The 288,358-nt window shown below is 40.0% G+C and overlaps 2 protein-coding genes across 2 annotated transcripts in view; one reads left to right on the forward strand and one right to left on the reverse strand.

The window, feature by feature from the left end:
- The first annotated feature begins 7,893 nt into the window (after positions 1–7,893).
- On the forward strand, positions 7,894–209,741 carry gfra4a (GDNF family receptor alpha 4a). The gene is made up of 8 exons (XM_055230955.1): positions 7,894–8,262; positions 163,812–164,099; positions 167,670–167,750; positions 178,015–178,354; positions 185,355–185,464; positions 189,762–189,896; positions 204,725–204,894; positions 208,668–209,741. The coding sequence occupies exons 1-8, from the start codon at positions 8,220–8,222 to the stop codon at positions 208,824–208,826; spliced, it is 1,326 nt and encodes a 441-aa protein (XP_055086930.1). The 5' UTR covers positions 7,894–8,219; the 3' UTR covers positions 208,827–209,741.
- Positions 209,742–224,552: 14,811 nt separating this feature from the next.
- The window catches only part of atrn (attractin), a 162,274-nt gene continuing 98,468 nt past the window's right edge, over positions 224,553–288,358 (reverse strand). Inside the window, exons 27-29 of the mRNA XM_033987846.2 lie at positions 255,012–255,119; positions 233,728–233,842; positions 224,553–229,698 (exon numbers count right to left, since the gene is read on the reverse strand). Coding sequence (XP_033843737.1) covers positions 229,574–229,698; positions 233,728–233,842; positions 255,012–255,119 — 348 coding nt within the window. The 3' untranslated portion in view covers positions 224,553–229,573. The remainder of the gene's footprint in view (positions 229,699–233,727; positions 233,843–255,011; positions 255,120–288,358) is intronic.

Below are 288,358 nucleotides of genomic sequence, written 5' to 3' on the forward strand. Positions count from 1 at the left end.
ACTGTACATTTTATTTTACCTCTTTTATTTATTTCTCAGTACAAAGAGATGCTTGAGGATCTTTGCCTACCTCGAGTTGGCAATATGCATGAGTGGCAGGATTATTTTTACATACGCTAATGTTAGAAATCCTCGATAGATTGCCAGATATAATTAAACACGATTGATATGTCCTTCAGGTTTTGTAACTGTTGTCAGGACGGATGCGTGAATCCACAGTATTTCAGAGTCCATACAGGAGATATTGTTATAACAACCCAATACATCCTTGTTTGAACAAAAAGTGCTGAAAGTGTATAGGGTTGGTTAGATTTACTGGCGCAGAGGTGTTATTTGGACAGAGGCTAAAACCATCGATCCCAAACAGCTGGACCACTGCCTGCTCCAACTGACAACCAGGTTCAATATAACATACAGTTTGTGTAGTAATAATAGATTTTACAATTATGAAATCTATGGTACATTATATTCTACCATGGAAACAAGACTTTAAGCGTTTGTTCAGCTCATATAACGTATATGCATGGAATCTGTTGAACTTTGAACTATGACTAAAGTAAACCACTACTGCTGTCAATGCCAAGGAAATCCATTGAGACAAGTGCCAAGTTTGTCCATAAGTTCTTTAAAAGTGTTTTCTCTAATAATCACTACAGTACATTATTCATTCACTCCATACTTGGTGGTGGTTAGCTACTATTTCAGCCACAGCTGCCCTGGGGTAGATCGACGGAGAGGCTGCCAATCTGCGAAATCAACCCCTCCAATCACCAACAACACAATGACATCAGATTCTTGTGCAAGGTGGGTGAAGTGTCTTGCCTAAGGACACAACATCTTTTTCCACTCGAGCCACTGCTGCCTCGCTGTGGCAACTTATATTCTCAGCGGTATTCCATCCAGATATTTCGAGTACTTGCTTAACTTTCACAAGCAGGTGAGGTTGTAATCACTAGTTAGTTTATCTGTAGTGTGTACTGGTGTGTGTATATTTTATGTATATGTCAATAGGTTTACGACATGTGGAATCTCAACATTCTAACATACTCACAGTTTAATAATGGGCAGATGAGACTTCTATTGTGAACCGTTTATTGTTTAACTGTTGAAATACATGTTTTGACCTGGTTCAAGGCAAGACGAGTTTATTTGTACAGCACAGTTTGCACACAAAGTAATTCAGATAAGAAAGGCGTTACAATCATAATACAACAAATCAGCACATAAATAATCACAAATAATCAACGTAAAATTACCATTAAAACAGAAGAGTGCAGAATAAAAATCTTTCGTATGCATATCTCACCAAAAGCCTGGCCAATCCAAATGAAATTAAAACTCACACAAAGTTCAATGCCTTCTTTGTCAGCACAAATCTTTGTTGTTGGAATGTTTCGTCCAGATATCGAGAAAAAATAAAATAAAATGCAAGAAATCCTCACAATCCAATCTACTTTTTATGCTAGTCCCAAACTGACACACTAACAGGTTAAGAATTTGGAAAAAAAAAAGTGCAACCTTAACCAACGTAACTATTCATTTTTAAATTCCTACATGCTAGAAAACAGATGATTCAAAATGACGTGAACTTGTAGACAATATTCTTCCATTTTTGTGTCCCAAATCATTATTTGAAAAGTATTACCAGAGTTTCTCCATGACAAATGCCTCAGTTTGACAGAATCCAACAACAGGCATGAAAAATTATTACTGGTGCAGAGGACTGAAAATATGAATCCTGTTTAAACCTTTGGTGCAGTTACAGTATAAGCTATGTATTTACAGACAACTTGCACCTGTGTTTATAGAAAATCATTTGCAGCTGGTGAGCATTGTCATTAGTTTCCATCTCATAGAGCACACGCTCTGGCCTAAACCGATTATGGCGGACATCAAATAAGACATGCTGAGTTTCATTTGACTCAGATCTGGTATCTTCCTTCACAGACCCCCTTTTCACAAACGTATCCACTTTTCTAACAAAGACCTCTAACATGCAGTTGTCTTTATTCCATCCTGTTGTTAAAGTAATGAGCTGCTGGAGATTGGCAACTAATAGACACAAGTGGTGTCACTGCAAATGTCAATGCCAGAGCAGTCTGCTGTGCATGTTGTGTAAGAACAGTGAGGAATGTCCTAAGGTGTAAAACCAAGGAGGACTATACAACACTATATTGACCTGTCCCTGAATTCCTTCTGCTTTGCCCAGTAAGATGAATTCCTGCAATATCTGCTAGTTCATATGCACAAGAATCCATCCTAAACCTCTTTCTTGTTGTGTTTGGGCGCACACCGCTGCATGATCCGTTTAATCAAAGGGAAACACCGTGATTTTGGTGGAAGTCAAAACCTTTGGATGAGGAAGATGTCGATGCTTTCTCCACTATTGTCACACCCAATCAGCTTGAAGTATTCATCTGAATGTTCTGCCTTTTCCCAATCACTTTGAGAACTCAAATCAAGAGTGATACACACATCAATCTGACTTTTCCAGGTTAGAATAAAATCCTGCCTTGGCCCAAAATGAATAAAGGTAATCAGAGGTCTCTTTGTGAAAGCGCCATTGCTTTAAAATGACTTTTGTCCTGTTTTGCTTAAGGACTTTCCAAACGGCCTGTTCACTGCTGCCTGGGACTTATAGATTGTAGACAGACCATCATGGCCGCAGCTCTTGTATGGCCCATTCTTTGTGCAGTGTGGCCTTGGAACATGTACTCAGGTTTTATTCAGGTAGACGCAGTCAATAGCCATGTGACAAAGCGTCTACCTCTGTGTGCTGTGTAGGAGGCTGCAGGCTGACATCTCCTCTGTGCAAATGCTACAGAACAGACATAAAGAACTAAGCCATTTGAATGTATTATCACTTCTGCTAGTGTGAGTTCAGAAATGAGCACAAGCCTGCACCGTGTCCTCCATTAGATCATGAAAACGCCTGCTCTTATTATTAAAGGTGCTGTGGATGCAACAGTGCGTGGGATGTTTGACCTTTATGATCTGGAAATATGTATGTAGAATATTTGAAAATACGCCCTCAGTGGCTTGTTTACTTTTTCAGCAAGAACTTAGGCAAGAAGTTGACATAAGAAGCTGACACCTTAATCGTAATGGAGGGAAATATGTAAACATTTATTGAAGTTGGTTAAAACGCTTGCATCTGTTTCCATGTTATATTTTCTTGCTATTACTTTTACTCTGCTACGGCATGAACAGTTGAAATATTTGCTTATACTCAGTTGTTTGTCTCAGCCCAGCGCCGATGGTTTTATTTACTGTTGTACCAAATCACCAATACGCTGTTCTGTGTTGACATTTCGGGTTTTACATAACTGTTGCAAAGGCTACTTTTGGCCCTGGCTTGTTTGGTGTGATCTGGAAGTGTTCAGTGAGCAGCAGCAGGAACAGTGCACACACTAAATCAATATGCCAGCTCTGTGTGATTCAGGACTGTCTGGGGAAGATGTGAATTCACCGTGAACTTCCCATACACTACTGGGAAAAGCAGCTTCAGACCTGCCTGATTCCCTTGAGCAAGACACTTAACCAGCAGCTGCCGTGGAGTTGCACAGTGTGTTGGAGCGATGCCAGGTCTGAATCCAGAAGTGCCTCTCCTCTGCAGCCTGGAGAGATGCTGCTGCTAAGCCTGGCCCCTTCATAAAGCAGTACTTGGCAGGAATACGGTGTAGATATACTTTTGTTTTAAAGGCTTCTCCTGCCAGGAACTGAGGGCTGCCAGGGAGAAGTGAAGACGCTGCATACATTCAGCATTATGTTCCTGCTAAAACAATTACTTTTTATATGAAACAGAACTTTTTTATTCACAGTTTGGCTTCTTTAACATGTTGAGTATCAGTGTCTACTCTGTTCAGTACTGCCACTGTGTCCCTGAGCAAGAGACTTCATCCGTCTTTCCTGTGTACGTACGTGTAAGTGGTGGGTTACTAATACAGGTGTTTTAGAGGAGCAGGTGCACTTCCACATGGCCGTCGCTGAGTCCTTCCAGATTTTCTCCATCACAATGCGCTACGCCAGGGCCACTGCCAGGTACAGCTGCAGCCCCGCTCTCCGCAGGACCTGTACGTCTCCAGGACTGAAGGGCGAGCAGGCCGGATTACAGGTGACCCCTCTCACCCTGGACACGAACTATTTAAGCCCCTCTACGGCACAGACCAGAATGCGTTAAAAGGTTCAATTTTCCGGTGGAATGTCTCATCTTATGGAGACGTAAACGCTTTGCCAAGATCGTCCCAGTACGGCATTAAAGTGGTATCTTGTACGTGTTCAAGAGCCTGTGTTTGTCATGATAACACAGTTTGAAATATTGCGATATATTGCTGTAAAGTGAATATAGGCGATACACGATAATATTGAAACAAAGCAGAAATATCTCTCAAAAAGTATTCAAATTCTACACGATTGTTAAAAAAATGTGAGTTGTAATAAATAAATAACAGAATGCAACGCAGTTATTTTGTGTATATAATGTGTCATAGAAGTTCCATCATTCAACTCTCAAAAGCTTTTGTAGTACAGAAAAAAAAACAAAAAACAGGTCCCATGATAAATACTGACCGCCAAAAAGTATTGTTCCATCTGTTATGTATTGAATCATTATGACAGGCCTAATTACAGGTGTTTTTATTGCTACAAAAATACACTGTAAAGTACACATACAAGTATAAAAACAATCGTAATATTAAAAAAAACTTTTTTGCACCACGGACCGGAATAATGTAGGTCTTATTTTCACGGATCGTCCATCTACACGTGGCAGATAAATACAGCAAAAAGTTAAGTGCATAAGAAATACAACTCACCTTATCGCTGCATCAGTGGGAGCCCTGTGCTTGTTTCTTCTTTCCTTCTTGATCACGTATGTTTCTTTCAAAAAACTCTAAAGGCTTATCTTTTAATCCAGGGTGCTTAGTCTCCATGTGCCAAAGCAGTTTCATTGCCTTGTTTGCTTTTTCCAGCATATTACGCAGAGCGGACTCTGCACGTGAGACTCACCTGTAGCGACAAACCCAGATTTTAAGTACAACTCTTGGTATTGTCTATTAAATTTAGCTTTATTTTTCTTGGAGGTCGTAGACTCTTCTTCTAGCTCTTCAGTTGGCCTTTTCCCCCTTGCAAAAAAACTCATTTTGGCTCATTTTCACTCGCTTGTGACTCTACTTTTGTGCGACTTATCTGATGCGTTATATGTGATACATCATTGCGGAGACAAGAGAAGATCTAGCACAAATATAATAAACTCGATGTTATATCAAATGGATTTCTGTGGTTATTTCCTCTCAGGATTTTCATTATATATCTACGGATGAGCTTATTAGCGCGTCATGAGGGATGGGTGAAAGTTACATCAGAAAATATGCGGTCACTGATAAATTATTTACTGTTTTTGTGCAGCCTGGTAGCAAATGCATAACGGACCGATACTTGTATAAAACATTGTATAAAACAGTGTTATCAAAGTTTCTAATCTTTTAAAGACAATACACATACTACACAATTATAAGTAGGCTTCTTAAAAAAGGTTTTGTGAAATATTTTTTAAAGATCTTAATAAGAGAAGCGCAAACTCAGCTAAAGTCTATTTCTTTTTCCACAACAGGCCCTTCAAACCGGAGCGAAACCAGCTGCCCACTCACCAGGAAAAAAATAATAAAAACAAATGCATCGTCGTGAAGTTTGTCTGAAAGTCCTGGACTGTGTGGTTTATTCAGCACAAACGAATCCATCCCACGTTTTCTGACTTTTTTTACATAGAGCACAAACAACACAGCAGATGAAAGTTCCCAGAGATGCGCTAGGAATCCCAAAATAAGCTCGAGGAGGCAAAACAAGTCCCCACAGTAGCACCGCTCAAAAATTAATTTCTCCTCCTGAAATGTGAGTTTAACAGCTTGGAAATAATTCAGACTTTGGCAACAAAAAGTCGGCCCCCAACAGCTGCCACTATGAAGAATTTAAATATGCTCCATCATTTATAGAGGTTTGATTCGACACTTTGAATACAGACTGAACAACTTGTATAGAGAACAATCTAGGTTGCAAGGACTCATGTTTTGTACACGGCTTGTTTGGCCCTGAAACCTGAGTCACTATAGTTATTATGGAAAACAGTGCGGTCCAGGTAGGCGCTTTTATCAGATGCTGCTGCTGCTGCTAAAAGAATTACTGGACTTAACTGCATGTTTGTCTCCTTCAAATGTAAATATGTGAGGTAAAGTTGGTGAATAAACTCAATGAGCTTCTACCATCTATAACTACGTAAGAATGTTATCCTTTTGAATCTAGTGGTTTTTTCATTTGATATAAAATTTGAAGTGTATCTGCCTCCATCTGATCAACATTCACACCTCTTCTCCCTCGCACCTGTTTTCTCTGGTACTATCCCGTCTTTAACCTGCATTGTTCCATTCCTCATTTCACACTCATGTAATCTGTCACCGTCACATCATGTTGCTGGTGATTTTATATATATTTTAATAATATTTTTGAATTTAATGTCCCCTCAGCAAATGGTTGAAATGAGTTTCCTCTGCGGAGTGGCTGGACACTCCCTTAGATATAGGGTGAGGAGCTCGGAGTAGAGACGCTGCTCCTCCACAGCTCAGGTGGCATTTGTTCGGGAAGCCTCCTGGACGCCTCCTTAGGAAAGTGTTCCGGGCATGTCTCACTGGGAGGAGGCCTCGGGGAAGACCTAGGACATGCTGGAGGGACCTTGCCTCTCAGCTGGCTTGGGAACGTCTTGGGGTTGCATCGGAGGAGCTGGAGGACGTGTCTAGGGTGAGGGAAGTCTGGGAGTCCCTGCTTAGACTGCTGCATACGTGACCCAGCCCCGGATGAATGGAAGAAAATGTATGGATGAGTTGCTTCTGTGTGAACTTGTTTATGGGTCACATTTTTGGTCACATTTTTAAATAGCGCTTCTCCACCTTCAAAGATCCCAAAAGCACTTTACATTAAGGAACCACTCACCCACACACACACGTTCACACACGTTCACACACGTTCACACACACACTCATACACTCAGATCAGTGGACAAACACTCTACTAATTACTGTCGCCCCTGTTTATCATAATCTGTTGTTTTTGTTGTGTGGAACCTCGCTGCCTCTTGGACAGGACTCCTTTGATAAAACGTTATTAGTCTAATTAGGATTGTCCTGATTAAGTAAAGTCTAAAACAAAATAAAAATGATTAAAATATATGCTCAGCTTGACAGAGAAAGCAACAATCTGTGTACTAAATGTTTTAATAAGACCATTAAAAGGAAGAAGAGTTTCAAATCTCAGTTGCTGTAAAATACTTCTTTCCTCTATGATACTTCTGTGAACTGTTCCTCCTGAATCATGACTCAACACCTGGAGTCCACGTTGATAAGTGGAAGTGTTGGGAGGTGAACTGTCTGAAGCAGCCCGTGCTCCCACTGCGATGCGCTTTTCATTTCCACATTTGGAGACTGACTCTGACTCAACCTGCTGGATCTTTTTTTTCTCTCTCTCTCTGAGCTCTGCCCCTTCGCGCGTTTTGGTTCCTAAAATCTCCTCTCACATCAATCACACTCGCAAACAACTTTTCTTCTTTAGTTTCTGTCATATTTTAGCAGGGAATAACCTACTTTGAAAGCGCAGTGGATACGGCGCACCCACCCGTTCCAGCGGCACTGTGCTCATTTTACGCACCTTTTATTGTTTCCATTTTACAGCGGTATGAAATAGGCTATCGATTTGACTTGTCCTATTTCAACTTTGGGAGCGAGATTGGATTTCTGTAACGAGCCTTGGCTGGGGCGGCTTGGCTGGGGCTGGCTCGCGTGTGCGCAGGGGTCGGAGTGCGCTCGCTCGTGTGATTCATCCGCAGTTTGCAGACGGCTCGCGCAGGTGGAGGCGAAGAGGAGAGGAAGCGGCGCGCACGGAGAACCGGAGTGTGGATGCTCAATACGCGCAACACCGACTCCGCGTAAGGACCCAGCTGCTTTGGTTCCCAGGCTCGATCTAAAGGGTCCGTTTTGACCTCATTTACCAAGAAACTTTTTTACAAAAATGATGCTGTGCTACGTTGTGGGTTGGAGTGACCAGTCAGCACCAGAGAAATAGCTGCGAATCTTTGCGTTACAAGCGAGAGGAGCTTTTTTTTTATTCTCTCCCATCAGCTCTATCACGGTCACATCTCTCCGGATTCATCTGTTTAATCTACATTGATCATAACCATGGACTTCTTCGGACTATACTTTCTGCAGCTGGCACTGATTGGTGAGTTTACGCACACTTTTTTCCCATTGCGCTTTGGTCGTGGACGGTGCGTTTGGCTGCGTTTGTGCACTTTTATCAGTCCTGGTGAAGTTGGCAGTGGATTAGACAGATGCATGTTTAAAGCAGGCTCTTGGATGCTTTGTAACGCTGGGGAAGTGGTGTAGTTTGGGGTCTCGGTCCCGTTGAGAGCTGCGTGCGCTCTGCCCGGTTGTTCCATCAGGCGAAAGCACCGTGCGTACCTTAATATATCCCCCCCAAAATCATAATCATGCACGTTCTGGCTTACTAATACGCGTCTGTGTGCTCGTGTCAGTCAGTTTATGATCTACGTGGCTGCATTTCGTGGTTGGGTCCGTGCGTCTTGGTGCTCACCTGCTTCATTCAGGTGTTGTTGGATACATTCAGACGTGTGCGCACGGGACAAGGTGCAGAGGACGTGCGTGTACGTGGCTGTGCGTGTGTCAGATGCGGTAAGCAGAGCAAGAGGAGAGCAGAGCAGAGCAGTGCAGGTGTGCAGCCCTGACTCCGAACGCGCTGGATGCACAGAAGTAAAAAAAAAAAAGGGGGGGTAGAGTGGGAACAGTCCGTGCGCACTTAAGGGACAGTGTCAGAGATGTTGCGTGGTTGTTGTCCTCTTTTTATTCATGTGTGTGAACAAGCTGCAGATGCTCACAACAAACACTCTGCACTCATCTGGCACGGATTTGATTGAATTATGAAATTACAGGCAGTATGGAACACAAATGTATAACTATGACATATAAAAACGCTTTGCTAAAACGTGTATTCCTGCTCTTTTTGCACGTGCTTCTTGCAAAACTGACAAAAAGCTGTGTTAAAACGCACTCTTTTCCTCCTTTGTATGTTTATTTATTCATTTGAGCCTCAGTAGAATATTATATCTGCTCCTCTCATGTTTGAAATGCACAGAGCTGGTTGATATTTCCTGGTTGAAACTGAACAACACCGGTTCAAATGCCCTGATTCCAAACGTGTCATGTTATTTCAATGTCACCCCTCGTATTAGATGCTCATTTCGGTGAGCTATGCAGTCTCTTTCGTCTCTTTCCTTCCCTTTTGCCATTACTGTGCCACTATCTATTTGACAGCTTTTTCATACACCGTCCTTGCATGAAACGCCTGGTGTAATATTTGTCAAAAATAGCAGAATGTCTGTGCCAAGCTCTTTTCAGCAAGTCATTTCAAATTAATTTTTATTCCTCATTCCATGTTTTCTTCTGGTATCAATTTTGCACATTTTCAAAAAACCTACAAACCTTGACAAGCACATCTTTTTTTTTTTTTTTTTTTGTTTTTTTTTTTTTTTTGCTTTTTCACTCTCGGGTAATTTACTACTTCCATTTTGGTTTAAACCTCATTTTAACACACAGATGGATGGATGTAAGAGATGTCGTGTTGCATGGCTGAGAATTAAAGTGCAGGAAGCAGGGGCAGTGTGGGGAAAGGCTTATGTTTGTGCGTTAGATTTATAACGGGCTCTACAATGACACGCCACATTTGAGACCACCATTCCCCTGCTCTCCCTGCTCTCCCTGCTCTCCTGCTGTTCGTGGGATTTCCGGCAGTAAAAATGTGATAGTATACAATATGGGTGCGTTTTTTGGGGGGAGTTTCTGACTTTTTTGAGCTGCGTTTGATCTGAACTCGAATATTATCAAGAGAGGAACAGATGAGTTATTGATTGTTTTAAAAAAAAATAAAAAAAGAAAGAAGTATGGGCCAGACTGAATACAAACAGACCAGCTTTTGAAGATGTTTTGGACTCAGTGATTTTGATGACTTCCAAATGATAGCAATTTTCTTGTGATATGAATTTGAATGCATTCGGGGACGCACAAAGAGTGGAGAGTGGTTATGTGTTTGGATTTCTCAGTATAATAAGTCTGTTCTTACTCATACAAAGGCTCATTGTAAACAGACTGTGAATGGTAAAGTTAAAATACTATGACTTGGTTACTGTCCAGAGTTTCTTAGACCAAAAGCAGTTAGGTTTCAAATTGGGAAGGTAAAATGGAAGAACATTTTCGTCGTGTTATTTCCTGACAGTGGCCCCTGTGCTGCTGGGAGATAAGGGGCCGATGTCGTGGATATTGCACATCGAGCCCACGCTGTCAGTGCTCGGTTATAACTGCAGTTTTAGGAAAAGTTAATGTGGGAAATGTACTTTTGTTGTCAACATCTTATCTGGCAACATGAAAAGGGCAGTGAAAACCAAATTGTCTCCACTGACAGCGAAGTAAGGTACAACTTTTTACATGTAATTAATTCAGTGTTTTTTTTTTGTTTTTTTTTTGCTCAGTTTGTGTTATCTGCATGTTTTATCTTTATCCATGTTTAAAGGTGCACTATGTAACTTTTCAAGGAGAATACCCACCATCTGCTTTGTCTCCATGGATATACACTGCCTGGCCAAAAAAAAAGTCACCACCAAAAAAAAAAGGTCACACATTCTAATATGTCGTTGGACCGTCTTTAGCTTTGATTCACTGTGGCGCTGTTTCGATTTCGCTTCTGCAACGTCACAAGATTTATTTCCATCCAGTGTTGCATTGATTTTTCACTAAGATGTTGAGTCTGACGCTGCACAAAGCTTCTCCAGCACATCCCAAAGATTCTCAATGGGGTTAAGGTCTGGACTCTATGGTGGACGATCCATGTGTGAAAATGGCGTCTCATGCTCCTGATCCACTCTGTCACAATTTGAGCCCGATGAATCCTGGCATTGTCATCTTGGAATATGCCCGTGTCATCAGGGAAGAAACAATCCATTGATGGAATAACCTGGTCATTCAGTATATTCAGGTGTCAGCTGACCTCATTCTGCTGAACCTAGACCTGACCAACTGCAGCAACCCTGGTGCTTTTTTGCTTAGTTAAATCCAGGTGGAGACTTTTTTTTTTGGCCAGGCAGTGTATTATTGCTTGGCATGGAAAGTTACACCATATGGCATTAGTATCTTTTTCCATAGAGACGAAAAGGCCAAATCGCAGACACAAAAACGTTCACTGTAAGAATGTGTGTTTTTCCAAAGTTTTTTGCAATATGGATACACTTAAAGCTATTCCACTGAACATTCCAGACAAACCAATAACATCTCCATGGAGATAGTCCACCTTTATTATGTTCCAGGCTTCCTCATTCCAAGGCTGACAGTTTTGTAGCTTGTCAGTACCGACAGATGCACAACTGTCACAGCAATCAGGTCCAGCACGCGCCAACTGGGAAATTATAAGATTCTTTCAAATTGCCACATTGCCAAACTAAAACAGATCTCGCTCAAACAGCCTTGGTTTTGATTCAATGCAGTCACTGGTGGCCATATTGTTCTGAAAAGCATCGGTACGTGTGAGTTTTTAAGTCTGCGTGTCGGGAGCTGTCACTTGGAACCAGAGCCTTGTCATTTGAGTGAAGGCACAATGTGAAGCACGCGAGTCAGAGGGGCGATCGGATATTCTCACCTTGTCAAGATGATGTGTCAAATCCACAGCGGCAGAACAGCCCATCAACACCATCAGCGGCCCCGTACGCCGAGTGTGTGGGGGGCTTACGGGGGGGGGGGTGGAGCTTATGGAGGAGAGGTAGGGGGGGATCAAAGGAGCAACGAAAGCTTGAAGGTTAGACATGCAAGGAAAAGAGGAAAAGGCGTCATCGATTTGAATCTACAGTGGGGAGAGACAGAGGAGGAGGAGGATGTTCTGATCTAAGTGACAGTAATGGGTGCTAAGCTGCTGTCACAAACGTTCACAGATTGCTTCATATATGAGAGTATGGAACGTGATGTAACATTGCTCTGAGTTTGTGTTAGATGTTTGAAAACCTTTGCCAAATCCATATGAAAGTCTGCGCTCTTCTGCAACTTTTCTGAGAGTCCACCCCCTGCTTGGCTTTATGGAGGTGTTAAAACTGTGGCTCGGATGGTTCGATTCCTGTTCTCGGCGTAAACATCATTGGTTGAGCGGTCAGATCCATGGACCCACAGGTTGGCGATGCGATTCCAGCTCCCACAGATGCTTTTGTTGTGTCCTTGGGCGAGACATTTAACCCATCTTGCCCCCAGTGTCAGCATAAGGCAACACACGTTTATTTGTACAGCACACAAAGTAATTCAAAGTGCTTTACGGAATAAGAAAGACGTTAAAATCACACAAATCAAAACGTAAATAATCACAAATTGGCGTGTCGCAGCTTGGCTCTGCTGGTCTAAAACATCTCACCTTTATTACCCACATTTGTGAGTTGATGTCATTCAAGATGGCGGCGCCCTGTACTGCTGCTCTCGCAAACAAATACTAGAAACTTGTTTTATCTACCCAACAAAACAAAGGGAAACGTGAGCGATGCCTCCGAAGAAAGCGCCAACAAATGTTCAAATGGAAGAGGACATGGAGGAAATCCCTAAGTCCTTCAGCGTGTTGACGGAGGAGATGGAAAAAGTGACTGAAAAGCTGAATAAACTCACGCAACTCGAGAGCGAAGTTAAACAGTTACAGGACATGATCATAGAAAAAGATAAAACAATCAGTGGCTCTCCGTGTCATCATTACTGGCCTCTGTGTTAATTCTCGCTCGTACGCTAAAGCTACTACAAATAATCATCATCAAATTAACGTTAAAACAGAAGAGTGCAGAATAAAAACCTTTCAGTCGTATCAATCGTACGCTGGTGTATGTGGGTCAGTGGTTCGTTGATGTACCTATTTATCTTGCTCTCGCTATTGAACTATTGTTACTGTAAAGAAGGTCTCCTCTCCACAGATACGACCTGTAATTTGTCCTTGAGGCATCATCTGCTTGTCTCCATGGAAATAGATCGGTTTAATGCTCCAGGTAAAGCAATAACCTCTCCATGGGGACAAGGCAGACCCTTTAAATACAAGAGGAAATGTTGTACTTATTGGTTTAGTCTGGTTGAGGAAATGACTATGTACTTAGTGCCGTATTGAACTTTGAATGTGTCTTTGAGTGATTCAGTTTCAAGTTTTAATTAGTAAGATGTGTTCAGTCGCTCAACAGACAAGTCGACATAAGTGAAGTGTCAAAAGTTATACAGGCTCATTATTGGTTATTGACTTTGACATATAGAAAATGATGTTCGACAATAAAAACAGCGTATGTGTGAATCATTGTTGCTTTATGCTTTTCATGTCGCTGCTTATTTTTGATCAAGGAAATCCGTGTAATAACTTACCTCACTTAAACACGTTATATGCACATCACGTTTCAAACTCTTTCCAGAGCTCCCTTGCATGTAACGCCTATGGAACTTGGCAGTCGGCGTGCAGGTACCCTCATGTGAGTCTGTGAAATGTTGTTTTTCCTCATTTGTCATTTGCCAAGTACAGCTCTCCGGCACTTGAGTCTTTACCAAAACATCAACACTTAAAAACACTTGTGCTAATGGGACCCGCTTTGGTTCAGTCCAATTAGGGCCACTTGAATGTGTGACTAATTTTATTTACATCTAGATAAGGCTCCAGCTTCTCTATTGTGTGGAGGTGGCCTTGAGCGCCCCCTGTGTCCATTCCACTGACTTACACCTGACAGCAGACACATACAAAAGGCTCTGCTTGTTCACATTTGAATGAGGCTAAATACAGAACACTTTGGAGTAATCAAGTTTAAAATGTAGCTCTAGACTCAGTCAACGTAGCAGTTTTGATTTTTGTTACTGCAGTGTCAAAGTACTTCACAGTGATAAAAGATGTAGTGTTTAAATTCCAAAAATAATGATTAGGTCAAGTGAATTCTGTTCTTTCTTTCAGCTTGTCGTTAAAGGTTAAGGTAAATTCCATTGAGCTACAAAAGCCATGTATCTCACAGTGATACTAAGCTATAATTTGTTCTTTTAATAAATTGAATGAAGTTTATATTTCACAACTGCTTGACTACTTGAAACCACATGCCATGTTACCAAATCAAATTTCATATGGAAAAGTCCTACATGATTTTAAATTACAGCAACTACATTATTTGAATAGTATTTGACTTGAATTGATTGACATAATGTAATGATTTTGCCCTGGAAAGACTTGGCCATGGTCAGTATGTCCCTTGCGTCATATTTGAGAGTTGGTCCTTCTTTCTTCTCAGGTTCTTACAAAGTACTTGATTTGTTAAGTACTGTTGTCATAGTAACCGACCCTCCAATGCATTTACTTTTGTTTTTATGTTTGACCAAAGAGTAAACTGTTTGTAATAACTTTTTATTTACTTCTGATATCGTTCAATGACCCAATATGACACGCCCTGATTATTAAAGAGTAAATGCGTCTGATGAAGCTGGTTGTATGAACGACATGACTTTAAAGCAGACATATTGTTCTGCGTCTGCTCTATAGCTATAATCTACGACGCCCGTGGATGTTATATTTTGCACATTTTAAATCATAATATTCATCTAAAATTACTTAAAGAAAGAAACAAGTCTGCTGACGTTAAAAACTGTGGCGCCCAGTGGGAGCTGAGCTGTGAAGTTGTCGGCACCTCTGATGCGTAGCTGCAAATCACGCTACCAAGCTGCATATTTTTTATACCAAAACGACTGCGATGCTGCAGAGTCCTACACTTATCACACATTAAGAAAATGAAAGTGAAGAACAAAGTTAGTATAGAGCAGAGGGCGTATACCAGGGACAGTGATTAAAGCTCAAACATGCACGAATCACACCAAAAACAACTTTGAGTGAGTAAATGTTGAGGGGAAACAACTATAACATAGTTAAAAACTCAGAAAAGTCGATTTTGTATAATAGGTCTGCTTTAAAGTTTTTGCATGCCTTGTTAGTACCAGGCCAAGCTCTTTATCAACCAAACACACCCATAGCTCCTGATCTGGATTAGCATATCTACTGCTCAGTCTTGCGATGCCTCAGTAATCATGTAGCCTTACCGCGGAGAACATTTTGCAATCATTAGTGTAATTAGTTGACCAGGTTCATCTACAATTTATCTTCAAGTAACAGAGAGCGGATCCGCACAGCCCACCGCACTAATAGTACTTCTCTTTAGCATCTTTCATATAGCTGGAGATGATGCAATTGGACAGTAGAAATTATATACTTCTATAGGTATTACCTGCTAACACATAACATATTTAGATCACCATCATGTCACCTTTTATTGTTTTGAAAATGCTACATTTGGCACAACGTATTAACATGTTTTATATGTTTTTTTTGTTTTTTTGACACTAGCATCCCGCTAATGCAACTTCTACACATCAGGTTTGTGAAGTTGCTGTGAACAGTTTTGTATCATGTTTTTGTACATTTAAGGAGAATTGTTGTGTTGGAGCGTGAATGATGTCGACTTGTGGGCGAAGCGTTGCACAGAATCTTACATCACACTGTGAGAAGGGTTCGATTAGGGCCCGAGAGAGGTCGCAAAATGACTCAAAACATGCATGAATGACATCTAAAAACCTCTTCAGGCATGTTTTTGATGAGGGAACAATATTATAACATGGTAGAAAGCCAAAAAAAAAAATGGATTTGGTATAATACGCTCTCTTTGAATGACACATATTTTGCCAAAGTGACTTTTTTGAGCTTTTCATGTTAACATTGTTCCCTCTTCAAACAGGTACCTTGGGTTGCATTTTGCTTCATTCATTTTCATTCATCGAACTACTCCTGGATGAAAGCGGATTGTACTGTCTAATTTCCCAGTATTGTTACATCAGAGGTAGAGATCCTGCACAGTTCAAACATCATCACATTGTGCTCATTACTATTGCATGCTAACATCAACATACTGAGGCATGTACGTTATTTGCTTAGGTTTATTTTTGTCCCGCATGGTAATTCTCTCTGCTGCCACTAGGAGCAGTCTAATGCACAGGCAAATGTACTGAAATATACTGTTTAAAGGTCAATAATAATCCAAGTAATGTGCGATATGTGTCCGTTAAACCCTGCGCTATCTGATGAAAATAAGCACATTTTGTCAGTGTGAGGCAGGTCGGGGGAATGTCTTTTGCAGTTGTAGCAGTCACTGAAGGTAAGATGTGCTGTTTTTAAATGTGCAAAACTGCAGGAGCCAACAGAAATGCAAACTAGTAAAGCGATCTAATATGGCTCCATGTGGGGAGTCCCATACAGAGGCACATAAAGGAGATAAGCTTAGGAGAACAGGTAGAAAGTGCAGACTGCAGCTTTGAGTGTGACAAATCAGATGAAGAATTTTATGTACAGGGCATTCAAACTGCGACGGTTTTTAAATCTGTCGATCTTCTCTCACATCGCTAGTATTCACATGCATGATTCTGAGACGTATACACAGTTTTACAGCAGCTTTAAGCCAGATGTAGCATATTAAACCTGCTGTAACTGATTTTTTTACTGTTTTAAAAGCGTTTGAAACTATTTGCGATGGTCGAAAGTAATTCCTCACTTTCCTTACGCAATCAAAGCATCCAAATTATTCCCCGTGGTGAGTTTATTAGCGCTTTTCGCAACTCTCAGACACCAGAGCAGAGTTTTGATGACACCGTAATGCCGATACGTAAACAGCTAGCATGCTAATTGCACGCTTTCTCATTCTCTGACATGAAAACACGTTACAATTCGATGCAAATACTACACAACTGACTTATTTTCACCCCAAAAGCTGCATATACAATAGCTATACTGGGGCACGACACCTTTATTCGATCTTATGCCTTGGTGGAGGTCTGTGCTCGGGGCTTTTGGGTAGCTTTCTCATTAGCGAAAATCTTGTCCACCTCACTAAGCGTCTCTCACAAAAAAGATTGAAATGCAAAATATTCAAAACACTTGCCAATTTGCCCAACTTGCAAAATGTGAAGTTAAAAGTCATCCTCATACATTTCAAACCAGAACTGTGAGCCTTTGTTTCATGTTTTGGAGACTTTAGAGCAAAGTTATTCACAAGTAATTATCCAGATTTAATAATACAGCCAGATAAAGCGGAGGGCTCGTTATAATTCAGCACCAACTAATCATTTACTCATTAACTTTCCCGCCTCATCCCACAGGCTAGCATTTAACCGCTAACAATGAAACGCTCAAAGTTCATATTTCACACTTTCAGAACAAAACAGATTTTTTTGTGCGAATACGTTGCATTTTGATGAATATTTCCAATCCATCTCGCTCGATTCTGATGATATTATTGAAGCGAATTACTGCTGAATTATTGATCTGGTGTGGGAATATTTAAAACAACATCTGTGTAATCCCGCAGTCGTCCAGGTATGATCCATAGGAAAAGGAAAATTCAAATCTGTTTTCAAATCTGATTCAGCGCAGTTCGTTTTTAGAGCAGCTCATTAGACCGAGCCTACGAACAGAAAGTGTAAACAAACAGGCGTGTTAGCTTCAGTGTAGTTAGCTCCTTTCTTCAGATCGATATAAGGCAGTGTCCAGCAGTAATCTGACCAGAACTGAAGACGAGCAGCGAAACTTTTATCTAGTTGACAGATCTAACAGATAATTTAAAACCATGAAAGCTATTCTTAGTGTAGCGTCAATCAAAAGTTTAAATAAAGGTAAGAAAGAAATGCACTGTACAGTAGTAAATATATCTTCTAAACAGGATTTGGGCTTAAAATACCTCACCTGCTTTTTAATCGTTTAATACTGGAACATTTAATACCACATCACGTGACTGCATAAGGCAAAGGACGAGCTGTACCAAAACTGAGACATAGAAGAGGCTTTAAGCTGTTTTACGTCACAAAAATGGATTACACTCAAAGGAAAAGCAAAACTGGAAGCATTGGTGACACAATTACAATTTAATACAGTTGTCCCTCACTGTAACGCGGTTCATCTTTCGCCGCCTCGCTGTTTCATAAATGTTGGATCGCAGTGTGACTCTTAAGTGCTGTGTGTTTGCAATTTGTTTTCTCCCCGACAAAACCCACAACGTCGATGAAACGTTCTGCACCGACAAAGGCGCCTACGAAGGTTTGACCTTTGAGAGAGTTTAAACGAGAGAGAAATGTGAGAAAATGTTAATGCCTGTGTGAGAAAAGTGTATAAAGTGTGGAAATTGTAATTGTAAAAAATAAAGCTGATACTTCGCGGACTTCACCTATTGCGGGTTATTTTTAGAACGTAACCCCCACGATAAACGAGAGACCAGTGTAATCTGATAACAACCTTCTATAGACACAAATGCATCTGTTTTTAATGTTTAATTTGGGCTTCTATACTTATTTTTCATTTGTATTGTATTTTAAACGGGGCGCCCATGAAAACGAGAACCAAAGTGCTCTCATTGGTTTCCCCTGTATAAATAAAGATTAAAAAAAAAAAAAAAATTCATGCTAAAGTAGCGGCAATCACCTGTTTGTCATGGCGATGTTATTGCTTTGCTTATGCCTGCAATGTTCCACAACCTTTTTTCCAAAGTATCCAAGAAATCCATGAGTAAAAATTACTGAGTAAGTAACTGATTAAATGCAAGTTAAATACATCTCCATGAAGACAAGAAGGCGGCGGACCACTTACCGGTAAAGATACATAGTGCATCTTTAAAGAACTTGCATCATAGCGTTTAAAAATACACACGGCTCTCCAGTGATCCTCTTGGGGCTTGTTGTGGAGTAGTGTTAAACCTTTTGCCGGACACAGACTGTTCTGCAGCTCAGGGACTTCTTCTGCTCTGCACAAGCTTGGCCCAATTAAAACCCTCCCAAACAGCACTCCCTGGTGGTGCTAGTCTCACCCTGCTCCCGTACCCCGTCCCCGTCTCCACCTCACCACTTTGCCCGGGAACGCATTTCATAATCTGCTGTTTTGCATGTTTGCTAACCTTGAACACTGACAGCTAATATTACGGCTTTCTGCGCGTACGTGGCCCATTTTCTGCTTTTATTCTGATAAATTTGACCCTCCCACTTTCTTTTCTGTTTTTTTTTTTTCTTCGTCCTCTCCACTGACGCATGTATAATTCATATTCACCGCGCAGTGGCCCCAAAGCTAGTACAGTCATCGCATTCTTGATTTCTTTAAAAACCAACACTGGTATTGACGGAGTGGAGCCGCGGCAAACATATCGAGAACATTTCAGGGGCAAACATTTGGGTAGAAGAAATATGGTCTGAATAAGGAATATGTGACAGCTAGCAAGGGGATTTTTGCTAAGCACAAGCTGTCACAGGGTATAGCAAGAGATCAGGAATTCAATCAGTAGGACCATCCCCTGTACTCTATGCAGTATACAGGAATTACCAGAAGCTATTAGAAAGTTTTTTCTTTTACTTTTGTTGTTATTTATACATGGGAACCTAATGAGAGCACTTGGACTCTTTTTTTCTTGGGTGCCCTGTTTAAAACATAATACAAACAGAAAAACAAGTCAAAAACAGGAGCAGGTATGAGTATAAAAAGTTAGTTACGAGATTATTAAATTGCGTTTGTGGCACCAAAGCATGCAGTTTTGCTTTTCCTTGGGGTGTATTCCATTTTTGTGAAGCAAAACAGCTAAAAGCCTCTTTCTCGTCTCAGTGTTGGTGCAGCTAGTCCTTAGTCTTATGCAGTCATGTGATTAAATGTTCCGGTATCAATGATTAACAAGCAGGTGAGGTGTTCTGGCAGTTTTTGAAGTATAGTTGTCCCTCGTTATATCACGGTTCATCTTTCGCGGTTTCGCTGATTTTTTTAGTACAATTTTGCGTGATTTTCTTAGTGTATGAACGTGCATTGTGTTCTGCGTCCTGATTGGCTGAGGGACTGTAGACCATTGTCCATCAGTCTCCTCTGTGCCGTGTCTCCTGTACAGTACAGAATGTGTTCAGACAAGTTTACATAAACGTTGGATCACAGTGTGACTCTGAAGTGCTGTATGTTTGCAAGTTTTCTCCCCAACAAAACCCACAATGTCGATGAAACGTTCTGCACCGACAAAGGCCCCTACGGAGGTTTGAACTTTGAGAGTGTTTAAACAAGAGAGAAATGTGACAAAATGTTAATGCCTGTGTGAGAAAAGTGTATAAAGTGTGTGGTGAGGGGTTTTACAGCCAAAAACATAGAGAATAATTGTAAAAAATAAAGCTGACTACTTAATAAAAATGTTTAGTCAATTGATTTATCGATGGACTCATAAGTCAACTAATTATTAGATTGCAAATTTGAAACATTTTGTGGATGGTCCAGTGGTGAAAAGAGCGTTGAAGATGTGTACTGCAGTAAAAGTACAGTTACATGTCCAAACATTTACTTACATGTACAAGTAGGCATACATAGACAGAGGCAACATCATTTCAGCAGAATTTTTAGATCAGTCTTTTATGCAAATCTTACTTATTAAAAGCCGAAATGAACTGAGAGCATAAATGATCAGCTCTCGGGCCCCCTAGTGGACGTGGGGCGCTTGTGCACGTACATAATCTACTTATAGATTCATTTCTGTATTTCAGCATTCTCCTCCTGCACCACTTTACATAGCCTGGAGCGCCCCACAAGAGCAATTTAGCCTTTGCCAAATTCACTCAAATTTTTTACATTTGCCTATTTTTCACTTTTACATACCTTAACCTTTAAAGACATTTTTTATTCTTACCGGCAAAAAATGCAGAGATATGTTCAGTCAGATCTAAATGGTGTCCCTGACCTCTGTATTAACCACTAAGATGCTGTCTGTAATCCAAAATGAGGACTTACACATTCTATACGCACACAAACATCAAAGAAGGAGGTTTTTCTCAGTTAAAAATGATCCTGCTTAAAGGTATACTATGGAACTTTTCTGCTGGTTGTTCATCTACCTGCTGGTCTCCGTGTCACGGCTTTGTCTTGAATATATATGAACCTTGAAACATGCATTGATCTTAGTGACATGCATTGATCTTAGTGAGTGATCTTCTGTCTCCATGGAAATCGATTCAATAAGACCTCCGCACAGACAAGCAACTCCTCCAGCAGAAAAGTTACACAGTGCCGTTTTAAACAGGACTTTGACCCTCCACCGTGCAGTCCTCCGACGTGGTTTAGATTGAGATAGTTGTTTATGCTGTCTCGCACTGAAGCGTCTGCCTTAAATCCCATGGCAGCGCTCTATATCTGCACAAGACATCTCCTCCTCTGACACTCGCTCCATCTTCTGTGATTGATTTATTGATTCATTCGTCAACTGCCACTCAGCCCAGATAATATTCAGACAGCGACGTGAGTTATTTTGAGGAGAAAGTGCATTTTAAAATATCACTAAACAACCATAGACATACATGTAAAAGTCTATGTTCTTTCTGCAGAACCTGAGCTATTCAAATCCAGTTGGACGTCATCTTTAAATGTTAGGTTTTTCTTTCTGTTTTTATCTTTCCAAGCAAGAAAATGTTTATCAAAGTTAATATTAGTACAAGCTGAGCTACTGGAGCGACACTAGCTCAGTTTGGCGACAGTGGGAGGGTTTGTCCGCAGATCCGATGGTTGCCGGTTCGAATCCCGCTCTCGACATAAACATATTTGGTAGAGTGGTTAGATCCACTCACTCACTGGTTGCCGTGTGCGATTCCAGCTCCCACAGATGTCGTTGTGTCCTTGGGCAAGACACTCAACCTACCTTGCCCCCAGTGTGTGTGTGTGTGTGTGTGTGAATGGTTGAGCGGTTCCTTGATGTAAACCGCTTTGAAGGTGGAAAAGCGTTGTTGTTTATCTTTTATGATGTAAGTGTATGGTGTAACTGAATCTCCGCTCCGCGCTGGAATAATTTAGTAAAGTTTTTCTTCTTTCCACTGCCTTAAATATTGGCATTTTTGAGTTTACTTCTCAAGGACACTTCAGTCAAGCACAAGTTGGAATAACACCACCATCTTATCAATGACAAACCCACATTAGATATGAGTACAGGCAGGAGCAGTCAAGAAACACCTTCATGCAATCAGGTTAAAGAAGCACTGCGTAACTTTACTGGTGGAAGTGGAGATGTTGTTGCTTTGCCTGGAATGCTCCACGTTATGGCATTAAACTTATGGTCAATGGTCATATTTTTATATAGCGTTTTTACACCTTCAAGGCACTCAAAGCTACATTCACACACCAGTGTACACAGACTCTAGGGGCGAGGTGGATTAAGTGCCTTGCCCAAGGACACAACAGCAGTATTCATCTGTACGAGCTGGAATCGCACCGTCAACCTGTGGGACAGTGGATCTGACCACTCTACCAATGATAGTTTTTTGTTGTTTTTTTGTTGTTTTTTTTATGTTGAAAGCGGGATTCGAACCACCAACCTTCGAATTGGTGGACATACACTCCACACCAGACCAAGTTACATGTCAAAAGGTCAGATCTGTGGAGAGGCGCTTTCTTTCACAGTAAAAATATTTTTCAATGTTTTGTTTTTATCTTATTTTTTTTATTTTTTTCAGTCACAGTAATAACCTCTTCTTGGGATACCACATTGTCTCCATCCACTAGAAAAAAAAAGCATAATGATTCTTTAACAAAATAAAAAGTAATTCTTATTACTGGAGTGTAAAAGAATTTATTTGTTAATTTAGCATGGTTAAAGAAGTAATACAGGACGCTTGTTCAGTATTACAAGCCCAAAATGTAGCCTTTCTAGAAAAAAAAAAAAAGTTAATTTCACCTCCAAAAATGTATTATTTCTTCTTATTTATTAGGTTTGGTGACATTTTAGGGTCACATGTGTATACAAGCTATTAGTCAGTAACAAATGCTTCACCGATGACTGCCTAACATGTGTAGTCATTGCTTTGGCTTCTTGCTTGATGTTGTGTTGTTATCTTTGCGAGGCTGAGTGATAGTGTATGGAAACTGGGCAGATGGAACCAATTACAGGCCATCGCTGGTGAAAAAAAAACCTCAAGATAAAGCGTCTTGCCCGCTGTAGAGCTCAGAGCTGCTAATGTTGGGAGTTTTTGGGTTGAAACCTCACTGATGGCGCACCCTATTATGTTAAAAAAGCCTTCCATTAGCACTAGCTTTTGTAGAGCCCCCGATTATGCCACGAAGACAATTATCCTAGCTAGCCTCGCCGCACTGAAAGGATACGACATTTAGTGCCAATGTTTTCCTACGCCAGACGTTTAGCATTGTCATGAAAAGAGCTGGCAAAATGGCCCGCATGATGTGACGGTTTGAAAAAAAAGTTAAAAGGGCACTAATAATCGGGGTAAAAGATATCAAAAAGAGTGACAATGCGACAAATATGCTAGCGGAAAATGTGTTTGTATGTTTATCCAAGAGACAATGGGAGATCTTATTCTGTGCAGTATAATGACATCTGTTGCTTCAGTATTTTGGTGAGTGGTTTGGACTGATAATCTTTTCACAGTGATGCAACAACTCCAAGGACGGTAAGTGTGTTTGAAGAGCAACTTCACGGTACTTTTGTCAAAATTCAAACTCGACTCCACTAAAGAATAAGGTTTGATACAGATTTTAATAACATGAAGATTTAGAAAATATAATGCACTTGCGAATGCCAAATGATACCCGCTTTAGTCATACTGTCATGATAGCCATCTGCCTCAGTGGAGATGGTATTGCTTTGCCTGGAATGCTCCACATTATGGCATTAAATATGATTCAGAGACACATACATCAGTGTACACAAAGGAGGTGTCTTGCCCAAGGACACAGCAGCATTATTCATCTGTGGGACCTGGTATTGCACCCGCCAACTTGTGGGTCAGTGGCCAGTCTACCAAGGATGTTTTGGGGTTTTTTCGAACCACCAACCTATGGATCAGTGGACAAAAACTATAAATTCAGCTGCTGTCGCCCCCATCTGTCTCAAGCCGGCTATTGCACTAAACAAAGTTACATGTCAAAAAGTCAGAACTGTGGAGAGACTCACAGTAATAATGTTTTTTAATGTTTTGTTTCTTATAATGTACTTGCTTTAGTATATTGTCATGTGATCTCATAGTCCTTAAACAGATTCTTAAATAGATTTTATTCAGTATCAGTACAAGTTCAAATGAGTATCAATACTAGTTGTAGTTCAGATTAGCATCGGCGTATCGATTTTTGACAACCCTCTATACCAGTTTTGATTGTGTGCCTTCCTTCCTGCAACTAACATTTACTTTGAGAGGTTAGGGGGAACAGTTAGACTAGATATGGTCACTAATTGTGTATTTGCAAGTGACTGAACACATTTTTGGCATCAGTTCTTTGCCAATGATTTTTTTGAATTAAAAAATCAAGTTTCCTTCACGTTTATATTGAAATATAGTTGAACTTCCATTTTATTACTTACTTATATTACACAAAACAGACTCATGTGAGTTTTAAGCCATGTTATAATGTTGTTACCTCCTCAAAAACATACCTAGAGTTGTATTTTGTTTCATTCACATGGTCTCCAAAGCTCAAAATGCTCTGTTCCACCTTGTGATGTCATAGAGCGGTAGTTTTTTTTCCAAGTTAACAGCTCCTTTTACCTTTAGTTCAGTAGAGATGGGCAATTCCAGGGCAGAAATTATCCAAATGATTCTAGTGAAGATGTGTGGAGTTTAAGGACACAGTGGAGCACTTCCTGTATCACCACATGACATCACAAGGTGGAACAGAGTGTTTTCTGTTTGAGAGAAGAACTCAGCCTTTGTCCTTTTTCCTCTGTATTTGTATTTTACTGATGTTGGAAGTTTAATTTCATAAAACTTGATCAAATTGCGCTACTTGAGCTTAGAACCTACGTCGACACGAAGCTTAAAATTGAACCCAGCTCTTTTGACGGCAGCTGCTGTGGCATTTTATATCATTACACCTTTTTAATAGGACTCCCAAACTCTCCACAAACGTAATAGAAGATAATTGTAAAGACAAATTGGGGCCAGAGTCATCCATCTCTGCCAGCAGCATGTAGGTCAGGTCATATTAAGCATCCCTGCGTTTGCCTTCTCACCGCTTCCCAAGAACTCCCATCAAATGAGACCAGGGCACCGGGAGCGCCCCAAATCCCAAACTGTACCGCGAGCCAAACCATACTGACGACTGACAGCCATATTTGTGCTGCTGCTGCTGCTGCTGCTGCTGCTGCTGTGGATGGTGTGGATGCTGGCCCGAGGATCTGGGGAGCTAATTGGTTCCTAATCAGAGATGCTGTTTCTGCCTTGGACTTTGGGGCTGGCGGAACGCAGTTTTGGCCATGTTCTCCACAAGCAGGGCCAGTGGGAGATGGGGGAGGCGGAGGGGGGAGTTTGGGGGAGTGAAGAATGGGCCAAATAGCAGCAGGCGTCCCCTTAGTCTGTTTCATATACACACACACATACATAAACACACAAACGCACACAGGGACCAGACTGCACTGATGAAAGTCGACGAGAATGCCAGTCTGCTGTGATGTGAGCTGCTGCAGACACTCAGAGGTTTATGACATGTTTCATGATGACACCACTCAGACGGAGACATGGTCTACAGGGACGTGAGAATGGAAGAGAAAGATTTCAACTTATATTACAGATTTTTCCATGAATCATATGTGACTTCCACGCTGTTGGAGGACATTGCACAGTGGTTGCCTCCTGCGTCACACACTTGTCCCTAAATAATAACGTATTTCAGTCCTATAGTGCTTTTTTGTTGCTAAACGACACTTTACAATAATCACAGCTGCCCTGAAATAGACTGACAAACATGAGGCTGCCAAACTGTGCCATTGGACCCTGGACCAGGAACGTTCAAGGGGCCAATAGTGGTGAAATGTCTTGGTTACGGACACAACAACACTATGTCCAACTGTGGCACCTGCATTCACCACACTCTCCCAACCACAAACCTAACTCACGCTTAACTTATTTAAGATCAGACGTGATGGGGCGTCCTTAAGGTGGCACGGCCGATTCTCCATAGTCTTCAACACGTTTTGCTTAAATTGTACTTTTATACACAAAAGAGCAGTTTTATTCTTACTTGAAACCAGCTAACTGTGCTTTTTTCACCCCGTACGTACGTTACAAGATTTGAAGTGAAATCCTTGCATCAGCATTATTTAATTTTAAACATTATTCCTGTAAAATCAGCAGTAACTCTCGCTCATGCTGCTGAAACATTTTGTAAACTATATGAATACATCCGCATCCTCAGGTCTGGAGATAGATCCGTGTGACTATCATTGTCACTAGTTTAGCTTACTCGCTGTAAGCCTTGAATATGAGCGGGCATCCCCTCCTCTATCTGCGCTCAGTGGATCATCTCGCCTCAGCTTATCCTGCCTTAAGGTCTTTTGTCCCATCCATCTAAATACATCATCCTTACTGTGATTTATTTCAAAGGGGATTGCGGGCTGTTGTGATTGACACGTAGCTCACAGTCTAATATGGAATTAGCTGCTTTGCCCCTTTCCCAGTTTGTACATGTACACATTTAACCGCAGGGAACACAGATCTGGGTCGTTCCATCTCCCTCGTGGACACAGGGATGCAGAAGTAGGTTTTGCACCTCCTTTTTGGTTTACAGGCCAAGAAAAGGACCTTGCACTTGCTATATTCCACACTTCCGGCGTTACACGTGAATTATGTGTTTTCTATGGGAGCCAGTTTGTATCTTACAGGCTGAAACGCGCGGTCAGGGGTTTTCAGCGCTTTGGGGTGATTGTGGTTCAGCTTGTCAAATATCTGGCAATTTGACGGTTTGGTTCCAATTTTGGCCAATACATCCTGTTGTTATGTCCTTGGGCAACACACTTCACCTACATTGCCTGTGTGAGTGTGTTTGTGTTGTGTTGGCTCAGATTGGCACAGATTTTCCAGTGTAGTTGTATAGTTATGGTTTATAGGGTCCACTGATAATCTATGAGATGTGTTTTCAACTTTAACTTCGAGACAGTTCCTTTATTTATCTTGTCTTAATGTAAAGATGTAGTATGTAACATTTCTGGTATGGTCTGCTAGCACTAAAGCTATATAATTTATGACAGTACGGTTGTTTTTTATTGCTCAAAAAATATTTTGCATCTTCACTGTGAGTGGGATCGCATCTCAAACGTAGACTGTATATATAAGTGGACATGGCTAACCGTCGCGTTCCAAGTAGGAAGTGAACATGGGTGTGCTTCCGGCTCCATCGACTCGCTCATCAGTTCACTTTTTATTCGAAAGACATCACCTGACTCTCTGTAACTGCGGCAGTGAGTGGGAAGGGACCTTATCTTCAACAGCCTTGGCTCTTTGGTTGCTGTGAAACTTGTGGTTAGAAATCTAAGCCTGGAACGCGACTTCAAATTCGCCACTTTAACCGCTAGCCTTGATGAGCCATGGTGACGTCACACTCACTTAGTCCACTTTTTTATACAAACTATAATCTCAACAGACGTAACTTGGCCTGGTGACGCCTTCTGCTCAGCTTCATTTAGATCACATGTGTCAAACTCAAGGCCCGGGGGCCAAATGCGGCCCTCTATGTCATGTTATATGGCCCGCGACAAGGTAAATTTAACTGTATGTCATGTTAGAATGTCAATTTATCAGAGGTTATGCAGTTACACAGACATATTTTTAATATCTTTGCAAATTTGACACGAACCATTTTGCCGACGTGGCCCTCGGTTAAATTGAGTTTGACGCTCCTGATTTAGATAGATCATTTTAACGCCATACAGGGCCGTTTCAAGCTTTCAGGGGGGTCGAAGCTGAATTTGTCCCTGGGGCCGACAGCGGATGCCTCCTATTGATGATTCACATTTGACACATTCTGACTCTGCTCTCATCACCTTCACCAGTTGTTTTGTATTTATCTGACCAACATCAGACTGAAAACATCCCAAATGTCACAACTACTGTAGTCACAAGAACAGTACACAAAATGTCAAGGTTTTTAAAATTCTAGACATTTTTCCTTCATTTCTGGTGGATTTTAATGTGTGACAGTGGGCTTAAATTTACATTATGTCGGGTCCTTGCTCTGGTGTAAACACATAGCTGCCCTCACCTCTGCCCGACTCAAAATCAAATGTAGCAGCAGTAGATATTTAGATACTATAGATATAAAACAAATGTAATTGTTTTAGAGGGATATTTAGGCTGCTGTAAACACAAACCCTGTGTCCAATAAAACTTGACACATTACATTATTTTCAATATAAATGTATGAGCTCTTGGGGGCCCTCTGGTGGCCTTGGGACCCTAAACAGCTTCCTAGTTTGCTTATAGACTGGACCAGCCCTGAGCCATACTGTGGAACATTTCAGACAAAGCCATAATATCTCCATGGAAACAAGCAGTTGACGGACACTTCCCTAGAAAGTGAATGCACCTTCAAGGAGTTTTCCCAGAAGTGTAGCAGACACAACTTTATCAGCAGCACCTCTTCAAAGACAGTAAGATTTGATAGAACAGGTATCATTAAGGACACGGCGGCTAAGCTAACAGCACGATGCATGTAAATAGAATCCAGTGAAAGGAACAAAGTGCTCTAATTAAATCCCCCTCGACGTGGGTTCAATTTCCTCGTCTCTCTGTACATTCTGTCAGTGACGAAGAGGGCTGCCGCGCCTTTGTCTTCGTCTCAGCAAATTCCAATTAGGTGCACTGCTGTATGCTGACGCGCCAGTCAATCTCAACTGGCCTGTTTTAAACCTGATGACAGAAGCACTATATGAAAGACCAGCGGGTTGGCCCCATTTCACGCCTCCTATTTGGAACAATGGAAGGTTTAGCCGAGATATCGATTTGACTTTATGTGCTGCTCATTGAGAAGAAAGCGGCGCGTTGGTACATATCACTCCTATAGTACAGCAATATTGAAAACAATCACACATCTCTTTGTACGGGGGCCGCTCTATCAAACCAATTAACGCTAAGTTTAAACAAATGTCCATCTCTTAAAGGATGTGGAGGGTTGTGGTGTTGAATGTGAATCTTAGAAGGTGCACTATGTTGTTTTCTGGTGGAGGGTCGCCTGCTTGTCTCCGTGGAGATGCCTGGAATTCCCAAATATTGCTTTATTAAGCTTCTATTAAACTCCAAAGAGACAAGCATTTCACACCGCAAGGCCAAATTACAGGTTACATCTGTACAAAGGCGACCCGACTCACACCAAGAATGCATGTTTTTCAAGGTATTTTATTAGCAATGAAACAAGAATAAGTGTGCATAGTTTGGTTAATGCCATACAGTGGAACTTTCAAGGCAAAATAATAAAGTCTTCATTTTGATGTATTTGTTGTAATGTCTGGGGGATCAAAGATACTGACCCGGAGTTTATTTACAAGGACGGAAATGTAAATGTTGATTCACGGAGCAGATAGTTGAGAGTGTCTTCGAGCTGGTCGTAGGTAGCGGGGTCAGAGGCTGGGGTGTTCGTATCGGTCGTAGAGAGCTGGGTCGGAGGCAGAGGTGCAGGGTGGTTCCATGGAGCGGGATCTGGCGAAGCAGCTGAGTACTGAAATCATCAGATCACGAAACTAGACTGAGCCAAGCAGAACTGTACCATGGCTGCAGGTGTGTAGTGGGTGGTGCCAGAGTCTCTGCCCAAGTCCCATCACAGACACAGAAGGAAGGAGGGAACGACAGCACAAAAACACAAGAACAGACTGGGATCTTGACAGTGATACCCAATGAGAGCACGTTGACTCTCTTTTTCATAGGTGCCCTGTTCAAAATTACAGAAAAATACAAAAACAAACAAAACAAGTAAGTATAGAAGTCAATATAAAACATTAAAAACAGGTGCAGGTGTGAGTATAAAAGTTTGTTGCCAGATTAAGCTGCATTTGTGGCACCAAAGTATCCAATTTTGCTTGTCCTTGAAATATATTCCATTTTTGTGAAGTAAAACATCCCTTTTCCCATCTCAGTTCTGGTGCAGTTAGTCCTTAGACTTATGCAATAATGTGATCTGGTATTAAAAGTTCCCATATCAGTGTCCAACAAGCAAATGAGATATTCCGGCAGTCTATCAAGTAGTGCCTAAATACATTACTGTACTCTTCTAACAGATAGCGATGGCTAACCTACTTTTTCATTTGAGGCTAGCAGATAACACTTCACATCATGGGATAGATTGGTCCAACCAGGAAGTAAAAATATAAACCTAACCTAAATGGTCAAACAATGGAAATGTATAAGATTTTTTGTTAAGTTTTTGTTGTCAAGTGTAGTCAAAAACGTGCAGCTAAAGTGGTCCCTCGTTTATCGCTGGGGTTACGTTCTAAAAATAACCCACAAATGATGAAATCCGCGAAGTATCACCTTTATTTTTTACAGTTATTATATATATTTTAAGGCTGTAAAACCCCTCACCACACACTTTATACACTTTTCTCAGACAGTCAATTTTTCACATTCCTCTCTTGTTTAAACCCTCTCAAAATTCATTCATATTAAAACTTATTCAGGCTTATATCCCCCTTCCTCGATGATCGCTTTAAATTTGTTGTTCATGTATGCTTCTGCTCTAGAGGTGTCTGCAGAGAAACACTTTTGAGTCTAAAACGTTTCTGAAATTTGTCAAAACTGCATGAAAAGTAGCCGTCAATGCTTCTAGCTGTCATGAACATCATCGCTGTCAAAGGTTTCAGCACTTCAGAGTCACACTTCTAGCTAGCTGGCGTAAATTCAGCTTGGATGACCTAACTCCACTCCCGTCTATGCACTGCTTCTCCAGAGTTTACCTGCTCCTCAGCCTTCATCACCACCTCCTTTCACACCTCCTCTTCATCCAACCAGTGCCCATTTAACCCCACACCTCCTAAACGTCATCTAACTAGCACGCCCTTCATCGCAAAACGTCCAGTCCAAGCGCCAACGATGACTCATTCAATAAACCTTACTAATACCTGTCTGTCTGCGTCTTCCCAGGTTAAAATGCACTTTAAACATAATCCTTGACTCAACCAGGTGAAACCCAAAGTCCCACCGCTTAGACTTAACACCAGATCCAGCGAAGCGATTAGGAAACCCGCAGATGTATCCAGCGTCGACCACAACCTCTGTTTACCTCCGCAACTTGTCTTTTATTTGCACACTCTCTGATGTGGAATAGATCTAAACCAGCCCGCGCTCCCACTGTGCTGCCCTACAATCAAACAGGAGCGCGGGGTGAGAGACGGGACCCCGCGGTGAGGGTACAGGAGTCGGCCACGTTGGAAGCGTCTCATTTCGATTAGACCCGCCTTCTCCTCCGCTGTAATTAGCTGCTCGCCTTTCGCCCTCTGATCTGAGGTCACATGCGAACAGGAAGCTCGCTTTTAATAGATTTCAATTATTTGATAGTCCGGGTGCGTTTCTCATAGCGCTAAGGAAGGCACGTATATGTTGAGGTCCTAACTTTTATGCTACCGTCACAATATTTCATGCTTCTGTTTGGGTTCATTTGCATAAAGCTAACGCAACATTGACACACTCCAATAAACAACAACAACGAACCAAATCTAATAGCCTCCTGGTTAGATTAGGCCTGACAAAGCAATGCATTTTTATTTCCTAGTAAATGTACAAACATTTGCCAAATCAGTAGTTTTCCAGAGTTTGTTGTTTCAAATAAAGCCCCCCTTAGCTTCATTATACAGTGTTAACAGGAGAAGCAGCAGTAGAATTAGCAGGAGGAGTGGTGGCCGTGGTGGTAAAACAGTTGCGGTTATAAATTTCCAGATTTCACTTGTAACTGAGTCATCATTAGTTTAGAAGACAATTTGTCGAATATCGTTTATTGATATGATTGCAGACTGCACATGTCTATGGAGATGTTATCGCTTTGCCTGGAGTATTCCACAGCATCGTATTAAATCAGCGTTTCACTTTTATGCAGCTAAACCTGGCGCAGTCTTTCTGAAAATGTAAGACAGGGATCGACTTTGAAATGTTTAAATTCTGACTGATTCTGTTTAGCTGCACATATTAATTAAAGATTTTTATTCTCCACTCTTCTCTTTTAATGTTTAGTTTTAGCTTAGTTTTATAGTTTAATTTTATGATGCTTTTTTATGCTTTGGTTTGATGTATTGTGATTATAGTGTCTTTCTTATTCTATAAAACACTTTGAATTACTTGTACGAATTATGCTATACAAAAAAGTTGCCTTATGTAATTGTGAAGGAAGTGATTGCAGATCAGGTAGAGAGTTGAAAGAAGTTTATCTCATGAGATGAATGAAGGTACAAACAGAGGAGCCTCCAGTACTTATACTCTGAGAAAGGTACTATCTATAGAAGGTCGGTCCTATAAGCATTTAAACTAATTTTACATACTGCGCGTTCAAGGTCATAAACGGGTATTCCTGCTAACTGTTGCCAGAAGGTAGAATACGTCACTGAAAAGATGCTTACAGAGGTCTCACAAAAGTAACAGGTGCCAGTGAAGACATCTTAAAATAAGCATTTGTACCATTCTTACCGAGAAACAAGTTTACTTCAATGTTTGAGACACAGAGTATTCAACACAACGTTTAAGAATAAAGTAATGAAACAAGAAAATCACGCTTTCTCCTTACATTCATGTCATTAGGGACGTTACATTGCTAAAAAACCTTGCGCAAAGTTGGAAAAGCGGACAGTTTGCCTCCCCACAGATCTGACCTGTAACTGGTGGCATCTTCTGCTTGTCGCCGTGGAGATACATTTAATGCAGTATTGTAGAGCATAGTATTTATTGGCAAACAAACATAATAACATCTTCACAGCAGTACATTTAATGGTATATTGTACTAGAACATTTATTGGCAAACTGTTTACATCTCCATGGCGACCAAAAACAGGTGGCAGGTGGTTACCCTCAACCAGAGAAGTAACACAGTGCACCTTTAACTAAACAGTATTTTTCAGACAAAATCTCCTATTCATTATTGAGCTTTCAAAGGAGGGCAAATTGGTTCTTCTTATCAAAACCCATCACTTAGCCTGCCTCTTTCCCTTTAATAGCCATGCTGCTGTGGGGATGGATTATGGTTCGATAACCCGAGAGGTCAAAGCCACCAATAAGAGCAGATCCTATCACGGCGAGGTAATGGACGCAACCATTCTCAAAGACAAAATAAAGCTCTGGTAAGAACGCAGACGATGAGGCAGAGCGGCCATCTTTCCTCTGCTCTGACCCTGTCCTGTGCGCGGCAAACTGAACAAACCAGGGCTCAGATGGGCTCCAGATGACATCCAATCTAGATAAGCTGCGCAGTGGATTGTGCTATTGAGTCAAGCCTCGAGTGTACCAAGGTTTTCAAGAGGTCAAACCCCTATCAATATCATTTAAAGGCGTGATGCAGCCTTCGAGCGATACAGCCAGCTTTTAAACAACAACGACAAACGCTAAAGGTGCACTGTGTAACTTTTCGGGTTGTTTCCATGGAGAGGTTATTATTGCTTTGCGTGCATTATCCATTTTGCACTTATTGAATTATACAGTATGTGCTATTACTGCTAATTAATTAACTAACTAATTGCTAATACATTAAAAAATGCATTCTTACTGTAAGTGGGGTTGCCTCTCCACAGATCTGATGTGTAACTTGACCTAGTGGCGTCACCTGCTTGTCCCCATGGAGATAGATAAGGCAATTGTTGTGCTGTTCCACTTTTTTGTCTGGAAAGGAAAAACTTCTGTCAAGAAATGATCAGTGGTGGAAGAAGTACTTGATTTTGTTACTTAAGTAAAAGTACAGATACAGCTGCAAAAAAATACTCAAGTCAAAGTATCACACGGAAAAAGTACTGAAGTACCTGTTTGAAAATGTACTTAAAGAGTAATTTGCACAGATTTTTAGGTCTAAAAAAGCTCCAAAAGTAGTGATTCTGATGGAAAAAAATGTATTTGTATATTTTTTTGTTTGCTCAAAGTAGTAACATGTTAAAGAATAAACCCCTCGGCCTTGTTAACAGGTCTCAAACAATAATAAAAAATACTTTAACTTTTCAGTCCTGTTCAAAAATGTAGTGGAGTAGAAAGTACAGATACCTGCCCTCAACTGTAATGAAGTAAACGTAAAAAGTAAATAAAGTACAGATACCTAAAATGTACACTTAAGTACAATCCTGCACTACTGGACATGATTCTGTACATTCTGCATTAGTTCAGTTCTGAAAATTATCTTTAAATTACATGGATTTTGTGCAGCTGCTTCAAAATATCAAATACTGTAAGTTGTATTTTACGAACTCCTACTATAATACTAATACTTATTGCAGTTACAACTTGAAATACCAGCACTTTGTCGTCGCCTTCTTAGTCAAGGGTCAATGGTCTCTCCGTTACGCTACAATGTTTGTTTTTTTTTGTACGTGGATTTGTATTTTGTATTTGTGAATGAAAACGTGATCTATTTGGTCTCAAAAAGGCTGCTGGCACCACTCCGTAATGATTTCGTCTCACAACCCTCGCCTAAAATGAACAGAAGTTGTTGACAGTCCTGCTTCAAACTCGTGTATATTGACAGCAAAGGCAGAAACCACCAAAAAACACAAACTGGGCTACATCCAGACAGCGCCATGCCTCGTTCTGTGATCGACGAGCGGGACGGCGGAGGAGGAGGAGGAGGAGGAGGAGGAGGCTTTATGGGAGCCGTCTCGTGCCTCGTCTGGACCGCGTGAGGGAATGAATGCGTTCCTCGGCGTACACGGGCACCAGGAACTCCCCCCTAGCTCCGTTCGTATTATTTCTTATTCTCTCCGCAGCAATAATGGTGGTTACATTTCATCCAACATCAATTTGCCATGTTGGCTGTTATACGGTGAATTATGCAATCGCTGGATCGAGGACAGAGGCAGGAGAGGCTCGTAAGTCACCCACTGCCAGCTTCAAGTGCTTTACCCAGACAGGAACATATGGAGCGCTCCGGAGAGATTAGTGATTTGGAAAACACTTTGAGATAAATACTTGTAAACAAAGTGAAAGTGAAAATAAGAGGTACAAACTTATCGGTTATTAAATACTCATATTTTCTCATATCATTTGTCTTTTTGTAATAATAGCTGCATACGGAATAGTTTTGTTTCTGGTTTTGCATAGTTTTACTCAGTTCTGCGCTCGATGGAGACATATGCTTACGTCTTGCTTTCTCTCTTTCTTCTCTATTTGGCAGGAACCGTGCGCAAATTCATTAATCTTACAAAAGAAAAGATGATTTGTACCAGATTTAGCTGCTGCTGCGTTCCATCTGCAGTCCCTGGGCAGGTGAACGCACATTAAAATACACATTTCATTACAATTACATTATAAACGAGACAAGTTCATCATTAACGTTAGCAGGAAAACACAGACAAATCTCACCGTTTCTAATTTAGTACATTTCCTACACAGACTGTATATATAAATGGACATAGCTAACCTGCTAGCCGCCATCAGCTCTGGCTCCAGTTCACTTTACATTGGAAAACTGTCGCTCCTCTCTCTGTAACTATTGCTGCCAGACTAGTCATTTTGTTTTCTTAAAATGTTCGTATTAACCTGCTCTACATGATCCTGATATTTTAATTTTGGTACTGTGTCCATAACGTAACATATGAACATTATAAACAGACAAATCAGGAGCCGACTTTCCCCGAAGTCACTCCCACTAGCGTTAGCAACAGGTTTGATTGACAGCGTCTGTTCCCTGCTAAATCAGACGTGCTGGCGGGAAGGGGCGTGTAAGAATGTTCGCTTCTGGTGTAAGTGTCAAAACATAAACATAAAGTCAGAAGGTTTCATCAGTTCCACACAGGTCAAGTGAACAATGAAGCCCCGGACTTCCAGGAAAGGACAGGAAGAGAGTCCTGAGATGTGCCAGTTGACAGTTTTTATAGGGTCCCCCAATGTGTGTGGGTGTGTGTGAATGTGTGTATGAGGAATCCGCACAGCTACAGTCTGCACAACATCTTCATGAGTTCCCACGCATTCCATAGTTCTGCGTCCCCTGGTGGGCACGTGTTATTTACCTTAGCGTTAGTAAATCAAGAGACAAGTTTGATGTAGTGCTGCACTGCTTCAAAATATCTTACAGGCGTTACCTTCAACACCCTCACTCTGGATTGGCTCTTTGGTTGCTAAGACACTCGTGGTCGGAATTCCTAATATGAAACTTGGCACCAAATTGGCTCCTATAACCGCTAGCCTTGATGAGCTTCATTTCTCGCTGTTTCATGGATTTTTTGTGTGTAATTTTTCATGCTTTTTTGTGTATGACCATGCATTGTGTTCTGCATCCTGATTGGCTAAGGGGCTGTAGACCATTGTTCCTCAGTCTCCTCTGTGCCGTGTCTCCTGTACAGTACAGAACATGTTCAGACAAATTTACATAAACGTTGGATCGCAGTGTGACTCTGAAGTGCTGTATGTTTGCAAGTTCCCCCCCCCACAAAACCCGCAGTGTCGATGAAACGTTATGCAACGACAAAGGCGCATACAAAGGTTTGAACTTTGAGAGTGTTTAAACAAGAGAGAAATGTGAGAAAATGTTAATGCCTGTGTGAGAAAAGTGTATAAAGTGTGTGGTGAGGGGTTTTACAGCCGCAAAACGTATAGAATTGTACAAAATAAAGCTGACTACTTCACAGATTTCACCTATTGCGGGTTATTTTTAGAACGTAACTCCCGCGACAAGTGAGGGACCACTGTACTACTACTACTAGTACTACTTATACTGCTATTGTTCCTCCAGTGATATACATGTGGACAGTTATTTGATTAACTTTTCTGTCAAAAACTCCAAGCTGCAGTGTGTTATTTCATCATTTTGATAGACGTTTGCAGCTTGGCATTGTAAGGTTTGAATGACACATACTATAACTTTTGTGACACTGAGAGGATCTGTATTATATTATTATATATCATTTATTTTTTATGATTGTAGATGTAGTGTTAGTCCAAAAATCCTCCAGCTAAGGTGATCCTGAAGCCACGCTCACAAAGTCACAGACTAAATCCCAATTTTGCAGTACAGATACTTTGTAGTAACATCACATCTATGGAGGAATGTTCAGCAGTTACCATGGAGACACAATGCACACATGTAAACACTGTCAAAACACTGTGCTGTAAGATAGAAAAGTCAAGAAAATATACAAAATAGATTTAAACTGCACATTTTCAGGAGTCTGCTGAATGCCAGTGTTCATGGTCCTGTGTAGGTGTTTGATTTTCAACAAAAAGGTTTTGGCTAATGCTCGCTTGTGACGAATTGTATGTGCAAATTATCTCACCCGTTGTAGTTCCAATGAAGTCAGCTCATTCTGGATAGATGTGTTAAAATAAAGTGTTGTATTTAAGTCTAATAGAACTTCTGACGGAGCAGCGCCAACAATTAACTCTATGGGAAAATTCATTTACAAGAATAATGTCTAGACGTTTTGGAGTAGCTTCTTTGTGCTTCGACGGCAGACAAATATATCCTAAAATGTGATTAAAATAGCCTGAGTAAAGCTCCGTAGCGCTCGTCCGTCTTAAATACACTCCCAGAGGCCTGAAGCTACAGTCACCACAGAGAAAAAGAGGGAAATAAACGTGGACATAATGCCATTGTATGAGAGCACTTATTCCATGTTCACTCTTGACTGCTTCCATCTCTGGGGCTCAAATCCTTTCTCCCATAATCCTCCGGACCTCAGTCACACCGGCCCGATCCGAGGCTCGCCCATTAGGACTCATCCAGGTGATCCTGCATGTTCAGACACGCTCCGCTGCACTGCTGCCATTTACTGCCAAAACCTCCTCTCTCCTTTCTGCTCTCCTCCTCCATCACTTTATCTGTCCTCCCTCGCAACTACTCTGCTCTCTCGCTTTCTCATCCCCTCGTTTCCCTCCTCTCCACGTTTCTTTCCTTTTTTCTCCTCTATCCCTTCTCTCGTTCCTTCTACTCTGTCCATTCCCATCTCTCATTCATCTTCCCTTCTCCTTCTTCTCCTCTTGCCTCTCTTCTCCCTCTTTCCCCTCTCCTGTTCTCTTCTCCTCCTTTCCATTCTTACTATTCTCCCCTCTTCTACCTGCTATCTTTCCTATTCTCTTACTCTCTTAATCCCTCTTTTCTCTCCTCTCATCCCTTTCTTCTCTCTCCTCTATCCTCTCTTCCACACTCTGTTCTCTCCCTTTTACCTCCTTAACATTTTCCACTTCCTTCTCCTTTCACACACCCACCTTCCCTTTTACTTCCTTCTCTCTCTTTCTTCTGCTTCCCTCCTATCTACCTTTTATTTGCTATTTTCTCATCTATCCAATATTTCCTCTTATGTCTTCTCTCTTCTCTCCTCCCATCCCCTTCTTTGGAGGTTATCTTTCTCCTCTCTCTTCTCTTCTCTACTCCCCCCTCCTTTTTCCCCTTCTCTTCTTTACTCTCCCCTCCTCTCTCCCTTTTCCCCTCCTCTCTCCCCTTCTCTCCTCCTTTCCCCTTATCTGCTCTCTCCCCTTTTCTCTCCCTCGCCTCTCTCCCTCTCTTCCTTTCCCCTTCTCTTCTCCGCTCTCCCCTCTTCTCTCCCTCTCTCCTCCTTTCCCCTTTTTTTCTCTCTCTCCCCTCCTCTCCCTTTTTCTTCCTCTCTCCTCCTCCTCTCTATCTATCTATCTATCTATCTATCCTCTTTCTCCTCCTTTCCCCTTATCTTTTCCCTTCCCCCTCCTCTCTTCTGCTTTCCCCTTCTCTACTTTCCCCTTCTCTCCCCTCTCTCTCCTCCTTTCCCCTTCTCTTTTCCCTTTCCCCTCCTCTCTTCTGCTTTCCCCTTCTCTCTTCGTCTCCCCCCCTCTCCCCTCTCTCTCCCTCTCTCCTCCTTTCCCCTTTTTTTCTCTCTCTCCCCTCCTCCCCCTTTTTCCTCCTCTCTCCACCTCCTCTCTATCTATCCTCTTTCTCCTCCTTTCCCCTTCTCTTTTCCCTTTCCCCTCCTCTCTTCTTCTTTCCCCTTCTCTCCCCTCTCTCTCATCCTTTCTGCTTCTCTTCGTCTTTACCCTCTCTCTCCTCGTCCTCTCCTCCTCGTGTGGAGCTGTGATCTCTGCGCCCTGTCTCCTCCTTTCACCTTCCCTTCTCTCTCTTCCCCCCTCTTCCCTCTCTCTCTCCTCCTTTCTGCTTCTCTTCGTCTTTACCCTCTCTCTCCTCGTCCTCTCCTCCTCGTGTGGAGTTGTGATCTCTGCGCCCTGTCTCTGGTCTGGAGCCTTGTTACCGTGGGCTGTGATCCGTGCTCATAAGGCGGTGCAGAGGTGGAGGGAGCGTGAGGCGGGCGGGGGCTTTACACAGCTGTCCGCACAGAGGCATCGGCCCGACATCTCCTTCTAACCAGAGACACAATGCTTCCTGACACTAGCGCTAGTGCTACAGTGGCTAACAGTCTGTCCAAATGAGTTCCACTTCCCCTGCTAACAACTAACGTCCCCTCTGACAAAAGTGCTTAGCTGCTCGTGTTGTCTCCATAGACTGTATATATAAATGGACATAGCTAACCCGCTAGCTGTCGCACTACAAATAGGGAGCGAGCATGGGCTTACGCTTCCGGTTTCTTCAACTCTGGCTTTTTCCTTAACTGCAGCTGTCAAACTCGTCATTTTGATCTTAAAAAGTTAATATTAACCTGCTCTACATGATCCTGGTGTTTTTATTTCACTATTGTGTCCAGAACTCAAGATATGAACATAAATAACAGACAAATCAGACTCCCACTAGCGTTAGCAACAGGTTTGATTGACAGTGTTGCTAAGCGCCCGCTCCCTGCTAAACCAGCGGTGCAGGAAGGGACGTTATCTTCAACTGCCTCACTTCAGACTGGCTTTTTGGTTGCTATGATAGTCACGGTCGGATTTGGACGAGAGATGAAACATCTTCACTCTAAAACTTTTGTCCGGTTGACAGAACAGTATTTTCTTTTGCTGTGGATCAGACCTGGACGACTGAGGGATAAAACATGTTGTGGAACATCTAAACGAAGACAAGCAGGTGGCAGTTACAGATGAAATTTGTTTTGTTTTCTGTTGTTTTTTTTCTGTTTATTTAGGGATCAAACCCTTTAAGACACTGCCAATTCATCTGTGAAGGTCGCATCTCTCTCTCAGTATAAAAATAAACTAAGGTGAAATTATATAGTAAAACCCAAAGTTAAATCTGTCAGCTGGACTTTTTGATGCTCATTCAAGCTGCTTCTTCAGTTCTGGTCAGATTACTGGTGGATACTGCCTTATATGTATCTGAAGTGAGGAGTTAACTCCACTGAAACTGTGTTTATAGTTTCAGCCTTAATGGCCTCCATTCAACCTTTAATGGCCCTACTGGCTCGCTCTATTGTTCTCTTTGTTTCCTTTGTTTGCTTTGTGTCTGAGGATGGAATTGTCTCAGGTCCCAATTTTCCTGGTAAGATGAAATAATTTTTTCACAATAGTTTCATAAGTGGTGTCATTATTAAATCCCAACTGTTTGTATTTTTGGTGTAAAAGGGTTTGAGTGACCCTTTGACAGCTTCTACAACAGGATTAGATGTAGAAAACGTAATGAATCTTTGCGTCATGATCCCTCACACTTCCACAGTGGAGCGTTTGTACCTTATATCTACAAGACACTGTTGACCTCTTCTTACATACACTGATTAGCCAAAAAAAAAAAGTCGCCACCAAAAAAAGGTCAATTTCGCTTCTGCAATGTCACAAGTTTTATTTCCATCCAGTGTTGCATTAATTTTTCACCTCTTGCATTGATGATGGTCGAGTCTGACACTGCACAAAGCTTCTCCAGCACATCCCAAAGATTCTCAATGGGGTTAAGGTCTGGACTCTGTGGTGGACGATCCATGTGTGAAAATGACGTCTCATGCTCCTGAACCACTTTCACAATCTGAGCCTGATGAATCCTGGCATTGTCATCTTGGAATATGCCCGTGCCGTCAGGGAAGAAACAATACACTGATGGAATAACCTGGTCATTCAGTATACTCAGGTGTCAGCTGACCTCATCCTTTGAGCTGAACCTAGACCTGACTCGTACCTATAGACTCGTACCTATTTGCTTAGTTAAACCCAGGTGGCGACTTTTATTTTTTGACCAGGCAATGTATTTTCTCTAATGCTATTGTGACTTTGCCTGAAATTTTCCACAGCATAGCATTAAACTTCTGTATCTTCATGGAGGCGAGCAGCCGACACCACCGGGCCATGCAACAAGTCAGATCTGCGAAGAGGCAAGCCCTCTGACAGCACATATTTAACGGCATACTGTGGAACATACAGGCAAAGTGATCACATCTCCATGGTAGTGAAAAAAAAACAAAAAAAAACTACAAGGGAACTGCTCAACGTGTCATATCTGGCAACGAATATTCAGCCTCAGACAGATGGTTAGTCGGCGCCACTCAATGCCGTATACATATAGTTGACATGTCACTATTGCTCATTTGAATGTACACGCAACACTGAACATATTCTGCGGAAAACATGATGGATGAGAGCTCGTTGCTTCAATCTGAGTGAGCTGTTATGTGTTTTGCCCATTTTAAGGTTCGTTACGTCTGCTGCCCTTACATACTGTACACATGTGCGCCGGGCTGTTCCTTTCATTATTAATGCCGCTGGCTTGTGAAGATCTCCCAGAGGGTTACATACATCTTCATCTCCTCCAGCAGAGACACTTTGGAAGGTTTTGTAGAGTAAATATGACCAAGATCGCTGATTCCACGTGGAGCCGTCAGACAAGTTCAAACACAAGTACAGAAAAATGAGGATCATGTTGAGATAATGGTTTAATCAAGTATTTTAAAAGGACTATTTGAAGATGTAGCTTTTCTGCGATATTTATGTTAAAACACAACAGTGATGGAAGAAGTAGTCACTTTTGTTACTTAAGTAAAAGTACAGATACCAGGGCAAAAAACAACAAAAAAAAAAACTGTTAAAGTACATGTTAAACATGTACTTAAAGCGTGAAGTAAGTAAGTATTTTGCGCATGTTGTTGTGGTTTTATGAAGCTTCAAATGTAGTGACTTTGATAAAAAATTTGTACTGAATTTTGTGCAGTAGAAACGATTGAACTGATAGTTTTTTCTTGCTGGTTTTTTTTATTTTTTATATTTGATCGAAATAAACCCTTCAGCCTTTTCAGCAGGTCTCACACTATTAAAAAAATACTTTTACTTTTCAGTTCTGCTCAAAAATGAAGTAGAGTAGAAAGTAGAGATACCTGCTCTCAAATGTAATGAAGTAAAAGTCAAAAGTAGCCACTAAAATGTATCTAAAATTTGTAGTTAAGTGCAGTACTTTACTAATTTTAGTTGGTTACATTCCAGCACTGCATTTGAATAAGGTCTGGATCCATGAGAATGACTCCAGATGAGGATTTGACATTATTTATACTGTATAGATTGTGTAGTTCAGTTCACTATTTTTCCTGACCATTTTTATTTCCTTGATTTAATATTTTGTTGCTGTCACTGTAGCATGCGCAATCTTTTGTCTCGTGAGATCTTATGGCGTGAGATCTTGTCCCATCCTTACATTTGAACATACAATTTAACTTTTTTTTTATGAATGAAATAAAAATGAACCATTAAACCAACCAATTAAAGCACATTTTTTCAATTTGTGGGTTGCAACTTCCTGTGATATGGTGCCATTTTGAGGACGGTTACCCATTCAAAGCCTGTAATAATTTGTTTTCAGTTGTTAATTGCCATGGAAACGGCCCTAAACGGTCTGAAACTCATGGATTTAAGACTCTTACTGTACACTGCATCCTAAAAGCGCAAACCCAACAATCATCGCTCATAAATTATGGATTCATATATCATTTTTTGCGTATTTATTTTAAGCCTGTATCGTCACATCACAATTGACTTTCTTATTATTCCACGTGCCTGGACACGGGAGTGGGTGGATCTGCTTCATCCTGTAAGGGTCAGCTACTGTTACCATGGCAACGTCTATGTGCTGTCAATCAACTTCGATCACAATGTCAATCTTGGGAGTGCTGTGCCATCTAAATTTGGATCTACTTTCCATTTACTTTCTCCGTTCCAGGGTGGCCATAACCAAGTATCTACCTCATGGCGTCTATTCTGATTTGAAACATGGAAGTAATTTATGTGGTTGGAGCTTGAAACGAGAGCTTCTTCATTCTTGTGGGACAATATTTAGTTCAGAGCCACAGACGCCCTATAGATTTACGCTGTAATAAGTCAATTGTGGGAAGCAACAAAGCTAATATTAGCCTTTTCTTATGAATCACTGAAACTTATCTAGTCTGATTCATAGAGCACGGAGACTATCTGCAAAGACGGGGGGAGGAGGTGGAGGTGTAGTGAAGGTCTCGGGAGGAAGAGCACCAGGAGTCAGTGATGAAACATTGATCAAGAAGCAGTAGTCCTCTGCATGGTTCAAGGTGAGGAAGAGGAGGGACACGCTCTTCACCTCCTCACCTCCTGATTCAAATCTCCCCACTGGTCTCCTTTACTCTCGTCTCTTCTTCCCTCTTTTCTTCCCTCTCTCCTTGCTTGGCTGCTCTGGAAAGGAGGAGGAAGAGGAGGATCTCAGTATAGCAGGGCAGCAGGAAGTCTTAGATTAGCCAAAGTCTGCTGTGTTCCCTGGTGGGCTTTTCGTGTAACGGTTTAATGCTTCCCCCGCTGCACTTTCTCAAACATTTAGTTCTCCCTGGAATAATCTGATGAGCTGTTATTCCTTCTTTCTTCACACACTTTTATTTTTGGTTCAAAGCCAGAATTGAAAATAATACCACAACCACCTCTACAGCCGTACAGACACGTTCAGATTTGGCGAGGTGGGTGAAGGGTCTTGCCCAAGGACACAACGAGCTGTGATTGAACTACCAACCAGTTTATGTTCAAATACTCTTAACTACTGAGCCAAAGCCAGCTGAAAAAACAAATATTAGTACCACTTCTATTCATGGGTTCAGGAGTTTTCACTATTCAAAAGACACAATATAAAAATGTTTTCGATGGCAACGGTACTGACTTTTTTATCACTCTAAATACCTACGGATTACTTCAACTGACTACAATAACTATTACTATAATCATTACTGTGTGAGAAGTAAAATTTGGTATACTTAGGTCTATAGACTGTATAAAGAAGTGGACTAAGTGAGTGTGATGTTGCCAATAGCGTTCAGCTTCGGTCAAATGAAGTTCATCGGCGCCAACGGTTATACTGCGAATTTGGAGCCAAGTTCCATATTAGGAATTCTGACCACGAGTATCATAGCAACCAAAGAGCCAATCCGGAGCAAGATTGTTGAAGGAAATGCCCCTTTCCACCCACGGTTTAGCAGGGAGCGGGCACTTAGCAACGCTGTCAATCAACCTGTTGCTAACGCCAGCGGGAGCAACCTCGAAGAAAGATGGCACCGGATTTGTCTCTTATTAATGTTGATGTTTTGAGTTACGGACACAATAAAAACACCCGGATCATGTAGAACGGGGTAATACGAACATTTTTAAGACCAAAATGATGAGTCTAACAGCAGCAGTTACGTAAAGACGGACGACAGTTTTCCAATGTGAAGGGAATTAAAGCCAGAGTCGATGGAACCGGAAGCGCGCCTATGCTCATTTCCTATTTAGCGTAGCGGCTAGCAGTTTAGCTATATCCATTTATATATAAAGCCTTCGCTTAGATCATAATGCACTTCATAAGTCTTTATTCCTTCAATCTCCTCTGTTCTTTGCTGTTTTCTTTTCGGTTGAAACGACACAGCTCCGTGGTGGTATTTTAAACATTTGTAGATCTCTATTACGAGTGCCATCCTCATCATAAGCGGCCACCGCCGTCATGACGCCGCTGGGCATTTCATCCTTACCTCCTTTTATATTTACAGCCCCCGTGTTTGATCCTCCACATCTCTCCATCTGGTTTCACGTGAGGTTTCATCCCAGGCACGTCAAAGCCTCTGACACTTTAAAAGGCTCTATCCCCTCAGCTCCTCTCCTCAGCAGCATCGTTAGCAAGAAGCGCTAATTGATTTTGCAGAATGAGTCAAGTGAGGAACCTTCCGCCCCATGTAGCCCTAATGAAGATAGATAATTGTGTGGTGCTGTATACGCTGGTCAAACGTATAATGACAGCTACGGGATCATGTACATCATAGAATTAGCGATATAGCGTTGTACGGGGTGGGCTCAGATGGCTAGGCTAACATGGCGCTGAGGTGTTACGATGATTATTATATTGATTTATTATTCAAAATATGAAACTGTAACAATACTTTTGGGGGTCAATATTTATCGTGTGTACTTTTTCTTTGCACTACTCCGAAATGTTTTTTTGGGTTTTTTTGGGATATATAAGATTTAAACCGTAAAAGGTTCAATTCATAACGTCTACGCCTCTTTACAGATTAAACTAAGTACTGAAGTGTTTCATTCTGCTGTTTATTTATTGCAGTTCATGATTTTTTTTAGCAATATTATAGATTTAGGATATGTCAGTGTAATCCCTCAGTCAGCTGGACAAAACGTAGGAGTGAAGACGTTTCGCAGCTATTGTCTCCAGTTGCCCAGACCCAAAGCAAACAGGAACAAAGAGAACAATAGGGGGCATTAAGGTTTGAATAGGGTCGTTAAGGCAAACTGAAACTGGAGACAATAGCTGTTTGCAGTTTCAGTGTAGTTAGTGCCTTCCTTCAGATAGATATAAGGCAGTGTCCACGAGTAATCTGACCGAGATTTCAATTTCATGATTTGCTATAGATTTAGAAAGGTTTTTGTGGTGTAAATCTGCTCTTGGGTTGTTATGTCAGTGGTGTAAATTAGTTTCAGTATTATCGTTTATCATCTATATTTACTTTGGCAATATATCAAACTTCAGATCCCAGCTACGACATACTGTTGCTTTGTCCTTGTGCAAGACACTTCAGAAAGTGTATAGTGTAAGAACGGGTAGCAAACATTGGTAAATATTAGGGACGCAATGATATTCTAAATAATATGAGGTTCAATGCAGGTTTCATGATTCGTGTTCGCTCGATATGCACGTGTCCGTCTAAACGCGCTATTTTGGTCGTAAACGTAATCGGCTCCAAAGAGGCTGACAACTCAAGTATTCTAACGGACAGTGGGTGGGGTTTAGCTTTCAGTCACTTTTTATTTTGCATGGATAGACCCAGGAATGACAAAAATATGGACTTTTAAATGCTCTTAAACCACTTTTGACTTTGCATGTCATTAATCAAATGCGTTCGTAATTCAGACGCGCAATCTTTTTTTGCAGACTCTATCCATTTTCTCAGTTTAACTCAGAAAATGGTCCGTTGAGACATGTCTATGCATTATAAAATAGTTTCTGTCTTGAGTTTGAGAGTTGTTGGGTTTTTTTTTGTTTTCTGCACCTCAAGACATCGAATCAATACTGTGACCCATGTATCGAAATCGTGGGAACACAGTATCATTGCGTCCCTACTAAATATAGACTACTGCTTTGGTCTTGCCGCTGTATTAAACTGTATTATTTTTCTCCTGACAGTCCTGCTCCCTCTCTATCCCTCATTACAGAGAAGAGGCCGAGCGTTGGCTTTAAAACAGGGATACGTGTTCATTAAAGGTAATTGGCGTCCCATTTGCATTCTGTTCCATTCTTCTCCACCTTCAAATCACTGGCCCCATTTATGCCAATTAAAGCATCCATCATTGAAAAGGCAAATATGCTGAACTGTAGCCCTGTACTCACGTCACATCTGGTTTACAAGCACAGAGGCCACAGACTACACACGCTAATGAAACTAGAGCCTGTACAAAGATGGAAATAGGCTACGTTTTTTTTCCCCTCCCTCAAAGGGTCTTGACTTTTGCATTGCTGTACTGTATCTGAGCCTGTGCAGTGATGGGGTTTTAAAATGGCATATTCTGATTTCTGCAGCACATGTAATAGTTTAGCACTGGTGGTACTTTAAAAGGACCAGTTAAAAGGTTAAAAAGTTAAAGCAAAATGGTTCTGAATGTCAACTACCGTATTTTGTAGACTATAAGTCATACTTTTTTTCATAGTTTGTCACACCCTTGAACAAACTATGAAGTCACACCCCTGGACTTATACTCAGATGAAGCTACTATTGTAGACACGGCTGCCATGGGGCAGACAAACAGAAGCGAGGCTGCCAATCTGCGCCATTGGCCCCTCTCACCACCACCAATCATTTGCAAACACACATTTTTTTTACTTGGTCCGAGCGGGACTCGATCCTCCTTGGGGAACCAGCGCTCTAACCACTGAGCCACTCCTGTACCATTAAAAATTTTATTTAATTTAAAAGACATCTGAGAAAGACTGAAAAAGATGGATTTAGTGATTTGGAGTAAAATTGAGAGTAAACTTGTTAGCCTTTTTTATGCTTTAATTATCTGATTAACTGTTAATATCTTACGTAACCAAACTCAGACACGTGTTCAGTTCTGTCTGTGCTTCATGTAGCTGAACAAATATAAATGTGTTACGTTAGCGTGTTGTACTGATATTCAGCCTTTTGTTCTCTATTTTATTCTTCTTATTATAACTTGTCTTTAAAGATGAAATGTCTGTTCTTGCTCTCGGATTTTGTAAAATAAATTTCCCCAAAAAAGCGACTTATAGTCCAGTGCGACTTATATGTTTTTTGTTTGTTTTTTTCTTCATTATTATGCATTTTTTGGTTGGTTACATGGTTTGGTTCTACATTTTATGACTTCTAGATATTTGCCTGGAATGTTCGAGAGTTTGGCATTAAACTTGTCAGTCTCCATGGTCGCAAGCAGTTGATGCCATCTGGCTAAGTTACAGGTCAGATCTCTGGAGAGGCAATCACACTCATAGTAAGGATGCATGTGTAACTCAGTAACCGCAAGATAGACATGTTTACTACTATGCTGTGGATTATTCCAGGCAGAGCAATAGCATCGCCATGGAGACAAGCAGACCCTTCAAAAGAAAAGTTACATGGTGTAGCTTTAACAGTCAGAGCCACTGAAAGGCCAGTTAGTAACGTGTTAACTCAAATAGTACTACTCCTGTTGCTATGGTAAAATATAAAAACATCTCTCTGGTCTGAAATTCCCATAAAAGGCCTCCACCTGCCGATGCTTTCAGACCACCTCCCCTTTCCTCTTATACCTGCACATCTATCATGTCTGACTGCCATTATCCAGTGAGGTTTGAAGTGAGGCCACGATGTGCACATTCGCAATCAATTGTACAATGTTTCCTTTCATAGCCTCATGCCGTTTTCTCTCTTCTTCAGTAAAACGCACAAAGCTCCTCAGCTGCCATTCTGGTGATTAGAATGTTTTTCTATTGACGGGGTGTAACTGTGAGGCACAAAATGTCACGCTGGACCAGAAAAAGCTGCTGCACACCTCCGCTCACACACCTGACAAGAGGACGGAACAGAAAAATACAGTTTTATCATGGCATTTCTTTAATACTTCAAAGAAATAGGTCATGGGAACATATAGTACTCTGCTAAAGGTTCTGCTGGTAAACGGATCACTATCTGAATATATATATGTGTATGTGAATGAATGATAAACATAGAGTGTATAAAGAAGTGGCCTAAGTGAGTTGAGTTATTGCGGCAAGTTATAGTGGCGAATTTGGAGCGAATATTATAGCAACCAAAGAGCCAATCACGAGCGATGCTGTTGAAGGTAACGCCCCTTCCACACTGCTGTCTGTCTGTTATGAATATTTATACAGTGGTCCCTCTGGTCTATCAGGGTTACGTTCTAAAAATAATCCGTGAAGTATCAGCTTTATTTTGTACAATTCTATATGTTTTGCAGCGGTAAAACCCGTCACCACACACTTTATACACTTTTCTCACACAGGCATTAACATTTTGTCACATTTCTCTCTTGTTTAAACACTCTCAAAGTTCAAACCTTCGTAGGCGCCTTTGTCGGTGCAGAACGTTTCATCGACATTGTGAGTTTTGTCGGGGAGAAAACGAACTGCAAACATACAGCACTTCAGAGTCACACCTCGATCCAACATTTATGTAAATTTGTCTGAACACATTCTGTACTGTACAGGAGACACGGCACAGAGGAGACTGATGGACAATGGTCTACAGTCCAACAGCCAATCAGGACGCAGAACACAATGGTCTACAGTCCAACAGCCAATCAGGACGCACGACACAATGGTCTACAGTCCAACAGCCAATCAGGATGCAGAACACAATGCACACTCAAAATTGCACCAAAGATTCAAACAGCGAGACCGCAAAAGGTGAACCATGATATAGCGAGGGACAACCATATCATGATTTTACACATATAATAGCGAAATAAAAATACCAGAATCAGGAGTGGGTTAATACAAATATTTTATGACCAAAATGAGTTACGGAAAGAGGGGCGATAGTTTTTCAATGTAAAGTGAATTGGAAGAGGAGATTAGCTAGTTAGCAGGTTAGTTAGCAACAGGTTTGATTGACAGTGTTGCTATGGGGTTACCTTCAACAGCCTCGCTCCGGATTGGCTGTTTGGTTGCTAACTGGCTCCAAATTCGCTAACTGCTGGTGAACTTCATTTGACCGGAACCGAACGCTGTGGGTGACGTCACTTTATACACTCCATGATCTCCATAGAAAAATAGCAAGTGACGTGACCGGGCTGAGCTACACGTCAGATCTGTGGAGCAGCGACCACACTCGTAGCACAGACGAGTTGCAAAGTGCACCTTTAAAAACACAAGTTGAATCTGAAATGGGATGATGTATCGTTTTGGCAGCACACACACTTTGGTAGAAGGATTAAACACATTGTAAAAAGAGGCAGACGTTATTGTGCGTCGTGAATGAATCAGTTTTATTAGAGAAAACATTGCGCGTCGCTGATTTGCTGCTTGTCTCTTATTCATATTAAATGCTCATAAATGTAGTTTTTCAATTACAGTCTGAGTGTCAGGGTGATTTAGCCTGTAATGATCATTAGACTGCTTTGAACGCACACGCCGTCATTTAGCCCCAAACATGTCTGTACTCACAACACATGATTAGTACTATCATAAACCATTTGGGAGAATTTGCTCAAAGTATAATTTACTTCGCAAAACAAGGATTAATCACCACTGACAAAATATAAAACACTTGTGTCCAATAGAAAGATAAAGAAGAAGATTTGTTTCCTGTTATGAAACACACACATGTAACAGGAGTAGTAGAAGAAGAAGCTGTAGTAGTAGTAATAGTAGCAGTAGTGAAGTAGTAGGGGGTAGTAGCAGCAGCAGTGGTAGTAGTGGTAGCAGTGGAAGAAGCTGTAGTAGTAGTAGTGAAGTAGTAGCAGCAGTAATAGTAGTGGTTGTAGTAGTAGTAGTGGTACTGGTAGTTATAGTAGTAGCAGTGGAATAAGCTGTAGTAGTAGTGATAGTAGTAATAGTGAAGTAGTAAGGAGTAGTGGAGAACAGGTGTAGTAGTAGGGAGGAGTAGCAGCAGTAATAGTCATGTTAGTAGTAGTAGTGGTAGTAGAAGTTTGGGTAGAAGTAGTGGTAGTAGTTGTAGTAATAGTAGTAGTTATGGCAGAGGTAGTAGTCGTAGTAGTGGTAGTAGTAGTAGCAGTGGTAGTAGTAGTTATGGTAGAGGTGATAGTAGTGGTAGTAGTAGTAGTAGTAGTGGTGGTGGTAGTAGTAGTGGTAGTACTGGTACCAGCAGCTGCAGTAGGGAGTAGTAGAGAGTAGTAATAGTTATATGTATCAATGGCATTACACTTGTATCTAAAATACATGTGTTTTTATTGCTAAAAGAAAATATTTTATAGATACAGTGGACTCGTCTCTGCCCAGATCTGACCTGTATCTCATCCTGGTGGTGTCTCTTTCTTTTCTCCACACTACCATACAATACCTCCCATACTGCACATACTGTGGAATATCCCAGCAACATCATCTCCACGGAAACGAGCAGGTGTCGGACTGTTCACCACGAGTTACACAACGCAGCAGGTCTTTCAACAGCTTTTATGTTGGTGAAGTAAGAATCCAGACTCTTAACACTAATCCCATTCAAAGTCCAGTTACACAACAGCAGATTTGAAAGAGCTGAAGACCATATGTTGTCCTGGCATTTCTTTGTGTTTTCTGATGCTTAGTCAACTCGCCAACTCACGACTTATGCGGACAAAAACCTGCAAATGTCATGTTCACAATCTGATCGTCTCGTGGGATAAGGCCGCTCTGAGTCACGCAGAGGACACTGACTTTTCCTGAGGGTTTATAGCGCACAATGTATTTCACGATCTGGATTAGCCCTCCCCATCTATACACACAGTACACCAGTATATAGGCTGCGCACGGCGGGGGGCCATTCTGTACGCACCATAAGCCCTTTATTTCCCCTTTCATCTGATGTGTGTTGTTAAAGTCAATTTTGAGTCTGGTGCTTTTTCTGTAGCATTGTTGTATCTCGCCCGTTTATCTTAATTGTAAATGCAACTGAACTGCATAAATATGGTAATTTTACTTAGTCTTAGTAGTAAAATCATAAATAAATTAGCAATCGTAGTGCTAAATAGGCTTCAAAGATCTGGAAGATGAACCAAAGATGGCGCTGTGTTGTTTTCAATGGCCTGTGCTCATTGGTGCGAAATGGCAATAGGCGAAATCGGCGAAGTATCAGCTTTATTTTTTACAATTGTTATATATGTTTTTTGCTGTAAAACCCCTCTCCACACACTTTATACACTTTTCTCACACAGGCGTTAACATTTTCTCACATTTCTCTCTCGTTTAAACTCTCGCAAAGCTCAAACCTTCGTAGGCGCCTTTGTCGGTGCAGGACGTTTCCATCGACATCGAGAAAACTTGCAAACATACAGCACTTCAGAGTCACACTGCGATCCAACATTTATGTAAAGTAACGGACACCGAGGCTCAAGATATGAACTCAGGAAACAGTGAAAATACTAAAAACGACTTTATTACTCACCTCTTGTAACGTTGTAAAGTTAAACCTGCAGCGTATTATTCATAAAAATATGTCCCAGTCCACAAAACGGCACTATTAATCCAGTTTGAATCATTCTTTAAAAGTAAAAAGGTGAGATTAGCTATTCACGTGTGTCCGTTTACATCCACGCAGCGAGGATCGGGGTCAAGCTGCTGCAGATTTGCGATAGACTCTACTTCCTGTGTCATTTATCGCCAGCCTTTTGTGTATTAAAAGCATTTATCTGAACTACTGCACCACCTTCCACAAATAACACCATCACAGCACTTCAGAGTCACACTGCGATCCAACATTTATGTAAAATTGTCTGAACACATTCTGTCCTGTACAGGAGACACGGCACGGAGGAGACTGATGGACAATGGTCTACAGTCCAACAGCCAATCAGGACGCAGAACACAATGCACGTTCATACACTGTAGAAAAAAAAAAACATGCAGAATTGCACTAAAGGGGTTGGCTAAATCTTACAAAGCTGACTTTTAGATGCTTTGCGAAAATACAGAAGAATTGCTACAAATCCTGACCTTTGTGAAACCTGTCTATGCCCTGTCAGCCGAACATGGGCAGTTTGAATTCTCCAAAAATACTTTGTGCTCTATGGGAGAATACTTTTTTGGGCGCAAGATCCTGAGAGCTGCAGTACGGAGCGGCCACTAGTCTATCTTACACAGGGACGGAGGGGGAGTGTCATTTTGAGGACTTTTGACCATTCAAATATTATTTTATAACAAGGATATGTAGTTTTTTTATGCTTTATCGCTATGTTAACATCCTCACGATATTTAGTATTAGCATTAACATTTGTCGTAGTAGAAGCAGTCATAGATTAAATAGTAGTACCTGTAGTTCTTATTGTGCTTTTGGTAAATTGCTGCTGTATTATAAATGATTGTCTGTGCAGTGGTATGTACAGATGTCCAGTGTGAAGTTGTTGTTTTTTTTTAATAGACAAGACAAAATGATGATTGAACATCTTGTCACCAGTGTCACCAGTCGAGTGCACTGGCTGTGTACTGTAGCGCTCGCTCACCGTGTAGTGCACGAGAAAACCAAGGTCCAAACAACAGGGTCCACACAAGGCCGTCTGTCGCCCGAGTGCTGCTGTCCTTCATCAGGTGTAACCTCGAGAAGAGCGAGGCCTTTGAGCACCACACACACTGTACACACTGGACATGGGACAGACTAGGACAGAGATCAGATATGGAGTATTCAGTGTATGTAGTATTCAGATTGTACTGCGTCTTATTCAAAAAAGTATTGGTTTTGTACAAACTCTAAATACGGAACATTAGAATCACAAATACTTCATTTTTGGCTTCTGTTGGTAATGACAGTGTCCCCCGTGTGTGTCTTTCTTTTCTTTTTTTTTCTTTTTTTTTTCTTAACATATATATTTGCAGATGCATGTATTTGTATATGTATAGGGGTGTATGTATAAGTATGTGCATGTATATGTGTGTGTGCATATGTGTACATTGTGCATATATGTATTTTATTTTATTATCATTATATATATATTTTTCTTCCTCTTTTGTTTCTATTTGTATTATTGTATTATTTTTTTATTGAGAAAACCATGAAAATAAACAGTTAATAAAAAAAAAAAAATTCATTCTTCATAAAAAGTGCACTATGTAACTTTTCTAGCGGAGGGCCTGCTAGCCAATTATCATCATGGAGTTTTTATTATTTAAAATCTTATTGCATTAAACTGATCTATCTCCATGGAGACAAGCAGATGACGTTATTAAGCCAAGTTACAGGTCAAATCTGTAAAGACACAAGCCTGCTCACAGTAAGACTCCATGTTGTTAGCACAATCCAACAAGCTCTACTCTGGAACATTTAAAGCAAAACGGTAACAGAATTGTGTATTGTGGTAGAAGCAACAGATAAAAGCAGTGATGCCTTGTGCGGTTTGTCTGACATCTACCTCCACACGGTAAAGTCAGACCGAGCGAGAAGCTGTGACTTAACCTCCTGAATATGAGCATTTGTTAAACGGCGCGTGGGTCTTCACTTCAGAGAGAGTCGGACTACACCTCGAGTAAAATACACACCCAACAGTGGAGCGACCCGGGAGCGCTGACAGTAATTTACCACTGTCCCATCAATCCTGTCTTACCTTCACACACCTCTGCACCGCTCACACCTAGTCATCCTTCTGCCTCCTCCGTGACCTCCACAAATCCTATATCCATTCTACGTTCTTATTACGGCGAAACACAACAGTCAAAACTCTCTCTGTTTCATTGAATCATCTTGCATCTATATATATAAGTGTTATTTTCTCACATAGGGACATAAAGATCACTTTTTATAACACCCACGCACACAAACTTTCCAGTCTTATGGGATCTAATGTCATGTCTGATGTACTTATTTCTAAGATTAGGATTTTCAAATAAAAATCTTCTGTAAAATCAAGTTTCTACAGGGTAATTTGCCCGATTTCGGACCTGATTTGCTTCTCCTCGACTTCAGGGAGGCATAATCCAAGTTAGGATCCTCGTATTTGATCGTTAAGCCGCAGTACTAATTATGTGTGTGGTGTTCGAGCTACAAAACGTCACCACGGCTACAGCCAATAAAACAGAGCGTCACGGTTGAGCGACGGAGTGACGGACACCAAGGCGCAAGATACGAATTCAGGAAACAGCGAAAATACTAAAAACGACTTTATTACTCACCTCTTGTAACGTTGTAAAGTTAAACCTGCAGCGTATTATTCATAAAAATGTGTCCCAGTCCACAAAACGGCACTATTAATCCAGTTTGAATCATTCTTTAAAAGTAAAAAGGTGAGATTAGCTATTCACGTGTGTCTGTTTATATCCACGCAGCGAGGATCAGGGTCTAACTGCTGCAGATTAGCGATAGACTCTACTTCCTGTGTCATTTATCACCAGTCTTTTGCGCATTAAAAGCATTTACCTGAACTACTGCACCACATTCCACAAATAACACGGTTTTGACTTGCAAGATTTGTTTTATTCTAGACGGAAAACGGCTGACACGAGGTGCGCTTTCAACTTTCAGCTTGCGGTGCATGGTCTCTTCGCTGCCATCTAAAATCTTGACCAATTCTCTTTGTGTCTGTCTCAAATACGTGCAATACATGATGAAAAACTTGTTCTTGTTTTTGCATAATGACCTACAGAAGAAGTTTCAAATTGATATCTCCAGATGTAAGACTCTTTCCCGTTCACCTGCAGCGCCTCACCTTAAATCCCTCACTAGATTAACTGTATTTTCCGAACTCAACCCGACAGAGCTCTCGCCATCAAAGTAGCACGGACTTATTTGCCCATATTAAATTAGGGTTTTGGTCAGGGGAGGTCGGGCGCTATTTTGTGGATGTCATCATTACTTGGACTGGCCACAGAGAAGGAGAGGAGATGAGAGGAAAGCCTGCTGATTTATGGATCATTTAGCAGGCACGTCTCCTGTTCCACCAGAGTTAACACTGCATTATTAAATATATTTAAATGACCGTTATCATTCAGAGTTTGCTGCACTGCTGAGATTTCCATGTGCTTTTTATGGAAACTCGTCCTGTTTTGGTGGAGGAGAATATTCAGAAAAAATGTAGTGCATTTATTTTAGCGATTTCTAAACTTTTTCTGACTGTTTGCCCTTTGCCATAAATTACTCATGAAAATTAGAATTTAACCTACAACCTCCTAACTGGATAACTATCTGCTTTGCCACAACTTCCACATTTTACAGACAAAATTATGCATAGAAGATTTAATTTAATTTATTTTGACCAATTAAATGACATAACAAGATGTAAATCAATTAAAGGGGCTGTACCCAGTTTTTGCATGTAATAAAATACAAATTGCCAAGATATATTGTAAAACCTGCAGTTATATGGTCAAAATAAGAGCGCTGGGTGCTGTGTGGATCTAATTATAAAGTGTTTTTATACTGCGCAAACCAGGAAGTAGAGCTGGTGTAATGTTAGGATGTTAGTTGTTGTATCACTGTGACAGCAAAACTCTGTTGTAGCCTCTGGAACATTGCAAAACTCACTTATAAACTCGTTATGGTGAATATTAGGATGCTCAAAGCGCATATGGTAGATGAGAAGTACCTTTAGATCACTGTAAGCTGTTTGAAATGAACTAGTTGTGTTTTCCACATGTCAGACCAGTCCTAGAACATAAGGAAGTAAAAGGAGTAAAGTACTGTAGTTGACTATACATACTTTTACAATTTTTTTTTTTTTTACTTTTTATTTTTACTTTACTACATTTGAGAGCAGTATCTGTACTTTCTACTCTACTACATTTTTGAATGAAAACTAAAAGTATTTTTCATTATTGTTTAAGACCTGTTGAAAAGGCAGAGGGTTTTATTAAAACAGCTACAAAAAAATATTTATTCAGTTGTTTCTATTGAACAAAATTTAGCAGAGATCTTTATAAAAAATATCTTTTTTTTTATTTTTTTAAATCAAAATCTGTGTTAAATACTTACTGAATTGGTTACCATATTTTTTGGACTATAAATCTCACTTTTTTTCATAGTTTGGCGGGGGGTGCGACTTACACTCAGATGCGATTTATATGTGAAATAAATGTTTTTTTCTTTATTATTATGCATGTTTTGGCCGGTGCAACTTATACTCCAGAGCGACTTATACTTTGGAAAATACAGTACTTACTTTTACTCTTTAAATACATTTTTCTTGTTTTGTTTTTTGTTTTTTTGCAACCAGTATCTGTACTTTTACTGTACTTCTTGCAGCACTGTGTAAGACAGGAAAAATACTGTACAGCACCTTTAAAATGTAAGCCATTGAAAGAAAAAGATAGAATAAGTAAAGGCCGAACTTCCATTTACATTTTACATTTGTAAGCCCTTTACTATTTACTATAGAAAGCACAGGATGTTTAACAGAACGCACTGGACGGGTCAAGGCGTATATAAATGTTACATGAGACAGCAGAATACAGATGGAGCTGCGTTACAGACAGAGCCGAGACGAGAGCGGTTTGAGAGGAGAGTGCAATTCCAACTTCCACAGATGTACGCTGTTGTTGTATCCTTGGGCAAGACGCTTAACCCACCTCGCCCCTAGTCTCTGCGTACGCTGGTGTATAAATGTGTGAATGTGTGAGCGGTTCCTTGATATAAAGCGCTGTGAGTGCCTCGAAGCTAGAAAAACGCATTTACCATTTGTTGGCATTTGAGTTAGTTGAAACACTAAATAAATGAAATGAACTGCCTCAAAAATGAAAGTAATGTGAAAGATTGAAAAGACTTGCTGTTTCAGAGTTCTTTAATTGTCGTTTTACTCACAAGTTGAACAAGCGGACGGCATAGATCAGATGGAGGGTTCGCCGTGAACTGCTATAATCGCACGCCACTACTTTGTGCAACATATTTCGGGATGTAGGAGCAGTGAGAACATGCAAAACTCTAAACAACCCAATCTAGTCTAGGTATTAAACCCAGAATCTTTTAGCTCTGAAGCATATCTCGCTCTATAAACACTATACTTTGCACTACAGAGATAGACCGATATATGGGTTGGCTGATTTTTAGGGCCGATATTTGCCCTTTTTAGCGGATCAAATATCGGCTTTAAATCTCTAACAGAGGCTGATGTTTTGTTTAGGCCAACCAGATGCCTAAAGAATATGCATTTGAACACTTTAAACAGTAAAACAGGTTTGTGGATGAGTTTGTCTTCATTTCAAACCATATCATTTGGAGAAAATATTCAAAATCGGCCCTACATATCGGCAGAGCTTATCGGCAATGGGATTCTACGGATTCTAAACAATTGGTATCGGCGTCGACCATGGAAAAACCCATATCGGTCTAAGAAAATGTAATAACATCCCCATGGAGACAAGTAGATTGGACATATACCTTTCCCCCTTGGGTCCATAGTGCGTAAAACGACCGATCCTCATTTCCAGACTTAAAGACTCGCCTCCATTTTGTCCGAGCGCTCATAGTGTAACCCGCCGGGCACGGTCTTATCTTGTACTTGTGCTGTACTTGTTCAGTTTGTCTCTCTGTAGTTTTATCACAGTGGTCAGAATCCTCACAGGTCAGCAGCCTCTCTGACCTCCCCTGTCATCATCCTGTAGCCTGCAGCTCCACAGCTCCATCGATCCGTACTCTCTCTGCACCAAGCACTTCGGCCGCATTTGTGTCCACATCACACCTGGACAAAAGCCTGGGTTTGGAGCGGGGCCGAGTTTGGTTTGGAAATGTGAACCGCGGCTGTAAATAGAAACACGTCACTGATGAATTTAGGCCGGAAATACTAAGATGACATTATGTTTTCATAGTTTTCTTATTACCGTACACAACTAGGGTGCGTTACTCAGTCAAAATGGAGTTAATTACAGTTACAGTTGCAAAGTAAAAGTAGTAAAGTACTGTACTCATGTAAAAAATGTAGGTATCTGTACTTTATTTTACGAATTTTAAATCAGATGCGTTTTACTTTTACTTCACTGCATTTAAGAGCAGGTATTTGTACTTTCTACTCCGCTACATTTTGGAACAGGACTGAAAAGTAAAAGTACTTTTTAGTATTGTTTGAGAGCTGCAGAAAAGGCTGAAGGTTTATTTTTCCCACATTCATAATTTAAGCCAACAAAAATATACAGATAAAGAAAAAAAAACAATTGATTCAGCGCAAATCTTCATCAAAATCACTACATTTGAAGCCTCAAAAAGCTCAAAAATACACATGAAATACTTACTTTTTACTCCTTAAGTGCATTTTTAAACAGGTACTTTAATACTTTCGCTCAAGTACATTTCTTCATGTGATACTTTTCCTTTACTTCTTCCACCACTGGTTTATTCGCTGCTCCATTCAGACAGATATAAGGCAGTGACTTACCAGAACTCTGTCAGAACTGAAGAAGCTATTTGGATGAGTGGCCAAATGTATTCACAACTTTTGTCCAGTTGATAGAATTCAATTTTCTTCTGCGATGGAACCGACCTGGACGACTGAGGGATTACACAGAAACGATGGAAGCGGCACACTAAAAAGAAATATGCTATTGACAAATGTGCTACTTCATATTCTTTTTCACCACCTAAATGTTTCTATTTTAAATGAAAGCCCCACATGTTTTCAGTTTTACCCTCTCCCATCACTGATTGAAATTACTTCATGGGATAGTTTCTACATGGTTCTCCTGTAACAATGTGCCCATAGACCAGGCATGTCCAAACTGTGGCCCGGGGGCTAAATGCGGCCCTCAGACAATTTTTTTTCGGCCCTCAAGCTTCCGGGTGAATATATATCCCATATCAAATATTTAATGCGTCATATTGGGGATGTACGCATGAGTAAAAGTCTAGATGTTCAGTCTAACTCGTAATAATAACACAGAGTTGAAGTATTCACTGTATTTGCGACCTCAATCGGCCCTCAGCTTTATCTGTGTTTTTATATGTGGCCCTTAATGAGAAAAGTTTGGACACCCCCGCCATAGACTAAAGACGTAGACTAAGTGAGTGTGACGTCACCAACATCGTTCCGCTCCAGTCGCATGAAGCTCATCGAGGTCAAATTTGGAGCTCCATTTCTGGAATTCCGCTCCATTTCTGTTCCATTTTTGGATTTTGGAATATCACAGCAACCAAACAGCCAATCTGGAGCAAGACTGTTGAAAGTGTGGTAGAAATTTTAGTCAAGATACACTGCAAGAAGTGTTAAAAGCCACACTAGTCTTTGTCGAATCCTTTAGTCTCGCAGGAAGGCTAACTTACGTAACTCTGTGTTTTCCATTTACATGTCTACTGTTGTTTGATCAGCCTTACCTGTACTCAGATGCTAATGTAAAGTGTGTTACGTCTCTGAGTTGAGGCCAAATGTGCAGCCAGAGTGACCTAAATGCAACTTGCAGACGGTATTTAAGTTTTCTTCCCCCATCACTCTGAGCCCACTGCAGCAGAAACTCTGTCTGTCAGAAGTGGGACCGTTTATTTACCGGTGCAAAGGTAATAAACCAAAATAGACAGTCTTCTTGTATTTTTTGGTATTGTTTTACAGATAATTTCCACATCCGCACCAATGGGTTAGCAGTGAGTGGACGCTTAGCAACGCTGTCAATCAAAGTTGTTGTTAATGCTAGCGGGAGCAACCTCTGGAAAAGAAAGCGCCTGATTTGTTTGTTATTAATGTTCATATGTGGAAGACTAGAGCAGGTGAATATGAACATTTTCAGCCCAAAATGAGGAGCGACAGTTTTTCAATGTAAAGTGAAATGGAGCCAAGTGTCTGACAGTGCCTGATTGGTCAAAAAGTAGTGCACTTGATAGCTGCTTCTACAAAGGTGGTGTGTACAGTGCATAGTTACTGTAATATCTTTAAATTTCATTACTTTTCTCAACAGATACACAGTGTATTGCATTGAGTTGTATGTAAGTCAAGAGCTCATGATGTAATGTTGATTCGATGCCGCTCGGTAGCTTTAAATTTCCACTCAACAATTACAGACAGAATTAAACTGTGAAATAGCGCTGATGTTTTTGTTTAAACCCCAATAAACTAATAATAAAAATAAATCTGCGCAACCACGTCTGCCTTTTTGCACAGCTCTCGTGAATAATCTCACTCTTCATTATAACATCATTTACATATCCGAATGTCAATGGCGTATTTGCATATTTCTCATGAACACTGCACAATTAATGACTTTGCTACAAGGCTTTAAATGGAAAAATCCTGCAGGGATATTTATTAGGTTGTTTTCTAGTCGGTTTTTAATCATGACGGTGATTTAAATAACAAAAGTCGGCTTAAATGTTTTTGTGAGCAGTCGGTCGAGCGGATTGGATAATGGCTGGAGTGACTCACCTTTAAGTGGACTGGAAGGAGAGCTGCGTACGACTTAAGTGGACCACGCTGAAATAACAAATGATAAATCTGTTTTGGAATAAAGCGCCTCTCTGACCAACATGTAGTTTATATGTATACAAGTGAAGTGTCTTGCTAAAGGGCACCACAACAAACTCAACAATGAGATTGTTGAGATTGTTTTCATGGACTTGTTATTGCCTCAAATGTCTCACAGTACAGCATTAAACTTATCTATCTCATTGAAAACACCAGGTCAAGTTACAGGTCAGATCTATACAGAGGCAAGCCCGCTCACAGAAACAATATATGTTGTTTTTCCCAGCTATTTTTAATATATAAAAAGCAACTTGTCTCTCAGCTGGTCTGGGAACACCTCGGAGTCCCATCGGAGGGGCTGGAGGACGCGTCTGGGGTGAGGGAAGTCTGAGACTGCTTAGACTGTTACCCCGGCGACCTAGCTCCGGTGGAAGAAAATGGATGGATGGAAAAAACAACGATAAGAATGCCATACGGTTCAATAAAGATCGACTCTACTGTTCAACATTCAAGGCAAAGCCATCGCATCTCCGTGGAGACAACCGAGTGCACGACCTCCAGAAAAGTCCCATAGTGCAGCTTTAAGGCCCATAGTTAAATGAGTCTTTAATGATTATACGCTTGTGACCTCTCCAGTGGATGGCTCTTGGAAACTGGATTACCAGCACCACCCAAACAATCTGAAAAGAAATGAATTTGTCGACACAATTTTTTGGCCACCCCGACTGACTGCCTCACTCAGAACTCACATTAGCTGTTTGAGCGTGCCGTTTGATAAATGTTCCCCTTAAGTCTATTATCCGTGGAATTCTCGGGTGGCACGAAAAGCTGCTTTGAAGTCTTCCTCCCGCTCCTTGCACTTCCTGCTTATTCTTTGCTCTCAAAACATACTCAAAACTCAGCTCCCCTCCAACACTATCACAGGGAATTCAATTGTAAAGCGCCACATCTGCATTTTGGAAATAATTCGTTTCCATGTTTTCCTCAACTACATGAGGAGAACTCTGAACGGGCTGGAGTTGTTTGCTGACAGTGTTTTGTAGCTGTGTTTTGCCTGGAATGTTCCACAGTATGGCATTAAACTTATCTATTTCCATGGAGTTATAGATCAGAAATGCAGAGACAACTCCACTGAACTGTAACTTGGTCTAATGGCATCACCTTTTGTCTCCGTGGTGATACAGTTGTTGCCATACTGTGGGACATTCTTGAACGGCAATAACATCTCCATGGAAACAAGCTGGTGAACCCTCCAATGGAAAGTCACATAGTGCAACTTTAGTGATTTTTGACCAATAAAAACATCTGCAGTTGAATAAATGCTAGATTGTTATGTTTAACGGCGTACTGTGAAACATTCCAGTCAAATCAATAACATCTTCATGGTGATGACCCTTCACCTCACACGTTATATAGTGCAGTGGGTTAGCAGCACTAGTTTTTCCAGATTCAAACTGAACCTTAAACCAAATTCAACATTTAAACACGATAGGCTGCGCATAATGTGGCGTATGTCCTCCATGTTGTCCTTGTTATCCTATTATAGAAATCCTATTACACTGTATGGATTATGCACTGAACGGACTTTTACCACACAGGCTCTGGCCATTTTAGTGGTGGATTCATTCAACATGAGGCTTATCTTGCTTATGCATAAATGTTGTTGTTATTTAAAGTCTCTGTACCTGATTTTCACTGTCTTAAAAACGTAAAAAAAACTGCATTTATCCATTTTAAACAGTTTGCGGTGCCTTAAAGTCATTCCTCACTGACCTTATGCATTCAGAACATCCTAATTATTTACTGCGTTTTTGACAGCTGAGACCAGAGTGGAGTTTTGCTGTCACTCACAATAAAGCTAACAACTAATATTCTAGCCATGCTCGTTGTGATTATTGGGCAATAACGAGCTTTCTAATTAGATGCAGACAGCACACAGCGGGCTTATTCAAGTCAAGAGCTGCTTATACAATACAACTGTACTGGGGAAATGCACTTTTTGCTCAAATACATGAAAAAAAAATAGTGTACCGGCCCTTTAAGAGCATCCATGGTTTTACAGTAACAATGTATGGACCACTCTTATGTAAAGTCTTTTGTTTTAAACTGATTTAGGACGCTGGATCTTACCTATAACAAACAGGGAAAATATCAGAAGTCATGTTATGTTTCTTTTTAGCCTTTCTGTTTTTGGTCCTGACAGGTCCTGCTTAACTTGTAGTTATTTGAGGTGATGTTTGTTGCCTTCCCTGACACTACCTTCTACATTGATTCAGACTGTGTTTGTGGGAACATTAACTGACTTTGACAATGAGAACACAGCTTTGTTCTGGGAAAGGTTAATAGAAATCAATTTAACAAACAAAAAGGAAAAAAGCAAAGAATACTAATCACTGAATGCACTTGATTTGCTCATTTTGGATTCATTTTTCACTGTTATTTTCAAAAATTTAATAAATGAACAAAAACAAATTTGCAATAGCACCTTTGTGGAGTTTTCCTTAACAAGGAGTGCACAATCCTATGTTGGAATTTGCTGTGTAACTGTCAGATTGTTTGTTTATGTTTTATATTTCTGTAAATACTGGATCTATCCGCATGTAACAAAAATGGCACAGTTCAATTCAATTCATTCTAATGTTATTTATCCAGCACATTTAAAACAACTTCATCTGAACAAAGTGATTCACATAAAAGTCAACAAAAAACGAATATACAGATGATATACAGATAAAAGACTGAATAAGTCAGAAAATGAAATAATAATGTCACTAACAAGCATAAGATTCAGTGCAATTCATTATCAGTCCAGGATAACGTCTTTTTAAAATGTAGATGTTTATTGTTTGTGTTGTCACTGTCCCTGTCTGTTTTTAAAAATGGACCATGAGTCCAAAATAAAGATGAATTGAATATGCTACATAGGAAAAGAACTACAAAATACCAAGATGATTTGACGGGCAGAGGGCGCTGTTCCGCAGTCTGGCGCTGCCACAGAAAAAGCTCTGTCACCTCTAGACTTGAGCCTGACTTTGAGCACAGGGGTCAGGCCTCTGGGTGGAGTCTAGGGCTGCAGTAACTCCCTCAAATAAAGAGGACCCATAGATACAAATGCATGAATTGCTTTTTCAAAATCCGCCTGTGGAACGTAGAGTCCAGAATCACCCCAAAACTCCTCACTGTCTTCTCTGTCGGTAAATAAACTTCTTTTTTCACAATAGGGAAAGTTTTGCCACTGTTAATCCTCACAGCTATAAAATAAAGACGGCAAACTTGTGCATCCAATATGTAATGATACAATTCAACATTTGTGGATGATAAGTTTGGATATTTATTTCAAAAGCAGTGCATTTTCCATAGAGTTATACAAGCACGTGCCCTTCATCTGGAATTATAGCATCACCAAATTGTAGAACCTGAACTCAACCAATAAGATGACTTTGACACACTGTGGGAGAGATATTGAAGAATATGACCAGATAGATGCTAAAAGAGGTGAGATTCATGCATATACGGAGATGACATGGAGTTAACTGTTAAGAAAAGGCACTATGGATCAGTCTTTCACCACAGAGACAGAAACAGTGATCTTATGGAAGGCTCTGCGCTCACAACAGCACAGATAAACATTTAAACTTTAATGCCACCCCTCTCAGGCGTAGGATGTGGGACGGTGCGCCTCTCGGAAAAACACATTTGTCATTTGTGAATAATTAAAGTTGTCCTCTTGTTAGCAGAAGCTTTTGTTTTCTTGCATCTGGCTCCGACTGAGGCCGTGTGTGTGAAGCTGCATTAGACAATCTCTGGCTCTGGGAGAAGTCAGTCATGCGCGCTGATGTCTTTATGCAGAGTTAGGCCTGTGCTGCGCGAGGAAGAGGAGGAAGAAGAGGATCTAAAAGCAGCAGATGGGAAAGCACGTGCGGACGGTGTTTTTGAGGGTGCAGCCATGTTGGTCTGGTGTTATAGTGGACGGCTGGTTCTCTGTCTGAGGATGAGTGGACATGTTAGAGTGTAAAAATAACACTAAAGCCTATTGGGTTTAAGAGGAGCAAGAGAATTGGGCCTAAGAGAGCAAGAAACACACGGTACTGTAAATCTACTTTGCAGTTATTCACTTATTCAATTTGATGTAATATGTATGTAGCACACTTAAAACCACTTCAGCTGCCAAAAATATACAGATAATACAATACAATACATAGAAACATACAATAAAAACATGTCCTGTCTTGCTAGTATTAAATGCCAGGGAGGAGAGGTGCGTTTTCAGTCTAGTCTTAAACTGCGCTAAAGATTGAGTGGATCTGACAGGCAGAGGGCGCTGTTCCATAGTCTGGGCGCTGCCACAGACTATGGAAAATAAAGAGGACCCATAGAGTGCACACACATTTAAATATGTGCACTCTATGGGTCCTCATTGTCAATAACATTTTGAAATCAGGAGTTCCGGTTCCGCTAACGAGAAGATGACAGCTTCCCACGGGCTCCATGTTTTTGCAGAATAACTCCCAAAATTACGCTTTCTGCAAATACCTGTGATACTGTTTCAACATGGAAATGGGAGTTTTGACAAGAAGTAAGAAAACTGCAAATTTGAATGATGAGGACACCGAGAATTACCATGGCGAAAAAGAGCCGTTCTTCGGGGCTAGCGCTAGCTCAGGAGGGCGTGGATGTGCTTACACCTGAGCTTAGTCTGCGGAATATCCTGAAAGCGCTCCATGATTTCAGAAAAGATAATAACGACCAATATTCGGACATTAAAAACAGATTGAGAAGAGTCAGTGAAAGTATGGATGAAGCCTTAATTAGCTTCAATAACACGTGAACAAAGACTTAATGTATAATGAACAGATAGTGTATTCAAATTGTTGGCTTGGTAGCTATTTAATTAATGGGATTCAGATTGAGGAAACCTTGCTTTGCATAAAATATAACACAGTATAGCATTAAATGTGTATATCTCCATGGAGACCAGCACATTACCAAGTTACAGGTCTGTGTTTTCTTTCTTTTTTCTTTCAGTAAAAACACCTGTAACTGAATAAATGTGACATAGATATAGACGTAGACGAGCACATGGCGGACGCTTCATCTGAAAAGGGAGTTTTCCACATGATCCATTGAAACAAACCAAATGTAGCGATGCACAAAGTGATTTGACGGTCATAGCGTTCACCTCCAGGTCAAACACTTGTCACAAAGTGCGAGTCAGAGCAATTTGATCCAATCAGACAAACAAGGACTAACAGAGTGTGCCAAAGCAAGAGTACTACCACTTATCAACATCTATAACCATCAGCACGTATTTACTTTGGGAAATAGCTCTTGAAATGGGTACAATTACAAACACTGACGATATTACAGCCGGGGTAATGATGAAAGGAGGAAGTAGCTGTTTACGTCTATCTAATTTTCTATCCCTCACAAACTCTTTGACAGATCATTAGTATTCACAGGCATTATTTTTTGGCTTTTTTGGCTTCTGTCTGCGAACATGGCTTCCTCACAAGTTTGCAAACGTTAAAATATCCAGTAAATAGACCATGATTTGTAAAGTTTTGCAATATACTTTACATTCAACAAAGACCAACACATATCCCATGACTTATAACTTACTTCCCTTCCACGTACATAAAAAACAATAAAAATGGTTTACACAAATACCTAAACCTCCCAGGCTTCTTTTACCAAACTATTACAATATTAAAACTAGGAGGGACGCTAATATGAACATAAAAGTTGGTTATATGTGCATACAAGTGTGAAATACAGAGCCCTCCCTCCCACACGGCTCCCCGCAGTGTCACCAGACGTATTACTCTCCCGCTGATGTCACTGCATAAACCAACACTAAAAATACCACCCGTCCCCACCTGGTATTACTTTTACTGCTACAAACTGTTGCGAGTACTTCAAATTAAGGGGGAGTCACCAAGGTACAATACTCCCTCCGCTGTGCTGCTCGTCGTGTACGTTTCCTGCTCAGATCATGCAGTTCATAATAGTGGTATACACATCAAAAATATAAAAAATCAACTTTGGATTTGAATTTTTTTTATTAAAACTGTACTATGTGACTTTTTGTTGATATTGCTTCGCTTAGAATGTTCCAAAGTGGCATTAAATGTATTTATCTAGTATTTATCCAGTGGTTTTATTGAAAAATACTATGAATATCATGCATTTTACTCTAAGCAGGGTCGCATTTCCGCAGAACTGACTTGTAACTTGGCATAGTAGCGTAATCTACTTGGTTTAATGCATCATTCCAAGCAAAACAATGGCATTTCCATGGAGAAATGAAGGTAGCATACACTCCTCTAGAATAGTTCCATAATGCCGCTTTAAGTCATCTATCCACACGTTCCTCTTAATTTAAAGTATTCACTTAAAACCGGTCGTACAATGGGCCGTGTACTTCTACCAAAGTATTGATTTATTTTTACAGTTGCTCTTGTCAGTCGCTGGTTCACTTCAGAAACTTTATGTCTTTGATTCTTCACATTTGGGAGGTAAGTTCACCTTTTCAAACCTGTTTCTGAAGAATCTTTATTCATCCGTTTTACTCGCTCTTTCATATTTTATTTTTCTGAATTTATGTTTGTCAGTTCAACAATGTCAGGCATAATAATAATCAAATGCCAGAATTTGAATAGACGTAAACATAATATTTATTCCAAACTTTTAAATGTAAATATCTGAGAGAAACAACGTATTTATAAAGCAGCCACCCACAAGAGATTATCCTCATGTGAACTTCTACTGTGCACAAGGAACTAGGACTAACCAGACCTCAAGATCTAAACCAGGACTAAACCAGGACTGAAACAGGACTAAACCAGGACTGAACCAGGACTGAAACAGGACTAAACCAGGTCTAAAATAAGACTAAACCAGGACTAAACCAGGACTAAACCAGGACTGAACCAGGACTGAACCAGGTCTAAAATAAGACTAAAATAAGACTAAACCAGGACTAAACCAGGACTGAACCTGGTCTAAAATAAGCCTGAACAAAGACTAAACCAGGACTGAACCTGGTCTAAAATAAGCCTGAACAAAGACTAAACCAGGACTGAACCAGGACTAAACCAGGACTAAACCAGGACTAAACCAGGACTGAACCAGGACTGAACCAGGTCTAAAATAAGACTGAACAAAGACTAAACCAGGACTGAACCAGGACTAAACCAGGACTAAACCAGGACTGAACCTGGTCTAAAATAAGCCTGAACAAAGACTAAACCAGGACTGAACCTGGTCTAAAATAAGCCTGAACAAAGACTAAACCAGGACTGAACCAGGACTAAACCAGGACTAAACCAGGACTAAACCAGGACTGAACCAGGACTGAACCAGGTCTAAAATAAGACTGAACAAAGACTAAACCAGGACTGAACCAGGACTAAACCAGGACTAAACCAGGTCTAAACCAGGATTAAACTAAGACTAAACCAGGACTGAACAAGAACTAAACTAGGGCTAAACTAAGACTAAACCAGGACTGAACCAGGACTAAACCAGGACTAAACTAGGGCTAAACTAAGACTAAACCAGGACTGGACCAGGACTAAATCAGAACTAAACCTAAATTTAATAAGAGCTCATTTCATTTTGACTTCCTGCTTTGTTTTTATTGTTTTACCACGTGTGCCGCCTCTTTAAGTGTCTAGAACAAAAAAAAAAAAATCATATTTCCAGAATTGTTTAAGTAAATGAAACTAAATACATTTGAACTTAAAAAAAATAACCTATAGTCTAGTCTAATGGTTTTACTGAGTCAAAACTGTAAATACAGAACGTTATGGGTGACACTCCCTTAATCCGCTTCTGTACAAAGTCTACAGGTTCAAAAGACGCATTTTCAAGAGAACTTACATTTTTTAATATTTATTTTTACCCCTCATCTGCATTAAATCCCACTGGACCTATAGACTGAGGTGATGTCATCTAAAACCTAAGAATAGCATCTACAGTATGACATTTTCCACAGTACGTCAGCCAAATGAACAGCTCACCTCTTTGCTCCCTTGGGTGCTTGGGATTTTGACACAGAGCACCCTATATGAAAGCAACTTGGCTCCCGACACAGTGATGACAGCCATATTGGACATTGCAGGGACAGATGAAGAACAGCGCAGGTGAACTTGAAGAAACCCGGGTAAGTCACTGGGAGGGCATGTCAGAGACGTTAGAACCCATGATGTGATTCGATGTGGCATTCTCCGGCCTCAATATGCTATAATTCTCCATCAAATACACGACAGGCCATCAAAAGGGGATCCTCGGGGGACCTCTGAGCTCCGGCGCGGTGAAAGTAGATGTAATAAATACGTGCGCTCAGAGGAGGCCTTTGAACAAACCTACACAGATCACAAAGTAAAGTGTACAAAATGGAAACACGCCGCACATCTTTGGGAATATTTGGAACAGATGGATGAACAGCGTTGGCATTTGATCGTTCGTGTTCCTGGTGCAGAGGCAAATCAAAAAGAACAGGAATCAAAAAAGGTCTCCTGGTGAGATCATGTTGTGTCCAAACGTGTCTCAGTTGGACTAACCCATATTCTGTTGTTGTTTCTAAAGTTTTTGTGTGCAAAGTAGACCGGAGGACTAGTTTTACATATTGAGACGTTTTATTGAGACTGAAGTTGGGATGACATGTTTTGGGGTGTGGTGTGGTCTTTGTATCTCAGATTTGGATGGTGTAGGGTTGTCACGACGATACGATTTGATGCTAGATTTTGAAGAAATTGTCTTGATATGCCGTACTAATTTCTTGTGGCGGATGAAGTACTCAATTGTGTTACTTAAGTGAAAATAACTCAAGTAAATTAAAAGTGTCAAAATCTACTTAAGTGGAAGTATTTTAAGTACCCATTTAAACTGTACTTTTAATAGTAAGGAGTAAAAGTATTTAAGTACTCATTTATACTGTATTTTAACAGAAAAAAGTATAAGTATTTCACACAAGTGTTAATGACTTTTTGTGAAGTGTAAAATGTAGTGATATCGATTTAAAAATGATACAGGTTTTGGTCGACAAGAGCAATACGAATCAGTTTCTTAATTTTTTTTATGAATTTTGTGTATTTATTTTATTTGCTCAAAGCCGAAGCTCGAACTCCAAAACTTTACCACGAACATGGCAAAAATAACCCCTCAAATCATATGAAAAGCACTTTTTACTTTGCATCCCAGTTCACTAATGTAGTAGAGTAGAAAGTACAAATACCTTTACTTGTAGTGAAGTAAAAGTAAAAAGTATCCACTGCAAAACTGACTTAAGTAAAGTGCAGATACTTACAAGTTCTAATGAAGTACAGTACTTTACCACTAGTACTTCGTTACCTTCCACAACCGCCAGTTTCAGTGCTTTAATGATGACAAAATACTTTCAGGAAAGGTTGAAGTCTGCATTTTTCAGTCCTTTTTCTAATGACCATCTTGTTTCAGTGTTAGTTTTTGTTTTGTTCAATATCTTTGTGTTCATTTTCACGATAACGCTAATGCCTGACTTCTTGATTTTGTCCTGGTTTGGCCCAGATTAGCCCTTGGAGCCCTGGTTTGGATGTATCCTGGTTTAATCCTAATCTAGTCCTGGATTCATTACAGACTCATTTGCCAATTTAATCCTGATATTTTCATGGAAGTGTGAATCCAGCCTGTGAGCACATGGACCCACGATGTCCGCAGTCTGAATCCAAATCCAAATAGAGAAAAGAAAAAACGTAATATGATTTTATTATTTGGCTTAAGGGAAACAAACACATGCCTCAAAAACATACAACTCCTACAAAATTTCGAGAAGTAATATGTTTGCTAATGTTTAATGCAGTGGGGCATTTCAGACAAAGCAAAGCCAGTCTTCAGAGCGCCCGAACAAACCCAAACAGACATGCAGATGAAGCCTCAAATATTCATCCCTCAATGAGACAGGACCAATATTTGTGAATGGCGCTCATCGTGTATTCAGACAGACATTTCGACAGCTCACACACCCCGGGCTAGAGGCAAGAAAACACAACAAACAAAAGGTAAAAGAGCTTTATGGAGGCCGACGCGGGGATGGCGCAAGGACTCGCCGACCAACCCGACGCCGCGAATCCGACTGACAAACTGTGACAGCGCTCCGTGGTAAACAAAAGAAAATAAAAACGACATTTAAAGTTTAAAGTTGAGCAGGGGAAGGCGGCACAGACGGGAGGGTCGCTTCATGTCTCCTCCCGCGATAGAGATACTAGATTGAATGTTCAGCACGTCTGGGTCTGTGTCTAGCTTCAGATTCACAGCGGCGTGGGGAGATGGTCGGGGCAAGTCTGGGCCAAAAAGTACAATAATAATAAAGTCTTGCCGTCAACTGCGGACTGGAGGATGTATAGAAGTCTTGCATGCTAGTTTAAGAACGTTAAAAGAATGGATATAATCTGATACTTGCTCAAAATATGACACATTTTCACATCAGAAGCATAGACTGTATAAAGAAGTGGACGAAGTGAGTGTGTTGTCGCCCGTAGCGTTCATCTCCAGTCAAATGAAGCACATCGAGGCTAGTAGTTACAGCGGCAAATTTGGAGTCCAGTTCCAAATTTGTAATTTCTCCCGTGAGTACCATAGCAACCAAAGAGCCAATCCGGAGCGAGGTTGTTGAAGGTAACGCTTCTTTCCGACCAGCAGGGACAGGCTTAGCAACGCTGTCAATCAAACCTGTTGCTAACGGTAGCGGGCACGACCTCGAGGAAAGAAGCCGCCTGATTTGTTTGTTATTAATGTTCCTATCTTGAAATCACGGACAAAATAGCAACGTAAAAACACCGGGATCGTGTAGAGCGGGTTAATACGAACATTTTAAGACCAAAATGACGAGGATCACTACAGCAAATACAGAGAGAGGGGTGACAGTTTTTCAATGTAAAGTCGATGGAGATGGAAGCGCGCCCATGATCACTTCCTATTTGGAATGCGGCGGCTAGCGTGTTAGCTACTGTATGTCCATTTATATATACAGTCTATGAGCAGAAGGAATATTTAATACAACTGTTCTGTAATTACTGTGCTGTTTTATATCAGTGCATTTGTGCCCTGTTGTAAAAGTGCTGTTAGTGTCTGTTTTGAGTAATTGTTTCCCAAACTTAAAACGGAGGATTTGCAGGCACATTGGTTTTGCTAGGTTTAGTTGGTAAAAATATATTTTTTAAGTTCTCTTTTTCAGATTACAAGGTGAAATCTTCTTTGTTGTATCTGCTAACACTAATACAGTTACACCCATTTCTACCAACACAACTCTGATCAAATGTTTACTGAAGCTTTATTCTTCTGGTTGTGGTAACGTATCACAGCACTAAAACTCTAGTTCAAAATTAAGGCTCAATGCTTGATACTGAATTCAATACCAATGGAAAAGCTTTGAAGACAATACAATGATGTTTTCAACACAAAATTATAGCACTTTGTATATTATTACCATATGGACTTGTTCTGATGTAAATTATCTTTCTAAAACTATGCAAACAAAGTGCAGTTTTGTCCTATTTAAAGGTCGCATATTAGGTTATTTTCTGATCTATAATGTTGTTCCCTCGTCACAAACACACCTGGAGTTGTGTTTTGTTTCATTCACACATGTTTGACACACAAATCCAACAGAAAACACCCTGTTCCACCTTGTGATGTCATGTGGTAGTCCAGGAAGTGCTCCACTGTGTTTTTAAACTCAACACACCTTCACTAGACTCAATCTCTACTGAACAAAAGGTAAAAGCAGCTGTGGACTTGAAAACTACCACTTCATGACATCAGAAGGTGGAACAGAGCATTTTGGGCTTTGGAGATGTTACAGAGTAATAATAAAGAGTTACTCAAACATGTGTGAATGAAACAAAACACAACTCTACGTATGTTTTTGATGAGGAAACAACAGTATAACATGATTTAAAGCTCAAAAGAGTCAATTTTGTGTAATATAGAACCTTTAAGTGATTTTTCCCAGTACCAATAAGAGTATTAAAGGAATATCTAGCTCCAATACCAGCATTAGTATCAGTTAATATCACTTTTGACACCCCACGTTTGTTCTTTGTGTTTTTAATATTCAGTTTTCCTGACAGCACTATGGGATATGCTTGACATGTCAATTTCCATGGCGACTCTAATCCCTGAAAAGGCTAACTCAAGGCCAACAGCAGGTACGGACCCAACTTCCTGTGTCCCCAACTGTGATGTGAACCAGTCCAGTCTCCCTAATGAAGAGCAGAGCACACTCGGAGGTTCACTGGCCGCGGGCAAAAAACCGCAGCATCCGCACACCTGCCTCAGTGTCATCCGATCACAATAGATTTAACTTTGGTCCAGGTACTGTGTGACAGAATATGTGGAGTAGCAATAGAGTCAGACAGACAGGACAGGTGTCAAATGCACTTTTACTTCCTGGTCTTGGTTTATGTCTGTTGGGGGTGTGTGTGAGTGTGTGTGAGTGTGTGTGTGTGTGTCTTGGTCTGCAGACATATCCCATGACATATTGCATCAGGGGTCGATTCAGAGCAAAGTCAAACTTGGTGCAAACTATCTTTTTTGTAACTATTCTTTTGTGTGTCCTAAAATGTGGTTCATGGTTCAGTTCTCTTCTACTGTGTGTAAACAAGATGGCTACAAGTTTGGGAAATGTGTGTGAAATGAGAGACGCTGAGCAGATCACGGTGCAGTAAGTAGAGGAATTGGCGATTACAGCGACAAATTTCAAGATAGAGCTGTAGTTTGCTAAAGAAATTCTTGGTTGATTAAAGACATGTCCTGCCAATCTAAAAAGGGGGCGTGACAAAAGCTTTCAAATCTATTAGGTATCACTTTTTTAATTTAATTATATTTATTTATTTATTTATTTAATGCAAGACGTACAAAAACATACCAAGACATAGCATGCTTTGTAGACGTAACACCTTTTTAAATTGTATGTGACAAGTCTGTGTTGTGTGTGTGTGTGTGTGGGGGGGGGGGGGGGGGGGGGGGGGGGGGGGGGGGGTGTATCTGTGTGTGTGTAAGATTTCTGTGATTTAGTTTAGTTTGCTAGTACAAGTAATTTATATGTGAGAAGGGAAGGTATAGAGAATATAGATGGAGAGAAAAGAAAAATAATTTAAAAAAACCTAATACAAACATAAAATAAATAATAAAAAAATAAACTTATAAAAATACATTAATAATAATAATAATAATAATAATAATAATAATAATAATAATAATAATAATAACTGAATTAGGTGTTCATTCAGTGTTCGATGAAGGCCAGTTGTTGCTCAGCTGTTGCCCGACCCTGAGGAGGCAGCGAGGCCGAGCAGGTGCACCACCCGCCCCGTCTGTTAGGTATCTCTATGTATCTGACCCAAACTGCACTCACAAGACGACATCTTCGTATGAGTCTGTGCGTAAACAACTATTTCCATTTTCCATATTCCATTTTATTTCTATAGCACATTTAATAACAACTTCAGCTGACCAAAGTGCTTCATATAAAAGTCAACAAAAAACAAATACACAGATAATACCAAACATAGGAAAGAACAATAAAACACCAAGATATTCTGTCTAGCTGGTGTTAAATGCCAGGGAGGAGATGGGTTTTCGGTGTAGTCTACACTGCGTTAAAGCCTGAGAGGAGGCAGAGGGAGGCTGTTTCATAGTCTGGAAAAGGCTATTATACAGAAAAAATGACTAGGAAACAATGTATTTACATAAAGACAGAGTTCACGAGTTTAATCTGGCTTTTTACATCAAATCAACTAAGACATCATCAACCGATTAATCGAGCAAACAACTAAAAGACTAAGGGAGGAGTGTCCTGAGGCAGTATATTCATAGGTTTCAGAGTGGGCCTCCTGTTAGATGCAACTTTTTGAGCTCCTTTCATTTTAATTCATTCAAAAGTTATAATATTTAGTTTTAAATTGTTAATCGCTATGGCAACAGTACTAAATATTGATAACCTGTCAGAATCCAGAGTTTTCCAGATGTGCTGCACATTAATCTGGACTCTCTCTTACTGAAAGTTATAACAGTGGTTTTCAGACTCGACTAGACTAGAATGTGATGGTGTGATACTCCCAGAAGGGGGCGCAAGAGACAGTTTTCCCTATTACTTGCATTGTACTTTGCCGTGAAATATCCAAAAGGTAAATTGACAAATGTTGAACCTGATCATTTGTATTAGTGAGTAGACCCAGGAACTCACTTTATTACAGCACAAATCTGCATTTGAGCAATATTAATTTGCACTGCCCCCATCTGTATGAAATATCTTTGGCCTATATGATTTTGTAATGTCATCCAAACCGAGCAATATGTCGACAAAACAACAATTTAATTCAATTCAATTTATTTTTGTAAAGCCCAAGCTCTTACATCTGAACATAATAGTTGATTTAACCAACAGAAAATAAAAAAATCAACAATGAAACAGACATTGACAAGCAAATTAATTAGACCCGTCTTCTCAGCGAGGAAAAACAGTTTTGATAGAGTTTCTCAGCTGTAAAAGGTTTGCTACAGTGACTTACTTAGAATAGTATCTTATCTACTTCCTTTCAAAGCCTACGTTAACATTTTAATTACACAAAAGTATTATCTTCTTCCCCAGTGTGGTTACATGCAAGAATAGGGTGCAGAGACATAAAGTTATCTCTGGTTTTGTTCTTTGTTTTTCTCTGTGCTTGGATAAGAGCTTCTTTCATATCACACTCTTCATTTGGCAAGGGGCTTAGGGGATCAAGATGCAACATTTCACAGCCATGCTTTTTTATTGACACTTAACACCTGCTCTCTTTGATAACGTCCACCGCCAAACACCACAATCTAATGCTCACGAAGCGGTCCAGTGGAGTCTCGAATCAAATCTTTCTCTTCTCAGGTGTAAATGCTTCAATGGCTCTTTCAAACGCTTTGCAAAGTAACAAGGTGGCATTTTTCCACTCTGCCGTTTCCTGTGCTTCGGTCTGTCACGGAAACTTTTCGTACGCGGTTTAAACAAAGGTGGAAAAATACATAACCGAAGTCTTATCTCAAAGCACACAATGGATTTTCACAGTGTACGTCTGTTAGCTGTACGTAGTGGCATTGTGGGAAGTAATCTACATATAAAAGGTATTTAAAGGTATATTTTTCTATTGGAGGGTCTGCTGGATGCGTATCTCCATGGAAACGTTCTTTCTTTACCACTAATTTTCCACAGTACGGTAACTTTGATTTTATTCATTCGATTACAGGTGTTTTTATGGCAAAACGTATCTTGAAAAACACACATTTTTACTATGGGTGTGTCGCCTCTCCACAGATCTGACGCCTAACTTAGCCCGGTTTAGCCTGGTTTTCATGCAGAAGTCTAATTCCCAAACTGTGGAACATTGCAGACAAAGCAAAAACATCTTCACAGAGGCAAGCAGGCAGAAAAGTTGCATAGTGTACTTTTAAAATACTGAATATTTACTGCCACTTTTAATGTTTCTCTTAATAATACTGGGACTGTAAGGTCAATAGTACTTTTATTAATAGAAAAACTGAGATGCACCAATCCAGATCCAGAAGATACTTATTTTAATAGATTCAATGGCTCACTAGCGCTCTTCTTAATAGACGTTCACATATCCTGACACTTTCTGGGCCAACAGCAATCAGTGAATAGTTGTATTACATCCATTTATAGCTATATATTTTTTGGGGATCTGTCCAATGAGGTTCATGTGCTCTTTCGATAATTAATTTTAATAGATTCTTTTTCAGACTAAGGTTTAGTTTGTTTTCATACCTTCTTCAGAGTGGTCACGTGATGTTTTGCTGATTTAAACAGATTTTGGTGCTGTATTCTATCACTGAAGGAAGGACGACAGCGCCATCTGCAGTCCAACTTCTTCAGGACAGTATCCCAGGTGTGTGACAGAACCACATTATGGACTGAGACGAACCAAATATCACAGAGACAGAGGACAACAAACATCGTCGTTGGATTAAGGAGGCAATCGAAAGACGGAAACATGCACATGGGACTTTAAACCGGGACGAGGGGGCCTTTTTTACTCTGACACACCTGGGAAACTGTCTTGAAGAAGTCAGACTGCAGATGGTGCTGTCGACCTGCTTCCACCGGTAGGAAGAAAGCGCCAAAACATTTTTAAATCAGCTGACCGGACACATCACAGCAACATCACGTGACCACTCTGAAGAACACCGCTAGTCGAAACTGTCAGGTATGAAAACAAACTAAACCTTCGTCTGAAAAAAGACTATCATAAGACCAGATGAACCTCATTGGACAGATCCCAAAAAAATTGCCAGACTGGATATCGGTCCCAGGAAATCATCTACAGCTATAAATGGATGTAATAAAACTATTCACTGATTGCTGTTGGCCCAGAAAGTATCATAATGTTTGAACGTCTATTAAACAAAGCTGTTCCGTAGCGCCATAATGCATTGGCTCGCTTAATTGTACGTAAAAAAGTAAACTTGAACTTTCTTAAACTGCCAACTCGACTGCTGCTGTCTGCTGGGATCTTTCTCATGTAACGATTTCTTGCTGCGACCTGATCTAAACAAAGATGTTTAGTGATCCATTTCCCGGTATAGAGATACGCTAACTCTGCAGCTAACATCTCTGTAGCTCATCTGTATCCGAGAGCCGTTTTCTCCTTCTTGCTTTTTACCCCTCTCGGTCCTTCGGGGCACGCTGATGCTGCAGTGGTCAGCCAAATCAGCCCAATTAGAGCCTCTCACTGTGAGCTCAGGTATTCTTACGGGGAGGCAAATCTGGCTTAAACCCTCTCCATTCTTTTCTCTACGCACATATTCCATAGAGGACCATCACATCCAAGACTGCTGCTTTGTTTTGCGCCTGTGCCGGTTGGTGCCCGCGGGCTAAACTCCACTGGTTAGTGATCTGCGACTGGGCCCGGCTCTAACGTGCACCCATTATCCATCATTGTGTCACAGCTTTTAATTCAGCACCACGCACACAGCTGTAAGAGGATTTGACCTGAAGAAGATGTTGTTTGTATTGTGATGTAAAGGTCAGTGTACTTACTAATGGTGCATTGAGGGACTGCTGCAGCTATAGCGATGCTGTCTAAAGGGGTCAAAGGTCAGAGCCGGTCCTGGCGCTGGTCCTGTTCTGAGGAGTCAGGAGGGAGAGGCAAAGCAGTGCGCCAAACTGCAGCAACTGAGACACGTGTACTGGAAGTGTACGTCAAAGCTATGAGGAAGTTAACAACTGTATAACACCGACTTTTTTTGTTTTTCTGGATTTTATATTTGATAGAAAAGGAGCCGTGTTGAATTTGAAGTGACGAGGGAAGAGAGTCGGGAATCGGACTCCCAAACACTGAAGTTAACAAAGAGCTTAGCAATTAACTGTGAAAAATGCTCTTTTAACTAAATATTTATCATTGAGCAGTGGTGGAATGTAGCAAAGTAAAAGTAGTAAAGTACTGTATTCAAGTAAGTATCTGTACTTCACTTTAGTACATTTTAAAGTGGGTACTTTTTACGTTTAATTCAGTACATTTGAGAGCAGATATCTGTACTTTCTACTCCACTATATTTTTGAACAGGACTGAAAAGTAAAAGTATTTTTGTTTGAGACCTGCTGAAAAGACTGAGTTTTTATTTTTAGCATGTTCTTGAGTAAACAAAAATATACAAGTAAAAAAAGCCAGAAAAGAACAAAATCCAGCACAAATCTGTATCAAAATCACTACATTTGAAGCCTTATAACACCTACAAATATGTGCAAAATACTTTTACTTTTTAACTGTTTAAGCACATACAGTATACTACTATGTGCATCATACTTTAATACTTTTACCTGAGTATATTTGAGCTCCTGTATCTGTACGTTTATTTAAGTAACCAAACTGAGTCTTCCACCACTGTCACTGAAGCACCTTAACTGAATCTCTCATGAATTAATCTCTCATTATATTTTGCCACACAAATACTGTTGAGGTGCACTGCCACGGTGAAGAAATGAGAAATATAACTTTGCTAATAATGTTTGTCTCATACTATCTGCATTCTAATCTCAGATGAGAGGCCCACGTCCCTAAACTAATCACTGCATAAATCTCAGTGTCTCTTTGGATTTGGAGTATAACACGTAGTCTGCATGCATAGTGACGGACGCCTGCTTTGTTGGATTGGATATATTGTGCAGTTGATTAGTACTGGCATCGACTGTGCCAACTAAACATCAAAGTACTCTCTAAAAATATACCTGCCCACAAACGGCGCACGCACTGTCAGTTTGTACTATCTATTTTTAATAACAGTATTGCATTTTGTTATAATGCCAAACGTATTTTTGTGAAACGTAAAGTGATCTTACTTCATAAAAACATCAAAACAAATGTAAAACAGCAGGTAGCGCAAGGTGTAAATGTGCATCCTCAAATATTTACAATCTTACTAGCTTACAAAATGTTTACTACAGCGTGCTTACGGCCTCATAGATTTTTGTTCATAAATATTTCAAAGTTTTCAACACTTTTGACCTTCACAGTGCTGTTTGATCCTGTCCGTGCACGTTTGTTTCTGAAAGTAGCTACTAGCGATGGAACAATAAACAATAAACGTGCTGGAAAAAAATTACTTATCCACAGGGGAGTCGACAGAGGGGGATAAATTTGTCTGTTGTCCCGGGATTTATTGGCCCAGAATTGGACTCTCTTCCTATTAATTTGCATTAGAGGGGGGCCCATGTGAGACTTCTTGCCCCGGGCCCCCCAAATTTCAGGTGACGGCCCTGCTCATCCAGCATATTCTCCGCTAAATCGCAGTTTTTCTCACTGATAACAAAATACAACACTATAACATTTCTTTAAACATGGATCCATAACATTTTAATTGTCATCAACTTTAATAATTATCATGATATAATCGTTAATCGCAGTTATTTTGGCCATGATAACACGCTAAATTTCAATATCTTCCCGTGCCTTGTAGCTACCCTTCCGTACGCACCACACACACGAACCTGATCCGTCCTACACGCATTAGCCCAACAGCGCCCCCTACACGATCCAGCATCACCTCCGTAATGACAATATAACAAGTGCATCCGTCACTCATTTCGAGCCCCGTATCAATATTAAATGAGTACAATGCGGTCCTCCTATACACGCGGTCGTCAGTATGCTCTCTTCGTGTGAACCGTCTTGTCATGAATATTTTATGAGGTAAGTAAAAAGTCCAAGGATTTGTGTGTTCATGTGTGTACTATGGTCCCGATGAGGCTATCTGAGGGAGTATACTGATACAACAGCATAGCTTAGTTTCATGAGCTAACAAGGCCAGAGCTGCAGGCTGCGCACTATTGGCAAACCTGAGGGATAGTGGCACATCAGCAGAATATTAAGAGCGATCCCACTGTCCCGGAATAGGACGGTGACGCGCATCACTCTGAGGGGCTTACAGTGCGAGGACCGGGCTACGGGGAGGCGTAAGGGGCTGTCAATCCGCTGCTTGTAAGCCATATGGAAATGTCAGAGCGAATCATAAAGGGAGGGTTTTCCTTTTGTACATCATGAACGAAGCCAAGAACGGAGCTCCGCAGTGACCACCCACCCCCCGCTTCTTCCACTTCCAGATTGAAATTTCTCATTCCTTTTTCCCATAGACTTTCCAATAAAGAAAAAAAATCTATATTAAAAGTTTGAAAGCTTGCTCAGGGCTAATCGGCTATGTGTTAACTAATGACCATAAGACCTATCATTTTATTTCAAATCTGTTTCTGAAACGTTCTAAACTGCTAAATTATTAAAGCCTTTTGCTGAATCGTGCGTTTTAAATGTGCTTTTGGGCTTAAAGCGACCTCATTATGGATATTAGTTACCACGGAGCTGGTTAGCCTCTGCGATGCCTTTGAACTCTTAATATTTGAATTTTTCCGAAAATGTACTTTAAGGACCGGAGCAGGCGGGTCACTGAGCTCAAAGCTAACACTTTTATTGTATTTATTTCATCACTTTTATTAAAATCGTACAGCAAAAAATAAACTACCTATTACATTACAGAAGACAAAGTTAAAATCTGTCATCTGGACAAAACGTTGTAGGAGTGAAGACGTTTTGCTGCTCATCCAAGCCGCTTCTTCAGTTCTAGAGAAGCGGCTTGAGCTTTTGTCCAGTTGACAGATTTAAACTTCGTCTTGTTCTATGGATCAGACCTGGACGACTGAGAGATTACACAGACTTCCTAAAGACTTCCTGTTGTTCCGGGATTTAGAAGCCCAGAATTGGACTCTCTTCCCATGATTTTTACAAGAGGGGGGCCCATGTGAGACTTCTTGCCCCGGGCCCTCAAATTTCAGTTGACGGCCCTGCTCATCCACAATATTTTCCGCTAGATTGTGTTTTTTTTACTGATAACAAAGTACAATACTATAACATTTCTTTAAAAAATAAAATTATAATTATTCATATCCATAACATTTTTAATTGTCTTGTCTTGTAACTTTAATAATTACCGTGATATAATTATTTATTTTGTCCGTGATAATCATGACACATAGAGTAAGAGACTGACAGACTGCACAGACTTCCTATTACATTTCAAATCCATTAAATTAAAGACTACCAGATTATTTTTATATGTAGAATATGTCAGTTTGTGGTGTTGTTTCATTTATTATGTCTCAAAATTATCATTAGCGTTAGCACTGAGACACAAACATGTCTCTTTCTAAGCACAGAACTGTCCCCCGGTGAAGTATTCATTTGATTTGTGTTTTTTAGCACATTGTCAGTGACATCCACCCGCAGCTCCCTGTCCACGGCCGAATCTTTACATATTTATTCATTTTGACTCCGAAAAAACGTGTTAGAGATCAAATTGGACGGGACATAGTGACGCTAACAGTGAGGTCGCTGTGCTAATTGTCTAACTGATGGACCCTTGTCGATCGATAGACTGACACGACAACAGAACATTTGTCAACATTTTGAAATTGAGCTGGAGGAACGGGCGCGTATTTTATATTTTGTTGCTTGATTTATGGTTAATATCTGTGTTTACTGAGCGTATTCACATGAAACAAAACTGGCACAAAGTTCAGTGTTTTCTGGGTCAGCTTCATCAAATTGTAAAACGTGAACCTCATGAACCTAGAGCTGGAGGGCAGGTCCGACAAAAAAAAAATGTAAGAACCGCACAGACCTGTATGTTGTCCTGGTTTATGGTTTAAACATAGCTTCAAAAAGTGGTGGAAGTAGCACGCAAACATGTTTCTGTGTCAGTGCGAGCCCAATACCAGTAATAAGGTGCATTTTTTAACCCAAAGTGTGAAATAATGAGCTTCAATGTGTAGATTTTCAGCCTGAACGTTTTTCAAAAGGGGTAAATATTAGTTCTAGTCCTGAGCCGTCCCTCTGAAACTGTGCGTCATGTTATACAGTTATACTACTTCTTGTGTCAATATCAATACGCCAAGTCTGGGCGAGACATTTTTTTTCAGAACAATATTCGGGACAATATTTGGTGATTAGATTAAGAACGCTCCAGTGACAGCGACGGAACAAGGGGTTCATTTATCAACAGTTTAGGCCAAGACCAACATAAGACCGAAGTATTTCAAAACCCTTTATCCCATTATTGATAATATGGTGTGAGTTATAGATAATTCAGTTCTAGACACTCATATTTGGGTTACAGTTTGGTGTACAAAGTTCTGTGTCTACAAGACTTATAATTGTGGAAAGAACTGAACAAGGGGTTTATTCATCAACAGTTTAGGCCAAGACTAACACAAGACCAAAGTATTTCAAAACTCTTTATCCCATTATTAATAATAAGGTGTGATTTATAGATAATTTAATTATAGACACTAATATTTGCTTTATAATTTGGTGTACAATGTTCTGAGTCTACAAGACTTGCAATTGTGGAATGAACTGAACAAGGGGTTTATTCATCAACAGTTTAGGCCAAGACCAACACAAGACCAAAGTATTTCAAAACTCTTTATCCCATTATTGATAAAATGGTGCGATCTATAGATAATTTGACATTTTTTTAGACACGGTAGAGTTGGTTTAAGATGTTCTGAGTCTACAAAACTTACAACTGTGGAAAGAACTGAACAAGGGGCTTATTCATCAACAGTTTAGGGCAAGACCAACGCACCACCAAAGCACTTTCAAAACCTATTACCCCATTATTGATAATGTGGTGTGATTTATAGATAATTTAATTCTAGAAACTCATATTTGCTTTATAATTTGGTGTACAATGTACAATTTACAATACTTACAATTCCAGAAAGAACTGAACAAGGGGTTTATTTATCAATAGTTTAGGCCAACGCCAACGCAGTACCAAAGCACTTTCAAAATCCTTTATCCCATTATTGAAATGGTACGATCTATAGATTTTTTTAGACACTCTAGATTTGTTTTACGATGTTCTGTGGTTACAATATTGTGGAAAGAACTGAACAAGGGGTTTATTTATCAAGGGGCTCATTTATCAAGGGGTTTATTTATCATTTATCAATAGTTTAGGCCAAGAACAACACCAAAGACCAAAACATTTTCAAAACCCTTTATCCCATTTGTGATAACATAGTGCGATCTATAGATAATTTGACTTTTTTTTTTGACATTTTTAGATTTGGTTTACGATGTTCTGTGTCTTATACTTACAACTGTGGAAAGAATGGGATCTTTGGGTGGTCTGGTGTAAATATGGTCTCTATATTTTTGTATTTCTTCTGATTTACTCCAACATTGCTGGCGGATTGCGTAAACATCTCAGTGAGATTTTGACTGACATTGTAGCAGACAAAACAAACTACGGCCTTCCCAAGTTTCTGCCTCGGAGATAAACATGTAGATCACAACATATGCTTCTCAATTAGATGCAACAATCAGGACATTTTGTGCCAACACACATCTGGTGTCTGTCACAGGAGCTCAAAATAACATTACAGCGTAGAGATGGGAGCTAAAAATAAAAAACAATGCACGCTTTGGTTTGGTATGTTTGTTTTTTGTGGTTTTAATTCCTGTTAGTTGGTGCATGTGCGAAGCTGGTGCGAGTCGATGTAGAAAAAACATGGTAAAAGAAAGTCATAAATATATATATTATTAAAAAATGTTTTAGTTGTGGTTTTAAAGTGTGTCTGTTGAGAAGAGAACCTTAGAAACAACTCAAAAGGGTTGTTTTAGGCTATACTGCATTATTTATATTCACAGCCAAAACAAATGCGTGCATGGAGGTCATTCTGTACCTGCTTACTCATACATATTGTAAAGGCTACAGGAGTTTTTCTTTTTAAGTACATCATTAGTGCAACCATTTAAATGAGTTTTTAGGAGCAATTCAGTCATTTTAATGTCTAGACATTTGCCGGTTTACATAGATTTACATACTCTTCCAGTTCACTCGCTTTTCAGGACTTGTGACCAAAGTAATAGTGTTTTGTTTATGTTTGTTTGTATAACTGTATTAAATGTATTACTCATCTGGTTTAAAAAATCACACACAATTGAATGTAGTTTTTTTTTCCTCTTTATCCATGGCTTCCAGCATCTTGAGGACTTTCTAAATGCAGCATATTTTGTTTTAAATTGTTAAATTAGAGGCGACAGTAGCTCAGTTGGGAGTCTGTTTGTCCGCTGATCCGTAGGTTGGCGGTTCGAATCTCGCTCTCGACATAAACTGTGAATGCTGTCGTTGTGTCCTTCGGCAAGACACTTCATCCACGTCGGCCCCAGTGTCTCTGATCACTGGTGTCTGAATGGGTTAGTGATTTTTTTAATGTAAAGCTCTTGAAAAATGGTGGAAGGTGGAAAAGTGCTGTATAAAAATGTGACCATTAACCATGACCGTTTAATTGCTATGGCAACTGTCCCAACTTTTCATTTTAAGAAGAAGCTGCCATCATATTCTAACATTACAGGATATACAATGAGTAAAACCTCGAACAGTCATATTGTCCAGTTGCGTTAATTATTTAATGACTTTCTCTTGGAATTCAATGAGGCATTATGGCATTTTTAACAAATCCAAGACAATTAGCACACTCCAGAGACAGAGGTGTGATTCATGTGTTTGTTTTTGATCCTGGCACAGCACTGCTCAGACGGGTGGGGATTAGCGTCTCCCCAGCTTATTTAAGGGTGTGATTACATTTTGAAGGGCGAAAATCGCATTAGGACTAGTGAGTCAGGGAGAAGTCTGGTCCCTGTCTGACTGCAGCGCTGGATCTCTCTGTGTACATATATTCAAGTCTGGGTGTGTACCTTGGGGAGGGCATCAGGGGTTATTTGACCTGCTCAGGTTTTATCTCACATCCAGTAGAAGGTAGTAGAAAATAGTAGTAGTAACTGAAGTATAGTACTGATCCTGATATCTATGTATTTTACTTTACTTCACGATTTTAAATAAGACAAACTTGGTTAAAATTCTCATGCCTTGATTATACTATTTGAGACTCCCCTGATGACTTAGCTCCACCCATTTCCTAGTTTTGTTTAGCTTAGGTGGTGTTACTGTGGCTCCTGTGAAAAGTCTAGCCTCCGTCTGCTGGAGTTTGCGTGCACCCTTCTCTCATCCATCCCAGTTACCTGCTCCTCTGATCGTCCACCTTCGGTAATCGGCTCATCTCAAAGACAAACCACACTCTTTTATCTAAATCAGACCGCTCCCTCCATCAATACTGTCCCAGGACTTCCTCCGTCCCGTAGTGACTGAGCTAAAATTAGACCCTCCAAATCTCCGCGGCACAGTCTTGTCTTTTCACCATAGGTCAGCTTCCCTTTTAAAAGACAACTCCAGTTCAAACCACATGACATTTTAAAGGTGCATTTTGGAGCTTGTCTGGTGCAGGATGGAACGATAGGGCCCTAATTTGCATCTAATTAAATCCAGCGCAGAAATGTGCACGCGGGTTTCGTTGGATTTCGATAAAAACTGTTGGAGATTATGATTATAATGAGTGATTTTGTCAATCCCGGGTTTGATCAAATAGGACTTCCTGTTGGGTTTAGGGCGGGGAGGCATTATCAGTTTTTACATGTCGTGATATTACCTATTTTTTGCTGATAAGTTTCTGTGATATTTTTCTGGTTTTTCTCCTTTTGATGCAGCATAAACCAATTTTTTTTAGGTTGTGCTACTGATCCATCTTTATTTATTGATTGATTGATTTGTTTCGAGCACATGTATCGGGTACACATAGAGTAAATTTCACAAATTCATCCTCATATAAGCTCAAAAAGGAGTTGGAAGAAGAAAACTTAACCCCTGTCTTCATTTAAGACATAAATTCAATGTTTTCTTTAAGCTTCCTATTCCGTTGAAAAAGAAAAAAAACATAATAAGTAAATAAATAAAAATCTTTCAGTATTTTTTTCTCAGGGTCTTCATTCAACATTAGAGCTCAGTAATCTCACATTTTTGATACTAGTTACTCATCTTTTTTGCAGTTTTCCTCAAAGTTTTCCAAAGACAATAGGTCTCTCAGCCTCCTCGCACATTCATACTCAAGCCTTACTAAGTTAAAAGTCATACTGTGGCATATTCTCCACAAAAACAAGCAGATACCTGACCTCCCACGTAAAAAGTTATATAGTGAACCTATCCATTGAGTAAAAGTTTTGTCTTGACTTAAAAAAGTGGTACAAAACAAAGGATTGTTTTCCTGCATTGGCCTTTTTTTAAATGAACAAGAAGTTACAAATGTCAGCTTTTTTAAGGTTACAAGTTTGGCCGTGTTTGTCCTTAACATCGCACTGTACTGTATCGATCGGCTTATCTCTGGAGCTCTGACTCTGAATGTCACCACCACTTGTATTGAACCATGTTACGCCGCGGCACAGGGACCTGAGCGCTCGTCACATTCATATGAAAAACAACAAGAAGAAAGTGGAAAGTCACTGTCTGTTTTAGGAAATGGCTTCATGATTTTTAACCATATCGATCACGCAGAGTCAACCTTTTGAAATGCCCCTGTTATTTACAAAGATGTTTATGCAAGATATTTTTTTGTTTTACTCTAATATATTGTAGTCTTGATGAATAGCAATCTTTTTCTGATCTTTTGGTTTGGGTTCCATTGACACACAGACAACAGCAGAAACAGGAACTTTGTGTGAACCTCCTGAACAAAGAAACTGTTTCACTCTAAATATTATCAGTATCTCAACCATTTTCAAATAAAACACTGTTAACATTTTTATTTTAGTCCCAGATTGTAATGGGGAAAAAATCATTTGTTAATTTATGTCTAAAAATTTTCTCTAGAGGAAGATCAGACTTCACCGATTGTTTTGTACAGTTTAAATTTTTAATAAAACAGCTTTGTGCAAAACCCTGGAGCAGGTTGAAATCTGAATGAGGCTGGAATTCCTATGGGCCCAGAAGTAGCAGTGGTAAGTAACTCCACAGTCCCATAGGGACAGGAGTTCAGACAGTGTGAACAGATAATTGGACCTTTTTTCAGTTCAGTTCAAGGTACATTAGTAGATCTCGGCTGTATCTATAGGGAAATCTTGGTTGGGGCTTGGTTGGGACAAGGCTGGACAATTTCACCTATTCTGCATGTTGTGGGTTTCCTATTCTTATCACAGAACGAGGACATTTTCGCCTATGACTTCACAATCATAACATTTTAAAGCAATATTTTAACTGAATGTATTGAATTGTTTGTTTGTTTTTTCACCCTCCATGTTGTGTTTTCCATTCAGAAAGCACACACCAAGTTGTGCTTATACGAGGGTCATTCAATAAATAAGGTGAATTTTTCGGTATAAGGACTTTTAATACAGTTAGAAAAACAAGTAAAACAAACAAAAAAAAGTAAGCTTCTAACTGTATTAAAAGTCCTTCTACCGAAAAATTCACCTTATTTATTGAATGACCCTCGTATATAGATTACACAGAGGTCTAAGCGCGACGATATTGTGAGTAGACACTTGAAGTACTACAGACAGGAGCGCGCATCCGTAAACAGTTCCTATCGAGTGTGAATGTGTCATGGCTTCAACAGAGTTCACACTGTTAATGTGAAGATCTGTGGGAGCCGAGGTGACACTCAACTGTCTTTATTATATTATCTTTCTTAGCACATGCGAAAGTAGTGCCGAGCAGAAATAAACAAATGTTATACACACAGCAATGGAGTTAGAGAATGGTACGTCTACGTTTCTGCTGCTGCTTCGGTAGAGTCTGGTAGGACAGACATGAGAGAGAGTTCATTTATTTGCTAGAGATACAATGTGTGGTTGAAACTTCATTTTTGTCATGGAAAAGAAAAATCATATGGCTTAAACTGTGAGAATCTGAGCGTTTTTTAATACCATTCCTGCTTTTTCACTTGTACTGACAGATGAGACGTTACTTGCCCTCCAGCACATGTTTTTAATCGATGGACAGTTTAGAATATTTAAAAACTGGGAGATGAACCAACCCTTTTCACATATTAAATTAGTCTCACTTTTCTTCTACTAATAGCAAAGGTGTTGTGCAGTATCATTGTAACGCTGGACCATTAAAGCCCCATCGCCCCCATCAGTGCACAGGATAACACAGTAGGTAGTGGACAGTCTGTATTATTCTGTTACTGCTCAACTGCACACATGCACCAAGCAGGAGTCTGCTCTGAATATCAAAATCCTTGGTCTACAGCAAGTACATCTCCTTGAAGCTTGAATGGACTTTTGGCTGAACAAGGCAGGTTAGCATTATTCTCAGGAGCCAATAAAACAGCAGGAGAAGGTGGAAGCGCACAAATATACTTAACCTGGTAGTGTTTTCCTGCTGTGTCTGTATCAGTCAGCCCATATAAACCACAGGAGCTGGAGCTGCAGCCTGGTCTGTGTGCCCAGGGCTCTGTGCTGGGCCTTTTATCATGGAGGAGGAAGCAGAGCACAGATTTGATGCAGATTTTTTCCAGGTTTGGGTAATAGAACAGAAGGGAGACATGGTTTTATTAAAAAAATTGTATCAGTATATATATTAATCTCAACCTCACCCTCCATGGGTGGTCTTATCCTTTTTCCACACTCGGGTCCTCTACCAGAGGCCTGGGAGCTTGAGGGTCCTTCTATCTTTGCTGTTCCTAGTACTGCACTTTTCTGGACTGAGATGTTGGATATTTTTCCTGGGATCTGCTGTAGCCACTCCTCCAGTTTGGGGATCACTGCCCCGAGTGCTCCGATGACCACGGGCACCACTGATGCCTTCACCTTCCAGATCTTCCAGCTCTTTTTTGAGCTCCTGGCATTTTTCTAGTGTCTCATGTTCCTTTTTCCTGATGTTCCCATCATGTGGTACTGCAGTATCCACCACCACTTTGTCCAGTTGGTTCACCACCATTCTGTCATTCTGTCTGTCATTCTTGACTTGGTCATTCTCTATGACCTTTAGAGGTGTTTCCACCCTGACCTTGGGGTCTTCAGTCCATGCTCTGCACAGATGTCGATGTTTGAGTGATCCATGTGGAGGAGGTTAGTGATCCTGGGCCCATTCCTGAGTTATTATCCATAGTCAGTGTTTTTAATGATTTGACTGAGGGGTTCAGACCTATGGAGACCAACAGTGGGGACATATATGCCATATGTTGAAATATCTTGTACTGTACATATGTAGCATGTTTGGAAAGTATTTGAGAGAAACAAGTCATTCAATGGTTAGAATGCTCAGGACATTCTTGTGATAATAACTTGTTCTTTCCTTAACCGTCACCAGCCAGTTAACTTAATTTGCACCCTTGCTTGAATTATATTAGGATGTTCACTTTGGGACTTATCTACAGTCCGTAAATGGTATTTTTAAGTTACCACTGCAACACTAGTCTTATAAACTTATATATATAAATACAGTCTATAGCCTGTAACATGAAACCGTGTATTGCTGGTAAAACACTTTGCACTTTGCAGAATTGGACGTGTGTGGAGACGTGTGTGGAGACGTGTGTGGAGACGTGTGCTTGCCTGGCGCCTACAGCCTCGTACGGCTCTATTGATCAGTGGGATGTTTTGGCACAGGGCTAAACTTGTGTCAGGACCTCTGCTCAGCCTTTATTGCACATGTCCAAACGCTATGTCAATGTGTATGGGGTTCATCAAAGGTCTCCCCCACTGGAGCCATCCGTCAAGAAGTGCCAAGTTTGATCTATCGCTCCAGTGTCTTAGGAGATAGAAAGACGAGACTGGTGTTTTGCTTTTCTCTGCATCCTCTTCTCATAAATATGTTCTCTCTCAGTACATCCTCTTTGGCCTACCTTGGCATCACTGCTGTATTTACTAGTACTCCTCTGCGATCAAACACCTAGTCACTCACTGATAGTATCATGAACTAAGATAACCTTGAAATCCTCACTTCTGCTTCTTCTTTTCATTGCTGCAACTCTTTCATAATACAACTGTCTCAGAAGAAGGATAGGTTACAAATAGTGTATAGTATATTGTAAAGTTGTAATCTTTGAAGTACACAATAGAAGTCATTGCGTGCAAGTGTATCATCCACCAGCAGTGAAAATGATAGCAGTTCTACAGTCTCGGGCAAGCTATGGTATTCTCAAGTCGTAAATAAATGGCATATCAAACTAGCAGTAGCAACTACCAACAGGGGGCGCAATGCAGGGCCAGTATATGCTGAGATAGTAGAAGAAGAATTGCGTAAGACTGAACAGTTACCGTAAAGCTGCACAACAACTTCGCAACTTTTTTGGTGTTGGGTTCGCCACCTGCTTATCTTCATGTAGATGCTGTTGCTTTGCCTGGAACGTTCCACAGTATGGCATTAAACCTATTTATCTCCATGGAGACACGCAGGTGACACCACCAGATCAAGGTACAGGTCAGATTTACGTTAAGAATGCATGTTTTTGAGCAGTAACAGCACCTGTAATGAAATAAATGCTAGATACAGTAGATCAGTTTAATGCACATTCCAGACAAGGCAAAGTTCCGCAAAGGACCTTTAAATATACTGCACTAATAGAAATACATGCTCATATAATTCTTCTATTGTAAGTTGCGCAGGTAAATATAATGGAGGAGCTATAATTCAATCCCGTCCTATCCCAGTGTAGTTAAAGTGCTTGTGCTGTGGTCGTCTCCTGTCCATCACGGCTGACAGTCTCCTCTGTGTGTGACTGATCGCTTCGCTCCGGCGTCTCGTCTTATGTTTGGGCATATCACTCACGCCTGCTGATTTATCGACCGAACCCAGGCCTGTGCTCTCACATCAGGGTCGGACCGTTACCCGTAAGGCCGTTCTGCTCCTGGATCCTGACCCTGACCTTGGAGCGGCTCTGAGTCTGGGGGTCCTGGTCCTGGAGGCTGAGGAGGGTCTCTGTACATGTCACTGAGGCTGTATTGATGTGAGGGACACTTGTAGTATTTGTTGTGTATTATGTACACATGAGATAAGTCCTTTCATTCAGGCAGACCTAGCATCTAACGTATACTGTATTGAATGAAAGACGATCATTTTTCCATTTTACAAGTGAATTAATAAATCTCCAGCCAATGTTCATGGTTAACCGGGTCATTTAAAACATATAGTAAATAAACATAAGTAGCACATACAGAAGCCATGTACAGAACCTGCTGTCTCTTCACCAAACCTCATCTCTGCAGCCTTATAGAATCGCCGCTAAATGTCGAATTTGACTTGCAAAAAAGCCCCTTGTCTAAATACCTACAATCTGACAGTAACACAGACTGTAAACGGCTCCAGCCCTGAAACATTTGTGCTCGTAATCAAACCCCATTTTGCAGTTCTAATGTTCCACCACTAGGGTTGACTCTGGCTGACCACGTTGCCGTTGTGTGAGCCCTGTCTCTGAGCTGTTTGCACTGCTCGATAGACAGAGCCTATACAACACTTTGAGGCGATGGCTTGCAAGGAAGTTATTGATTTGTTGCAACTACCAGGAGCTAATTGAAACAGACCTGGCGCTGGCTGCTGTAGCGCTAATTCAAGTGGTCATGTTTAGACTTGAAGAGAAGCAGGTGGTATTGAGAGAAGGTGTGATAAACAAGTCAGCCATGAGTAAGACGAAAGTTGCAGAAAACATAAGGAAAAAGAGCTTTGTTTTTGAATCAAATACAGGTTAGTATGCTGGTATGAAGAGGTCATATTTAACACACAGGTTTCAGAGTGACATTAGCACCGTTGCTATAGTTATTAACAATTCAAAGCTAAATGTTATATCTCTTGTATCGTGAAAACTACCAAAATTAGAACCAATAAACAGGAAACTGAAACACATGAATGCGATAAATTTACTGTAAATTTCAAACTACTGAGCGCACCTGAATATAAGTAGCACCAGGAAAATTTGAAGAAAATACATTTTGTACATGTATATGCCGCACTTGAATATAAGCCCCATGTTACAAATATGTTGTAACATGAGATATTTACACAGAAAGACGGTACATGGACCTTTTTTGAGTTTTAATTTAAGACACACTTTTTTTCAAACTGTGCCTGAAAATCGGCAGTAAGGCACCAACACGGGATGAACATACCTGCACAATTAGAAAATAAAACAGCAACAACATGGGCCATCTGCTTTTATTTCCTCTGAAAGCTTTTGACGTCTTTTTCCACTAACTAAGTTCTTCCTGCTGCCGCTTCCAACATCACACCATGAGTTCATTAATGTAAGCCAAGCTTTCGTGCAGTGGCTCTATTTCCTTCTTTGATGCCATATCCTTTGCCTTTAACTTAAAATCCCCATCATATGCATTTCTTTGTGTGTTTCCCATGATGAGGGTATGTGCATGATGGGAAAATAACAGTTCAAAATCAAAACTAATCTATTCTTCAGCACATAATCTTTCCCCAAGCCTGTCTCAATTTTGCATTCACTGTTAGAGAGTGCCCCCGGTGGCCGTTAGCCAGTAAAACTCATTGTATAGGCCGCAGGGTTCAAAGCGTGGGGAAAAAGTAGCGGCTAATAGTCCAAAATTTACGGTAACAATTGAAATCGCTCACCCAATTACACAGACAAATATGTAGTGCATTGTTTGAATATTTGAAACCTATTTATTTTTTCCCATTCTTGTAGTGACACAAACGTTTATAAGAGCCATGTATTCGTGAGCCGGACCCTCCTTCAAACCGGACACAGACGAATATTTGAGAATGCTAATGACTCGGCCAGTTTGAGAAAGATAGGAAGATAATGTGAGGCGGCCGTCTTGCCATTTATCACAGTTTTCACGAGCTGTCCTCCTCCCAAATCTCCCTGTGATGAGTGTGTGCTGACCTGCCAATGCTTTACTCTTGATGTTTACGATGATACATGCAACCGGGCCTTCCTATTCCACACCATTACTCTGACCTCGCTAATGTCACTGCCAATGTATGACTCAGGACTACTCAAGAACTTTGGTATTTGAAAAAAACACCTTTATACGAAAACTTTAATGAGTGAAATGGCTTTAAAAGAAAATGTAGACACTAAAATGTGAGACTGTTCAGCTATTAACTATAATGGTTTTCACTGTTCACTTACTCTGAGCCTTTTAAGTGATTCATGATTCTTTCATCGCCTGAAAAGTGAGGTATCCGAGCTCCTGACCATTTCGTTTAACTATCCACGAGTTTCAGACAACAGTTCCTTTCTTATTTGAAGAACTTCGTGAGGACTTTTCCCCATTCAAAAGATATACTATTTAGATTTGAATTGATAATTGCTATGATCACAGTGGACGATTGACAGTTTAGCAGCAGTTTAACGGTTTTGAACACGATATTGATGGACTTGCTTCTATTAGTATGTCATTTTATATCAATATTCACCAAGTCCAATGGAAAACAACAATCCATGTGTGTGGTATTTATCATTAAATACCAGGGAAAAAAAACAGTTATATGTCTTGTCTGTGTAATCCCTCAGTCGTCCGGGTGTATTTATCTGAAGGGAGGAGCTAACTACACTGAAAACTATTTAAGCATCAGGTGTGTTAGTTGCAGTGTAGCTAGTTCCTCCCTTCGGATAGATAGGGATGGATGGATAGATAGCAATAGAGTGTGCCAGTAGGGCCATTAAAGGTTGAATGTAGGGCATTAAGGTGGAAACATTATAGGCACTGTCCATGAGCAATCTGACTAGAACTGAAGAAGCAGATTTGATGAGCATCGAAAGGTCTTTACTCCTACAATGTTTTGTCCAACTGACAGATTTGAAATTTTCTTCTTCTTTAACCCTATAGTGTCGGATGCTATCACCTCCGATAGACTAGCTGTTGCGGACTTTTCATTACTGTAACTCCACAACCAATTGTGTTCTCATGTAAATTCAAACAGCATCTCAAAGCAGAGGCATGGGGCTCTTTAAATGTGTTACTGTCATTACGGTAATGTGCTTACGATGTCCCTCGAAGACGACCAATCAGAGGTGCCACCGGGATTATCCCAGCCAGTTATTCGATGCATCAAGGAAAAAATAAGGATGGATATGTAAAATAAAGGTAGTTGTGTGAAAAAACACAAAAGTACGTGGTGATGCTTGCTTTAGCATGATTTTTATGGCTAAAAAAAGAATAAAAGTCTAGGCGAGCTATAAGGGTCTATAATGTGCTCAGTCTTTAGAGCACAGTTGGTTGCAGAGATACGCTAATGGAAAGTCCCCAACCGCGAGGCAAAGTGTTTGAGACACTGGCCACATTGGGTTCTAAAATTTGACAGAGGGGCCGGGCCAAGATATATATTTGTAAATGCAGTATTACATTGGAGATTTGGCCTGTAACATTTGGCAAAGCATGAATATGCAAGGCTCATCGTACAAATTGTTTTCCAAATGCATTCTTTTAAAAACTCACCTTGAGAGAAAGACTTGCTAGCTTTTGCCAATTTGAATGCCAGCAAAAAAACTTACTTTGGTACTTTGATCGGACTTCGGTAAAAAAATATTTTGTTGTCCATTTTCTATTAAACACACAGTGCTCACTATCTACTTTTCTTTTCTTTGATAAGCTCATTTTTGCACAAGGACTGATAAGAGAATAAGAGAGTAATGCAAGGTTGATGTAGCTGAAGTGCGCCATAATGTGGTCATGTTCGGCGGGCCGGATTAATAAGCCCAAAGGGCCGTATGTGGCCCCTGGGCTGTAGTTTGCCCACCCGTGGGTTAATAGCTACCTAGCGTATGCCTGAAATATTAGCTGAACATATTAAGAGAACATTTTTAATTTGGTCACCTGTACCATTTTTTTATTTTTTTGTCATATATAATGGAATGAAATATAACCCACTACTGATGTAACCTCGTACCATATTACACTCTGCCCTCCAGGTGTTACATTTCCTGTGTGACAAACTGAAATGATCCAACACCTGTTTGCTCTGACCCCCCTCCTCCTCCACCCATCACTGTAAGCGCTGCAGGGGGAAAAGTGTCATGGCTGCCCCCCTCTCGTGTGTGTGTATGTGTGTGCGATGTCCTATCTCCAGCTTCTGTCAGCAGCCCGTCCTCCCGGGCCTCACGCTCCTGTCACCTCCATCCTGTGCTCCGGGCTGACGGGACATACCAGAGACGAACCATGTGAGCCGCCTCTATAGAGTTGTACCAGAGCAGGATGTGTTTGTGGTGTGGGGGCAAACAGCGGGGTTTAAATGACCTCATTTTCAGACATGCATGAACAGCAGAAGTGAAGGTCATCTCATCACTGCTACTGGAGGTGAGCCAGATAACACTTTTACACTGTCTGCTTTATCAACGGAGTAGTCCAGTGAGGTTCATCTGGTCTTCTGTCTGTCTGGTCTTATTTTAATGGATTGTTTTTCCAGATTAAGGTTTAGTTTGTTTTGATACCTGACACTTTCGACTGCTCACTAGCGGTGTTCCTCTGAGTGGTCACGTGATGTTACTGTGAAGTGTCCAATCGATTGATTTAAACAGGTCCCATCTCTTTCTTCAACTTTCTTCCTCACTCTCTCTTTCTATCTCTCTTTCTCTCACATACACTCCTTGTTCCCCCTCTTTTCTCCCTCTACCCCGTCTATCTATCCCGCTCCCTCTCTTTCTATCTCTCATTCTCTTTCCCCAATTTTCTCCTTCCTTCTCTTTCTATCTCTCTTTCTACCTTTCTTTCTATCTCGCTCTCTTTCTCCCTCTTTCTTTCTATCTCTCTCTTTCCCTAATTTTCTCCCTCCTTTTCTTTCTTTCTTTCTATTCCCCACTCTCTTTTCACAGGTGTGTGAGAGTAAAAAGGCCCCTCATCCTGGTTTATAGTCCTGTGGGCACGTTTTCATACTTCGATTGCCTCCTTAATCCCGGTACCCTCTATCCTTCTCACCATCCTTTCTCTCCCTCTCTGTATCGCACTTTCTCTATTCCTTACTCCCCCTCTTTATCCCTTGCCTTCTTTCTCCCTCTCTCCACTTTCATTCCCCACTTTCCTTTCTCTCCTCACCCTATTATGCCCCAAGTCTGTCTTTCTCATTCTTCATCTCTTTCCTCAACTTTCTCTCTCTCTTTCTCCAACTTCTTCTCTCTTCCTCATGCCTTCTTTTCTATCTTCCACCTCTTTCACTTTTTCTTTCTATCTCTCCCCATCCTACTATGCCTCCAATGTCTATCTTTCTCCCTCCCCATCTCTTTCTTCAACTTTCTTCCTCACTCTCGCGCTCTCTCTCACATACACTCCTTCTCTGCACCTTCTATCCCTCTCACCATTCTTTTCCATCTGTCTCCCTCTCTCTATCCCATTCTTTTTAATCCTTGTTCCCTCTTTTCTCCTTCTACCCCCTCTATCTATCCCACTCCCTCTTGTTCTATCTCCCCAATTTTCTCCCTCCTTCTCTTTCTATCTCTCTCTCTCTTTGTCTCCCTATTTCTTTCTATCTCTTACTCTCTTTCCCCAATTTTCTCCTTCCTTCTCTTTCTATCTCTCTCTCTTTCTCCCTATGTCTTTCTATCTCCCACTCCCTTTCCCCAGTTTTCTCCCTCCTTCTCTATCTCTTTCTTTCTCTCTCTTTCTGTCTCTCACTCTCTTACCCCAATTTTCTCCTTCCTTCTCTTTCTATCTCTCTCTCTTTCTCTCTCTTTCTTTCTACCTCTCTCTCTTTCTTTCTATCTACCACTCTCTTTCCCCAATGTTCTCCCTCCTTTTCTTTCTTTATCTTTCTTTCTATCTCCCACTCTCTTTTCCCAGGTGTGTGAGAGTAAAAAGGGCCCCTCGTCCCGGTTTATCGTCTCGTGGACACGTTTTCATACTTCCATCGCCTCCTTAATCCCGGTACGTTGTTTGTCGTCCTCTGTCCTTATGATGTTTGCTCCGTCCTAGTCCGTTTAGCTTTCATACTTTACTCTCACACACCTGGGATACTGTCCTGAAGAAGTCAGACTGTAGATGGCGCTGTCGTCCTGCTGACTGGACAAATCACAGCAACATCACGTGACCAGCCGGAGGAAGACAGTCGGGTATAAAAACAAACTAAACCTTGGTCTGGAAGGTCTTAGTCTTAGATAGAAGAGCGATTGACTTATGTAACCAGAGCGATGGCAGTTGGACCACAGCTTTGAACGCTGGTGTTGTGCTTTTAAGCAAGACACTTCACTTACCTGGCCTGTGTATGAATATGCTGAGTGAGTGCTGGGGAGGTTTAGTATTCATGTCTGTATCACACACATTTTCAACAATAGATCTGGGTTTATCTACTTTAAATGCTATGACCGTATTAACGCAACGCTATGGAACCACGTACAAGATTCCATGAAGTTAAAACCGTACTTTGGAACGTTCATGAAGATTTATGCCGTACTGTGGAAGATCATAGGAGGATCAAAGGAACTGTATTTATATGAAGAAAAGCAGAACAAGAGTCAGGTTTGTGGAGATGCAAGTCGTCTCATGCATGAGATTTTGAATGCAATAAAAAAACAACCAAAAAACGAAAAAGTGATCCGTTTGCGTTAGTCTATTTTAGCTAAAACGTTACGTACCGTGGCCCGAAATAAATACGCTCCAGTTCCAGTTGAAATGAACCATATTAACCGTCGCTTGCAGGTAAACTTTAAATGCTATGACCATATTAACGCAACACTACGCAACTTTTTGGAGGTGGCACGTCACGTACAAGACTCCATGAAGTTAAAACCATACTTCGGAACGTGCTCCATGAAGATTTATGCCATACTGTGGAAGATCATACCCAAAGGAACTGTATGTATATGGAAAAAAGCAGAACAAGAGTCAGGTTTGTGGAGATGCAAGTCGTCTCATGCGTGAGTTTGAAACGAAAAAGTTATCCGTTTGCGTTAGTCTATTTTAGCTAAAACTTTACGTACCATGGCTTGAAATGAACCATATTAACAGTCACTCGCAGGTAATTGTGAGTTGCCTGGAGACGTAACGGCGGTATATACTTGTGAGGTTCAAACCCATTACCTTGTAGTTGGCGGACATTCGTCTGCAAGTGTCAAAGGAGCATTTAGTTTGACGTGCATTACAGTCATTAAATCACACTCGGAATTGTTGGTGGGTGAAAAGTGCCCGTCTGCTCATTACTTAAATGATTAAATTACACGCTGTCAGAGTGAGTTGTGTATTTACAGAAAGTTTGGAAAAAGTGGAAAATGCCCTGAACTTGTGCTCATAATTATAAGTTGTTAACAGAGCAAACAACTTCAGGGGCTCGTGGTGAATGTACAAATGAACGAGAGAGAGACGCATCCAGTTGAATTATTCATTGTGGAGTTAGTTCTAATTTACAACAGATGTGAATCAAGGCTCAAGGAAGTTTTCTTAAAAGTTTCAGATCTTTAGAAAACAACTTGAAGGACGTCTTGATTCGTGGTTACTAATATTTCATTATTTACTTGAGCGTGAAATAAACAAAATTATGCAGATATATTTTTAGCTGAAAACTTGGATGGCTAGTTACGTAGTCGATGTATGTGTATTTTTATATTTTACGTGTTCATTTTGTGCTTTTATTTTGAAAGATTCTACCGCAAACATTGTTCAAATGCTGTAGCAGATTTTATTGTCTTAAAAACAAGACTAGTTCATTTTAAACACTTCCTTAACACATTTCTTGCACGATAATTATTCACACTAATGAGTTTATGAACATGTTTGACAATTTTCACCTATAGAACTCTTATAGTATTGTAATTAGACACAGACTGTAATCAGCAATCTCATTTTTATCCCAAGAGCTGCTTTTAAAATACCTGTACGAGGACAAAAAAAACAAAACAAAAAAAGTAAAAAATGGGCTCCGTACTTATGTCTTGCCATGATAACAAACTTTACTTGTTTATATTCTTCCCTAAAGAGTTGTCATATCCGTCGTGTACTTTTCCGATGGTCTAACTTTATAAAATCCAGGACAGTGAACCCTCTAAGGAGCGCGCACACACACACACACACACACAACGGTACACACACACAGAACAGTGTTAGAAGAATTTATCATGGGTCTATTTTTGGACAGGGACTCTGTTAGCCAAACCTGTGGTGATAGGTACGACCTGCCAACTGTGAACTGGAGACAAAGTGAAGTCTGCGATGGAGGTGTGGAGTTTGTGAAAGGGGAGAGAATAAGTGATGATGCAACGGCGAAGAGGAGCGTTTGAACGTTTTTGGACCGGTTTATTACATTTTTATCATATAGTCCTTTATATTGTCTTTTTCTGTTATTGACCGATGTCGGTTTCGCATTTCAAAGCGCTTTACGTACACCCATTCGCACGCACGTTCATACATTAGTTTACGCAGACACAGGAGGCGAAGGGAGTTAGGTGTCTTGCCCAAGGATACAACATCAGTGTTCATCTGTGGGAGCTGGAATCGCACCGTCAATTTGTGAGTCATTCGATCTGACCACTCAACCAATGATGCGTTTGTTTTTGTTTTTTTGTCAAGAGCGGGATTCGAACCGTGATTCTTTCGGATTTACAAACAAGCATTTACTGTATTTTCTGGAGTATAAGAAGCACTGGAGTATAAGTCGCACCAACCTAAAAATGCATAATAATGAAGAAAAAAACAAATATTTCCACATATAATTCTTATCTGAGTATAAGTTGCATTGGAGTATAAGTTGCAGCAGACAAAAAATGCATAATACCGAAGAAAAAAACATATTTCACATATAAATTGCATCTGAGTATAAGTCACACCCCTGGCCAAACTGTGAAAAAAGTGTGATTTATAGTCCAGAAAATACTGTACTTTTCCCCCCTATGTAATAAACCTAAACCAAGCACTTCTAAATCCAAAATATACAAAAAATGTTAAACCTGCATTTTGTTAGGGCAACACATTTTTCCCCAGAAAAAGCAGAAGGCCATTTGTCAGTTTTTGGGTCAATGCAGAAAAATAGACTTAGACAAACTTTAATAATCCACAAGGGACATTTCCTGAAATAACCAGCGTTGGCAAACTTTCAAAACCCATTTGTTGAACTCAAATGGTGAATTTGCCTAAACTTTGCCCGGAGCGGAGTACCCCACCTGCTTGTCTCCATGGAGAACTTAGTGACACACAACCAGGAAAAGCAATTACATCTCCATAGGCCGACTCTCCATCAGAAAAGTGACATAATATCCCTTTAATTCACAGTATAAACAGACAAATAACATACAAAGCTTACACAGTGCACTTTGAAACAATATATTTACAAGTGGAGGTCAAGTTGCCAAAGTTTTAGGGTGAAAAAATCATATCTCTTCATTTGTTACACACATTTTTGAGAAAATTCTTGAGAAAAAAATACACTTTATATCCTTAAGCTTTTCACGTGTCATATTAAAACGAAGCGTTGCAGTCCGAAATCACTGCCCTATCCATTTGTTCATATGTTTAAATGAATGAGAGCAAGTAAGACGTGCTGATTGGTCAGTGCTTCCTTTAGTGGGCGGGGCTTATGGAGGAAACCAAACACACATACAGTATCTCCATTTCATATCCTGAGCGTGTTCTTTGTATTCTTTTCAACCACACTTCCCTCTATAATTATCCCATTGACCCGTCTTTTCGCTGCTTAAACCTTATTGATATGTAGAAGGACGTCTCTGCCTCTCTCCTCTTCCTCCCTCCTCTTCCTCCCTGTCGACATCTCCGACTGTTAACGTTAAAATCTAAATCAATGCGTGGCTTAATCATTCAAACGCCGCTCTAATTTGTTTGTTGCAATTGATTGTCGACGACGAGGCCGCTGCCTTCTTCTCCCCTCCCCTTCCTTCTCTCCTCCCTCGCTCCTGTCTTTCTCCTTTTCTCTATTACTCTCTCTCTCCCTTTCCCCAACTATCTCTCTCTCTCATTCTCACTCCTTCGTTGCTCCCTCTATCCCTCTCACCATCTTTTCTCTCCCTCTCGCTGTTGCACTTTCTCTATTCCTTACTCCGCCTCTTTATCCCTCTCTTTCTTTCTCCCTCTCTCCACTTTCTTTCTGCAATAAGTGTTTTTTTTTTAAATAATAAAAAACCCAGACTAATTCCTTATGAGAACTTCTGGCCAAGGCTATTTCATTGCCTTTGCTCATCCAAAACCTAACACCATAGTGCAGCATGGCATTGTACTTTCAATTTGGCGGTAAAACCTTAATAGTGAAAATGATACAACTGTAAGAATATTCGTTTCTGGTATAAGCGTCAAAGAGGATCAAGAGACTGAAACATAAAGTCAGAAGGTTTAATGAGTTCCACACAGGTAAAGTGAACAATGAAGCAACGGACTCTCAGGAAAGGATAGAAGAGAGTCCTGAGATGTGCAAGTTGATCGTTTTTATAGTGACTCTTCATGTGTGTGTGTGTGTGTGTGTGTGTGTGTGTGTGTGTGTGAGGCAGGTCTTCTTCTGGTCTGGACGGTGTTATACATTAAGAAACTGTTGGCAAAGTCGAATAACGTGAGTGTTTTATAAAATGCCTTACACAACTCTATAGATTAGTCCATGTAATTCCTCATTCTGATCATAGACTGTATATATAAATGGACATACAGTATCTAACCCGGTAGCCAGCTGCATCGACTCTGGCTCCAATTCACTTTACATTGAAACATTGTCGCCCCTCCCTCTGTAATTATTGCAGTGAGCCTCGTCATTTGTGGTCTCAATTTGTTCGTATTAACCCGCTCTACATGATCCTGGTGATTTTTATTCTGCTATCCTGTCAGCAAATCAAGATATGAACATTAATAACAGACAAATCAGTCGCCTTCTTTCCCCGAGGTCGCTCCCGTTAACGTCATCAAGTGCTCGCTCCCTGCTAAATCAGCGGAGAGGACGGGAAGCGGAGTTACAACAGCCTCGCTCCGGATTGGCTCTTTGGTTGCTATGATACGGTCAGAATTCCAAATACAGAAATTGGCTTCAAATTCACCGCTGTAACCACTAGCCTCTTTAATCTCCATGTGATTGAAACCGAACGCTACGGGTGACGTCACACTCCCTTAGTCCACTCCTTGATACAGTTTATGATTCTGATCCATAGGTGAAAACATTTAAAAGTCAACTGGACAAGCCAAAATGCTGATTACTTTAGGTACCAACATGGCAATCACAACAATACCTAGATATCCATTGTGAAAGTGACATGAAAGTTATATTACTTTGGAGAATACCATTATATTGAAAGCATTTTACTTCCCCTAAGCCTGTACTATATTAACAGCAGCAATATAAGGCCTGTAGCAACCCACACATCTCAACAGACAACAGACGCGCTAAATATACAAGGATGTCTTCATTGTATTGATGGTAAAGTTTTTCATGTGGAGTGGTTCCCATGAGGAAACCCTGTGTCAGCTTTTGGCAGACCTCGGGCAGTAATTATAGTTCACATAAAGCCACGCAATGAAACAAGACTTTTTTTTATATAACAGACAGTCAAAGAAGCTGCCCAAAGCTCCACTTTTCTTCTGCCACACTCATGTCTTCACTCAAACTGAGAGTCATCACTTTTTAGTCCCTTTGAAATAAAATACAAAGGTCTGAGAAAATACAGGTGTTAATGATTGATGCTGCATCAGTCTCTTCGGGGATTTTTTTTTATTATTAGAAACAAAGCCGCGGTAGCTTAAAGGCACGCTGTGTAACTTTTCCGTTGGAGGGCGTGCCACCTGCTTGACCCGCATGAATATTTTACTGCTGTTCAATCTATCTTGCATTTATTCAATCACATGTATTTTTATTGCTCAAAAATGCATTCTTCCTGTGAGTGGGTGCACCTCTCCACAGCTCTGACCTGCAATTTGAAGATAAGTTTAATGGTATACTGTGGAACATTCTAGGTAAAGCAATAGCAACTCTTTGGAGACAGACCCACTACAAGAAAGTTGCATAGTGTACTCAATCAATCAGTTCTAGTCAAAGTAATATTGATTCAGGTCCTATATTACACAAAATTGAGTCTTTAATCCATGTTCTAATGCTGTTACCTCATCAAAAACATGCCTGGAGTTGTGTTTTGTTTCATTCACACGTGTCTGAGCAATCCTGGATTAACTCTCTGCATCCTCAAAGCTCAAAATGTTCTGTTCCACCTTGTGATGTCATGAAGTGGTAGTTTTGACAGCTCCTTTTACATTTTGTCCAGTAGAGATTGGCAATTCCAGGACTGAAATTATCCAAATGATTCACGTGAAGGTGCGTGGAGTTCCCAGCGGTGCCTCCAAAAAACAAAAAAAACACACAGTGGAGCACTTCCTGTATTACCACATGATGACATCACAAGGTGGAACAGGGTGTTTTCAGTTTGAGAGAAGAACTCAGCCTAAATATGCAGGATTTGTGTGTTAAACATGTGTGAAAGAAGCAAAACACAATTCCTGTGTCTGTGTAATCCCTCAGTCGTCCAAGTCTGATCCACAGAAAAAGCAAAAGTGAAATCTGTCAACTGGACAAATCGTTGTAGGAGTGAAGATGTTTCACTGCTCGTCCAAGCCGCTTCTTCAGTTCTGGTCAGATTTCTGGTCAGAGCTAGCTACCAAAGCAAACAAAGGAAACAAAGAGAACAATGGAGTGAGCCAGTAGGGCCATTAAAGGTTTAATAGGGCCATTAAAGGCTGAAACTGGAGACAAAAGCTGTTTACAGTTTCAGTGTAGTTAGCCCCTCCCTTCAGGTAGATATAAGGCAGTGTCCAGCAGTAATCTGACCAGAACTGAAGAACTTGGATGAGCAGCGAAAACGTCTTCACTCCTACAACGTTTTGTCCAGTTGACAGATTTGACTTTTGCTTTTCCAGGTTCGTTTAGTGTAATAACAGTGTAATATGGGCCCTTTAAATAGTCGATAAATACCTTTTTGTGCCCACTATAATGTATACATGTGTGACTTCCCTTTACAGCAGTTGTGTTATACTTGTACGTCACATGAGAAACAGTCAAAGTGAGCACCTCTGCAGCTCGTTTGTTTCCTCCTGACACAGCTCCCTGCAGAAAAGTGAGCGCACCATGTCAAATCTCAAACGAATTGTCCTCAAACGTGATGAGCTTGTGAGATAGATCTGTGCGTGCGGGGCGGAGGCAGAGAGAGAAACGGCCCGTCCCCTCCCCACCATGAGTCTGTGTGACACTTTAGTTATGAACGCTTGTTATTCTCCATAGTTTTATGCACCAAATCTGTTCCTCCACTGTAAAAGACTGAACCAGGATTGAATTAAGTTTTAAATGAACTTTATTGATCCACAAGGGAAATTACTTGGACACAGTAGCTCAGCAATAAAATGTAAAACAACTCGTAATATCAAACAGTAAGTAGAACAGTTGTAATAAAACAGTTTAAACAATTTCAATTCCAAGGCAGATTAAAAAACAAGATCAAACTGGTTCTATAGTAGGCACTGCAGCTACGGTTATAACAATAGGTACTGATACTGACACTTTGATCAAGACTATCGAACTTTCTAGTTTGGTTTGGTCCAAAGTCCAGGTGTGAACGCTCCCGCAGATCATGGTCCAGACCAAAGAGCTGTCTGTTGGTCCAGGAAAAAGTGTCCGTCTCGGTCCTGGTCAGGTGCAGTGTGAACGCAAAGATTCGGACTTTGGGACCTAATCCAGGAAGTAACTAGGCCTGTCATAATAACAAATTTCGAAGTGCAATATATTAGTGAAGAAAATACTGATGATGAATGCCAAGATGCCACTGACACAATCGCCCTAAAGCAGGATTTCCCCCGAAAAAACGGTTCTATATTTGCAGTAGTATTAATGAACATGAGCTACAATATATCAATGAAACACTTGAAGAGTTTTAGAAGTTATTTATTCAACCCTTTACTGCTCAAATCTTTTTTAAAGTACAAAAAAGTAAGTAAGAAAAAGTTTCCCACTAGTACAAAGGAAAAGTCCCTACGATAAATATTGACCGCCCCAAAAATAATTGTTCCAGATGAGCGAGCGTGAGGAAGACTGAGCTCAAAATGTGAGGAGGAAAGGAAGAGCCGAGCCTACAGTGGTTTAAGACTGCAGTAAAGTGTCATATTGTGCTGTTTTGACACAGTGGAAAGCTGCACAGACCACTTTTCATCAAGTGTCAAATTAGCAAAGTTATGCTTCCAGACAAAATAACTGCAAACCACTTTGTCAAAATACAGCCTGCTGCTTGTTCGAGTTAAAGATAAGCCTTATTCGGCCTAAAAATCATCAAATGCACCCGCAATCAGCAAAGTTAAAAGTAGTATGGAAGCTACATACTCATTTGAAGCACTATTACTCAAAAAAAAAAAATTCAAACTGGATCTTTCATGAATAGATTTAGAAAAGTCTTGGTACTCCATGATAATGTGACAAAAATACAGTTATTTTGTTGTTGAAAGTCGTTTTTTTTTTTTTTTTCAAACATTGTTTCTTACTACAGAAATCGAGTTTGAAGTTTTAGGATCGTGACAACTGCAACTTTAGTCATGTTCAAACTTCCTGGTTCAGTCCTTACGTTTTAGTCCTGCTATAGACTAGATTTGGCCCTGGTCTAGTCTTGGTTTAGTTCTGATCTAATCCTAGTTGCTTTAGTCCCACCTTAGTCCCCATAAATTCCATATAATCCCACAATAGCACCAGTGGGACCTTATCCAAATGACTATACTTTTCAACATTTCAGACAGAAGTTTCGTTTGTTTGGTAGAATTCATGTCCAAAGGCAGAACTATATTTCAATCCAGTTCTCTTGGCCTGAACTCCAAATAGTCCAATAATATACTATGCCAAAGGAAATAGTATATGCTTTTTCCACCAAAAGATTCAATTTCACTTCTCCATTCTTCACAGGAACAGTCTGTGAAACTAGCTGCTCCAAGCTGCAAAAAGCTCACCTTAGCAGTACTCAAACTCACAGGTAACACTATGCAAGCTCCTTTGGTCACATTATTCTTTTTAGTAAATTTTAAGCCTGGCATGCTTCCTGCTTTTACACCGCTACTTAGTTTAATGTTTGAAATGATAAAATATGAATCAAATATTGACCCCATTTGAGTGTAAACTAACGTCTCTGTGGTATTTATCCATTCGTGTTTGAACCAAGACTGTGTTGTTTACTGTGGTACTGGTGAAAGATGTTTGCTACATGAAGAGTTTACTAGATTTTTTATTTTATATATTTGTTTATTGGTGAAAATTACTTAATTTTGCTGCTAGTCAAGTTATTTTGATATTTATTTATTTTATTTATTTAACCAGGAAGGTCCCATTGAGATTAAAAACCTCTTTTTCAAGGGAGTCCTGGCCAAGCGGCAGCAGCAAATAAAAAATACAGTTACATAATTAAAAAAGACAAGATAAAATGAAAAGACAAACAGATTATGAAAAACAAGTGCATGTTATGGAGTCAGCCAAGAGACCTCTCAGTTTAGATTTAAAAGCATCCAAGGAAATCAACTCTGTCAAGTTCCAGTCTTTCTGCAACATGTTCCAAGCATAGATATAAGTTTTGTGGTGGAAAATTCATTCAGTTTTGGTTTGATCTCGGTTTGGTCCTTGCTGAGTCCTGGTTTAGACTTGGTTCATTCTTGGCTCAGTCATGGTTCAGTATTGGTTGGGACCTGGTTCACTCCTGCTTCAGTTCTGGTTACGTCCTGGTTTAGTCCTGGTTAAGTCTTGGTTCAGTCCTGGTTCAGTGCTGGTTTAGTCCTAGTTCCCTCCTGGTACACTCAGGCTTCAGTTCTGGTTACGTCCTGTTTCAGTCCTGCTTCAGTCCTGTTTTAGTCCTGCTTTAGTCCTGGTTCAGTGCTGATTTAGTCCCCCTTCAGTCCTGGTTCAGTCCTGCTTCAGTCCTGGTTTAGTCCTGGTTCAGTCCTCATTCAGTCTTGCTTCAGCCCTGGTTTAGACCTGGTTAAGTCGTGGTTCAGTCTTGCTTCAGTCCTGGTTCGGTCCTGGTTTAGACCTGGTTAACTCCTGGTTTAGTCCTGGTTTAGACCTGGTTAAGTCATGGTTAAGTCATGGTTCAGTCTTGCTTCAGTCCTGGTTCAGTCCTGGTTCAGTCCTGGTTCAGTCCTGGTTCAGTGCTGGTTTAGTCCCCCTTCAGTCCTGGTTCAGTCCTGCTTCAGTCCTGGTTTCAGTCCTGGTTTAGACCTGGTTAACTCCTGGTTTAGTCATGATTTAGACCTGGTTAAGTCCTGGTTCAGTCTTGCTTCAGTCCTGGTTTAGTCCTGGTTTCAGTCCTGGTTTAGACCTGGTTAAGTCGTGGTTCAGTCCTGGTTCAGTCCTGGTTCAGTCCTGGTTCATTCCTGTTTTGATCCTGGTTTTGTCCTGTTTTTTTCCTGGTACAGTCCTGACTCAGCATGGGTTCAGTCCTGGTTGAGTTCTGCCTTAGTCCTTGTCTAGCCCTTGTTTTGTCTGTGAATTATGTAGTTTGTCCTTGAATGCCCTGTGTGAATGGCCAAACCCATGTCCTGGATTTCCACAGCCCTGAGCAGCAGACGGGCATTCACCATTATAGGTCAGGCCCAATGTAAAACAGCCATAATGTGCAGTTAATGAGGTGGAGCCTGCAGCCACCATTGGGCCCCAGTCCTGCTTTATCACCGAGCAGCTGGCCTTTGTGATGGGGACAGCTAATATGTTGTGCTAACAGAAAGGTATCATGTTGGATAATTGGAGGAAACTGCAGAAACGCACAAATAAAACTTTTCACAGCTGTCGAACACCCCCACAGCTATAGAGACTCAAACTGCAGTAGTTCCCAATCGCTGTTCTGTTGCAAAGTTCAAGTCGTAATTCAGAGCCAGTTTTGTTTCTATATGAACACTTTTTCAATGGAAATGCTTAGATTGCTTGTCCCGACTTAGACTATAGTTTTTCTTAAATTTTGAGGGTTCAATATGTAACTTTTCCAGTGGAAGGGTTGGCCGCCTCTTTGTCTTAGTCGATATGTTATGTTTCACAGTAGTCAACTAATCTACCTCCATGGAGAAAAGCAAGTATGACCACTAGACCAAAACAAAAGAGAACAATAGGAGGGCCATTAAAGGTTGAACACCAGCAATCTGACCACATTTTCACTCTGACAACGATTTGCCCAGTTGACAAATTTGAACTTCGTCTTTTGCTACCACTAGATCAAGTTACAGGTATGAATGAATGATGTTCAAATTTTTGGACAATAAACACACCTGTAATTGAATAAATGGGAGACCAGTTTAAAGCCATATTGTACAACATTCCAGGGAAAGCAATAACATCTCCGTTGGGACAAGCAGGCGGCAGATCTACCTCAAGAAAAAATCCCGCTGTCTGATTCGGTCTTGTTTTAGTCCTGGTTTGGTTGCCCTAGTTTATAACTTGGATTTCCTGAGAAGTACATTATACCTCTACAGTAGACGTAAGAAAAGACGAAGTTTAAATCTGTCAGCTGGACAAAAATCGTTTCCAGTTCCAGATTTAAACTTCGTCTTTTGCTATGGAGCAGACCTGGACGACTGAGGGACTACACAGACATCTACGTTAGACGATTATTCAGTCATTCAGTCACTCTCCACACTTGGTGATGGTTAGCTAACCTTCACCAACCTTCCTCAGCCTTCAGGTTTGTGAGCTAGTAAATGGTAAATGGCCAGATTTACACACATTTACACACATTCATACACCAATCAAAGCAGACATTGGGGGCAAAGGGGGGGGGACTAGAATTGCATAATCAACCTGTGGGCCAGTGTATCTATTCGTTCTACCAATGGTGTTTATGTCGAGAGTGGGATTTGAACCGCCAACCTTTCGATCAGTGAAAAAAACTCTACCAACTGAGCTACTATCACCCGTGACATTCTAACTATTGACCCACTATCCACAATTTTAAGATTTTGGTTAGTCTCGGTTTAATTTTTTCTGTTTCTGTTGTAAATTATAGTCCTGGTTTGTTTCTTAGATTTCCCAACCATTTAAAGAAAGACATGTAGACAAAACCGAGCACAGAGACATGTTTGATTGAAGCTGTGGACTTTTGGCAAGGAGGATTGAGCAGTCGTTGTCTTCGAGCCAAATCAATCGCCTCTAAACGTCAATGGGAAATGTGAGCAGCTGACCACCCCGGGAGTGGCTCCAATCACTCACCGTAGGCGGGTGCGCAGCGGCAGGACCTTGATGGACAGGTGCACCCGGGATCAATACGTGTGTGACAGGTGCAAAGAGGCGTACACAGCTTCATGTCCAGTCGGTTTAGATGACTTCCTTGTTTAATTTGTAGCACTCACTTTAGCATGTGACATTTAAAAAGCACTGGTCTAATTGAATTCAAAAGTTCAACCGCAGTGTTAAATTAAGTTTGAGTAAAGAAACTGAAATTATGTGGTATTTTCTTTATATGATAAGAAATAGTACCTTTGAAATTGTCTATGAAAGGTTAAGTCATTCTGTAGATGTTGAAAGCCAATGTATTTTCTGTGCCGCATACTAACGAGATATGTGCCAGTTGTTACTACATGGATATACATTTATTATTTGTATAAGTGTAATATACGTAAAATGTCTAATTATGTTTTGTTTCTTTATCAATTTTGTGTGTTTGTTTATTCAGTCTACATCTCCAGTCCCTTCTCCATCGATATTCCGCCATGTTTTCAAAGTCTGTTGGGCAGTACAGTGGTCCCTCGTTTATTACGGGAGTTACGTTCTAAAAATAACCTGTAATAGGCAAAATCCGCAAAGTAGTCTCCTTTATTTTTTACAATTGTTATATATGTTTTAAAGCTTTTCTCACACAGGCTGGACAATGGTCTACAGTCCAACAGCCAATCAGGACGCAGAACACAATGCACGATCATGCACTGCAAAAAAGCATGCAAAATTGGACTAAAAACATCTACGCAACAGCAAGACTATGAAAGGTGAACCATGATATAGTGAGGGACAACTGCAACTTTGCTGGTTGCTACCTTGTTTTTAGCTTCATTCAAATTTCAAACTTAAATTTTAAATGCCCTAACAGATGAAGTTCTTATGCCCTCTGTTGACTTTTTCTCGGTCAAGTTGGCTAAGCCTGGGGTGTTTTTTCAGAGATTATTTAAAGCCACAGTATGTAACTTTTATCCAAAAAATAGACTTAAACAAAAGCTTGATTTTTCACTTTAGATGTTTTTATTGCACTAAAAACCACTGAAAAACATGCGTCGTTACTGTGAGTGTGCTTGCATCTCCACAAACCTGACTCTTACTTGGCTTGGAGAAGGGCCTCCTCCTGTGTGTTTCCATGGAAATAGCAGTCCCTTAGTTATAATATTCCACAGTATGACATGAAACATACTTATCTCCATGGAGAATGTTCCGAAGTACGGTTTTAACGTTTCATTTCTATGGATTCATGCAGTTGACTTTCCACTTCCAGAAAGTTACATTCTGCACATAAGAGAGATTACTGTGTGTGAGACTTAATACTTTAATTCAGGACCTAATCTACAATGCTATTTATTATATGATTTGACATTATTATTGTGAGTTTATTCTCTTGTCAACAGAAACAATGTTGTGAAGTAAAACTTAATTAGCTTCCAGTATTGTCTGAAATGCCAGGACGAAGAGTACTTTTGGCGGCAGGATTTGTCTCTTAAAACTCTTTTAATTCCTTTGTGGACACTAATCGTCTTTTTTACTTCTGCGCATGCTAAATATCCAACTTGTTCTCTAATTGTCATTTGGCAGCGAGCTTGCCTGGATCAGCCGTAATCTCTGCAGACCAAAAGAAATCAAATGGTGAATCGCTCGGTATCGGCTCGCTTTAATGGTTGCATGCCTTTCCATTTAAATGCCAAATGCAGAAAATAGAAAGGGGACTCGGGTGGTAATTTGAACTGATAGTGAGAAGTGTTCAAACATGGCTAATGCAGGCTAAGCTCAATTTAACCTAGTATCACAGAGTCCCTGACCAGTTAGAGACGGAGGTGTAGGCGGGTTGTGCAGGGTGGCTAGGCTAGAATTGGAGGCCATAGATCTGTTTGTTTGGGGATTAGACTAGGATTAGAGCGGTAATTCCCTTCCCTTCTTGTGCATAATTGAAAAATGTGTGCACGGCTCAAAGTAAGAGCGGAGAGGAGAAAGTTGGGGCAAGTGGAAGAGAGTGGAACTTTTAACAATGGGTTTGAACCAAAGTCTGGATGGTGTTTTGTGCCGCAGTCTGAAGCCTGTCACTCCATCTGTGAGACTGAGGGATGAGCGCTGAACCAACCAAATGTGCTCTAATGGGTTTTGGACAAGAAAACGCTCTTTGTCAATGGATTCTTGCATCCGTGGTATCCTTTACATTTGCAAATAGAACACATTATTTTTGTTTCTGAGCCGAAATGTTCCATCCACAGAAATAACACAGTGTTCGAAAATCTCAGATCTTACCGAGCAGTTCACGAAACACAAATGTTCAAATCATTTAATATTGATGGCGTAAAACTTTTGTGAGTTGTGGACATACGCACGGTGGGAGGAACAAGGAAAGCACTTTAAAATACATATAACTCGAGTATTGTGTCTGGAAAATATTCAAGTTCCTATTTTTTTTATTATTATTATTTTTAAAGTTAGTTAAGTAATTTCAACTGAGTACTATCCATGTCTGTCAGTACCATAGACTGTATATGTAAATGGACATAGCTAACCCGCTAGCTGCCGCTTTCCACATTTCCTGGCCCCGACTTTTGCTCTAATCCCTTCTTCCAATCCAGTGTTCGTATTAACCTGCTCTACGTCATTCTGGTATTTTTACTTCGCTATTGTGTCCGTAAATCAAGATATGAACATTAATAACAGACAAATCAGGCGTCATCTTTCCCCTAAGGTCGCTCCAGCTAACGTTAGCAACAGGTTTGACTGACAGCATTGCTAAGCAACCGATCCCTGCCAAACCAGCGTTACAAAAAGGGGCTTTACCTTCAACAGTCTCGCTCCAGATTGGCTCTTTGGTTGCTCTGATACTTGGGGTCGGAATTCCAAATATGGAAACCTACTCCAAATACGCCTCTAACGCTGCTAGCCTTGATGAGCATCATTTGACTGGAGCTGAGCGCTAAGGTGACGTCACACTCCCTTAGTCCACTTCATTCTACAGTCTATGGTTAGTACTTATTCCTAAAGTTCACGCAACACCACTAGGCGCCATTTTGAGCACTTTTCACCATTCAAAAGATACATTAATTAGCTTTTGAATTGTTAACTGCTACGGCAACAATGCTAACCCATGTATACGACTTCTCCTGTTCCACCCAATAACATGACACCACTTTGTAACTCCAGAGTTTAAACTTTACAAAGCACCAACTCCTTTCTGAGCTGTACCTGAAATCCTGCCATAATGTGTTCTCTATCCCGGCATTCTTTCTGTGTGCGCGTGACACTGACGGATGACAACACCGGACCCAAGATGGAGCGTCTGCACAGCCCTCTCTATAAATCACACCGATAGTGCTGTGACGCCGCCTGACACCTGCGCAAAGGGGATTTTTTATTTGTCAAAAGCTGCATGTAAAGATCCACGCTATATGGCATTGAATGTAATATGTCGCCATAAATCCAGAGGCGCTGTCCAAAGTGTTGTGAGAACGGATGGCTTCATTGACGATTTTTCTCCGCCGCGTCGTGCCGTGTCAAATGCGTCCAGGGATTATTTCTGTCTTTTATGGGCGCTCGGGAGAATGGATGCGTAGTTGCTTTGATGAGGCCAATCCTGCTTGTCACTTCTGCTGCAGACTGATCCAGATCTGTGGCAGGATTCAAATCTCTGACACAAGTAAAGTGTCTCTCATCTAAAAGCCACTCAGTCTGAAAGTCATCAGTCTTATAAAGGGTTTGGGTTTACATTTTAACCTCCTGAGACCTGGCGTCCTCATATGTGGACAACACGTTTTTGGTTTGTCTAGGCCACAGTGCAAATTATTAGATGAAGAATAACAGCATACAATAACAGCAACAATGTAAATATATTATATATATTCATTTTTAACTGTTTAGAATTTTTTGAATATTTTATTTAATTTTTTTTTGTTTTTCTTCCTGCTCCTGTCAGCAGCACTTCACATGAGACACATTGTTCCAAGAGGCACAATTGTTGTTTCTCATTTTGTTTTTAGATTCAGAACAAATGTTGCTGTTTTCAGGGTCTTGATAAATAGTTTTTGCAAATCATTATTTAAATGTTTTATCAAAATGAGTAAAATGTCCACATATGAGGACATTTGATTTGCATAATTGTTTCTCAGAAACTACATAATGTAAAAAGATTATTCTTTGTATTTAGGCTCATCAGGTCCAATCAGCCCAAATAACAAAGAGAAATTAATAAAGCCTGTCATGCAAGAGCTCAGGTCTCAGGAGGTTAAATAAAGGGGAGTTTAAAGAAATATATTTGTACTTTATCGGTGGTTTTCTGATTCTAAAATGTGATGATTTCATCCTTCCAGATGGGAGACAAGAGACAGATTTCCCTATTAATTACATTATACTTTGGTATGACGTATCCAAGTGGTAAATGCACAAATGTTGAACCTGATCATTTCAAAATAAGAACAAAAACTCCATTTAACAATATTTATTTTAGTTGCCCCCCATCTGTTAGGTTCAGGGGCTTTTTTTATTTCCTTGTGTTTCTTAATTTCCTATGTTTTTTTCCCCAGTTTTAATTTATAAGAAGTTATTCCTATTTTTTCCTGTATATTTTTGTTAGTTCAAGTTAGTTAGTAGTTAGTTAAGAGTTCTTACCTATTTTTTTTTAAGTATCTCTTCCCTAGGTTGCTCCCGGTCATTTTGGTTTTGCGCCCCAAAGTCTTTAAATAGCTACGCGCACTCTGGGTCTGGTGCTGCCCCCTGCTGGCGTCTCCATGCTGGGTTCGTAGCTTTAGTATCTTAGCTTCTTTTGGTTGGCCTGGCGACTCCGGACGTCCTGTTTTTGTTCTTTATTACGTGAAGGGAAAGTTTGGGTTGTTTTTGTGCGCTGGCAGCTCCTAAGGCCTTGTATAGGGTTGGCGTCCCCAGTGCACCTTTGTTATTTTACGTGGGACAGCGTACCATGGTCTTTTTCCTTTGTTACTTTGAAGGGTTTTTTTGGCACAAGGTTTGGTAAGGCTTTTTTTCTCCAACAACTTTAAAGACTTAAGAAAAAACAGAAGTTCCTATGCCCTTCTTCATGCCCTTCTTTGATTTCCTTCATGTTTTGATCCATCCTTGCGTCGTAACACCATCTGTATAAAATATCATTGTCCTATAGAACGTTGTGATGTCATCTGAAACCAAGCAACTGGTGGGTCATCCTTGACACTAAACTTTGCATGAAATATCCAAAATATCAACGCAAAAATGTGAAACCTGATCATTTCTATTAACAACTACACCTCAATAAGTCACTGTCATCTGAAGTCATCTGAAACCGGGCAATATGAACGTTGTACTAATTGAATAAGGATTTAAAAGGTGCACCATGCAACTTTTCTGGTGGACGGTATGCCACCTGCTTTTCTCTGTGGAAACGTCAGTGATTTTCCTTGAAAGCCCCACAGTATGGCAATAAATTAATAAATACCTATCCTCATGACGAAGATCTTATTGGATTGGACAGTTCTTGCGTGAAATGGGGAGAGAGTGAGTAGAGACATTCAGAAAACAGTTGAAAAAACTTGTCGTTGTGATGAGGTCAGTGTGGTAATATCCAGATGTGCAACGCCTCAACTTCAATACCACTGGCATCGACAAAAATGCGGGCTTTTTGTTTGATCCATAAAATAACTAAAACTTGAAAAACTGTGCGTGATTACAGAAGATATTTACCTGAGCAAACACCGTTAATAAAGCGCGTCAGATAACCTTTTGCATTACCAGATAGACGACTTAAATAAATCCCTGCAAAGTATCTTGTTTTGAATGTACAGTTTCTAAATTGCTCCAAACTTTGTCTAGTTATGAAACATTTACCATTGATTTAAGCTTAACCAGAATGAAAAAGAGATTCTGAGGCCACACACAGTATCGATTGAACCCAGTCCCAAATGTGAGGGAGGAGAGGAGGACATTTGGTCTCCTACAGTTAATTATCTGCTGGACTGCTAATATTGCCCGGCCTTTCACTCAAACCTAATTACTTCCATGCATTTGTCCAGTGAACCGCGGGCGTTCCATTGAAATGCAGATCTGGAGAAAGTAGCACGCGCGAGAGGCAGGAGCAGTCTGAAAGGTGTGTGTGATCAGATAGGAGCTGCCGACGACCTTTTTGGAGATACACCTTAATTAAAATTCATCCTCTCAGGCCACCGTACTCCTCTGTCTCATTTGGGGCCTGTGTTACTGTGAATGTGTAAAGTCTGCATTCAGCCTGCAGACACTTAGCCAGGATTCATTTAAAGCCAGGGTTATGCAATCAGGATTTATTTGGGATAGAAGTACGTGTGAAGTGTTTAAGTTGAACTGTGGAATCGCCACCTGCTGGTCTTGTCCTGGAATATATCTTATCTTCATGTCATACTGTGGGACATTACACACAAAGCAATAGCATCATGCGAAGTGGGCGGCAGAATCGCACTGCCAACCGACCGCTCAACCAGTGATGTTTATATCGAGAGCTTGATTTGAAACGCCAACCTTCAGATCAACAGACAAACACTCTACTAATTGATCCACTGTCGCCCGTTGAGCTCCTGTCACCCATAGTGTCGCTACATCCTGATAGTTCTTGTTGTCTGTTCCATATTAACCCTATAGCGTTGGAAGCTATCGCCGCCGATAGACTCTCGGTTACGGATTTTCCATTACCGTAACTCCGCAACCAATTGTGTTATCATGTAAATTCAAACGGCGTCTCAAAGCAGAGGCATGGGGCTCTTTAAATATGTTACTGTCATTACGGTAATGTGCTTAACGTTGTCCCTCGAAGACGACCAATCAGAGCGCAGGTCCCGCTGGGATTCTTCCAGTCAGTTAAAGGAAAAATAAGGATGGATATGTAAAATAGAGGTAGTTGTGTGCAAAAAGGCAAAGGTACATGCTGATACTTTCTTTAGCATGATTTTTAGGACTAAAAAAAAGAAGAAAAACTGGTCTATAATGTGCTCAGTCCTTAAAGGGTTATGTAAGAGAGATAAACTGAACCACAAACCATTCGATTAGCATGCGCCACTTTGTAGTTCTTACTAAAATACATGGAGACGTGTTTCTTTCTGATCTGGAGGTCCTGGTCCTTGGTGCTTGGGGCCATAGGCAGGTCGTGCTGCAGCGATGAACATGTACAGATTGTGGATACTTTATGGTTTAGGAATTACAGTATATTCCTGCTGGTCCTTTATATAAGTGCAATGAACCACTCACTGAACCAGATCAGCTCCAGGCAAACAGCATAGCAGCACGTACTCTGACCGCTGCACCGGCTTTGGACAGCGATCCTTATACGAAAGTCTGGTTTGTGAAAGAACACACGCTGACACATCCTGTTGAGCAATCTGTCAGCTTTGCTTTTGCCACTTAGTCATTTGGTGCTTGAGTTAGTTAAGGTCAGCATTCCAGATATGTTATACCAAAAAGTGAAACCAATCAACACTATTCAAATTACTACGCACTTTTGTAGAGTGTAGAGTGATTGAAAACTTATTCTGAGGTGGCCCTTTCTCTTACAATTTATTAACTTGAAACCAGAATAATGACCACAGACTGCTGGAGGATCTGACACCTGCTTGTCTCTATGGAAACATTATTGGTTTGCCTGGAATATTCAACGGTATGGCATTAAACTTCTCTATCGCTATGGAAACAAGCAATCACCAGGCCAAGATACAAGTCAGGTTCGCAGAGAGGTGTGTTTTTCCAAGGTATATGGTACATCTGTAATTAAATGAATGCAAAATAGATCTGTTCAAGCAGGAGGTGTGCGTCCACTAGAAAAGTTACACATTGCACCTGTAACAAAATACCCTCAAAACTGCGAAATGTTGTGTAAACTTGTGTAAAGTGTTTCCTCTCCACCGTTTGGACCACTATAGTAAACATTGCCTTGTCAAAAAGCACATAGGGCTTGTATATGTGTGTTTTCGGGCCCGTCCTGCCATGTCGCTGCTGGTTGCCTCTGCCTCGCTCCAATCAAGTGGATGACAACAGACACACGGGGAGACGGTGGCGGTCCGCGGCGTGATTGGAAAAGACAAGGTCAAGTGCAGCGCTCATTTTTGAAGGAGTTTTCCAGCCAGCCTAACTATGACGTCTATAGGAGCTGACATCTGTTGATACAGCACCGAGCCTTTGTGACCAGATGGGCCGAGCAGGAGGAGGTGGAAACTCTGCCGGACTAATTCAAGACAATGACATTAGAAAATTCAATTACAGTACATCTAATAATCAACCATATGAAGAAGTACAGTATGGATAGGGGATTTATTAAGGCACTACTATCCATGGGTTTTATTTATAGGCCTTTTGCCGTGACAATTGATGATTTAAAACATGATATTATACCTTCTGAATAGGTACACAACATGTTGCAACCCACTTATGTGTAAATTGAATTTTATGGTATTTTATTTTAGACCGTTTTATTTAAAGTTGCTCTGTGTAACTTTCTGGAGGCCTGTATGTCACCTGCTTGTATCCATGGAGATGCTATGTTATTGCGTTCCCTGGAATGACAGTAAGAACGCATGGTTTTCTAGGTATGTTTGAGCAATAGAAACACATTTAACGGCATAAACAGTTACATTTAATGCCATATTGTGTAACATTCTGATCTCCATGCAGATAATAGTACTTTTCATGGAAAACATAACCCATATTTGTGTTGTTTTCTCAGTCAGGTATATCATTTGTCTGACTTTTGCTGTTATTGCAGTGAATGCCATGGGAGATATGAGGGCAGGTCTGTGGAGGTATTGTGAAGTACTGCGCAGTAGTGGCAGATACTGTAGTAGTGCTGCAGTACTGTATACAGCCCACTGTGTAGAAGCACTTACAGGAGGTGACCTTGAATCACAAACATGAAGAGAAAAAAGTGAAATGCCATTTGCTGATAATGCTGTAGTCAGATGTGGCACTCGAGACAAGTGTGCTGTTGTCGTGTACAGCAGTGACTTCCTGACTCATCGAATTCAGTTAATTAAGAATCTGAATCGTTTTGTGTTATGATTTTATTACAAGCGTGCATCGGAACTGGTTTTGAATGACGTCAGATGATGTAAAAACCTGTCATTCGGTGCCGTACTCTGGCTTAGGGGTTTGGTCACGGCACTTATGCTCCACTCCACTCAAATCCCAGCTCTGACAGTTTGTTGGATGTCTCTCCTCACTCGTCAACCTTTTCACACTGTTTTCTGCCCTGTCCTGTAAGCAAAACCCAATCTAAAAGGTGATAGGATAAAATATTATGGCTAGTCCTGCAAACCGCTACTTTATGATGTCCGTGTAATCTGTCTTCTTGGGTTTCAGAAGACAACATTCAATTGACCAATAATGTTTAATACAGGGTCTAGTCAATTATAAAAATTATCAGGTTCAACCACAGACTGTATTTATAAAATATATAATATAAATTTATGGATGTAGCTAACCTGCATTTCAAATAGGAAGTGAACATGGGCGCACTCCCGGCTCCATCAACTTTCTGCTCCAATTCACTTCACATTAGAAAACTGTTGCCCATTTTTTCATAACTTCAACTGTCAGACTTGTCATTTTGGTCTTAAAATGTTCATATTAACCCGCTCTACATGATCCTGCTATTTTTATTTCGCTATTGTGTCCGTAAATCAAGATGTGAACATTAATATCAGACAAATCAGCTGCCTTCTTTCCCCGAGGTCACTCCCGGTCGCCTTAGCAACAGGTTTGATTGACAGCGTTGCTAAGCGTGACACTGGTGAATAACTGGACTCACATGCAACACAAGAAAACCGCCAAACTCCTTGTCCCGGTGACTACATAAAGTTTAGAGCCTGCATGTCTTCTAAACGAACAAACGACCAATTGAACAGGCAAAATGAACAAACAATCCAGCAACTCAAAATGAACACAGGGAGAACATAAAGGCTACACCCCTGATTAACAACGAACTTCAGGTGCGGGGAAAACAGGGAGGCAGCAAACAAAGGACTGGAACACGAAACTGGACTGGGGATAAGCAAAACAGGCAGAACTGTGACAGCTATGGGTGACGTCACACTCACTTTATCGACTTTTTTCTACAGTGTACGGGTTCAACATTTGTGAATTTTCCTTTTAGATATTTGTTAGGAGAATGACATTTTATCGACGGGGAAAACTAGCCCCTGCATTTGAGAGTATCACAAATGCAGGAGCTAGAATCTAGAAAACACTAATTCATATGCACGCAAATAGAGCAGCAAAAGAAGATCACAACTTAAAAGAAGACTTCACAGTGTATTTAGTCTCAATCAGAGTTCACATAAGGAGCTATAAAACGTGCTGTTAGCGCTCGTACACTTCGTATGCAGAGCAGGCCACAGTGACGCCGCCGACATGAATATGCATACGTCTGTTCTGTGGGGAGCCCCTGTTTACTTGGGAAGGCCTCCCGAGGAACTACGAAGTTTGGAGAACTTTTCTGCTGGCAGTACCAAAAACAAAGTGCTGCATCCTTCAAAATTCAAAAGTGGACGCGCTGAAAACTTCTTACAAATATCCGAAAAGAAGTTGAGAGGATGTGACAGGCCAGAGATCAGAGAGCCCTCATCATGTTAAGAGGATTCAGGAAACATAAAAGACGATGTAAAGACGCAGCGGTTTTATCAACTGAAACGGTGTCGTGAGTGATCTGTTTTATGAGCAAGGTGTTAATTATGATTAACGGCAAGACAAAATCCCTCCGGCTGTAATGCCATTCTCACATTTATGCTTTTTGATTTCTATTCAGCTCAATAAATGTATGCAAAATTGACTCTTATGAGCATTAAGTCATGTTATAATGCTGTTACCTCCTCAAAAACATACCTGAAGTTGTGTTCTGATCCATTTACACATGTTTGTAACCCTTTATTATAAGTCTGTCTACATCTCCGAAGGTCAAGGTTCCACCTTGTGATGTCATGAAGTGTGTAGCGACCCTAAGCCTTTGTCACTTAAAGAGGAGTCTGGGTCCAGTACCTTGGTCTGACGCGCCACTGTTTGTAAGAATTAGACTGACTCGTGTAGTGCATTTTCTGGTAGTTTAAACGAACAGTAGGTTAAGCAGGTTACACATACAGATGGTGAATTGTAGGCCTACACAAAAATAGTATGGTAACATGCATAAGCGGTAAACGAAAAATACGGGTACCCGGCGTCTCCAGCAATCAGGAAACCCAGTGCCTTAGAATGTACCGGGATGTCACCTTTGCCCACGTGAACCCTGCCCCCCAGGCATCACCATAGCAACCAAAAACACCCATATGGCTCCTACAAAGTGGTAGTTATCAAGGTAACAGCTACATTTTACCTTTAGCTCATTAGAGATTTCCAGGGTTGAAATGATCTAAATCGCATGTGTCAAACTCAAGACCTGTGGGCAAAATGTGGCCCGCCAGGTCATGTTATGTGGCCCGTGACAAAGTAAATTAAAATGTATTAAAATGTCTAAAAAAAAAAATCGGTTCATCAGGAAGTACACAGTTACACAGCCATTTTTTCATATCTATCCAAATCCATATGCAATATTGGTAACTTGAATAAGTAATAAATATAGAAGCGGTTATATAACAAAATTTAAAAGTAGTTGCATTTGTTTTACATTATATTTGGTTACATTTATCTTACAGTTACATCTGGGCGTTTGAGAGCAGCCATTTTGTTGATATGGCCCTCTGTGAAAATGAGTTTATGATTCTAGTGAAGGTTTATGGAGTTTAAAAACACAATTGTGTACTTCCTATTTTACCATATGACATCACAAGGTGTTACAGAGTGTTTTCTGTTTGAGAGAAGAACTTGTTTGTGAGTTAAACATGTGTGAATGAAACAAAACACAACTCCAGGCATGAGGAAACAATATTATAACAGATCAGAAAATAGTCTAATATCACCTTGACGGCAAAACAGGAAGGAGTAGAACATTCAGAAACCAATGGAAGGCCAGAGAGCTAACCACTCTGCCAACATGCACGCTCCATAGATAACCAAATGATAAACATATTGCTTTTTTGGTTGACGCCGCAGCGGTTTCTTATCATAAAACTTCGAAATTTAGTTCTAAAGGAATTTTCACGCAATATACGATTTCTTGGAATGTAGAAAAACATAAATACGCCTTCTGATCAAACTTCCTCTCAGCTATATTGAAAAGTATAAATATAAAGATGATCTGCGCAAGCTACTTTCCATGTGCAGTCCTTGGGCAGGTTTAGGCAGAAGACATAAACCAGCTTATTTACACACATATACACACCAGAGGAGAATACAAATATGTAACTTACCAATTCAACACTTTATGATCTTATTATCCCCTGATGATGGTGTACATAACTTTTCTACAGTGTATTATTTGTTTGAACAGCAGCCATAGCGATACAGGAGAGTCTGAGTGCTCTCTCTGGGCTCTCTCTGCATAAATAAACATAAATACATATGTAGAAGTCTTGCTGACACTTTCTGACACGTAAACAATACCTTCCAAATCCTCCGCTGCATATTTGTCACTAGGAAATTTTGATTTTTTTGTTTGAAATTACTGTTGTTGCTTTGTTTTCTGTTTTATGTGGACTCTCTGAGCACAGTGTCTTTATTGTGGCTCTATAAATAGATGGAAACTGAAATGAAACATGACGAAGGATCAGTGCAGTCTGTTTTAGCTCAGTTCTTGGATGGGCCAGTATTCAACCGACTGTATTATACTGGTGAAAATAAACAAGCGCTCCCTTATAATGGCTCTGCTCTCTGGAGATTATGAATGGAGTGAAGATTTAAAGGAGCTTTTCTCCACTGGGGAATTTAAATGTCTGTGTTTTATTTACAACCTCGGAGAATTAGAAGTAATTATACCACCAATAATACACAGAATTAGCCCAGCATGGAACTCCATCACTTTATTTCGAATACACTATTGTCCCATTTAAACCCGGCACTGAGATTACTGAAAAATCCATCCATCCATTTTCTTCTGTTTATCCGGGGCTGGGTCGCAGGGCTCCCAGACTTCTCGCATCCCAGACATTTCCTCCGGCTCCTCCGATGGGTTCCCAAGGCGTTCTCAGGCCAGCCGAGAGACGTAATTCCTCCAGCGTGTCTTGGCTCTCCCCCGGGGTCTCCTCCCAGTAGGACATGCCCTGGAACTACTGATAAATCTACTGGAAAAATAAGGTTGATGTGCTTATATATATATAGTCCCCAGTAGTTTCTTAAACCAAGAGCACTGATGGTATGCATTCCCCTTCAGGTTGTAGTTGGACAGCTCTTCAGTTTGTGGGTTTGCCTAATTTAGAGTTCATTTTATCCACTTTTTGGTTTTTTTGGATGATTTCTTGTTTAGTTCTACAGTGGAAATGATGCTGGTTTAGCCCTAGATTACACCTGGAATAGTCCTGTTCCATACTTGATTTAAGTCTGGAGGAAAATCTTTTCTTTGGTGATACTTTGGAAGCCACTATCCTTGCACATTTTGTAATTTACTTGAATAAACTTGCAGTGCACTGTATAGGGAGCCTGTTTGTATCTTGGGGCAACAACTATGAAGCTCACAGTGTTGCTTTACAATTCTGAATATGTTGTTTTCAGCCTATGTAACAGTGTTTCTCAAACCGTCTCTTATGCTCCAGGTTACATTCTAAAAATAACCCGCAATAGGCCAAATGTGCAAAGTAGTCAGCTTTATTTGTACAATTATATATGTTTTGCAGCTGTAAAACCCCTCACCACACACTTTATACACTTTTCTCACACAGGCATTAACATTTTGTCACATTTCTCTCTTGTTTAAACTCTCTCAAAGTTCAAACCTTCGTAGGCGCCTTTGTCGGTGCAGAACGTTTCATCGACATTGTGGGTTTTGTCGGGGAGAAAACAAATTGCAAACATACAGCACTTCAGAGTCACACTGCGATCCAACATTTATGTAAATTTGTCTGAACACTTTCTGTACTGTACAGGAGACACGGCACGGAGGAGACTGATGGACAATGGTCTACGGTCCCTCAGCCAATCAGGACACAGAACACAATGCATGTTCATACACTGTAAAAAAAAAAAAAAAGTATGAAAATTTGCATACAAAAATTCCACGAGTTTCACGAGAAATTGGACAAGTTAATTCCTTAGTCTTTCGGATTTGACTTCCAAGTTATGGTTTAGTCCTACTTGAGACTAACTTCAAGCCCCATTTAGACCTGGTATAGTCCTGTTATAGAGCTGATTTAGTGCCAGTGGTACTTAAAACGCCAAATTTTATAAGAGGTGTGAACAGATTGAGAACCACATAGCCAATAAAACGCATATGGTTAATTCACATTTTTGGTGAATGTGCTGGTGAACAGACAAAATGTACTGGACCACACTGCCCTGATTACACAATGTTACGTTCTTACATCACACTCTGGGCCCAGGTGAGATCAGGGCCTTAAGCTAATGCTAGCCCCATAAAAAAACAGACAGGAAGGCCGTGTAGCTTCATTATTTATTCTACGGCGTTTCATCCAAGTTTAGCAACAACAAAAACAAACTCTTTAGCCCTGAGTCTTTGGGCGACCCTGGACGTGGCCTGGATTTCAAACAGCCGCTCTCTCTGTGCAGCTTAGGTGTTGTCAACTCAACTTCTACCTGGTCATTGAAAGTAACGGTGGCCCTCCAAACTCCGGCAGTGTTCGCTATTAATAAAGTGCTTTTAACGGTTCGTTTGTGACATGGGGCGACGCAAAGAGCGAGGTCTCATGAATAAGGAGATCAGGGGGAGCATGCCAGGACACTTCAGCAGACAGGAAGCAGGAGACAGGAGACAGGAGACTAACAGCACTGGGAGTCGGCTGACAGAAGAGGTGTGGAGCCAATAAGATGTGTCACCGAGAAAGACAGAAACTGAGCACACCGAGATTCATTCAGAGCTAACTTGTCGAAAGTATTGTTCAAGTGCTAAACAAGGACTGAACCAGAATTACGTTTGTCTAACCCAGAAGTAAATCAGGTTTGGTAGCGGGGCATTGACTGAATCAGGACTAAATTAGGTCAACTCCAGGGAAGCAAGGTGAAGTAATGATTTCAAGGCTAGACATTTGTACAGGAAGATGAATTCTCGCAATATGTGTTCACAAACTTACGACAATCCATCTTGTCCGGCTCCTGCTGTTGTGATTGGGTTGGAGATTGGCCAGAATTGTGGTTTTGGTGGAAGCCAAAGGTCAAATACTGAAAGAAATCAAACATGGCCATGCTGGCAGATGTGTTCAGCCAATTTGAACAGGAATACAAACTGTTTTGTTTTGAGGGTTTTACTTTTGGACGTTAAATATGTCTGTGCTTTTCTCTCAACTGGACGTCAAAAAAGTTTCATTCAGCTTCTGTGACGCATCAGCCAATCAGCTTCCATGGAATGATCTGCCTTCCAATCATTTTACGGGGTCATCCCTTATTGATGAATTTGTAGAACGGCATTCACATATTACCTCTACTCAACCCTAAATCCAAATCTTAAGGACTAGACTATAGACTCTGGACTTACGTAAGACTTATTCACGCACGTTATACTTGTTCTAGTCCAGGTTTAGTTCAATTCCCGGTTCAGTCCCAATTTTTATGTGATTTATGTTCTAGTTTGAACAGAACTTTATACCTAAATAAAGACAAAACCAGTCTTAATCAGTACTGAACCAGATCTAAATCAGTATCCTACCAAACCAGGTCACTGAGGCTGCATCACGTCTCTATGGAAACCCCAGCTGTCTGTGTAAAAGTACACAGGGAGTGGCTGTAACTTTGTCATCACCGCTGGTCTTCCGCTCTTCTGCACCAGCGCTGGGTTGTATAGTGTATTCATCACAGTGAAAGATGAAATGCATTAAACGTAAGAGTTTCCTTGGGTCTACGTCTCACACTAAATGTAAATGTTACTCACACAGAAGTACAAAGTTGGAGTACATGCGTTCCCTCTGGCAGGCGACGCTATTAATAACACAGGACTAGGAGATGAATATTGTATGGGTCGTATATTTGTGCTTTTTAATTATACGAACCCATTTCTACACAGCACATTAAATACAGTGTGATTTGTAATATATGTCATGAATGTATTTACAAAAACGACACTACTGGGAGTTACTTTTTTTACAAGTTACTGGAAATAATAACCTATTTTTATAGCAACAACACAATTGACATTTTGGCAGATGTGGTAATACAGTAAGCCAAAATTTCACCCACTTATTTTCACCCAATTTAAGATTTGTAAAAATTTCCTGTAACTCCAGGTTCCTTTTTCCAGCAGGTCTAGGCCAGCCTGTGGTAGACAACTTTTAAAACTTTATGCCACTCAAACATTTTCATAACTCACTGCAATTTTGAAAACACTTTTATTACAGCCTCGGAGCAGGGCGGATTTTTGTTTATTTTAGTATCCAAAGAGTCAGCGTTCACAAAAAGTGGTTGATTTTGTTGCATAAAACCTATGCACAGCTGTTCAAAATAGGTAAATGTAATAATTGCCCCAAACTGTCTTATAAATAAATCAATTGACCTTCATACAGGTGCAACAATGTTCACAGTTGTATTTTAAGTTGGACACGGATCATAGTGCAAAATGAAGTCAGCAAAAGTTCATTTTGCGTTTGACCTGCATGAAACTTTTTTTAGTACAGAACTTTCTAGCAGAATAAGTAACACAGTGATGCTCCAAATATGACGCAAGTATGATGTTCAAATTTCAGGAAGTTTCACCAAAAAGTAAAGTTTAAACCACCAAACCAAAAAATACCAAACCAAGTCTAAACCAGTTTGAATATATCCCTGGATTAAACCACGCACAAGTATTTTCAAGGAAGGATCAAACTAAGAAAATCAGGGCAATAACAGGACAAAATCAGAGCTGAGCCATGTCTTAAAGCTGCATTGTGTAACTTTTCTGGTAGAGTCTCTTTCCTGCTTGTCTCCATGGAGATGTTTTCATTTTGCTTAGAATGTTCTATGGCATGGCATTAAAATAATCTCGCTAGCAGGTCAATTAAAGGGTTCTGTAGAGTGACAACCTGCACTTTCAAATGTGTGCAGGCATTTTTTAGCAAGAAATATATATTTATTAATAAAAAAAAAGTAGATCAATTTAATGCCACACTAGGGAATATTTCAGGCAAAGCAATAACATTTCATGCAATCAAGTATCATCCAACATAAAACGTAAGTACTGTGCCTAAAACTACTATTCGACGTCCAGTTTCAACCCAAAACCAAAGTGAGACCAAACTAGAAGTACGCTATTTTTTACTCAAACAAAAAATATATATACAAATAAAAAACTGTCAGTATATTCTGCCATTTCTTTTTCTGTCCTTCCACTTCTCCTTCACCAAAAATAACTTGCCGACACAACTTGGAGCCTATGTCACCGTCGCGTCTGAACCCCTCGTATATCTAACCCCTGGAGATGTTTGTGCTGACGTTGCCGCGGTGCTTTTCCCATTCGCTGCGGCCTGACTGTACGCTCACAGAGGAACAGTAAAGAGGCTGTAGTTTGGGTGTTGCTGCCTCAGCCCAGTGTCACTCTGTGTGTCTGTGTGATTAATGAGCTGTGAGCTGGCACTAGTCACTCCACAGGGACCAGCCGAATCAATACTGCGTCCACAACACAGGATACAGGTCCCGATCCAGCGATGCATCAGTGCTATACCCGCTCTATAGGTCTGCGGTCTATAGGAGCGCAGGGGCGTGATGTAAGACGTCCGATGGGATTCTGAGCGGGACCAGGAGGAAGGCAGTCATCTGTGGAAATATTGTTCTCGAAATGAACACCGTTTGAAGAAAATTCGGGCACTCGAAAAGCGCTTTACGCCAAGGGACCGCTCACCTATTCAGACACACATTTATACAGCAGTGCACACTGGGAGAGAGGGGTGGGGTTAAGTGTCTTGCCCAAGGATACAGCGACAGCATTTATCTGTGGGAGCTGGAATCGCAATGTCAACCTGTGCGTTTGACTGCTCTACCAATGATTTTTTTTTTGCATGTCGAGAGCGGGATTCGAACCGGCAACCTTTGGATCAATAGACAAACGCTCCACCAACTGAGTTAACGTACTGTTGCCCACCTTGTGTTGTCCTGGGGTCATTTATGACCCCAAAAGCAACTCTGTCACAGCAGAACTAATTTTTTCATCAAATAGGTTAAAAATTAGGCTACTTGTTCATTTTGATGATTTCTATCCAAAAAAAACAAAAACAAATGGTGATTGTATAATAAGAATTGTTTGAAAAAAAGTTGCGTTGAAGTTCAAATTGACCCCAATTTTTTTCTCTTATAACTCAGCTCAACTTAATTTCCACCACTGTACTTGACAAACACAGTACAGTGATGGAAATTAAGAGTTGCAGGAGATTTTGAGGTTCAAACATGCACATTTTTTTTACTAAAATACGGCCTACTAGCCAAAATTAACAAAAATAAAAAAATTCATTTGGTATCAGTACATTAGTCTGACGTCAGGCTGAAAATAAACCCCAGATTTAAAAAAAAAAAAAAAAAGTATGTTATTTTATGGCTGAGTTATAACAGAAACAAATCGGGGTCAAATTGAGCCCAGAGGAACTTACGTAACTCTACTGGGAGGAACACACAAGGGTTAAAAATGACTTAAACTTGTCTAAACTAAAAATGACAATTGAGTTATGCACGTTTTACATAACTACGCTGCACTATGCAACAGGCTTGTCTCCATGGAGATATTATTGCTTTGTCTGGAATGTTCCACACCAAAGCATTAAACTGTTTTTTTGAAATACAGGCAGGTTTACAGTACCTCTCCCCACCTTTGATTGGTCATCTGATCACCTCCACGGATACAGATTAATTCCCAAAGCGATAACATCTACACGGAAACAAGCAGATGGCCGACTCTTAACCTGAAAAGTTACACAGTACACCTTTAACTTTGAAGGTATCATCTGTCACAAGTTTTATTCCACTCACATTGCATACCCAATAACCAGATGTCGTCATATATTACTACATTTGCCTTGAAAACATTGCAATCTTCCAAGTTTGCATCAGTTGCAGACATATTGCATAGTTCATTTGATTTCTGGGAGACAAACTTCCTCTTAACCTGATTTATTTTTTCTCCATATCTTTGTACACTGTCATCTGCATTTATACTTTGCGGTATCCGATGAAGACAAAACGGCTCTGTCCCGCGGGGGTCGTAATAGCTTTGGCAGTATGGGAGCAGCCTGCCTATAGCGGGGTGCAGATTTGGGAGTACAGGTCGATAGCACCCGATCGATACTGCTTTATGTCAAGCGGAGAATGAGGAGGTGACGATGGCGGCATTTATGAGGCTGCATTGAAAAGGGATTTTAAATGGCGGCTATGATTGTTGATATTGAACACAGCACAATCTAAGTGGGGCTATTTTCCTCAAGCACTTTCCCAGAGTAAAAATGATCCGACATGACTTCCTGCTTGAGGTGAAAAGTACTTTGGCTGCAGGCTATGGTCAATGTAATCTCCCCGCGCCATATTTAGGTTAAAATACAGGTCGTATAGAAAGTGGAGACCTTTATACCTTCACTATAGGATTTAGGAATGTGCAATTAACAGAATGTCAGTCAAAATTACAATTTATACTCCAATCAATCGCAGAATTGTTCTAATTATTCAATTCTATTATGAATGAAATGGGACTAGTTCTGCCCCTGAAAACCTGGAGAAAAGCCAAGTCCGAACTACAATGGCTTTTCAAAACAGCACTAATGAAAAGTGAATTCTTTCTTTCTTACATTTGACAAAACCTTAATAATTGTTCTCAAATAATTATGATTAATTATATATCTGTGACTTTTTCATAATCAAGCAGTTAGTGGTGGAAAGTAGAGCGTTTTTATTAGGATGTTTTCATTATTTTCTTACTTAAATTAAAGTTTCTGTGCAATCTTGAAATGAATAAGTCTCACTTTTATTCAAGGGAAACTACGTAAAGATCGACTATGTAACTTTTCAGGTGGAAGGTTCGTTACCTCGAGGCAAAGCAATGGAGCTGAACAGTGGTCACCAGAATACAATTTTCCATTCACTTTTCCATAAACTTTTCCAAAAATTTAAATGGAGGCTAACAAGCTACGTGGAAACTAATATAACGTGATTGTTTTAAGCCCAAAAGGCACATTTAAAACTGCAAAATGCTTCAATAACTTAGCGGTTTATAACGTTTCAGAAACAAATTTTCAATAAAAATGATCAGTTTTGTGGACATTTACCTGATCAGCCTGAGTCTGCGGAAAAATTTACTTCCGTGGTCACTTTTGGGCTCCGTAACATCAAGCACGTGGCAGATTCCTTATCAGAAAAGCTACACAGTTCACCTTTAAATGAGTCAATGCAAAAACTATTTAGAAGAATGAGTAGCTCTAATGATGCTTGTAATGTACCGGAGCTGCACCAGTCAATAGTGGTTGAAGTGATAGTACGTCTTTGTAGTACCAGCAGTGACAGCAGTAGTGGTGTTTTGTAGTACTTTATATTCCTGGGCTTGTCTCATTTAGAGTCTGAAAACAGGAGAAAGTGAAGCGTGGCACAGTTATTTGTAGTGATCACAAAACTGTCAGGAAATGTATCGGCTCCAAATGTATTCGTACAACTCTTGATTACTTTTCAACTTTCATTTGAACATTCTGATGCGAGATTTCATGCACATCTTACAACTCCGGCGTACTGCCAGATAAAAGAAGTCAAAATATAAAATTGCATATCGGAACTTTTTTTTTAACGACAAAGAGTAAAAAGAGATAATAGGCCATGTTCAAATTTGTGGGTGGTGGATTCATAACAACTCTATGGGACGTTTACTTGTTTTATATCCAAATTTATGATGTAAGCTGCATAAAGAAGTGGAATAAGTGAGTATGATGTCACCCGTAGCGTTTGGCACCAGTTAATGAAGCTAGCGGGTTAGCTATGTCCATTTACATACAGTATATGGTTGTACTTTGTCATTATTTGGGATTGGGATTAGGGATTGGCTCCACACATATTAATCTGATGGTTTAGAGTCCATTCATCTGACAACAATCTCGTCTTTGGGGTTGAATAACGTCTTAATTGTTTCGCTTTTGTTTGTTTATCCTGATAGAGAAGACGTTGAACTTAGTGCCAGTTTTTGTTTCATGTGAATACGCCCAGGAATTACAGAGATTAAACATAAATTAGGTGGACAAATCTGCAATATGACTCCATAACTCCAAAACTCCAACTTACTTCAGTGTGCTACTTGGACCTCATCGACCGAAGTTTGGGGGCCCGGAACAAGAAGCCTTACATGGGCCCCCCTGTAATATAAATTAATAGTAAGGTCCAGTTTTGGGACCCTAAAACTCTGGGACAACCGACCCCTTTGTCCTCCCCTGGATTGCCATAATGTCGTCAGCATATTATCACAATAACACAAAAAGATTTTAAAAAAGATCATTCTCATATCGCCCATCCCTTGTTTAATGCCACCATTTTGTCTAAATACAATGTTTATCATCTGTCTTTTGCAAAATGGCACCGTCTCAATTTTTGTTTTTGATATTATTTGCAGCACAAACTACTTTTTAAAGTAGTTCATTTTTCTCATATGAACCCAAATGTCTGATTCAACACGAGTTCAGAAAACATTTTGGTCTTTCCTTCACCCAGACGTTTCATTCATGCTGTGACAAAGAGAACATTTTTTTCTTTCATTGAAATGGATCCATGGTGAAAGATGATGCACAAAAGACTACGCTATAATGACGTGGCACACTATGGAACACACGTAAAGGCCTTCACAATCATTTCAGCACAAAGCGTAAGTACAATGCGCTCCACTTTTACCTACATCAGACACAAAATGGCTCTCTTCTTGTAGATTACATGGTCAGTTTTAGATAAACAACGGTCCCTATAGACAAAAAGAGCACGCAGCAGTGGTGTTGAACAGTATGTTTGCCTCTGGGGACGTGACCTAAACCCAAACGCCTCCATGGTCAATATTTCAGTGGGATCTGCAAAGCTAGGCTAATGCTAACACACTACATCATTCCTGCAGAGCTGTGCCAGTTGGGAAATAGGATATGGAAATACAGTAATGCTACTTCAGAGTGCTACAATACGGAAGCCCTGAGTGGCAAGTGAAAAAAATAAAATAAAATGAAATAAATAAAGACAATGCAATTGGGGAAGATGGGTTTTGAACTAAGGCCTTCCATGTTAAAAGCCAATGTTTTGCCAAGTGAGCTAAACCTTGATTTGATTCTGATATCACTGCTTGTCTTTGAATTTCAACAAAAAATTTGATCCGATTTTTATTTATTCATTTATTTATTTTGTAGACGTGCACTCCAAAAAAAAAAAAAAAAAGCACAGTTGGTAAAGAAAGAAAAAAGTTGTGCTGTTGAGGCAGAAAAAAGAGAATAAATCTGACCCACCAATAGCCGAAAGAAAAATAAATAAAATAAGTTTGTTTTAGTTTTTTTGTTTTTTTTGTTTTTTTTTTCTTTTACCTACAAGCTTAAACCACAGGAAAAAATAATTTAATTAAATAACAATGGAGCTCAGATGATGACTGTTTTTTTGTTTTTTTTTTCTGATCCGCCCAGGAGTTCCGTATCACAATTAGGAAGAAAACTAAACTTTCCACTAGTAATAATTTCACTCATATTGTACAGATAGAAATTAGCACCGTAGTCATATTTTTTTGGCCAAGAAACTTAAAGATGACTGTCAGCTATTAATGATTTAACGCCCCATCACTTTTTAGTCAGAATTAAGAATAAAGTCATTTTTTATAATCATATAGTTGATGTGTCACCTCCAGAAAGTTACACAGTGTTACGTTAAATATTTCTATACTTTTTTTTAGATACTATTACCACCACTGCACTGCTTTAGCGCTCTCCTTACTCTACGCTTCTCCTTCAGATCAGTCTGTGGCATAGCTTCATAGTGAACACATTAGCTTCAGCTCGTTCCAGGCCGGCCCACCTCCCGCCCGCCCTCTCCTCTAAAAGCAACACATAAATAGGCATGAGGTTCACTTAAGGGCTCGTTTCAGTCAGGGCTTCAGGGACACTTTTATCACCTAACTTTTCATTATATCTCTACTTTATTGTGCAAACACTCCATACACTCTTCTGGTTTATTTTTGAAAGTTTGCTTATAATATAACTGTTCTTATCTCAGTACAAACAATAGAGAATATTTGTCATAGGGTACAGTGCAATATAGAGATTTACTTTCCATAAAACAGCAGCGTGGAGCAGTCGGGGCCGCAGCACAACAACATCGTATCTATAATGTGAGTATTGAGATAATAAATGAGATCGAAATTGGGTATTTTCTCAGCTCATTTGTATGGTGTAAATGCACTTTGCTGACGATAAACAAACACTTCTTTAGGAGGGCTCTGTCAAAGATTGCAAAACAGAGACGTAAAGCGTGAGCAGAATATTTGAACATATAGTTAATGTATATGTCGGACACATAGATGGTATGAAGAAGTGGACTAAGGGAGTGTTACGTCGTCCATAGCGTTCAGCTCCAGATAAATGAAGCTAATCGAGGGTAGCGGTTATAGCGGCGAATTTGGAGACGAGTTCTACATTTGGAATATCAGAGCAACCAAAGAACCAATCTGGAGCGAGGCTGTTGAAAATAACGCCCCGTCCCGCCCCTGCTTAGCAACGCTGTCAATCAAACCTGTTGCTAATGCTAGTGGGAGAGACCTCAGGGAAAGAAGGCGCCTGATTTGTCTGTTATTAATGTTCATATCTTGATTTACGGACACAATAGTAAAATAAAAAAATACCAGGATCATGTAGAGCGGGTTAATACGAACATTTTAAAACCAAAACGATGAATCTGACAGCAGCAGTTACAGAGAGAGGGGCGATGTTTTTCTAATGTAAAGTGAATTGGAGCCAGAGTCGATGGAGCCAGGTCCATTTATATATTTACAGTTTATGGTTGGACTAAGTTACGAATACAAAGAGGTTTGGCAATGTATTCATAAGAATTAAAAGGTAATTATGGTATTACTCAAGTGTTTGGACATCTAAATTATCTGCTTAAATTGCTTTGCCTGGAATTACTGTATGTTCCACCGTATAGCATTACATAAACTTGTACTTAATCTTGCATTTACTCGATTGCAGCTGTTTTACTGCAAAAAAAGAACTTGCCTTTTTACTGTAATTGGGGTCATATCTCCTCAGACCTGGCATGTAACTTGGCCTAGTGGTGTCACCTGTTTGTCACAATGGAGATCAATTCGTTTAATGTGGCAAATCCTCCACCAGAAATGTTTCACAGTGTACCTTTACAAGTATGTATTCATTTACGTTAGCCTCGGTCATTTGTTTCACTTAAAAAAGATGAACATTTGAATTGACTCTCTGCCACCGACTGTACTTCAATGTAATATTTTAACAGAATATACTGACAGGCTATAGCAGACATGTTTCAAATAATTGCTCATTAGGAGGCAGTGAACCATCCCATTTCATTATAACAGAGCCAATAAAGTGCAGCGTACATGACCCTATAGACACAGACACCTCTCCAATCGTGTTTGTGTCGGTCGTAATGATGCGCCGCTGCTTATTCTGTCTTTGGAGATGGATAAACTGCTTCTTTTATAAATATCTCACTGCGTATAAAGAGTGCGACCTCAGGTTCAATTTCTCACCACGCCTTGACAGTGGCGAGACTCATTATCGCCGTGGAAACCGTGATATTTCAAAGTGACAATAAGTATGGAGGTATGGTTCATGACATGGTTTTTTACGAGCACAAGTTACTGAAAAAAATTATGCAAACTTTCTGTAGTATTTTTTTTTTTTTTGCAAATTTTTTTTAGATTTTTGTATTGGCCGACGTCCTCTGATCTGAAGGTTAATGGTGCGATTCCAGCTCCTACAGATGAATACAGTTGTCCCTCACTACATCGAGATTCATCTTTCGCGGCGTCACTATTTCGCAGGTTTTTTTCCTTTTTCTCCTCGACAAAACCCAGAATGTCGATGAAACGTTCTGCACCGACGAAGGTTTGAACTTTGAGAGTGTTTAAACGAGAGAGAAATGTGAGAAAATGTTCATTCCTGTGTGAGAAAAGTGTATAAAGTGTGTGGTGAGGGGTTTTACAGCTGCAAAACATATATATTAGTTGTAAAAAAAATAAAGCTGACTACTTTATTTTCGCCTATTGTGGGTTATGAAGGTGAAAAAGAGCTATACAAAAATGCAACCATGTATTTATTTTGTGTAGACTTGATATCAAATCCCGAGTATTAGATATTATGACAGAATTAGATATGATTTGAATACTTTTGGACCTGTTTCATTACCATTTTGCTAAATCTGGTGCAGCCATCTTTTTAATGTATCTGCACACTGTCCTTCAAATAAATAAATAAATTCCATTCCTTGTATTTTTACCTCTGCTGTGTTTTTTAAAAGTTACAGTGGTAGGGCTTTGTGTTGTTTGGGCGAACATCTGCTGTAATATTTTTTTTAAGTTTTAGTTGTAAAATGGATGTGTGAGCACAGATTTTTCTGGTGACTTCCTCATTGCCAACTCCTAACAGGTGTTTGCAGCTAAACTATGTTCTTTTGTCATCTGTGCAAAACAAAGGCTGGGTACTGCAAAAAACTACAACCTTTACAAACATGTATGAAATGAGTTATTACGATTATGATTATGATTTTAATTAAGACAATGGCAATTTATATAACCCCCTAGACTTACTTATTGGACAAAACTTCACTTGGGCAAAAGAATCTAAACATGAGTTGGGTTAAAGGCCCTGTACCTCATTTGAGCAAAAAGAGTCTCTCCTCAGTACAGACATATTGTATAAGCAACTTTCAAGCTCAAAATAAGTCTGCTGCGTGCTGTCTGCATCCACTTAGAAAGCATTTTATTGTCCGATAATCAGGATGTGTTTGTTAGCATGCTAGTTGTTGACAGCTGTAACTCCGCTCTGGTCTCTGAGAGTTGTGAAAAGCTCTTATAAACTCATTGTGGTGAATTATTAGGATGCTCAGAGGCAGGGCCGGTTCTAGCTTTCAGGAGGCCCCAAGTTGAATTTGTCTTTGGGGCCCCCGACAGTGACGCCCCCTGCCTCAGCTATTGGTGATTCACATTTGACAACATTATGACTCTGCTCTCATCAACTTGACTAATTGTATTTGTGTTTATTTGACCAACATCAGACTGAAAACATCCAAAATGTCACAACTACTGTAGTCACAAGAACAGAACACAAACATATAAGTGTCAAGAATCCTAGACAAGTTCCTGGTGCATTTTAATGTGTTCCCGTTGGCAACAATGGGCTTAAATTTACATTATGTCGGGTCCTTGCTCTGGTGTAAACACATAGCTGCCCTCACCTCTGCCTGACTCAAAAACAAATGTGGCAGCAGCAGATATTTTTCTACTATAGATACAAAACAAATGTAAATGTTTCCAATAAAACTTGATGTATTATTTTCTATATAAATGTATGGGCTCTTGGGGGCCCTCTGCTGGCCTCAGGACCCTAAGTAGCTGCTCAGTCTGCTTATAGATTGGGCCGGCCCTGCTCACAGGTAAATGAGGAATAACTTTGGACCACAACAAACTGTTTAAAATGAACTACTTCTGTTTTCACATTTTTGAGATGGTAAAAATCAGGTTTAATTGACTGTTCAAGCTAATATAATAAGTGGTTATTATAAAACTTCCGAGCACTAGGGACATACTGCTAAACCATATTATTAATCAAGTCTTCTCAGCGCACTAAAACAAAACACATAATTATGGTGAAATTAGCGGTGACCCTTAGTCCAGCGTTGTCCTAGAGATAGGACAGTTCATATTTCCCACGGCTCTGAAACGTCCCACACAATTATAGAGGTGATGTGAGGTCAGGGTCGCACAGGCAGGCCTCACCTCTTCACTGCCAACCGCTAAATGAGCAGCACTAACCACCTACGCACCACCAGCACTACACCGCGGGGCCTTAGGGACTGTTTGTGTTAGTATATACAGCATCATGTTGATAGAAACAGCATTAGTGGAACTTAAATAATGAAAATTCATCAGGTCAAGGAAGGATGTTGTTAGGAAATAGTGAAAACACTCCCTTTACCTTAACCAGAGATATTCCATCTGTATTGAGATTTTTACTGTTTGTAGTTTCATATTCTGACAGTCAAGCAGGTCATGTGATAATGAGACGTGTTGATTTGAACTTTCTGTTATCGAAAAAGAAAAAAAAGCTTCAAATGACCTCGAGTGTGTAATTATTGGTGTATTGTGACTGAGCTTGTTCCAATCAGTCTCCTCTGGCTTTCTGTATTTTTAACAGAAAATACTCTCTCCCCCTCTCGCTCTCTCTCTTCCTCCCTTCCTCCTTTCTATCTTGGTCTCCCCCTCTCTTTCTCTCTCTCTTCCCCTCTCTCTCTCTCCTTCTCTCTCCCTTCCCCCCCTCTCTCTCACCCTCTCCGTCTCTCCCTTCCTTCTCTCTCCCTCTGTCTCCCTCTCTCTTTCTCCCCTCTCTCTTCCCTCTCCGTCTCTCTCTTCCCTCTCTCTCACCCCCTCTCTCTTTCTCTCCCTCTCTCTGTCTCCCTCTGGCTCTTCCTTCCCTCTCTCTGTCATCCTCTCTCTCACTCTCTCTCTCTATCTCTTTCTCTCTCTCCCTCCCTTGCTCTCTCTCTATCTCTTTCTCTCTCCTCCCTTTATCTTCCCCACCCTCTCTCTCACCCCCTCTCTCTTTCTCTCCCTCTCTCTGTCTCCCTCTGGCTCTTCCTTCCCTCTCTCTGTCACCCTCTCTCTCACACCCTCTCACTCTCTCTCTATCTCTCTCTCCTCTCCCTCCCTTGCGCTCTCTCTTTCTCCGCCCTCTCTCTCCTCTACCTCGTTCTCTCTCTCTCTCAGTTATTACCAAATCACTGTTGAATTTCAAGATTTTAGTTTCGGCTCAACTGGCATCTAAACATTCACCAAATGACTATTGGTTTGTGATTAACATTGAAGGAAGGTTTGTGGATTCATGATAAAAAACAAAAACGGTTTATCTCACAAAGTATCGAACAATGGACTCATTTTAAATCACTTTTGTTTGATTTTGACCTTTTTCATTAAGTCATTTGTTCCCACCTCTATGTGCCTTTGTGTGTGTGTTGCAGTATTTCCACATAGACCCTCCTCTCTCTCCTCTCTCCTCTCTCTCCTCTCCTCTTCTCTCTCTTCTCTCTCTCTGCTCAGACTCTATTGTACCAGAGACACTTCAGATGGTTCCTGACAGCTCCAGACCTCTGTGTCCTTGTCCTTTGTCAGTGCGTTTCTCTGTCCTCTCCTGCTTTCTCTGTTTCTATTTCTCTATTTCTCTCTGCTCTATTCCTCCTCTCTCTTCTCACCCCTCTCTCCTGTGTCTCTCTTCTCTCTTTGCGGGATAGGGTGCGCTCTCAGATGGAGATGAAGTTTTATGAGGGTTGTTGTTGTTGTGTGTTTGCGAAGCTCACTTGGAATAGTCCACAGTATGGCATCTGCTTGTCTCCATGGCGATACATTTAATCCTATGGAAAATACCAGACAGAGCAATATCACCTTTATGAAGCGGGTCTCATCTGTTTATATCACTTTAATAGGTGTTCTGCAGATACATTACCATCTTTAATCGCAAAAGATGACCATTTGTGTTGCCATGTAAACAACTGATTCGATAAATTATAATCTGGTCTCGCTGTTTTCCTCCACAGCGCCCTCTCTTTAGCGTCGCCTATCTCTCTTTCCTCGTGTTGTCTTCCAGTCCCAGAACAGACAGAACAGCCGTAAATGGTCCAATTTCAAAGAGGTACAAAGCCCTGATTTAGTTTCTGTTTTCTCTGCGGGCCTCTGTAGCATGAGAAGACATCCAGAGCCCCGGCCAAAAAAAATCCAAGAGCAGATCAAGCACAAATGTGATTCTCCCTCATGGGTCAAAACACAAACGTATTACTTTAGATGGTGCGGCGGATCCAGGCTGATACTGGGCCACGCTGACGGGGGCGACGGGGAGGAGTGTGATGGAGCAGATACACAGCAGATAGACACACAGAGGAGCGGTGGAAATCAATGCACATCTGGCCTATTTCTTTCTGATCTGAGACAAGCGATCGTGTTTCCTGTGGCGATGATATGATAAAACCAGGCTGTAAATATGACTGAGACTGACATCTTGTATCACGTGCTGCCGTTTTTAAATTAACCGGGCTAGATTCAGCTACTGCCATGTTCCATCGGTCTGAGGCATGTGCACGTAACAGTAAAAGTACACACAAAATAACCTATTAACTCATTGTTGGCTTTGTCACATTAACATTTTAGCATTTCGAATACATTAGATCAGGGGTGTCAAACTTATTTTTACAGAGGGCCACATCAACAAAATGGGCCAGACATAACTTTAAGAGAGTATAAATGTAACTAAATGTAACCAAATGTAATGTAAAATAAATGCAACTACTTTTTAATCTTGTTAATTAACCGTTTCTATATTAATTTCACATTTGGACATTTATTTCTATTATTTATCACTTATTCAAGTTACAAATGTTGCATATGGATTTGCATAGATATGAAAAAATGGCTGTGTAACTGTGTATTTCCTGATAAACTGATATTTTAAGACAGTCATACCTTTTAATTTAGCTTGTCGTGGGCCACATAAAATGACATGGCGTGCCACATTTGGCCCATGGGCCTTGCGTTTGACACATGTGCATTCAAATCCTAAAAAGACCCTAAAGCAGGCGTGTCCAAACTGGTCCAGGGGCCAAAATCTCTCTCTCTGTCTCCCTCTCTCTTTCTCTCTCTCTCTGTCTCCCTCTCTCTTTCTCTCTCTCTCTGTCTCCCTCTCTGTCTCGCTCTCTTTTTCTCTCTCTCTCTGGCTCCCTCTCTCTCTCTGTCTCTCTCTGTCTCTGGCTCCCTCTCTCTTTTTCCCTCTCTCTGTCTTCCTCTCTCTCTGTCTCTCTGTCTCTTTTTCTCTCTCTCTTTCTCTCTCTCTGTCTCCCTCTCTCTTTCTCTCCCTCTGGCTCCCTCTCTCTCTGTCTCCCTCTCACTGTCTCTCTCTGGCTCCCTCTCTCTTTTTCCCTCTCTCTGTCTTCCTCTCTCTCTGTCTCTCTGTCTCCGTCTCCTTTTTCTCTCTCTGTCTCCCTCTCTCTTTCTCTTTCTCTCTCTCTGTCTCCCTCTCTCTGTCTCCTTCTCTCTCTCTCTCTCTCCCTCTCTCTTTCTCTTTCATTGTTCTCTTCGTCACATTAAAATTTTACCATTTCAATACATTAGATGGTTTCAAATCCTAAAAAGACCCTAAAGCAGACATATCCAATCTGTGGCCCGGGGACCAAATGCGGCCCTCAGACAAATTTTTCTCGGCCCTCAAGCTTCCAGGTGAATTGGCCCATATTACCTTAAACAGTACTTTTTACTGTACATTTCTGAAAATCTACTTTAACAACCTCATATCCAATATTTAATGTGTCCTGTTGAGGATGTAAGTATGAATAAAGGTCTCGCGGTTCACAGTAACACAGATTTGAAGTATTCACTGTATCGGCGACCTCAATCGGCCCTCAGCTTTGTCTGTGTTTTTATATGTGGCTCTTAATGAGGCTATGGCTCTAATGTGGCTATAACTATAAACGAGCCACAAATGACTTTATTAAACCAGTGGTACGCATGAAATTGGTTTATCTAGACATAATAAAAAGTAAAAAGTGAATGTGTTGACACTGTATTTACATGTACTCAAGTAGGAATATGTTGACAGTTGGCTATAAAGTACTTCTTCTACTACTACTACCACTACTACTACTATTCTACCGCAAAAATGTTTACTTCTACTTGTAATAATTTGCTCTACAACCATTATTACTTCTGTTATAAATGCTTCCATGGCTAAAAATGACATGATAATTACTACTACTACTACTAAAAAGTACTATTGCTACTCTTATTATCTACTACGCTTTCTCCCATCCACCTAAACCCAGACAATTTATTAATCTTTAAAGATCTATCGTGCTCGTGGATGATTATGTTATAATTTGCACATTTTAAATCACAATATTCATCTAGAACTTAATAAAAATAACAAAAACAACTACACTAACTTCCGCGTTAGAAAACTGAGGCGTCCAATGGGAGCCAACATCGCCGTAAACGTGTAGCTGTTGGCGCCTCAAATGGACAGCTGTACATTACGTTAACGGGCCACGGATTTTAAATTTTGTTTCATTATTACCAAAATAAAAAACAGTTACAGCCGAATCCTATCGCCTATAAACGATTAAGAAAATAAAACTGGAGAATGAAGAAAGTACAGAGCAATGGGCGTACGCTGATGTCGGCGAAAACGGGGATCGATTGGCAACGTGGCGCCTTGAAAATACATGCACGAATAACGAAACACAACTCCGAGAAGGTAAATGAGAAATTAAACAGATATAACATGGGTAAAAGCTCTAGGTCGGCTTCAACGATACAAGTAGGTTTTGAAAAAAAAAAAAAGCGTCCGTCAAGTTCCTCACACGTCTCTGCGCGATGAACACAAACGTACACAGCTGCGGTAATGATCTCCAAATCCTCTCATTCAACACATGTCCACTCCAGTTTTTCTGCTGGTAAAACTTTGTCTTTCCTGCAGTAATTGTGGCCCGACCTCTGACCCTTAGTTCAAACACACATGAGGAGAGCGCTCTGTACTGCTTCTAATTGGACGGTCTGCGATGCGTTCACCGCCCGTGCGAGCAATCAGCGCTCCCCCCCACGTTCCCCACCTCACCTGACCCGGGCAGGAGCGGGGCGGGAGCAGGAGCGGACCCTGAATGCAACACCAGAGTAGTTTAAAACACGAGATACCCAGAGGAAAGCTATACGTCCACATACGAGCTAACTACAGTCATTATCCTCATTATAACTCACACTCTACGGGCCTAAGTTCATCCGCCGCAGAAGCTAATGTGAATTTTAATTTGTTTTTGCTGGAAATTTTCAAGTTTAATTATGACGGACCAGTCGACCTGACAATTATTTTAAAAAATGTTGTATTGTTCCTTTTGATTAAGCTGCAGTTGTCGAGTTTCACCTAACCTTCAACAATACCTTAATATTCCCTGAGCTTTTATCTGCTGAAAAAAACTCACACTTTTGTCATTTTGGTCTGTTTTTTTCTTCAAACCAGGTCAAAAGTTTTGTCAAGGATCTTGTTCAACTTTCATTTTCTTGATTATCTTAATTTCCAGCTCTTTCGTGTGGTCAGTAATCATATTTCAGGCTTTTTAACTGGCGTTTTTTTTTTTTTTGTTTCATTGTGTTTTATTGTTCAAATAAGTAGTACTACAGTAGTATACGTACTCTATGTCGATTCTTTACCTTAAAATCTTTCTTAAACCTAAAGAAACTGGGTGCCATTTTTTTGTGGAAGCGATAGGTCCATGATTTCATCCTCCGTGAAGATACATACATTTATAAAATACTATGGAACGATACCAAAATCCAGTTGCCGATCTTGACAGCAAATACGTTCTTCGTGGACTACAAAGCCACGTGTTTTTAAAGCCTCCCAGAAAAAACGGTGTAGTGTTGACGTGTTGGTCACATGAACATCGAACGTTTTACACAAATCAACCAACTTTATATCAGATTTTAGAGGCAAAACTTACTAAACTCTCCATTGAAATGAGATTCCTGCTTAACCGCAAAGGAACCACAGTTTAGGAGGATTTATGGTAAAAACGGGACTAAACTGGCGCTTTACCAACACGGCAGCACGAGGTCAGTTGGTGGAGAGTTTGTTCAATGATCTAAAGGTTGCGAGTTCAAATCCCGCTCTCAATATAAACATCATTGGGAGAGAAGTGAGATCCATTGACCTGCAGGTTGGCGATGCGATTCCAGACATTCTGAAATTCCCACATATGAATGCCATTGTTGTGTCCTTGGGCAAGACACTTAACCCACCTCACCTGCAGTACACTTACCAAAAGTGGGCGGGTCAGAATAAGCTCAAAAGCCAAATGAACAACATCTCCATGGAGACAAGCAGGAGCAGTTCAACAAAAATATCAAAAAGTGCTCCTAACTCTCCCAGTTGTTCTATTAGTCTCAATAAAACACTTGACTTCTATCTCTTCATTTGGAACCGAGACGTTTGCTTCTAAAACCGTACAAAACTCCTCATGATTGGAGTTAGCCTATAGAAAGCTGCACTTTAACTGCGTGGCTTAAATTGGAGTTAAATGAATCCAGAAGCCAGTGGTTGTGCTCGCTGTGGCAGATGCACTGACTCTGTAGTGTGGGCAGTGCTTAGTCTGACCTTGTGCTGTTTAGTGTAGTAAGATCTTTACCAGCGCTGACCTCACAACATATAAATAGAGACTATAGTGACCACAGAGAGAGAGAGAGAGAAGAGAGGGGGGGGTATAAAGAGAGAGAGAAGAGAAGAGGGGGGGGGGTATAAAGAGAGAGAAGAGAGGGAGAGGGGTGTAAAGAGAGAAGAGAGGGTGAGAGGAGGGGGTATAAGGAGAGAGAAGAGAGGGGGGTGTATACAGAGAGAGAAGAGGGGGAGAGAGGGGGGTATAAAGAGAGAGAAGAGGAGGAGGGGGGTTAAAGAGAGAGAAGAGAGGGGGTGTATACGGAGAGAGAAGAGGGGGAGAGAGGGGAGTATAAAGAGAGAGAAGAGGAGGAGGGGGGTTAAAGAGAGAGAAGAGAGGGGGGTACATAAAGAGAGAGGAGAGAGGGGGGTATAAAGAGAGAGGGGGGTATATAAAGAGAGGGAGAGGAGAGAGAGAGAGGGAGAGGAGTAGTAGGAGTGTATACAGAGAGGGAGAGAGGGGGTATACAGAGAGAGAAGAGGGGGAGAGAGGGGTGTATAAAGAGAGAGAAGAGGAGGAGGGGGGGTTAAAGAGAGAGAAGAGAGGGGGGTACATAAAGAGAGGGAGAGGAGAGAGAGGGGGAGAGGAGTAGTAGGAGTGTATACAGAGAGGGAGAGAGGGGGTATATAAAGAGAGGGAGAGAATGGGGTGTATAAAGAGAGGGAGAGGAAAGAGACAGAGATGGAGCTATAAAGAGAGAGAAGAGAGGGAGAGAAGGTTTATATAAAGAGAGAAAAGAGTGGGGGGTGCATAAAGAAAGGGTGAGAGATAGAGAGAGGAGGAGTATAAAGAGAGAAGAGAGGGAGAGAGGGGGGTATATAAAGAGAGGGAGAGCACAGAGAGACAGACAGAGGGAGGGTATAAAGAGAGAGAAGATATGGAGGGGCGGTATATAAAGAGAGAGGAAAGAGAGCGACGGGGGGGTGCTAGAGATATAAAGAGAGAAGAGAGGGAGGGTAGAGATATATAAATAGAGGGAGAGAAATAGACAAACAGTGAGAGGGGTGGAAAAGATATATATATAGAGAGAGAGACAGAGAGAGAGAGGAGGGTAGAGATATATAAAGAAAGGGAGAAAAAGAGACAGAAAGTGAGAGGGGTGGTAGAGATGTAAAGAGAGAGATAGAGAAAAGAGACAGGGGTAGAGATATAAAAAGAGGGAGAGACAAAGAGTGAGGATGGTGGTACAGATATAAAGAAAGTGGAAAGAGGGAGACAGAGAGAGCGATAGAGGGAGAGAGAGAGGCCTACAAAGAGAGGAAGCGAAGGAGACAGGGTTGGTGCAGACATAACGAGGGATAAAGAGAGGGAAAGAAAGAAACAGAAAGTGAGAGAGGGTGGTAGAGGTATATATATAGAGAGAGAGAGGAGAAAGAGACAGAGGAGAGAGAGATTTGTGTAATTTACTGTGTGGTTTTTTTGTGTGTTTTCATTCTACTCCTCCTTTGTCTCCGGTGCCGTACGAGCCTCGTGGGACGACCTCACTACAGCAGGATTAATGTCGGCGTCAGAACACAGCCATTTGTACATATGTAACCAACAATTACTGCTAATGTACAAGAAGTATATGAAGAGGGAACAGTGTGCGGAGAAACACGCTGAACCAAGCAGCACACAGTAAAGATGAAGTAAAACGCTGCACATGTTATAGATTTTTATAAATAACCTCGAAGAATAACACTGCAAGAAAAAATCCCCCATGTTTTTTTTTCCTCTCCTCCTTCATTCCTCTTTTTAATTGACTTGTTTTGATTTCTGCAGCAATTTAGTCATTTTGTGAGCGTTCACTTTCACCACATCAAAACTGCGACTAAACCGGGACTTAAAGCTGCTCTGTGTGACTTTTCTGGAGGTTTCGCCACCTGCTTGTTTCCATGACGACACGACTTTGCTATATATTATAATAAACTATCTTGCATTTATTTAAATACAGGTGCTTTGTATTGCTCAAAAATACCTTAGAACGACGTATATTCTTACTGTAACCGGGGTCGCCTCTCCACAGATCTGGCTTGTAGCTCGGCCTGATGGCATTGCCTGCTTATTTTCACGGAGATGGATGTTTAATGTCATATTTTAGAACATTCCAGGCAATGCAATAATATCTTTATGGAGACTAAGTGATGCCAGATCCTCCTTCAGAAAAAAAGTACATGGAGTATCTTTAAACCAGAACTAAACCTTAACTAGACCAGGACTAAACACAGACGAGAACAAGATAAAACCAAGTCCAGTCGAGTAAAAAAAAAAGGCTCAAAATGTGAACGCAGGGTTTTATATTAACTTTAAAAAGGATTTGTAGTTTTTGTTCAGACGTCAGCCGTGTTATTTTGGTAAAAGAAACACCAGCCTGACGTTTTCTCGTGTATAATCTTTTCTGGGGCTGTCGTTGTCAGTTTTCTGGTGAGTATTTGTGAAGAGCGCAGACACTTGTGGCGTGTTTAGACTCAGTTCACCTGCACATATTTAGACAAGGCTCCCCACTGCTGTCTGACTCTCCAGCCGCGCAGACGGCAGCTAAAGAACAATACGAGCAAATAAAAATATCTTTAAAGAAGCTTAGAGCGGAGTTTGGCCCGCGGTGGTTTGAGCAGCTGTTCAGGGGGAAGGAAAGGTGAGAGTGAATAATGCATCAGCAGGGGGCGCTGTGGAGGGAGAGAGTACACGTGTTTTTTTTACGCTGTCAAGAAAAAAATACTTAAAATAAATCAGCAGAAAAGAGGTAGGAGGAGGTAGGATTAGGGAAACTGCAACAAATGTATGCGAACTTTAATAAAATGTATTACTTTAGCTTTTTTCTATTTAAAGTTTCACCGTGTAACTTTTTTCTGCTGGAAGACCCACCACTTGCTTGACACCATGGAGGTACTACGGCTTCGCCCTAGAATGTTTCAGAGCATGACTTATCTATCTCCATGGAGACAAGAAGGTGGCACCGGGACAAGTTATAGGTCAGATCTGTGGAGAGGCGAGCACAATCATATAAGAGTACATGATATAAATAAATAATAAAATAAAATAATACAATAAAATAAACAAAATAAAAAAAATAAAATAAATTTTTAAAAAAGTTGTTTGTGTAATCCATCAGTCGTCCGGGTCTTGTCCTAAGCAAAAGACGAAGTTTAAATCCGTCAACTGGACAAAACGTTCTTCAAAGTTTGATTTAAACTTCGTCTTTTGCTAAATTGGATAAGCACAAGATACATCAGTTTAATGCCGTACTGTGGACCGTGCAGGTAAAAAAATGTCATCTCCATGGAGACAAGCAGGTGGCAGACTTGAAATTGTACTCGAAATTATAGTCATGTTGATACATTTAAATCTTATCTTCAATATTTACCTTGGATCAACACAAAGTAAATGGGAAAAGATGACCCAGTATTTATATAAAGTCTACAACTGATGAATTGTAATAACCCGTTTTCATTACACTGCCAGGACTGTAGTAGTTGCTGTACTATAAAAGTATCATTTTCCTGAGTGGCCTGTCCTGGGATCACATTTGGAGAACAGACAATGAAGTGCTCGTGGTCGGAGTAAAACGTCTGAAATAAGGACTCCCAGATGGATACTTAAAACCTTCCATCAAACTCCTGCTCGTGTCACCTCTCCGCTCTGGCTTGTCCCTCCAGTATTTCTGTCATTTAAATGGGCCCTGATCTTTTGAGTCCGACAATCCCGCCGTTACAAGCTATCAGCGCCGAAGTCCAATCCACCTCACAACAGCGCTGAGGATTTGAAAGGTCGAACCGCACAACGCCAACAGCAGCGCGACAAATGGAGCTTGTTCCCACAGATTGTGCCCTAACTGAGAAAATGCCCCACAATTACATCTGAAGCTCTGCGCCCGTCTTCTATCAAGTCCTCAGAGTTAGAGGCACAACACCAAAATACAGCCCTGACCCAAACACTGACTTTTCCTAACTGCCTTTAAACGTGGCATGACATTCGGAGTGTGTTTTTCTACTGTAGAGCTGACAGCAGTGATCAAGTTGTTTTTGTTCACTTAATAAAAAAAGACTGGAACATATTAGATACAATTGTCAGAAATAGTGTTTCATAGTCAACAGAGGACGACAGAGAATTAGATCCTAGGAGAAAATGTAATGTAACCATTCTTCAAGCTTCAGAGGATTTTCAGATGGCATGAAATTCAGGTCTGTATCAAACCTACAAACACTTTAAGATAGAAACCGGTTCACCCAAAGGACAAAAAAACCCGAGCCACAAACAAACTAATGTGGTCTACTCCATTCAGGGTAGTGAAGAGTGCAGTGAGCGTTACACTGGAGAAACTAAACAGCCAATACATAAAAGTTAGGGTTAGGGTTTGTCGAAAGAGCAGCTCGGGACCCCAATCTGCAGTATATCTCCATCTCAAATCCACTAAACACTCCTTTGAAGATGGTGAAGTACAGGTCTTAACCAAAGAAAATAAATGGTTTGAGCGCAGAGTTAAAGAGGCAGTTTTTGTTTGGAAAGACAATCCATCTTTGAACATGAATGGGGGGGGCTTAGACATCATTTATCTCCATCCTCAGACCTAAATATAAACAAGGAAATGTCAGGATTTGGGGTTTTTGTGTGTTCTGTGCTGTTTTCCCACATCCCTTTTTTGTTTGAGCCTGGAGCTGGGCGGAGACTCTGGCACACACCTGTTTCTCATCAAACAATCAAGCCTTCACTTAAAGGACTGAAGACCTGACACTCTGGACCAGATCATCTTGTCACCTTCCAGCATTTTCTTGTCATCTCTCTGTATTTCCACGGGTCGTCCTTCATGTCATGTTCCAGTTTATTCGTCCGTGTATCCGCCATGATCCTGCTCCTTAGAGCCACTCTGCACCTCTGTCTCCGACCCAGCTCTCCACGTCCGGTACGAGCACCCCAGCCTCTGACCCTGCGACCCGTGCCCTGCTCCAAAACTACTGCCTACGACACAGCTCCCAACTGTCTGCTCTGTCTACCTTCATTCACATTCCTGTATCTGCAAATAAACTCTTTAATAAACGTTTAATGTATATATTGTTTACTTTTCTGTGAGCAATAACTACAGACTTTAAAACTCTATTGACCTCAAAGTCAACACAAAGATCCCGTCAGGGTTCACCTCATCTTATTCAAAGCACCCTTCATATATGACACTGAATTAAACATACACAGGTTAAATATTTAGTCTCTTATATAATCACTTTTAGTCCCCTTATCCTCCAGCATGTTCTCTGTGAGGCTAATGCGTGGTCACAGATCCCATTAGGGGCCGATCTGATCCGAGTCCACCCCTCCAGCTGCACTGTCCTGTCCCACAGCCAGCCGCCCGCCCCGAACAGGAGGCCCACTCGCTGCCAGTGATCTGAGAGGAAACTACAGGCTGTCTGCGTGATGCTCCATTATTATTTACTGACAGTGATGCAGTAACAGCCGCTAAACATGTGTTATCCATAGACACTTGATAGACAACTGCAACCACTTTTGTTGAAAAAAAAACAAGTTTGAGTTGTTGGGGAATGTAATTTTAACTGTTCAATATTGACCATAAAGATTGTGAAGGATCCGCAATGGAGATCTTAGTGATTTGCTTGGAATGATGCACATTATTCTGTTTAAGTGTATCCATCTCTGTAGATATAAGCAGGTTCTACAAGTTACAGGTCAGATCTGCGGAGAGATGACCCGACTCGTAGTAAGAACGCGTGATTTCTCAGCATGTTTGAGCAATAGAGACACATGCAATGAAGTAAACAGACAAATAAGTCTCAATATAGTGAAAGCAAATGTGTTACCATGGAAACACGCAAGCAGAAAAGTTACATGCTGCACCTTTAAGTTAAGTTAAATTAATTTTTGATATATTTTTACAACACTTTATGGTGCAGTTGTATTATTTTTAGCGCAGACAAAAAAATAAAAAATAAATAGATAAGCATTTTTTCAAACTACAGCGAATACAATCGATCCATCTTAACGTACCAGTCTGAGAGCCCAATTGTAGTTTTGCATTTGCTGCCTTGATATTATTGATTAAAACCTGGTATTTCAGACTGACATAAGCCACTGGATCCATAATTCGCCGTAGATTTTCCAGATGCCTGCAGCTTTAAAGGAAACAGGTCTCTAATGTATCAGTTGCACATTATGAGGTGTGTTCTCTCGGGGCAGCCCTTTTGGCGCCTCTGGTTGGCACTGCGTCCTCTGTGGCTGGTCCCTTTGGACAGCGGAGCAATGAGTCATCTTTATGCTGTTGTGTTATAGTACAGACTGGTGCATAGTCGCAAAAAAGCTGTATTTTCAAGGTTCATTTATCAAGTATTAAACTATTACTTACATTTTTTTGCTAAATGTAAAACACAATATGGATCTAAAATGGCTTCGTAATGGTAGCTCAGTTGGAAGAGTGTTTGTCCACTGATCTGAAAGTTGGCAGTGCAGTTCCACAGATGAATGCTGTTGTTGTGTCCCTGGGTAAGACACTTAACCCACCTCGACCCCAGTCTCTGCGTACCCCGCTGTATGAATGTCCGTGTGAATGAGTGAGTGGTTCCTTGATGGAAAAAGCTTTGAGTGGAAAGGAGAAAAGCACTATTTAAAAATGCGATCATTTACCATAATCGAAACAGGTCCAGTGACTTCCTGTTCAAAATTGCAGAGCTGAGTGACTCCTCATTGTGGCTTTTCACTATAACAAGCAGCAGATTTTCATTCATGAGTTTATATTGTTGGAAAATGCTTATGTTTTAACCGAAAGCCTCATTATTTTATAAAACAAAAGTACATAAGTGGCCCGGGATGGGTTTTTTTTGGAGTAATCAAGCCTCAAATGCAGGACATTATAGGACTACTCAAGCACGGGTGAAACACATACAACTGAAATACAACTTGGAGTACGCTAATAATGTGGGAAGAATGAGATAACATGGTCTAACATCATTATTAACACACCCTAGAATAGGATTTTAAGATGATCAATACTCAAACCACTTCTGTAGGCTTAAAGCTCAAGTCTTTTGTCCCTCAATAGTGGGACTAGTCTTTCCACCATAGCACACATTCTCATGTAAGCCTCTGGTCCAAAGCTGCTCTTGTTTGTCCTCTAAGTGTTTACCAGCTCTGTGTTTACATGGGTCTGTTTGGTCTGGGACAAGTGCTGTGTTCATGTCCAGAAGGAAACCACAACAAACACCTTCTTGACTTTGATGTATTTTGGACCAAATTGCTTCCTGTAGTTTCTTTGGCTGTTTCTCATGAGCCGCACACACTGGATCTGTTTATTTCATGAGCTTTCAGTCATACTCGCGTCACCAACTTGCACTAACAAACTTTTAGAGGTGAACGTTCAAGAGTTTGGTCTATTTGATCGTCATTCCTCTCGCTTTTGAAGGTGTTTTTAGTCTAGTTTGGCCCGACACAAACCATTTCTAAAGTTGGTATTGAAGAAGTTGTTGACTGAAATTTTAGTTTCATTTTTGAAGTAGTTGGAGAGTGTTTGGTAAAGGTTGGTACAGATATTACCAGTAGGTTATGGGTTTGATGCAGTATTTCTACATATGGGCAGTAGCGGAAGAAGTACACGATTTTGTTACTTAACTAAAAGTACAGTGCCAAAAAACACTCAAGTAAAAGTAAACGTATCACATAAAGAATCTACTGTTTAAAAATGTACTTAAAGAGTAAAAAGTAAGGGTATTTCTCGCAGATTTTGATCTTATAACGCTTCAAATGTAGTGATTTTGATACAGACACACAGAATTTTGTTCAAGAGAAACAAATGAACTGATCTTTTTATTCTAGCTGTTTTTTATTAGTTTATTCGTTGTTTTATTTTTGTTTTATGAATGTAGCGGATTAGAAAGTACAGATACCTGCTCTCAAATGTAGTGAAATCAAAGTAAAATGTCTCTAAAATCGACTTAAGTAAAGAAACAATACCTAAAAAGTTGACTTAAATACAGTACTTCACTACTTTTACTTCATTACGTTCCACCACTGCATATGAGCAACTGCTAATTCCTTCCATTGTCCCATGTGTTCTTGCATTATGTTATTATATTTTACAGAATCCCCCAAAAATAAATTCTTTTCGGACCGAAGGCAGATAAATACAGTTCTTTTAAACCTCCAGCTCCTGCAAAACTGACTTCTCCCTCGCAGTCCCAAATAGGCAAAGAGAAATGGTCGAATTGCATTTTGCGCCTATTGAGAATGGGGGCCTGTCTATTGACTTTCTGTGCGATGGATTAGTCACTTAGGAATCCAACAGGGAAATTAGTATTCGCCAACACGTCTGCCTCTCTCCAGCTTCGCTCGCTTCTCTTCTAAATTTCATCATGTTTTGCTGAATCGATGATACAAGACCAAAAGCAGCCCATTACAGCACAATTTGAAGCTCCAATTATTGTCCAAAGAGATTCCGATTGCGTCTAAATTCCGCCTAAAGTCTTTCCAAGCATTCTCTGTTCTTTCTCCGCATGTTTTTATTCATGTGTTTCCTCGCCACGTCCACATAAACAAGTTATCTTTTCAAACTGCGCGCATACACTCATTGAAAGAGTATTGGTTTTGTGTAGCGAGATGTAAGGCGGTTTTATTATTAGCTGTGAAGAGGGTTCCCGGTGGACACGGCGACTTGTCTGGTTTAAAAGTGTTTGGGGAACGCAGTTAGCGAGACTAGAGACTCCATTGTGGCGTAACAAAACGTGGTCCCTCGGTGGCGTTGTCAAAGATTTACCGAACAAGTGCTGCTTATCTCGTACTGTAATGGGATTGCAGCTCATGATAAATCAGTCTTGTGGCTTAAAAGACAGGAAAAATACAGTAAGAGTGAACAAAAGGAGCGGGGATTGGACTAGGGATGTGATGTTCGCGATTGAGTTGGGTCTTTTGAAGGATTTTTAGCGTGAACGGCTGGAACTGGATTTTTTCTGTCTAATTTTTATGCAATTTTATACTGATAACTCTAAACCAACACAAGAATCAGCTCAGAGCGGAGCCGGCGATACAAGTTTCTACCCAAAAAAACAGATTTTGGCACATAGACGGTATAAAGAAGTCACCCACAGCGTTCGGCTCCAGTCAAATGAAGCTCATCAAGGCTAGCAGTTATAGGGGCCAATTTGGAGCTTCATATCTGGAATTTCGCCCGCATGTATCGTAGCAACCACCGAGCCGATCGAGCAGGTTGGCTATGTCCGTTTATATATACAGGCTATGATTTGGCATTGTAATAACAGTTAGTTTTTAAATTATTATTATTAGACTGCAACGTCTCCCTCTCTCAGTTTGAACCATTTTAAACAGATCACTTCTCTCTGTGGGCAGTTTGTAGATAAAATGAGTTCTCACACTCCTGGTCATGTAAATAAATAGTAAAAGAGCCAGTCTTTTGAACGGCTCTTTGAAAGGAACAGATCTAAAAGAATCAGATCCCATAAAAGAGCCGAAGGTCCCATCTCTACACTGGACTACCTCAGATCCTACATGAGTCAAAACATTAAAGTTTACTGAAGGCTATAGAAATGTCCTCATGGGTTTTTGCTTCATGTCATGTGCAATGGTTTTCAATTCAATTCAGTTTTATTCACAAGTCCTGCAGTTAGTATCATTTTATCTGTAATTAAGGGGTAATTAAAGCAAAAGCTAGCTGCTGCTTCTGGGAGTTCACACTTCACTGAGGTTGGATAAATCCGCTGACCATTAGGAGGAGGAGGAGGAGGAAGAGAAGTCAGAACAAATACACAAGAAAAAAAATTATATTGCGTTTTTGTTAGAGCCTAGTTTACATTTCATCACGGTTCATGTAAATAGTCACATTTTTATATAGCACTTTCCCACCTTCTAAACACTCAAAGAGCTTTACATTAAGGAACCACTCACCCATTCACACACCCGTTCACACACACGTTCACACACACATTCATACACCAGTGTACACAGACACTGGGGGTGAGGTGGGTTAAGTGTGGTAGACAGTATTCATCTGTGGGAGCTAGAATCGCACTGCCAACCTGTGGCCACTGGATCTGACCGCTCTATCAATGATGCTTATGTCGAGCGCAGGATTCAAACCCCCAACCTTCAGATCAGTGGTCAAACACTTTACCGACTGAGCCTGATTAAATCCAAGTGTCACTCACTCGGAGGAGGCTGAGCAATAGGAGGAGGAGGAGGAGGAGGAAGAGGAGGAGGAGGAAGAGGAGGAGGAGGAGGAGGAAGAGGAGGAGGAGGAAGAGGAGGAGGAGGAAGAGGAGGAGGAGGAGGATGAGCTGTGACAGTTTGGGGGGAGGGCCAAAGGTTCATACCATGAAGAGTCTAGATCACAATTTATATTTCACCACCTTTCAGCAGAGGTGGAATGTAATGGAGTAAAAGTAGTAAAGTGCTGTACTTAAGTATACATTTTAGGTATCTTTACTTTACTTAAGTAGATTTAGGATACTTTTTCTTTGACTTCACTACATTTGAGAGCAGTATCTGTACTTTCTACTCCGCTACATTTTGAACAGGACTGAAAAGTAAAAGCATCTTTTGTGATAGTTTTATGTCTTAAGAGGTTTTATTTTTAACATCTTCATAATTTGAGAAAACACAAATATACAAATAAAAACAACTGGGAAAAACAATAAATTCAGTTATTTCTGCTGGACAAAATTAAGCACAAATCTTTATCAAAGTCAGTACATTTGAAGCAGATCTCAAAATAAGCTCAAAATACTTTTAATTTTTATTCTTTAAGTACATTTTAAATGGGTGCTTTAATACTTTTACTTAAGTCATTCAGGTACACTTCATATTTGTACAGCGCCTGTAGGAGGTAGTGTGTTTGCTTCTTCTGAGGTTTCACGCTGCATTGTAATTGGTCGCACCCGCCTCTCAGTTACATCATGACATAGGCCGACCATCTGTCGGCCCGAGCACCGTCAGCGCATCTATGTATTTTGTCAATCAAAGCCAAAACTCTCTAAAACGTGTCATTTCAGATCTCTTAGAAGAAAAACCCACAAAAGTGCATTCAGAACATAAAAATAAATATCTGCATCTATCAAACTGACACAGAACAGAAGGACTGAAATGCCACAGTCCTATTTCTGTAAACACTGATGAACTTTAATGAATATAAATCACAAACAAAACAGCTTTTGTTGGGTCTTTGCAGCACATCGACTCGTATAAGGAAAAGCTCCCACTGTGTTGACACATACTTCATTTTTCCATCAATATTATTGGTCCAGTGCTCATTTCCGCCATCATTCATTTGATGTAGCGCTCCCTGGGCTGTGAAGTTAACTTATGGGGAATTAAAGCTCCCTCAGACGTGATGTAGAGCCAGGGCCACACTTTCTCTGCTATAGCGCTGTTTAATGGCTTTTCAGACACTCCTCCCTTCTCCCCCTTTCTTTTTCTCTCTCTCCTCCCTCACTCTCTCTCTCATTTTGTTCCTCTCATCTCTCTCATTCTCCTTCTCTCCTCTCTCTCATTCTGTTTCTCTCGTCTCTCTCTCATTCTCTTTCTCTCCTCTTGTCTCTCTCACTCCCTCTCTCTCCTCTCTTTCCCTCCCCTTCTCTCCTCTCTTCTCTCATTCCCCTTCTCCTCTCTCTCATTCCTCTTCTCTCCTCTCGCTCCCATTCCCCCTCTTCTCTCTTTCTCTCTCATTCCCCTTCTCTCCTCTCGCTCCCATTCCCCCTCTTCTCTCTCTCTGTCTCTTTCTCTCTCATTCCCCTTCTCTCCTCAGTCCCTCTCATCCCCCCTCTCTCCTCTCTCTCCCTCTCTCATTCACCTTCTATCCTCTCTCTTTTGCCTTCTCTCCTCTCTCTCTCTCATTACCCTTCTCTCCTCTCTCATTCTCCCCTCTTTCCTCTCTCCCTCTCATTCCCCCTCTCTCCTCTCATCTCTCTCATTCCCCTTCTCTCCTCTTTCGCTGTCTCATTCCCCTTCTCTCTTAACTCTCTCTCTTACCCCCTTCATTCTGTCTCTTTTGTCTTTTCCGTCTCTCTCCTTCTCTCTCTCTCTGCCTCCTCTTGCTTCGTTTCATTTCATCTCCCTTCTTTCTTCATATATCCTCTTTTTTTTCTCTCCTGTTTCTCCCTCTCTCTGCTTCATTGTTCCGCTCTCTCCCCCTTCTTTTCCTCTATCTGTCTTCCTCCCCTTCTTTCATACCTCTCTCTCCACATCTCTGCTCTCCCTCTGTCTGCTCTCTCTCTTCTTCTTCTCTCCATCCTTCTCCTCCCTGTTGCCCCTTCTCTTCTTCCCTCCGTCTCCTCCTTCATGGTGCCGTTGGCTAAGTAGTTGTGGCAGTGACGAATGCCCGGTGGCGAAGGAGCTCAGGGTGGGACGGGAGGACGTGAGGAGCAGGCTGAGAGGAGCACACGACCCCCCTCCCCCCCGTCCCGTCCCGTCCCACACACACACACACATGCACACACATGCACACACACACGCACACACTCACCTTTACTGAACTTTAGGAAGTGAAGTCAAGTCATTTTGAGTTTGGCATGAGATTTGTCTAAACCTTTTGCCACAAAGTACATGGTTATAAAATTACTATTCACCTCTTTCACACCAGACTGTGGGCAGAATATTTAAGCCTCACCTCAAAAGACATTTTTATTTTCAGAAATTCTAGCAACTACTAATGTTGAAGACTGTGAGCAAACTCCAGACCTCTGCATAAGTTAGCTGCTTGTCTCCATGGAAATATGATCGTCTGCTGACAAAAACGAAGAGACGAGAGCGACCTGAACCGGCTCCGCTTTTCATACCAGTGCAGTTTAAAATGTTATTGTGTTTAAATGTGTGCGCTCTATGGGTCCTCTTTATTTGACAGAGTTACTACACCTCTATACTCCACCCACAGCCCTGTCACTCTCTCACCTCTGGTCTTGAGTCTGACTTTGGGCTGTCAGCCTTTTCTTCAGACTATGGAAAAGCGCCCTCTACCTGTAAGAGTCTTTAACGCAGCTTAAGACTGAAAACCCACCTCTTCTCCTTGGCATTTAACACTAGCTAGACAGGATATCTTGGTGTTTTATTGCTCTTTTGTCATGTTATCTGTATATTTGCTGTTGTTTTCTTGTTTAGCGAAAGACGCCTTATATCTATCTGAAGGTAGGGGCTAGCTACACTGAAACTGTAAACAGCTATCGTCTTCAGTTTCAGCCTTAACAACCCTATTCAGTCGTTCAGGTCTGATCCATCGCAAAAGATGAAGTTTAAATCTGTCAACTGGACAAATTGTTGTAGGAGTGAAGACGTTTCGCTGCTCATCCAAGCCTCTTTTTCAGTTCCAACAGTCTTTTGCTATGGCCCTATTCAACCTTTAATGGCCCTCCTATTGTTCTCACTATGTAACTACTCAAATCTAAACAAGATATCTCAAGGAACAAATACTACCTTAAGAAAATTTTGCTGTCCAAGTTCTACCAGATCTAATACCAGAAGTAATGGCCACATATTGTTCTCTTTGTTTCTGTTTGCTTTGGGTCTGAGGTTAGAGTTATAGATTGGTGAGAGATTATGTCTCAGGGCCCATTCCTGTCTTTCCTAACAAAAATAGCTTCTTAGCTTTGTTGACTTTTATGTGAAGCACTTTGGGCAGCTGAAGTTATATCAAATAAACTTGAATTGAATAAAACTGTTAGTGCAATACCTGGAATGTTTGAAAGTATCGTCCATTTACCTTACAGGTGCTTTTATTGCAAACAAAATCAGTTAACTACATGCATGTGCTGCGAGTTTCTCCATGGAGTTTAATGTCAAACTGTGGTACATTCCAAACAAACCCTCCCCTCCCTTAAATTCTCCATTGGTTTAACTGCAAACTCTATGAGCTGTGACGACACCATCCCAAGTTCTATATATAGTCTTGATAAAGCTGCTTTAAATATGACGATGTTTTGACCACTTCATGAAATCCTCCACATAAAAAGCCCTTCCACTTCAAACACATTTTTACATTTCATTAGCCCATTCTTTTATCTGGTGCAGGTAGTGAGGACAGATAAGAGAAGACGCTGTTGGATTCCAAACATGAAATTGCAGCAGCTCGGAGATTATTTACCTCAGTGGGATGAACATTTGGGTGTATGGGATGGAACCAATCTGAATGACAAGCCCGCCGATTCTCCCTAATTGGTTTTGACTGGCTTTCTTTGAACTGCCTGCGCGCGCCCTAGCTGTGTTTGGTGGCATTCACTTATCTCCCGCTATCTTAATTTCAAGAGACAAATATCAAAAACCTCCTCTGTATGCAATGGATTCGTCTCAATGTAATATGATTTGGAATGGTGAGGTTTTGATGCAAAGTCGATCCATCAATTGCCTTGAAGTCGGAAGAGCTTGATTTTCAGGTTTGCGCACGCCACCCACACTGCCTCCACCTGATCTCACCGCTTACATAAGAAGACTGTTCTCGGAGATGTTTTTAGCTGAGGAAATTGCCGTGGGTGAGATGGTGTCATGGATGTTGTACCCCATCTACATTTTAAAAGGTTTTTCGTGGAAGATTTGCTTTTGTTTGCAAAATCGACGCGTCAAGAAACTCAAGAGTGCGGCTTATTTGCATTGGAAATGAATGACATTATCTCAACCCTGCAATGTCTCTGCTCTCTTGTTCTGTCTACCTAAAACAAATCTTATTTTTAGTGTCAGTATTTAAATAGCTAGTTGGGGATACATGTTCATTTTTTGGCATACTGAGTAGAGCTTGTCAAGACCATAGCCAACAGGAGCTCCACTTGTTAGCAGAGGATTAACTGTGAATAGTTGTCAAAATGTGCACAAACATTACACGATCATTGTCTCAAATCTGGCGCGATTTTGGAAAAGTGATGTTTAAATGATCATGGGTGACGTGTGTGTTGTTGCCGTGACTTGGAAATAAAGCTGAAAGCAACACTTTTTGGGAGGAAGGTTGTGAGCTGTCTGGAGAAATAACTTTCCAGGGTATTTTTATTGTGAATAAAAACATCTCAGCAGCCTCTGGCACTCGGGCTAATGATCGTAACCTACAATCTCCAATCTTTTTTTTTTAAACGGGGGTGTTACATTTCTATGGGGGTATTAATCGTTAGCACATAACATATACATCACTCCCTCTTCAGAGCGCTATCACAACGCTATCAGCATCTCACTAATGAATCTACTGCACATCGCGTCACGTTTGTCAAGTTGTAGTGTATTGTTTTGTATTTTGCAGGAGCACGGCTGATTTAGGAATATGGGCGGAGTCTCGTGTTGCTAACCATCAGGAGGGTTTGAACAGTGCTGCTATTACTCAAACATGCATGGATCACATATAAAACCTCTTCAGGCATGTTTTCAATGAAGGAACTGTGTTATAACATGGTAGAAAGTTTAAAAAAAAGTTGATTTTGTATAATAATCACCTTTTTGGAGGGCCTGAAGTAAACCTACACAGAGAGAACATGCAAAGTCTACACATAAAGGCCCTGTTTGGACCAAGTGTCAAATCTATGACCTTCTGGTTGTGAGGTGAAAGTTGTCCTTTACAGTACATTTTACAAATTTACCGTATTTTCTGGACTATGTGTCGCTCTGGGGTATAAGTCGCACCAGCCAAAAAAATGCATAATAACGAAGAAAAAACATATATAAGTCGCACTGGACTATAAGTCGCATTTTTGGGGGAAATTCATTTTACAAAATCCGAAACCAAGAACAGACATTTTATCTTTAAAGGCAAATTATAATAATAACAATAAAATAGAAAACAACAGGCTGAATACCAGTACAGCATGCTAACATAACACATTTATATTTATTCAGCCACATGAAGCACAGACAGAACTGAACACGTGTCTGGTTTGACTCAGACTCAGCAGAATATGTTTTTTTATAGGGAGCATTTTTGTTTAGTCTTTCTCAGATGTCTTTTAAATCACCGTAATGTTGAAATTTTAAGTAGCAGATGCAATAATAATACAGACAATAACGAAGATATGAAATTATATACTTTAATACTTCCACATATAAGTCGCACCCCTGGCCAACGTATGCAAAAAGTGCGAATTATACTCCAGAAAATACTGCAAATGTTTTCTTCTTCTATATTTATACCTATAGTCACTACAGCCAGGGTTTATCCCAGTAACTATGGGATTAGGTCCAGTTGGTCGCAGTATAGACTGGTTCTCACTGGTTCCTTCAGATGCCTGATTTAGGGTGTACTTTAGTCACATATTTGCGCCCTCCTTTGAGTTAGACCTACTAAGACAGTGATATAGTCAGTTTTTAGACCTCATTTTGCCCTTATTTAGACCTGGTATAGTCTTATTATGGACCTGGTTTAATCCGGTACTATTCGAAAGGCCAAATCTTTTCTTAGTTCTTACTTGGTGTGAACAGTTTTTGAACCTCATAGAGAACCATTCATTTGTTTCATTTCCTGAAGAAGTGTCCCTCTTGCCTCTTACCAGTTCTAAGCCGTTATTAAATCAAACTCATACAATAATATTTGATACAATTTAATCTCAAAGCTGCTCTGCAAAGAACGTCTCACAGCGTTTTACAGAAATTGAATTTGGCATAAGTTTGTAGGAATCTGCCAAGCTACAGATAACCAATTACAACTCTACTTACGCACTAATCCCAGGATGTGTCTGTCCCACCGTCCAATTTAGCAGCATTAAAGTTAGATTTTGGATTCTATTAAGGTTTTATTAAGACAATTTGATTAAGTCAGACTTCCTGGCTGTCTGCGTCTGTTAGTTCAAATTTTAATATTTTCGTCCCATATGAGAGCAATACAACGACATGACAGTATGCGTATTCATTTACCTGGAAACACTGTTATAATATCCTCCAAACACGACAACGCAATCAGATTTCGTTGTCAGTGATGCAAGTGAAACGAAGGAGCTCATTGGTCATCCATCTTTGGCAACAAAATCACTTTTTCTCTTCCTCAGCATTTCATTAACACTGCACAAATCCACAATGTTTTCAATTCCTTGTGAGATTTTTTTCCGTTTGTTTTTTTTTCCTAACAGGTTATATTTGCTTTGAAACGGTTGAAAAACGTGTGCTCCTGATTGGCTTATCCACATTTCAGGTTGTAATGTTATGCACCACTAACTTCTTCTTGTCACTTTTCATTTGAAATTGGAAGAACGTCTTGAAATGGACAAACCCAGGTCTGTTTTAGATCTGGCAATAGTCGGACAACAACATTTTCTAGTATTTGTTCCTTCGGATGCCTTATTTCGAGTGTGTTTTAGCCACAGATCTGCACCTCCTTTGAGTAGTTGCATGGTGAGAACAATAGGAGGGCCATTAAAGGTTGAATAGGGCCATTAAACGCTGAAACTGGAGACAACAGCTGTTTACATTTTCAGTGTAGTTAGCCCCTCCCTTCAGATAAATATAAGGCAGTGTCCACCAGCAATCTGACCAGAACTGAAGAAGCGGCTTGGATCAGCAGCGAAACATCTTCACTCCTACAACGAATTGTCCATTTCACAGATTTAAACTTCATCTTTTGCGATGGTTAGAAATACTATGACTGATTTTGCCCTCATTTAGACCTGGTATAGTCCCGTTATGCTATGTACGAACTTCTTCTTGTCACTTTTCACTTGAAACTGGGAAGAACTTCTTGAAACAGACTAACCCAGGTCTATTTCAGATCTGATAGTACTCGAACTCGACCAATATATCGCGCATTATTACCTTAGATGGTACTTGGGGTGAAAAGTTTGAGAACCAGTGTTGACATATCACATAAGACCAACTGGTGAGAGGTATGCCCTGGTGAGTATCTAAAATTCAAGAAGTACATCCCTGTTGCATGACACACTACTTCTACACGGTCAGCAGCGTTCCCAAAAATAGATTTTTTCAATGGAGGGGAAAATTGTCACCCATGCATCATTCATAAGTGCATTTTGTTTGATGTTCGCTCAGTCACTGTTGCTACTGCCCTTCAGGGGGAAGAGAAGTAGCCTTTGATTAGCGTAGAATACAAAGTAGTGACAACAGTGAACGCCACATCCCCAATAACACATCGTATAGTTTGGACGTCGTACTGTACTGTATGTTTGAGCTGTAGCTGGTGTATCGTGATGTACTGTGCATGGCATCTGGTTGGATTCATGAATAAAACAGTGCCCCCTGTGGGTTTTTCCAAGTAATCCCAAAAACATCGCAGTATTTTAACACACAACCCAAACTCAACCGTGTCTAATATGTCCTGACAAGCACCGTGCAAATGTATTCCACACATTAAGACCAATGCGTTTCTAATAATTGGATGGACTGTATTTGAAGCTGAATTAGTTTTGACATGATTTTCACTGCTTTCATTTTACTGTCATAAAATATTGTTAAATTACGTAGAGATGTTGAATGAGGCTTGAAAATAGACAAGGCGAGTTTATTTGTGCGGCGCAATTCGTACATAAAGTAATTCAAAGTGCTTCACGGAATAAGAAAGATGTTAAAATCGCAACACAAACAAGTCATAAATAATCATTGTAAAATTTGCATCAAAAAGAGACAAGTGCGGAATAAAAAAAACAAAACTTTGAGTCGTATGCGCAGCTAAACAGAACCGGTTTGAGCCTGGATTTAAACATTGTCAAAGTAAATTCCTGTCATTGGAGCTTGGCTAATATAATGTGATGTAATATGTAACAATACTCACCCCTTGCAGTTGGGGATAGCACTTCCATTGACCATTTTAACTTAACTCTTTCCGATGTTTTGAGTCTATAATTGAGCTAATATCGCAGTAAAGTCTACAATCGTGACGTCAAACAACTGCCTCGTCAGTGTCATCAACAAATGCAACGAATGATAAATGGCCAAAGTGAGAGCTGACTTTGTGTGACGCTCAAGTCCCATTGAAAAGCACTTCAAATGTCAATACTGTGTCATGTTGACCAGTCTTCAGCAAGAGTATTTAATTATAGCTCCCAACAGCTTAACTCTCGACTCTCCAAACACTCATCTCAAGAAGGCGGCGACGGTAGAGAAGGGTCACGTGACTTCGGTTGCTCTGCTTTGTTGATAATGCTGATGTTTACTGACTTAAAAACAGAACTACTTCATTTTAAATTATTTGTAGGAGTCCAAAGCAATTCCGACTTTACGAACCCATTCTTAGCATATAAATTATTCACTGCAATTACTTAATAATAACTTTAAGGGATTAGTAATTTAACTTAATAATAACTAAAGGAAAAAAAATCACAGGAGGCTCAAAAATATTGGGGATTTCTGCAGAATCAATGAGTGAAGCACTAAATTTTGTTAATCTGAGGTGAGATAAGTGTGATTTTATGTGTAAATCACAGGTGACCAATGAGCTCCTTCACTGAAAAAGACAGATTTGTTTTAGTGGGCTTGAGATGCAGCGGAGGGTATTGTTCTATTTTTACCATATATAATACATACATGTTATTACTGTACATGTTTGCTATTAGGGAGAATGTAGCTGGATCAGTTTTGTGAAAGAAACTTTAAACCCTGCAAACCACTTAAGCTCCTTGTAGCGTTTAAAAATAAATGTGACTATATCTTCACAAATGGGTAAACGGTTCCATTTAATTTTGGCTTCAGGCTGTGCACCAAAAATCTGTGTTGAGTAAACTCTCCTCCTCCACCGTCCCAAAGTAAACTGTCACCCCGGGCAACAGGAACACACTCACTTTTATTCTCAATTATAAGCCTTACTAAACTTAACCTGCCCTGTCGCTAGTTTTTAGTGCACTGGTCAATTAAGTGCGTGTAAATGGATAAAGAGTGATTGGAATCTAACGAGCTTTGAAGAGTCCAATGGGAAAAACATGTACTGTGTTATGCATTTGTGTTATACGTGTGTGCAGTACAGTCGTGTATAAGGCAGTAGTGGAACATAACAAAGTAAATTATTGCTTGAGACTTGCTGAAAAGCCTGAGGGGTTTGTTATTAACACAATCACAATTAGAGCAAAGAAAAAAAACCAAAAAACAAATGAAAACAGCTAAGAAAATAATTGTTTCTACTAAAAATCACATTTGAACTTTTAATACATCTCAAAATCTGCACGAAATATACTTTTTAATATTTAAGTACATTTTTAAACAGGTACTTTAATACTTTTACTAGATTTTTTTAATGTGATACTTTTACTCTATTTATTTATTATTATTATTATTTATTTATTTTTTTCTATTTTTTTTTTGCCCTCGTATCTGTACGTTTACTTAAGTTACAAAATTGAGTACTTCTTCCACCACTGTCATAAGGTCAGATAATATTGTGTCTTAAGTCTGGACCAGATTTTACAATATCGTTGCGCTATTTTGTTTTGGATTGGACTTGGTTTTAAAAATGGTTTTGTTAAAAAAAAAAAAAAAAAAGAAAAGAAGTGATGCCAAAAGAATGATCAGGCAAAAAAAGATCCACAGTTTGGCTGAGACAGGGAGTGCTGCTACGTGTTCTTTCCAAGACACATGTTCTGTTCACACTTCCAGCTAGAACACAGCATTCTCAAACCATGTGAAAGGATTTAGACACATATCTGCTTTTACACTACACTTTATGAGGGTAAAAACTGCTCAATGGACTAATCTTGGGTTTCAGTTTCTTGTTAGCTGCACTTTGAGGCCTTTTTTTCCCATTCAACAGATTCCAGAAACATCCATTTTGCCTTTTGTCTTTTATAAATTCACTTTTTGGGTTAAGACAGTAGGAGATGTATTTGCCTTGCTGACATGCTTCGACTGTTAGCTGCAAGACACCTTCAGAACTGACGCTGGTGCACGGTCTTTAAAAAGAACCCAAGGCAACAGTCCTAATTTGTCATTATTCTGAAACCTGTGGATAAAACCTATTTGTATGCTGAAAATGTGGAAATAGACTATGATGGACAGTGCTGATGGACAGGTGAAGGATGTGTAAGCGTGTTTATGTTACGTTATACATCTCATTTTTTTATTATTTTATTTAAAGATTCATAAGTGTAACCGTCTCTGTGTGTCTCTTCTTCCCAGGCGGCGTTGGCGTGGCTCTGGGCTCCTCTGGGTGGGACTGCCTGCGGGCGGGTGACACCTGCTCCAGTGATGACAGCTGCAGCCCACGTCTGCGGACCCTCAGACAGTGTGTGGCGGGGGACGGCAGCGTCAAACTGGGCCCCGGGGCCAGGAGCCAGTGCGAGAACGCCATGACGGCTCTCCTGGCCACGCCCCTCCACGGCTGTCAGTGCAAAAGAGGCATGAAGAAGGAGAAGAACTGCCTCAGCATCTACTGGAGCCTGCACCAGTCTGGGCTCGTGCTGCACGGTGAGACACACAGTTACATCATTGCATGGCTGTTGTTTGTGTTTAAAGGAGTATTATGGAACTTTAATGTGAGATGTTTTCATTTACAGTTGTTTTTTATTCAGAAAATACATTGAAAAACATGCATTCTTCTGAGAGGGGCAGCTTCTCCAGATGTGACCTATAACGTTTCACCTGTCTATAGGGAGGTGAGATACGTTTAATGCCATACTGAGGGATATTCAAGGTAAAGCAATAACATATCCATGGAGATTCTCTACTAGAAAGTTACATGGTGCACCTTTAGTTGGGATGGGGCAGGTAAAATGTTCATTGTTATCTGCAGGTGGTGGTGTTTTTTACAGTTGTAGATTCTACTTATATTCTATTATCTGACTCATGAAATACAACAGAGATAGTGGCTTGTTCTACACTAGAATCTGAAACTGAAGGTGAGGATAGTCTGGTGTCTTGCTCATAGATACAACATCAAAGTATGATAGGACTTCTAATCGTCCAGTAACTCCACCAAGTATATTTCACCCTGAGCTCATAATGACATGAGTGGCTATTGATTGCACCGAGCCATATTTGCGGTTTTCTTCGTACTTTTACTTGTAGCAGCTGGTAAGTACTTGTGTGCATTGGCCTCCGCAGCAGTGTTCCTCTGCTGCACAAACAGCCTGTGCCTGCAGAGCGCTCCCAGCACTCTGCAGTCTGTGAATAACACACACATTAATGACACACAAATACTCGCTTTGTCTCAGACGCTCTCACTGGGTTTGGAGCACTGCTTGTTTTGGTGCATTTTTGTGGGACTATATCCAGAATACCATGTGACTTTGTTAAAATAACTTTAAATATTAAAATCAGAAAATGTCATAAACTTGTACTCCAGCAAAATAGATGGAGCTGCAGTTTCCTAGGTTACACAGCAAAAGAAAAATTCAGCTCATAGCAAAAAATGTAATCTGTCTGGACAAAAGTTTTAGAGTTGGTACATTAAAGCCTTATTTCCATAGGAAATAAGGCTTGGTATAAGGCTTGGTATAAGGCTGGTACAGGGCAGTCTGGTGTGTTTCCAGAGCATAAAGCGAGGGGATCCAAAGCGGACCTTCCAAAGGGGTCTGGAACGCTTGGGACCTGGGACCGGCACGTGGGGGCGGTGCTAGTCACGTCCCCACGCAGTCATTGAAGGACCAGCAGCAACTCCAGCCAAGTTGTTTCCATGCTCAGGGTACAGCTCTGGGTACGGTTCCGAATACATGGGCAGAACTCTGTGATGTGAACAACTGACGTCACCTCAACATGACTAATATTAACTTAATAACATCTAAATCGTACCTGAATTGTACTCTCATAAAGCTGATCTCAGCAAATCACAAAAAGACATTTAGTATTCCAAGTTTGTGGCGCTAAATGGAGCATAAACACTAAACTAATTCCAGTTTATTGTCAGTTTTTTTTGCATTTATTTCATTTATCTGCACCTCTACGCTGCATTTTAACCCCTCTTTTTATAATGGATTGGGGTTTACTAGTGCTAGTTGCAGTATACACTACAATTATTATTATTATTTTTTTCAAATCGATAAACAGGAAACAGCTAGATCAGTTTTGCGAGGCACATAAGCTCAACATAGAAGTTGCCATCACTGTAAATATGGGGGTATGTCACAAGATCAAGTCACCGTCTGATGAGAAACTATTATTTTATCTTTATATCTGTTTTTGCCATCTTAATAATGATTGTTTATCTGAGAAATGTCACGCGTGGCTTTTGACGTACTGCTGTTCCTTCAGTGACTACGTGAATGCATATCTAGTCCCAACCCCTGTGAGCTCATTGTTGTGTCGCTGTCACATTTTTGGGTGTGTCTTGCTGGACCTGTGCCCCCACTAAATATTCTGAGCCAAGACGACCCCAAGCCAGTGGAAATGAGGCTTAAGAGAATGTACCAACACCGTCACAAGAGCCCCTCGGGTCCTCAATCTGTTGTGCATTTCTATTTCAGAGCTACTAACCACTCCTTTGAAAACAGAAAGGTGACATATAACATTTGAAGCTGAAAGAGTATTTTGTTATGAAATTGTTAATTGCGACAACATTTTTAACGTTTCATCGCTTCATAATCATGTCACAAGAATCTTACGTGACTCTATTTGAATGTAGTACTTTTCCTTGCTGACAAACTGCACAGCACATTACAGAATCGTAGGTAAAATGATGCTTATTGCTCGGGGTATTCAAACTGTGAAAGAACGAATTGAACGCATAACTTTTTTTGCAGCGATCAATAAAAAAGTTTTTACAATTAGATTAGCGTGGAGCAGTCTGACAGTGGTTCTTTTACTATCCGCTGTGGGGGAAAGACACTTTTGACTCATTGATAAGAAAAAAAGTGGTGTAATGCAGCTTTAAATGAACAAACATGAACAATCTAACTTAATCAGCATCCTATCAAGTGTATCTACTGTTCTTTATCTCTTTTAACAACGCTCCAACTTTTTTACGGCCATATAAATGAGTTTTATGTAGAAAGTCCTCCACATCTGTTCAACCGCATTACAGAAACACCAAATCCAAACGCGTTGTGTCTGCTGCCAGTCTGAAGGCTATTTTGAGATGACTCACGCATTAGAGCCAAATGGTTTTTAATTAAAGCGCGTTTAGTTGCAGCGCGGTGTGACGTGCCTCTCCAGAGCAGTCAGAAACGCGAGGCCCTTCACCCTCACCTTGTGCTGCTGTGAAAAGCTTCGAGGGCCTTAGTTCATTATATGTCAAAGAACCTAAGAAACACAGCAATTTCCAGTTTTTACAACATGACCTGACTGGGAAAATATAGGCTCCATTATTTCAATATAATGATGTTCCATTTCATGATTTGCCTAATTATAACCTGAGGGAAGGAGTTCGGTTTCAACTGAACAAAACTGTGATTCATTCAAATTCTACGTATTGCATTATTTATTCAGACAGCACGCTGGATTTTTTGGAGGCCACACATATTCACTTTAAAGGTGCACTATGTAACTTTTCTGAAACCTGCCAAGTCACAGGTCAGATCTACGGAAAGGCCACTCCCCCATGAGGTGTTTTTTGTTGCAATAAAAGGGAGCAAGTTGGGTCTGGGGTTAAAAAGGGATATTATTTATTCAGACAGGACAATGAATTTTTGGAGGCCACACATATTCACTTTAAAGCTGCACTATGTAACTTTTCTGAGACCTGCCAAGTTACAGGTCAGATTTGTGGAAAGGCGACCCTCATGAGGTGTTTTTTCTTACAATAAAGTGGAGCAAGTTGGGTCTGGGGTTAGAAAGGGATATTATTTATTCAGACATCACACTGGTTATATAGAGGCCACACATATTCACTTTAAAGCTGCACTATGTAACTTTTCTGAGACCTGCCAAGTCACAGGTCAGATCTGCGGAAAGGCAATCTCCTGGTGAGGTGTTTTTGTTGCAATAAAGGGGAACAAGTTGAGTTTTGGGTTAAAAAGTGTCCAAAATGATTAGTAGGAGTACTCAAATGAAATGGACTAAGTGCTTCCAGGTGTTAACATGGACGTTCTGGTTGTGTTGTAGGTCTGAGCCTGGTGGAGGACTATCCCTATGAACCAGAGGAGAGGGGCTCTGACTACGTGAGACTGGCCTCCATCGCTGCAGGTGAGACTCTAGTCCAGATTTAGTCACACTACAATCTACACGTTCACACATATGAAATTTATGAATGAAGAGAGATTTAGGTACATTCAGTGAGTGACCTAATCAGTGATCTAATCGTTTCCAAAATGGTTGAAACTCAGAGTTCAGATCAATTTGTTTTGTTTACTTGGGCTCTCCTCTGTCAGTCTAAAACACAGACAGTGGATCAACCCTCCATCCTGACCATTTTTTATACAATTTTTATACAAAATACTATCATTTTCTTCACAAAATAACCATATTCATGACCATATCTCATCAGTGGTGGAAAGTAATGAAGTAAAAGTAAAACAAAGTACTGTGCTTAAGTTAAATTGTATGTATCTGTACTTACTTTACAGTGGATGCATTTTACTTTTACTTCACTACATTTATGAGCAAGTATTGGACTGGAAAGTAAAAGTATTTTGTGTTATAGTTTGAGACCTGCTGAAAAGGCCAATGGGTTTATTCTTAACACATTCGTAGTTTGAACAAAAATATACAAATAAAAACAGCTTGAAAAAAACTATCGATTCAGTTGTTTCTGTCGAACAAAGTTGAGCACAAATCTGTATCAAAATCACTACATTTGAAGCTTTAGTACATCTCAAAATCTATGTGAAATAGTTACACAGCTTGACGTTTTCACATAACCGCACTGTCTTACATCCATGTGACTATAAATGGAAGTAGTTGAACATAATAAAGACATGCATGTTGCTGCGTTTGATGTGTGCTCATATGTAGTTAGTGTTGTTTGAAGCCGGGCCCTCTCTGCGCTCCCCGTCTGGGCTGTGTGTGCCTATGGGCCAGCCCGGGGCCTCCTCCTCACTGCTGTTCCCCCAAAGGCACACACTAATTACCTATTTACTTTAATGCTGCCGCGGGATACGGGTGAGCGAGGGGAGGAGAGGGAGCCAGACGCAGTTTGTTTACCAGAGATGATTTTGATAGAATTTGTAATATACCAACTTTGTGAGCTCTTTGGGGAATTCAGTGGCTAGACGACAGGATCAGCGTGTTTAAAAATCTAAAAGTTGAATAAGGACTAGGCAGTTTATCAAAATTCAATCATCGTCGTGAGTTATCAGCATGGGGTTTATTCAGCATCATGGGGTTTATTCATCAAATTCTCTGTCACTGTAAACGCCTGTGTTTTGGAGCTCAGTTCAGATGGAAGAAAAAGTTTATGGTCATGAAATCAGTATTGAATTATTATTATTATTATTATTATTATTATTATTATTATTATTATTATTATTATTATTATTATTATTATTATTATTATTATTATTATTATCAATGCATTTATTTATTATTATTACTATTATTATTATTATTTTATTATTTTTCATTTATTTATATATTTTTGTATGTATCAAAACTGAATCGAAAATCAAGATCAATCAATATAAAGGGAAAAAAAATAATGTGTTTTCATTCGACTTCAGATTTTGACTTCTGAAAGTTAAAAATTATCTTTTTTATGTATTTGATGAATAAAAACCCAGTCTTAAACTTAGATTATTCCAGTAGAGTTTTAAAAAAAAGTGTTAGTCTGTCTGCAAATTTAAAATATAATTACTTAAAGGGTTTACAAAAGAATAGTGCCTTTTCACATAAGAAAGATGAAGCTGTGTTTTATGTTTTACTTATCTCTTTTGACAAAGTGAGTCTCTGAGATTAAAAAATGATTAGAGCCCAATGCATTTGTGCCTGGCGTAAGTGTAATAATAATGAAAACAGGCACTCAGACAGAGGCACAGCTTAATTAGGTTATAATCCCTATCAGTTTACACGACTATAGAGTTACATAAAGCTATTTGTACTGAATAAAACAAAACATTTAATTGGTGCATTAGATACTCACATTAAAGGGCAAATATTACACTGTTTCTGATCCATGCATGATTCTTGCAAACTGAAAACACCCTGTTCCACTTTGTGATGTCACGTGGTAATACAGGAAGTGCCCCGCTATGTTTTTAAACTCCATACACTTTCACTAAAATAATTTGGATAACGTCAGCCCTGGAATTGCCGATCTCTACAGAACAAAAGGTAAAAGATTAACTTGAAAACTACCATTTCATGACATCACGAGGTGGAACGGAGCATTTCAAACGCAGAGTGCAGTTGTTTTCTGAGTGCATATACAAATTTACATCCCACATATTTAAAACAGTCTTAAAAAATAACAAAAAAAAATCAAGATTTATCCAGCCAGACAGATGTTGAGTTGAAGAAAGTAACATTTCAGTATTCAAATATCTTGTGTTTTCCTGTTATATATAGTGCACGGTTCTGCTTTTGTTCATCTTGTTCAGTATTTTACACCAACACATTGTGATATTTTCAGAAGCATTGTCAAAACAAACTCAACAAACAAGAAATACAGTTCGCACGATCTGCAGACTTCATTTACATCAAACCAGAACCTTGTATCTACATTCATATACTGTAATCCTCCTTAACCCTTAACGTACCATCTGTTTTCTGCTCTTCCTGCGTGACAAATACAGCCTATTGTACTAGCTTCGGTGTTACATAATGCAGATGATTGGGGCAGGAGAGGCCTTCCCTAACCTGCATTAAAGCATGTAGGGATATGTCATTTTCCCCTATTACCGCCGCAGCGTTTGAGCTTTGACAGTTGGCCCTAATGTTTTTCTCCGAGGCAAGTCGCTGGAGTTCTCAGCTCCTAGGACGCATCTCAATGAGCTATTAACATTAAGAACGCTTCTGGGCAGATACTAATGTCATTTTATTTAACGCTAGCAACAGCCAATGCCAGTGAATATATGTAGCCTTGTTGAGCGGGAAGGGAATTGTTCAAGCGACCTTTGTTTCTGTACTTGTTTATGGAGATATAATGCACATGCAGACTTCAGCCTCTACTTTGAAACCATGAGAGACACTTTTTCTCTCGGCCGTTCGTCTCTTAACAGGTGATCATTTAAAACCCATCACTACGCTCTAAGAAAAAGCAGGTTGACCATCGTTTTCTGTATAAAATGCATTTATAAGCGACTACTTGATAGACTACCTTAATATCTCACTTTCTTGTTGAACAGTTACTCTCATTGGGTGCTCCCTGTATAATTAAAGATAAATTAAATGAATGAAATCTGCTTTTAATCGTGACGTTAAGACCGAACGTGTTTTCGTTGTAAAACCAGGGAGACAGGGAGAAGAGAGAAGAGAATAGTAATTTTTTGAATGAGGTCCCCAAGGTGTAAAAGTGCACTGCATATATTCAACAGTGTATTATTCAACCAGAGATCGTCTTCGTTTTCTCATGTGACTATTTGGACTCCATCTTACTCAAGTAGAAGCGTGTTCATTGGATTTTGCAGTGTCTATTTTTGCAAGAGGTAAAAATGTAATAATTCTGATTGTGGTTGGTAAAGTTTAGTCGATATTAGTTATAACTGCTGCCAGTACTGAAGATGCATGGGTGGAGACAAATACCTGGATATAACTGAATCTCAAGGAACTATTTTGTCACTTCCATTAAAGCTGCACTGTGTAACGTTTCCGGTTGAAACTGCGCCACCTGCTTGTCTTTGCTTGCGTTTTTTACCACTTAAAAGTCTGGAAAAACGTGCACTTTTACCGTAAGTCCGATCGCCTCCCTGACCTCTAACTTACACCCTGCTACTGTCATCTTCTTGTCTCCGATGTCATACGCTGGAACATTATATCTCCACGGAAACAAGGAGATGCCAAACCCTCAAATAAAGAAGTTACGTTATTCGCCTTCAATCTAAAAACATGAGAATTCTGTCTGTAGCATTAGTTTTCTATAGTTTTAACTTTTCTGCTAGAGGTTTTTGCACCTGCTTGTCTCCATGGTGATATTGTTGCATTGCCTGGAATGTTACGCAGTATGACGTAATCTTATCTATCTTGCATTTATTCAGTTATATAATATTTGCACCGGTGTTGCTTAAAAATACCTTGAGAATTACGCTGTGCCTTGGCCTGGAGGATTTTTGGACTAATAGGAGTGTGATGTCGCCCATAGTGTTTAGCTCCGGCCAAATGAAGCTCGTCGAGGCTAGCGCTATAGGGGTGAATTACGTATTAGAAAGTCCAACCGCGAGTATCATAGCAACCAAAGAGCCAATCCGGAGCGAGGCTATTGAAGGTAACGCCCCTTCCCTCCCACAGCGCTGGCTTAGCACGGAGCAGGTCCTTAGCAACGGTGTCAATCAAACCTGCTGCTAATGCTAACGGGAGCGACCTCAGGGAAAGAAGACAGCTGATTTGTCTGTTATTAATGTTCATATCTTGATTACAGACAAAATTGCGAAATAAAAATACTAGGATCATGTAGAGCGGCTTAATACGAACATTTTAAGACCAAAATGACGAGGATCACTACAGCACATACAGAGAGAGGTCGATAGAACCGGAAGTTCGCCCAATGATCACTTTGGAACGTGGCGGGTAGCAGGTTAGCTATGTCCATTTATATATACAGTGTATGATTGAAATTTAAGCTTAATGCCATCCTGCGAAACATTCTGGGCAAAACCAAACTTCTTAAAACTAAATAATTTCCATAAAAAACTCTGTATCTGTTCTTTTTTCCCTATTACCTGTTCATAAAAGTGAGATTAAATATGCTAGAGGTACAAAATGCAGCAGAGGTAGAACTGCTTTACATGGAGTCCCCCATAAAAAAAACATAAATCACACGACCTCTGACCTCATCCATAAGCTCTAATAATAAGCCCACGCTGTTTAAGTCTGTTTTGAATTACCGCAGCGCTGGACTCTTCCCACTGTACGTCCTCCTCCTCGTAAATTCTCTGCCTGCTGGAGGTCAAAGTTGGAGTCGGCACCGTGCATCTCGACGAGCGAACTGCCAAAACAACAAAGAGGTGATTAATGGCTGTTTTTACGGCGTTCTAGCAGCCCTCGCTCACTCCAGACGGGTGACCCCTTTTCAAAGACGCTCTCTCTCCAGTCACCGCGCATCATTATAGTTTAAGAGGACAGTATTCAAACTACAGCAGGCACATCGGGTAGAAAAGTCAAAGAGTTATGACAGCAGCGGTGCCTCATTTACATAGGGAAATTATATCAAGTTTTGGGCCGACTTGTGGGGAAAAGTGAACCGGTGACTCTAAATGTGCACGTAATGATTTGGGATGTACATATTAATGAACATAACTATGCTTCATATTGTCCGGGGAATGGCCTTAGAGCAGAATAAACGTAGAGGAGCCTCAGGTTTTACTGTAATTCTGTAAAAGTGAGAACTGAACAATTAATGAAGCAGCTTTAAACCAATATTAAACCAAGGCAAGGTTGAAGCAGGGAGCAGACGCTTAGCAACGCTGTCAATCAAACCTATTGCTAACGCTACCGGGAGTGAACTCGGGGAAAGAAGGCGTCTGGTTTTATCTGTTACTCATGTCCATATCTTGATTTACGGACACAAAGTAGTAGTAGTAGTAGTAGTAGTAGTAGTAGTAGTAGTAGTTAGTGACTAAAGTAGTAGACTAAAATGACAAGTCGGACAGCAGCAGTTCTGAGAAAGGAGAGACAGTTTTTCAATGTAAAGCGAATTGGAACCCCATCCTTCTTTCATTCGTGAACAAGACCCCGAGATGCTTGAACTCCCCAACTTGCGGCGGGGACTCACGACACACTCGGAGAGGGCAAGCCACCTTTTTCCGATCGAGGAGGAGCCATTGTGGTAAAGAAGGAGCTGAGTCGAGAGGCTAAAGCTCTCGATTTACCGGTTAAAGTTAGGGTTAGGGTTAGACTGCTGGCCCCGCGACCCAACCCCGGATAAACAGAGGAAAATAGATGGATGAATTGGAGCCAGAGTCGATGGATCTGGAAGCGCACCCATGCTCACTTCAGATTTGGAACATGGCAACTTGCAGGTTAGCTATGTCCATTTACGTGTATATATATATAAAGTCTGTTCCTAACTCAATCTCACAAGGAAAAAAATGATAGCCATATTTTGTCCAATTTGCTCCACCAGTGACATTGAATCAAACAGCCACATTATGTTAAAAAAAGCGAATGGTGAGTGGCATTATCATTCATCATCAGTTCTCCAGGAGCGGCCTCCATCAGATCTTATCATGTCAACAGTATGATGAATTCACTGTACGCTGTAAAGAGCAGGTCTATTACGTTGTCGTTTCTTCATTCATTTTAATTACATCGGTCCGTCAGTGTTGATAAGATGTGTCTCCTATTTGTTCATTTATTCATTTGTTTTGTTAGACTGAAGAGCTGTATTTATGACAGCTTTAAATGATTGAATACAGCAACCAGCACTTATGGATACGTGTTTGGAAAATGAAATGGGACTATAGGATATTTCTGTTTGGACATTATACAGTAGAAATATTGGCACTGATTTACACAGTCACAGTAACCAAGAACTTGTCTTAAATTAGTCATATTTTTCATTTTAAGCTCTTTGACCTCATCGATTCCACTAATAAATAAGGAAAGCATTTGTGAACGTATTAAAACTGAACTTTAAAGCCCCCATATTCCACTGTTTTCTGATCTGTTATAATGTTATTTTCTCATCAAAAACATACCAGGAGTTGTGTTTTTATTCCATTCACACACGTTTAACACACAAACCCCGCATTTTTAGACTGAGTTCAAACAGAAAACACTCAGTTCCACCTTGTGATGTCACGTAATAATACAGGAAGTAACTCTATACACCTTCACTAGACCCATTTGAGTAATTTGAGTCAAAATTTGCCAAGCTCTAAATCAAAAAACTGTAAAAGTGGTTGTTAACTTAAAAAATACTGCTTGATATGACATCACAAGGTGGAACAGAGCATTTTGAGCTTTGTAGATGTAAACAGACTAATAATAAAGTGTTACTCAAACATGTGCAAATGAAACAAAACACAACTCCAGGTCTGTTTTTGCGGTTTTCTAACACGGCTTAACGCTCACAAGAATCAATTTTGCATAATATAGGACCTTTAATATAGTTTTAAAGACGCAGTAAATCAAAAATAATACAGTAAATGGGATAAACAGACTGGATGCTGTGCACTTGGCCCTTATGGCCCCTGGACTCCGAGCTGTGATCATATGGAGTCTTACGCTGTCGGATTAGTGCTTTGAATGTACTCCACTGTAAAGGCAATGACACAGATTACAGATGAAAACCTATATGTTTATTTCTAATCCCAGTGAAGTCTCTCCGCTGTGGGCCAATCGCACACCAACACGCACACATATGCCAGGTTTCCATGCTTTGTGGGGACAGCACATCAACTTACATTAATTTATGGGAGACTTGACCTAAATAACAGGCATTCTTCTAGTTCTTAGTGATAAACTTTATTTTGCCTCGTGTTCTTTGTAAATAGCAAAAAATATATGGAACTGCATAGTAATAGAAACGGGACCATTGACTTCCTGTTCAAAATGGCCGACGTCATTGCATTTTTTTTATTGTTGGAAAATGTCTACGTGACATTTTTTAACCTTTTTACTTAATTTTTATTAAACAAAAGTTAGTATAGGGGAGTGGGCGGGTCGAGGGTGTAGGTGAAAACAGATAGTAGCTCATTTTGTAGTGAGTTCGCCCACTGTTTCGAAGGTTAGCGGTTCGAATCCCGTTCTCAACATAAACAACATTGGCTCATTCATCATTCAGGCTTCTATAGATGAACACTGTTGTTGTTTCCTAGGGCAAGACACTTAACCCACCAAGCCAAATAATAACAAAACACTGTAACTTGGATAAAAACTCAAAAAGTAAAGTCTCACCTTTAATCCACGCAGGCTAAACCTCAGAGGAACTCGATTTTTGGTCCCGCCCAAACCAAAAACGCTCATAAAGTGACTTTGCGCAGTCACTTTGTCGTCCCCGCATCGTGATGAATCCCCTACCCGCCCCCTCGGCTTCCTGTCATTGGTCGCTCTGCTGTAACAGTGGGGATAACCTATGCTTTGTGCTAGTTCGAGAGCCGGCTCCTCCAAGGCCATTTATATTTGATTTGACAGCTTGTTGAGAGCCGAACTCACCAGGAGACACAACTACAGGCAGTTTACAAACTAATGAGAGGACTATGTGCCAGAGGAGACACCATCATGGACATATTGACTGGGAGGGGCTATGGGGAAAAATGCACACGTGATGTAGAGATGGGCCCAGAATCATAAAACTGCAGGAGAATGGGTTTTCTGTTGCCTGGTGACTGGTCGCCCGGTGCCAACTTCATAATTTATATTGATATTCAGTGAGTGTTTGAGTCCCTCACTAGCTCTCTGCGCATTAGGGGGCACTACATTTTTACTAAGCTGCAATTATGCGCCACAAAGGAACACTGTGGAGTACATGATAATATGATATTCATGTTTTCAAATACAAATACTACTGACATTACCTCTACTAGTTCTCTACTAATCCTCCTCCTCCTCCTCCTCCTCCTACTACTACTACTACTACTACTACTCCTGCTACTACTACCACCACTGCTACTCCTAATGCTCCTCCTCCTACTCCTACTACTACTACCACCAGTACTACCACTACCACTACACTAGTACTCCTATTCCTCCTCCTACTACTACTATTACTACTTCTACTGCTCCTTCTCCTACTACTACTACCGCTACTACCACCACTACCACTCCTAATGCTCCTACTACTACTGCAACTACCACCACCACCACCACTACTCCTAATACTCCTCCTCCTACTACTACTACTACTACCACCAGTACTACCACTACTTCTACTGCTCCTCCTCCTCCTACTACTATCACTGCTACTACTACAGCCACTACTACAACTACTACTCCTATTCCTCCTCTTTTTCCTCCTCCTCCTACTACTGCTACTACTACCACCACCACTACTCCTAATACTCCTCCTTACTACTACCACCAGTACTACCACTACTACTACTTACTACTAGTACTCCTATTCCTCCTCCTACTTCTACTGCTCCTCCTCCTTATCCCCCTCCTACTACCACCACTACTAATACTGCAACTACTACTACTCCTATTCCTCTTCCTCCTACTCCTACTACTTCTACTACTACCACCACCCCCAATACTACTCCTAATGCTCCTCCTATTACTCCTACTACTACTACCACCAGTACTACCACTACTACTGCTCCTCCTCCCTACTACTACTACTACCACCACTACTACTACTGTCACTACTACTACTACTACTACTCCTCTTCCTCCTCCTCCTACTACTTCTACTACTACTACCACTACAACACCTCTCCATCCCAGCCAGTACATTCTACATAAACCTACTTTGATTGACTTTACCACTAACTTTACTTTACCACCAAGGGCAAAAACACAAGTATCTGAACATTTCCATTTCTAACATACTGTAAATAATACCATGAAATCTACTTTATTCTACTCTATTTTTGATATCCTGTATGTTACATTATAAACATCATGATTTCATTTTCATTAATTCATTAATTCATTGATGTATTTATTTTATTTTATTATTTTTTATTTATTTATGTATTTATTATTTATTTATTTATTTATTCACTGATTATAAAGCAAAGCCAATGCAGGACAGAATGAGCTCCATACAGATTATACTATTATTGACTATCACACGCAGCACTTTGGAAACGCTTCTGTTTATGAAATGTTCTCTATAGATAAAGGTGATTTGGATTTAAATTTTGATGGAGACGGATGAAGAGCTGCTGTAGTACTTCTGTGCTTTAACTCAGCAGAATGAAATATTTATCCTGTGCACATCATCCATCATTAACATACAATCATGTTCTATTCATCACAGCACATTACAATCAGAGTCCAGCCCGGTTTGCACGTACGCTCACATGTACACACACGTATATACTACATGTACACAAGTATATAGTACATGGACACACTACGTATAGTACATGTGGAGGTCAAACAGAGGACATTATGTAAACATTGGCTGGGATTTGCTGTGCCCTAAATAAATACTTTGGGTGTTTTGTTATGTAGTATAATTGAAGCCCATAAATTTCACTTATTACAGTGAAGCCCAAAAGAATTACACTGCCACTTGGAACTGGAATTGTGTGAATTTAGTTATTTGTTTTATTATTTTTTAGTCATTTTAAGCAAGTGGGAGTGTAAAATTACAAAAAATGTTGTGTAGAATGATTCCTCAACTCCCCACTTGCGACATGTCAGAGTGTAAATATCTGAGTACTTAACTACAGGTGTATTTGTGTCGCAGAATCGGAAGTAACGACAGTAAACCGCTGTCTGGACGCGGCCAAAGCCTGTAACATCGACGAGACCTGTCAGAAGACGCGCACGGAGTACGTATCGGCGTGTATCCAGCCCTCCGCCCGCTCTGGACCCTGTAACCGGCCGCGCTGTAACAAGGCGCTCAGGAAGTTCTTCGACCGCGTTCCTCCGGATTACACCCACGAGCTGCTGTTTTGCCCCTGCACGGACACGGCCTGCGCGGAACGCCGGCGACAGACCATCGTACCCACCTGCTCCTACGAGGAAAAGGAGAAGCCCAACTGCCTGGCCCAGCTGCGGGTGTGCAAGGCCGACTATGTGTGCAGGTAAATCCTACTAAATCCTTTATCACGGGGCGGGCGATCTTGACAAAAACGTATGTGTCATTATGTTTTGGATCATCCCAAAAAACTATAATAAAAACGAAACTGAAGCAGCCCATTTAAACGCGCTAAAATGCAACGTTAAATGCCCTAACTGCGAATCGCACAAACAGTAAATGGAGCATAAAATGTACCCACAAAAGCACAGAAATACTTTGGAAGATTACTTTTCCTTCTGCGTCCTTTCAAATAGATGTGGAAATATGCCGCAAACTAGCAACAAGGACAGAACTGAACACAATGGGATGATCAAGAAATACAGCTCCACGTTTCTCCAAGTTTCACACAGTTTCACACAGTTTCAAGTAGGAATTTCATGTTTTTAGAAGATATTATTGTACGAATTATATCAGACACTCGCAATGATTCAAATTTATATTAGGCTAAGACATATTTACCGTTGAGTCTACATAAAAACTCGGCTCTAATTCTGTTTACAAGGCCAGATGTTGTGTAAACCAGGAGAGTTCATTCAGACCCTGCAGACCCAGTCTCTTCTAACCCCGATGTTTTCTGTCTGAGAGGGAAATTGTTCTCAGTGCATTAACCACAAAGTCAACCTTCAATAAACCCAAACAGAACTTTTACTTCGAAACTCACCGCAGGTCTGAGAGCAGCTTTCAAACGCTGACCTTAAATTACACACTGTTGAAACAAGACTCGAGATTAGGCGTTCGACTGCCGCTCTCTTAATAGCACAAATAATCTATGTAAAACGTTGTCTTAAAGGAGGTCTGATATTACGTTTATGTTTTATTATAATGCTGTTACCGCGTCAAAAACATACCTCAACTTATGTCTTGTTTCTTTCACACATCTCCAAAACTCAAAATGCTCTGTTCCACCTTGTGATGTCATGTGGTGGTAGTTTTTAACAGCTACTTTTTATCTTTAGTTCAGTAAAAATTGTCAATTCCAGGACTGAAATCACCCAAATGATGAATGAAGTTTGTGTGAAGTTTGAACTGGACACAGCAGAGCACTTCCTGTATCACCACATGACATCACAACGTGGAACAGAGTGTTTTTTGTTTGAACTCAGGCTAAATATGCAGGGTTTGTGTGTTAAACATGTGTGAATGAAACAAACACAACTGCAGTTCTGTTTGTGATGAGGACACATTATAAAACAAATTAAAACTAGTGAAATATAGGCCCTTTAAAGTTTATTCTCAGTGAAACTAAACTTAAAACTTTTTTTCCTAGTTTGGAGTAATGGGTTTTGTGATTTGCATTACCAGGCGTATTGTGAACTTCTTTGGTATTCCTATCAGGGGAGAAGAAAAGAAGGAAAAATGTAAATATATTTACTGATTATAGTAGTAGTAGTAGTAGTAGTAGTAGTAGTAGTAGTAGTAGTAGTAGTAGTAGTAGTAGTAGTGGTAGTGGTAGCAGTGATAGTAGTAATGGTAGTGGGTATAGTAGTAGTAATGGTAGTGATGGTAGTAGAAGTTTTAGTTGTTGTTGTAGTAGTAATGGTGGTAGTAGTATTGGTAGTAGTAGTATTGGTAGTAGTAATGGTAGTGGTAATAGTAGTTGTAGTATTAGTAGTAGTAGTAGCGGTAGTAGTAATGGCAGAAGTAGTGGTAGTAGTGGTGGGGGTAGTAGTAGCAGTAGTAGTAGTAGTAGTGATAGTAGTAATGGTAGTGGGTATAGTAGTAGTGATGGTAGTAATAGTAGTAGCAGTAGTTGTAGTAGTAGTAGTGATGGTAGTAATAGTAGTAGCAGTAGTTGTAGTAGTAGTAGTAGTAGTAGTGATAATAGTAGTAGTAGTAGTAATGGTAGTAGTGGTGGTAGTAATAGTAGTAGTAGTGGTGGTAGTAGTAGTAGTAGTAGTGATAGTAGTAATGGTAGTGGTAATAGTAGTAGTGGTGGTAGCAGTAGTAGTAGTAGTAGTGATAGTAGTAGTGGTAGTAGTAATGGTAGTAGTGGTGGTAGTAATAGTAGTTGTAGTAGTAGTGGTAGTAGTAGCGGTAGTAGTAATGGCAGAAGTAGTGGTAGTAGTGGTGGTAGTAGTAGTAACAGTAGTAGTAGTAGTGATAGTAGTAATGGTAGTAGTAGTGGTGGTAGTAATAGTAGTAGTAGTAGTAGTGATAGTAGTAGTGGTAGTAGTAATGGTAGTAGTGGTGGTAGTAATAGTAGTTGTAGTAGTAGTGGTAGTAGTAGCGGTAGTAGTAATGGCAGAAGTAGTGGTAATAGTGGTGGTAGTAGTAGTAACAGTAGTAGTAGTAGTGATAGTAGTAATGGTAGTAGTAGTGGTGGTAGTAATAGTAGTAGTAGTAATAGTGGTAGTAGTGGTGGTAGTAATAGTGGTAGTAGTAATGGCAGAAGTAGTGGTGGTAGTAGTAGTAGCAGTAGTAGTAGTAGTAATGGTAGTGGTAATGGTAGTAGTGGTGGTAGTAATAGTAGTAGTAGTAATAGTGGTAGTAGTGGTGGTAGTAATAGTTGTAGTAGTAGTAGTAATAGTGGTAGTAATAGTAGTAGTAGTAGTAGTAGTAATAGTGGTAGTAGTAGTGGTAGTAGTTTATTCTGTCATTTGCAACATGACAAGGATATACATAACAACCCCAATCAAGACCAAAATATTTTAGGCTGAAATGAAAAATACTTGTAATGTCTAACCCTAATAAATAATGACACAGAAATCAAAGAAAAGTACATTTAGATTTGCAGTTCCACAACACAGGACTTACACAGAACTTAGAACAGAAAAACAAGACTGAGTGCACAGATCAGTCCAGAGCTTCAAAAAGTAATGCTCTCTATGTCTTTTTAAAGACTTGTCGGGTCTTTTTAATCTCACATCCGGGTTGACTTGTGATTCGATTTGGGATTTCTCTGTAATATAAAAGCAGATTTAAATGTATTCTGAAGTGACGTAATACAACATTTAAACCCAGTGTATTTTTGTAGAGATCTATAGTTAGCCAATTGGATATTTGGACATTACAACCCCTCTTAAAGTACTTTTTTTTTTTACACAGATTTCACTTATTGCGAGTTGTAGATGTGCCTTTTCAGTGTGTATGTGTGTGTATTTTTTCATACAGTATATTGAGCATTACCTAGATGAGCTATTGATTCTTTTCTAATTTAAGAAATATTGATTAAAGTTGGTTTGAAAATACCATATCAAAAACAAAGACACATACACTAAGCCTGATGATCTATTTCTCATATTTTTATCTCATTTCTTTATTTCTACGGCAACAAATTATTCCAGTTAATTGAAAAAAAGAAAAAAAAACGCTTAGAAGACAATATGTGGCATTATGCATTTGAAGCTGAGCCTGGCCGCCATGATATATTCACTCACTTTTAATTAGTGGACTGTCTTTAATTAATTAAATTGATAAACTCATTTAGTGTTTAATTAGTTTAATTAGATGTGTGTTCGTTTACCGGGGGGAGCGCAGAGTAGCAATAGTCGTTATTGGAACAGCCATTATCTCAGGATTCAGACGACTGCCCTGCCAATATTTACCAATGTGCAAGTCAGGTTATCATGGGGTTAGGCTGTTTGCACTTTGAGATCAGGATCAGAAAAGTATATTTACCCACATAAGTACAGAGAGAACAACTGCACTGCATTTAAATCCAGAGTTTAACAAGAATCTCATGTTAAATCCGTCACGCAAAGTTTGGTCAAGACGACGTTGCCAGATTGAGATGGTTTGGTTCTAGCGAAAGATGACGTTTAAATCTGTCAACTGGACAAATCGTTGTAGGAGTTGAAGACGTTTTGCTGCTCATCCAAGTCGTTTCTTCAGTTCTGGTCAAAAATACTGGTGGATACTGCCTTATATCTGTCTGAAGGGAGCTAATCTTTACAGTTTCAGCCTTAACGACCCTATTCAACCGTTAATGGCCCTCTTATTGTTCTTTTTGTTTGCTTTGGGTCTGAGGATGGATTCAAAGATCTGTGAGAGATTATGTCTCAGGCCACCATTCTTGTTTAAGGAAGGATTCTCTTTCTTAACCAAAATAGCTTCTTTAACTCTCCTCTCAAACCATTTCTTTTCTCTGGCTAAAATCTGAACTTCACTATTTTCAAAGCAGTGGTTAGTGTCTTTGAGATGGAGATGTACAGCAGACTGGGGTCCAGAGTAGCTCTCACGTCGGTGTTGGTACATTCCTTAAACAGGAATGAGGGCCTGAGACATAATCTCTCACAGATCTATGCCCCAAAGCAAACAAAAAGAACAAGTGGCAGTTTGTGAGGGGGGAATGTTGAGAAGAAAAAAGTATTGGTAGGTTCTACAACAGAATACCTCGATTTAGTATGTCATCACATCTCAAAATTCCATCAAGTTTTGGCCCTTGTTGACATTATAGTTATCTCTACGTATGTCTTTTCTGCTTTCACATATCCATCCTCAGACCCAAAGCAAACAAAGAGAACAATAGGGTGTCCATTAACAGTTGAATTGGGTCGTTAAGGCTGAAACTGGAGAAAATAGCTGTTTATAGTTTCAGTGTAGTTAGCTCCTTCCTTCAGATAGATATAAAGCAATGTCCACGAGTAATCTGACCAGAACTGAAGAAGCGGCGAATGAGCAGCGAAACGTCTTCAGTCCTACAACAGATTCGTCCAGTTGACAGATTTAAACTTTGTCTTTTGCGATGGATCAGACCTGGACGACTGAGGGACTACACAGACATGGTTTCGTCATGAAGTTACAGTAGATTTATAGTAGAAGCGGATGCAGGGGCAAGGTGGATGAAGTGTCTTGCCAAAGGACACAACAACAGCATACATTACTAGAGCCACTGTGGTGCTAGATTCTCAGAAGTTTCCCAACACGGTGCAGAGGTGGTTTGCTGTAATTACACAAAACAGGAAGGGGAGATTGCATTCCCACGACAGTCTCCGTTTGATTGGTTGACCGGTTAAATAGAAGGTTGTGATTGGCCGACTGTGAAGGCAAGCGATTATTGATGAAGCTTCATTGAAATCGATCACCACGAGGGTCAATCGTAACGGGCTACACTCCGAGCGCTCGCGTTCAATCCCCCCAAACAGTTCATTTTGATTGTATTAAAATGCATCAGCTGTCGTCACCTTTATCCCACCAGACTCCGACCATCAGCCACTGCATACATCAACCGCATTTCATCTAGTTCCTCTTCAAATGCCAACCGCGCCGAGGACCTCATCTGTCTCGCCTATCGATCACGCTCTGTACCCCCTCCGCCCAACCGTCCCTCCCGAGACCCCCACCCTTCATTTGCACCCCGCAGATTGTACGCATCAAAGTAGTCAGTCATGTAGATGGTTATTATGGCATCAGTTCAGTGGCAGTTGAGAAGAAAAGTACAAAAATACAGGAAGTATCGGTACGTTCTACAACAGAATACATCGACTTACGTCATCACATCTCGAAATTTCATCAGGTTTTGGCCCTTGTTGACATTATAGTTACTGTATCTCTGCGTCTGTCGTATCTGCTTCAACCAGGAAGTCAAATTATAAACTCAAACTAAAAAAATAGAAAGTCAAGCTGACCCAGGATGACTTCTCAGAGAACAGGGTGTGTTATTACAGAGACATAAGGAACGAGAAAGAGGGAGGGAGAGAGGGAGGGAGGGAGGGAGAGAGAAAGAATGAGAGGCAGTGAGAGTGTGAGAAAGGGAGATGTAAAGAGAGAGAGAAGGAGTGAGAGAGAGGGACAGACAGAGAGGGGAAGAGAGGGAGCCAGAGTTAAGAGTGAGAAAGAGAGAGGCAGAGAGATAGAAAGCGATAAAAGAGAGAGGAGGAGGAGAGAGAGAAAGGCAGTGAGAGAGCCAGAGAGAGAGAGAGAGAGAGAGAGAAAGGGATGGACAGAGAGAGATAGAGAGTGAAAAAGAGAGAAGGTGAGAGAAAGTAAGAGAGACACACAGAGAGAGAGGGAGTGAGGGAGCAAAAGAGGGACAGACAGAGAGTGAAAAAGAGGAGGCGAGAGAGCGAAGGAGTGAGAGAGAGACAGACAGAGTGTGAAAAAGAGAGAGAGGGAGTGAGAGTGAGAAAGAGAGAGGCAGATGAGAGAGTGATATAGAGAGCGAAAAAGAGAGAGGGGGAGAGCAAGAGAGAGGGAGTGAGTGAGAGAGAGGCAGAAAGAGAGTGAAAGACAGAAAGGGAGCAAGAGTCAGATCGAGAAAGAGAGGCAGAGAGAGAAAGAGAGACAGAGTGAAAAAGAGAGAGGGAACAAGAGTCAGAGCGAGAGTGAGAAATAGAGAGGCAGAGAGAGAGTGAGATAGAGAGAGAAAGAGAGATAGAGTGTGAAAAAGAGAGAGGGGGAGAGCGAGAGAGAGGGAGCGAGAGGCAGAGACAGAGAGAGAGAGAGGGAGAGAGGGAGTGAGAGTAGAGCAGTGTCCTTAAGGGGATCAGACGCAAATGCCAGCCCTGCAGGAGCTGATGCGTGATAGCATGGCCCAGATAGCCTTGTGCGAGGATGAGGAAGATGATGAGGGTGAAGATCTGTGGCTGCCAGGAAAAGGTGAAGATGGCGGTATTTATATGAAAGATCTATATTTGTCTAATCCGCGCACGGGCTATAGGCACCAGACAGATATTTAGGAGCCGAGCCAAGCACTAGCTGCCACACGCTGCACAGACTGGCAGCCCACCAGAGGACGTCTGGGTGGGGAGGTAAAGAGATGTGACAGAGAGGGTGAGGCGTGTGGGGTAAGTAGTGGAAGCACTCAAGTCACATTAGATCAGCTTTTATGGCGCTATATTAGGTCAAATACTACTACAACTCGTACTACAATAAACTTACATAATACAAATGCTACTGTCTCATTGTCTGTTATTGATTCAAATGTACTTCTTCTGTGTGTAAAGGTCAAAGGTGAGTACACTGTTGTATAAGTCCTCTGTTGGCATTGTTAAACCAGATAAAAGTCCTGCTACTCTCCGCCGCAACCCGGGCCGAGTCTCAGTGCTGTCTGTCTCTGCTCTCAGGTCCCGCTGGGCTCAGTTCCAGTTCGACTGCCAGCCCTCGGACCTCAGCTCCAGCGGCTGCCGACAGGAGAACTACGGGGCCTGTCTCCTCGCCTACACCGGACTCATAGGTAAGCTCTCTATGTACGTCTACGCCAGGGGGGCCCGAACTCTTTTCACCGAGGGCCATGTCTTGAAAAATGATGTGAAAAGTGATGTTATTAAGGTTATTTTGGTAGGATTACTCAAATTTGCTGTAAGAAGTACTGATTATGAAGGCATTAGGACCAACAAAAATTTGTCTAAGGGCCATATTTAGCCCCCGGGCCGTAGCTTGGACACCCCTGGTCTATGCGATGGGAAGCAGGGGAGTCGGCGAGAGGCTCTGTTGTCCCGGGCCCCAGCTCTTATGGGCCCAGAATTGTACCGTCTACCTATTAATTTATATTAGAAGGGGGGGGCCCATGGGAGGCTTCTTGCCCCGGGTCCCCAAATTTCTGTTGACGGGCCTGATGGGACGGTATAAGAAAGTTGAATTATAGAGGTAAAATAAGAGCGAAAAATAGTTGAAATCGTTGAGAAGAGAGATGGTGTGTGTGTGTACGGGTTGAAGGATGCTGATTTTCGAGTTGCCAGGTAACAGGAGACCTAGAGGAAGACCAAAGAGGAGAGTTATAGATGTATTGAATGAGAACATAAAGTTGGTTGACGTGAGAGAGAAAAGTTTATACGTTATAGGGCCATTTTGAGAGCAACAGTGGCACCTGAAATAAAGCAGCTAAAAAGAAAATAAAAACTGAAGAAATGTAGTGGAGTTTTGCACCGTTTTGAGCCCCCTCCCTATTATAAACAGTATATGGCACAGCAGTTAAAGGTGCACTATGTACTTTTTCTGGTGAAACTCTTTCACCTTCAAATAGAACAGAAAATGTATTGTTTTGCCTGGGTTGTTCCATAGTGTAGCATTATGATCATCTATCTAGCATTTAGGTGGCTTTTATTGCTAAAGTGGGCTCGCCTCTTCATAGATCTGACATGTGCCTTGGCCTGGTGGTGTGATCTGACCTGCAAAGCAATTCCATCTCCATGGAGACAGGTCGCATAGTGCACCTTTATATGAAAATCCTTAGTAATAATTGTATGCAGTTCAGATCAGCACATATTTGGGTTTTTATACAGCAAATTACTTTATAAAAATACATGCACAAAATAAATATATACCCAACAATGACAGGAGGTAGTTTGATGTATTCGTGTCCACCAGTTGCTGTATTTGGTAAAGAATTGCCCGGATAAACGGTTTTAGAGAGGAGGAGGAGGAGCAGTGAAAAAATAAAGAGGGTGAGTGAGGTCCAGTCTAATCAATATAGTCTGATGAATGTGTCTGAGGCTGGAGCTGGCATCATAAGGAGCACAATTTCAACTATTGACCAGTGTTTGTGCTGCATTACAAAACAGACTGAGGGCCAAATGCACGACTTTAACTCTGGACATCGAACCTCCTGAACCTGAAGTGAAGGTCCAAACATGACACGGTTTATCAAGTGTTTTAAAAAGGATTTTGACACTGGCTCAATCAGGAGTGAATGAAGTTCTACCACAGAGCTGCTCCTTCCTCCTCCTACTACTACTACTTCTACTACTGCTACTACTACTCCTACCACTACTTTACTGCTACTACTACTACTACTACTACTACTGTTATTACTGCTGCTACTGCTGCTACTTCTACTGCTACTACTGCTACTAATACTACTACTACTGATACTGCTACTACTTTACTACTACTACTGCTACTACTACTGTTATTACTGCTGCTACTGCTACTACTTCTACTGCTACTAATACTGCTACTACTGCTACTACTACTACTGATACTACTACTGATACTGCTACTACTTTACTACTACTACTACTACTACTACTGCTACTACTACTGTTATTACTGCTGCTGTTACTGCTGCTACTGCTACTACTTCTACTTCTACTACTACTACTGCTACTAATACTGTTATTACTCCTGCTGTTACTGCTACTACTGCTGGTACTAATACTGCTACTACTACTGCTGGTACTAATACTGCTACTACTACTACTGCTACTAATACTACGACTAGTACTGCTCCTACTACTGATATTGCTACTACTTTACTACTACTACTACTACTACTACTACTACTACTACTACTACTACAGCTACTACTGTTATTACTGCTGCTGTTACTGCTACTACTGCTGCTACTACTACCACTACTACTACTTCTTCTGCTTCTAGTAAGGGTATTACTTTAGTTACTAATTGAAACAACTTGAAACTCAAACTATGTGTTCATTTTGTATTAAAGTGATAGTATGTCACTTTCTGGAGGGGTAAAGTCAACTGCATGATTAAATTGAAATACAAAGTTAAAACCTCACATCATAACCATGGAGACAGGTATGTTTTATGCCATACTGTGGATTATTATATTTTCTATGGACACAAGCCGGAGGACCCTCATAGTAAGCAGTACTCTCTTTATTAAGGTTAAGTGTAGTTATCATAGAGTTATACTTTGTTAATTCTTACCAACTTCGTCAAACTTTGTAAGTACATCTACACTATCTATACTTTTTACCCTTGGAGACTGCACCAGGAGAGTCAGTGTTGTGCGTTACAGATAAAAGAGTCCAGAGAGTTGTGCGACAGTGATTGGCTCGCCTCCTAAACTCACCTCAAAGTGTGAATCCGGGCTCCTGTTTGAAAGTGTGGGACCGGGGACAAAATCAATGCAAGTAAATCACAACTTTTCTACGTCCCCTCTGACTCAAAGAGCAGCCATTTTGTTTCCCAGCCACTTTAAAAATACAGGGCTCACAAAGACGTATCACCCTTCTCCCAGAATGACTTCCACAAACATTTCAAAAAGTCCAGAGGCACGAGGCGTAAAGGAGAAAGGAGAAAGAGGAGGAGGAGAGGACTTTAGAAAGAGGAGAGGAAAGCTTGAGCACCGCCTCGGGGGAACCTGCACGATCACAGAGCAGTTTGGGCTGGAGAATACACAGCTGGAGATACTAGTTATAGCTGAAAGGATTAGTTTAGGGCTGGACAATACACAGCTGGACGTACTAGTACTTATGGCTGAAAGGATTTTTTGGGAAGAACTTCGTTTTAAAGCCCGATCGCCTTCCACTTACACTCGTAACTCTAAAATGTTGTAATGCCGTGTTGAAGTTTTTGATATTTTATTAACCCAAGATTCGTGCTCGACTAAGTGCAAGGCTTGACAGTCAAATTACAGGATGTCACTAATGGAAAAGGAGAGTTCTGCTTGCTACTAAAACGCCGTTAATACAGTAGATACTTGTTGGTTTATTCAGCAGATCAACAACCAGTAAATGAAGATAATGAGTTGGTTTGCTGGTCGTCAAGGCAACTAAAATAAATGGTGCAGATCAGAGGCGTCAAACTTAAATTTACAGTGGGGCAAAAGTAAAAACTGAGACAAATTCACGAGTCAAAATCTATATTTATTGAAAAATCGACTGCGCCTGGTGTGTAGTGTTTAACCTTTTCATATGAAGTTTAGTTTATTAATTCAAGCTTGATATTACAAACATATGAGAAATAAAAGGCACATCAATAGTCTTTTTTTTTTTTTTTACAAGCAACAACGACAACAAATTAAACAAAAAATAATAATTTCATTCACTGAAACTATTAACAGTTCATGCTTTGGAGTAGAAAAAGTGCATAGAGAAAACATAATATTCAAGCTCAATTTGCAACATTCAGCTTTTACTCTGCGCACCAGCCTATTAGCAAAGCATTCTGGGATTTGTAGAGTTAATGGTGCATGTGCTAAATACCAGCAGGTCAGCACTAACGCACATCTGATATGATCTTAGGGCCCAAATATAATTACACCGCGGGCCAGATTTGGCACCCGGGCCTGAGTTTGGCATATGTGGTCCAGATATTTTAATCTGTCTTGATTTTTCAAAACTGAGAGCTTAAATGTGCGCCATGGAACCTTTCTGGTAGAAGGTCCTCAACCTGCTGATGTCCATATGTCACTGCATGGTATGGAATGTTCCACAGTGTGTCATTAAACATATCTCACATTTTTTTTATTGCAGGTTTTTATCGCTAAAACCATGACAAACAATGTATTCTTACTCCATAGGCCTGACCTGTAACTTGGCCTGGTGTTGTCACATGCTTGAAATAGATGAGTCATATTTTCAAATTTTTCAGGAAAAACAATAACATCTCCATGGAAACACGCATATGGCCGCCCCCTCACCAGAAAAGTTACATAAATACCTTAAAAATATGTTTCCATTTTGCCACAAGAAGCAACATATTTTGTGAATCAAAACTTGTAAACTCGTCATATATTTTCCTCTCGTGCTGATTTGCTGATCCTCTTTTTCCTCTTTCTGCAGGAAGCACAATCACTCCAAACTACCTGGACAACTCCACCTCCAATGTGGGCCCATGGTGCACCTGCGCTGCCAGCGGCAACCACCGGGAGCAGTGTAACGACTTCCTGGAGTTCTTCCATGACAACGTCTGTCTCAGTGAGTAATGGACACACAGATCACACACACAGATTTACTATCCTCCACTGTCATGTTACACATAAAGCCTTCGTACAATCACTGTGGTTTAAATTTGGCTCTGAATAGTCTGGTCCTTTGAATTTTTAGGTGATGTATTACAGTCCCATAGTGTGTTGTATAGTCGAACATAGTTACTAAGGGCAAATTGTAAGGATGCATTTAAACTTGTACTGGTTTGGTCCTGGTTTGGTCCTGGTTTGGTCCTGGTTTGGTCCTGGTTTGGTCCTGATTTGGTCCTGGTTTGGTCCTGGTTTGGTCCTGGTTTGGTCCTGGTTTCATCCTGGTTTCGTCCTGGTTTCATCCTGGTTTCGTCCTGGTTTCATCCTGCTTTCGTCCTGGTTTCGTCCTGGTTTGAGCTCAGATTAGTCCTGATGTAAACTTTGGTCCAGTGCTAGTCCTGATTTAGCCTTGGTCCTGTCCAGGTTTAGTCCAGGGTTTAGTCTCTTTGGTTTGATGCCTGTGTGAGCATGATCACACACTCAGAGTCAGCTACTGTATTCTTTCAGCACATACACGACTCCTACCAGAGTTTTGATTATTGACTGGCTAATTATAGACATAGACTTTTATAACTTTATAGACAATAGACTTTAAAGCAAGTCTCTCCATGGCCTAGCACCAAAGTAGATCTCCCATATGTTATTGCCACGTGAACCATTCAGGGACCGGCCTCCTGCTGGTGCCCAGAGTCAGGACTAAACATGAAGATGTGAGACAGGCCTCTACTTTGACAAATCCAGGCTCAAAATGATTCTGTTTAGCTGTGCATATGACTGAAAGGCTTTTATTCTGCACTTTAATGTTAATTTATGATGATTATTTATGTTTTGATTTGTTGTATTGTGATTTTAATGTCTTTCTTATTCTGTACAACACTAACTTGTGTAAGAATTGTGCTATACAAACTTGTCTTGCCTATTTAAGAGTTGAATCCACATCTTCTTGGTTTGTGGGCAAAAGCACTACCACCATTACTTCGCTCTCTATTGCAAACACCTTTAAAACTGTATAAAAAGTCTTTCCTTGCTGTTTTACTTCTATCATCAGACGTCAAAACCATCATACAGCATTACTACTTAATTCCCAGTACTGTCTACAGCTGTAAGTATGAAATAAACTGCATGTAACACGTCTAAAAATGCAGTTTTTATATGTCCGTGGCCTGATGAATGCCTTGTGTTCTGTCCTGTTTACTATAAGCTCCTTAGAGACGAGGGAAAACAAGCCTTTTTAGAGTGTCCTCATCGCACGTTTGTGTCTGTGCAAAGAGGCTGTGGCTGTCCAAACAGAATGCCAGATAATGGGCACGAGCAGGTTTTTAATGGAGATGTGATTTGTGGAGCATCCGTGCATGCCCCCCTCTCTCCAGGCTCAGATCAGCGAAAAACAAACAGACAGACCCTCACATTTAAAGGATCTGGTTCTGGGGGTTGGAACTGTGCCAATAACTGAGAAAATGAAGCTTGTTTGGGATCTGCTATTTTGGTTGTAATCCCGGTGGAAAAATAGTAATTCACAGTTACGAAATTGTGGATGTATTAGGTCTGTTCAAGCAGCGCATAGAACTGTATCAAATCTAGTTAATTACTATTTAGACTTCAACTAACTGCCTATTTTCCTCAGTGTACTCGGCGTAAGACCGTAGTTAGAGATTTGTCAAATACTCATGTGTCCCATATACAGGAAATGTTACTTTGAAGTTGTCGACTCTTATTTTAAAGGTCCTGTATTACACAAAACTGACTCTTGTGACCTTTAAGCCGTGCTACAATGTTCTTAACTCATCAAAAACACACCTGGAGTTGTGCTTTGTTTCATTCACACATGTTTGAGTAACTCTTTATTATTAGTCTGTACATCTCCAAAGCTTAAAATGCTCTGTTCCACCTTGTGATGTCATGAAGTGGTAGTTTTCACGTTGACAGCTACTACTTTTTACCCTTAGTTCGGTAGAGATTGGCAATTCCAGAGCAGAAATGATCCAAATGATTCTAGTGAAGGTGTGTGGAGTTTAAAAAAGACAGTAGAGCACTTCCTGTTTTACCACATGATGACATCACAAGGTGGAACAGCCTAAATATGGAGGGTTTGTGTGAAGGAAACAAAACACAGCTCCAGGTCTGTTTGTGATGAGGAAACATTATAACACAGATCAGAAAATGGTGTAATATGGGCCTTTTTTTAATTTTATTTTTTCAATTTTTGTTAGGAGCACGATTACATTGAAATATAGTTTAGTTGTCCCCATGTTGTTGTTTTTTTGTTTTTTTGTTTGTTCGTTTTTTATGGGCCCTTTAATACAACTGCTTATTTATTTATTACATTCAAATCAAACATTATTCAACTTGTATAAGGTTGTACATAACATTTCTATCATGACCGAAGGATTTAGGCTGAAGTAAAAAAAAAATACTTATAATGCCTGACCCATTTTAATAATAACACACAAGAATTCAAAGAAAAGTATATAATAGCATTGTAATGACCAGTTTTTGTTTTTTAAAGTGCACTGCAGAACTTCTAGTGCAGTGTAGGCCTTGTTTCCGTGGAGATATTAGGATTCGCCGCACATCTCCATGATTATGATATCATTTTGCTTGGAATATTCCACACTATGGCAATAAATGTATAAATCTTGCATGTATTCTGTTAAAAAATACCTTGAAAAAACATGTATTCTTCGTGTGAGCTGGTCCCAGTCTCCACAGAGCTTACCTGTACCCTGGCTTGGTAGCGTCACCTGCTTGTCTCCACATAGATACTGTAAGTTTAACACCGTTCTGTGGAGCTCTCCAGGCAAAGCAGCCACATCTCCATGGAAACAAGCAGCTGACAGTACCACCAAAGTTACCCAGTGCACCTTTAAGTGTATATGTGCAATGTTCTATAAGTAATATGATAAAATTACAAAACCACCTAAAGTAAGACTGTTATTACCTCACACTCTGTCAGAATGCTGTCTATCTCCGCTGACGTCCTGCTCCTGACTTCAGCAGTATTGTGTGAGTGGGGCCAGTGCTGCTGCTGTGCTGGGCTGGGCTGCTGAGCCAGGACTTCAGGAGGTCTTTGATGACTTTGTAATTGAGCATAATTTGGTTTGCTGCCTGCGAACTAATGAGGCGGGCCTAGAGAGAAGTGTCCAACTAAAGCGCTGTCCTTTGGAGCTGGAGAGGTGAAAGACTGCAGAGGAATGAAGCGTGTGAGAAGGGGCTGCTCAAACTGGGGCTTTTCTTAAGTCGTTGCTTAGGTTTGTTTAGTGCTGCTTTATAGAGTCAGCGTTTAGGTCATAGACTGTATACATAAATGGACATAGCTAATCTGCTAGCCTTTGCGTTCCAAATAAAGAGTGATCATGGCTACGCTTTTGGCTCCAATTCATGTTACATTAGAAAGCTGTTGCCCCTCTCACTGTAACTACCAGTGGTGCAGGCAGAAAGGGGTGTTACCTTCAACAGCCTCGCTCCGGATTGGCTCTTTAGTTGCTATGATGCTTCATTTGACTGGACCTGAACGCTATGGGCAACGTCACACTCCCTTAGTTCACTTCTTTATACCATATATGGTTTAGGCACAATTGGTCAGTTTATTCTGTCCGTTCTTCTTCAAGTTTAGTCCTGGCTTAGACCAAAAATGACTGGGGGACACCAGGTGAGGACCAGGTGGGGACTTTTGGCTTGGAGTTTGCATGTTCTCCCTGTGTTTAAGTGAGCAGGCTCCCATCTTCCAGCTAAGTACCCCTGAGAGATAAGTCCACTGCTCCTGATTGGTTGTCCAGCAGCGCGTGGTTAAGGGGTGGGTCAAATGCAAAGGACTTTTAAATCGGTAAACATTTTAGTGTTAAGATTATAGTTAGAAGACACCATGACAACAGTGAAAAGTCCAATGGATTCCTCTAGTATATGCCAAGGCAAGGCAAGTTTATTTGTATAGCTCAATTCATACACAGTGCTTTACAGAATAAGAAAGACATTAAAACCACACACATCAAAACATAAATAATCACAAATAATCATCATAAAATTAACATTAAAACTGAAGAGTGTGGAATGCATGGATAAGTCTCTCTAAGTCTGTTTTTTTGACAGTATAGCTTTGATTTTTGCAATATTTTTAGATGGTAAAAAGCTGCAGATGTTATTGATTTGATGTGGCTGTTAAAGTTAAAGTCTAAGTCCATTATTACTCCTAGATTTCTAGCCTGATTTTAATGTTTTAAAGAGAGAGACTGGAGGTGACTGCTGACACCATGATGACTTGAGTCTTGTCTGAGTTTAGCTGGAGAAAGTTGTTTTGCATCCACACACTGATCTGTTGGATGCAGTGGCAGAGTGAATCCACTGAGACATATGTGACCAGCTTAATGAAATCACACTTTCAAAATAATAAGATAGAGTAAAAAGGTAATGCAAAAAAATAAAAAATAAATTACTTTGATTTGTAATATGACAATTATAATCATGACTCACAATTAACTTTGCCCACTTTACTTTGATAAGCGGTTTATTCTTGGATTAGTTTTAATACAGACCCGGTTAAGTCCTTCCTTTTTGTGTTTTTGTCAATCTTATTTCATTAAAAATCTTGATCTCACGAATAGCTTGATCATTATGCAGAGGAGCAGCCCCTAATGTTCCCACATTCCCAGAGCCCGAGACGAGAGGATGAACAGAGGGGCAGATCATCTATTTTTGCAATTATTTTCATTTTGGTACAAAGGAAAAACAGAGAGGAAGAGCGGCAAAGTGTCTAAAAGGTTTCACACAGGAATACATGCTTCTCAGGGCCGGGTACACGAAAAGAGACGAAGTGAGGCTTGACAGAGGAGCGAGGCAACATGGCCGCCCAAACATTTACAGAGAAACTGTCCCAGGAGGGTAACATTGGGGAGTACAGTGTGTGACTCTAACCCTATGTGCTTTTTATTCACATGTAATAAGGGTTTAGGTTAGCAAAAAGTAGTATTTTTTGCAAACTTTGGGAGCGGAAAACTGTAAAAAGGTACTATTAGACAAAGAGAAAGAAGTGTACACTGGTCCCTCGTTTATCGTGGGGCTTACGTTCTAAAAATAAACCGCAATAGGCAAAATCCGTGAAGTCGTCTGCTTTATTTTTTACAATTATTCTATATGTTTTGCAGCTGTAAAACCCCTCACCACACACTTTATACACTTTTCTCACACAGGCATTATCATTTTCTCACATTTCTCTCTTGTTTAAACACTCTCAAAACTCAAATTTTCGTATATTATCTCCCTCTTCCTCGATGATCGCTTTAAATTTGTTGTTGCTCCGCTGTATTTTCAAATATCTAAGGCAGGGGTCTCAAACTCAAATTATCTGGGGGCCGCAGGAGGCAGAGTGTGGGTGAAGCTGGGCCGCATCAGGTATTCCACAAAAAAAGCTGTTATAATCTTCTCAAACGTCATTGCTGTTTTCAACAACTTATCAATAAGCAGATAATGCCAGTAGACCAAGTTACAAGTCCGATCTGTGGAGAGGCGAGCCCGCTTACAGTGAGAAAGCAGCATGTTTCTCAAGGTATTTTATTTTTAGCAATAATAACACATGTATCGGAATAACTGCACGAAAGACCAGTGTGATACTGCGATACTACTAATAATGTACAGTATATACAATGTAATCATAAAATATATAAAGTCATATTAAAATAATGTTTGAAATAAGTTAAATCTGGTTGCTATGGCCTAACAGATGATATTTTATGCTTAGCCAAATGAGGTTTTCCAGTGTGCACTTTACACAGGCTCCTAGTGCAAACCTCCAGAGTATTTCTTGCTTTTGATGGTTTGAGGCGGACATCTGGACGCCCCTCTGTCCTCTGCGACCAGGGACACTAACTCCGCCCCTCTCTCTCTCACACACCTGTCCCACTGCTGCTAATGACCCGGGACGCCGATGCTAACCACTCTGCCGCTGTCCACACAACATGCTGACAGTCTGCTCTCTTCGCTATTGACTACAGCCCTGCTATCCACACACTAATTAGCTGCAGAGTTGAGGAGAGGAGCAGAGCCAGGGTCACTATCCCACCGCAGTGTCCTGATGGATAATACTTCAGCGGTCAGGATCAGGACTAGGAGAGGGCATTGATTGGCTGCAGAATTTTGTTTGCAAAGACGGATCAATCTGTTATGATCCTCAGAGAAATCACTGTTTGTGGGTCACACCTCAGAACACAACTGCAAGCTGTGAAATCCCCATAACTGATAATAACTACTAACTTATACTGCAAGGAGAAATTAGAGTTGCATTTTGATTTGCGATGCAGTGCGCCACTACAGAGCAGCAATTTAAAGGTGCACTATGTAACTTTTCTCCATCTGCTTGTCTGCAAAGTACCACAAATGACAGTAAACACATCTGTCATGCTTGTATTTAATTCTAGATGTTTTTATTGCATGCATTCTTACTGAGAACAGACTCGCCTCTCCACAGAGCTGACCTGTAACTTGTCTTGGTTGTGTCCATAGACTGTATACTGTATATAAATATAGCTAACCCGCTAGATATGAACATTAGTAACAGACAAATCAGGCGTCTTCTATCTTCGATGTCACTCTCGCTCGCGTTAGCAACAGGTTTGATTGACAGCGTTGCTAAGCACTCGCTGAGGGGCGTTACCTTCAACAGCCTCGCTCCGGAATATTTCCTTGGTTTGTCGGAATTCCAAATATGGAAAATCGGCTCCAAATTCGCCCTATAACCGCTAGCCTCGACGAGCTTCATTTGACTTGAGCCAAACGCTACGGGCGATGTCACTTCCTTTGTCCACTTCCTGCTTGCCTTGATGGAGTTAGCTAAGTTTAATGCCATACTGAGGTACCTTCCACTGCACTCGAAAAGTAGTATAATAGTACATAACTGAATGGCCCATTTGTATTTACATTTTTGAAACGGTTCATTGTTGACTTTTTTCTTTGCCAGGAGAAAAAGTCAAGTGTTCTTGCTGACGCCATGTAACAGATCTCACTTGTAATTACATATTGTCTGGTTTCGTCTTTAGCATATTTTAATTGCAGTCACTGTTATGCTAATGCAATTGTAATCAACGCGAGAAACAGCAGCGAGAAAGAATAAATGCATCTGGGAGTGTGTGTTCATTATCTGCTGCTACATGTTATATATTACATAGCTCTGCATTTGACGTCATGCGTTTCCTCTGGGCCCGGCTGTAGTGAGAGAGTCTCCAGGCAGTCCATTATACAATCCAGAGTGTATATACAGGGTAATAGTCTGGGCTGGATACATGTTCGTTAGGAAAGAAGAAAGGAAAAGAAAGAGAGGAGGGAAGGAGAGAGAGGTCAATGTGATGCAGCTCACCTGAAAATTAATCCAGTATATGTTTTCGATGTGTTTTTTCGCTGTCCGTTGTAAATAAGCAGCATTGTTATGTATGTGTTGTAGAATGGAAATGATAGAAACACAATATCTAGAGACGGGCACTGACACATAATCTAAAATTGCCAATAAAATAAAGAATCGTACCCATTCAGATGACTCCGTAAAACTGGTGAATTCGTGCCTTTTTAAAGTTTATCTTCTGCAGATTATCAAAGCATGTACTGAACTATTACAATGGTTTGATTTGTAGTTGTTTTCATTTCTCTAAAGCAGTGGCTCTTAACCTTGTTGGAGGTACTGAACCCCACCAGTGTCATATGCACATTCACCAAACCCTTCTTAATTGAAAAATAAAATACTTTTTTTTTCAAATTCAAGACATATGTATGTTTTACTGGTGCACAAAATGAACGGTGCATTAACATCACTGTGTTCAAAGAATAAATACAATGCATGAACTCACAGCAAATTACATACATACCTTTTCACAAAGACATGATCTTTTTAATACTACCACACTGAAATGATTTTAATTTTTAATCTTATGTATTCCAATAATGAACTTATTGTATTTATGCTATTTATTATTTTTAACATTTTAACACACACCTTAACTCCACAACCTATTGTGCTCTCATGTAAATTCATGTCAAAGCAGAGGCATGAGGCTCTTTAAATATGTTACTGTCATTACGGTAATGTGCTTCCGTGGTGCATTGAAGATGTCCAATCAGAGCGCAGTTGTCGCCGGGATCCTCCCAGTCAATGCCGGGGCATCACTCTGGCCGTCTCTCATGTTGTGTGTCATTTTACCAAAGTGCCCTGAAACGCTTGCTGCATTCGAACGGCGCATTTAAGTCGGGCAGGTACTTTGATAGGCACATCAAAGGGTGCATTTGTCAAATTGGGACACAGCGTCTGGAGATGCTCGCAGTCCGCAAATCATATGAGTCGGGTGCGTGTCTTGACCTCCGCCGAACCCCTGAGACTGACTCACCGAACCCCCCACGTTAAGAACCACTACTCTAAAGTAATATTGATTGATCGCAACATTTTTGATATGACATTATAGTATTTGTCCACTAATCCGAAAACTGGTGGCTCTAATCCGGCTCTCGACATAAGCATCATTGGGAGATCAGTCAGTTTCGTTGTGTTGTTGTGCTGTTGTTGTGTCCTTGGGCAAGACACTTAACCCACGTCGCCCCTAGTGTCTGCGTACACAGGTGTGCGAATGGGTGAATAGTTCTTTGATGTAAAGTGCTTTGAGTGACTTGAGGGTGGAAAAGCGTTATATCAAAATCTGGCCATTTACTGTTTTATCGTATTTCAAGGACTTCAATGGTGCCAAAGTGTTTAGCTCTGTTAATGGAATACAAAGTTCAGAGACTGGTATTCAGAAGCAGTTAAATCAAAGTTAAAGCTATTGGACTTCTCTGAGCAGTAATATACACTGCCTGACAAAAAAAAAAACAAAAAAAAAAACGTCACACACTCTAGCAAGCTTCTGCAATGTCACAAGTTTTATTTCCATCCAGTGTTGCATTAATTTTTCACCTCTTGCATTGATGATGGTCGAGTCTGACGCTGCACAAAGCTTCTCCAGCACATCCCAAAGATTCTCAATGGGGTTAAGGTCTGGACTCTGTGGTGGACAATCCATGTGTGAAAATGACGTCTCATGCTCCTGAACCACTCTGTCACAATTTGAGCCTGATGAATCCTGGCATTGTCATCTTGGAATATGCCCGTGCCATCAGGGAAGAAACAATACATTGACAGAATAACCTGGTCATTCAGTATATTCAGGTGTCAGCTGACCTCATTCTGCTGAACCTAGACTTGACCAACTGCAGCAACGACAACATATTTGCTTAGTTAAATCCAGGTGACGACTTTTTTTTTTGGCCTGGCAGTGTATTTTACAGTGTAACAGTACTTTTCTCATTTTCGTGGTCTATCACCTTTGGAAATACATGACGCATTAAACTGTATTTTTGTCAATTAACTTCAAATGTCATGTCCAGATCGTAAACTGTATAAAGAAGTGGACTAAGGGAGTGTGACGTCACCCGTAGCATTAAGCTCCAGTAAAATGAAGCTCATCGACGCTAGCAGTTATAGCGGCGAATTTGGAGCCAATTCCCATTTGGAGTATTATAGCGACCAAAGAGCCAATCCGGAGCGAGGCTGTTGAAGGTAATGCCTCTTCCCACCCACAGCGCTAGTTAAGCAGGGAGTGAGCACTTAGCAACGCTGTCAATCAAACTTGTTGCTAACGAGAGCAACTTTGGGGAAAGAAGGCGCCTGATTTGTCTGTTATTAATGTTCATATCTTGATTTACAGACACAATAGCAACATAAAAACACCAGGATCATGTAGAGCTGGTTAATACGAACATTTTAAGACCAAAATGACGAGGCTCACTGCAGCAGTCACAGAGAGAAGTGACAGTTTTTTCAATAGAAAGTGAATTGGAGCCAGAGTTGCTGAAGCTGGAAGCGTGCTCATGATCACTTCCTATCTAGAGCGTGGCGGCTAGCATGTTAGCTATGTCCATTTATTTATAATCTATGATCCAGACAGACTTACTCCAGATTCCCCAGATACTTTTTACTCTTACTTTTGCACTTTTATGGACCACCGAGTAACATTATATTATTTTGAAGTAACAGTAATCCATTTTAGTACATTTTTGGTTATCCATCTCTGGCGAAGTTCCTATTGAGTTAATTAGGCATGCCTTAATATACACTGTAAAGATTGCACACAGGGTAGTTTTTTTGTGTTCTTCATCTCCCTTGTTAACTTTCTTCATTAAAGTTAATTTACTTCAAAATCGGTCCAATTTCTGCCACACGGCTCGCTTTAAAGAGTCTGGTCTTTACTCTCTAACTGTTCTCACTATCTTTAAGTTCTGCTTATCACAACTTCTCATTAGATTTTACTTCAAGGACTTTGTGACGGGCTTGGTTAAATGGAGAAAAATGAAATAGGAGAGTGAGATGAAAACTTTACTGCTTTTACTTCACATGGACAGACGCTTAGATACTATAACGGCGCCATTATGTCTTTAAACCTCCATCTTGATGAAAATCGAGCCGAAATGACATAGCGTCCTCTGAAGTAATGGACGTTTATTGATTGGAGTAAAATGTACAGAGAAATATATGGTTTACGCATGATTATTTCTCATTTTTCTCATTGTAATAGGTTCTTTTTCAGACCAATGTTTAGCTTGTTTGTTTTTTTCATACCTGACAGTTTCGACTAGCGGTCTTCCTCAGAGGGGTCACGTGATGTTGCTTCTTTGTGGGATTTTTAAGTTCAAACTAAGTATAAATAACTAGTTAATTGGCTATTTTACTATAGACTTTAGGTTCAGTTTCAGCACTTAACATTTTCAAAGCTTCTTATTGAGTAACAAGGGAAAGGCCTCTCCTGGATCTTTTACCTCTTGTACAATGAGATGTATTTACCATTATTAAACTTTTATAAAAATGTGTAATATTCAGGAATAAACGTGCATGTGTGGACAGACTTTAAGGCTCCATCCCTCTGTCTCTCTCTTTCTCTCTCCTCTTTTCTTTGTGCATACGGCCTTGGATTTCCCGTGAATGAAAATATGAAAAGCATCTGCATAATTCACATAATTCCAACCTCACTTTCGAATCAATCACGTCCGTGAAATCAGATTGGGAGTGCGGGACTTTCTGCTGGACTATAAATTATGTTGAATGCGATTGTGGAAAGGAGCGGAGGAGAAGAGAGGGAGGGAGGGAGGGAAGGAGGGGTGAGAATGTCCTCTGTGGGAGGCAGGACCACTGCTGGGACAGGGGGTCGGCTGCAGGTGAGGGACTGGAGCAGCTATAACATAATATGAACTCGAATTAAACTGCTGATAAAGGTATACGCAAGATTATTACTCTGGCTGCTACCAATTTTTATCCATGAAGTTGAGCAATTTCCCCCAGTGCGGATATATTGGGGTCAAAATGAGACCCCTGTGTGCTGTCTGCGCCTAATTATGTGCCCTGTTAGCATGCTAGTTGATAAATATAGTTGTTTATATAGTTCTTTTCCACTTTCAAGACACGCAAAGCTCTTTACATCAAGGAAACATTCACCAAATCGCACATTCATACACCATTGTACACAGAAATTGGTGGGTTAAGTGTCTTGCCCAAGAACACAACAACAACATTCATCTGTGAGACTTGGAATCGCACCGCCAACCCGTGAGTCAGTGGATTTCACCGCTCAACTGCTGATATTTTACGTCAAGAGCGGGATTTGAACCGGCAACCTTCGGATCAGCTGCTGTTACCGTGGCGTTACCGTGACAACAACACTCCACTCTGTTCTTAAAGTTGTGAAAAGTGCGTATAAATACATCACCGTGAATAATTAGGATGCTCGGAATGTGTTAGGGAAAGTGAGGAAGATGTTTAACAGTTTAAAATTGACTTGTTCCTTTTTGCAGGTTTTAAGGTAGTAAAAAAAATCCACTACGGAGCCTTTAGCGATGACTAATTAACCAAATAAAGATCAAATACGGGTTTTACTAATAAATGGGCATTGGTTATGAGGAGGAGATGGAACGATTCACATGGTGCTGCATAATCTGAATGAAGAAAGAGGAGAGAGTGTATTTATAGTCACATTATGTTGAGTTTATAGAAGCGAGAGGTCGTCATACCGTGTTTACCATCTGTCATATCTGAAGACATAAAGTTAGTGTACGTCAGAGAACACAGGCAGAAGAAATACTTTAGTCTCCTTTGAAATATGGAGGTAAAATACTGACAGTAAAATGAAATATTAGATACTATGGAAAGCAAATGAATGTATACATGCAGTCACAGTACAATATTCTACTACTACTACTACTCCCATCACAACTACTACTATTATTAATATTACTGCTACTACTACCATCACTACTTCTACTACTGCTATTACTACTAACACTACTACTACTACTACCATCACAACTACTACTATTACTAATATTACTGCTACTACTACCATCACTACTACTACTACTGCTATTACTACTATTACTACTACTGTTACTACTATTATTACTATTACTACTACTACTACCATCACTACTACTACTACTACTACTGTCACTACTACTGCTATTACTACTATCACTATTATTACTACTACCGTCACTACTACTACTACGACTACTACTACTACCATCACTACTGCTACTGCTACTATTGCTACTACTGCTGCTGCTACTACTACTACCATCACTACTAATACTACCATCAAGACTACTACTGCTACTGCTAGTACTACAACTACTACTACAACTCCTACCATCACTATTAATACTACTATTACTTTTAATCACCTCCAAAACTATGTTTAAACGCGTTATCTGTCACTTATATCCACATAAAATCAAAACCTACCAGCACAAACAAACTATAATGAAGTTTTAGTTTTGTCCCACTATAGTTTTGTCAGTTTCGATCCACACATTGAATATGGCAACATTGTGGACCTAATCCCCAAACAGATAAAGACACATTTCACTATTTGCGTATTTCCACAATAACATACATTCATCTTATATTCATCGAAAAGTCTAAAATTGCAGCCTCCTGAATTTGAGTTTTCAGTTTCCTTGTTTCAGAAACTTAAATTTAGTTTTGGATTAAACTTGTGTGAGGTGAGAGCCAAAGGCAGACATGAGCTGAGCCTACATTTCATTACAACAGGATTTTGTGTTGAAACAGCGATACCTCCTGTCTGCTTTATATAACCAATCACTGTGGATTATACGTCATGATAAACTGAGGCTGAGGCTTATTGTCTTGTTTGTTCAGATGTATTTTCCTCTGTGCAAGAAAAGCACATCATTTATTTTTATTCAGTTTGTGTATATTGCAATGATGTGATATTTTGAGTTCAGTTCAGAGTTGACTCCTTTTAATGGACCGTATTTTCTGGTCCATAAGTCGCTCTGGAGTATAAGTCGCACCAGCCAAAAAATGCACAATAATGAAGAAAAAAACATATATAAGTCACATTTTGGGGGGAAAGTTATTTTACAAAATCCGAGACCAAGAACAGACTTTTTATCTTTAAATGCAAATTATAATGATAACAATAAAATAGAAAACAACAGGCTGAATAACATAACACATTTATATTTATTCAGCTACATGAAGCACAGACAGAACTGAACACGTGTCTGGTGTGTTAATGTAAGATATTAACAGTTAATCAGATAAATAAAGCAGAAAAAACAAGCTAACAAGTTTACTCTGAATCTCACTCCAAATCACTAAATCCATTGAATTGTTCATCCTCAGTGTCACTTTTAAAAAACACCATTAACTTCAGAGGTAGATGAAGCTCCACTGACATCAGACTAAGAATACAAATTTCTTTCAGGGGCATTTTTGTTCAGTCTTTCTCAGTCGTCTTTTAAATTACCGTAATGTTGAAACTTTACATTTTCTTGGTAAAGGAGCAGTACATCCTGGTACACAAGTCTAGAGTGCCCTAGAGTAGTTCTCAGTGTGACAATAACGAAGATGTGACATTATATATTTTAATAATTTCACATATAAGTCGCATCTGAATATAAGTCGCACCCCCGGACAAACTATGAAAAAAGTGCGAGTTATAGTCCGGAAAATACGGTAACTGCTTTTGTACGTGGCACTTGGTTGCTATGCCGATAAGTTAGAAGGTACTATTCATCAGTTCTTGGTCAGTTTTAGAGACTCTAGTGAGCTCTAGTGAGTTGAGGCCTGTATTAAACCTGTATTTCACATTGTATAAAAGTACTTTCACTCCAAATCCAGTCAATATTTTACTAGTGGAACTGACCTGTATCAAGTTTCATTATCAAATCCAACTTTGGCAATAAAATGGTTTTCTCAGTGAAATGATTGTATTCGGTCAGTAACCTCGGGGAAAGAAGGCGCTTGATTTGTGTGTTACTAATGTTCATACTCGACTCATGGACAAAATAGAAAAATAAAAGTACAAGGATCATGTAGAGCGGGTTAATACGAACATTTTAAGACCAAAATGATGAGGCTCACTGCTCACTTCCTATTTGGAGCGCGGTGGCTAGCGTGTTAGCTATGCCCATTTATATATACTACTGTTGTTTTGGCGCCTGCAGTAGCCCTTGTGTTCAAAAAATAAACAACCAGCAGAAATGTGGTGTGTTTCTTTACACCAGAACTACAATACTACTACAATATAACAAATGTGATATTATGGACATGTGCCACCAAACAGGACTGTATGAATCCCATGTTTTGTTTTTTGTCTGATACTGATCCTTGGCTGTGATTGGTTCATCAAAAATGCGCAAGAAGAAATCAAATTTAATTAAATATACAATAATTTTCTCTTTTTTTTTTTGTTTCATTTTTTTGTGCAGAAAATGCCATCGTGTCCTTTGGTAACGGCTCAGATGTGAAGTCCGGCTCCAGTCCGCCCGGGATTGCCAGCCTCGCCCCTGGCAACCACAACCCACACCTGGTAACGGTCGCCCCCGGAGTCTCCATGGAAACAGAGCAGAGCATCCTCAGAGCACAGATACCTACTCAGGTGAGAGGAATGTAGATGAACAACACCGTGAACATATCTGTGCTATGTTTTGAAAGAAGTTAAAGTGTATATTTCATTTTTTTATTATTATTCTCTGGTTGGTGGGATAGTGGTAAACATTTATCATGTTTTGATATCAGTTAAGTGTCAGTTTGTGGTGAAAAAGTTGAGAGAAAAAGTGCCAAAATTCAGAAAGTAACAGAATACCTCTAACAAAATCATCACCAGGGACGTCTCAACGTAGGCATTTTTCTGACAGATTTAACATTAATTTAACAAAATAGAGGTGTTGTCATTTATTTTTATCAGTCTAATCTTAACTATTGTGTAATTTAGACAAGTTTTTGGCCCTTGGTAACATTATGGTTGCTAGGTAACAGAACAGGAATGGTCTTTACATATGTCTCATCTGCTGTCCAACCAGGAAGAACAATAATAAACTTCACCAGAATTTAAAAAAAAAAAAAAAATACACAAAAGACTAGGTACACGTTCTATTAAAATATTAAATCTATTGATGTTAACTGTGTTTTAATACAAAATTGACAAAAGGATGCATAGACTGGGGTGACAGGTGATGTGTGATATTTGGACCGTCCCGTAGGTGATGCTGAGGCTGTCTGGCAGGACGCCTAGAGTCCAACCAGGAAATTTATGAATGTAGTAAAAGAAGACATAAAGTTAGTGTACGTCAGAGAACACAGGCAGATGAAATACTTTAGCCTCCTTTGAAATATGGAGGTAAAATACTGACAGTAAAATGAAGCATTAGATAATATGTAAAGCAAATGAATGCATTTACAGTACAATATTCTGCTACTGCTACTACTACTACTATTACATCACTACTACTACTGCTACTACCATCACTACTACTACTATAACTACTACTACTACTACTACTACTACCGTCACTACCACTACTACTACTGTTGCTGTTACTACTACTACCGCTACTACTATTACCATCACTAACACCTCCTACTACTATCACTACTACTACAACTACTGTCACTACTACCATCACTACTCCTACCATTGCTACTACTGCTGCTGCTACTACTGCTACTACTACTAATACTGCTGCTGCTTATAATACTACTACTACTATTACATCACAACTACTACTACCGTCACTACTACTACTATTAATATTACTACTACTACTGCTACTACTACTACCATCACTACTACCATCACTAACACCTACTACTACTATCACTACTACTACTACTATCACTGCTCCTACTATTACTACTACTACTACTACTGCTGCTGCTAATACTACTACTATATACTATACTACTATTACATCACAACTACTGCTACCATCACTACTACTACTATTAATATTACTACTACTACCACCGTCACTACTACTACTACTACTACTACTACTACCATCACTACTACCATCACTAACACCTACTACTGCTATCACTACTACTACTACTACTATCACTACTCCTACTATTACTACTACTACTACTACTACCACTGCTGCTGCTGCTGCTAATACTACTACTATTACATCACGACTACTATTACTTTTAGTCACCTCCAAAACTACAGCACAACAACCACAACTGTATAACTGTAAGACAGGAAAGTTTAATACAACAGAAGAAAATAAAACCTTAAACACAAATACCGATAGTACGACGTGTTAGTATCTGATCGCTCGTCGTAATCGAGTGGGTGAAGTGATTTTTCAGACAACAGTCAAAGTTAATTAAAGCAGTAAATGATGTGGGGACAGCTGCCTCCGAGCTTCCGTCTGACATACTGTCCTCAACACTCTGTCACCTCCACACGACTGTCGGATCAATCATCAACCATTAGATTCATAAAGAAACTGCGGTGCGTTCAAACACGAGCGGGACGTGAGTTATTTAAGTGCTGAGACTGGAGGAAGTTACAATGAAGAAGGGAGCGCGAGTGAAATGAAAGATGGAACTACAGACAGGAAGTGTAGATTCTGCGTGATACGGGGACAGGCACTTTAACTAGATTTGTATTGTATCCTGGAACGTCGGGAATAAAAAAAAAATCACGTTTATTATAAAGCGTTAGTCATATTCACACGCTCAAAGTCTATGCATTATTCAGTACTATCAGAGCCGCAGCTGTCCCGGGGTAGACTGATAGAAAAGAGGCTGCTGATCTACGCCATCAGCAGTGCGGGGGAAGTGTCTTGCCTAAGGACACAATGGCAGTCTCTCATACAAGTACTAACCACGCCCAGCCCTGAGATCCACCAAGAACACAAGTGAATCTCAAGTTACTTCACCTGAGTTCACCTGATTTCACTGTTACTAATGTTCATATCTCAACTGACAGTGTTTCAATGTAAAGTGAATTGGAGCCAGAGTCGATGGAGCCAGAAGTGCGCACATGATCACTTCCTGTTTGGAGCGCAGTGGCTAGCGTGTTAGCTATGTCCGTTTATATATACTGCTGTTGTTTTGGTGCCTACAGTAGCCCTACTATCACTGCTACTACTACTGTCACTACTACTACTACTATCAGGACTACTACTACCGTCACTACTACTACTATCACTACTACTACTACAACTACTGTCACTACTACTACTATTAGGACTACTACTACCGTCACTACTACTACTACTACTACTTCTACTATGACTACTACTATAACTACTGTCACTACTACTACTATTAGTACTACTACTACCGTCACTACTACTATTACTAGGACTACTACTACTTCTACTATCACTATTACTACAACTACTGTCACTACTACTACTTCTACTATCACTGCTACTACTACCGTCACTACTACTACTATTAGGACTACTACTATCGTCACTACTACTACTACTACTTCTACTACTACTACTACTACTTCTACTATCACTACTACTACTACAACTACTGTCACTACTACTACTATTAGGCCTACTACTACCGTCACTACTACTACTACTACTACTTCTACTATGACTACTACTATAACTACTGTCACTACTACTACTATTAGTACTACTACTACCGTCACTACTACTATTATCAGGACTACTACTACTACTACTTCTACTATCACTATTACTACAACTACTGTCACTACTACTACTTCTACTATCACTGCTACTACTACCGTCACTACTACTACTATTAGTACTACTACTACTACCGTCACTACCACTACTACTACTACTTCTACTTTCACTACTACTACAACTACTGTCACTACTACTTCTACTACCACTACTAATTACTACAGTCACTACTACTACTATCACTACTACTACAACTACTGTCACTACTACTACTATTTGTACTACTATTACGTACTACTATGTTTATTTCGTGATGGTAGCTTTAAGTATGGAAACAGCGCAATACTTCTTGGTACAACTTGGAAAATGCCAAATCACCTCATGTACTACTTAGTAATTTGTGTATTTAAAATGTGTGAAATGGGGGTGGAGAGCAGGGAGAGACATTCATCAAATACAGCATAACCCATTTGTTTTTGGTTTCACTGAAAAGCAATGGACTTCCTCAAATTATGTTCTTATCCATCAATTTTAGAGTGATTAAAAGTTAGCACTGTGGTCAGAGCAATAAACAATTCAAAAGTATATATTCTATTTTTGAATGATTCAAAGTCCTCAAAATGGCGCCGTTAGAGGAAACTGAAACCCGTAAACACAACTCCAGGTCTGTTTGTGATAAGGTTATGTATTGTACCAAAAAGAGGCATAAAAACTAATAACTGACACATATTTTTATTATTTCTTGCAGGTAAATGAAAACGACAGATTGTGGGGCGATGAGGAAGACTCTACTCTGCCCTCTCCTGGACTGTCCGAACACGGCGCAGCACCTCTTCACGTGGGCGGGGCTCTGGGATGGCTCCTCCCTCCCGTGCTACTGCTGCTGCTGCTACTGTCCCACCAATAAGACGCCAACTCGCTCCCTCCTCTGAGCTGAACTGTAAACCAGGCGGAGGGAGGGCAAAGACACTCAACCAAACTGGAGCCATTTGTACGAACCCAGTGTGTCCCACCACCATCCTCCTCCTCCGCACCATCACTTCTCCCCCATCCACCAACGGGACGCCGCTGAAGGAGTCCCGACCAATGACAATGCACATCACCAAAAACAAGGAACTAAACAGGAAGTAGTACCCGCCCATTTCCTGCTTCATACGCTACCCAAACTTTTCCAAAACATCTACGAACCGGTGGATTTGTAATGTGTACAGATAAGACACTGAAGAGACAGTGCCCGGGACTCTGTCAATAACAAAAAAAAATCCTTAAAATCAACAAAAAAAATCTTATTTTTGTCCGAGAACATTCCTTGGTGTCAAATACGAAATTGTATAATGAACATTTGAACTGTGCTGAGAAACCCCACGCAATTTGAAATGTGTTTTGTCTACGCGGCTTACGACTCCTCTTATTTCTACGCTTGTTTTTTCCCTTTACGTTTTTTTTTTTTTCTTACAAAATTATAAATGCACAAACTTAGATGGAAGCACAGTCACCGATACTTTTGAGTGTATGTCGTGTTTTAAGTTGCGATGGAGAGTTCCTTTTAAAACCTATCTATATATATATACGACTAAATGTTTAATTCAAAATAATTCTTAAATGTCGCTTTTATTTTGAAAGACTAGGACCTAATTTCCTGAAGTCACTAATATTGGATACCTCACTTTGTTAAGGGACTCTTCATGTTTTCTTTGTTGAGCTTTAAGTGTGAGAGAGTGACCAGTTTGTTAAGAAATGTACAAAAATTGCTATGTGGTTTTGGTGGCGATATAAAGACGAGTTTATATTTTTAACTATATGTGGACTCAGTGGATACAGATAATCTATGGAAAGGAAGTGTACGGCCAATCACGCTTTGCCATTTCGAGCGAATATATTTACGGAACGGACGGAGAGGAGACGCCGACCCGCGACGATACTTCGAGATTGAAGGACTGGCGAAGGATTTTGAAGTGTAATTGTAAAATGCAGCTGTTTTGTGGACCACAGGAATTATATATAAAGTGTTGGTTTAAGCTCCTACTGAGGAATGTGTCATCTTCAATACTGCCAGTGAATTCAGTTGTCTAAAATAAAATAAAAGACTTCAGTTTTTGAATTGTGGTTTTATGAATTGTACTATACTTTGGTGAAAATGTTAAAGATGTTTATTTCATGATGGTAGCTTTAAGTAATACGTCTTGGTACAACTTGGAAAATGGCAAATCGGCTCGTGTACTATTTAGTAATTTGTGTATTTAAGATGGGGGGGGGATGGGGGCAAAGAGCAGGGAGAGACATTCATCAAATACAGCATAACCCTTTCTGTTTCTGGTTTCACTGCAAAACCAATGGACTTCCTTAAATTATGTTCTTATCCGTGAATTTTAGAGTGATTAAAAGAAGTTAGCACTGTTGTCATAGCAATAAACAATTCAAAACAATATATTCCATTTGTTGCATGGTTCAAAGTCCTCAAAATGGCGCCGTTAGAGGAGACGGAAACCCACGAATTGATAGATTTGTGTTAATATTAATCTCATCACAAACGCACCTCATTTACGCAGGTTTAACACACAAACTCTGCATATTTAGGTGTGTTTTGAATTAATGAATGAATTGATTTTATTTTGGTTGTTTACATTTATTTTGAAGAGACAAAACGAAACATTTTCTTCATTAATTACAGCTGAAGCCACGTACCCATCCTTAACTATGTCCGTAAACTTTTATATCTATCGACTTTATAAATAGTCCATTAGTCGGCTCACAGAATTTTGCTTTATTAATTATACTTATTGCCACTTTCTGTAGTGTAATTATAGGATCTACGTATATTTTACAAGCATTTTCCCAAATTTCCGAGCACTATTAGTCTGTCTACATCCCCAGAGCTCAAAATGCTCTGTTCCACCTTGTGATGTCACGCAGTAATACAGGAAGTACTTCATTAAACTCCAAAACACCTTCACTAAAATCATTTGGATAATTTGAGTTCTCGAATTGTCAATCTCTACTGAACTAAAGGTAAAAGGAGCTGTTAACATGAAAACTACCACTTCATGACATCACAAGGTGGGACGGAGCATTTTGAGCTTTGGAGATGTAGACAAACTAATAACGCAGGATTACTCAAACATGTGTGAATGAAACAAAACACAACTTCAGGTTTGTTTTTGATGAGTTAACAACATTATAACACGGCTTAAAACTCACAATAATCCATTTTGTGTAATATAGTCCCTTTTAAAGCTGAGTACGAGGCGCGTCAGTCTTAGTGCTATTTACAGATCTTATTTGTAGGTTTACAAAAGATAAAAGGCTTTATTATTAGATCTAGACAGCGTGCGGCAGTCTCTTTTTAACACAAGTGCTGCTTTGACAATATACTCTCTGGGGAAACTCATTTGCAAGAATAAAAATGGGCACCCAACCTTTAAATGTCTTAAAGCAAAAAGCTATAAGGTAAAAACTGTTAACAGAAAAACAGAGTGGGTTAATTTATCATTTCAACGGGAGCACTAAAATGCACCATACGCAGCTCCGGATCCGGCTGTTTTTGTGTTGTTTTTAGTCAAGATAAATGGAAAAAATCACTGCTGCGAGGGCATCTGGGGCAAAACAAAATGCAATAATAAGAAAGCATTCGAAGTCGCATAGTGATTCAAAACTGAAATGACTGCAGACGAATCCTGTATGATTACGTGTCATGCTGCTACAAATCTCTGACGTTATTCTCATTTTAAACCACTGAGTCTGGCGTCTCCGCTGTTATGACGTTAACTGTGTACAAGTACTTCCTACTTCCTCATTAAAAAGTGAACTCTCCCCTCCGTCTGCAGCCCTGTCCACTCTCATCAGGCCTGGAAACGACATATTGTGTAGAAGCTAAAAAGCCTGCATCTCCTCTCGCTGTGTCGCTACAAAGACGCGGCGCATTCTGTCAGTCCGGTTTGTTTTTATTGCCTTCAAATGAGTTTCTCTCCAACCTAAACCTTTCTGTGGGAGCTCTGATCTTATCCAGTCATGCAGTGAGTTTCTGTGTGAGTAAATATGAGGGGGATAAAACGTGTTTGTGACGCTCCCACTAGTCCAGACTCAACATTTCATAACAACCAACAGTTATTTTCACACAGTTTCTTCATTTATACATACATTATACAACTGTTCTGGTTTATGGGCCGCCATGTTGCTTTGCCTGGAATTTTACATAGTATGGCATTAAACGTTTCGATCTCCGTGGAGACAAGCGAGTGACGGCACCAGAGGAAACCCTGACAGTTAGAATAGTGAGTACTTCATTCGTATCCTCGCTGCTAACCCGAATTAAGTAGTTACTAAGACTTTCATTGTATCATTATGTTAAAGTTTGAACATTTTAAACCAAAATATTCATCTAAAACACGTGTCAAACTCAAGGCCCGGGGGCCAAATGCGGCCCGCCATGTCATTTTATGTGGTTTTCTTTGTTTCTGGTGGATTTTAATGTGTTCCAGTTGGTGAGAGTGGGCTTAAATTTACATTATGTCGGGTCCTTGCTCTGGTGTAAACACATAGCTGCCCTCACCTCTGCCTGACTCAAAAACAAATGTAGCAGCAGCAGATATTTAGCTACTATAGATATAAAACAAATGTAATTGTTTTAGAGGGATATTTAGGCTGCTGTAAACACAAACCCTGTGTCCAATAAAACATGATACAATACATTATTTTCAATATAAATGTATGAGCTCTTGAGGGCCCTCTGGTGGCCTCGGGGCTTTATGCAGCTGCTTATGGCCCTGTTAGTGAGCAACTTTTTTTATACAAACCAAAATGACGATGCAGCGCTGCCGAATTCTATGCCTATCATCGATTCTGAGGACAGAGCAGTGCGAGTGGGTGCCGTGTGGGTGAAAACGGGGACTGATCGGCAATAAGGCGTCTTGAAAATAAGCGATTAACGATGCATGAATCACTCGAAAAACAACTTTCAGAGGGTAAGTGAGAAAAAGAAAGCTCTGATTAGTTGCAAATAGTATAATGTTTTATTACGGTTAATTAAAATGTAGTTATTATGAAGCGGTCCTGAATGTCCAAGGTAAATTTGAGCAATAAAACTACCTGTTAGCAGAAAAGTAGAGTGGGTTAATTTATCATTGCAACAGATGGATCATTTTAATGCCATACTGTGGGAAATTCCAGGAAATGCAGGAACATAGCCAACTGCAAGCTGGCAGCAGAAAAGACCATCAGAAAAGTTAACCAGTGCATCTTTACCTTATGTCTCTACAAGTCCAGCTCTGTCGAAATTAGAGGAAGAAACTTTTCGCCGATAAACCTTACAAGACCTTTTCTGTTTTATATTCTGCAGTGTGTCTGGAGTGTGTGGACATCAGCGCTGCATATCTGCTCCTCTCCTCATAAAGCCAGCGTTCTGCATGGCCAGATACCATTAGCACTCGGTTAGGAAATATACTTTGCTTTTCGGGGGCCAACTATTTCCTCAAATATATGAAAAGGCTGGCGTTCCGGTCCCGATAAGGCGTGCGTCGTGGGGCACCGCCGCTCACAAAGCAGGTGTCCGACCGCTTGGAAATGTGTGCGTTATCAGCCGGAGAGGTGACCTGAGACGGGCTGGTCTGAATCACAGATGGGGCTAAATAAAGGTGAAGCAAAAAGAGGAGAATTCAGAATGTGTGCCGTTCTGTTTATTATTGTTAAGTGGAGATGAAGGTCTTGATCTTCAGCTTTTGTGGCAGTGTTTAGTGTTTTAGTAATGAACATTTCTGAGATGGCGTTGGGTAAAATTGTATTAAGATCGGGAGTGAGATGTGTCTTCGTTTGGTGAATCTATTGCATTGCATTTGAGAGAAAATTTCAATTGTTCTGCGTTAATCCATGTAATTTATGATTAAATACTTGGATATGTTGGTTGATAAAACAGCATTAAAGGTCATGTACTCGACTTTTTTCCCCATGAATTTGTGCAAAATCTGTCTTGCCCCAGTATTGATATAGTGTATATGCACCTCAAAGGTCAAAATCAGTGGTGAAACATAAAAAATAAAAGTAGAAAAGTACTGTGTGTAAGTATACATTTTAGTTTACTTAAATACATTTCACAGTGGATCCTTTTTACTTTTACTTCACCACATTTGAGAGCAGTATCTGTATTTTCTACTCACTACATTTCTGAACAGGACTGAAAAGTAAAAGTATATTTATTATTTATTATAGTTTGAGTCCTGCAGAAAAGACTGAGGGCTTTATTCTTCACACGTTCGTAATTTGAGCAAACAAAAATATACAGATAAAACTGGTTACAATAAAAACTTCAATTCAGTTGCTTCTGTTGAAGAAAATTGCACAAATCTTTATCAAAATCACTGCATCTGAAGCTTTATTAGAAGCTTTATTAGGTCTTTTACTTTTTACTCTCTAAGTACATTTTAACTTCAATACTTTTACTTAAGTACATTTTTTCTCACTCTTACTTGAGTATTATTTAGCTCCAGTATCTGCACTTTACTTAAGTGACAAAATTGTGTACAGTGGCTCCTCGTTTATCATGGGGGTTACGTTCTAAAAATAACCCACAATATAAAAAATCTGTAGAAGTCAGCTTTATTTTTTACAATTATTATATATGTTTTAAGGCTGTAAAATCCCTCACCACACACTTTATACATTATATTTGTTAAAACCTATTACTGTTGTGTCTTTATGTCACTTTTCCGCCTTCATTTTTTCTGTAAAGGCATCCTACAGCCACATAACTTCTAACTTCCTTCACCTTGTCCAGAAGCCCAACTTTCTCTGTGATGGTCTGCATCTTCTTCGACCTTTTGGGTGCGACTGTAGGCGTCTTTGTCGGTGCAGAACGTTTCATCGACATTGTGGGTTTTGTCGGGGAGAAAACTTGCAAACACACAGCACTTGAGAGTCACACCGCAATCCAACATTTATGTAAATTCGCAAAAAATGAAAAAATGTCAACAGACCAAATAGTGTTTTTAGTTCTGGTTCATGTCCAAATGGGTCTGTTGTTCACCTGTTGTTCACCTGTTGTTTATCCGTTGTTTGTTTGTTGTTCACCTGTTGTTCACTTGTCATTCTCCTGTTATTCATCTGTTGTTCACCTGTTATTCATCTGTTGTTCACCTGTTGTTCATCTGTTGTTCACCTGTTATTCATCTGTTGTTCACCTGTTATTCATTTGTTGTTCACCTGTTGTTCACTTGTCATTCTCCTGTTATTCATTTGTTGTTCACTTGTTATTCATCTGTTGTTCACCTGTTATTCATCTGTTGTTCACCTGTTGTTCATCTGTTGTTCACCTGTTATTCATCTGTTGTTCACCTGTTATTCATCTGTTGTTCACCTGTTATTCATCTGTTGTTCACCTGTTATTCATCTGTTGTTCACCTGTTGTTCATCTGTTGTTCACCTGTTATTCATATGTTGTTCACCTGTTGTTCATGTTTTGCAGAGCAGCACATCTATATGACAACATTCTTAGCTTTGAAAAAAGTTTTACCTTTGCAATCTCAAACTCTCAAACTCTGACTGAAAACTATTGAGTTTGACACGAGACTTTCACCAGCAGAAGCACGAGAAAGTTAATAAACAAACCCAGGTGTCAACAACAGCCCAGAGAAAAGGTGTTTCTTTTAACTTCTGGCTTTGGGCCTCACAGATCTGATACGGCTGACGGGAAACAGAAATGGAGATGGAGACGGGAGGTGTGAGTTCCAAACAAAAAGTGAGGAAAAAACAGCTACAAAGAGCGACTAATGACCAATAACGGCGTGTGATGGAAACAAATCTGAAAAGTGACCTGTGCAACTTAAACATATCTAGTATTTCTTGTATTACAGGTGTTTTTATCGCTCAAAACCTGGATAAACTTTCATTCTTACTTACTGGCTCGCCTCTCCACAGATCTAACTTAGCTTAGTAGTGCCACACCCTTGTCTCCATGAAGATACAAAAGATGAATCTCATATTGTGGAACATTACAGGAGAAGCAATAACATCTCCACAGGGACAAGCAAGTGAAATTACACAGTGTACCTTTAAAGTAGCCGAAGTTAGTATCGTCATGGCAACTGATATTTGAAATTGGAACATTCTGCTTTACTAACAACAGAGGTTACTCATTATGCCAAGCTAATATTTTTGAGTTATTTTGCTAACAGATGTTGACTCCTGTGTATTTTTGTTATCAGTGCTGGAGGAAGTACTTGAAATACAGAGGTAAAAAGTTACTCAAGCAGAAGTAAAAATATCACATGAAAAAAATCTACTTAAGTAAAAGTATTTAAGCTTAAAAATGTACTTAAAGAATAAAAAGTAAAAGTATTTCACACAAGTGTTGTTAATTTGTTAGTGTTAAATATAGTGATTTGATATTAATTTTAAAAAATGATAAATATTTAGTCAACAGCAGCAATACGGCTCAGTTTCTTATGAAATTTGTGTACTGTATTTTCCGGACTATAAATCACACTTTTTTCATGGTTTGGCCGAGGGGGCGACTTATACACATACTTATACTCATGTGTTGTCTATGTGTTATGTTAACGTGCTGTACATAACACATAGACAGTACTACTATTCACCCTGTTGTTCTCTATTTTATTGGTATTATTATAACTTGCCATAAAGATAAAATGTCTGTTCTTGGTCTCAGCTTTTGTAAAATAAATTCCCCCCAAAAATGCGACTTATACATGTTTTTTCATTATTATGCATTTTTTGGCTGGTGCGACTTATACTCCAGTGCGATGTATAGTCCAGAAAATACTGTATTTATTTATTATTTGTTTGCTGAAAGTCGCAGCTTGAACTCAAAAACTTTAGTCAGGATGTTGCCATGAAAATAGTCAACATAACCTCTCAAATCATATGAAAAGTACTTTTTACTTCTCAGTCCAGTTAAAAATGTAGTAGAGTAGAAAGTACAGATACTGCTCTCAAATGTAGTGAAGTAAAAGTAAAAATGATCCACTGTCAAATCGACTTCAGTAAAGCGCAGATACTTAAAAAGTCGACTTAAGTACAATACTTTACTCCTTGTACTTTGGTACCTTCTACCCCCAAGTTATTATCATGTTAAAGTATTCTGATGTTAGTATATCGTGTACAGCGTATGGATAAAACACTCTATTATAGCCCTGTAGACAGATGACGCGCTCTCTCTACCTCATCAGGAGAACATCATCTTTCATACAGGAGACGAGCGGCCGCCTCATCACCACCTGGACGTGCATATGGTCCCGGGACGCCGTGCGGTTTTGGGTCAACACGTATTTGGGACATCTGCCTCCCCCCCCGTCCCACATATGGAGCTGTTCTTAGGCTCATACATGCAAGAATACACAGACAGGACCACCAACGAGAGGAACGGAGAGTGAGCCGCCCAAACTAATGATCGCCATGGTGATGGATGGTCCCCGCCGTCCACAGGGGAAGCCTAATGACTTTTATACAGAGGAGATGTGAAATATAAGCAGTCGTTAAAGGACAGGCGTAATGCTGTGCTACACGCCTGTGCCACGGTGACAAATGGGTTTGCATTGTTACTTCGTACACGAGGGTCTCTGGTTCGATTTCCGAGACTAGAGGGGCCGTGATGGATTTGCCTGGTGTTCAAGTTCAATTTTAATATTAACGCGCCCATGTTACGCTATTTTCTGATCTGTTATGTTGTGTTTTGTTTCATTCACACATGTTTAACGCACAAACGAGAACCGAAAACACTCCACCTTGTGATGTCATCATGTGGTAAAACAGGAAGTGCTCCACTGTGTTTTTAAACTCCATACACCTTCAGTAGAATCATTTGGATCATTTCAGCTCGGGAATTGCCCATCTCTACTGAACTAAAGCTAAAAGGAGCTGTTAACATGAAAACTACCACTTCATGACATCACAAGGTGGAACAAAGCATTTTGAGCTTTGCAGATGTAAACAGACGAATAATAAAGGGTTAATCACTGGAACACAACTCAAGGTATGTTTTTGATGAGGTAACAACATTTTAACATGACTAAAGTTCACAAGAGTCGATTTTGCGTAATATTGAACCTTTAAAGTAACTGTAGTAAAAGTGAAATACATCATGTTGTTATAGTTTTAGTTTTGGAGTGCACATTTAACATCATTCCATTACATTTCCCTTTATTGGTATAAATTACACGTACACAGTTGCTTTTGTAGGAATTGCACTAGATTCCTGACACATTACTTTGACTTAAAGAAAGCATGAGCGTTTTACAGTTTGTTAATCGTAATATTGATTCAAAATATTGAATTGAACACCTCAGGGTCCCAACAGAGGAGCTGGAGGACGCGTCTGGGGTGAGGGAAGTCTGGGAGTTGCTGCTTAGACTGCTGCCCCCGTGACCCGGCTTCAAATAAGCGTAAGAAAATGGATGGATGGACATTTGTGGGGTTTATTCTTTAGAAAATAAGAGAAACTTGACTCTATATCATCAAGTAAAAGAAAAAGTGTCATAAGAAAAAAATCTACTTAAGTAAAAGTATGAAAGTTCTTGTTTAAAAATGCACTTAAAGAGTAAACAGTAGAAGTATTTTGTACAGATTTGGAGGTCGTATAAGGCTTGAAAATGTAGTGATTTCGATAAAGATTTGTGCTGAATTTTGCTCAACAGAAACAACTGAATCAATTGTTTTTGTAGCTGTTTATATCTGTATATTTTTGCGTTAAAAATAAACCTCTCGGCCTTTTCTGTACTTTCACTTTTCAGTCCTGCTCAAAAATATAATGAAGTTGAAAGTACAGATACCTGCTCTCAAATGTAGTGAAGTAAAAGTAAAAAGTACCCACTGTAAAACTGACTTAAGTGCAAATTTTAGGTATCTGTACTTTACTTAAGCGCAGTACTTTACTACTTTTATTTTGTTACATTCCACCACTGCATAAATCTAAAGTTATCTACAGTTATTCAATCGTAATACACCAGATACTACCTCACACTTTAGTCATTTCCACTACTTTTTACTTCTACTTGAGTAATATCTCTCCATATGATCCTCTTTTGACCCTAACTAACTTTACTCACTTATAAACTCATGAGAAACTGCTACTCGGTTCATAAAATATAGCAGTGCGGGGAATATAGTGTTTTTCAATGGAACCGTGCACACACTGGAGAAAAGACAGTTGGGAAAAGACAGTTTTTGGACTTCAGCAAATACAATATTGATTTAGTGCAGTGTTTTATGAAGCGCTTTGCCGGAGAAAATGGCCGCCCCGCGTAGCAGCTCCGGTCTGACACTGCGGGCTGAGTGGGAGGACGGAGAGGAGGACCATCTCCCGGGAAACCAACGCTAATTGTGGTAATGTGTCTAAGCCTGTCAGCAAGACGAGAGAGAGAAGAAATATATCAAAACACAAATGCAGCGTTTTTAAAAATGACATCGTACAGAGGAAGCTTTGGTCAGCATGTTTCAGACACAACTTTCACATGGAAAAGACTCGAGTGAACCCAGTTTTACTCAAGTGGGAGAGAAGGTATTGAGAACGTTTTGCTTTTCTGTCACAACTGCCTTCAAACTGGATGGATCTGAATCTTTTAGCTCGTTTACTATGTATTTATATGCCAGAAGCCAACGTGAGAACTCATTTTATCTACAAACTAATCACAGAGTGTGTTTACCCTTTGAAAATATGCGTCATCTTAATAAAATGTCGCACTATAATAATAATAATCTTAAAACTAACTGCTATTTTTGTGCTCAAAGCTCTCGCTCGTGTCGCCTGCTCTGCTTCTGTCTATATTGTGTACTGATTCTTATGTTGGTTCAGCGTTAATCTGTGTAAAAATGCATAAAAATAGGCAAGAAAAAGATTTGGTTCTGTTAAAAACTGAGATACAGTTCCAACCGTTCACATTAAGGAACCGTTCAACACACATCACTAGACTGTTTTATGTACTGATGTACTGACTTTTAAACTTTTAAGTATACTACCAAACAAGTTAAGTTCCTTTCATTGTTTGTATTTACTTATTATTCTTCATGTGTGTGCCTGAATCTCTCCTTTATCCCATTAAATCCTGGCTGTGTGAGCCCTTGCCTGTGATTGGAGGACAGTTTCTCCTCCTGACCAATCCTGGGGCTCTCCTGCAGCTCCTTCCCCCATTTAAGAAGATTCAGGACACCTGTTTGGAGCTGCTGACCTGTGTGTGGCCAATCTGCTGTTTTGTGTGTGTATTATGTCTCTTTTTTACATCACTAATGTGAAAGTGACTTGGTGTTGAGATGGTTTTGTTTGTCAAGATTTTGTGGTTGTTGTAAAATTATTTTCTTAGTTAAACTTAACCTTTGTTTCTTGCACCTTGCAAGTGCCTTCTGTTTAAGTATTTTATTCCTTTTGTTTAATTTACCTTGTACAGCCCTGTTCATTAAATTACTTCTTATTTTACAATTTTTCCATCCTGTTTTTTTGTTACTTACCTGACCCTACATGAGCTGGAGCATAATGCGTGACAACTTTATCATAAAAAAGTATCGTTTTAGGATTTCCAAGAGCGCTGCATATCCACTAACTGTCACTCCTGGTATATTCCACAGTATGGCATTAGACGTATTTGCTGTCATGGTCAGGTCACAGTTACAATTCATGTTTTTCAAGGTATTTTTGAGCAATAGAAACACCAGTAATGGAGTAATTGCTAGATGATAGTTGCTTTGATTACAGCACTTATTCACTGTGGCATTGTTTCGATTTCGCTTCTGCAACGTCACAAGGTTTATTTCCATCCAGTGTTGCATTAATTTTTCACCTCTTGCATTGATGATGGTGGAGTCTGACGCTGCACAAAGTCTTCTCCAGCACATCCCAAAGATTCTCAATGGGGTTAAGGTCTGGACTCTGTGGTGGACAATCCATGTGTGAAAATGACGTCTCATGCTCCTGAACCACTTTCACATTTTGAGCCTGATGAATCCTGGCATTGTCATCTTGGAATATGCCCGTGCCATCAGGGAAGAAACAATCCATTGATGGAATAACCTGGTCATTCAGTATATTCAGGTGTCAGCTGACCTCATTCTGCTGAACCTGGACCTGACCAACTGCAGCAACCACAACCTATTTGGTGACTTTTTTTTGGGCCAGGCAGTGTATATAAGTTGTATGAAGGCAAAAAGGGGAAAACTCTTCACGATAAAAGTTACATGTTTTAACATATACACACTAGTTTTTAAAAATTGTTCCTCAAAAATATACAAACTGATTCCCAATGTCCCATAGTAACATAATTAAGCCAATGAGCCAGTCCAGATCTGTATATTTTCTTACATAATTGTGTAAAGGTAATTAGGACATGAGCCAGAAGCAGCTCTCCATCATTGTGAAGAAAAACTCGAGTGGTGACCTCCAGCTGTCAGCTCAAACTAACTCTGAAATCCAACTTTTTGGGATAAGAAGAAGCACAGGCGCGAGACCCAAATTAACAGCAAGGGTTGGATCGCAAATGGGAATGGCTTCAAGAGAGACGGAGAGACGGGAAGAGGGCTGACGGAGAGGGAGAGACAGAGAGAGCTGCACCGAGAAAGAAGCGAGGGAGATGGAGAGAGGCGTCAGACTGACAAAATGAGCGAAGAAAAAACAATAATCCCTAAAAGATGAAGCCTGAATGTGAGGAGCAGAGGTGCGAGAGATCTGGGGAAATCTGAATAATAACAGCAATTTAAATTTGAAGGAAAAAAATGAATTGACAAATTGCTTCGGAATTTTATTAATCATTAAAATTCAGTTAAAATAATTGAGAACAGATGGAGAGCAAAAAAACAAGTGCGATGATTTAATGATGTACCAGAAATCTCGCTGAAAAGTAAAACAGCAACTAGGAGAGTATGAATGATGTGTTTCAACGGCAAGGACTCAAATACTCAGAAAAGGTGTGTTGTAGTACAAAAAACGTAGGAGTAAATGAGCCGGTCCAAGTCCAATGACTCATTCAGCTGGATATTGTCTTATATAATTGTGTATAGGTGATTAGGACATGGGCCAGGTTTAAAATCCATAGGCCAGAAGCATTTCTCAATCACTGTGAAGCGAAACTCGAGTGTGTTCAGCAGGTCACACATGTATGTGATCGTAAAACAGGACGTACAAATACTCCTATAGCTCATGAGTGATTTTAAAATGCATTTGGTCATAATCAAGCCATAATGGAGTGATTACAAGCTCAATGCCTTACTGTGGAGCATTCCTGGCAAAAAAATAATATCTCCATTGAGACGAAAATAGGAGATCTCTTCACCGTGAAAGCTACATGTAGCGACTTTAGCCATATTAGTAAATTGACACAAACGTTTTTAAAATTGTTCCTCAAAAATTCAAGTCATAAAGGTCCTGATTGGTGTTAAGTCAGATTTTTATGGGTAAAAAAAGAATAAATGTCTAGGCGAGCTGTAATGGTCTTTAGTGTGCTCAGTCCTTAAAGGTTTAATGTTCTTACCTTTATTTACGGACACAATAGCGAAATAAATATGGCAGGATCATGTAGAGCGGGTTAATACAAACATTTTAAGATAAAAATGAAGAGTCTGACAGCAGCAGTTACAGAGAGAGGGGCGACAGTTTTTCAATAGAAAGTGAATTGGAGCCATTGGAATCGATGGATCGCGGCGGCTTATATATATATGTACAGTCTATGGATGTAACACATTTGTCAACGCCAGAAATGGCATTGTACGAACATCTTTATGGATTTAAGCACAACTGAACCTTAGGAAAAAGAAACTAGAGCAGAGAAATGGATTTTAACATTTAATAATAGACAAAAATGTCATTCTTTTCTGTACATCTGTAATTACAGCTCAAGTTTTACACATGGTTTCATCAGCCTAGTGTTGTAATGCTCGTTCCTCTTCACATAGAAAACCTGCTCTCATCTGGAGTCACATTTTTAAAAGCCCAAAGAGGTGCGCCTGTCTGCCAAACACTACTCTTTTGAAAACCATTCGACAAATATCGTTCACAATACTTAATATTTACAAAAGAAAGCTGAATTATACACATTATCAAACTACTTCCTCGGTTTACATAATGCCGCTATACAAAGAAATAGAAAGAATACCTGGATTTACAATAGCCTCATTTTTAAATTAATTCAAGCTATATATAAATACATATTAATGCTGCCAGTGTTGGACAAAGAGTATGCATTTTCTATACATTCACGGTGAGATAGAGGGAAATCATAAAGGAACAAGGCCAGTGTCATAGTTTTGAGGCTTCAGATGATGGTACATGGCAACAAACTATACTCCGTTTGAGGAACCAATTGTTAAGCTGTACAAAATACTTCAGAAATCAGTAAGTAAAAGTAAAAAGTACAGTATAGTGCATATAGAGAACATGTTTTATAAATATTTGCAGGGAAAAGTTGTAGTGTACAACCCAGCCACAAGGGGGAGTATTAGAAATGAATGTACTGTAGGCCTGTCCCAAGTGTAAATAAAAACAGAGGGTTAGATTAGGAAAAAACACTACATTATGCCAATTTATGTGCTCCAATGGACAGGAAATGAGACTTCACTGTATATAGACTATAGTTTGTAATAGTTTGTAATTCAGGCATAATTGGTCAGAAGCGAGTTAAATTTGACTGACTATTGCACGATTAAAAAAAAAAAAAAAAAAAAAGTTTAAATTGCAACTCCAGTCCAGTGATAATGTGTTGTGACTATTGTATGGTAAATTAAATTTAAAAAAAACTAACAAAAAAAAACTGTTCGTCACCACTCCATTCCAGTGATCACAACCATTCAGTCTTTCTACACAAGTTTGTAGTTTAAATGTTATATTGCACAAGTCGCCTTCTGCAAATATCAAGAAAATTCTGAGCTTCGAGTCTGGGTGAAATGCTTTGGATAAAAAAAGTGCACATTTGCTCTGATTTGCCTAATGGCTCCAGATGAGGTGAGGCGTCCCTGCTCCGCTCTGCGACTGAGGCTGCGGGTCAGATACTGTTTGTGCTTATGTAAAGTGTCAGAGCAGGGGCCTGACCACAGGGGGCGCAATAACCAGAGCAACGTCAGGTTTGATGAGACAATGATTCATGTGTGTAGAGCGCGAGGTTCGTCTAAAGTCAAAATGTAAGACCATATTATACCAAAAAATATGACTGAATGAAAGTATATCGTTAATTATTAATATGAATTGTAAGAGAATATGGCAACTGTGTACAGAGTATTGATGTGACTTTCGGTTCCTTTGTGGGATTCGAATCTTTTGGATCGGTTCCTTTCAAAGAGCCGTTCAAAAGACTGGCTCTTTTGCTATGTATTTATGACAGAAGCCAATTTGTGAACTAATTTTAACCACAAACTAATAAAACATTTCACTACAATAAAAAAATAAAATAATAAAATAAATACATAAATAAATAAAATAAAAAAAATACAAATAATAATACTAAAAAAAGTCTTGTGTTTTTTCAACATTAATTACTATAAAATGCATACAAATTTGACAGAAAAAGATTTGTTTCTTTTAAAAATAAGATCCGATTCCAACCATTTACACATTAATTCATAAGGAGCCGTTCAAAAGAGCCGAGTCTTTCACAATAGTCACATCACTTCTACAGAGATTCAATTCTGTATTTTGGACGATGATAAAATCCTTCTCTCTGTCCACAACCATAATCACTGAAATAAATCACAAAAATTGGTTTCATTAGACGTTTTGTAACTCATTAAATTTGAGTGTCAGTTTTAACATATGAGAACATGGAGCTAAACAACTGAACAACACGACATTTCCCCTTGACTCTACACAAGCCTGTTTTAATCACGCTCATCTGGTTCATCCGCTGTCTGGATTTTGACTTTTGACCTTTCTGCCAACGTGCCTTTGGGCCAGAGATGAACGCGCAAGTCTGGGTTCACAGCGCTCCCAGTCTGTTCCAGTTATCGTCACATAGGTACAAGAAGCGGTTTTTAATGCCGACGAAAACTAACGAACGAATGGACTTCTGCTGTGTTTAGACGCGAAAAGACAAGGAAATTAACAACGTACCGCTCTGCCCTGGACCAGTTTGGAAAGGTGAGGTCAATTCTCAGGTTTAATATGTTTTTTTTAGCGGATCTACGCAATGAAAGTAATTTTTTTGAGGGGAAAGAGAGTCACCAATATCTTATAACTTAACATTGTACGATTAGAATTTGGAAGGACGTTTGGACAAATTGGGCACATACAAAAAGATATAACACGTCATTTTTCTAGCGGAGCGTCCGACACCTGCTCGTCGCCATGGAGATGTTATTGCTTTGCCTGAAGGTTCCGCAGTATGACATTAAACTTGTCTATTTTACACTTATTTAATGTTTTTATTGCTTGCCGTTCCATTGACTGGACCCTTAACTCGGCATGGAAGAGACACCAGTTTGTTCCCATGGAGATAGACACGTTTAATGTCATATTGTGGAACATTACAAGCAGGTGGCGGACTCTAGAAGTTGCATAGTGAACCTACAAGTTGGAATATGCCATGAAAAGTAAAGATCAGGATAGGAACTGTGATAGGAAAGCAGTGTTTTTTTTTGGTAAATCTTTTGTTTAAATAAGAAAACCACTTGAGTCTAGTCTATTTTCTTAAACTGCTCAACTTGTATACTTAGGTTGTTAAAAAGTTCTGTCAGACTGAATTTAATTAGGCTTTTACATCCTGTAGCAAAGTCCCTGTCCACACATTGCACGCTGAAGTCCAGATGTCTTGTGGACAGCATCAAAGTCAGTTAAAATGGAGGATAGTGCTGAGGAGGAGGGATTTTATCTACTCCGAGAAGCTCCCCCTAAACACTCCAGCCTCTGTCAGCACTTTCCCACAAGGCCGAGTTTAGGATCGGACACCGCACAACTACTCCTGGGTCAACATTACAACTACACCACCGGAGACGGCAGAGTGCTACAGTGACAGGGCACGTATCGGAGTAAAGGAAAAGAAAAAAAACACCGCTCCTCAAGCCCATATAAACGTTTAAGTTGTGCTGTTTGAAGTGGATTTAGACTTGGATTTAGAAGTTAAAAGTCAGATACAGCGTCGGACTTAAATTTATTACCAAAAAAACGTACAAATCGCTAAAAAGTCCTGTATTAAACGAGCCATAAGTGAAGAAAAATCAAGGGTGGCGTCAAGTACGTCCTAAGTAAGTCCTATGTCAAAGCAAAATGTCATTCATAAATCTTCAAAACTGGGTAATTGCACGGACGAAGTTAAGTCCCAAGCCTCCATAAATGAATCAGGTAGGGCATCTGACTTAATTAACATTTGCCACATATCTAAGATTTACTGTAGCAACCAAATAAGGGAGAAATGTTATACTATGTTATACTATTTGGTGTGAAACTCCAATGTCAAATCAAAATGCATAAAGCTAACGTTTTGCAATAGGATCAGCTAGTTTCCGTAAGAAAGTATCAGGTAGTGCATCCAACTAAAAAAAGATATCCTGAGTAAACACAAATAACTGCGTATAGACTGCATAACTGCTTAAAAAAAAAAAGAAAATTCTAGCCTTGATTATGATCCAAGCAGTGCCCCGTAGCCCCGTCTGGTACAGTGGAGCGGTGAGCACCTCTAGCTCTTTATAATCACTCCATGTCAGCTTTGTTCATGCTTTTGGATCTGACCTTTTCTCGTTTCTAAAGTGTGGCCTTTCCCAGACGCCGAGTGCTTTTCACAAGGCTAAAATTACAAGAGCCCTCCGTTTAAATGCTCCTCTTTAGGACCAAACACTGGTTCAAAAACGCCTGATTACGGCACCTCTTGTGGGAGGGAGTTTAACAACACCGGGGGATTTTACTTTGTTACATTTTCAGAGTTGGGTTTTGTGGAAGTCTAACCTTTCGCGGTAAAAACGTCTAAGAATAATAGGAACTTATAGTTGAGTAATTTCAGAGGGAACTGAACGTCACGGTAGTTGCTGAGACGATCTTTATATAGTGAAGTGAAGAAACAACAGAATGTGATTGGTCGGTTTGGGAGTAGAACTGAAAACGCAGACACAAAACTTGGAAAAACGAAATTATTTTTGTAAGCTAGCAGTTTAAAAATAATGTACATTTGTTACCCATTTATTTTAACAGTGACGATAACGACTATGCTCCATCAAGTCACATTTACGCCTTTATCTACGCCCTCTAGTGGCTGCATCATGATGTTTCAGCAATGAGAATTTCAGTAGTCAAAATATTCGCCGTATTTACATAGGACAGATACCGATTAGCCTCTTTAACAACTGCATTTTCCCATGTCATATTTGCATACAATCTATAGTGCAAAGAAGCAATTGGCGTCACCCTCCCATGTCCAAGTGTCTGACGCCAGCATTCACGTCTAAAAATATTGAGCTAAAACGCCACTTTCGCTGCGGCTAATTGGGTAGCTGTCCCTCGGTTATAAGGACGCCGAACGATCCCCATTGACCGATGAAGAGGAGGGGAGGAGAGGGGCGACGAATGGGGAGTGTTCGGGGCACGGAGCAGCAATTAGAGGCAATAGATTTGTTCGGCAACGATCGTAAAGGTGGGTGGAACCAACAGGGCGACCGCACGTCTTAGAGTGATCACTGGAGTCAATTGGCTGTTCTATAGACACTCGGTGACATAACGATCATTATAAAACAAAGATTCCCCTCACTGGTCCTGTGCAATTAGAGCTGAGCGATGCACAATATGGTCAAAAACTGTACAGTAGCAAATGGGGTTTTCCTGGTTCGTATTGTGAAAATGCAAAGTTATCAAGTTATATATCCATGGGTTTCAGCTTTATGAAAAATTATGACAGTCTCTTGCCATAGCGGTTAACAATTTTAAAAATACATCTTTTGAATGGGAGAAAGTGTACAAAATGTTACAAAAACCAGGACATTAAAGCCAATAGATGTGTGCGTGTGTTAATGAGACAACATTTTAGTCACTGATGCAAGATGCAACACATTAAGTCCAAATATTTCAGTAATTTCAAGAGACAAACTTGTATACCATTAGCGTGCTTGAATTAAATGTTGTTTGCCAAGAACCACATTTAAACTCAGTGAATAAGGATATGAATGCCAGCTCCAATCCGGCATAAATTATCTGGGATATCTAATGAAATCTATGACATTTTGCATGCAAATTACAAGTTAGGAGGCTGGTGTCATAAAAAAGTCAGGAAAAAAAGGATGCTCTTGTTAAATTAATCCCATGAATTAATTAACTAAAATTAGTGACTTTTTAAAACGTTATACTTGATATGGCCAGTACTTTAGTTGGAAGAATTCCGTACTTGGTATCACTTTATAATAACTATACCGTCATTAAACAGTTTAGGACAATATCATCAGCGTTATCATTTGTTTCAGTCCAGTTTCAATCACCCATCCCCCCCAGTTTCTCTCTCGTCTTAAAAGTACTGTGTCTCCTTTGTCCCCGGGGGTGCGCTAATTGTCTGGAGAGGATTCAACCGTGGGCTCGGCTCCAGCTCGGACCATATGAGAAGTGAGACACTGTGGTTTGGCCCAAGACGAGGCAGCGAAAGTCAAGGAGAGCGATGGGGAGAGCAGAGGAGAGGAGGGAGAGGAGAGAGAGGAGGGGATAAGTACAGAAAGGTCTATTAGAAATGTCACTGTGTTCGGATGGGCTACGGCCTCATACAGTGGACCTCATTAAAGTTAGACTGTTAGCGGGCACTGCTAGCCTGTTAGCTTGTTAGCCCTCTGCCAGGCCAAGCTGTACAGGACTGCAGTGACATCAGCCCTTACAGCTCACTGCCAACGAAAGACGAAAAATGGGATAGAGTTAGCCACGGAAGCTCAGAGAAGGAACAACTGTGGTTTATAAGTACATTTTATATTAGATTTCTCCAGTGACAAATCAACTTTTAGAATTCAAAAGGATGGGTAGAGATTCAAGTGCAAAACAAATACGCCCTGGTCCGGTTCCAGTTTTAGTCCTGGTCTAGTCCCAGTCTAGCTTTAGTCCCATCTTAGTCCAAGTACAGTCCTGTTTTAGTGCTTGTTTATACCTGGTTTAATCCAGTTTTCAATCCCAAATCTGTAAAGTTAATCAATTATCTTTAACAATAAGAAAAAAATGAAAACTGCACTAGTCATATTGTATTGTTGCATGTGAAATATGATTGTTGTGTGTTTATTACTATATTCATTTGTCATGGAAGTGTCACTGCAGAGATTTACTTACTAATTTAGACAATAGAACTGTGTGTGCAGCTTGACAAAATCAGTTACACCCGCCTTCCAAAAAAAAAACAATAAAAAAACAACAACAATAATTTAAGTAAAACAAAATTGCAAAGTCTTTTTAAAAACTATGACATGAGGATCTTTTTCTAGCAGCAAGCCGTGAACGCCGCAGCTCCACGAGGCGGCGTCGACAAATGTAAAATGTCAATGTTTTTTTTAAGGAGGATGTGCGCCTCCCTTCTGCCCATGCTGCCCCCTAGTGTCCAGTTTAAAAGAGAGCACGGGTTTCCTTCAAAGACACCTCCGCCCCGATCATCTGTACTCTAGTCCCGTGAAAAGTTCCACTCCAGTGTCCCAGCATGCACTGCACCGCGGGGCTGAGGTGTTGTGGTTAGGGGACGTACAGGGGCGCGGTGATTGGTTGATTTGAGGGGGTGTTTCCATGGCGACGGGACGCAGTCAGATGCAGGTGGCGGGCTGGGCGGTGGGCTGCTGCTTGCGGTTCCTCAGACCTCCAGACTTCTCCTTGTAGCCCACACACATCTGCTGAGAGACGTCCACCAGCGCGCTCGCCACCGCCAGGCCTGACCGGAAGAACAACACAATCAAAAATACACGTTTGGGATATATTTACTTTACTTTTTACTACACGGTTTAACATCTGGTGCCTAATCTTTCTTATACTGTTAAAAAAATAAAAAGTATGCACGCAGTTACATACTTTTAGCTCGTTTCTTCTTTCATTGGGATTTTATTTTTATTTTTTTTATTTCAGACTACCAACCTTCGCTAAGTGGAAGAATACTGTAATAGTTGGTTTGTGTATATTTTAAAGATTTAATAAATGATACGGCAAGAGACAAACCGCCATTTGCGAACCACTCAAGTGTGAAGTTGTCCAAATATTGTTGATTTCGTTTTAATATTTGCGCTTCTCAAGATCATAACTAAATATCAGAAGATGAAAAACCATGTATCAAGACGTTTCTCAAGCCACAGTCCACTTAAGTCCAAGTTTCTCTGCTCCCCTTTGGCTGACGACAGAGTAACTGCATATGCCTGTCCATTAATTAAAACCATTTCATTATTGACGAGCTTTAGTTCCACACTTTTACCTGCAGGCTCTCCACTAATTACCCCTGTCACACTGTCACTTCAAATGTGTTTTATGTAGTAGATTAACAGCCACTTCCCATTTTTGACTTGTTTTGGTCTTAACTTTCACTTAAGTTTAATTAGGATTCACTTTTTTGCTTAGAATTTACAACTCAATTTTGGATTTTGTTGCCACCCACAATATTTTACAGATGAAATAGCAGATGTAATATTAAATAATTTGCGTTTGTATCTTCCCACACTTTAACATATCTAAAAAATCATGTCAAAATGTGTAGTTTTATGTAGTTATTATAGTTAACAATGACTTATCCTTCAATATATGAAAGCTGGTACTATGTATATATATTTTTACAATAGTGAGGACATTTTTGCCATGTTTTTCCATTAAAATATTTGCGCTGTAAAAAGTTGAAGGAATAACTTCTTTGGCTAATTATTGGTTCCTTTTACCATTTATTTTTTGCAGTTCAGGCCTTTTGAATGATACGGTTTACTGCAATATTATCATTTATCACAATATTTCTTTGACGCAACGTATATTAATTCAAAATGTGTTCTGGTGACAGCCGTCCAATGACTCATAGTTGAACTAGTTTTTGATTCCACATAATTGAACATTTACATTAAACCTCATCATTAGCACTATCTTACGCAGCAGGTGAATCCTAACAGCTAAAATTAAACCAAAAACCAGCGTGCATTTTCAAAGGTAGAAGTGTTCCAATCGGCAGCTCGACACAGGCAGGAGCGGGGATCACACACGCACAGAGGAGCCAATCATTAAGTCCCTCCACACTTCATTACCATTTATTAATACTCTGTGAAGCGTGAAATTCCAATAAACTCCATTTATTTCCAATGATGGATGCATTTAGTCCAATCAGGAGAACACAGCCCACGGCAAAAAGGAACCTGAGGGGGAAACGGCTGCTTTACATCTCAAAAAATATTTAATATGGCAGCTGCTGGGAGCATCTTCAAGTCTATGTGTTTAGATACAGGGTCAGGTTAAGTGCCTGCAGTGTGCTACATGTGCGACAATGGGACTCATATAAATGTGTTGACAATACAATAGATCACATGAACGATATGGAATTCAGAGGCTTAAAAACAAACATTTAACCCATTATTGTGAGCAATCATTTATTTCCTGCGTCTTTTAGTTTGTAGTGGTTAAATTATGGCAGAGTGGTTAACACGATCTGTATCAGAACAAGGAGATCAAGGGTTTAACGTTGGGTCAATGGGCTGAGATCCCCCTGAGTAGAGATTATATTACGGTCCTTTCTACAATTCTTTCCAAATATTAAGATGTCTCTGTAAACCCTCAGGCGTCCAGGTCTGATCCACAGGAAAAGACGAAGTTAAATCTGTCAACTGGACAAATCGTTGTAGGAGTGAAGACGTTTCGCTGCTCGTCCAAGCCGCTTCTTCAGTTCTGGTCAGATTGCTGGTGGACACTGCTTTATATCTACAGTATCTGAGGGGAGGGGCTAACCACACTGAAACTGTAAACTGCTATTGTTTCCAGTTTCAGCTGAGACTGCCATATTCAGCCCGTAATGACCCTGCTATTGTTCTCTTTGTTATGGGGAGGATGGAGTCATAGATGGGGCAGAGTTTATGTCTCAGGCCATCATTCCTGTCTTTCCTAACAAAAATAGCTTCTTTAACTCCTCTCTCAAACCATTTATTTTCTCTGGCTAAGATCTGAACTTCACTATCTTCAATGGAGTGGTGAGTGTCTTTGAGATGGAGATGTACAGCAGACTGGGGTCCAGAGCAGCTCTCACGTCGGTGTTGGTACATTCTCTTATGGAGCAGCTGTTTAGTTTCTCCAGTGTAACGCTCTCTGCACTCTTCACTACACTGAATGGAGTAGACCACATTACTTTGTTTATGGCTCGAGGTTTTGTCCTAAATTGTTTGTAGGTTTGAAAAAGACAGGAATCTCATACTGTTTTTCTGACACACTCGCTGTGAAAGGAATGGTAACACCTTTTTTGGGAAAGGTGTTACCATTCCTTACACAGCATTGATTAGCCCCTCCCCTCAGGCAGATATAAGGCAGAGCAATCTGACTAAAACTGAAGAAGCGACTTGGATGAACAGCGAAACGTCTTCACTCCTACAACGATTTGTCCAGTTGACAGATTTAACTTCGTCTTTTGCGATCCAAATATTAAGGTTTCAAAGGCAGCGATCTGGGAAATATTCTAAGATAAAGCAAATAATAGCACTAACTCGCTATTGTGGTGTGTGTCAAGTGTCTAAAACAACAGCCACCATCTTAATCTTAAAAGGAAATGACATTAATCCAGATGAATGAATGAGCTGTGTTTTGTCCAGAGATCTGTGAGGTAATTAACAGGCTCGCTGCATCCGCCTGGTGTGGGACTGTCACTGTGGGGGGCTAAGAGCATATGAAACACCAGGCGCAGTCTCAGTGTGGATTTTAAAAGAAGAAATCTGAAACTTTGAGACAAGAGCTGCTCGGTCATGACTGCTTTTGAGAGAAACATAAGGGGAGAAGATGAGAGATGAATGGGAATTTCAAACAGCAAGTGACAGAGCCGGGCATGAGACGAGTAATGGTTTGAATACTCAATGGTAGCGCTGTCTGCGAGGGGGAAATAAAAAGGTAGAAAAACAGATGGAAGAAAAAAATGACAGAAATCTTCAATGAGGAAAAGTGCAAGGAGATCCAACGAATAACAACGAGAGATAAAGACAAGACTGCTGAACCAGACATCAAAAAGGCTACACTGTGGTTTCTGATACAATGTGACAATAAGGAAGTGCTTATGCATTGGTTAATAACTATATATATACAAAAAAAAAATCATCTTTACTCATCTGCTTTTATTTGATGCAACAACTGTATTAGTCCAATATATGTTACTATTAATTATCAACCACAAATGTGTAAAAATGTATAGTATGTAAGATTAGACTTTTTTTTTATTATTTATTTTATCTTTTGCATAAATAATTCTCCCTTGAGAGTATCGTATATAGTATTTTTAAGGATTTTTTTTTTACTTATACAAAGTAGCAAAATAGGAAAAGAGCGGGGAGAGACATTCAGGAAAGAGTTGTACCTGGGCTGTAGTCTAGACTATAAACCATAGCACAGCAAATTTCTTTATAGGGCCAGGAATAAATAATAATAATAAAAAATAAAATAATAATAATAAAAAAATAAATAAAAAATAAAACAAATAAAAACAAACAAAAAAAATTAAAAAGTAATAATACAAATATAATAATAATAATAATAATAATAATAATAATAATAATACCAAACTGTTATCCCAAACTGCTAATTCTTCTTGTTTTGACTCAATAAACCTTTTTGATGTACATTAAGACCTGCCTTTAACAAGTACAATCCTCCTCTACGAGACCCCAATGAGTCGTTTTATATGTTTATGTCTATTGTGCCCAAAATGTCACTTGTCTCTTCTTCCTTTGTTCTCATAACTATTCCTTACCTGACTGTCCTGGAGGAGGGATACCGCCGGTGCCTCTGGGTAACCGCACAAATATGGAGAGCACCGCCGCCTTGTTTCCAAAGCATGGCTCCAGAGCGATGGGCTTTGGGACAGACTGCAACACACAGAAAAGTACAAAAATAAAATATTAGACATCTGAAGCCTGCTAAATCCGACACAACACATAGCATTTTCAAAGCGTGGATACACAGGGCTTTACTGGTGCTGTTTTGGTTTATGTCAGCAACATGCACACACCGGTGAAACGAAAAAGCTCTACAAATACTGATCTATGGGCGCAAATTGGATCCCTGTTTCGAAATCCCACTGTGCCCAATTTCACAACAATACAACCCGGCCCGCTTCTGTATATCAAGTGGCAGCGACACCTGGCTATGTAATACCTGTGCTTTGTGTTTATCAGCTCTCATCCATATGTGCACATGTGCAGCCTGTAAACAGTGACCTCCTGCAAAATTCATGTCTCCTCTTCCATCGCCACGAATACGGACAACACCACCTCGCCGCATACTGATAGCTTCATATCTATCCAGATGCATTGGAGATTCAGAGGAAAGTGGGGCATGGTTGAGACTCGCGGAGCCCATCCTTAAGCTAAACACGAGGGGCACTTGTGGAGGAGCGCTGGCTGACTCGGAGATGTCGATCCAGGGCAGAGCAGAGGCCGAGCTCCCCCTGTGCGGCCTGAATGTGTCATCGGATCTGATCACTCAAAACACATTCAAGGCATGGGAGCATCTTTATTTGATATGATACTTTTCTGAGCAATATAGCTGCCAACTCACAACTGAGTCTTCATCAGTCCAATCCAGTCACGATAACATATTTTGAAATTCCATATGTTCCTGAAGTAAATATAAATGATAAACGATAATATTGAAATAAATATTGATTTATGCCACTGACACAACAACCCTAGAGCAGATTTAAACCACAAAAATTATTCTAAACGTACAATATTGTTAAAAATCATGAGCTGCAACAAAAAAAAACAGCAGAATGAAATACTTTAGTACTTAGTTTGCATCTGTAATGAGGCATAGAAATTATTAATTCAATCTTTTATGGCTTGAATTTCTAGAAAAATTCCTAATAGTGCAACAAAAAGTACACACAATAAATATTGACCCCAAAAAATATTGTTCCAGCTTTCATATATTGAACGATTAGTATTTATCATGACAGGGCTAATCAGTCCAGCAAGAAAATGGGTAGATTTTCACCAAAACACATAACATTTCATTATCTCTATGCAAACTACAACTACTCTATGAGCAACAGAAACACTCCAGGAGAAGCAATAGCACTCCTGAACAGAAAGTCTACAAAACTTACACAGCACAACAAAACATGACTAATGAGGAACCCCCAGAACAATGAGTGAGATTAAAAGTTTTGCCCCTAAAAGCAGCACCTCTCTGTGATGTTAATGTGAGGAGAGACCAAAGTGAATGGACCTGAGGGCAGAGGTAGTGGACGGTGCGAGAGCAAAGTCCAGGTTCTGAGTTCTCTCTGGACCTGAAAGTGGGCCATAGCATACTTCCTCTTTGTGTCGAACTACAACTACACACTTTGGTCCAAGTGTGTGCCCTATATAGTCATTACTGCACTGGTTACGTCTAAGCAAAGTGACCATTAGCAAATCACAGTAGTAAGTGCATGTCATCAACACTCGAACAAATGACATGGTGACCCTATTTTAGCATAATATTTCACTCCTTATGATTATTTTATGTTGTTCCAAAGAAAATAATTTAGACGGAACTTTGCCCCCGTCAACTCCGGGAATCGAACCCATGACCTTACGTTGAGGCGAAAGCAGTAACCACTCAAGAGAATCAACCACTTGGTCATAAAGTTAAGTAAAAAGCACCAAAATGTCACTGTTTTCCCAAATCTGAAATGATCTAAAACCAGTTTGTACCGAGTGATCAGACACGTGAAACGTTCAGAAGTTTACCAAATTAAAACATTTTTGCTCAAATATGGCGATAAAAGGACTCTGCTTCTGAATACTGGCGCAACTCAGGTAGTACGTCCACTCCCGTCCGTTGCACTGGTTTATATTCCCCCGAGTCCAGGCTCTGGTCCCTTGAGTCTACCACTAAAATAACGTGTACACCACATACGCCCTCACTGCTGCTTGTCCCTCATAGCGAGTCTACACAGGAGGAGGAGGGTCTAATGATATTCAGGCTTTGACCCATTTTAGGCATTTATTCTGCGTTCCTCTTGTCTCTCCCAGGCTTACCTTTTCACAGGCAGGATACAGCGCAGTTGGAAAATAGTCTTGGGAGGTGCTACAAAGACCTGCAGCCTGAGGGGGTGTGTTTGAAAACCTGTGCATTCTCTGCTTGTTTCGATACAAGCGCGGCAGCTGTTTGTTTACATCTGCACAAATAAGTGTTTTAGAGTTCGTGGAGCAAGGTGCAAGTGACAGGCGGCCATGTAGGATTTTTGTTACAGTCCAGTATAGGTGCTCAAGTTTAGGTTTCAAGGTTTTCCTGGTCTTTTCAACGTTCAGGGGACCATTTAACCATTCAGAGGAGATAATATATGGTTTGGGATTGTTAATGCTATGGCAACCGTCTTACTTTTTATCATCCGGAAAGCCATGGATAGAATAAACAAGGAAAATTATGAATGAACGATTAAACAAATGCTGAAGTGAAAGTAAAAAAAAGTATAGTAAGTATGGAGGACCTATACCAAGGCACTAGTCCTACGTTGCATTTATATAGGCTAGTAATATAAGATCATATACGCAAACTCCACTGACTTGTAGTTCATTAAAACGTTACACTTCTTGCAGTCAGTTTACCATTTTTAGTAATTTTATGTGGGACAGAACCTCTCAAAGCACTACATTAAATTTAACTCCTGTCTCCTTGACCCATTACTCAAAAATATTTTTTAATTTTAAATATGTTTCCACTCTCTTTTTCACTTTCGCTATCTAAAAACTATCCTTTCTTTTTGGGTCAGACACATTTCTTTGCACACTGTCTCGGAGTCGTCCTTATTGCAGCAGTGGGAGGACTAACCAGGTTTAATCCATCATGAGTATGTGGAGCATCGTCAGACGCTGTCGCAGAGAGGATCTATGTCGGGGTCAAGAGCAGGAGGCCTTGAGAAATACATGACAGGCGCTTACACCACGACTGCACTACTCTACAGCTACAAGAAGCAGTAGCCGTTTCAAACTCTGCCATAAGAGCATGTTGGGGATCCATTTAACATCGTCTGTGAAATAGAAACAAGAAAATAACCAGTAAAATGAAAAAAATTGCATTGGATGTTCTTCTGATTGCTACTTTTCATTCCTTATGGTACGTTGTTAGAGAGTTCTTTGCCTTGTACTTCATTTGCAGCAAAGTTCCATATTTGGAATTGCAACCACGAGTATCATAGCAACCAAAGAGCCAATCCCAATGAAGGCTGTTGAAGGTAATGACCTGGTTGGGAACTGGAACTGGTTGCCAACGCTAGCGGGAGCAACCTCGGGGAAGAAGGTGCACGATTTGTCTCTTATTAATGTTCATATCTTGATTCACGGACATTAGCGAAATAAAAACACCCATGCTCACTTTCTATTTGAAATGTGGCAGCTAGCAGGTTAGCTATGTCTATTTATATATACAGTCTATGGATAAGACTCAATCCCAATAAGGACCTGTATGTTATACTATGGACGAGGGGGGGAACAAAGGGGTCTGTTGTCCCGAGTACCACGGTCTTATAGCCCAGAATCGGACCTCTGCTTATTAATTTATATTAGAGGGGGGTCCAAGAGAGCCCTCCAGCCCCAGACCCCCAAATTTCGGTCAACCGGCCTGCTACAGATACGTAAACCACACTTATGTTGAATTTCAGGTCATAGTTTGTTGTAATGGCGTGAACTGAATAGGTTTGTCTTGCTGTTTAATGAAAGAAACCATAAATATATACAATACCATCAGTAGTAGTAATCTATTTGCGTACATACTGTGTTTCAACAGTTATAAGCCGGTTATCAAATCAATAAAAGTAAGTATTGGGCAAAAACAGCAATCAAAAGTCTTAAAAAGTGCAGAAGAGGAAAGAAAACAAGATTTATAATGTTTATAAATAAGGATGATGCATGGTTTATTTAAATTGTGTTTTGGTCGAAGTTCAGATGCAGATAAATAGGCTTGTAATAGGATGATTCTCACAATGTTTGGATAGCAGACAAGCTTTTAAACTCTGACTCGTAAAAACAGAAGAAATAGTATGGTATTACGCAGCGGGACAATGCATTTAGAGAAACAAGAGGGGTCAAAAGTGTTATTTAGGTTCCCACTATTTTCTTCTGGCTTTACAATTAAGATAAGTTTGTCCCAAAAGAATTCAAAGTACTTAGCTAACAGTTTATAAAAATACAACCTTACAAGTATGTTAAAAAAACAAACAAATTGCTTTCTCTGGTCACATCTGCATTGTCCAAGTGTCCCAGTGTATTACCTGATGTATTCAAATGACTCTGACAATTTAAAGGCATTTAATTATGCAGCTGAAATGATTATTGGCATAAACAAACATGGCGGTGGTGGGGGGAGATTGGCAGCTTGTAGCAGGCGGTTATTACACATTGTCTTCAAAGATGGAGGAGGAAGTGAAATACAAGGTTTGCATTATGAGAAGCAGCAGGTGTTGTATATGTGCTTAGTTACAGGGTGAATTTATATGGCAGGGACCAAATGCTCGCGTTTATCCAAAGAGATGTGAAGAGCTAGATGGATTTACATTACCATAAGAAGTCTGACTTATACTAAAAATGTGCCAAATTAACCATGACTGTATAAAGAAGTGAGTGTGATGTTACCCATAGCGTTCGGCTCCAGTCAAATGAAGCTCATCAAGGCCAGAACTTGTAGGGCGAAATCCATATTTGGAGCGACGTTGTTGAAGGTAACGTCCCTTCCCACCCCTTTCCCATTAGTTTTGCAGGGGACGGGCGCTTAGCAAAGTTGCCGTCACAAAGTTCGAGTGACAAAGTTGGCGTCACAAAATTCGAGTCACAAAGTTCGAGTCATAAACTTCGAGTCATAAACTTCGAGTCACAAAGGTCACGTCACAAAGGTCACGTCACACACTTCAAACCACAAAGGTCGCGTCACAAATTTGGCATCACAAAGTTCAAGTCACAAAGGTCGAGTCACAAAGTTGGCGTCACAAAGGTCGAGTCACAAAATTCGAGTCACAAAATTGTTCAAATCACAAAGGTCGTGTCACAGATTTGGCGTCACAAAGGTCGAGTCACAATGGTCGAGTCACCAAGGTCGAGTCACAAAGGTCGAGTCACAAAGTTCCAAAGTTCGTGTCACAAAGTTCTGCTTTTACAACACAGTCCTACATTTTGGAGGAAAAACAAAACTTACAAATTCATAAGAATAAAATTGGTAAAGAGTCACATTTACCCTTTTTTTTTCCATGTTCAAGGCACTCAAAGTACTTTACATCAAAACACACAGTCATACAGCAGTGTCTTGCTCAAATACACAACAACAGTATTCATCTGTAGGAGCTGGAATCGCACCGCCAACCTGTGTGTGTGTGGAACTGACTGCTCTAAAAATGATGTTTTGTCGAGAGCGAGATTCAAACTGTCAACCTTCAGATCAGTGGACAAACACTCTACAAACTGATCTACTGTCTCCACTTAATCAACCTTCATTGTTGCACCAAGCTGGGTCCAATCCAGACAAGGTATAACGTCAAACACATCTACTTTTCTACTTTCCAATATAATCGTCTCAGTGCTGGCTAACACCTGTGTAACTGTAGTATGTGCATGTGCTTTGATCGACAGTTCGCTCTTTCTGTCTGGAGGCCTTTTAACACCCCTGAACACAGCAGACGATGATGCATGCTCCAATTACAGCCTTTTTCCCATAATAAGATGAAATGTTAAAACCGCCGATGCAACTAAACATGTGATAATTGGCGTAAAACCTTATGGGAGCCTGTCAAAAAAATGTCATCAACTTTTATCTGAGGAACTCACCAGAGAGAGGTGTGACTGAACCGGTTTAAAAACAGCTATGGTAATTAAAGGCGCTGTACCCTTTTTTCCCCCAGGTGTTTGAGCAAAGTTTGTCTTGCCCCAGTACAGACCGCTCGCTTGAGGTCAAAATGAGCCAGCTGCGTGCTGTCTGCATCTAATTATAAAGCGGTTTATTGTCCGTTAATCAGGAATTACCCTTTGCATGCTACTTGCTTTATCATCATGGCTAACCTTGCACTGTTTTTGTGAAAAGTAAAGGTAAAATAAAAGAGGAATAACTTTTTAAACACTGCAAAATGTTTAAAATGAACTGAAGACTGTAAAAAAGGAAGTAAAGAGCCTTTAAATACACAAAAAATACACAAAATCGCAGCAAATTGACATATTTCTATTGAAGAACCTGTATTATTCTGGAGGCTTTGCATGACACATATCTTGATAACTAGACAGTCCAAGTATAATGTAAGGATCATTTCTTTCAATTTCCAAAACCACCTCTATGAAATGCGTGTTCGAACCCTGGCAACATCTCCAGTGCAGTCATAGTTTATGTAATATCACACTCTGATAGCTTTGTCTCTCCATCGCAGGCAATATCAAACCATTATTTTGTCCTGGCGAGATAGAGACAGTTATGCTGCAGTCCACTGGTCTGTAGGCGCCCCGGGCAAAACAGATCCTTCTACTGGTAACAACAGGAAAGTAAGCTCCACCGATGATAACCAGTACGTATTATAGAGTACAGTATATAGGAACAAATAGTGTACTGTGTAAAATAAGACTCAAGTTTAAATTTCGGGGCTGGAGGCAATTGCGGTAGTCGTCCGTCAAGTCCAATTTTGCCTCTATAGTTGCAGAGAGTTGCTCGGAGTAGCTTGGTCTTTCGAGGGCTCATTTCTAGCAAAACCATCTCATATTCAGAGCAGAGAGGCCGAGAGATACAGCAGCAAATATAAAGCAGGTCCACTGGTTGTTATGGTGAAATAGTGGGGTTGTTTGGATATTCTCAGACCACTTTTAGTGTTTTGCAGTGAGGGGGATGTTAAAAATAAACAACCACCATTTTTTACTTAACTAATCAATATTAATGTTAGTTTCGAAAGTATAGTTGCACATTTGAGTATCGAAACTGGAAAAATACAGAAACGAGACAAAATTGTGGTCTGGATATCAGAACTACTCTATAGTTTATATTATATTTTACTATTATAAGTTTTTGTTGAAAATTACATTCTATCGTCTATAAAAAGTGTGTTTATCATCATTGTGATACTGAAATTATATAGTATCAAGCATTTGCCTTCCTTGGAATTGAGTATCATAAACTATAATTCCTACTAAAATACGCAACCAAAAATGAATAAAAAAAATAAATAAATTATGTTCTGCATCTAACAAATGCAAATATGAATCTACTTATTATTTCGAACAGCCCACGGGGGTGACAAGAACACAGCAGCATAATAAAAACTACAGACCGGAGGAGGAATACTTAATGATAAATATAGTAATACTGTATAGTACAAATCATATCTTCACCAATAGGATTTCTTTCAAAGTTGTGAATCTGCTGTACGACTGCTTGATGAATATTACATTAATAAACCAAAGACAAAAAAAAACAGATTCTCTCCTAAAACCCCGCTATGTCACAAAACACTTCTACAGTAGACATAATTATGAGACTTAACAGTTTAAAAAAAATACCAGAATAACAACACACTTTTGGGCCAATGACAAGATTTATCTACTCCAGCAGCGTCACGGCAGAACCAAAACAACCTCAGTGAAAATTCAATTAGCGTCTCTTTCAGACTGGCTCTTTGGCTGAGACGCTTCGGTGAGGGCTGCTTCCACTGCGGACCCCTCAGAGCCTGGGTTAATAACATGTCCCAGTAGAATGCTTTGTTTTAGAGTCCTACCCTCCCCATCTCTCTCTCTTATGCACACACAAACACACACACGCACGCACACACACACGCACACAACCTAATGATATCCCACACACCTCTTATCTGGACTGGCCACAGTTTTAGTTCAATTAGCGACGGTAATTAGCGTAGCCACCCCACAAACACACTGCCAGAGGAGACTCCAGACTATTAGCATCATTGGCCTGTTACTACGCAGTTGTTTGTCAGATATATTTAAGCTTATTTACTTACCATTTTATCATTTTTCTGTTTCTGTTTTTTCGGGGGACAGTGAGACGTGGGAGCCTCAGTCTGTACAGTTTAAGAGACATTTACTACGGCTCTGGCTGATGTAAAACCTGGTCCTAGTTGATGGGTTGTTTCTGTAGCACTACACAGAGGATTGTACTATGAAGATGGCTGAACTTATCCTGATAATTTATTTTTTTGGATAGACTAACCCAGATATGTGCGTTTCTGGATAAGTGGTACTACGCAGCGGGTTTACAGTTCACTCCATGTAGTTTTTAAACGTGTACAGATTATAACAGCGTGTATTTCGTGTAATGCTGTATGATTCAATAACGTCTGGGAATAACCTGCAGAAGATGAATGTTTTAAGTGTCATCCCTCTTCAGAAATCTGTGCACACTCATAAAAGAATATACGGCGTCTCCCTGCTCCTCGCTCTCGCTCTCCGGCCTCAGGTCACGGCAGCTGGATTGTCGTCTCCGATTGGTCAAAGAGTTTTCTTGGGAACGTAACCTAGTGCGGAGCAGGTTGTGAGATCAGGATAGAGGTCATCAGAGATCTACCCTGATGGAACGTGATCCAGCTTCATAGTGCTGCTAAACTATCCCAGAAGTTACCTCACCAAACCTCTAATCCAGCGTCACAGTACAGGTCCCTGGTCTTACAAAACCTCCTGGAATATCAGTTTTGCTCTTGAGACGGGAGACAAAGTCAACTTTCTAACGTTTGCATACTGAGAAGTCACCTCTGCAGGATCCAGATATTGCATCATAGTTTCATAAGTGAGACTGGCCCCAGCAAAAACCAGCAAAAAGTTATGAGGAGGTTTTTGTTTCTATAGTGTAAATAACACATTGAGAAAGTTTAAATTTAAAACTGTGTGGGCATATTCATTTGAATAGTTCTTTTATTTCATAACTCTGGGAAAGTAGTTTATCTTGATAAAAGTTGGCCTACTGCAAACAAAATGTTGCAGTGACTTTTCAAAATGAAACTACCTCATCTCTGACCCTGGACCAGCTCTGGTCCCTCCAGCTCCGCAGCAGCTCATTTGTGAATGAAAAGAAGCTTCATTTGAAAAAAACAAAAGCCAAGCCTCTTACACAGACTCGCTCATTACTTTCCATTGGAGCCCGTTAATTGGTTTACAGATCTTTTGCTGCTTTTCAAAGTGTGTAGCTAATAGCTAAAGTCATTTGGCTTCGCTGTTCAGTAGAAAATGTGAACAATAAAGCAACTTCCAATTTAAGAGACTGGCTGAATACCATTAAGCTTAAAGTAAAACTAACTCTGCACCAGTCTATGCTGCACTTATGGCCCAATTAGTCCTGGTTTTGTTGGAACTGCGCTCTTACAATTTAAAAATAGATCTTACGATCACAATTGAACCTGGGTTGCCAGTGCCATAACCTGCATATCAAGGACACATATAGGCTCTTCTCATTCTCAGTATATGGACAGGCCTCAGGTGAAAGCTCAGAACCTCCACAATTCACTCACTGAACTTAGAACATAAACAACGTGGCCATCATGTCCAATTTGTTGTAATTAACAGAAAAAAGATTGCTTTACAATTGTCATTAGTAAGAGCTAAATACGATTTGAGCATATGCACCTATCACCTATATCTCCTCATGTTTATGAAATTTTAAATAATAATTGTACATACGGTTCTATTAAATGATCAATTCTCAACCAATATTATACAACATTCTATATGAAACATGAAACCTTGATAATATCGCTGAAGCTAAAGATGACAGAAAAACAACATCCCTACAGTTCTGTCCATTAACCATCTTATCACTAACTGAACCCAGCGAATCTCCATCATTTAAGAGATTAGAGCAGTGGAGATAAGGACACGTCATGCCGCGCTCGTATCTACAAATATAAAGGCAGAAGTAATAATTTGGCGCGACGCTGGGACCGTAAGCTCCATTTGGCAGGGGCATACATCTCATTGTAACTTTAGACGTCCCTCCGAGGGCAACTTTAATGATGTGATGCCACCGCCATTTGGGTCGTAACGCGCCACTGTAGCCTCCTGATAAAACCGCTTCAAAACAAGGCAACACAACCGGTCTGCTGGTTCCCTCAGTCGGAGCAGATAGTGGAACACGCTCACTTCTCAGCGCTCCAAAAGCCAAGGAGAAGATCTAAATTGGATCTCTGCTTTTGCCCCCGACGTAGAATAGGGAGAATAGGAGGTAAGGCTGAAAAAGTATAGAAGGTGAGACGGTGGAGAGGGGGAGGAGAGGAGGGGAGCGGTGATTTCCAAAGCAAACTAAAGCTTTTAACACAGACAGAAGAAGATGTACCGAAACAGTCACAAGTGCACTATAAACATACATATATATACACATACGCAGTGTTTGTTTATCTTTGATAGCGACATGATTATGTTTAATAGCATCCCCCTCACACACGCTCATCCAGATTGTCTATTCAGAAATGGATTTAATTGAGCTAGCTGCTTACGTCAGCCTCTCCATGTGCTATTCACCACCTTGGTCCAAAACAAGTCAATAATTCTTTGCCGTAATCGCTGGCATCTTTCCCTGCCAGATAGCAAAAGGTCATTTAATTAATCTCTGGCATCTTCAGTTTTCTGTTTTATTCTGTATTGGTTGAAATTTACATATTCTTGTGTGTACTTTGATTGTATTGCTGTTTTTTTTCCCGCTTTCATCCGTTCTTGATGATTAGGATATGTCTATTCTATTTAATTTTATTCTCGTAGCACATTTCAGCTGCGAAACAAATACACAGATGGTACGAAACTTGGGGAAAGAACAATAAAATGCTAAGATCCTGTGTAGCTAGTGTTAAATGCCAGGGAGGAGAGGTGAGTTTTCAGTCTAGTCTTTCAGTCTAGACGATCTGAGATCTAGTAATAATCCAATACACTCATGACTTCTTTCTTTCTTTCTTTCTTTCTTTCTTTCTGTCTTCTTTATCTTTATTCATACAGGATACAAACAGAAAAACAAGCAAAACAGATAAGTATATAAGTCCATATAAAACACTAAAAACAGGAGCCAGATTATTACCAACGTGTCCAGTTTTGCTTTTTCTTGGAGTGTATTCCATTTTTGTGACGCAGAACTGCTAAAAGCCTCTTTTCCAACTCTGCTTTGGTGCTGCTAGTGCTTACCCTTACGCAGTCATGTGATGTGATATTAAATGTTGTGATTAACAAACAGGTGAGGTATTCTGGCAGTTTTTGAAGTAGTCCCGCATAGATACATTTCATCCAGTGCTGCTCTCCTCTAACAGACAGTGATGGCTGGAAATGGGGAAAGAGCATTTGAATTATATGCTGTTAAAGTCTGGAACAGTCTTCTGGAAGATGTGAGATGGCCGACAAAGTTATATTTTTTTACTTTCTTTGCTAGCGCTTATTATTGTACTGTCATTTCAACACATGTTCTGTAAAGCACTTTGTATTACAACAGCCAATAGGTGGAAGTATCAGCTTTATTTTGTACAATTCTATATTTGCAGCTGTAAAACCCCTCACCACACACTTTATACACTTTTCTCACACAGGCGTTAACATTTTCTCACATTTCTCTCTTGTTTAAACTCTCTCAAAGTTCAAACACTTCGTAGGCGCCTTTGTCGGTGCAGAACATTTCATCGACATTGTGGGTTTTGTCGGGGAGAAAACAAATTGCAAACATACAGCACTTCAGAGTCACACTGCGATCCAACGTTTATGTAAATTTGACTGATGGACAATGGTCTACAGTCCCTCAGCCAATCAGGACGCAGAACACAACGCACGCTGTAAAAAAACATGCAAAATTGTACAAAAAAAATCTGTGAAACAGCAAGAATGCGAAAGGTGAACCACGATATAATGAGGGACAACTGGACTTTGTTTGTAGCAATATGGCGTCAGTAATATATCACTTGGTTAAAGAATTTCGAAGCTGCGAAATCGTAGAAAATAACCCGCCTGACATGATTAAAAAAACAAAAACTGAAGTGCGATATATTGCTGAAGTAAATATAGACGATTAACGATAATACTGACTCAAACCACAAAGCAGAATTATCTAACATGTATTGAATAAATTGATGTACTATTTAACATGACCTAATAACGTTGGTTTCAGCAGCGTTCAGTGGTCGCCTCCCTGTGACATGTACACACACAGACACACACACAGACACACAGACACACAGATAAGTGGTGTGTGAAGCGGGGAGCGATAGTGTCAGGCCGGTCTACAGATTAGAGCAGCTCACTACAGTAAAGAGCACGAGCAGACACAGACCTGAGCGCAGAGACAAAGATGCTCCACAACAAGGCACAGATAGGACTAAACAGCACTTTATCCAGCCTCAGATAAAGCTTTATGACCCTTCACAGGCACCGTAGTCTCCTCCCTCCCACGGTGAAGCTTCAGGATCACATCACCGAACACCACCAGTAATCAATGTGCAGGGTTTATACTGCGCTATGATCAACAAACACGTTTTAATCAACGTTGTTTTTTTTTTTTGCAAGTTATTAACGGGAATATATTGTGCAAAATTACCTTTAATGAGCTTTTTACCTTGTTATAATGGTATTCTCTCATCATTAGCGAAGAAATGGAACTCAATGGTTCAGTTTAGTTGGATTTTATAAGGAACAAAATGTAACATGGTGATCTACATAGGGTCACATTTTTTGGTATTTTTTTTATGTTGTGACCAGAAAAAAGCATATTGTGTCTTCATTAAAGGTCCTATATTACACAAAACTGACTCTTGTGAGGTTTAAGTCATGTTATAATGTTGTTAACTCCTCAAAAACAGACCTGGAGCTGTGTTTTGTTTCATTCACACATGTTTGAGTAACACTTTATTAGTGTGTGTATATTTCCAAAGTTCAAAATGCTCTGTTCCACCTTGTGATGTCATGAAGCGGTGGTTTTCGAGCTACCTTTTACCTTTAGTTCAATATCCAAATTAATTAAGTGAAGATGTACGGAGTTAAAGAACCCAGTGGAGCACTTCCTGTATTATTAAAGAGTGTTTTCAAAGAACTCTAAAGCCTAAATATGCACAGTTTGCGTATTAAACATGTGTGAATGAAACAAAACAGAACTCCAGGTATATTTGTGATAAGGAAACAACATTATAACACAGAAAATAGTGTAAAATGGGCCCTTTAAGTACTTCATCACGTTATATAAACAGTGTATCTGGATTGGGATCAGAACAAAAAAATGTAACATGAAGTGTGTTGCCTGAGGACACAATGTCAGAGCAGAGTGGGAAACGACCCTTTCTGTTAATGGCTCAATGCATTACCTTATATGCAGGTAAAACACTTCTAAAACTATTAATAATTCACACTTCAATTTTATGCTAAAAATGAAAGAAGGCACTGCTTAAATCAAGAGCAAACTTTTAGAGAAATACCCAAGATAATATAGTTTAAACTCCTACAGAGGAAGTGCTCTAAAGAGTATCTGAGGACAATGGTGTAGTGGATTATCTGCTGCTGCTCCCGAGGCTGTGACCTGCTGCAGCGCGGGGCCCCTCAGATACATGGCCCCTGTCACAGAGAGGGGCCCAAACTCCACTCTCCCTCACCACCATAACTCCTCACCAGGACTACACTGCTGTCTGCATTCAGGACCGATTCCTCACAGGTAGAGTACAGCGCCGGTCTGCTACCCCGAGCCACGGTTGCCAAAAATACTCTTGATTGTTCTTACGTAACTATGAATAAAATATATGGATCTAGTCTGAGTACGATTCAGTCACTGATGTACTAAATGAGCCAATACAAAGTACAAATACACAGGAAGAAGAGCATCTAGCAAATACCAACCTTATTATTATTGCCATAATTATTGTCATTATTATTATTATTATTATTATTGTCATTATTATTATTATTATTATTGTCATTATTATTATTATCGTCATTATTATTATTATTGTCATTATTATTATTATCATCATTGCCATTATTATTATTATCATCCTTGTCATTATTATTATTATCATCCTTGTCATTATTATTATTATCATCATTGCCATTATTATTATTATCATCATTGTCATTATTATTATTATCATCATTGTCATTATTATTATTATTATTGTCATTATTATTATTATCATCATTGTCATTATTATTATTATCATCATTGTCATTATTATTATTATTATTATTGCCATTATTATTATTATCATCATCGTCATTATCATTATCATCATCATTATCATCATCATCACCACTATTATTATTATGGTCATCATCATCATCACCACTATTATTATTATGGTCATCATCATCATCACCACCATCACCATCACCATCACCATCATCATTATTATCATTATTATTATTAAATTCTAAAACATATCATAAAACAGATGTATTCCCTCTTTTATACTGGACGACTATGTGTTGGCTGTAGGAAAAAAGCTGTGGAAGCATTTGGAAAATTTATGAATGTGAATATAACAATGTCCCAAAGGGCCTGTGTAAGCAGGGAACAAGAAAGAGTCATGGGGTGACCATTTAAACTACAACCTCCTCTGCAGTTTGAAAATCGGGGAGGTTTAAAGGCGCTGTACCTGATTATTCCCATGCTTTTGAGCTCAATTTTCCCAGTACAGCTTGAGGTCAAAATAAGTCTGCTGCTAAGTCTGTCTGCATCCAATTAAGAGTTTTCTTGTTTGATAACCAGGAAGTGTGTGAGTTGTTGTTAGGCTGACCTTGACAGAAAAACTCCTCTTTGGCCTGTGAGTTGTGAAAAGCACTTAGAAATTTAAAATGAACTTGTTTTTAAGACAGTAAAAATCAGGTACAGCCTTTGAAAATCCCCAAAATAATTTTAAAAAAGCATTTATTTTCTGTTCTCAAAAACGCAAAACATGTAAAACTGCATTGTCATGTATATTAAGGAAGCAAAATGTCTAATTATGTCACTGCAGGGCCACCGTACGTGAACATTATGAGTCTGAGGTGTGCGTTACATACGTGCAGCATAAGTACATTTCTTTCGAGTGGAGCTTCAGTTACTGTGAATATTTCCTGGAGTGAGTGAAGCCACAGAATTTGAGGGACACTCCGTCTGCCAAGAGCCCAGAGGGGAGTCCAGCTATTGGGACGAATCCTGCAGAGACCCGGCCAGCACTGGGACAGCACAGATCCGGAGCCAAGTGAACACTGTCCCACAATTAATTAAACTTTCGCAAACCAATATTTAATTACGTTCAAGCGAAAATCAATTTGAAAACTACAGTTAAGGAATTAATTTGACAGTCACAACTTTTAAACGTCCGACTTATGTGGAAAACTGGAGTGTTTTTAAAGTTATAGAGTGGAATTTGACAGTGGGGAACCAACACCTGCTTGTCTCCATGGTGTTATCCGTCTTACATTTATTCAATTATACGTTTTAATCTCTAAAAATACCTTTGCTTGCCTCTCCACAGATCTAACCTGTTAGTTTGACTTGTCTTTTACAGAGATAGATAAGATTAATGCTATATTTTGGAGCATTTTAAGCCGAGTATCATCACTTCTATAAAAGACAAGCAGCTGACAGAACCTCCAGCAGAAAATTTACGCAGTGCAACTTTAAAGACCAACTTAAAATGGTCTGTTTCTTCAAAAGTTATGTATCATATTTCTAAAGCTCTAACTTTGAGATAAGTTTAAAGGTTTTGGTCTTATAGCAGGAGTGATGCTCAAACACAGCTGTAGGCTAAAATCAAAAGTTCACTGTATCTTCGACTCTGGTTCATGGAAAATCTGATTCTTCTCAGAGTCCGGCTGATACAGGTATTTTTCTGACCCAGCGCAATCCACCACCGATATTTCTCTTCAGCGTAGAGTTTGGGATTTGGCAAAGCTCCCGTTTATTACACTACGATTATCAACGCGATTTATGGAGGCGTAAAATGCTAAATGTTTATTCTATTTTAAATTATGCCTCCCATCACAAGATATAATTCTACAATAAAAAGCATAAAAACAGGAAAATAGGGTATACTTGAAAAAATAAAAGCCGTTTTTTTTCAGCAGACCGTAAAACAGGGGGAAGAGAGCTGTGTGATTGACTTGGAAAGAAAGTTGAAAACCTCTTTGAAAAGCATTTGAATGTGGTGGTGCCAAATTGCTTTTTTGCACAATGTCACAGTTGGCCATTGTTGTATGTTCTGTTGTTGACTGGGCAAAAGCCATTTTAAAGCGATGCGCGAACACACCGTGACAAAGAAAGAAATGTATTTACAGCTGAAACAATATAAAAAGTTGATGTCATCTTTTTTTTTTTTTTAGGCTAAATCACCATTTCAGTTTCATCATGATTCATTAGACCTATTACTGAAATGTCTATGAGAGATAATAAAGGTCCTGTCTTATGCAAAATTAACTCTTTATGAGCTTTAATCCATGTTATAACGCTGTTCAGTTGCACTTCCTGTATTACCACATGACATCACAAAGCGGAACAGAGTGTTTTTCATTTAAGAGAAGAAAAGATCTGTGTGTTAAACATGTGCGAATGAAACAAAACACAACTCCAACAATGTTTTTGATGAGGAAACGACACTATAAAACACATCAGAAAGTAGCGTAAAATGGCCCGTTTAAGCTGTTTGCTTCTTCTGATTGGTTAAATCCACCTGCTACTCGCTCACAGCAGGACCTAGACTGACCAACAGCAGGAGAGGGCAGCGGGAGCACTTGAGAGAAATGTGTCACCATCAGTGTGAATGTGAGTCACCATGACGACATCCTCAAAATAGCAGATCATTACAGGATCAACTGATAACTACAGGTTTACTGACACATCGCTGAGTCCAACTAGCATTTATTTTTCTAGTTTAAGTGTTAGATCTTGTATAAGCAGCATAATTGTTGTTAGTGATGGATTCAAAATATATATTCAAGTTATATGATGTTATCTCACTGTTCATTTTAAAGGTACTGAAGGTACTGTAATGTAACTGTAGTTACTATAATCATTATATTCATTTCAACTATGTAAACTATGTAATCTGCACTAATGTTTGTTCTTGAGTCTTGCAGAAAATGTCTTTTGAAACTTGCAGGATCCCACGGGAAGAAGGTTACTCTGAAACCCTGAAACAGAAACATCTTGGGAATGACCTTTGCAAATGCAAAAACAAAATATATTTCTCTGTGAATCTCGTCATATGTTTTTACACTGTTTGCAAAGTATGTAAAGTATGTCCCCCATCCCTTGAGAATGCATTTGTAACTAGGGTCCCTAACTAAATAAAAGGAGGAGAAAGACGGTGGAGACTTCAGAAAGGAGGGTGGTTGTAAACTGAAGGTTTTGCCTCCCCGCTCTTTCTCCTCAATATTGAGACAAAATAATCTCTCTTGTCTTCTCTTCTCTTTTGAACTGTAATATAGGTTAAAAAGGTGAACCTATCAACTTGGTCCTTCGAGCCGGATCCCAATATACCGGAGGACTCCAGCGGATGTCGGAGACCCAGGAGAGACTGTGGCCACAGCATTTGAGACCTTTTCCAGGACTGGTCTCTTCGATATCTTTTGGAGTCTAAAGGTTGACGGGATACCGAGGGAGAGAGACGAGACGAGTGAGTAAGTCTTGCTTTAAAAAAACGGTATGACTGGGGGTCATACTTTACTGTCATGGCATAAAGTTGTGAAAATATGAACCTTTAGTTGTTCCACAATGTGAAAATTATAGCACTGCAACGCAAAGTTCAAGAACAGTGGGAAATTAACATACAATCAAGATAAATGACAACTACTACTTACTACTACTACTACTTACTTTCATTGTGGTGCCACTTCTGATTAAGTGGGAATCCTATCATTTAAATGTTGAATCTGAGACTTTTTCGGCGCTAAAACATGATATAAAGTAGGTTCATTTGTGTAAAATGTTTAAAGGTCACGTGACCCACAAGTCGACACCGCGCTGAATCTCCGGAAGGCTTTAAAACGGCTTTGTAGTCCCTGTAAAAGTTATTTACTGTCAAGACTGGCAGCCCCATGCAAAATAATACAACCCAGATGATGATGGCAGTTCCCACGGCAACTTCCAGAATAAGGTGGATAAAGATTTACAATAAAATTTAACACAACACTGTCAGCAGAGTAAAGTTATGAGGCTGCAAAACTTTGTACATATCCACAGTCAGAGCCACTAATTGTGCGATGCAGCATATGGACAAGGATAAAAAGCAGCTAAAGTGATTTCAGGATATTATAGAACTGCATTTATAAACTTCACCTTGAATAATAAGGATGCTAGGAGTGCATAAGAGACGTGAGGAACAACCTTGGACCACTGCAAAAGATTCAAAATGAACTAGTTTGGTTTTTCACATCTTTAAGACAGTAAAAATCAAATACAGCGCCTTTAAGCATGATACATCCTCATAAGTATTAGCGATCACGGTTCAAATTCAATTGGCTCATCGGATCAATACAACCTCTACGCCTTACGCTCTCCCGTCCACCCGTCAGCACAAGAACGCCACAGTCCTGGAGTACCGTCTTGTTAAGTGATTTCCGTTGACTGCGTATTGACCAGCTTTGAACTTCCTTCAGAGCGGCGTCCGTGTTATCGACAGCTGCCGCAAATCTCTCCGCCAGTGTGTCAAACAGATGGTTCAATACTAAAAACAAGCCAATATTTACTAATGACTCATGTTTTTAATATTTTTCTTAATCTGTTGTAGTTTTATTCCATCATTGGCTTCCTCAGAGTGGGTGGTTTCGGGTCTGTGGCCAAATCGAGGCTCATCCATCTGAAGGGTTTTCAAAGAGTACGGCTAAAGTCTATTTTATCTGCGGCTCTTTAAGTTGGGGGTTATCTGTGTTCGGTCCCATCAGGAGGTCACATTCACGCAATTATCAGCAGAATTAGCGTTTTAGTACGTTAATTAGCTTTTCAATCGAGGCTCTGAGATATTTCTGTGCTGTAATGAAGTAAAAGTAGTAAAAGTGCTGTACTTCAGTCTACATTTTAGGCATTTGTACTTTACTTAAGTTGATTTTAATGCTGATACTATTTTACTTTTACTTCACTACATTTAAGAGTGGGTATCTGTACTTTCTACTACTCCTTTCTACTTTTAACTGGACTGAAAACAAAAGTATTTTTTTATTATTGCTTGAGATCTGCTGAAAAGGGGTGTATTTTTAATCATAATTTGAGCAAACTAAAAAACACAAATAAAACTCTTGCATAAAAATATCGATTCAGTTGTTTCTGTTGAACAAATTTAGTATAAATCTTTATCAAAATCACTACATTTAAAGCTTTATTAGACCTCAAAATCTGCACAAAATATAATCTAAGTACATTTTTGAGCAGGTACTTTCATTCTTTCATACTTTTACTTTGCGTACTTGAGTATTTATTTGCTCCAGTATCTGCACTTTTACTTAACAAACTTGAATACTTCTTCCACCACTGCTGCTAATGTCAAATATCAAGATAAAGAAAGTTCAATATTTGCATTTAAACGCTTGAGACGACTAAAGATTGTTCAGGAGAAAAGCATCGTCAGCTGTTCGGGGACTGCAAACAAAGCATTATACGAGCTAACAAACCCAATTTATGAGACATTACGTATATAACTGGTTAAAAAAAAATAAAAAAAGGTTACGCAACAAAAGAAAAATGCACTTTTAAAAAAAAAAATAGCTCAAATGGCAAAATGAGACCATAACACAAAATGAATTCCATATTAGTTTTTAGAAATGACAGCACAAACTACATTTAAAACAGCAAAGCAAACATGATAGAGGGGTGGGGGTATGCTCCACTGTTAAACGAGCACCCACATTGAACACCTTAGCACCCCCCCTTAAGCTCCTCCACCTAAAAATGTCTGGATCTGCCTCTGTCTTCACCCCACATCTCGATAAAAGTTTTCTATAAAACTTATAACGCCAATAACAGCCGCATATTGAGGTAAAGAGGTCGTTTCAGCTCAGATTCATCACAAACCAGGTGTTCAGCTGCAGCCCTCATTAAGTGTATCAGTCCAGCTCCTTCGCTCACAAAAAGCCCAATTTAGCCCAAACCTAATGGAATCACCTTAAAGACCGTGGAGTCACTGTCTCTGAGGCGTGACTGTAATCAGAAAGTACAGAGCGGCTCCGACTTTACAAAGAGAAACTGTTCAGGACGTCATAGTCACACGTGCAAAAGCTCAGCGGCTATTTTTATTAGATATACTTGTTAAATACGTAGCTTAATAGCCCAGAGGATGTAATGCAGATAAGAGTGGAGGAGTATAACACTGAGGTTCCTCCAAAAACTGCATTATAAAAGAAGATTTGAAGGACTAGCCTAGAGCGACTTATACTTTTCACACCAAGTACCTCAGAAAACAAGGCTGTTCTAGGTCTGAACTAGGATTAAAACAACCAGATACTTGCTATAATTGTTCCAAGCCAGGACTAACTAAACAAAGACAGAAATGAGAAGTAAAAAACTATTCAGCAATATTTGAACTACAGACAAATGAGTGCACAACAAGTAAGAGAACCTTCCCAAGAGTACTGGCAAAGATTAATTAAAAGATAGTCACAGGGAGTGCCAAATCCAAGCTTTTTTTTTTTTTTTTTACAAATACACACTGGTTGTAGCTGGTGTCAAGTGTTATTGTGCAGATATATGTGCAATGTGTGACTGATTTGGCTCAAAATGGCTGCCCTATGTGCGTCATCCTCGCCCCTCTTACGCGTGATGTTCGCAGTGTGTGAATGAAAACTGAATAATGCACTAAAATGTATTTGCGTTTTAAAAAAAAGATCAAAACATTATTATACTCAGCATGAAGCATGACTATACATAGTCATTCTTCTGTCACATGCAGTTTTCCATTAAATTGCTGTTGATTTCTATGGTATTATCCATAATTTCAGATCAGTTGGCAGGATTAGACAGCAGGTTTCAGGTGAAACATCCAAAATCTGCAGTATTCCACCTCAGAAATCTTTACAACAGGGAAAAAGGGTGTTCCTAATAATCTGGCCTCTACCTCCGCACAACTACAGCAGTTTGTTTGTTGTTATAAACGGCGCGGCTCACCTTGACGTTTCCTCCGATGAGGTCAGGTGGCTCTTCGTCTGTCTCCAAGGCGACGTTGATGGTGGCGAAGGGGCGACTGGCCATCTGCTGCATCTCCCTCAGCAGTTGCTAAGAAGAGAGGCAAGAAAACGCAAAGGTTAGAGATGAATAAACTCATCGTGTTCTGTTCAAAAGAATGTACACAATGTGAATATGTAAATATATGGTGTTTTAACAGGGTCTGTAAAGTGACAGTGTGGACAACAGAGTTACTTTTATTATTTGAGGAGAGAAAAATTCATTTTTTTCACGGGGATCAATTTAGTTTTTTATGTTTTTTATTTGATTTAATGGCTTCTTCTGAAAAACAAATCAGAATCACTTTTGATAAAAAGGTTCACGAACAAGGACGAGGCAGACGTTGAAATAAACCTCAGCTTGAAGAACAAATGAAAGCTTCCCATTCAAGTACCATTTAACACAGAAAATTATCCCAAAAAAGGTGTCAACAAAGTCTTAAAAACATGAAAAACCAACCCAAACTAGTTCCTTTTAAACTGCGGCGGTCCAAATTTGTTGCTTACTTAATGCACTTCGAGCATCCTCATCGTTCACCTAATCCCTAACCCTAAAACTAGCATGGTAACAGAGCATCATTTCACAATAAAACACACTATAATTTTATGCAAACACTACATCTGTACTGGGGCAAAACATTTAAATATCTAGAATAAAAGTTTGGCGCTTAGACCCCTGGAGGAAACAATAAACGATGGGTAGAAAAAAAAAAAAGGTACTAAATTAGCACTTTTTTTTACTGTTTTAAAGTTAAAAAAAAGGTAACAATTTCCCCCTTTCTTTTTTGTCGGCTTTGTTCATAATTGAGTAGCTTCTATCTAGCACAGGCAATTTGGCTGTTCGCATGTTTACCTCAATATGCATAAAAACACAAAATGAGCCAAAACTGTTGGATTGTCAAAGATGTTGTGTTATTTTGAAAGCAGTTTTCATTCAAGGAAAAGTCATTTCTAAGCAAAGCAAAGCCTGACTATTGTACACACCATAACCACCAACATTCCCTTATTATGCTGCATCTCTGCTTTTATGTTCCTATGAGGATGCTTTTTCAAAAAACACATAATAACTTACCAAATATTCAAAAGAAAACACCACGGCAACACCTATAAGGAATATTCATATAGTCTGCAAACAACTGCGAAGTCGCTGATAACACTTTTGCACCGAGGGAAACTGTTTCATTTTTTCTCTAGTCTTGAATTAATTTACATCTTTACAGCTCTACCGTCACGTGTTCGTTTTCCCTGTAGAAACGAAACTCATCAGCAAAGTCACAGTCCTATAGCCACCTCCTGTCCTCCACACACAGCACTTTTCTGTCGTTCGAAACACTTTCAGAGCAGATTTCTACAGTTAAACTGCGGTGACTAGATAAAGTGGTGTAATTGTATTATAGGGCGAGTGTATGCAGCACTGCGGGGCACAGACTGATTTAGAGCTTTGGCCAAACGACAGGAAGAGTGAGCTGTTTGTATGAACGGAGGAGGAGGCAGATAAAATGAGAGACTTAAGGAAATGGGAATAAATATAGAAATAGCCTTAGTTTAGAGAGCACATATTACACTAGCTAGAATAGAATACACTTTTATTAGCGATTAATGGAAGGTCGCTTAACAAAATATACATCTGGCCTTACAACGGTGTGACATTAACAGGGACAGATATCTCTAGATCAGGCATGCCCAAAGTATGGTCCGTGGGCTAAATGCGGCCCTCAGACCAATTTTTCTCAGCCCTCAAGCTTCCAGGTGAATTAGCCCATATTACCTTAAACCAGGGCCGTCAAAAACATTTTCACCGAGGGCCACATCAGCAAATTGGCTACCGTCATAGGGCCAGATGTAAAATAACTGTAAGTACTTTTTCAAATGGTTAATTAACTATTTCTGTATTCATTACTTACTCAAGTTACAAATATTACACATACATTTGCAAAGATGTAAAAAATATGGGTGTAACTGCTTGTCTCCTGATAAAATGACATTTTAAGACCATCATACCTTTTAATTTACCCTGTCGAGGGCCACATAAAATGATTTAGGCATTTAGCCCTCGGGCCTTGAGTTTGACACGTGTGCCTTAAACAGTACTTTTTACAGTACATTTCTGAAAATCTACTTTAACAAGCCCATATCTAATTAATGAGAAAAGTTTGGACACCCCTGCTCTAGATTAGATTTCAGAGAACAACATGCACAACATTTTATATTTAGCAAAGCAACACATGAGGTGTCCATAAAGTGTCTTCACAATTTTAAAATGAAATTACAAAGACAATTGATAAGATATATTAATTAGACTTGTTCTATTGTACTCAGTGATTATTAAAGTTTTTAATCACGTTACATTTTTGTATGTCAGACATCCTGTTGATTTAAGAGGCGTCCTTTTGAATAAACCCCTAAGAAATGGCTACTGCTCAAGAGAAGGATTTATTTCTATGGGGTTATGTTAAAGAAGTTGTTTATCGAACAGAGATACGGGACATTACTGAACTAAAGCAAAAGATACAGATGCGATTACAACCATTGATGAGGCTCTGCTACAGCGAACATGGCACGAAATATCATCAGTACCGTCTTGATGCGCTTCATGTGACTAACAGTCCCTGTATAGAGGTGTAATAAATGAGGTAAAACACTTTGGTACAATAGAACAAGTCTGATTAAGATATCTTATCAGTTCCCTTTGCAATAAATGATTTGAATTGTAAAGAGTTTTATGGACACCCTGTAATTCAGCTTCTACCACAACAAACAGAAGCCTTATAAAAACGTAGTGACAAGTGCCATTAACTCCGAAAGGGCAAAAGACGAGCTTCATTATAATAAGTGTCCTATGACTTTGTGTAGTTAGCTCGGCGTAGCGACTGCAGTAAATAAGCTGGAACAAATGAGAAGACGAGGCGGTGATTGTAGCGGTGCTGTTTAGCGGTGATTAGGCTCCCCGCTGTCAGAGGCTTCACAGGGACGAGACGCCGACGGAACGCTTTGAACGAGATGAGAGAGAGGGGGTTTGTATACCGCGCAACACAACCACAACCGAGCGAGGTACAGGGAAGGCTGCCACTTTAACAGTACACATCTGAGGCTAAAGCAGCTGCGACCTCTCCCTTATTCGACGCGATGAAACACGACGGTAGAGTAGTTTTTGCAGAACGTTGTGTCGTCATCAGAACTATACTTTGTCGAGGTACAGCTGCAGCTTGAAAAAATATCGTGTAATGAACCTCTTGAACTAACGCAGGTGAACTAGCGTATATTGTCTCCTCTGTAAATACTCAGACAGTATTATATCAGGGCTTTTTGAGAGTACAAGGACGCTGGTTGATTTGGTTGTACAAGCGGCTACGGTAAAAAAAAACAAAAACAAAACAGTGAATAGATCTGCTGAATAAAAAGTCTAATGAGTAATATGACTCATTAAAACCATGACTCACACGTATTGATAAAAGTCTGTGTTTTAAAGTATTTAGCGACGGTGTTTTTTTTAAAGAATTGTGGTTTAAATTGGTCTAGTCAAAAACTAAGCTGTTACTATCACAAAGTTGATTTCAAAAACATGCCTGGAGTTGTGTTTTGTTTCATTCACACATGTTTAACACACAAATCCTGCATATTTAGGTTGAGTTCTTCTCTCAAACAGAAAATACCCTATTCCACCTTGTGATGTCATGTGGCCAAACAGGAAGTGCTCCATTGTGTTTTTAAACTTCATACACCTTCACTAGAATCATTTGGTTGGTTTCAGCAAAGGAATTGGAAAGATCTACAGAATTAAAGGTAAAAATGTAGTGGTTTACTTGAAAACTACCACTTCATGACATCACAAAGTGGAAAAGGGTATTCTGAGCTTTGGAGATGTACAGATGAATAATAAAGTGTTACTCAAACATGTGTGAATGAAACAAAATACAACTCCAGGTATGATTTTGAGGAAATATAAAAATTTTAACACAGCAAGACTCAATTCTGTGTAATATACAGGTACGACCAGACCTTTAAACAACTTTTTTTCTGTTAGTTGTATGATAGAATAACTTAGATTAAAGTTAGAGCATCAACACGGCGACAGTATCCGAGTTGTGACAAGGTGTGTGTACAAATCAGTATGCAGATGACTAGCCTTTTCATAAGCTCTGCTCCTTGAACAGCACAAAGCCACAGAATTGATTTAGTGGATAAGAAGCAGATGGGGAAGCATCTGAATGTAGCCGTAAACAAACTTTATGGATTCCCCGGGCGTCCTGTGAAAATAGAGGAGTCTCCAGTGGATCACAGGTAAAACCTTTGTCTAATCGCACACTCATCTCCATATTTACAGTTCAGAGTATTGACAGCGTGTTCCTCATAGTGACTATGAATGTAAACAGATGTGAAGTGCTCCGGGCCTGAATTTTAATGGAGAATTCCAATTACACCATCTGTGAGGAAATTTAACAGGATTCCTTAACATAGTAAAGAGCCTTAAGGTCCAGTACCTGAACCATGACAGAGGAACATGGAACAGTTTGAGCGACTAACTCTGCCTGTTGTGATGATAGAGAAACAAGTCACATAAGTTTCTTCTATATGGTTCTCATCAAACCAAGTGTCCTTTATAAACAGAGAAATGCTGATATGATTCCCTCATTGGGTGGATTTTTAACAAGTCAGGTACAGGTCCTTCAAAATCATCCTGTATCATTAAAAGTGAACTTCATAGCTTTTCTGCTGGTCTCTGTGGAGATATTATTGCTTTGCCTGGAATGTTACACAGTATGGCATTAAACGTGTCCATCTTGCATTTATTTCATTATAGAAGTTGCTCAAAAATACCCAATGTTCATTCTTACTGTGAAAAGTCTTGCCTCTCCATAGATTTGAACTGTAACTTGGCCTGCATGTTGGAGTCACCTGCTGGTCTCCATGACGATATTTAAATATTAATGCCAAAATGTGGAAGACTCTAGAGTTAGGCAAAGCAATAACATCTCCACAAAGACAAACACTAGAAAAGTTACATCGTGAACCTTCAAGTTTCTTCTACTTCTTTTTGTGCTTTATATTGAAATAACCAAAGTTCTGTGTTTCCATGGCGCCGTCAGTAGTACACATTTGAGGCCTCTGCTGCTTTTTCTCTTCTTAAAGCATATTCTACCAGCCCACACATTGGAAACACTCTTACATCTGGCTGCTGCTGTTTAAGCAATTAATTTGATGAAATATTTCAATTGGGAGGATTACATTCCTTTCCACCCCCCCCCTTTGCCTACAGCAGCATTAATTGAATTTTTGGCAGCGAGCGGAGAACCAAACAAGCTGTAAATACAACATTTTAAATATTATCCATCGACTTGTTATGTTATGCCAACGCAAAATTATTAACAAAAACACAGATAGAACTCATAATAGGATTCTTCTGGCTACTTCAAGAATTCAACAGGGGGCACAAACTTGAAATGGGACAAACTAAATCTCATTATGTGGCAAGTGTGTGTGTAGGTACGCAGTAAACAAAGGATTAAACAAAAAAATAATAATCACAACCCAAAATATAGCATACAAATAGCTGTTTTACTGATCCATGTTATTTCCAGGTCAAAAAGTAAAGACAAAGTAGTTTGAGTTAATGAGCTGAATGGAGTATCCATTATAGACTGTGCTCTGTTCTAAAGTGCACCTTTCAGACGTCTTATTGAGAGGTGCTAATTACATACATGGTTGACACGTGTTTTATAATTGCTTTATTTTTTCTGCCTTCAGAGATATGTTTATACAACTCATTTTTAATTCGATGAGACCTTAAGAAAGACTATTGCTAAAAATTACCTGGATCTGTGCCAGTAAACTGTTTGTCTCTTGACTTAACAGGCTGCCAGCTGTTTTATGAGAAATGTATACACTGTCTGCATACTTCAGAAAATATAATGACTTTATTGTTGACCAATATGGATTCTAGTGCCTCTTGACTGACCTCTTCGCTTTGTAAACTCCGCTATAGTCTTCTAAGAGGATCGTGGCTTCTTATTGTTTTGTGGGTGTGTTTGAGCGGCCGTGCTTCCATCTATTATTATAAAACATCTGCTAATGTGAATGGGAAAATGGTAAACGGTCATATTTATACAGCGCTTTTCAGGTCAAGGAACTACTCAAGCATTCACGGACGCGAGAGGTCTTGGCCAATGACACATCGACAGCATCCGTTTGCGGGAGTTGAAATCGCGCCAACAACCTGTGGCCCACTGGATCTGACAGCTCAACCAATGATGTTCATGTCGAGAAGAGGATTCGGACCAACACCAACTTTGAGATTTGAAAATGAGCCCCACGTTCGCCCCAACTGAGCTACTGAAGCCATGTCTTGTTTATCATTGTATTTTGCCACAAAGAATGATCCCAGGTTTAATAAAAAGGATTGTAAATGACAAACATTGCATCACCTTCTCATTTGCACGCGCTTGTTTTCAAGTCTGTACGTGGATAATATTGGGAGTGCATCTGAACCAAGAGTGTGTCCAATTACGGCGCTAGTGGACCGTGTGAGCCAAGATACCTGCATTGGAGCAGCCATGTCTGGGGGGCGAAGGCTCTCATCACATTCGACAAAATATACGCAGGCTAAAATTAATTTGAATTTCCTACAGCGGCGTTGGCATGAATAATGTGCCTCAAGGTTGAAGTTGGTGTGTTAGTATTTAAATGAATACACAAGGAGGCGCAAGCAATTAGAGTGGCCTCCTAAGCCGAGATGTCACTTACTGTCGCCATCACGAGGCTAATGGGTCAAAGGGGAGTTTTCATAAATATTGCATCAATATTTCAGAATATGACGACCTGGGTTGCAGCGGAAAGTTACACACGCGACATACAATAGACTTTGCTCCAAGGGAAAGCAGAAGTAGTGAAATATACAAAATGGGTGCAATGTCCACTATTTCAAGTGTAGTCGAGGTGAAATTCGGGGATTATTAATGAGGAGAGTCGTTTTGGAGTCTCTTGGCTGGCCTGGGAATGCCTTGGGGTCCCACCGGAGGAGCCAGAGGACGTGTCTGGGGAGAGGGAGGTCTGGGAGTCCCTGCTTAAACTGCTGCCCCCGCGACCGGAAGAAAATGGATGGATGGAGTCGTTTTGGAGCTTTCAACCATGTTATAAAGCTGCTCCCTCATTAAACCATGTCTGAAGAGGTTTTAAAGATCATCCATGCATGTTTGAGTAATTTAGCGATCTCTCCCGGGCCTGTTTGAACCCTTATAGTTAGCAGAACGATTTTGTCCAATTTTGGTCTTGTGTGAAGGATTGTAGAACAAGAAACTTAACAAAAAAACTAACAAAAACCTAAAATTTGTGAGTGGTCTGCTAACATCGTTGGCGCTGTTTAACTGCAAAGAGACTGAACTAATACATTTGAAAATTATGAAAATATTTGCGTATTTTAAACACCGCCAGGGCTTTGTCAAATCAATTAACCTCGTCAGCAAGTGAATATACATTAGAAACAGCAGAACAGATCATCTATTTATACACAGGAACATGTGAGCAGACCGATAAACGACACGGGCGGACTAAATATATGGATGCTTCAGTCTAAAAATCGCGTTTACCAGAGCCCCCGATCATCATTTAGCTTAAGTAAAAGGAAACCGTATACCAACAAATGTGTAGATGTAGGAGAGGAAGAGGAGGAAGGAGCAAAAATCTTCTTTAGGCAGCAGTACAGTGGGCGGTGGAGGCACGGGCTGTGAATACTGAGCAGCTAAAATGCTTTGATTCCTGGCTGTAAGAGTATATAAGTTTGGTCCCCGTTTCTGCCCCATTCATCTTGTGTCTATTTGTGTTCACTCTGCTGTGGCTCCACTGTACGCCCCAGTCCAACCACAATCAATAGCTCATCACAGCCGCTCAAAGGCAGAGGAAGAGACGCCGGGAAACTAAAGCCAGCATTACAATATTTTTAAACCAGATGGAAAAAGGCTTAGAGGGGTTTTGTTTAGAATGGATATAAACAACGTGAGCAACACTCTTCACTTACCTGTGCTTAGAATACTGTTTTGTTATTTTAGTTAATTTGTTTGTTGGGGACAGTGCGTAGAAACAGAAACAAATGAAATTATGACAGATTATAGTTAAATTTAGCCTTAGTCGTCCTATAGTGTAGATCGGTTCAAGATCATATGGAGAGTGTTAAGTGAAGGTATAGTTCAGGTTTATCATGTTTCGATCCAGGTCTGGTCCAGGTCTGGTCCAGGTCTGGTCCAGGTCTGGTCCAGGTCTGGTCCAGGTCTGGTCCAGGAGATGTTCACCCCACGTTTGCTCCATGTTCACCCCACGTTCGCACCATGTTCGGTGAAGGTATAGTCCAGGTTTATCATGGTTCGGTCCAGGTCTGGTCCTGGTTCAGGCCATGCTCGCCCCACGTTCCCACCACGTTTGCCCCACATTCGCCACACGATCAGCCTAGGTTTTTAGTTCAGGTTTAGTCGAGATTTTTAGTTCAAGTTTACTTCAGGTTCAATCCAGGTTCAGTAATGTACTTACTGTTTTTTAAGGTATTTCATCACTTCCCATTTAACTGACGGACCTTTTAGTCTAATACTTGCAGATTATACTCCAATGACCACTTGGAGCCAAACATTTAAAAAATACCCTGACTTTTAAATTATATTTTTGAGCAGATTATGTCACTTGTAAACTAGCAGCCCACATGGAACACTTATAAATATAATGTTTGCAAAGGCTCTGATTTAACCGCATTTTGCTTTAGTATGGGGAACGCTTAAGGAACACTTGTGAAAATGAGCTCAAGTGAGGCGAACAGAAACACACAGGGAGCCTGAAATAAAGCAATTACACTGTGATTGTGCGAGAAGGTTTTATCCAAATGACAGGCCTGGCTCCATCTCGCCGCAAAGAACTGTGGGTAGTTTGGCTGTGCAGCGCTGTGTTGGTGTTGAAAGCATCATTTGAACTGCAGCATCAAGGGTCCCAAACGCCTGTGAGCTTTGTTGTGTCTGGATGAAAACAGAGGAGGTACACAGGAAGTCACCTCAAAACAGAGTCCCTAACGGCCCGGATAGCAAGGCAACTGAGTTAAAACTTCAAATGGGGCACGTAGGTTTGCTAAAAAAGGGTTTCTGGAGCATAGGCGCGGGGGCAGAAGTTTGTCTTGAGTGGTCCTGTCACTTGTAAAAATGATGAACTTTGTTGGACAGAATTCACACATTGATGAAGTTGCGTTTTTGGATATAAAAACAACAACGATAATGATGATGACGAAGCATTTCAGGCAGTAATCAGATTCTCAAGTGACTATTAAGTTTTTGTTAAATATGTTTTAAAGTAAGTTGTTATGAAGATTTGCCTAACTACAAACTTTGGTATCGATTGTTGAGAGAAACAAATGTGAGAAAGTTTATAATGTAATCGCAATCAATGATTATAATGTTTAGTGCTCTTGTAACTTTCAGGTAGGGCTGAGCAATTAATCTCATTTTAATCCAATCACGATCTAATTGTTTCATATTGTCAATGTTCAACTGGGGCTTTTTAATTGACAGGTCTGGAGCCAATCCCGTCGCAGTATAACAGATTAAATGTATTGTTGAAGCTCTGGGGAATAATGTGGATTTTGCATCTTTTAATTAAACGGTACCGAAGAAGAGTCTCATTATTTTTCAAAATAAAACTGAAACAACAATAGAGATGAGTAAATAAAAGAAAAAATACCATGATCACTGTCATCATCATTAGTTGGTAGAGTGTCCACTGATCCAAGGATTGTTAGTTCGAATCCCGTTCCGAATGGGTGAGTGGTTCCTTGATGTAAAAGGGCTTTGAGTGTCTAAAAGGTGGAAAAGCGCTAAAAAATATGACAAAAATATAATAATGGTAAACGTCCCATCGGTCAACCCCTGTATAAGTATGTGTAATTGTTAGCCTACACCTCTAAGTCACCTCCACCCATAATTTACCTTACCTCTGCCAAATAATTCTTAATTTTAAACCTGCTTCTAAACACAGTATCCTAAAGCTGGGTTACACCTGGCCACACTCCAATCCGTCTCTGCTCTGGTCAAATTCAATATGTAAACAGGCCTGCAGCAGAATGGCGCTGACACTGTCTGCATGAATATTACTCCTGTTTAATTTCAGTCAACACTTGGCTATGCACCATCTTTTACTCCTCATGGCTGCAGGGCTTGGTTTAAATACAACGCCACACTAATTCATGGACGTGATGTGTTTTTAGCTCAAGCGGAGGCATATTAATGTTTGTTTTGAACACTTTCTCTTTTTGGCAAAATGAGCAGTGAAATGTTGCCAGATTTTCCTATAAACATTTGATCTTCAGGAAATGTAATTTATGTGTGACAGAGATAACACGTCGCCTCCAAATAAAATGTTGTTTTGAGCTGAGAAGTAAAACACATATGTCACTATTTAAACTTTTTTTACTTCATGATTAATTCATCTTCTAAGCAACGCATCACACAAAGTAAAAATATCAGTTAGGAAACATCCACAATCTCTAAGTTGAACCGTTTTAACTTTAAAATATGGCATCTTCGAAATCTAGTTAAAAGAAAATACTGCAAAAATAACTAAACAGGACACGTCGCCTCCCAACACCTATTCAAATCTGATTTAGCATGAGAATTTATCAATATCCCTTAATGTTGCACTATAGAGGGTCTGCATCCATGTACGAATGTCCCACAATACAGCATTAAACTCATCTATCTCCATGGGAACAAGCCAATTTCGTCACTAGGCCAAGTTACAGGTCAGATGTGAGGGAAGACGTTCCAGCTGACATGATAAATGAATTTAATTTTATACTATGGAATAAGATCTTCATGGAGAATGTTAAATATGCACTGTGAATTTTATGTGAGTTTCTGTGGTGAAATCACAAATCAAACCAGGAATATTTTAGAAGTTAAACCAAGTTAAACGAAGTACGAAAATGAAAATAATGACTTAACACTTTCGAACCATTCTTTTCCAACTGTACAAACCCATTATTTAAGTCAAAATTTCACTGAGGTCAGCCATAGAACGGGTCGATTTGGGACTGATAAAGCAGCTAGTACATATTCAACAGCACAACACGGGCACTGATCCAAGGTCTAATTATATGCACCATCCCAGCGGGGTTAAGATTAGCGAGGTTTAAAAATGTCTCGGGAATCGTGAGACAAAAAACAGCATGTATTTTTGCACTGTACGCCCCGAGAAAGAGTGTGAACAGGGCTGCAGCAAAAATGTGGAAATCCACTATAAATGTGATGTCTCCAGCTCCCGGGAGGACTCTCATTCAGTCTTCACAAACACTGCTGTATTATTAGTATTCTCCATTTGCGTACCTGCTTGTGCTAGCCATTTATTATTTGCATGTTGTTTATTTCCTTTCAAAACTAAAGCTAATATTTGCTGAGACAGAGGCGCCGCGGGCAGGAACGTGTCTTACAGAGGAATCCGACTGAATCCGTCAGCCAGGCAGTTTATTTTTCATTCTGTTTTGATGAATTTAGTTCTTGAAGAGCCCAGAGTTAGCAGTTAGCTATGCAGAGATCGGGCATTATATTATAACCACTTGTTTAACATGTATCTGTTCCTTTAATGAAGTCTCTTTGGTAGAGAGTTGTAGTTTTGGAGATGTGATACAGCCATCAACACTTTGTCTAACTTGTCAAACTTGCTCCAATGTTTAAACCCAAACTTTACAGACTCTAAAATTGATTTTCATTTTGACTTGTTATTTAATATGGTTTTAGCACCTCATAAGACTTTCTTGACTAACAAATTTTAACTTTGTATTGGGCAAGTGAACATTTTGGACTCAGTTTACACTCTAACAGATGGCAACTTAAAAGTGAATTATGTAACTTTTCCATAGAGGTGTTATTGCTTTGCCTGATGTTCCAGAGTATGGCAACTTATTGATCTCTATGGAGACGGCACCAGGTCAGATCTGTGGAGACACAACCCCGTTTACAGTAAGAATGTATATTTTCCATGACATTTTTAGCCGTAATGAAATAAATGCTAGAGGGATCTGCTAAATGTTATAATATGGAACATTCAAGTCAAAGCAAGGACACCTCTACACAGACAATTAAGAGGTGGACCCAGCAACCCCACAAGAAAAGTTACATAGTACACCTTTACTTTAAATCTACTGTTTTATTAACCTAACCTGTGGTGATAATGTGCTGCCTGACTGGTGTTTGGCGACATGGGTAAGTTGTTCTTGTTCAGAGACAGAGTTGGAGTTTCTGGTGGAGGCTGTGACCTTGGCAGGAGGCTGCAGGTCGGCGCCCCCTGGTGTGACGTGTGGAGCAGGATTGATCACCTCAGAAACAGCCTTTTGTTCAGCTCGGTGTGGAGCAGCCAGCACTGACCCCAGGAGAGATGAGGTAGAAGACCGCTCCCTCAGAATCTTAAAGCTCTGCTCCTGCTAATCTACACAGCAGTGCTTTAAGGAGAAACTTCACTGCGGCTAATGCTAATGTAAACAAGAGTTAAACGATCGAAAATGGCACTGTATCAAAATGAGAGAATCAAATACTGAATTTAAATTACAACTTAACTTATAACCCTCACAATCTGTTTATGTACAATTGTATAAAAGTGTGATATAAACATACTAACAAAGTCAAATCAAATAGTCAAACTACAACTACTCCTTCTACTGTCACCACCAACGCCAAAAAACTACTAATGACTCCAAAAAGCCACAAAATTGTTTGAAGCTTGATTTTTTAACATGATCCATTTCAACAGGTTTGACAACTAAATACAATAATTCCAACTGTCAGATTTTGACAATGCCTTAAGAGTGTTTTAAAATGTTCCTCTTGCTGCACCAAGGTCCCCTTCAGCTCTGTCAAGAATCTTAATATTCTGCTGTGAATGCATTAGGAGTCGTACTTGCCCAGAGCTGCACTTATCTGACTCTTATCACAAAGTTGTTTTTTCTCTTGATGCAATGAAAACATCACCAGCTCATCTAATGATTTCAGCTAGTTCATTAATCAGTCAGTGAGATTTTAGTTAAAGAACAGTTTTATGAGTTGACAAATAACGTTACTGGGATAATAAAGGATTAGTACAGACCACTGCAGAAAGGAGAAGGCATGACATTAGTTTACTGAAGATTTGGGAGTGAATTGTGAAGGTTTTCTGCATTTTTACACTAGTTCTTGTCTTTTAAGTGCGCTTTTTATGCCAAATATGGTTGTAGTATGGAGACAGACCTTTCGCTAATTCCATAATTCAATTTTAGTCAACTAATGAATGCACAGGGCGAGCCTTTAGTTGAACCACGAATTTATTTAGTAGATTACAGCCCCACGGTGAACATTAAAGGCTTGCAAATAGTGCTTGATACAACCACTTTGAAGTTTAAACTATCAAATTTGAACTGTCTACATCTATCTAGGTTGCACGGTGACAGCACCAGTTGCACGGTCTTAAGAGGATCCAACTTTCCCCATCAGTACAACATCAACTAAACAGAACTGGGCTTCCACGTCGCAGTTTATAAAGTACGTTCCATATAAAATCTATTTCAGTTTTAAACAGCCCGGACCTGCCCTGGTTTTGAACGTCTCTGGCTGCATTTGAGCTGTGGCATTTGACGTATTCTCTCCAGATAAATGTGTTGTTTGTCTCGGATCAGTCAGTCGTTCCTCCCACTTGTCTAGCTGTAGTTACATCCCACCACCACCGGAGAACACGGACGGGCGGAGGGAGGGGAGGGGGGTTCACCTTATCTTACCCACCGCTTACTGCCATTACTAGGGTGTGTCACAGCTGGAGGGCCTGAGATGGATGTCTGAAGGTGACTGTGGCTTGCACAATCTTCTCAAACCCAAAATCATTTCTTGCACTTACACCTACCCCAGTGGCACATTTGATGGAACAGCTGTCGTGGACCATTCTGTATAGACTCCCATGATGCTTTGTGTCTGACTTGGGCATACAAACGGCTCTAAATGTGTCAACGGTAATATAATGTATGCATTTAATAAACAGTTAGATTGTTACAGTTAGAGGTGTGCAATAGATCAAAGTTAACTTATAATATTGTGAAGGTTGTTCTGAAGATCTGCACAATTTGGATATTGAGAATAAATTAAACTTATAATGTGGAAAAGACACGAAATACTTGAAAAACAAAATAGGATGAATGCAGTTAAGATCTATGGAGATGGGACCCCCATTTACAGCAGGAAGGCTTCATGGAGAATTCATGGAGACAAACAGGATGTGGATCCATCACCAGAAAAGTTACATAGTGCACTTTTAAGTTGATAAATCTAAAAAAAACAAAAATTAATTAAATCACCATTTTGTATTTTATTGGATCTGAAATTCTCTCAAACAACATAAATGAGTATCCTGTGGGATTTAGTTTTATTTTGGGGGTTACACATTCAGAAAAGCATCTTTCTTTGGGCCTTCTGTTGAAACTGACCAATCACGTTGTCTGCCATGCTTGTCCCTATGGAGATGTTAGAATGTTCCATAGTATGGCATTAAACTTCTATATTCATGGAGACAAACGTGTGCTATCACTAGGCTAAGTTACAGTTAAGATCTATGTGGAAATGAAGAAACGAAATACTTGAAAAACAAAATAGGATGAATGCATTTTGGAATATTTTAAACAACGGTGTAAAGTGGCATTTCTGCATTTCTTATGTCTAATGTTTGCCATTCTTTCAGTCTAAAACTTAAACCTCAACCGTTCTGCGACTTTGCATTACCGATTCACCTTTTTACCACTTATTGAATCTAAAACACCCTTAGTGAATGCATTTATTACATCATCAAAGAGACCACACTGGAGGCTTTGATCACAGTCTGTCTTGGCAGGCTACAAAAAAAGGCAATACTAATATAGATAGTTAGCTTGGCATAACATCCCATATGCTAAAACACAGACTTGTACCTGGTTCATTACGATTGCTTTATCGGGTCATAAATTATCCAGATCAAATATTATTCCATTTCCGTTCCCATTAAGAGCTATTAAATCTGTCTCATTTATTTCTCATTTGCCAGCCATTAGAGTATAGCATGGAGTGCTGGGATGATATGTGCATGTATTAACAGCTCTTTAATGTGTGAATGGGGTGTAAAATATATATGACCCACGGTGACTCGAGCTGTAGACACTTCTCAATATTAGCATAACATTGATCTTGTCACGGAATCTCGTAGGGAACTTTGTTGATAACCTGTACTTTACTCATGGGTTTCAGCTTCCTCTTACATGCAACATTTTGAGAGCTGCTTTCCATTTAAAATATATCCTGCACATTGTTTTAAATTGTTATTCGCTACAGCAACAGTCCTACTTTTTCCTAGTTTTGAAACACTTGTACGTAATATGTTGCTTTGGTTGATGGATTCAGTTGTTACCTCTTTGCAATAGCAGTGGGTAAAAATGAGATCAAATGCCACGGTGATGCAGGTGGCACAGTGGTTTGTACAACTGCCTCTCAGCACGGAGGTTGTAGGTTTAATTCTCATGCTGGTCACGTCCAATTAAACAGGGAAGTGTAAGGACTATTGGGAATTTAGATCCCTCCCTCTAGGACAAGAACATCTATGCATTTTTTGAAACCCTTGTCCAGAAATAAATTGGACAGATGTTGTTTCAGAAATAAAAAGTTCAACAGCTTGCAACACCCGATCATGTCCACTTTTTCTGCTAACATTCCCAAAACAATGACTCACAGCGAGACCATTTTCCCTGAGTCCAGGCAGCCCCTTACACTCTGAAACCAGATTCATCATGTGAATACTGTTCTGTACTTCTGGGGCCCTCGAACTCCCCAGAAAGTCGTGAAGCGTTATGTTCAAGAGCAAAGTCTGAGGATGGGAAGAGAAGAGGCCAGTGGGGAGTACAACTTTGCACTTTGCTGCAGCACAAGCAAAAAAAGACTTTTCCAACATTCAAGTGACAATTTAGAAAGAACCGACAAAATAGTGAAGACAGAGGAGGGTGGTGTGATATCAGGAAAAAAAAAAACTTAAGCTGTAACAGTGACTGATCAGGTTGTGTTAAGGGGCAACCAAAAGGCTTATCTGCTTTTAAAGGAATAATAACCTAATACATGCTTTTTTTTTTAGATTTATTAACGTAAAAGTGCACTATGTAACTTTCCTGGTGGTGGATCCGCATCCTGTTTGTCTCCGTGAATTCACCATGAAGCCTTCCTGCTGTAAACGGGGGTCCCATCTCCATAGATCTTAACTGTAACTTAGCCTAGTGATGGCACCTGTTTGTCTCCATGAAGATAGACGTTTAATGCCATACTGTGGAACATTCCGACATCTCCATAGATCAGTTTCAACAGAAGGCCCAAGGAAAGACGCTTTTCTGAATGTGTAACCCCCAAAATTAAACCAAATCCCACAGGATACTCATATTTATGTTCTTTGAGAGAATTCCAGATCCAATAAAATACAAAATGATGATTTAATATTTTTTTTTTTTAGATTTATCAACTTAAATGTGCACTATGTAACTTTTCTGGTGATGGATCCGCATCCTGTTTGTCTCCATTAATTCTCCATAAAGTGTGCCTGCTGTAAAAGGGGGTCCCATCTCCATAGATATTAACTGTAACTTAGCCTAGTGATAGCACCCGTTTGTTTCCATGAAGATAGATGTTTAATGGCATACTGTCGAACATTCCAACATCTCCATGGGAACAAACATGGATGCTCCACTAAATACATTAAATTGCACCTTTTATTGTAATTGTTTGCAGATATCTCATCTATAAAATCTATTGAAAAAGTCACAACACACACATTTCCAACTGCACTTGCAGCCATCTCTTTTTTTCCTTTTTGAAGTTCTATAAGTTGAAGTTTTTCGTTGCTGTTGACAGTTCCATGCTCACTTTATATTTAAACTCTGAGCTCTCGTTATTGTCTCCCAGACTGATCCGAAGGTAAATATGGCGTCACTGTAGAACGCTCTTTATCAGTCGCCACCTGACCATCTCCGAGTGTTCATTACTTACAGTCTCGCACCACGCTCCAGACCCAGCAGATGAGATTCTGTGCGGATCCAGTCGAGTGGGAGAGATTGGCAGCGCTATTCTCTGAACCGGCAAAGGCACAATGAAGATCTCAAGAAATCACATCGGCCGCACCAGATTAGTCCCAAAACTATCCCGTATAGAGATAAGGAGGGTACCTATCCCTGCCCGAGTGCTTAGGTCCCACAAGCAGATGGCTGAGAGTGAATGAGGTTCACACATGAGTAGAAAACAAAGGTGGAAAACAATATTGCACCTTGCATCTGTTCAGGCATTTCGCTGTGATCGTGTTGGAGTAATACATTAGAATTTAGTTGGATACGACCAGTGCTGTTCCGTTTTCGCTTGCCGAGACAGTTGGACAACACAGACTTTGGATGTGCCCCATAGTGAAGCTTCATTAACAGGGCCTGCGAGTGCCTAATTTAGCATGTGGCAAAGCTAAAAATGGCAAAAACACTGGGCAAACAAACAATACATCATCTCTCACAGACTGTAAATGGACAAAGTGTGAATGGAATAATGACAAAAGGATAATACTGACATGTTTAGGCAGATTTAATCAAGGATCCGTAAGCCCTCGTGAATCTTTCTGCTTTGACAGGGCTGGGGCGCCGCTCTATTCTGTCGAGTCCCATCTCAATTTTCCATTTTCCAGCCCCACCAGGAGATGCCAAATTGGGTGGGAATGTTCAGTGATTGTGTTTTTTTTAATGTGAATGCAAATTATTACTCAAGTAAAAGAACTTAAAAACTTAATTTCCATACAAAGGAAAGTTTAGCAGTTGAATGTTTTGTACAAGATAAATGCATGGGTTTCTTTTGCTAACTATTAAAGGTGAACGTTTTATCGGATAATGGAGAGTATCACAATTGTTGTTTTAGAGATATGTAAACTTAGTGTTAATAGACAATGTATTCAATATCTTGTTAAAAATAACCTAAAGAAGATTGTGCAAAAGCTGAGATTTTTGGTCAATATCACCCATAGCAACTACATTAAATATTTTTTTCTTAACCAAATCAAAACTTTTTTTTAAAGAGAAACACCACATTTTGCTTTTAGAATGATGGTAAGGTTTTCATTATAACTTCTTAAATGGAACCTGAAGGAATTTTGCTCGCTACTTATGCCTCTCTCCAAGCCTATTGATACAAAGATCACACACGCAGTCATATTTAAATCGAACAGCATGATTCAGTAACACAGCTTATGCCACATTTGCCTCACTGAAATCTATCCAAACACATCCTTTTACCATTATTGCCTTTTTACTTTGGCCAACTGCAGGTTTTCCATGGTGAAATTACGCTTGGTAACGACTATGATGTTCTGTGTATTGACAACAGAATGGATTGGTCGTTTCCAGTGGTGGACTGTGTCCTCGGGACTTGGGCCAGCTGCCCATATTTACAGATATAACTAGCTGTAGGTCTACAGATGCCAAAGCGACCATAAATATCCTCTCAGTCTGCAGAGGTGCGCTGGACAAGGCACTGAGGCAGGGCTGAGTCGACCTGGTTTAATGTATGTAGAACACACGCACTGCTGATACTCCACAACATTTAGTATCATGTACTTTTACTATCTTACTGCTTAAACACATAAAATACCCATCACAATGCACCAGCTGATTGATACAACCACACGAGTGCACACCCCGTCAGAACGTGCACATCGCCGTCTACAACTCATTACAACTGTAATGGACATGTTCAAATGTGTTTTCTCATTAGAATATAACCAAGTTACTGCACATAGACCGTATGATAACACCAGCACCTCACTCACCGCTGTCGTCTTCAACAGATGAGGACGTTCACACATGTTGTCTACATGTCACCAGCTGATGTGTAATCCAGCCATTGAAGTTTAAATCCATGAATCCAACAGTTCATTCATTCTGTGCTCCGAGTCTCACATTAGTAGCTCGGTTGTTTTAGATGCTCTGATGTTCTGAATATTCCATTATAACTAACTTAGGTAACAAACAAACTGCTCCTCCTTAAAAAATCCCATTATTTGTCCAAAAACAGAGTCCAAATGAAAGCATATTTTTCTTTCAAACTCCGCCAAAGTGAAACACAGACTAAGCTAGTGCTAGCCAAACAAACAATCTGGCGCCAGCTGGTGGCCCGTACAGTGATGACAGAACCGGGCCAGGTCCAGCGCTGGGCACACAGCTGGCCTGGGCGGGACTAAACCAGCAGTGCTGGTGTCTGCCTGTCAATCAACTGCAAAGGGACAATCTGATTGGTCAGTTTTAACAGAAGGCCCAAGGAAAGAGGGCTTTTCTGAATGTGTAACCCCCAAAATAAAACCAAATTCCACAGGACACTCAGAATTTTAGATCCAAAAAATACAAAATGGTGATTTAATTAATGGCATAAAATAATTTGTTTTACAATGTTTGCTGAAATGGCAGCACACCTCTAGTCATTTCTCAAGATGACCGTTTGTTGCTGCCCATTACATAAAATGTCTTTAAGTGGATTTCTAAGGCCTTTAAGCAAGTTTTTCCATCTTCCCATCATGCATAATTTAACCCGTTTATTAAGCTTCTTAGATTATTTGACAGTAAAAACCCTCCAGTAGCAACTTAACGTAATTATGTCACTGCTTGTCATTATATCCATGACAGTATTTGGAGATTTTTTTAACATTGCATCAAGAATTAGATACTAAAACATGTCTGTAAATCACATCAAATCAAATCTACTTTACTGTCCCAGACGAAAATTTGTCTTGAGCAAAGTGTTGCCATCTGTGAACACACGATAACGCACAACACAGACACGACATACAAACTAAGAAACACACAAGTTTAGCTAAAAAATAGTCCTAATTTATGATAATCCTTAGTATAAAAACAGATTAAAAAAGCAATTAAGGTGGAACAGTAGTTCTGAAAGTGCTTTAGTGCATCTCCTCACTGAGCAGAGTGATGGACTTGAGGTTCTGGTATTGCACAAAAATTGAACCAATTTTTTTTTCATTTTAATTCTAAACTTTGCTCATTTCGCAAATCATAAGCAATATTATCAATTTTTCGACACTTCCACCTCAAATCTTGTTTCATTGCATCTACGATTTGAAGAGTCCCTGGGCAGTGCTTTGTAAACAGAGTTGTGTAGAAACGCTTTGCTCTTGAACCCTGGTGGCAGTGAGATTATGTGCTCGTTTAGTGGAGTGAGGAGAGTACAGTAAGGCTCATTAGACATGCCTTGATAAAGCACCATTAGCGACGTGCCGGCCATGCAAATGAGTGCACTTTGAGACTGACCGCGGAGCTGTGCTGTATGCTCCTCTGATTGTGTTTTGAAGGCAGAGGTGGACAAGTGCCCCGCCGCGTGCCCTTGTAGGTGGACTGAAGCATGCGCCGCTCTCACTAAGAATAATTGTGCCCTTCAAACAGACTGGAGAGGCCATAGTTTTGGTTCTGGATCAGCAGTGCAGCGCCGGAGTGTTACACCAATGCACTATGAAATGTAAGTTATTATGTTTTTAGTTGCTCCATGGGACTATACAACTGCAACTTCACGGGACATTATTATTGTAAATTTACTGTGATCTGCTCCATTCTTAGCTTAGAAGGGCAAGACTATTTATTTTTTTTGCATTTTTATGTCTTCAAATGATATAAATGTGAAATATTTCCAGTTTTTGTCATTATGTTTGTTTCTGTACTGTCTTTGTTTTGTTTGAAAAATCCTAATAAATATCCAACTTAAATATATTTGCAGCTCACGTTCAAATATTTAGCCTCCGTTTGTTGCGAACGGTGTTGAACTACGATTTTGACACCTTTCTGGAAACTCAATTGGAGCAAATGTGAACGTGGATGAGGGCAAATTGGGCAGTTGTCGCTCCCCATGTGAATCACCTTGATTAAATTCAACAGGCATAGTTTCTACCTTGAACTGATGTTAGCGGATCACATAATACTAACAAGCGACTGCAAAGACAGCTGTACAAAGTGGTGTAAAAGCAAGTGGGGAAAATGAGGGTTACTGTAGTCAATGGTACTGCCTCTGTGGTGCTATTAAAACTAGATGTAATGAGTAGAATTTAAAAATCAAATATAGTTATTAGTCTTCCTGTTATAGTGCCATTGTGGATATAGCTGACCATTTAAAACATACATTTTATTTTGACTTGTTAAATGCCATGGCAACAGTCCTAACGTTTCATCATTTTAAAAGTATACAGCCACATTTCATTACGATGCAAGTTATTATGTAAAAACAGGAACTTTCTAACCCTGAACTCAAGTAGTCTCTGTATCATTTGGACAGATTCAGGGCGGATACGAAATTGTGAGACATTTAGAGAAGGTTGAACAAGGAGCGGTGGCAGCAGTCAGGGTCACTGTGGAGAAGAGAACGTTAAAGGTGACAGGGGTCAAAGGTGACACAGTTTTTCACCTGTCAGAAGAGTAGAGGGTACAGAGCAGAGCAGGACGGGGCAGAGCACGGGAGGACACAGACTTCTGACCAAGCGCAAGGGTCAGCACTTTGTGAAGGCCGTGGCGCAAGAATACACACGTGATCTGTTTAAAAATACTCACTAGACACATCTCTTTATTTGGATGGGGTGATAGTGGCACAGGTTTTGCTCAACAACCAGGGGGTAGTTGGTTTAGACCTCAGCTGAACCCATACTGTCATGTCAGGATAAAACACTTCAGCCATTTTACCTATAGTCTAGTAACTGTATATGTTATTGGTAGAGAAAAAAACATGTAATAATTTCTGTCGCAAGAATCATTGTCAAGAAAACCACTTTTTAAATAGTCCCAAACCAAAACCAAACTAAACTTCTTAAAGAGGGCGTGTTTTAATTCTATGGTGTATTAACTGCTTACATATTTAGATCACTATGTTACCTTTTATTGTTTTCAAAATGGTATAATTGCCAAAACAATGTATTAAAATTTTTTTTTATTATTTATTATTTCACTTCACTTCACATTCTGAGTCTCCCCTCCCTCCATCACAACACAATCACCACGTATCCTGCTAATAAAAATACTGCACATCGCATCAGGTTTGTCAAGTTGCTGTGTACAGTTTTGCATCCTGCTGTTGTATATTTATGGAGAACTGTCGTGTGGGAACATGGGTGACGTAGACTTATGGGCTGAACATCAGACAGAATGTTACAGCTGACCATAAGGACGGTTCAAAGAAGGCCCCATAGAGATCAGCAAATTACTAAAACATCTTCAGGCATGTTTTTATGAGGGAACAACGTTATAAAATGGTAGAAAGCTGAAAAAAATCCCTCCTCTTTAAGTTACATTTTAAAACACTTATTGGTTGTGCGTTACAAATTAGAAACAATTACAGGCTGTTACAATATGGAGAAAAAAATCCAATCAACAAAAAGGCACCAGTGTAGATTCATACTGCTACAAAGAGCTCACAAATACAGGTGGGAGTTGGCATCAAGATAAAAGATCCATCAAAAAGCCACATCTTCACTTCATTGTTGTGAGTAAGAGTGGCCCGAAGTCAACAAACAATTCCAGCAAAGTGGGAGAAGATTGCCGTCAACAGAAACCATTAGCGACTAGCACTGAGCAGAGGACGTATTAACTGAGAGACCAAGCTGAGAAAGGCCTTCGCTGAAAAACTCGCACGTCAGGCAACCAACCAGCAGGAGATGCGCCAAGTACTCCAATATGAACCAAGGCACGGCTCCAGGAGCTCCAGAAGATTGATAGAAGTAATCAGATAGGAGGAGAGCAAAGGCCAAATGTCAGACAGGGTATTTATTAGTGGTAATAGGCAGGGATGCAGTGATCCAGCTTTTTCAGTTCCAATACTGATACTTATTTCTTTAAAACACAGTTAACTTATTACAAAAGAGATCCAATTGTATGAATAAAAGTTCAAACACAGTCAAAATGGGGCAAAACAGCTAATTTTTAAGTATCGGCACGGATTTCCGATACTAGTATTGGTACCGGTGCATCCCTTGTAAGAGATAGTGATTAAGCAAAAGCTGTTAGATTGTAAATAATAACGAAAATAGTTATAAAGTCTTGAAATAAAGATATGAAGCCTGCCCCATAGTCCAGTCTCAGCTTCTCTAACTTGTGATCCAAAGTGTGAGTGATGACTTCAGACGGAGGAGCGTTATGTTAAACCCTCACATGTGCCCTCTGATCTGCTCTTATTCAGACCTGTGAGCACAGTAAAACTGCACCATCATCACAGACTCAGAGAGTGTGGCTGTGGGCGCTGAAGGAAGAAGCAGACTCACTGATCTAATGCAGCGTGTCAAATTTATTACACTCCAAAGCTAAATACTGAAGATTACTAAGGAAGATATATGTGTTTGTGCTTGTGTGTGTGTGTTTGCGTGTGTGTGCATATATTAGGAAGCAGATTTATTTATTGGTTAATAGAGAATTGCAATTAGGGTCAGATTAGAATTGTAAGAACTAAAATGAAAAAAAAATAAATAAATAAAAAATCTGCTGCAAAGTTTCATCAATCCATTTCAATTCAATATTCTCCAAAAACAGTAAATCTTGATGTTTATGCCTCATGACCTTTACTTTACTGATCAGAACGTTTATGGAAGATTTCATAAAGGTGATCGCATATTATTAGATTATTAAATATTGTTAGAAAAAGTATGAATTTGCCGTTATTGAAAAACGGGATGGGAAAAATAAGTTTGCCATTTATATGTTTCATCATGTCTTTCATATCATAATGCACCAAATGTGACAATAAGCTATACAGAATAAACTGAACTGAAAAGACAAAACTTAACTGAATCCAGTAGTCGACATTATTGCGTTTGCCACAAAAAACACAAGAAAACCACAAGTAATACTACATTGTCTTCTTTAGGCAACGATAAGAGTAGTACACGTATATCAGCGTATATCTAAGCAAGTGCCCATGCAACATTTGACTCCGAAAACTGGTTGGTTTACACACCACAGTCCATTGAGCAGGTCTCCATTCATTTTATGACATAATGGGAGACCTATCTGACGCGCCTGGGCCTTGACACCTCTGCTGATGCTCATATTTATGCCCTACCAAGATGGAGGTGGGACGTCCTGGGAGAGGAAAGGGCAGTCTAATGGGGTAATAAATAAGAGAGTTTTACGCCGCTTCCTGTGCCTCTCTGCTCGCAGCGTTCAGTCCCGGGACAAGTGTAAAAGACCTACAGTAGTTAATCATTGGGGACGGCCGTGATCAAAGACATTATGGCGTTTTTTGCAATACCTCGGGGTGCGATACGTGGCCAATATATGTCGAGTTACGCGTGATCTATGTGTGCGTTAGGCCCGCGATGGATGTTGATAAACAAGCACGCTGTCACGGGGAGATATTAGTGATAATGGAGGGAGATATTAAAACATAACGCGCAGGAGGATACGGAGAGCAAGAGGTCTTTTAAAATGGAAAATTCCCAAAGGAGGAACCAAAGACGCCTATATGAACAACATTTCAAAAGAGGAAAAGTGGTGAATAGTGGTGATTTTTACAGTTTTTGAACCACTTGCAATTAAAGGTTCACAATGTAATTCTTTTCTGGTTGGAGTTCGCCATCTTCTTGTCTCCGGGGAGATGTCGCTATACGATATGAGGAGGTTTGAGTCTCCATAGATCTGACCTCTAACTTGGTCTAGTAACTACTTGTCTCCATGGTGATAAATAAGTTTAATGCTACAGTATATTGAGGAAAGAATTCAGGCAAATCAGTGACATCTACATAAAGACATACAGTGCAGATATATCGTATAAGCCGCTCTGGAGGGTAAAATAAGTCAGCTGTGTACTGTCTGTATCTGATTAGAAAGTGTTTTACTGTCCGACAAGTGCTCGCTTAACATGCTAGTTGTTATTAGCTTTATCGTGCTCGCAAAACTCCGCTCTGACTCACCATAGTAAATAATTAGGATGCTCTTAATACACAGGGTAGGTGACATTTAACTTTGGACCTCTGCAAATAGTTTAAAATGAACTCGCTTTGTTTTAGGCACTGCATTTTAAAACCATTATGAAAAGTGGTGGAGAGCAAAAAAGCTTGTGGTTGTTGCACAAAAATCTGTATTTCTGAATGTTATTTAGTCAAAACAGACCAGTGTTTGTGAAGTAAAGCGTCTTCTTTCAAAACAGATCAGGTTTTCATATATGACTCATGCTGAAAATAGCTCTGAATAGTTCATTTTATTCCACATACAAAAGACAAAACATCAAATATTTTGCAGTGAACCCATTTTCAGATAAAACACTGGTGCAAAGAAGAACAAAGGGACATTTTTAGAAGTCTAAATCTGAAAATCAAAAACACGTTGTTCCAAAACATTCATTGTGAACTGAAAATTGATAACAGTGTATGACTCAAGTCTTACAACAGAAAGGAGAGAAAAGTAGCTTCCCAAACTCTGTGCGGGAGCGATGAGGTGGGGTGAAATTAACCGTTGTGTCCTCGGGCAAACAAAGTAAAAGCATTGCTATTATTACAGTATTTTGCATCATGATGTATGGCCCCTGCCTGCCGCTTGGGCCGAGGCTTTGCTCTAATTAGCTTGCTTGCTCATCTCAAAAAATGGTGGTGTTAACATTTGTTTGGTTTGCAAGTTGAGGCAAAATATGTTACATGAGACAGCAATACTACTTTCTTTTGTTTTTGTCTGTACAAAATATGTGAAAAATACGTAAGACCGTTCTGCAAGCTTCTACAAACTTGTCTATCTCCATGGAAACAAGACGGCAACAAGATATATTTTGGCTATAAAAACTGAATAAATGAAAGATGCAGGAGTTAAATGGCAGACTGTTCAACATTCCAGGCAAAGAGATAACACTTCATGAATACAGGTGGCAGATCCTCACCTAGAAAAGTTCCATACTGCACCATTAAAGCTGAGGGTATGCCTGATTTAACTGATATAACTATGTCCAACTGTGCTGTAGCCCCCACGGCCCCTTTAGCACATTGTTAACGCTGACATCCACATGCAGAGGTGTGCATGGCTTTAAAACTGATTTTTTTCAGACGCCGAACTGAAACAGAGATGGACCGCCCAAACGCAGCTAATCAGAGCGCTACTTTTGAGAACTAACAATACATTATGATTAGCTACAGAAACGCACAGTGCTCTTGTTTTGTCCTACTCTTCAATGGCAAACACATTATTAATAACTGACTTATTTACAAAAGTCCTCTGCTTAAACAATACAACTTTCAAATGAAAAAGCTGTATTTTCAGGTGATAATTACTATGTTGTACCCAAATGTGCCCTAACCCAGCGCTGACAGTTGCAGAGAGGCCTGTGAGTTAAAGGGCAGTGCTGCTCAGGTCTGGGCCATCTGGAAGTCCCCTCTCCTTCAAAGGAACCGGAGCCTTTGATTTACACTGTACACCGCACCACGCCAACACCTTGTATACGCAGACAGATGCAGCGGACACATGAGGCAAAGCAGACCCGGTTCAAATCATCCATACAACCAGAACAGGTGGAGTGTCGAGTATCCAAATGTCCCGGGAAAGGCCAAGTGGAGACCTCTCAAACTGGTCAAGGCCATATTTATACCAGGTGCCTTGGAGTTCAAACCGAAAAGTTTCCAGATGTGAAAGTGGAATGAATGAATGGACCACATAGGCAGAATATGCAACATTCAACTTTGCTTATGTTTGTTTAAGATAATATGCAAAAGTGTGTAACATTTTTCTGGGTCGGTCACCTGGTTGTTTCCATGGAGATGATACTACCTTGATACTACCAGACGTTACATCCCATAAGAGTGCATGTTTTTTGTAATTAAGTACATGCAAGATATGTGCAATGTGTTACTGTCAGAAGTTCCACAGTGCAGCTTTAATTCTTTTCACTTCTGCACTATAGTAATGGGCTTAGTGTGGCTATTTACCACTTTTGTACTTTTTTTGTTACTTGTCGATTAGTGTCACGCTGCGATTATAAAACTTTCCATACTCATAGATTGTAAAGCATCACTGTGTTTTAGACGTTTATACATTTAGTGCAATAAATACAGTTAATGGACTGTCCGGTTTAAAACGTTCCAGATAATAAATGACAACGCTATTGGTGAAATTTACTGTCGATGCCACAGAAACAATAGAACTAGAAGCAGACACGTCCCACTGAGAGCACATAAAAGAAGCCATCCCCGGGGAACCGTTTGCTATTCTAACTTTCATTATTTCACTGTCACTCTGTTGACCTTTCGCCCTTTCATCACACGCTGCCATATATTAGACGAAAACTTTCAAGATATCGTAACAATAGAAGAAGTTATGGTTTTATTTTTTCGGTGGCTTGTTGTGAATCACTCAAGCAAAGAGGCTGGAATATTCATTTATTTTCATTTTTACAGAAAGGTTGTGTAAAGTTTAAATATTCAACATCTGTTAAAAACAAATTGGAAGTAACTGCTTCAACTCTTGGTAACATAGAAGTTTTTGTGCAAAGTCTAGTAAGCATGGTTCAGTGTTTTGTAGAAGCGGTCTTCATGATCACGGTGCAACACAAATGCTGAGAAATGAAAATGCAGGAGGCGGCCGGTTCTACTGCCATTTGGAAATAGTCCATTGAAGTGAGGACATAATTTTTGGGAAAATATGTCAATACATTTACACGTGGAACCATAGACTGTACATATAAATGGACATAGCTAATGCGCTAGCCCCCGTGTTCCAAATAGAAGTGATCATGGACGCCGCGTGCTCCTGGCTCCATCGACTCTGGTTCAATTTCACTTTACATTGAAAAATTGTCACCTCTCTCTGTAACTGCTGCAGTGAGCCTCGTCATTTTGGTCTTAAAATGTTCCTATTGACCGCTCTACGTGATCCCAGTGTTGTTATTTCCCTATTTTGTCCGTGAATCAAAAAATGAACATTCAATAACAGACACCTTCTTTCCCTGAGGCCACTCCCACTAGCGTTAGCAACAGGTTTGATTGACAGCGTTACTAAGCGCCCGCTCCCTGCCAAAGCAGCGGTGCAGGCGGGAAGGGGCGGTACCTTCCACAGCCTCGCTGCGGATTGGCTCTTTGGTTGCTATGATACTGGCACTCTGAATTCCAAATATGGAACTTGGCTCAAATTTGCTGCTGGTCACGATGAGCTTCATTTAGCTGGAGTCGAACACTGTGGGTGACGTCACATTCACTTAGACCACTTGTTTCTACAGTCTATGGGTGGAACACAACAAAACATTTCATTTAAAGTGGATAAATGCAAGAATAGAGGTGTAATATTGTGATCATTATAGAGCATAGGTGTTAGGATTACCAACTCGTGAATGAACCATAATTATACATCTCAGACAATTTAACAGCAGTTTTTGTCCAAGTTTTGAGATGTCTCCAGTTCTTTATTATATATGTGTGTGTCTGAAATGTTTACAAAAATATAAAGCGACAGTTTATTCATGTTAATTCCTGACGGTTTTTATCAGTTATTCCACCTTTAGTCTATAGCTGATCGGGCTGGACGATAGGACAAAAATCAAGATTTTTCCCTCACACTGATCAGTGATTTTATATAGCCTAAAACAAGACATCTAAAACAAATAAAAATGTCATAAACAATATGTCTTCGAACAATAAAGCCATACAAAACAAAAAGTCTGAACTCTGCTCCAAACCACATGCTTTTACTGACAGAGGATTGTGCTTTAGACCTCTTAAATGAAATACAATTATTAAAAGCCCCAAGCTGATCGCTGACTATTCGAAGTAACTGTCTCCCGATTAAATTTAATTAACTTTACAGCCCTAAGTTGACGTGTTAATTTCAAGCCACCAGTAACGCTGACGTGAACAGTCTTATAAACTTGAAAATACCTGAAAATGACTGCGCCCTATTACCTTAATAAGAAAGCTTTGCCCTCTCACCGGTCTGACAGCACAACATCCTTAAACTCCCTCCTTAAACTCAAATGAGACACCAGAGCTCCGGGCGACTGGCTGAAATCCCGCGGTCCGGCACTGACCGCGGCGAATGCAATAGCCCTCATTTGGAGCATGAAGACTGGGTGAAGGAGGCGTAATGAGATGTAAATGTGTGGCACTGTACAGCTGATGCAACGCTCCGGTAAAGCACGGCAACGGAGTGGGAAGAAGCCAGAGGGACGCACGGAGTTTGCGGTAAGAGGGGAGCGACCTCACGGGATGGAAAATATAAAATAAAAAAAATACGAGATTAGCTTTTTGTCTGATGGAAATTATGAACCAGCGATTTCACACTGTTCAAAGAATATGCATTTGGGCTAGGCGTTTTGTGCATGAAATTATGTATATTTCTGCATGGGTGGGACAAGGTATATTTAGAAAAAAGAGGTTTCTAGAAAGAATAAAGACTTGAGAAATGTGAAGGTTTTGAAGGCACAAAGGAGTGAATATTTAACGGTTGGTCCTGTTGTTTTTGGATCGAGTGAATAAACTGTACTGCTATTATGAGTAAACAAAATTAAGTCATGAATTTTCCTTTTTGAAAGCCAAAAAGAATGAATATAAAAATGCATAAACAGAAACCCAAAAAACAAAACGACCCTACCTCGCAATAGTATTTAATCTTATAGTTTCTAGATCTAGAGATATTAACATTTTGAGTACTTTTTCCCATTCAAAAGATATATTATTTTAAATTATTCATCGCCATAGCAACAGTCCTTGTTTTTTTTTTATCATTTTGAAACCCATGCATTTGCTAGAATCATAATTCATAATCCGAGTAAGCTTTTCAGTGAACAAATATTTACAAATTAGGAATGAGGTGCAAATCAAATTCCATCTAGCTGAAAATGAAATCAAAATTAAACTATTAATTTTCCTTATGAATGTAGAAACCACCCGACCACCTGCACGAGCTAAAACACGGTCCCTTAGTCGAGGTAAACAACATTTAAATGCAACAACAGCTCAAAGTTAGTCATTAACAGACGATGATTATGCTTCAGGTTTAAATTAATTGGCGTCATTTTGAGTGGGAACATTTGGGAGGAGATTAAAAGGAGTGTGTGAAGGGGAATGAAAAGTTTAGAGGAGATAGAGCCACAGCATCCATCAACCTCCAACTCTGTTTATGGAGGAGGAGGATCAGGTGGTGTTTGTAGGCCTACGTACTTTTTTTATCCTATAGACAATTTTAATTACTGCGCGGTTATGTTACAGAGCTTTGTGGTGGAATCAGGTTGTTGTTATTTTATAGGCGAAAAACGAAGCGGGGGGCGTAAAAGATGAAATTGTCTGGGACAGGTTGAAACGGTGCGACGTTGGTTTTGTAGAAGAATCTCCTCTTTTTACTTTAACATGAAAAATCTGATTCAACTTGGTGATCAAATGCAATAAAAAAACATTAGGAAAACTGTCAAGAAAACTCTGTTCTCGACTCGCTGTTTACCCAGAAAGACTCAAGACAAGTATTAGACTTTTCTCTTACGAGCGAAGAGAAGAAACTACGCAGACTGCTTCCACGAGGTCTTCCCTGCCTTCTCCGACTCTCCCTTCGTCACAGCAGCCTTTTATTAACAGCTTAACGTTACACAGCAGTTTTCCCATCATGCTCATCAGTACAACAACACTGACATGATCGTTCTTATCTTTTAGTTCAGGTTACACAGCTTTTGACCTTTCACCTGCACCCTAGTTTCTTGTTTCTCAATTCAGTTACTTTTAGTCTCAAGCATACAATTCATTAATGATAAAAAAATAAGCATAATTTTATTCACAAAAACATATTTAAGAAAGAATCAATGTTTATCCTTATCCATAATATTCTGCTGTAGCTTTTCGTAGAGCTTTCCACAGATCTGACCTGTAACTTGGCCTCGTGGTAATCTGCTTGTTACCAAAGACCGAAATCTTATGTCATACTGCGGAACATTCCATGCAAAGCTATTACATGTCCATGGAGACACACAAAAGGTTGCATAGTGCGCCTTTGAATTAGCAAAGTAGATGATCTGTTAGAACTTTGCTTTCCAAATACAACAGTTTTGTTTCCGTCCAAACTGCCAACATTATTTTTAGGTTTCACTTCTGACCAACTCCCCCTTGACAATAGCCCATGTTTGAAAAGCTACAAATGGCTGCTTTGTGCTGGCATAGGGTCCACTACAGCAGGTGCAGAGGAGGTCAAGAGGCACAGAAAGTCCAGGAAGCAAAGCACTCCAAACAGTCTACACCAAACGTCAGGGCAGCAAACACACTATATTCAAAAAACAATTCATCCGGGTCAGCAACATGTCACAAAATGATTTCTCTCTGAAGTTAAAATGTATTATTCAACATAGAGAAAGACCATCAACTTCCTGTCCCAAACTGTCCCTGCGGCGGTAAACAACTCAATCAGCTCAGCGCTCAGTGCTTCCATATCGCTCCTGCTTCTCCTGTTTACTGCTGCAGCCCCATGCCTCACACACAGCAGGTTAAGCACAGTCACCCCAACAATCACTCGCAGAAATGAATAGGCCAAGACTGCGGACACCAAGAGTGCAGCCGCCATCTCTGCAACGATAGAGGACTCACGGTAAAGCTACAGAGCCTATAGACATGGACTATTGTGAGAGAAGTTGGCATCTTTGGTTCACTATGGACACACAAAAAACATATCTTCTTTAAAACATTCTTGGATCTGTAAGTCTTCAGTCATTCCAAACTTTCCCTTGTCCCAAATGAATGTTTTGTTTCCATAACTTGAAATCACAGACAGCAGGTCACCAAGAAGTTGCACGAGTACAACTTTTTTCAATTGATGTCCATGATATTTGTTGCATGAGGCATTTTCCCTGTGCAGAATTTGTAAAAAGCTTTGGCAGCAAGTTCAATTTGACTAGAAATAAATGGTCACGTTTTACTGAGCTACTGTTGCCATATAACCATTTGTGTAATGTATTTTAAATGTGATCGTCTTGAATAGAAGAACATTTATTGAGGTAATAACTGCGTGGATCCAAATAAAGTAAAAAGAATCTGCTTGGTTACTTTTCAGCTACAGTTTAAATACCATTTCGTAATTGTCTATAGTTAGCTTTGACGTAAAAAGCAACTATAGCGTATATGGCATTTTTCACACCGATATCTCTAAGGTACATTTTATGAACTTCGCAAATATTCTCTCACATTTCAGCTCCAGACGCAGCCGAAGAACAGCCACGTGTCGTTATCACACCTCCGCGATGTATGATGCACCATTTATTTCATGCGAGTTTCTGTGGGCACTTTAGTCAATTGGCAAAGCAATCATCCGGAGATAAAAGCCTGCATTAGTCTGTCAGAACAATGGGCGCGTTCAAATGAGGCAAAAAAGACACAAGCTCAAAGCGCAGGCAGAGTTTGTTTCAAGGATCTTTAGCCAAATGTACTTCTATGACCGAGTGATTACAGCTCAGCTCAGATTTCAAAACGGACACTCACTATGACCATGACAACAGGCAAATATGTGACTACTTCATGGACGCTACAATTACCTTGACCAGTGCAGTATGGATTTTATGAAGAAAATGGCACCTGTTTTTTGGTTTTAGTTTGGTTTTCTTGTGCAAAATTTGTCTTGCACAGATATTTTGCATTGTAGCTCTTGAGAATATGAAAATAAGTTTAAGTCTGTGTAATGTCTGCATGTGTATTACTGTCCAAGAATCAGTAAGTGCACGGTTAGAATGTTAGTTGTTGCCTTACTGTGACAGCAAAACTTCGCTCTGGCCTCTGAAAGTTGTGAAAAAGGATGCATGAAGTGAGGAATAACCGCTGCAAACCTTTTTAAAATTAACTAGTTCTGGTTTTCACGAGTTTTCAAGACATTACAAATCAGGTACAGCGCCTTTAAGTTAGAGAAAATATTCCTGCGGGTCTTTGAATCAGCAGAGAACCGTGTCAGCGCCATCTATAAACGGTTGTTAATCAGAAACTGGAGCTCAACGAGTTTCAAAACATATGTAAGTGTGTTTTACCTGACATTTCGGTGACGGCAGGGATTGCTATTTATACTGAAATTCAAGATTCAGTATAAACATCAATAAGTTATTAAATCACGCTAAAAGAAACGCTGTAATACCGAGTTCAAGGCTTTTAGAACAACAGGGTTAAACGTTTAGCGCTAGGAAGAAATCATTAATGTTCCCAGTAATTGCAGTCTTTGTAATTAGCTATTAATATCAAATATAATTATGAATCCTTATACCTTATACAAGTTGGCTTTTTGAGACCTATTGCCTTTGTACATGCGCAAGTAAAAGAAAC

Source organism: Periophthalmus magnuspinnatus, chromosome 22, assembly GCF_009829125.3.
Source record: "Periophthalmus magnuspinnatus isolate fPerMag1 chromosome 22, fPerMag1.2.pri, whole genome shotgun sequence".
Classification (NCBI taxonomy): domain Eukaryota; kingdom Metazoa; phylum Chordata; class Actinopteri; order Gobiiformes; family Gobiidae; genus Periophthalmus; species Periophthalmus magnuspinnatus.

Excerpts from the sequence above, each read along its gene's own strand:
- gfra4a (XM_055230955.1), top strand. The coding sequence starts at position 8,220 with ATGGACTTCTTCGGACTATACTTTCTGCAGCTGGCACTGATTG. Across the intron at positions 8,263-163,811 it reads TCTGCAGCTGGCACTGATTG|GCGGCGTTGGCGTGGCTCTG; the intron begins GTGAGTTTACGC and ends TCTTCTTCCCAG. Across the intron at positions 178,355-185,354 it reads AAGGCCGACTATGTGTGCAG|GTCCCGCTGGGCTCAGTTCC; the intron begins GTAAATCCTACT and ends CTCTGCTCTCAG.